Source organism: Nomascus leucogenys, chromosome 14, assembly GCF_006542625.1.
Source record: "Nomascus leucogenys isolate Asia chromosome 14, Asia_NLE_v1, whole genome shotgun sequence".
In the NCBI taxonomy this organism is placed as follows: Eukaryota; Metazoa; Chordata; class Mammalia; order Primates; family Hylobatidae; genus Nomascus; species Nomascus leucogenys.
Genome location: NC_044394.1, coordinates 12,836,504 through 13,050,367, shown reverse-complemented (window position 1 = coordinate 13,050,367; position 213,864 = coordinate 12,836,504). Strand labels below are relative to the sequence as shown.

The 213,864-nt window shown below is 42.1% G+C and overlaps 2 protein-coding genes and 1 non-coding gene across 4 annotated transcripts; 1 reads left to right on the top strand and 2 right to left on the bottom strand.

Annotated features, from left to right (window-relative positions):
- Positions 1-14,970: 14,970 nt before the first annotated feature.
- STON1 (stonin 1) lies at positions 14,971-81,623 on the bottom strand. The gene is made up of 5 exons (XM_030826983.1): positions 81,419-81,623; positions 80,825-81,132; positions 31,161-33,137; positions 21,620-21,822; positions 14,971-18,259 (listed from the first exon to the last, which is right to left on the bottom strand). The coding sequence occupies exons 3-5, from the start codon at positions 33,088-33,090 to the stop codon at positions 18,185-18,187; spliced, it is 2,208 nt and encodes a 735-aa protein (XP_030682843.1). The 5' UTR covers positions 33,091-33,137; positions 80,825-81,132; positions 81,419-81,623; the 3' UTR covers positions 14,971-18,184.
- Positions 81,624-94,772: 13,149 nt separating this feature from the next.
- PPP1R21 (protein phosphatase 1 regulatory subunit 21) lies at positions 94,773-170,900 on the bottom strand. 2 transcript variants are annotated; one of them, XM_030826981.1, is made up of 22 exons: positions 170,671-170,900; positions 159,748-159,816; positions 156,081-156,227; positions 152,723-152,824; positions 151,030-151,194; positions 150,799-150,857; positions 149,711-149,805; positions 145,678-145,730; positions 145,025-145,174; positions 139,489-139,590; positions 139,310-139,398; positions 135,682-135,818; positions 130,457-130,549; positions 124,047-124,174; positions 119,645-119,797; positions 114,848-114,940; positions 111,875-112,117; positions 104,977-105,009; positions 102,750-102,866; positions 100,041-100,139; positions 98,686-98,814; positions 94,773-95,459 (listed from the first exon to the last, which is right to left on the bottom strand). In XM_030826981.1, the coding sequence occupies exons 1-22, from the start codon at positions 170,725-170,727 to the stop codon at positions 95,430-95,432; spliced, it is 2,343 nt and encodes a 780-aa protein (XP_030682841.1). In that variant the 5' UTR covers positions 170,728-170,900; the 3' UTR covers positions 94,773-95,429. The 2 variants fall into 2 exon arrangements, with proteins under 2 accessions (XP_030682841.1, XP_030682842.1); XM_030826982.1 differs by lacking the exon at positions 170,671-170,900 and adding an exon at positions 166,835-166,913 and having other exon boundaries at positions 95,037-95,459.
- On the top strand, positions 108,566-108,669 carry LOC115838414. Its single transcript, XR_004033443.1, has one exon. It is a non-coding gene; the product is annotated as a U6 spliceosomal RNA (small nuclear RNA).
- Positions 170,901-213,864: the final 42,964 nt, after the last annotated feature.

Below are 213,864 nucleotides of genomic sequence, written 5' to 3'. Positions count from 1 at the left end.
AGATGAAAATCGAGGAGGGGCAATGCAGGGGTAGATCTCTGTCTAACTTCAGCTTTGAAGAAGATGGGGAAAGAAAAGAGGGGAGACTAGTGATATCTGTCCTCTGCATTTACCAATTTTCATTCCTCCCCCTACACCCCACTCACAGCTGAACTCCATTTTTTGTTGTATAAAAATATAACGAGCTAAATTTTTCTAAGACTTGTCAGCGTGGTACAGCAGCATCAGCAGCATCTGGGAACTTGTTAAATATGCAAATGTGGGTCCCACCCCAGCCCTCCTGAATCAGACTGAAGGATGGAGCCTAGCATTCTGTAACTTTAACATGCTCTCCAGGTGATTCCAATGGGCGCTGAAATGAGACCCACAGACCTAAGACAAAGAGTGTCAATTTTGGGTGCACATTAAAATCACCCGGGGAGCTTAAAAAAAAAGTTTAGTGCCTGAATCCCACTCGGCAGAATCTGATTCTAATATGCAGCCAAGGTGGAAAACCACTGCTAAAATAAAGTCAGCAGCTAGTATCTTCCTGTCTCCTTTTCCTCCTTAGGCAGAAATCACCAGCTGTCTACCTACAATAATTCTCTCTTCTGAAGGGCAGAGCATCTTGGGGCATACCTTACCTAGCTAGGGCTGAGGGAAGATGTAAGCACAGATAACCTGGAGGATTAGAAAAGGGAAGAAGTCACCATCTACTGCCACAACTCTGCCTTTTTTTTTTTTTTTTTTTTTTTTTGGCAGGGTCTCACACTGTTGCCCAGGCTGCAGTGCAGTGGCATGATCACAGCTGGCTGCAGCCTCTACCTCCTGGGCTCAAGCAACCCACTCACTTCAGCCTCCCAAGGAGCTGAGACTACAGGTGTGTGTGCCACCACGCCCAGCTATTTTGTGTGTGTGAGTGTGTGTGTGTGTGTGTGTGTGTGTGTGTGTGTGTGTGTGTTTTGTAGAGACAGGGTTCCACCATGTTGCCCAGGCTGGTCTCAAACTCTTGGTCTCAAGTGATCCACCAGCCGCAGCCTCCCAAAGTGCTGGAACTATAGGCATGACTCACCGCACTTGGCCACAACTCTTCTAAACAGCCTTTATAGCCTGCAAATAGGTCTTGACCTAACCAGATGGATAAGTTATTTGATGATTAAAAACCCTATTATATTTTAAATTGGCTATTTATTTATTTGTGCAAGTAAGTGCAGTAGAGCTGTTTATTCCCTACCACTCTGTATGTGGTTTGCCTGGGTCACGTACCTTATGGTTTGTGAATTTCAAGTAGCTGATTGATATGATACCCTTTAGAAAACTTTCCTACATTGAAAACTATAAGAAATTTCTTTTACAAAAAGCCAAGAACTATATATGGTAATTTTAATGGTTATATCTCTCTACCCGGCAATTTACTACCAGGAGTGTTCAAGGTGACTTATCTTTCACCCAAAGTAAGAAAGCTAAAAGCAGTCATTGATTCCTACTGATATTATAAAATCCAATTAAATTATTCAAGCTGGGAAATAAGAAAGCTAAAAGGGTCTCTTGTTTTCCATCTTTTTCATAGCAAGGTTTTAAAGCTTTATTTCTAAATGCTTAGGATTGGTAATCACCTAACTTTCTGTGACAGCATACTGTTTTACTTTATTATACATTCTACCCTTCTCAGAACTATACGTAGATCATATATATTTTTTAAATTATTCTTGGATCTTCGTACCCATAAAAAGTGTAACTAAAAGTTGAATTGTTATTTCTTAGTACACTCAGTATACTCAAGTTATGGAGAAGCTATGTAATGTTAGCAGAGAAATGTCAGCAAATTTCATTTGCCCCTTGCAGTCTGTCTGAATGGTCACTAGTCATTTCTTCCCAATAACAGGCAACGACTACTAGAGGAGGTATGCTTTAACACAAGTTCTAGGTAAATCCAAGTTGCAAATCTGCCACATGGACCTGTGGTAGCCAGTTTTCAAGATGGCCCCCAATGATCCCTGTCTCCTGGTATTGACCACTTGATGTTGTCCCCTCCTACCTTGTACCATGGTAGGTTTATTTTACTAGTAAAATAGCGAAGAAGTAGTAGCATATCACCTTTGAGATAAGGTTATTCATAGCTGTGGATTCTTTCTTGGGCTCACTCTCTTATTTTGGAGGAAGCCAGCTGTCATGTCATGTCATGAGCTAGCTTATGGAGGGGTCTATGTGGCAAGGAACTGAGACTCCAGCCCACAGTCAGCAAGTATGAGAAACCTGCAGTCACATAAGTAAGCTTGGAAATAGATCCTTCCCCAGTTGAACTACCAGATGATTGCAGCCCTGATAAGCTTGACTACATATCTTTGAGTTATCTTGAACCAAATCTATCTTCTAAGCATCTCCTAGATTCCTGATCCTCAGAAGCTGTATGAGATCATGGATATTTGTAATTTTATTTGCAGTTACATTTTGGGTAATTTGTTACACAGTGTGAAATAACTAAACCGGCGCCCATTCTCTGATTAGACTGTCCCTCATTGTAATCTCAAGTGTCTTGAGTGCCCTCACCAGTCACAAGAGCATTGAAGAGTATGTAAAAGAATCTTTTAACATGTTTGATAGCTTATCAAATTATCATGAAACATGCAGAATATTATAGTTGTGATGGTTACATTTCTTTTGTCAATTTTTTAAACTCAGAGAAGAAGTATGTTGCATAAACAAACCACTTTTTTTTTAGAGAGAGAGACAGGGTCTAGGTCTGTCACCCAGGCTGAAGTGCAGTGGTATGATCATACCTCACTGCAGCCTCGAACTCCTGGCCTCAAGCAATCCTCATACCTCAGCCTCCCAAAGTGCTGCCATTATGGGCATGAGTGACTGCATCCAGCCCACAAGGTACTTTTGATGCTAAAATTGAAATTTCAAGATCCTACAGCCTCAGTGAGGCAATTTTACAGTGACTATTTTTTGTTAGTAAATAATGAATAAAAAAGAAATGCTGAAACTTAGTCCTTCTTTAAGTACCTATTCCTTTGAAATTACACCTCTGCCAAAGCATAAAGCTCCTCCTTAACTGGCCAACGCAATTTGGAGCACCAGATTTTCATTTTTCTCCTACTTTGTTTAGAGACCATAATATATAATATATATAATTATTACTGATAATCAATACCAGTTTTTGCAACATTTAAGCAAATCTTAATAATCAGATTAATTTTCCTCCCCATATGTTCTCACTACTTTTGCCTGGAGGTGTTAGTGATACTCTTCTGAAAGTAAAGAAATAATTTCACTTTGCTTATTGTGAGCAAAGGCCATATTTGTGAAGTCCTTTTGTTGGATAAAAATGTAAAGAAAGGCCGGGAGTGGTGGCTCACCCCTGCAATCCCAGCACTTTGGGAGGCCGAGGTGGGCAGATCATCTGAGGTCAGGAATTAAAGACCAACCTAGCCAACATAGTGAAACCGTCTCTACTAAAAATACAAAAATTAGCCAGGTGTGGTGGTGCACGCCTGTAATCCCAGCTACTCGGGAGGCTGAGGCAGGAGAATTGCTTGAACCTGGGAGGCAGAGGTGCAATGAGCCAAGATCATGCCACTGCACTCCAGCCTGGGAGACAAAGTGGGACTCTGTCCCAAAAAAGAAAAAAAGTAAAGAAAAATATTTTAGAGACAGCCCATTATTTATTACATATTAAACTTTACAGTCAAATACAAACTATTTCAATAATTGTATAGACTCTAAATAATTATTTATTGGTGATTAAAATACAAGTTAGTATTTGAGCATATGACTTAAGGCAGCAAATATTCATAATTAACTTCTGAACATTTTGCAACCAATGCACTAAACCCAGCAGTATTGTGTTTCTCTGACCCTGTTTCATCCTTTGCATCTTACAGGAAATGAAAATCCACATAATCTCTGCCTCACCCTGTAACTTTGAAATGGTTACAGTGTTGGCAGTTCTGATTTATTTTATACTCTGCACTTTTGTAACATTTTCAATGTTCTAATACAGCTCCAAAATCAACTTGCTTTATTTGAATATCAGATTCTATTCCACCATGATGAATTCCTCCTCCCACGCCAACAAGATTTCAGTTAAAGTGACCGTGTGACACAATGCAATGGAACACTGTTAATGAGTATATGACTGCCTACTTCAAAATATTTTAATATTTGAGAGATGTATATGTTGTACACATATTACAAATTATAATTAACTCATAAAAGGTATGTAGGATGACTTCAACACAATTTTCCTCATCACTACTTTTTCAACATTCTCATCAAGGTCTTGATAAGGATTCAGTAATTTCCTAGCTAACAAATGGTTATGCTTTCATTTCTTTAATCATAATGCGTATAATCATACATGTACATAAAATATTAGCAATGATAATGTTTATTGTCTCCAGTTAATTCTCCAACCTAGACAAGGTGGAGATAAAGACAAATAATTTGAGCTTAAGGCTATGACCTGCAGAAAACCAACCAGCTTTGTTCCCTCGATAACTGTGCTTTTCTTTTTTCCTAATTTGTCTCATTTTATAAGAGGTAAGTGGCAGCATCTTGACTGTTCTATTCTATTGTCTTAGATACTTCAAATGTTGGGAGAGGCAGGGACAACATAAAATAAACACACTTCTTCCTATTCATTCTGCTATGAACAGCTAAAATGTTATATATCTAAACAAACACAAGAAGACTGAAAAGTGGGGAGAATATGGCAGGCCAATTATGGACCTCACAATCCCAGGAGCCACAGAGCAGTGAGTTCTCTGATTTTCTTTTTGCCTCCCATATCCTAGATTGGGTGCCGGAGAAGCTGGCAACCCAGAAATACCAATGGTCAGAGAGGAAACCTAAAAAAGATTGTTTTTTCTAGCCAAAGGACCAAGACAGGGTCATCAAGACAGAAAACTTTTACACAATAACCACTGTATTCTATCCAAACAGCACAGAAAACCACTGTGGCCCCTTTCCTACCACTATCATCCCTACTTATGATTGCATTTTCTTTCGGCTTTGAAAGTGGCAATGTCATGGTCCCATAAATTTAAGTACACTGCAATTTGTACAGTTTCATTTATTCCCTAAGTTGTAGTACCTAGGATTGTATTGGCCACATAAAAGATTCCTAACAAACACTTGTGTTTTCTTATATGTGTTTACATGGGATGAGCTAGTGAATGATTCTTTATGTAAATGTTTTTCATTTGAAGTTACATTTTATTTACGTGGACAGGTCAAGGAAATTAAGCACGGGATATTGTTTCAAGTACAAGAAAAAAAGCCATGTACAGCCACACAAGGGTTCCAAGATACCTTTAACAAGAGAGATGTTTTCATTTCTCGATGAGAAATAACACTCCTTGGCCGTGCATGGTGGCTCACGCCTGTAATCCCAGCACTATGGGAGGCCGAGGTGGGTGAATTGCTTGAGTCCGGGAGTTCGAACCTGACCAACATAGTGAAACTCTTTCTCTACTAAAAATACAAAAAATTAGCCAGACATGGTGGTGCGTACCTCCAGTGCTACTTGGGAGGCTGAGACACGAGAATCACTTGAACCCGGGAGGGGAAGGTTGCAGTGAGCCAAGATCAGGCCACTGCACCCCAGCCTGGGAGACAGAGCAAGACTCTGTCTCAAAAAATAAAAATAAAAAAAGAGAGAGAGAAAAGTAACACTTCCTTTATAAGTTGCTGGGTATTAAATGAGAAAGCACAGTCCCAGACAATAGGTGCTAAAAAGCTAAGGGTGCTTCCTCTCCGCTTTTACCAGCTTTCAAAAACAAGATTAAATCAAATTTTAAAACAAATATTTTAATATTTTTCAACCCCTTGTATATGTGTGTGTGTTTATTTTTTTAAAGGGCATTTGCAACCATAAGTGTAATAGATTTTAAATTTCTTGAGGACTTAGGCTGTGTATTATTCATTCTTACATGCCCCTTGAGTTCCTAGCATAGTACCTCAAATATGAAAAACATTCATTAAAAGTCGTTGATATGAATTTATTCTTAAGCTGTTATAAAATGGAATGTCTAGCCTATAGGTGGGAGAAAATTAGGGATTAAAATGCAACTGTCATAGGAAGAAAAGTAATGCATTTATCTAAATTTATCCGATCATTCATTCATGTAGTGTTTCTTATTGAACACATAGGTCATAATCTCTGGCCAGGGGATTAGCCCCCTTTCACTGGCATTGCTCCTACCATCACCTACCACCACCCCTGCAGATGGTGCTCTTCCCAGAAAAAGAGAAATAACTAGGCAGAGCCACCCCAGTCAAAATCCCAAAGAGGGTGGGCAAAAAGAAAAAGATGGAAGTAATTACAATATAACAGGATTAGTACCAAAAAAAAAATACCAGTGAGGTTCACCTAACCTGAATGGGGAGGGCCAGGGAAGGCTTCTTAGAATTGGCCCCCTAAACTGAGGTCTGTGGAATGAGTAGGGGACAGAGGAAGCGGGCAAGGAAGAGTATTCCAGGGAGAGGGCACTGTATCAGCCAAGACCTGGGACTTGAGAACATGCAGGGTTTGAGAACATGATGGGTTTGAGGAAATGAGAGCAGTTTGTTCGGTTTGGCTAGAGGATAGAGAATAATGCAAGCCATGGTGAAAGCTAAGCCTTACTAGTAAGCAAATGCAAGATAATGTGTCCCTTCCTGACTGCAGCACAAAGGGTGGACTGGAGGATGGAGGACAGCCACACTGAAGGTAGCGAAGCAGTTAAAGGTCTGTGGGGTTTGGAGGAATAAGTAGCTCCATTGGAAAAGCCTGCAGCAGAAGAACACCAAGATCTAAGTTACTGACATCTACCCTTCCTTGGCACTCAATCATATAAGGCAAAAAGAGGGAGGTGGGGAGACCCTAAAAGCCTTGAGGAGGTATGGGGGAACGGACTGGAGCATCACTGACAGAGGAAGAGGCAATAAAAAGAGGGCTACAAACATCGTCTAGTTCACAGTCTTACCCAAGGCCATCTCTGATCCCAGTGAGAGTTTAATATAGAATGTGTCCTTTTCCACAATGAGTACTTAGCAAAGCCTTTGAAAAGTGTTTCACAATATCTCAAAATTATCCACTGGAGAGGCAGGCTCTTGGCATTTAACAATGCCACTGTTCAAAGATGCTCTTTCCTTGTCCTTTTCATGGCACTTGAGGACCTTTGGGTGGAATTCTCTCTGAGCAGTGTGAAAATATCAAAATAAAACTCTACAGAAAAGGACAAGCACTGCTCCCAGGCGGCATCTCCCACCCCCACCCGGCCACTCACAGCTCTGTAGCGTCTCTCTCAGAGATGAAAAGCAGAAAAAGAAACTGAACTCTAGAGTGCTCATAAATATATTTCCCAAATCAGAGCTGCCTTAACCATTTATTCCCTGTTAGAGGGAATTGATCATCTCAGTTCCAAAATCACAATAATGTGCTGGCGTAGTACCTCAAATATGAAAAACATTCATTAAAAGTTATTGATAGGAATTTATTCTTGAGCTGTTATAGAATGGAATTTCTAGCCTATAGGTGGGAGAAAATTAGGGATTAAAGTGCAACTAGGAGCAATAGACCATACTGTATAGCTTAGGTGTGTAGTGGGCTATACTATCTAGGTTTGTGTCAGTAAATTCTATGATGCTTGCACAACAACGAAGTCTCCTAACAACACATTTCTCATTTTGTACATTTTCCCATTGGTAAGTAATGCATGACTTACCTACAAATCTAATAGTTTGGCAGACACTTTGAGAGCTTAGGCCACGGCATGACTGAACTCTGTTGAGTTGCTTCTCTGAAGATCGTGAGCTCCAGGTATGGCAGGACTACATCCTGTTAGCCTTTGGGGTCATCTCCGAAGCCTCAGCAGCAACACCCACACTCTTGCATGGAGGGACCTCCTGTGTCTGCATGGATCTCTGTTGTGTTGGTCAAGCCATCTCTCCCAAAATCCTCTCTTACACTCATACCTCACACTTCAACTAGCTTTCACTTTCCATAGAGCCTGCATTCATCCTAATTGAGCAACTAGACTTCAGTAATTTTGGAACTCATTCATTATATGGTTAATGTACTTCATCTATCGAGTGTATTCCCTATGAGATTTGTTCTTGTGATTCTTTCCCTCTTTAAACATCATGGAAAAAAATTCCCTGTGTATGACAATAAGCCATGTGAGTCATGAAATCATATTTTGATCACCTCCTTATTTTAACCATACAAAACAGCTTTAAAATAAATAATGAATCAAAACAATAAAATATCCCACTAATAGTATGATTTCACAGTTGCCTAAATTGTACCTTTCACAGATACTTGAATTTTATTAAAACTCACTTATTAATTACTGGACAAATATTTACATAGAATATTATTATATCAACTATAATAAAGAATCAAAGTTCAAATTATTAGGTAGATATAAAAACAATGAATAAATAGGTGTGCTTTTTTTATCCTGCAGGAACTTTGTAGGCATTCTTAAGATTATGAAACCAGCAACTGGTTTATAATTATTCTGAATTTGATAACAAAATTTGAAGTGGGATTACCATCCTAATATGAAATGACATTGACCCGGTAAAATTCAACCAAGAAAAATTTTAAAACGAAGCAGGATGTGATTGAAGCAATGGCTAAATTTATTTTAAAATATGTAATGCCTACAACACCACACATAAACAATTAATGAAAATTCTGAAGAAATACAAGCTGGCATAGTCAAAGCACCTATGCTAGAAACAGCAAATGATTCAGATGATGTGGGCTAAAAGATAACAAGGAATCATTTTCTGTAAGCATTAACAATAAGGAAGAGAAAAACTTTTAGCAAGAGTCAACATCAAGAAGATAAAAATAATAGTAATGACAAAGAAGGAGCCAGAGAGCAGACAAAGTATCAAGACTTGGGTCTTAAGGGATGTCAAGGAAGTTTTAAGATCTCATCCTCCCCAGCCACTGTCCCAGTGTTCATATTGACAGCACAACTCCTCAAAAGAGCTGAAGGGGGTCAGGTGTGGTGGCTCATGCCTGTAATCCCAGCACTTTGGGAGGCAGAGGCGGGTGGATCACCTGAGGTTAGGAGTTTGAGACCAGCCTGGCCAACGTGGTGAACCCCTGCCTGTCTCTACTAAAAATACAAAAATTAGCCAAGAGTGGTGGCACACACCGGTAATCCCAGCTACTTGAGAAGCTGAGGCACAAAAATCACTTGAACCTGGGAGGTAGAGGTTGCAGTGAACTGAGATGGCACCACTGCACTCCAGCCTGGACAACAAGAGCAAGACTCTATTTCCAAAAAAAGGGGGGGTGGGGCTGAAGGGACTGATGCCATCCCAAAATATGCTGTTTTGGCATATTGATTATTTTAAGCTGAAGGCACTTGAGAAACAGCTCATGCAGAAGGGCTCTGATATGGTTTGGATGTGTTTCCCCTCCAAATTTTATGTTGCAATGTGACCTCCAGTGTTAGAGATAAGCCTAGTGGGAGGTGTTTGGGTCATGGGGACAGATCCCTCATGAATGTCTTCATGCTGTCCCTGCAATAATGAGTGAGTTCTCACTCTGTTCATTCATGCAGAGCTGAGCCTGGAAGCTCCTCCTCTCACTCCTGCTTATTTCTCACCAGGTGACATGCCTACTTCCGCTTCGCCTTCTGCCATAAGTAAAAACTTCCTGAGGCCTCGCCAGAAGCCAAGCAAATGCTGCTTCCACGCTTGAGCAGCTTGCCAAACTGTGCGCCAATTAAACCTCTTTTCTTTATAAATTACTGAGTCTCAGGTATTCCTTTTTAGCAATGCAAAACAAACTAACACAGGCTCTCTGACCTCCTCATTTCTACCTAAAAACCAATCATAAAATTTTCCATGAAAAAGGTCCCTTCCCTGTACTAGGAAGAGAAGAACATTCTTATCACCAGAGACTAGGAGTTGATGCTGAAATGGACCTCCACATCAAATTACTAAAATGACCCTGTCTTCCATTAGTTTCCCCCATGTATTTTCTAGGCACTGTCCTACAATTTAATGCCCTGAGCCCAGGCCCCTTTGTCTTGTCACATCCTCATAATTTATTGTTCTTTTCGTGAAAAGGTATATAACCTTCATGGCCTACTGACTTCCTAGAGTCTTCATTTCCCTTTTGAAGACTGCCACATCCATGTAAAAATATTAATAAAATTGGTATGCTTTTCTCCTGTTAATCTATCTTATGTCAGTTTAATTCTTGGACCAACCACAGAACTGAAGAGGGTAGAGGGAAATTTTGCTTCCCCTGCAAAGCCGTTTTACTCACTGGGTCCAAACCTGCTTGAGTTTGCTTCCATTGCTCTCACTTCAATGAAACTGTTTCTGTCAAGGTCACCATTTCCATGTTGCTAGATCCAGTAGTCAACTCTCAGTCCTCATCTTACTCTAGCAACAGCATTTGAGGAAACTCATTACCTCCTTTTTCACTTGACCCCTGGAATTAATACCATTCTCTTTTTTCTTCTACTCCAGCTACTCTTCCTCAGTGTCCTTTATGGCATTGCCCTCATTTTCCTGACGTTTAAACTCCAGGGAGCCCAAGGGCTCAATTCTCAGCCCACTTCTATTCTATATTCACTCCCAAGTGATCCCAATTAGTCCCATGGCTGAACGTGCTGATATCTCTAAGAGGCGCATCTCTATCCCAGCCCTCTTTCCTGCCTTGTACATTCAATTGCTACTTGCTGTCTCCATTGGACGTCTAGTAGGCATCTCAAAGTTAACACATCCAAACACGAATTCCTGATCTTTCTCCCCAAAACCTGCTCCTACAACACTCTTCCCCTCCTCCATAAAATCAACTCCATTCTTCCGTTGCTCAGGCCAAAAATCTGGCAGTGGTTTTTGTTACCTTCTTGCCCTCACACCCCACATCTAATCCATCGGCATATACTGTTCGCTCTATATTTCAAATATGTTCTGAATTCAACCATTTTTCATCTCCTGTCACCACTCTCAATCTCCATCACCTCTCACCTGATGCTATCATCTGAATATTTATGTCCCACGCAAAATTCATATGTTGAAACCTAACCCCCAAGATGATGGTAGTGAAAGGTGGGGCCTTTGGGAGGTACTTTGGTGTGAAGGCTCTGCCCTTATGAACGGGATGAGTGCCCTCATAAAAGAGGGTTCAGGGAGCCCTTTGGCCCCTCCTGCCATGTGAGGACACGGCAAGAACGTGCCTACTCTGAGAAACAGACAGGCACTCACCAGACACTGAATCTATTGGCACCTTGATCTTGGACCTCCCAGCCTCCAGGATGGTGAGAAATTTCTGTTGTGAGAAATTTCTGCTATCCCTCAGTCTCAGGTATAGCAGCAAGAAAGGACCAAGACACCTGAGATATTGCAATAGACTCTTAACTACTTTCTTTGTTTCTGCTTCTACCTCCTTTTTATGTCCACACAATCATCTTAACATGTAACAAAGTTCTACCCCTTCTCTGCATAAAGCCTTCCAAGGGCTCCCATCTCACTCAGAATGAAATCCATGGCCCATAAAACCCCAGGTGGTCTGCCTCCCCCACCTCCCCCACAGTCTCTCTGATCTCTTTCCACCTCCATCCCACCCTCTTGCTCACTCCGATATAGCCATCTAGCAGTCATCTTGTCCTCTGTGATGTTAGCATCCCCTGAGTCCTGCACCTGTGCACTAGCAGAGCCCTCTTCTGGACACACTCTTCCGTGGGGATCTGGGTGGCACTCTACCTCATTTCTTTCAGGTCTCGCTGCTAGAATGTCATCTCATCAAAGAGAACATCCCTTACCAACCTATCTAAAATGGCACGCTTCTACCACTCTTTATTGTTTTACCCTGCTTTATTTTTCTGCATAGCAATAATCACAACTTGATATTTATTGTCTGACTTCCCCCACTATTATATACTCTCTATAAGAGCAGGAACTAACTGTTTTTGTAATTACTTATCCCTAGTACCTAGAAAAATGCAGACATATAGTAACCACTTAAAAAAATTAGAATGATCAGCAAGATGATTATTTGGAACGAAGGTCACATAGCATTTTGAGGTGACTTAGAGTGCCAAACTGGCAGCCAATGTCTTTAGTAAGCCTTCTGTACTTCAGAAGGCTTTGGGAATGTTGCATGCGTTCAGCTGCACTCATAGACTTACTCATGATATAAGGCTTTTGGAAAGAGAGTGTCCTAACTGGCTTTATAAAAGAATGACAACATCCACCCAGGGAGATTTCTGAGAGAAATACAGAACCCATCTTGAAAAGAACAATGTTCATTACTGCTTTCTGAGGACTGAAACAGTACCAAGGCTTGTCCCTGAGTCAAGGCAGCATGAAATATTCTCCTGAAAGCATATATCTTTGCTTGCTCTTACCTAAGAAGCTGAAAGTACAATCCTGGACTGGAGATTTTTAGAGATCACATTGACCTTGACACATGCCAAAGCAGGATGAATTAATTATAATATCTTATAAATCTTTTAAAGAAAGAAGATTTTGAGTTTATTAACTCTCATTAGAAAAATTTTGTTTGAAACCTGCAGAGAAGGAAGACACTGTTTTTCTTTCTCTATAATAGTTAGAAATGTTTAGAGATAAGCGTAGTATTTTATGCTTATCTCTAAACATAGATTTTAAATCTTTTGGATGTGTAAAATTGTATTCGACAGCATTTTTAGAGTAGGCATTAAGAATACTTTAATGTGTTTGTCTGTTGTATTAATTTTAATTATGCTCCACTGGACTCACAATGCTTTGAAATGCTTTATTAAATGCCCCCAATATCTTGTACTAATCATAATACAAGCACCACCAAATTTAAATGCTTACGTTTCGAGCGCTGGGTAGCATCAGCTTGCCCGAGAGCACCCTCTTCTGTTTCAAGAATGTACGGCAAATTACATTTCATGGAGTTCATAATTCTGGGTTCTACAAAAGGGACTTCTCAGGAAAATTTCAACACGCACAATCATATTAGTTAAAGAAGCCACTCTTCCCTCTGAAGTTTGGAAGGCTGTGCGAGTGCAGATACGTGAAGGGGAAGCAGCAAAACCCAGAGTCTAATGATGCTGTGCCTTTCTTCCCCAGGAAGTCTCATGGAAATGAACTGAAATATTTTAAAACATGGGGCAACTAATCTAATCAGTTTTCCTTTTCCTTACAGAGGAAACATGATTTTAAAGGCACAATACTATCTGTAGCCTGTATCTATGGTATTTTGTAATTCAACTATTTGCTTCTTGACTAGCAACTCTATCTTGCTTTAAAAATTAGTCAAATTCATATTCCAATCCCATTTCTAAGCACGATAACAAAAAATGCTTGTATCATATGACCCAGGGAAATATGTGGATAATTAGATTGAGCCCATGAAATTCCCATCAAGAAAGGTAAATATTGGCGATTACATATGATTCAACAGAATACACATAACCCTGTGTTTTAGGGCCCTGGCTAAAGGTATAAGTTCCTTGGAATACAGTAGTTGCAGAGAATGGGGAGGGTCTAGGAGAGACAACATCAAAATCTACCCTGTGTCTACACAAAAGCAGTGGGACAGTCTAGCCAGAGTTGAGACAAAACAGGAAAGAATTGATTGGTGGGATTTTGAGGACTGTTGTTACAAATAAGGTCAGTTTTTGCCAGTCAATCCTTTTGTTGTTCCTGAAGAACTAGGGCCAAACCTTGTGAGTGCTAGCGGTGGCTAAAATGTGCTTCATTCTCTGTCTTCTATGAAGTACTGATGCCATTTTGAAATATTAACTTTAGTAGCTAAATAAAAATTTAATTTCAACACAAGGCAGATTTCTTATAAAAAGTAGGGTGGAGAGGTTGTTGGGTTCGTCCTTTATAAGCACTGATTTACCTTCATATCTCCTACAGCCTCCCTCCACTCCCCCACAACTCCCCTCCACTCTCCCCAACTCCCTACCACCCACACGTATGCCTTACCTGAAATATATTCTGTACAATTTTGTAAAACTGGTTTTCTAAACTTTAAAAACATGGTTTTGGCCGGGCGCGGTGGCTCACGCTTGTAATCCCAGCACTTTGGGAGGCCGAGGTGGGCGGATCACGAGGTCAGGAGATCGAGACCACGGTGAAACCCCGTCTCTACTAAAAATACAAAAAATTAGCCGGGCGTGGTGGCGGGCGCCTGTAGTCCCAGCTACTCGGAGAGGCTGACGCAGGAGAATGGCGTGAACCTGGGAGGCGGAGCTTGCAGTAAGCCGAGATTGCGCCACTGCACTCCAGCCTGGATGACAGAGCGAGACTCCGTCTCAAAAAAAAAAAAAAAAAAATGGTTTTTAGGTGCACATTAATTCTACAGGACTACTCTGCAAGTTGCCAAAGTTTGAAAATTCCATGGAATTCTGTGGACAAAGTTTTTCCTGTTTTCAAGGAAAAATTGTGAAAGGCTTTGAATAGTGGTAATCTTATGCATGTATTCATTTCATATCTTTCTTTTTTTTTTTTTGAGACAGAGTCTCACTCTGTCGCTCAGGTTGAAGTGCAGTGGCGCGATCTCAGCTCACTGCAAGCTCTGCCTCCTGGGTTCACACCATTCTCCTGCTTCAGTCTCCCGAGTAGCTGGGACTACAGGCGCCCGCCACCATGCCCAGCTAATTTTTTTTTTTTTTTTTTTTTTTTGTATTTTTAGTGGAGACGGAGTTTCACCATGTTAGCCAAGATGGTCTCGATCTCCTGACCTCGTGATCCACCCGCCTCGGCCTCCCAAAGAGCTGGAATTACAGGCATGATTATACTCTATTTTTAAAATCATCCTTTATAACATTATCAGCTATACTTTGATGATGTCATTTTTCCAGGATATGCCAAGAGGTCATGGTCACTGACTCCTTAGGAGTGGAGCCTGACATATGCCTGACAGAGAGTCAATTGTTTAAGGTTATTGAAATTGATTTCATACCTTAAGAAAAAAAAATAGCCCCAGGTCTTGCAGAAGAAGATATAAATTCACAGCACAGTAAGAATAGTTTGAAATACATTTTTAATTTTTGAAAAATCAATATGTAATCTACAAAATGTTTTGTTACATGATTATTAAGGCTCAACCTGTTTTATATTTGCATTGACAGAATATAAAACTGTATTTTAAGTAAAACATTATAATAGTCATTGTTAAGGAAGGCCTTCTAACTGAATTTATAAGAAAAGGGGCTGTATCACAAGCACAGCTCTGGAATGAAGGGAACTAACATCCTAGAACTGTCTAATATATACATCAGGTTATAAAATTCCAGCCTTTATTTATGTGCTGGAAAGTATCTTTTTTACATATCTTTTTTTAATGGATAAACTCTTATGATTCCCACAGAAAAAGGAAATGTCCTTAAATTCAGATCTGCACAAATGATCTACCCGTGAATTCATTTACACAGTTAATATGATCTTGTAACTGGAAAGGTGACCAGACTAGTCACAAACTGGTCAACTCCTTGGAAGTCTGCTCATTTGACTCCAAAATGGTCAAACTCAAAATGGAATGATCTAAGCAAAATGAATGCTAGAAAGGAATATTTCCTCCCTCATTCCTTTCCTTCCCCGCTTCCCTCCCTTAAAAGCAAGGGTTTTTTGAAGATCGCTATTCTGGCAAGGGCAGTTCTACTTAATTTGAACCCTACCTGATTTTTCACCTAGAGTTCTGTAGTCACATCTGACCTCCTGCCAGTTCTGAGGTCAGAAGAACTGAATAAGCCTCCCCTCCCTACACAGAATGTTAATTTAACACTAAGTAATGAATATTTAAGGATCCTAATAGATGTGCGAATTAACAATTATGCTATAACACCCTGCTGTTAATGCTATCAGCCTCTGCATTGCCACAGACACTCCATTTGGGCTTTAGTCCAGCTTTTGCTATTATATTGTCAAGACTAAATCTTGAGATGTCCTGAAGGCCCGGTGGCTTGTGAGTGAATAACCTGGGCAGGGAAGTACCCACTGATACTAGTGGACCTGTGAAGCATGAGGGGAGATTAAGTGAACCCTTTGCCGAATATATTTTGAGGTGTAAATAGTCATTAAGTTCATCCTAATCAGACTGTGAGTTCTTTGTGGGCAGGATGCCATAAAACACACTTAGAAAGGAATAGCAGTAATTAACCCACCTAACTTCAGTGGGACTGTGGGCAGCGTCAGTTTCGGCCTGCCTCCATATTCGTTCTGAGCAGACTGAAGTCACTCTAGATTGCGCCCACACCAGATGATAAGGAAAGATGGTGGAATTTTTTTAAATGACATACACACACAGATTTGCCCTACTCTACATCAACAGTGAGCCTCAAGCATATGATATTATAAGCAAGGCATCAAATAAAGTTAAAAAGAGCAATAGCAGCCGGGCATGGTGGTTCACGCATGTAATCCCAGAACTTTGGGGGGCCGAGGCTGGCAGATCACCTGAGGTCAGGAGTTCGAGACCAGCCCGGCCAACATGGGGAAACTCCGTCTGTACTAAAAATATAAAAGAATTTTAGCCAGGCAGGGTGGCTTGTGCCTGTAATCCCAGCTAGGTGGAGGCTGAGGCAGGAGAATCCCTTGAACCCAGGAGGCGGAGGTTGCAGTGAGCCAAGATCACACGACTGCACTCCAGCCTGGGCAACAGAGTGAGACTCTGTCTCAAAAAAAGTAAAAAATAAAAACAGCAATAGCAATTCCTTTCAACCAACCATCACCTATTGCATTCTTTGCCTTTACAGTAAAATAATGAAAAGCAATAAAATCTGCTGATTGATACAGACCATCATAAATGTTTGTCTTAATCTGTTTTTGAACAGATTTCAATGAATGTAATATAATATTAAATATTAAATAAAACACATGAAATAAACTCTGTAGGCCAACACATAATGTTTGGAAGAACATTAAATCAGTTTTGACTCAAAACAAATCTAGCAAATAGAGAAAAATATCTCCTAATTATGTTTAAGATTCAACATAAATTGAAGGTATATTAATACCACATGGAGTAGTTTGTTTTTCAGACTAAAAACGATACCTGGAATATAGATTTCATAAATTTTAAAATTCTCCCTTTTCACTGTAAATGCTAAAAGGAAATTATAAACAGAATTATAACTGCTAATGCTATTGACTTTTCATTAGAAATCAAACTATTATAGTCATTTACCTGACTCTGAAGAATAAAAATGTTGCCTCTTAGAAATCTGGGTAAAATACCAAGTATCTTTCACTTTGCTCACCTTTTAATGAAAAATACTCTAAAATAAGCAGAATTAGCATAAAACAGCATGATAGCAGAACTAGTATAAAATAATCATACTGTGATTTAGACTTCTACTCAAGAGAGGCTTGTGTTCATTACAAATAATACTTTATCAAAATACGTCCTTAGAATCTGTACTTTTGGAAAATAGTATTTATAAGTTTTAAAAATTCATCTTTAATATACATAAATATTTTAACTAGTGTCTAATACTCAGATCCCATTTTGAAAGGAATCCTGCCAAGTGAAAGGAAATATGTCTTAGTGATTTATACTAAAATATGTAGGACAACAGAAATAGCTTCTTTGCAGCACACACCAGAAAACAAACACATTTTGAAAATGACAACACAGTAGGAGAGAGACAGGTACCAAATACAGCCAATTATTATTTACCAATGGTAAGAGGACAGGTAAATAAGTAATTCAAAAGCACAGATACTTCCAGATCTACATTTTAGCCTGTGGTTTCAACATCATTTTACACCTAGCCATATTTCAGAGGCAAGAAAGAGGGAAAATAAAGCATTTCGGTTTATGTCTCCTTTGATTCCCTTACCCTCTAGTACAGGCACTAACCAGCAAGAAGAGATGGGAAAAAATAAAGACGGCACCTCAGTAATCCAGGGAGCAAAACGATCAGCCACTGAGTAATCAAAAATCAAACTGGCTGTGGGGTCACACAACGAGTAACAGTGCCTTTGAGTTTCAATAGGAAGCAAAACATCACACAAATTATAGAAACATTTTAGATCAAACCCCTAGGACAAAAACATATGAAAAGCATAAAATACAGATTGTTCAGTTTTAGGTCTAAACTTCTCTAAACACAGCCATCAGACCTGTCCTAAAACCGCTATTCAGAAGTCATTTCCACTCTACAGTAGCAGGACTTGGTGTGGTTTCAGTGAATTACATATTTGACAAGTGGGCTGTCATCATAAACTCTTGCTACTCCTACTGAGTTATGCAGTCACCAATTTTATCTGGGTCTTCTCCATCGATTTTAATCCACTTCTTTTCTATTTCAACCTGTTATGCAAAAGCAAAACACAGATAGCATTAACAAATGCAACACAGCACTCACACCTCTTCAGTCCTATTTTATACATGCGGCACAGACTGCACAAACTTCACCCTTTGGACACAGACACAGCCCTCTACCCTCCTACAGTAGCTTCCAAGTGAGGCACTCTGCTCTCCTTTTGAACAACAGAGCCCCCCAAATCCTCCCTGCCAGGGTCAAGTCTTTAAGAGCATCGAAACTGTCTTCTAAGTCAAACGTAGTTTTTATAAAATGTATACAGGATACATATATTGAAAAAAACATTTTCAGATCTGACTAGACATATGATCAATTATCCCTCTACCTGAATATATGGCTGTATCATGTATCTAGCCATTGGCCCCGCTAAGATTTATAATGCACCCAAAATTATCTAACTGACACAAACCAGCTTACAAACTATTAGGTTGCTGTAAAGCAAATGGCAAAAACCGTGATTACTTTTGCAGCAACCTAATAGTAAACCATCTGCTCTTCATCATTTTTGTCTCAGCTCAAATGTCACATCCTCCTGGAGGTCCTCCAGGACTACCCCAGATAAAGCCCTCCAGTCACTCTCTATCCTGTTACCCTATTTTATTATCTTCTTAGAATTTGTTATTAGTTGAAATCATATGTATTTATTTATTTATTTATCTACTAACAATTTTTCGTTTACCCCCACTAGAAACTATGCTAGGACAGGGACTTTGTCTCTCTGTTCACACTGCTGTGTCCCTGCATGTGGAGCAGTATCTGGCGACAGATAATTACTAAATGGAAGAAAACATTTTGAAACTGCCACCAGGTGCAGATCAACTAGTAAATGCTACTAAAGCTAGAGATATTTTGTAAAGTAATTTTTAATTGTCCACTAAAACTGCATGAACCTGGCACGTCCTGTGAATAGGAAAGTAAGTATAAACACAGTCTCCATGCACACTTGACCCACTTTTCAGTCACACATAATACATATATACCTAGTGTTATAGGTCAGGTTCCCCAAGAAATAGACTCTGAGATGGAGATCTGTGTGCAGAAAGTTTACTGGAGAGTGCTGTTGAGTTCAACATTCATCGGGGAGTGAGGCAGGAAATGAAGCTAAATGGGCAGAGAGAGAAGCTGGGCTGCAATGTAGTCAGAATGAAGGCTTCTGCCCATGCCCTGGAGAGCTGAAGCTGGGCGGACCTACAGAGTTAGCCCAGGTTGATGCAAAGGGGCCTATACACCCCTGCATAGATTCCAGGAAGGAGGCATAACCTCAGGGAAGGCAGCTATCTTCAGCCGAGGCAATTCCCACCTGCTGGGGAAATACATCCTTCAGGTCTGAAGGGGCTGCACAGGACAGCACTACCTATCATTACTTTTATCAGTAGAAAAAGGTAACTGGACCCAAACATAGACTTCTAAACAGTCCAAAATAAAGAAAAATCCTGACTCACATTACTATAGTGTAGGAAACCCAGTTGATATTAGCAATGTCATGTATAATATCACTATTTTTAATAGAAATAAGTTAGTAGAAAATCAGAATGGCATTAATCATTGCTGCAAGTCAAGCAACACATAGATTTTAAAATGCTATTCGAGGGGCACATGTTCTCAGGACCTCCTGAGGGCTGTGTAACAGGCAAAATTTAAATTTTTAAAAATAAAATAAATGCTATTAGAAATTATAAAACGTTGCTCATGTGAAAGACAGAAGGGAAACATGAATTCTAAACTAAACCACCTGTCTGTAATGCAGTTTAATTTTTGTGATTTTTGAAATATTTTCTAGTTAAAAAATACTTTTAAGTCAGGTGTGGTGGCTCACACCTATAATCCCAGCACTTTGGGAGGCCGAGGCAGACAGATCACAAGGTCAAGAGTTCGAGACCAGCCTGGCCAACATGGTGAAACCCCATCTCTACTATAAACACAAAAAATTAGCCAGGCGTGGTGGCAGGCACCTGTAATCCCAGCTACTCAGGAGGCTGAGGCAGGAGAATTACTTGAACCTAGGAGGCGGAGGTTGCAGTGAGCTGAGACCATGCCACTGCACTCCAACCTGGGCAACAGAGCGAGACTCTGTCTCAAAAAAAGGAAAACCTTTTAAACAAAATCAGCAAGATGCATCACCATTTCAAGATACTGTGGGAAATATGTGGCAGAAGACATCCATATATCTACTGAACTTGAGGATAAGAAGGGAAAACAAGTTTAGAAACAGATGTAAGTGTATGTCCTCCTTTAGTTCATCTGCCTAAGAATGCAGAAGAGCTGATGGCAAACATTTAAAACTACCATAATACCAGGCTGGATGTGGGGGCTCACGCTTGTAATCCCAGCACTTTGGGAGGCCGAGGCAGGAGGATCACTTGTGACCAGGAATTTGAGAACAGCCTGACCAACATAGTGAGATCTCATCTCTATTTAAAAATTTAAAATAAAACTTTGAGCTACCAATAAGCTAGGCATGGTGGCTTACGCCTGTAATCCCAGCACGTGGGGAGACCGAGACATCAGATCACCTAAGGTCGGGAGTTTGAGACCAGCCTGGCTAATATGGTGAAACCCAATCTCTACTAAAAATACAATAATAATAATAATAATAATAATAGCTGGGTGTGGTGGTGGGTGCCTGTAATCCCAGTTACTTGAGAGGCTGAGGCAGGAGAATAGCTTGGACCCAGGAGGCGGAGGTTGCAGTGAGCCAAGATCGTGCCACTGCACTCCACCCTGGTTGACAGAGTGAGATGCCATCTTAAAAAAAAAAAAAAAAAACTGAAAACTACCATAATAGAGTAACTCAGCGTTTCCTAAAGCATGCTCCACAGAACACCATTCCACAAGATAGGGATAAGTGTTTTACATAAACATACTCACACAGACAAGACACAATAGCCAATGAGTCGGGAAAAACTGGGTTAACTAAGTTTAACAAGTTTCCTTACTGCAGGACTTCTTGGGGGCCTTTATTTAACACTAATTTACTATATGGCATTCCCCAACTTATTTTTTTCTTGGATAATTATATGGGACACGTGTTCTGCAGCACATATTTTGAGAAATTGTGTTCTAACATCATAATTTTTATTATAAATATGCTTCTAAAATGTAGATTCATTTTTAATGTCCTGTTTTTCATTGACAGCTAAATTATTAAGTGTTCCCAACATTCTCCAGAATGCATAGGAAGAACTAAGCTCAATGGTGGCCATCAAGTTTCCATAGCTGAGATCCTCTCTAGGGCAAATCTCACCACACATATACACACACACACAACACATATGCAATCACAAAAGACAGCAAAACAAATATTTAAAGCCAAATCAGGTCACAGTTCTAGAAGCTTTGGGATGTACCTGGATGTTGTAGCAAGCTCGCTGCTGAACATGTTTCTGTGGCTGGACATCACTCTCCACCCCCAGAGACCTGACCTCTGTCCTTGAGGCACAGGTGTCAGGCATGGAAAACTGAACAGTAGCAAATGGATACCAATCCGAGGGAATTTCTTGGTCTGATCCAAGCTCTAGTTTGTATGACAGACAATGGGGATGATCAAGACCTTGAGGGAAAAAAAACCAAATAGTCAAAGTATTTTAAGGGCCATTGAACATTTCTCTTGAACATAAAAGGCACTCATCTCTCTCCTTAATAAGGAATTTCATTATCACTGCAGCAGTGCAAATTCCATTTAAACAACATACCATGAAAATCTACAATTTTGCACCAACTAGGGGGAAAGCTGTCTGCCATTTTTAAGTACTAGCTTTAAAAACAAGTAAGACTTTATTAATATTTTGAATAAGAATGGTAAAAATTTAAAAATAAAAAAATAAAAAATATATTACTATATGCAGGCACAGATGAACTCCTAAAAATGTTTTCAATTAGAAATATTACTATATTTAACAAATTATATTAGTATATAATATAACAATATAATTACTATATTATACTAATATAATTTGCTAAATATTTATTTTAAGCAAATTTTTTAATATTAATGTTTACTTTATATTAAACAATATAGTAATATTATTAAACTTAATTGTTTTCCTTAATTAAAAGATATGAGTAATATTTATATTAAACATAATTATTTGGCTACAATGTGCTCAAGACCTGTACAAGCCTCTTTCTCTTAGACTGAGTAATGTCTTATAATTATTAATTTATTCATTTCCTTACCATCTATTTACAGATAACTCAAAAATAAACTTCAGCCCAAATTAAGTCGTATTATTTTAAAATTCTGATTTTTAAAAGTTAAACTTAACTTTTCAGAAAATGTTCCAGGCCAAGAATACTTTTTTCAGTGGAACAAATTATTTTTCCCTACTGTTAATTCTCACTCATCCTTCCAAAATACTTTGACTGGAACAGCTATACAGAGTAGAGATGGGCATATTGGCCTTTAATATTTTAATCTAATATTGGTTTTCACTCAATTTGTCACTTATTGAGCATCTGTGCTGTGCCAGGCCAGGTTCAGTGCCAGACCCAAAGATATTGGATATATTTCAAAGATTTTAGATGGAGTCATATAGTGTGTGTGTGTGTGTGTGTGTGTGTGTGTGTGTGTTATAAGGAAATGAAAAATATTTTCATTGTAATCACTGTAGCAGCTTTACAAACATTCTGTGATTCTGTTGCATTGTTCATAGCATCTCCATATCCAATGTGGCTATCTTTACTTAAATAAATGTATGACATAAAGAGTAATTTCAAGAACCAGATTAAATTACTGTAACACTGACATAGCTGGAGAAAGAGCATTTCCATCAGAATATAGCTTTAGGCACAAAAACAAGGGTTTAAAGGATTTCACTTAATTCTTAAAAGATAAATTACCTTTCCTTCCATACAACCTGTTTCTTGTAGGGTGACTAATAGAATTCTAAGACTGTAAAAAGCCTTGAGAAGTCATCAATCAATTAACCAACAGATGCTCATTAGCCATCTCTACCACTTACAAGAAGGGTAGGACAACAGTGGCCTCTGAGGTGCTCTTAACAACCGGATCACTGCAGGCAAGTGATAACTTCATTCTCATACACACACACCCAGAGAGACTGCATACTCCATTACTCTTTCTAGTCCTCTGTCTGCAGTGAGGATACAGTTAAGTTCATTTACACTTACTGCAGGCACTCTTCAGTCTTGTTATGGCAAAGTGATTAAGGCTAGGGTTACAAATTGCTTATCTCTCTGGGCCTCAGTTTCTCCATCTAAAAATGTGGATAATGAGGATAACCTGAACCTTATAAGGGCTGTTGTGAGGATTAACCAGTTCATATGCATACAGCACTGGGGCAGTAGTATTCCATAGCAATGTAGATGAGCTAGACATATTATTTTGCAAAGTGCTTTTCAATTATAAAGCCAGTATTATTTAATTACTGTAATTTTGCTAATAAAGGGACTGTGAATGCTACACAGAGTTAAAAATTATACTAGACATGATCTGATTTGACACACTTTATAAGAAAAAATTATTTGGGGAAATTTTATGATGAAAATTGAAGAACTAAACACAAATTGAAGACTTAGTGGTACAAAAAATGTCAGAAACAAAACCTTTCTACCTGCTTTTCTTTAAAAATGGTAAAAGCCTTTTTCCTTTCAAGTTTTCTGGCTTATTTTTTATGGCTTTTGAAAATGCTAAATGCTCTACAATGTTTAGTAACACACTCCGTCTTCAGACTTTCTGCCCCACAGGGACAGGTGTCACGTCTGTCCTTAGCACAATGTCTGTCATGTTTGGGGCTTAACAGATTATTTTCAAATTTACCAATTAATGAATAAAAGACAGAGGAAAATCATGTTGTCTCAGTGCTGACCACCAGGGGGAACTGTCCAGCTTTGGTCATTGTTCACTCAACATAATTCCTTTTCTTAGGACGGGAAACGTAAATCACAAAATCTTAGGTCTAGTTAATATCCAGTCCCTCTTGAACCAAAATATTTTACACCTGAAACTGAACTGTTAGAGGGCTGAAGGGAAAGAATAGCAAGAGGATGACAGAAGTGGAGGAGGAGAGAGCAACCAATGTGCTGATGACAGAGCAGAAGAAAAAAAAGAAAAATCGAAAAATTGGGAAGTTAGAGGTAGATATATTTAATTGATCCTCCACCACTCTCACTCCCCTTAATAATTCTGTGCCACCTGAGAACTCATGGACACAGGAAGGGGAACATCACACTCCGGGGACTGTTGGGGTGGGGGGAGGGGGGAGGGACAGCATTAGGAGATACACCTAATGCTAAATGACGAGTTAATGGGTGCAGGAAATCAACATGGCACATGGATACATATGTAACAAACCTGCACATTGTGCACATGTACCCTAAAACCCTAAAGTATAATAAAAAATAATAATAATAATAATAATAAATGAACACTAACTGGAAAAAAAAAAAAAAAAAAATCTGCCACCATATACACCTCCTCTGGCTAACCAGCATCCTCATTTGTCTTCAGCTGTCTTTCTCTTTCTTCCTTTCTCTTTCTCTCTCTCTCTACCACCCCAACAAAGCCTTAGCTCCTCTGCTGTCATTCACACCTTAGTATGAATGAAGTCTGTGAGCTACTGCCTCAGGCAAACCTTTGTTGCAAAATGAAAGACCTGCCCACTGTTGAAGGAATACTAAGCATTGACAAGCTGGTTAGAAGGGACATTAAGGGACCAGCAGCCCTCCGCACCTTTCCAGAAATCACAGGTGATTTCCCCAATAAAAAAGTTCAATCCTGATCCCTCAAATTCCCAGGAAGGAAAAAAAATAAAAAATAAAAAAGTTTTATAATTAGAGCATAGTAGACTAGTTTATATGTTCTTACCAGGTGCGGTAGCTTATACCTATAATCCCAGCACTCGGAAGGCCAAGGCGGGTGGGTTGCCTGAGCTGAGGAGTTCGAGACCAGCCTGAGCAACATGCCAAAACCCCATCTCTACCAAAAATACAAAAAATTAGCCAGGTGCGGTGGCATGTGCTGTGGTCCCAGCTACTTGGGAGGCTGAGGTGGGAGGATGGCTTGAGCCTGGGAGGTAGAGGTTGCAGTGAGCTGAGACCTCGCCAGTGCACTCCAGTGCTATTCATTCAGTTTCCATTTTCAAAGTATCTTTTCAAATAATGCAAAGTCTTCAGAAACTATCTTGAAAAGGATAAAATTTTAAAGAGCTTTTTAAAAACTTTATGTTCTCTAAATACACAACTGATCTAAAAGTCATATAGAAAAATGGAGATGCATTCTGGGATCCTGCTATTCTAAGTGTGTTCCTTGGGCCAGATGCATTGGCGTCACATCAGCACTTGTTAGAAACACAGTATTCCAGATCCCACTTGCTCAGTCAGAATCCACAATTTAACAAGGTGATTCCCGGGCACACAAAAGTTTGAGAAGCACTGCCTTAGGACAAAGATTTCCTCTCTGCTCCAACCTTATTATTACCATACTTCTCAAGAGGCAAATTAGGTTATAGCCTGCCTTGGCACCCTCTCGCTCTCTGCATTGCCCTCCCCACCCCCTCAACGGAGAAGCTTGGGGCAGGGCCCTGTAATCCCAGAAATGTCCTGCCCCAAGCCAGGCCCACAGCTGCACCATGCCCTCTGGACGCCACCTGACACAGCCTCACTGTGTTTTCCCTGGGCATCCTCTTTGTGCACAGACCTGATCTCAATAAATCAGCTGTGATCCCAAAGGATTTGTTCAGTGAATTATCACTGTGTAATTGACTGAAATGCCTGTAAAATGTTGTCCTGTGTGGGCCTGGTGATATGACGGTTTTACAAAAGAATTCCTGAAGGCCAAGATCAGGTCCAGCCAGTTTCCCTGGAAATGTCCATTCTTGTCATTGTTCTTGGTGAGCTCCACTGCTAATAAATACTCATGGGAGGCCGGGCGCAGTGGTTCATGCCTATAATCTCAGCAATTTGGGATGCCAAACTGGGCAGGTCACGAGGTCAGGAGTTTGAGATCAGCCTGGCCAATATGGCGAAACCCCATCTCTACTAAAAATACAAAAATTAGCCAGGCGTGGTGGTGCGCACCTGTAGTCCCAGCTACTCGGGAGGCTGAGGCAGAAGAATCTCTTGAACCCAGGAGGTGGCAGTTGCAGTGAGACTGGGTGCCATTGCACTCCAGCCTGGGTGGCAGAGTGAGACTCTGTCTTATAAATAAATAAATAAATAAATATTCAAGGGAGAGCAATAACAGAGCTCTAGAAGACACACGCATGTGCAGAGCAGGGAGGAGTGATCTCTGCCTAGGGGATCAGGTCAGTAGTTCTCAACCCTGGCTGCATGAGCCTTTATAAACATCAGTACCTGGGCCCCCTCTTCACAGAGCCTGATTAGTAGGGGATGGGGCCCAAATATGGGTATGTGTTTGAAGCTTTAATGATGCTAACATGTGGCCAGGGCTGGGAAACAGAATTTAAAAGGATGGATGATGAGAAGATCCCAGGCTATCTTGGCTAATGGCACCGTTGCCCACCTATCCACCAAAGCCAGAGCCCCTGACCTTGTCCCATTCCCTCCCTTTCCCTCATGCCCATAGAGAATCTGTCATCACTTAGCGGCACCTCCCCTGAATTCACTCACCCATCTCTTGCCTCTCTCTCTGCCACTGCCTTTGCTCAGCATCCCTCACCTCCTCCCAACTTCCCTGTGTCTACAATCTACTCCTAAATCTTTCCTCTGCACCACATGCCAGCCTTTCTGAAACAAGATATGATTCTGTAGCAGTCACGCCTGAAAACAACCCCGAGGCCTTGTTGACAGATAAACTTCACACCCCACAGCATGGCCCACAAGGTCTTAATACACTAGTCTCTTCCCCCACCACTGCTTCAGCCCCAAAACTTAGGTAAGATCCCCCACCCACACACCTGTGCTTCTGCTGTTTCTTTCTTTGATGGAAACTCTATTGACTCTCCCAGCCATCAGCTCTTCAGCAAAGCCCTCCCTAGTCCCCAGGCAGTTTATCACCCTTTCCTCTGGGATCCCTAAGTGCACATGTTTGTCCAAGCCTGGAACTATGCACTTTTCCACAGTGCGTTTGGGTAGCTGCTTCAGAGTCTGTCTCACCTTCTAGACTGTTAAGTTTCTGGTAGAGTAGGAATCATGTTTGTTTCTGTATCTCCTAAACACTCAGCACAGAACCTATACCTAGAAGAAATTTAGTAGATGTTTGTGGAGTAAATGAGTGAGCCTCCTCAACAAATTCTTGTTGATTGAATCAGTTAACTACACCATTAACTCTGAAAAAAATGCAGTGTTATAAACAGGATCATTTTCACAAAAAGCTTCATACATGTCTGCACTCCCAAAATTAGAAAAGATGATTGGTATAGTTTCTCAATTTGAAAAATAAGTGTGGTTAGCCTGGTCAGGCTTTAGCCAAGCACTTATTTCCTTCAGGGCCTCCCGGAGCACCTGCTCTAAGTAGAGCAATAGGAATGGACTACAAATGGGGCCTGTGCTCTTGTCCCTCTGACACCACGTGGACAAGCCCGCAGCCTGAGCCTATTGTGCTTCTCTCAAAAGCATAATTACCACTTCAAGTCTAGGCAAAAAATGCTTTGGGCCTTTTGTTCCAGTCCTCAAGACCATCTCTAGGATCAACGGAAAACTACAGGAGTTAGTTTATCACCCAGATTTCAGGGGAAACCTGCAGATCCAGGAGGTTCCAATAGGCATTCCAGCCTGCCTGACTTTCTGCCTGCCTCTCTTTCCCTTTTTGTTTAGCAAAACAAAAGCCAATACTCTGATTTTGTTTAAACCCTCTAACCTAAAACTAGCACAAATATCTTTTAGAACAGACCATTTGGAACCCTGTATGAAGACCTTAAAACTGGTTTCTCTGGCATGGTGATGCAAATGGTTCAATTTGCCTCTCTAGCCAAGTTATAAAAGAAAGCAGGGGCCAGGCACGGTGGCTCACACCTATAATCCCAGCACTTTGGGAGGCCGAGGCGGGTGGATCACCTGAGGTTGGGAGTTCGAGACCAGCCTGGCCAACATGGTGAAACCCCATCTCTACAAAAAATATAAGAAATTAGCCAGATGTGGTGGTGTGGGCCTGTAATCCTAGCTACTTGGGAGGCTGAGCCACTACAATTGCTTGAACCCAGGAGGGAGCGGTTGCAGTGAGCCAAGATTGCACCACTGCACTCCAGCCTGGGCAACAGAGCAACACTCCATCCAAAAAAAAGAAAGCAGGAAACATTATCTCTGTGGATTATATCATAGAAGATACTGACCTTCCCTCCCATCACAGCAGAGTTGATCAGAATGTGCTGTTTGAGACCATTCACTGTGAGCACGCTGCACCATCACCACCTCACTCTGCCCTAAGCCTGAGCTACCCTTGCTAGTTTGGGGGAACTGAACATAATTAATCTGAGTCTTGAGAACGCTGTGGGGTGAAAGTTGGCATTAATGAAGAAGGGTGTGGGGTGTCAGGAAGAAAGACAATGTAGGAACTTCCCTTCTGCACAGGTTCCTGGAGCTCCTCAGCTCACCAGGCGTGTGTCTCTCACCTGAAGGATCCTGCCCATAGCTCAAGCTCTCATCAGTCAACAGACGTTAAACCCACAAACAGAGAGTCATGGACAAGGTGGTCCCATGGCCTCCAGGGTGCGGGCAGTGCTGCCCCTCAAGTCAATTGTAGTCTGGGGCTTGCTCTTCTGGTTCTACAACTTTACAACACCTGGAGAGCAGTGTTCTTCCCTCTGGCTACACCTTATATCTGGAGAGATCTTCAAATACTTGGATTCTGGCTCCGCCCCCCCACCCCCGCCAGAGATTCTGATTTAATTAGCATGAAATGAAGCCTGAACATTGAGATTATTTAAAAGCTTTCAAGTTATTCTAATATAGTCAGGTTTGGCCAGGTGTGGTGGCTCACACCTGTAATCCTAACACTTTGGGAGGCCAAGGCAGGTGGATCACTTGAGGCCGAGAGTTCAAGACCAGTCTGGCCAACATGGGAAAACCCCGTCTCTACTAAAAATACAAAAACTAGCCAGGTATGGGGGCTCACGCCTGTCATCCCAGCTACTCAGGAGGCTGAGGCAGGAAAATCACTTGAACCTGGGAGGCAGAGGTTGCAGTGAGCTATCGCACTGCACTCCAGCCTGAGCAACAGAGTAAGACTCCATCTCAAAATAATAATAATAATAATAATATAGCCAGGTTTGAGAAACACTGCCATAAGTCCACCCCAAAGAAAAATGCTTCCTCTGAAGTCCACAGCCTGGAGGGGCCTAGATGAGCTTAAATTTCTCTGAAGGACTACAGCAGCTGTGAGCCATCTGGAAACAGGGATCATATTTTTATTTATCTTTATCCCCAGCACTTGATGTGGCACTTGGTGTACAGTAAGTATTCAGTAAAGATTTGGATGGATGGGCCGGGCGCAGTGGCTCAAGCCTGTAATCCCAGCACTTTGGGAGGCCGAGGCGGGAGGATCACAAAGTCAGGAGTTTGAGACCACCCTGGCCAATATGGTGAAACCCTGTCTCTACTAAAATACAAAAATTAGTCAGGCATGGTGGTGGGCACCTGTAGTTCCAGCTACTCCAGAGGCTGAGGCAGGAGAATCACTTGAATCCGAGAGGCGGAGGTTGCAGTAAGCCGAGATTGTGCCACTGCACTCCACCTGGGTAAGAAAGTGAGACCCCATCTCAAAAAAAAAAAAAAAGAAAAAAGTTTTGGATCAATGGATGGATGGATCGATGGATGGATGGAACGATGTATGGATGAATGCATCAACTCAGGTCCCCCAACCCCACCCCCAATTTAACTCCGGAGACCAGTGACCAGTGTTCTGCTACGGGAAAAAAAAAAAAAAAAAACCAACAACCCTTAACTAAAATAGGGAAGAGCTCTAATTTTAAAATTTGGTTTTTGACTTTATTATATTATGCCCACTACTACTTACTTACTACTCCAAAATAAATGTGGTACTATAACTGTCTTTTCAAGTTCTGACTTCTAGATAATTTTTTATTTGCAAAATTTTTAAAAATTAACTGAATTTTTAACACTCAAATGTGTCCACCTAATTCTAAAACCACCAGTTTAGGCCAGATGAGGTGGCTCACATCTGTAATCCTAGCATTTTGGGAGGCCAACGTGGGAGGATCCCTTGAGCCCAGGAATTCAAGATCAGCCTGGGCAACATAGGGAGACCCCGTCTCTACTAAAAAACAAAAAATTAGCCAGGCACGATGGTATGCATCTGTAATCCCAGGTACCGAGGAGGCTGAGGCAGGAAGATCACTTGAGCCTGGGAAGTGGAGGCTGCCATGATCCTGCCACTGCACTCCAGCCTGGATGACAGAGTGAGATCCCACGTCAAAAACAAAAACAATACAAGTTGACAAAATGGGTGAATTCAGTCAACAAAAATCAATTTGGGTAAAAATGAAAGCAGTCTTATTTCAAAGAGCAGGGAGCAAACCTAAGGAAGAAGTGTTATCGGCTGAGAATGCAAAAAAGTTCAGGTATATTCATGGATAACAGATCTTTAAAGATTAATTAGGGAATCTCAGCTATATTAGAAATATTTTTAACATGTGAAGTTTATGGGTTAATCTCAACCATGGATATCAATGAATTTTCTCTTAGTGTCACCATCTACAACAAATTGCTAGCCTAGCATGGTATTTCGTATGATATTTTAAAAATGTTCAACAGTTAAAGTTATCTGGTAGAAATAGGTGCAAAAGAAAACAAATAAACCAGCTGTTTAGCTAAATGTTCCATCTCCCACCCCAAAGCACGGCCTCAGCTGACAAATTGCCATCTGTCTCTACCTGGTTTCAACCCAAGGAGAAAGGTGAGAATATTTAAGCTATTTCCCATGAAAATAAACTTGGGGTGTTGAATATTTACTTGAATTTTTGTCTGGAAGCCGATCTATCTTCCATAGTACTGCCTGGTAGGCACTCTCATATTTTGCTGACCCCACAGTGACTTGAATGACAGGTTCAGATTCAAGTTCATGTAAACTCCCCAGACATGCCCGGCGGTTCATTTTGGCTTTCAGAGACTTCTGCCTCTGGAGGTTCATGGTCCAAAGGGCCTTGATCCACTGCGATGGGACAGGAAAGTGTATCATTATATTGTCACAGGACCTTAAGGAGCCAGCATAGGATGACTTCTGCGCCAATGGGGCCATGTTGACAAAAGCCTGAAGTTCCACGTATGCTTCCTGGACAACCACTACAGACTTCAAGGAAAAGGGAAGATCATCCCCATTATACAAAGTCTTGAAACGCATCAGCTCAAACCGGCAGGCATCCAGAGGTGCAAACTTAATGATTCTTGATTGCTCAAATTCTTGTACTTTCACACACTTACGAAAATGGTAGTCAAGAATATCAATCCCCTTTTTTTCTGAGTCCTTCTCATAATAGGATTCATCTCGCTTCGGCAGCTCAAGGTCATTCAAGGTTAAAAAGCATTCCAGGTTCCCATTCACAAAGCAGAGGCAATAAATTTGAGTTATCACAGCACTTTCAACCAATTTTCCTTCTTTTGTGACTTTACCCCAAAAGTTGTCCACAATTTCCAAGGAAATTTCTTGCTCCTCGTAGTTCTTTTTTGGTTTTGAAACAGCTGGCAACTTCATCAGCTCCTCCTCCACAGTAGTCAGAAAGTCAAGGAAGTCATGGTACGATGTGGACCCCAACTTCAGCATCTGCTCTATGTCTGGTTCATGAACTACTTCTGTCTTAGAATGGTATTTCCTTTTTTCTGTGTAAGACACATGTTCAATCTTCACAGTGTGGATTTTTCCTGCTACACTGAAGTTCTCAACCTTGGGTTCAGAAAGCCTACAATATGGATCAAGCTGTATCTCTTTAAATGGTTTTTCTAATCCCTGTTCATAATACATCTGCAAAATTCCTCCAGGCAAAACTTTCAGAAAAATTGGTCCCCATTGCCGGGAAGACATCATATTCTTCTTCTCAGGAATTCTCAGCATGAAAGACCATCCAGCTTTTGGCTGACTCCTGAAGAGTGTGTGGGGGACAAAGGAAGAGGCATTTTCTTCAGCACATAGACAGTGCATAGACAAACTTCTAAGTGAGTCTTGGTTCTCAGCTGACTGGAGATGTTCAAGCTTCTCACAGATATAGTTGAGTGAACACTTATTTAGGCTTTTTTGATCAATAGGCATCTCCTTGTCTCTTGATGAGAACATCTTTTTGCTTCCTGGTAGGTCAAGGGTGATCTGGGAATCACTGCCTTCATCTTTCCAAAATGGACTTGAAAAAGCACAGTCCTCTCGAAAATACTGAAACTGGGGGAGATCATCACTTTGGAATCCTAGGCTTTCAGCCTGTTGAGGGTTAACTTCATCTGGAAGACTTACTTTGGGAGCTGGATGTGTACATGAGTGGTCACTGGGTAACAAGGCATGGGATAAACATGTTGGTCTGGTAGGCAGTAAGGAAGATTCTCCTCCTGATATTGTGAGTGGGCTGTCTGAAGATGATTCTGGAATAGGATAAAGCACATGAGTCCCTGATTTGGGGATGCCAGGAAAACCTGGGAAGTCTTTGGTAGGTGTAGAAAGAGGAGAGTTACTTGGAGGTCCTGGACTGAAATAAAAGTCTACAATGGGGGAGGAGAGAGGGGTGCTGCTGGTGGAGGAAGATCCACTGGGAAATTCCCTGAGGCCAGGAAGGTTCAACTTCAGTCCATTTGGTCTACAGACACCTTGATTCTCCAGAGGAAAATTCTTTGACTTTTGAGAAGACTGAAAAGCAGGATCATCATCAAAGGTGACCCAGTTGCCTGGGTTTGTGGAGCACATCTTCGGGATCAGATTGTGGTCTTGTCAAGAAATCAAATAGGTTGTCTCTGTTAAAAAAATAAAATAAAGAGAAAATGGGTATATAAAATGAAGGGGGGAATCATTATTAAATGTCTTTAGTTCTGATAAATGCTTAAAAATTATAATTCTGTTGGTGGCTAAGTGGATTAAAAAAAAAACATGATCCAACTATATGCTGTCTATAAGGAACTCACTTTAGATTTAGGGAGACACATATGCTGAAAGTGAAAGGATGATAAAAGATATTCCATGCAAGTGTTATCCAAGAGAGAGCAGGAGTAGCCATACTTAAGCAAAATAAACTTTAAGTCAAAAACTATCATAGGAGACAAAGAAGGACATTATATAATGATAAAAGAGTCAATTCACTAGGAAGACATAACAATTATAAATATATATTAACCCAGCTGGGAATGGTGGCTCACAACTGTAATCCTACCACTTTGGGAGGCCAAGGCAAGGGGTCACCTGAGGTCAGCAGTTCGAGACCAGTCTGGCCAACATAGCAAAACCCTGTCTCTACAAAAAAATACAAAAATTAGCCTAGCATAGTGGTGGGCACCTGTAATCCCAGCTACTCGGGAAACTGAGGCAGGAGAATCTCTTGAACCTGGGAGGCAGAGGTTGCAGTGAGCTGAGATAGTGCCATTGCACTCCAGCCTGGGTGACAGAGTGAAACTCCACCTCAAAATATATATATATTTATATATCCAACATCAGAGCACCCAAATATATGAAGCAAACATTAACAGAACTGAAGGGAGAAATAGATAGCCACTCACTAATAATTGGAGATTTCAACACCATACTTTCAACAATACACAGAACATCCAGACAGAAGACCACTAAAAAAACAATAGACTTGAACACTATAAACTAAACTAAACTGCCAGTCCTATACAGAACATTCCACCTAACAGCAGCAGAACACATATTCTTCTCAAGCACACACAGAACATTCGCCAAGGCAGATCACGTTAGGTTACAAAACAAATCTTAACAAATGTGAGAAGATTGAAATCACACAAACATTTTTTCTAACCACAGTGGAATAAAACTAGAAATTAATAATAGAAGGAAAACTAAAAAATTCACAAATATTTGAAAATTAACATACTCTTGAACAACCAATGGATCAAAGAAGAAATAAAAAAGGAAATTAGAAAATATCTTGAGACAAATGAAAATGAAAACACGGCACACCAAAATTTATGGCATGCAGCAAAAGCAGTACTCACAAGGAACTTTATAGCCACAAATGCGCCACTGCACTCCAGCCTGGGCAACACAGCGAGACTCCATCTCAAAAAAAAAAAAAAACACGAAGAAAAAAGAGGGCTGGGTGCAGTGGTTCACATCTATAATCCCAGCACTTTGGGAGGCTGAGGAGAGCAGATTACCTGAGGTCAGGGGTTCGAGACCAGCCTGTCCAACATGGAGAAACCCCATCTCTACTAAAAATACAAAAAATTAGCTGGGCGTGGTGGCGTACGCTTGTAATCCCACCTAGAAAATCGCTTGAGCCCGGAGGCAGAGGTTGCAGTGGGCAGAGACTGCATCATTACTCTCCAGCCTGGGCAAGGAGAGCGAAATTTTGTCTCAAACAAAAAAAAAAGTGATGTTGAAAAAACTTGATATCCAACGCAAAAGAGTGAAACTAAACTGTAATCTTACACCAGAGATGTCCAATCTTTTGGCTTCCCTCAGCCACATTGGAGGAAGAAGAATTAAGGCCAGGCACAGTGGCTCACGCCTATAATTCCAGCACTTTGGGAGGCCAAGGTGGGTAGATCACTTGAGGTCAGGAGTTCGAGACCAGCCTGGCCAACATGGCAAAACCCAGTCTCTACTAAAAATACAAAAGTTAACCAAGCATGGTGGTGGGTACCTGCCCAAAAATTAGCCAGGCATGGTGGTGGGCAGGAGAGCTGCTTGAACCTGAGAGGAGGAGGTTGCAGTGAGCTGAGATCGCACCATTGCAGTCTAGCCTGGGCAACAGAGAGAAACTCTATCTCAAAAAAAAAAAAAAAAAAGGAAGGAGGAGAGGAGGAGGAGAAGCAGGAGGAGGAGGAGGAGGAGGAGAAGGAGAAGGAAGAGAAAGAGGAGGCGGAGAAGGAGAAGGAGAATTAGAATTGTGTTGGGCCACACAAAAAATACACTAACACTAAAGATAGCTGATGAGTTAAAAAAAGAAAAAAAAAAGATCTCATGTTTTAAGAAAGTTTACAAATTTGTGTTGGGCAGCATTCAAAGCCGTCCTGGACTACATGTAGCCTGTGGGCTGCAGGTTGGACAAGGTTGTCTTATATCATACACAACCATCAACTCAAAATGGATGAAAGAGGCTGGGTGCAGCGGCTCACACCTGTAATCCCAACAACTTTGGGAGGCCAAGGTGGGTGGATCACCTGAGGTCAGGAGTCCAAGACCAGCCTGGCCAACATGGTGAAACCCTGTCTCTACTAAAAATACAAAAAAATTAGCCAGGCCTGGTGGCATACACCCGTAATCCAAGCTACTTGGGAGGCTAAGGCAGGGGAATTGCCCGGGAGGCAGAGGTTGCAGTAAGCCGAGGTTGTGTCACTGCACTTCAGCCTGGGCGACAGAGCGAAACTCCATCTCAAAAAAAAATAGGAAAAAGACTTAAACATAAGACTTGAAACTATAAAACTCTGTTTTTTTGTTTTGTTTTGTTTTTTTGTTTTTGGCCAGGCACAGTGGCTCATGCCTGTAATCCCAGCACTTTGGGAGGCCGAGGCGGACAGATCACCTGAGGTCAGGAGTTCGAGATCAGCCTGGGCAACATGGTGAAACCACGTCTCTACTAAAAATACAAAAAATAGCCGGGAGTGGTGGTGCACGCCAGTAATCCCAGCTATTCAGGAGGCTGAGGCAGGCGAATTGCTTGAACCCAGGAGGTGGAGGGAGCAGTGAGTCAAAATTGTGCCATTGCACTCCAGCCTGGGCAACAAGAGTGAATCTCCACCCCTACAAAAAACAAACAAACAAAAAACCTTTGTTTTTTTCTTGAGACGGAGTCTCGCTCTGTCGCTCAGGCTGGAATGCAGTGGCCCGATCTCGACTCACTGCAACCTCCGCCTCCCTGGTTCAATCAATTCTCCTCAGGAATTGAGCCTCCTGAGTAGCCGGGATTACAGGCACGCACCACCACGCCCGGCTAATTTTTGTATTTTTAGTAGAGATGGGGTTTCCCCACGTTGCTCAGGCTGGTCTCAAACTCCTGACCTCATAATCTGCCCACCTCGGCCCCCCAAAGTGCTGGGATTACAGGGATGAGCCACCGCACCCGGCGAAAACTATAAAACTCTTAGAAAAAAATGCAGAGGAAAATCTTCATAACATTGGTCTTGGCAACGATTTCTTGGATATGACAGCAAAGCACAGGCAACAAAAGCAAAAACAGAAAAGTGAGACACCATTAAAAGTTTCTGCACAGCAAAGGAAACAATCAACAGAGTAAAAAGGTAACATAAAGAATAGGAGAAAATATTTGCAAACAGTATTTCTTTCTTTCTTTTTTTTTTTTTTTTTTTTGAGATGGAATCTCGCTCAGTCGCCCAGGCTGGAGTGCAGTGGCGCGATCGCGGCTCACTGCAAGCTCCGCCTCCCAGGTTCACGCCATTCTCTTGCCTCAGCCTCCAGAGTAGCTAGGACTACAGGCACCCGCCACCACGCCTGGCTAATTTTTTGTATTTTTAGTAGAGACAGGGTTTCACCGTGTTAGCCAGGATGGTCTCGATCTCCTGACCTTGTGCTCCGCCCGTCTCTGCCTCCCAAAATGCTGGGGTTACAGGCGTGAGCCACCGTGCCCGGCCTGCAAACGGTAATTCTTATAAGGAATTAATATCCAAAACATATAAGGAACCCAATAAACTCAACAGCAAGAAAATAAATAACGCAATTTAGTAATTGGCAAAGTACTTGAATAGACATGTCTCCAAAAAAGACATACAAATAGCCAGAAAATATATGAAAAGATGCTCAACATCACTAATCATCAGGAAAATGCAAATCAAAACTACAACAAGGTATCACCTCATACCTTTTAGAATGGCCATTATTTTCTTTTTTAAAAATAAATAAATAAATAAAAATAAAAAGGATAATATGACCAGGCACAGTGGCTCACACCTATAATCCCAGCACTTTGGAAAGGCAAGGCGGGAGGATCACTTGAGGTCAGGAGTTCAAGACCAGTCTGGCCAACATGGTGAAAACTAATCTCTACTAAAAATACAAAAATTAGCTGGGTGTGGTGGCGGGTGCCTGAAATCCCAGCTACTCAGGAGGCTGAGGCATGAGAATCACTTGAACCCGGGAGGCAGAGGTTGCAGTGAGCCAAGATCCCACTGCAGTGAGCCGAGATCCCACTGCACTCCAGCCTGGGCAACACAGTGAGACTCTGTCTAAAAAAAAAGGGGGGGGGGGCAACAACAAATATTGGCAAGGATGTAAGAAATCGGAACCCTTGTGCATTATTGCTGGGAATGTAAAGTGGTGCAGCCATTATGGGGAAAAATACGGAAGGCCCTCAAAAAATTAAAAATAGGGCCAGGTGCGGTGGCTTACACCTCTAATCCCAGCAGTTTGGGAGGCCAAGACAGGTGGATCACCTAAGACCAGGAGTTCAAGACCAGCCTAGCCAACATGGTGAAACCCTGTCTCTACTAAAACTACAAAATTAGCCGGGCGTGGTGGCACGCACCTGTAATCTCAGCTACTTGGGAGGCTGAGACAGGAGAATCGCTTGAACCCAGGAGGCAGATGTTGCAGTGAATGGGTATCACGCCATTGCACTCCAGCCTGGGCAACAAGAGCAAAACTGAATCTCGAAAAAAAAAAAAGCTAAGAATAGAACTACCGTATGATCCAGCAATCCCACTTCTGGGTATTTATCCAAAAGAATTTATTTATTTATTTTTATTTATTTATTTATTTATTTTTGAGACAGAGTTTTGTTCTTGTTACCCAGGCTGGAGTGCAGTGGCGTAATCTCGGCTCACTGCAACCTCTGCCTCCCGGGTTCAAGTGATTCTCTCCTGCCTCAGCCTTCTGAGTAGCTGGGATTACAGGCATGTACCACCATGTCCGGGTAATTTTGTATTTTTAGTAGAGATGGGGTTTCTCCATGTTGGTCAGGCCGGTTTCGAACTCCTGACCTCAGGTGATCCACCCGCCTTGGCCTCACAAAGTGCTGGGATTATAGGCGTGAGCCACTGCGCCCAGCCTATCCAAAAGAATTTAAAACAAGGTCTTGAAAAAATATTTGCACTCTCATATTCACTGCATCGTTATTTACAATAGTCAACGGATGGAAACAACCTAAATGTTCATCGATGGATGGATGCATAAAGAAAATGGAGTATACTCATACAATAGAATATTATTCAGTATTAAAAGGAAGAAAATTCTGGCACAGGATGCAACATAGATTAACCTTCAGCACATTATGCTAAGTGCAGTAAGCCCATCACAGAAGGACAAATCCTACATGACTCCTCTTATACGAAGTATGTAAAGTAGTCTAACTCATACCGCAGAAAGTAAAATGGCGTTTGCCAGGAACTGGGAGAAAGTAAAACTGGGAAGTTGCTGTTCAGTGGATATAGTTTCAGTTATGTAAGATGAAAAGGTTCTAGAGATTTGCTGTACAACAATGTGCATATCATTCATAACACTGTTTTTAACACTTAAAAACTTTTAAAAGAGTAGATTTCCTGTTGTGCAGTTTCATTTACCACAATTGAATAAAACTGGAATACATTTGAATCAACTCAATAAATCTTTATTTGAGTGATCACTATGTACCCAGACCTTGTTAGTATTGTGAAAAACACAGGAGGAGAAGATTAAAAATCCAATTTATAACGAACTTATAAGCCATTGACAATCCAAAAATATGGGAGGTTTATAGTTTAGAAGCATTTTCAAATTCATGATCTCATCAAAAAGACCCTGTGAAGCGTATTATTATTCCTGTTTCATAGCTGAGATGACTTGGCTTTAGGTTCATTGCCTAAAGTCGCCCAGCCAATAAGAGGTAGAGCCAGAATTTTTTAAATAAAAGCTTTATTGAGATATAATTCTTATACCATGAATTCACTCCTTTAAAAAAGTGTCAATTCAGTGGCTTTTAGTATGTTTAGTATGTTAACAGAATTGTGCAACCATCACAACTATCAAATTCCACAACATTCTTTTTTTTTTTTTGAGACAGAGTTGCGCTCTGTGGCTCAGGCTGGAGTGCAGTGGCATGATCTCGACTCACTGTAAACTCCGCCTCCAGGGTTCAATCGATTCTCCTGCCTCAGCCTCCCAAGTAGCTGGGATTACAGGTGCACACCACCACACCCGGCTAATTTTTGTATTTTTAGTAGAAACAGGGTTTCACCATGTTGGCCAGGCTGGTCTCAAACTCCTGATCTCAAGTCATCCACCTGTCTTGGCCTCCCAAAGTGCTGGGATTACAGGTCCAAGCCAGCACACCTGGGCAAATTCCACAACATTCTTATCATCCCAATAATAAATCCAGTATACTTATTAGTAGTCACTCCACATACTCCCCTCCCCACAGGCCCTGGAAACCACTAAACTACTTTCTGTCCCTATGAATTTGCCTATTCAGGACATTTCATATAAATTGAATCATACAACATGTGGCTTTTGTGTCTAGCTTCTTTCACCTAGCATCATGTTTCCAAGGTCATCCATGTGGTAGCACATATCACTGCTTCCTTCCTTTTCAAGGCTGAAGAGTAGTCCACTGCAGGGAAATATCACACTTTGTTTATCCATTTATCAGTTGATAGACATTTGGTTTGTTTCCACTTTTTAGTTATTTTGAATAATGCTGCTCTGAATATTTGTGTACAAGTTTCATGCGATCCTTTTTCTTCAGTATATACCTAGGTGTGGAAAAACCGGGATTTGAATACAGGTCACTTCAGCCCAACCTGATACAACAAATTACTGAAATTATTCTAATGACACCAGAGGCAGTGAAGTGTAAGGACCACAACACTGATGTGGGGCTTGGGTAACCCAAATTCTGGGCACTGCTCTGTCACTCACTAGCTGTGTGCACAGCCTCTCCAGACATTCAGTGATTACACTAGAATGAGCTCTGTGGTCCTTTCCAACTCCAAAGTGATGCTATGGCGGCTGACATCCAGTGGAAAATGTTGTCAAAGCAGAAATTGTATTACCACTAAATACATGGGCTTTAGTGCTGGAATATTTATTTATTTATCTTCCAGAGGTGGGATCTTGTTATGTTTCCAAGGCTGGTCTCAAATTCCTGGGCTGAAGTGATCCTCCTGCCTCAGCCTCTCAAGTAGCTGGGATAGGGCAAACGGTCCAAACTGACAGAAAATGAAAGTCCCTGAGATCTACTGATGTAAAAATGCAAACCCTGCTGGAATCATGCCCATGGGAAAGGCCTATTTTTCTCCCTCCAGCCCACTGTCTTGCCTCCCCTTGTGGATAATGAAGCTTCAACCCATGCAGTCATTCAACCTTGGAAACCAGCCAACACAAAGAGTGAGAGGGCCTGGGGCTCCGCTAGGGACAGAGCACTCACTGTTGTCATTTGCTGCATCCACACATTCCTGAGGGCACAAAAACACACAGCAGAGGGCAGCCCAGGCTGCTGGCTCTCTGGAGGCCATTTCACTGTCACTGCCCTCAGGCTGAAGTTGCTGTGAAGCACCTTCCCTCAGAGCAGGGAGAGCAGGGTTTCGATGGGACCCATTGAGGAGGCTCAGAGGTGGGAAACCAGCAGCATTTCTCCATCTCACCCTCTTCAGAAGGCCGAAATAACTCCTCCTATAGGGGTGAGAGCTCAGGAAAATATTTACTTTAGTTGGGTTTATTAAAAAGAAAAGAAAAAGAGGAAATAATTCCGTTTCAGACTGAATACGATTCTGATGTATGCCAAAAATTTCACCTCATCAGTTTTCCATGTAGCTTCAAAATTTTCAACAGTGGTGTTGGTTTCTTCAGGTTTTGCTTATTATGAGACAAATAAACTGATTTCCATAAGCAGGGCAAAAGAAATCAAGCCCATTACTTTGTAAGCAGCCCTGAATTTTTTAAAAGCAAACCTTACACAAACATATCCTACCTTGAACCCCAGATCTATGCAAAGTGCACTCCTACCTCCTCACTGTCCACCTTTCACCCCCGTCCAGGACTCTTTCATAGGAGGCACTCAGCAAATATGATGTGAGTTTTATTCAACCAAATAGAACTTCATATGGTGCCCAACAGGAACCCAAACCTTTGTCCTGGAAGTTTAATACTGTTCTGGAGTCAGCAGCTCTGATTCCCCATTGTCGAGGGGAGGCCTGTTTCCCACTGCTCTCCTCTTCCTCCCCTCTTCAATCTCTTGCTGTCTTCCTTTATTAATCCTTTTTGTTTTTTCCCGAGATGGAGCCTTCCTCTGTCACCCAGGCTGGAGTGTAGTGGCATGATCTTGGCTCACTGCAACCTCTGTCTCCCAGGTTCAAGCAATTCTCCTGCCTCAGCCTCCCAAGTAGCTGGGATTACAGGTGCCCACCACCGTGCTAGGCTAATTTTTGTATTTTTAGTAGAGACAGGGTTTCACCATGTTGGCCAGGCTGGTCTTGAACTCCTGACCTTGTGGTCTGCCTGCCTTGGCCTCCCAAAGTGCTGGGATTACAGGCGTGAGCCACCGTGCCCGGCCTATCAATCCTTTTTATACTTGCTTCCATTTCTCTCACCTCTTTCACCTGATCCGTCTATATGACTTCATCTTTCTATTCTGGTCTCAAAACCCCCACCAGCCAGGTGGCACGAAGTCAACAACTAAGATCAATTTCGTGCAGCACCTTCTTTCCCTTTCCTTCCTTCCTAATCCTCTCATAGGAAAGGAGGCCACACCCTGTCCAGAGCTTTGATCTGTCAGAAGCCTATTGGGTCTCTGAGAGATAAGAAAGCTCAGAGAAGTTTAGATGCATTTTCCTAAGTCATCTGCTACTTTACCCTATGCACTTTGAGACACTGGAATCCAAGAGTATTTAAGGGGCAGCATCTATGTAATTTCAGTTTTGTTTTGTTCCTGCATTACGAGTAGGGTTGGTCTAGATATGTACCTGTTCCTCCCAGAAAGCCCTTCCCAGGCAATGTCTCATTTAAACTGCATGACAATCCAGAGCAGACCACAGCATCTGGGCACTTTCCCCAAAGTCTCAAATCCAGTTAGTGCAGAGCTGGGAACCAAAGACTCCTGGCACCAAGTCCCCAGCTGCCTTCCTCTGAAGCAAAGATTCCTCTATTCTGATTCCCTGGCTTTTCCCTCAGCTGTGGATTCCATCCCAGCCTGCATGCTGCATAATTTTCAAAGGTCTGTTTTCAATCTGGAATACCCTGCAAACTCCTAGAGGACAATTCCACACAAAATTCAGAGACAAGGCCAGTCACGGTGGCTCATGCCTGTAATCCCAGCACTTTGGAAGGCCGAAGTGGGCAGATCACTTGAGGCCAGGAGTTCAAGACCAGCCTGGCCAACATGGTGAAACCCTGTCTCTACCAAAAATACAAAAATTAGCTGGGTGTGGTGGTGCTCCTCACAGCTACTTGGGAGGCTGAGGCAGGAGAATCGCTTGAGCCCAGGAGGTGGAGGTTGCAGTGAGCCAAGATCACTCCACTGCACTCCAGCCTAGGGGATAGTGCAAGACTCTATCTGGGGAAAGAAAAAAAAAAACAAAACTCAGAGACCGTTGAGACATCAAGACTCTGAATGAGGCCCAGAAAGAAAAGGAGAACGTATTATGGCAAGAATTTCTAGAAATCCATTTCTGAGGTTCAAAGGTTTCTAGGAAAGTGTTTGCTTCCTCTTTAGACTATTAGACATTTTCTTCAGCTGTCTGTTTTCAAAGCACTGAACTCAACAAGAAATTAAAAGTAGGCACACATGCCTATTCACACCAGGAATAACAAGGATCTAGGATACAATGGTTTGCGATCTTAGACCTCAACATGTGTGACAAATGGCATTCGAAAGCCTAGCACGTGCTCTTGGATATACCCAGAATTTAGCACTCTCCATATTTAGGGAAGCCCTGAACTAATTGTCCCTACCATTTTAAGTGGTGATCAGCAATAGGAGGGTTCACACAAAACATGAACAAAGGTTGCACTTGCACACAGTTTGTACACTCCAGCCCTTTCTCCCACTTAAGAAATCATATTGGAATTCTTTTTTTTTTAATTTGAGACTGAGTCTCACTCTGTCACCCAGGCTGGAGTGCAGTGGTGCAATCTCAGCTCACTGCACTTCTACCTCCCGGGTTCAAGTGATTCTCCTGCCTCAGCCGCCCGAGTAGCTGAGATTACAGATGTGCACAATCACACCCTAATTTTTGTATTTTTAGTAGAGATGGGTTTTCGCCATGTTGGCCAGGCTGGCCTCAAACTCCTGACCTCAAGTGATCTGCCTGCCTTGGCCTCCCAACGCTGGGATTACAGGCATGAGCCACCATGCCCAGCCTGGAATTCTTGTAAGAGTATTATGGCGATTATCATGAATTGACTCTAAATCGTTTGAAAATACATCTTTCACAAACAGCAATACCTTAAATATTATTACAAATTGATTATCTCTAATTCAAAGACACAAAATCTGAAATGCTCCAAAATTCAAAATGTTTTGAATGCCAACATGACACTCAAAGGAAAAGCTCACTTGGGCATTTTAGATTTGGGGATGCAAATATTCCAAAATCCAAAAAAATCTAAAACACTTCTGGCCTGAGCATTTGGTGTAAAGGACACTCAACCTGTAACAATATTGCAAATTACTTGCAACAAGCCCTATAAATAAGAAGCACTGGTTGGAAAAACAATCTCACTAAAAGGAATTTAAAGATAAAATCTTTCAAGCCATCATAGGAAAAAATTCATATATTCTTTGAGAGTCAGACTGAAGCTTTTTCAAGGAAAGAGCATGTCTCATTTATTAAGACATTTTCCACACTGTCTACAAATGCCTGACACAAATACAAAAAGCTTAGTACATTTCTGATTGAATAATTTTAAATGGTCTTTTCACTTTTCCACAAATTAAATCTCTCTACTTCCCTCCCCAGTTCAAAGAATCACTGCATAAGACATTTTCCACACTGTCTACAAATGCCTGACACAAATACGCAAAGCTTAATACATTTCTGATTGAATAATTTTAAATGATCTTTTCATTTTTCCACAAATTAAATCTCTCTACTTCCCTCCCCAGTTCAAAGAATCACTGGATTTTAGGGTTAGGAAGACATTGAAGGCTTTCTGTTCAATTAACCACACTAACAAACATTTATCAAATAACTATGTGTTCGTGGGGTGCCAAGGGCTGTAGGCTGTGTATGCATGATCTCATTTAACACTCACAATCTCATGAAGTAATATTATCATTATTTGGTAGAAAAGGAAAATGAGTTCGGAGAAGTTAAGCTACTTGCCTAAAGTTCCCCAACCAGTAAGACGTAGAACCTAGACTGTGACCAGGTCTGTCCGATCCCAAAGTCTACCACCCTGGAGGTCCAGAGAGATCCAATGCCTTGCTGGTGTCAGGGGTCCTGCCTTTTCTGCACTTTCCACCACTCCACCCTTCACTAATGAAACAGCACCAGGGTACAGCCACCACCACTTCCTGAAGCCAGGAGCTCCAGATTGGAAGGATGCCGTTCTCACCTGAGAACAGCCTATTTCTCCAGCAAGCCCACCACACATATCTGCCCCTTGGATGTCAGGCTGTGGGAAAAGCAGACTGTGATAATTTTCCCCAAGGTTGCTCAAGAACAACAGCTCAGTACAAATTTGGGTCATTTCTGAGAATGGCTTTCATAACTCGGCTCGTCCTATTTCCTGCCCCTTCTTGACTGCATCAACTGGCTGTCCTACCCTTAGTGATGAACAATTTCTCAGAATTGTTGTCTAATAAATAGATTTAGGTGCCCCGCCTCTCTTTTGGTGGCAATTCCGGTATTCTGTGTAATTTTCCAAATTTTGTGTAACTCCCTGCAAAGTCCATCCCACCCACACCAGCATCCCCTACTCCCCTCCAACCTTAAGAGTCTACTTCTGCCGTTCTTTGCAGTTTTCCTCTACTTTTCTTCATAAACCACTCAAATAAAATGTAAATATGAAGTTCTACCTTCTCCTGTAGACTGTTGAAGTCAGATTAGATGCATGTGACAGGTGAAACAGCAATCTAGGTCATTTGCAGCTGAAGACTTTGTCCCCACTTCAGTATGCATCTGTGGGGAAAAGCACCCCCCAATGTGGTCCCTAATGTCTGGCTCCTCTGTTTCTGCTAGATGTCGGGGGAGGACTGATGCCGAGGAGGTATTCAGCAGAGCTCAGGAAGGCATCATCAACACCTCTCAGTAGCCTCCCGGTATCAGCCCAACCAAACTGTCCCTGTTGGGACAATTCCTACTGAAGCCTCAGGAACACCCTCTCCTTCAGCAGGGGGCTGAATTGAGTCCTTTATGCCTGTGGCTTTTCTTTGCTCTGTAACAATGCTGCATGATCTAGAGAAAGAATGTCTTAATGTCAGTGTGTCTGGGCGGTTCCATTGGCTGTTTTTCAAATAAGGACTTCTCAGACTCCCTATAGCGCCAGACTCCTCAAGAGCAACATTGTAACTAGACTTCAGCAGCATTTCCAAACCCTCAGTCTGTTTTTGTATGATTGGAGAGCTGCAATCTAGCTACCGTACTTTCCAGAAACAACTGTACATCCTGGAAACAAAGCCAAAGTCAGGGACAGGCCAGTGTGTTAACATGCAGCTGTGAAGAATTTTCTTAAGGGCTTGTTACGACAGTATTTAAAATATCATTCCTGGCGAGGTACAGTGGCTCACGCCTGTAATCCCAGCACTTTGGGAGGCCAAGGCGGGCAGATCACCTGAGATCAGGAGTTCGAAACCAGCCTGGCCAACATGGCGAAACCCCTTCTCTACAAAAAATACAAAAATTAGCCAGACACGGTGGTGGGCGCCTGTAATCCCAGCTACTCAGGAGGTTGAGGCAGGAGAATCGCTTGAACCCAGGAGGCGGAGATTGCAGTGAGCTGAGATCGCGCCATTGCACTCCAGCCTGGGTGACAGGGCAAGACTGCATCTCAAAAAAATAAATAAATAAGTAAGTAAAAATAAAATATCATTCCTGTAAAAGGCTTCCTTCTAAAGGGGAAAGCAAAAGTTTGGAACAAAAAGGAATAATCAGAAAACACAATAACTTCAGAAAAATTAAAAAGTCTCACCTTCATCTTAGGTCATGGGAGAAGTGCCCACAGGCTGCATGAACCATATTATTAGCACATATGTTCTGCAGCTCATAATGCTTACTCGCAAATATGTGTGGTATTTAGTTCAGCTATGTGACAGGGAATAACATTTGTAAAATATTACACCACAGCAAAACCTAACCATGCCTTCAAATATTGCCAGTGCTGGTTCCAGCTCAATTCCCTAACACTGCCCCTCCCCCATGGCATTTAACCTTCATTTTTCCAGCATGAATTTGGGTGCCAACTTTTTTTTCTTACCTTGTTCTAATAATCTGTTCATTTCCTAAATTTAGAGAATAGTGACATAGATTCTTTCTTTGACCAAATTCTAGCCAGGCTTGGAGCCTGCTTCTTGAATAGGCCTTTCAACTTCAGCCTGTAACGACTTGAACAAACACTAATACAGCTTCTAATGGCTCGAGGCCACACCACTACAACACCAGGCCCTCTTAAAGTGCCTGCCTGAGAAAAGGCAAGGCTGCCTGAAAAATTCAATGTTTGTTTCAATCAACGCCTGAAGATAGGGTCCCTGCCTTCCAGCCTCAGTGGGAGAGTAGGAGCCTAAATTTGATAAATGCCAGTTTGCAAACCCAGATGGATTTCACATGCACCAACCCCTCCTTCCCACTTTTTGTAATTTTTCACTTCCCTGACTCCCTTGAGCTCATTCTCCCTTTAAAATGCCCAGTCACAGGCCGGGTGCAGTGGCTCACGCCTGTAATCCCAGCACTTTGGGAGACTGAGGTGGGCGGATCACCTGAAGTCAGGAGATCGAGACCAGCCTGACCAACATGGTGAAACCCTGTCTCTACTAAAAATACAAAAATTACCCAGGCATGGTGGTGGGCACCTGTAATCCCAGCTACTTGGGAAGCTGAGGCAGGAGAATCACTTGAACCTTGGAGGCGGAGGTTGCAGTGAGCCAAGATGGTGCCACTGCCCTCCAGCCTGGGTGACAGAGTGAAACTCCATCTCAAAAAAATAAAAAATAAAAATAAAAAATAAAATGCCCAGTCACCTCTGTACAAATGGAAATTGAGTTTGGTTCAAGATAGACTCTTTTCCCTGTTGCAATAGTTATTACCAATTAAAAATCTATTCTCACCACTTTAACTAATGTCCAGCTGTGTTTATCTTTGACAGTAATATGAGCAGAATCCAACCCAAACTGGCTAGTCCCAGAAAATGGTCATTACATGAACAAAGAAAAGATTTGGAGTTGGGTGGGTATTTGGATTTTAGAATTTTATCCTTATTATCATGACATTTCTAAGATGTACCCACACCATGTTCATGTCACTGCCATAGATGCTATAGAAATTTGCTAAGCAGGTCACTGAGCCACAGTTTCCTCATCTGTAAAATGGTAATATTAATTTTACCTCATATGTAAATTGCCTCATAAAAGTACTCAATATGTGTTAGTTTTCCTTTCTCCTCCTCTGTCCCTACTCTAGCCTTTAGAACACCTGCTTTCTCCAGTCAGGAGGAAGCTAAAGAGGCCCAACTCTGGACCTTGGTTTACTATCAAGACAACTTGCTATGAATCTTTTTCTAGAACTGTGTCTCCATTCTGCCTAACTTATGACCATGCCTCTATTCTGCCCTGTGGATCTGATCATACAATTCCCTGTCTTAGATCCCTGTGCCCAATTCCCTGCTCAGGGATCCTCCTTTGTTATGGGCTTAATGTTTGTGTCCCCACAAAATTCCTATGTTGAAACCTGAATCCCAATGTGATGATATTTAGAGGTGGGGCCATTAGAAGGTAATGAGGTCATGAGTGTAGAGCCCTCATGGATAGGATTAGTACCTGTATAAGAAAAAGCCGGAGGCTGGGCACAGTGGCTCACGCCTGTAATCCCAGCACTTTGGGAGGCTGAGGTGGGTGGATCACGAGGTCAGGAGATTGAGACCATCCTGGCTAACAGGGTGAAACCCTGTCTCTACTAAAAATACAAAAAATTAGCCGGGCATGGTGGTGGGCACCTGTAGTCCCAGCCACTCGGGAGGCTGAGGCAGGAGAATGGCGTGAACCTGGGAGGCGGAGCTTGCAGTGAGCCGAGATCGCGCCACTGCACTCCAGCCTGGGCGACAGAGCGAGACTCCTTCTTAAAAAAAAAAAAAAAAAAGAAGAAGAAGAAGCCAGAGGGCCGGGTGCAGCGGCTCACGCCTGTAATCCCAGCACTTTGGGAGGCTGAGGCAGGCGGATCACCTGATGTCAGGAGTTCGAGACCAGCCTGCCCAACATGGTGAAATCCCGTCGCTATTAAAAATACAAAAATTAGCCAGGCGTGGTGGCACACACCTGTAATCCCAGCTACTCGGGAGGCTGAGGCAGGAGAATCACTTGAACCCGGGAGACAGAGGGTGCAGTGAGTCAAGATCGTGCCACTACACTCCAGCCTAGGTGACAGAGTGAGACTCCATCTCAAAAAAAAAAATAAAAAAGAAAGAAAGAAAGAAGAAGAAGAAGAAAGAAGAAGGAGAAGAAGAAGAAAAGAAGAAGAAGAAGAAGAGGAAGAGGAAGAAGAAGAAGAGGAAGAGGAAGAAGAAGAGGAAGAAGAAGAAGAGGAAGAAGAGGAAGAAGAGGAAGAAGAGAAGAAGAGAAGAAGAAGAAGAAGAAGAAGAAGAAGAAGAAGAAGAAGAAGAAGAAGAAGAAGAAGAAGAAGAAGAGGAAGAAGAAGAAGCCGCAGCCATCTACAACCCTCACCAGAACCCAACCATGCTAGTACCCTGATCTTAGACCTCAGCCTCTGGAACTGTGAGAAATAAATCTCTGTTGCTTATAAGCCACCTGGTCTATGGTATTTTGTGATAGTAGCTCAAACTTGAAGACATTCTTGAAGATACCATCCTCAAAATGGAGAAAACTTAATAGGTTTGTGGAGAAAATATCCATGGTCAAATGCCTTTGAGAAATCCTTATCAGAAAGGGCTTACAAATTTCTTCATGGCAATCCTTCCCAGAGCCAGTCACAGGCCTCTAACAGGAGGGAGAAACAGGTAGTTTTCCTTAAGAACCCACGTGGAGGGCAGGCGTGGTGGCTCACACCTGTAATCCCAGCACTTTGGAGGCCTGAGGTGGGTGGATCGCTTGAGTCAGGAGTTCAAGACCAGCCTGGGCAACATAGTGAGACCTCATCTCTATTAAAAGTTAAAAAAAAAAAAAAAATTAGCCAGGCATGGTGGCATGTGGCTGTAGTCCCAGCTACTTAAGAGGCCGAGGTGGGAGAACTGCTTGAGCCTGGAAGGTTGAGGCTGCAGTGAGCCGAAATCACACCACTGCACTCCAGCCTGGATGACAGAGTGAGACCAAGTCTCAAAAACAACAACAACACAAAAAAACAAACAAACAAACACATCGAGGGTGTGCCTCAGAACCCTCAGGAGCATGCTGAAGACACAAGAGTCTGAGACTATGGAACGCACAGTCCACTTTTACCTCTGGACACCTCGGCCTTTTGTATTCTGTTCCCCACTGTCTGCTATGACCATGGGTACTGGCTCTGTGCCTATAGCAGCTTCTTTGACTTAGCAGGGTCTTAGCATCACTCAGGACAAGTAAGAGCCACAGATTCTTTCCCTGGGACACCAGCACTCTTCGTAGGAGGACATCCTTGCCTTTGCTTTCTCAGACAGCAGACCAAAGAGCTTCCACACAGACCATGACTAGAATGAGCTCTTGCTTTTGACCTTGGCAAACATGTGAGGGCTTTCTTCCCCAGAGCATCCTCTGGGCATTGAGAATGGCACCTGGCAGCTCTCATCACAGCCCCTCTGACTGTCAACACTCAAGCCTCCCACCCATAGGCCCCAGGACTCTCCTGGCTAAGGTGGGGAAATCAGGGGATTTCCCATGGGAATGGGTCTCTGCAATGCTACAGGATGCCCAGTGTGCACTCTGCCTAGGGCCATGGGTCCACAGTCTGTCTCCACTCAACCTTACCATGTCACCACTCCTGGTCACCTGCCCTTCACAGGCCTCTGGGAACCCTCCTCAGTTTCCCACTTCAGAGGGCGAGGTCAGTCAGTCTGTCATCTACAATTCGAGTGAGTAGCACTGAATTCTTGGGCTGTTCTCTCTGGGGAAAGTGAGCACCCAGTGTGTTGTTCAACCAAGTGTCGTCCAAGTTATCAAGGAGGAAGCTCCCTTAATGAGGGCTTTCCTGTGCTGGACACAGTGCTGGGGCTCACGGTCTCAACCAGCCATCTGTCTGGCCTATAGGTCTGCTCTCCACCCACAGAACCTGTAGGTGGCAAGATGGGCAACTTCTGAGCCGCAATTAAAAGGAGCTCCTCCTTCATAGGCTTCTGTGCTCTAGCCACAGCAAACGCTCAACCCAAAAAAGCAGAAGAGCACAGAGATTTAGCATCACCGGTTTTCATGCCAAAGTCACCTGGCCTCTCATGGCATTTCTGCTACTTAGCATCTCTGAGGCAGTGTTGCTTCTTATCTTTTGGCTTCAATTTCCTCTTCTGTAAAGTGAAAATAAGTAACACCTACTTCACAAGGACCAAATAAATAAATGTTAGCAAAATTACGCAGAGTAGGCACTTTAAACAAATGCTTGTCGCAAGTATGGGCAGGGTGTTCAAATCAGCATTCGCCATTGCTGCAAGCCTAGGATCCCTGAGCAGCAAGGCGGTGCCAAACCTGCAGGCCTCCCCACTGAGAGTTCTGAGGTTTCTGAACAACTCTGAATTGGTCTCTCATTCTCAAAAAACAGAATATCGAGGTTCAATCCCAGTGTGTTCTGATTTGAAAAATGTGTAAAATGAAAGGAACTAATTAATCAAGCAAGTCAGAACAGCACCTGGAGATGTCAAAACTAACTGGGAAAAAGACTAATCAAAAGTAACGCGAGGTCAGGTGCGGTGGCTCACACCTGTAATCCCAGCACTTTGGGAGGCCAAGATGGGTGGATTACCTTAAGGACAGGAGTTAGAGACAAGACTGGCCAATGTGGTGAAACCCCGTTTCTACTGAAAATACAAAAATTAGCTGGGCGTGGTGGCGCACGCCTGTGATCCCAGCTACTCGGGAGGCTGAGGCACGAGAATCACTTGAACCCGGGAGGCAGAGGTTGCAGTAAGCTGAGATTGAACCACTTTACTCCAGCCTGGGTGACAGAGTGAGACTCTGTCTCAAAAAAATAAAAAATAAAAGTAATGTGGGAACTTCATACATATGGCTGACGACTGAAAGGTGAAAACCTGAAAACCTGGGTTAATATTCATTACCCACCACCCAGAACTTAGCATTACTCTGTACCAATGGGTCTCAAACAGGAGCAAGTTAACTCCCCAGGAAACATTTGGCAGTGTCCGGAGACATTTTTCATTGTCACAACTAAGAGTCAGGGATGCTACTAGCGTCTAGTAAGTAGGGGCCAGAGATGCTGCTAAACATTCTACAATGCACAGGGCAGCCCCACAACAAAGAATTTTCCAGTCCAAAATGTCAAAAGCATGGAGGTCAGTGAGCTGGGATCCACCCTTCTGCATGTGTCTACTTTGTAGATAATGAATCAGAGGCTTCTATTTGACGATTTTCCTGAGGTTCGCACAATCAGAAAATGATGCTATCAGAGTTGAACCCTGTCCATAGCCCCAAATTCTGCACTTTGCCCTATAGTATACTGACTTCCGAGATGGAAATCGGAAGGGGGAAAGGGCAGGTAAAAGAATATTTGTAAAGCCTTGATGGGACTTGGACACCAAACATAATCTAGAAAACAAAGGAGAGTGGGGCATCCGGCCCTTGGACTAGTGGAGAGACAGGACAGGGAGCTGGTTTTATGCACACTGGTCAGGTCTGAGGTACATCCACATGGAAGTCTCAAGCAAGAAGCTAGACACAAGAGGCAGTATCCAGAGAGAAAACCAAGGGCTAGAGGTATAGAGTGGAGATCTTTCAGGGTTAAGTGAGAGCTGAATGCAAGACAATGGGAAAAGCCCCAGGGCTGGGTCACTTTACAAGAGGAGGAAATGAAAAGGAGAAAGTAAGACACACCCAAAAAGGCTAAGGTGAAACTAGGAGATGGAAGAGCCCCCAAGGCAGAAAAGGTTCCTCATGGGCCCCTGAAGAACAGCAGAGAGCAGAGACAATGGAAGACTTTGGGGCTTGCTGATTAGGTGGATGGGGATAAAGTGGGGGCCAATTTCAAGGAGGCTAGGCTGCCAGTCTGGAAGCAAGGGAGCACGTGGCCTGCTTGCCCAGCATGGATGCTGGGGCCTGGGGCAGAGGCCTGGATCTTAACCCCCACCCTCTCACCCAGCTCCTGGGTTTCTGCAGCTGTGCTCACTGCAGCTGTGGAGCTGTGTTGCTTCCTGGGTGGACTGGTTTCTGGCAGCCCTAGCAATGGCTGCCTCTTCATACCCCACCTACCTTCTGTTCTCAGGAGCAGCACAAAGAGGACCCCTGGGCTTCCTACTCTCCAAAAAATGTAGCCCACCCCTGGCCTTCAGAAGGAGGCAGACAAGCAGCCTTCGTTCAGGCAAAGACCTGCAAACAAGGCTTGCTTTCAGGGCTGTCTGCTGGCATCTGTGTTCGTGGGCTCTTCAGTGGAAAGGGCAGGGCACTCAAAGACAAATGAGAAAGGGCATTATCCCTAAGGGGTCCCCAGGGTTGGGCTGGGGTGCAGGACCCTGTGGTCACTAGATGGTGATGCCTGAATTTTGATCCTGAATTCTCAAAGGAAGCTGGGGAAATGATGTGAGATAAAGTTAGCTGAAGGGCATTTGGCTCAGATCACACATTTTAAATATGCAAATTTCCTCCTTCTCCTCTCCCCCGGAAGGCCCAGGGTCCTTCCTGAAGATAAGCAGAAAGTCCTGGAAGTTTAAAGAACTATAAAAAGGATCTCACTCAGGTCTTAACAGTTCAGTGGGGGGATAAGTGAAACCAATCACTTTGCTATAAAAATTGGTCATGTAATTTATCTTAATTACCATGTAATTGCTTTTAGTGTTTTGAGAGGAGACAGGTAACTAAATGGCCCAGAAAGGATATTTAATACCCTAAAATGTAATTCCTTCCACACACTAAACAAGCTGCATTCAGATTGGAATGGCCTGTATGAGAAGTGAAGGACCACTATCTGCAGAGAGTCACCCAGGATCTCTACCGTTGGATGCTGGGCCTTGGGGAAATGTTGGCCAGAGGTTCTGATACAAATTCTTGTATCATACATTCCCTGCTTATTCATTCAGCGAAGACCACATCCCCTAAGTGCTGGGTTCTCAGTTAAGCACCATGGAAACCGCAGAGGTCTGATTCCCTGGTGGTATGGTAGGAAAAGGGCTTAGAAGTTAGAGATTTGTGTTTGAATCCCAGCCCTGCCACTGCCTAGCAGTGACATGGAGCAAGTTACTTCAATTCCCTGAGCCTCTGTCTTCTCAGGTGTGAAACAAGGATAACATTAGTTACGTTTATGCTCTGGATGTTTATGTCTCCCAAAATTCATATGCTGAAACTTAATCCCCAATGTGACAGTAGCAAGAGGTGGGCCCTTTGGGAGGTGATTAGGACATAAGGGCTCTGCCCTTATGAACAGAATTAGCGTCTTTATCAAAGAGGTCCCAGAGAGCTTGTTTGTCCCTTCCACCATCTGAGAACACATAGAAGGTGCCACCTGTGAGGAACAGGACCTCACCAGACATCAAGTCCACTGGAGCCTTGATATTGGACTTCCCAGCCGCCAGAACTGTGAGCAAGACATTTCTCTTCTTATAAGCTACTCAATCTAAGCTATTTTTTGTTATAGCAACCTCAAGGGAGTAAGACAGTTATGTTAAAGGATTCTTGCACATACTAAATAAAGTAACATCCATAAAACGCCAGGTACATGGGGCAGATGTTAAATAGAAGCTCTTGTTACTACAGGTTGAATATCCCTTATCTAAAATGCTTGGGACCAGAAGTGCTTCTGATTTCAGATGTTTTCAGATTTTGAAATATTTGTATTATACTTACCAGTTCAGCATCCCTAATCTGAAAATCCAAAATCTGAAATGCTCCAATGAGCATTTCCTTTCAGCCTCAGGTCAGCATTCAAAAAGGTCCTAACTTTCGAGATTTCAGATTTTGGATTAGGGACACTCAACCTGTCTAGGCTCCTGCTCCTAAGGCTTTTATAACCTGGCAGGAAAGGCCAGAGAAAACAACAAATGAAAGATAAAATGTGCTCATCCTTCTCTGCTAAAGTACACCGGGAGGTTAGGAATGAACAGTATCACATGCAGCCCTGGCTCAGGAGAAAGGAAGGCTTCATGGGGAAGGGACATCTGCTTAAGTAAAGACATAGGGCAGCAAACCAGCCATTCACCACTATACCCTCTGCTCATGTTTCTGCTGATTTGAGTTATGTGCCAGTTAACACCAGTGTAAAAGAATTTCTCCCACCTGGCTTTATTCACCCCAGTAAGCAGATACAAAATCCAATTACACACACTATGATCATAGCTATGGCAGATCTCTTCTCTGGCTGCCTAAACTGGGCCACAAGCCACTGAGCAGAGATTAGCAGTATTGTATGTGTGCCACAAAATCAAATGCTTATTGGTTTGTCCATGGCCAGTCCTAGGCTGTTGCTGACCATCATGTTCACCTGGAAATGTCCACATCACTGTGGACACACGCAAGTACTGCTGAATTACAGATAACATAACAACAGCATGTTTGCTTCTATTCCTCTCTACTTCCACGGAATTCCATTGATATATATGTGTATAAATATGTAACAACTTGAACAAAATTTCAAAGATTTTTTGAAAAAAATCTTTCTCTATTTTGAGACAGACAGAGTTTTGCTCTTGTCACCCAGGCTAGAAGTGCAATGGTGTGATCTTGGCTCACTGCCACCTCTGCCTCCATGGTTCAAGCGATTCTCCTGCCTCAGCCTCCCGAGTAGCTGGGCTTACAGGCATGTGCCACCAAGCCCAGCTAATTTTTGTATTTTTGGTAGAGACGGGGTTTCTCCATATTGGTCAGGCTGGTCTCGAACTCCCAACCTCAGGTGATCTGCCCACCTCAGCCTCCCAAAGTGCTGCGATTACAGGCATGAGCCACCGCACCTGGCAGATTTTTTAAATTCTTTATTAAGGTCCTAAATACAAACCAGTTATAAAACATTGGCATTTACTTTAGTAATGCCTTAGTCTCAAATGCAGACTTCAGCACACAAAAAATAATATTTATGTCTCTAAGTCTATGGGGAGTGCTTGCAAAATACTTGTGAACATTATTGAATTTCAAAGACTACCAAAGGCTTTACCAAAAAATTTTGCACTTAAAGTTTGAGTAGAAACGCATATGTGGGAGCCAATGACTGGATGTGCCAACTGACATTCTCAACATTAGCCTATATGTAAATTTACAGATCTCTAAGTCTCAACCTTGGGCACTTGAGCCCCTGGCAGGCTAACCTCCTTCCTCCCAACTCTGAGTCCAATTTAAAGAAGTAAAAGACTGGGCTCAATGGCTCACACCTGTAATCCCAGCGCTTTGGGAGGCCAAGGCGGGCAGATCACCTGAGGTCAGGAGTTCGAAACCAGCCTAGCCAATGTGGTGAAACCCTGTCTCATCTAAAAATACAAAAAATTAGCTGGGCGTGGTTGTGCATGCCTGTAATCCCAGCTAGTTGGGAGGCTGAGGCAGGAGAATTGCTTGAACCAGGGAGGTGGAGGTTGCAGTGAGCCAAGATTGTGTCATTGCCCTCCAGCTTGGGCGACAGAGAGAGACTCTATCTCAAAAATAAATAAATAGATAAATAAATAAATAAAATAAAGGAGTAACACCCAGCCTCCTCAGGAAGCCCAAGTCATCTCAGGTGCCTCTGCACAGCCCAGCCCAGCAAGGCACACTAGCTCCCAACAGATACAGCCCAGCAGAACCAGGGGCTCACATCACCTCTAAGGTGATGGCTGGTCTCCACTGGACACCACCTAGGGCTCTGCTCTCTCCCCACACCCATCTCTCCAACAGACATCGTATTCCTGCTCACAGCACACAGAAGTCATTTGGGTGAAGTCCCCACAGCTATTTGCCTGGCCTGGGAACCACGAGGCCAGTATTTAGGTTTTCTTCTAACTCTGCTTCTCTCTGCCTTTGTAAGTTTGAACAAGTCACTACTATCAAGCAGTTTCCAAGGTCCCTTCAAACTCAAACAATCTATGAGGATCAATTCTCCTAAGAAGAGGTCTACGGCCAGTCATGGTGGCTCACGCCTATAATCCCAGCACTTTGGAAGGCCGAGACAGGTGCATCACTTGAGATCAGGAGTTCAAGACCAGCCTGGCCAACATGATAAAACCATGTGTCTACTAAAAATATAAAAATTAGCCGGGCATGGTGGCGTGTGCCTGTAATCCCAGCTACTTGGGGGGCTGAGGCAGGATAATCGCTTGAACCCAGGAGGCAGAGGTTGCAGTGAGCTGAGACCATGCCATTGCACTCTAGCCTGGGCAACAAGAGCAAAACTCCACCTCAAAATAATGAAAGAGGAAAGGACAGGAGAGGACAGGACAGGACAGGAAAAAAAAAAAAAAAAACGAGAGAGAGAGAGAGGAGAGAGAGAGAAAGGGGGAGAGGGAGGGGAGGGGAAGGGAGGGGAAGGGAGGGAAGGGGAGGGGAGGGGAAGGGAAGGGGAGGGGAGGGGAGGGGAGGGAAGGGAATTGTCTACAGAGAAGTAGCCTTTCTGCCAAAACTCTTGAGCCTTCAGGCCAGAGGTTTTCCAAGTCACAGCAACAACATCTTTCATCCCCTGCTCTTCTGAAATGTCACTTTGCCCCTCTTCCATCAAGAGGAAGACTCTGTTTCCCCTCCTCTTGGATCTGGTGGGCCCCGTCACTGCTCTGACCAGTACAATGTAGCAAACATGATGCTGTGACAATTCTGGTCATAGCCCTGAAATGACCCAGAAGCTTCTGTTTCTGACTTGTCAGAGTCTGAGATGCCATGTAAGAAGCCCAGCTACTTTGCTGGATAGAGAAGCCACATGGAGAAGCCACTCCAAGGCACCACCTTGGATGTCCATTTGCCATCAGGCTGCAACTACATGAGAAACCTCAAGCAAGAACCACTCAGCTGAGCCCAGCCAAACCACAGAACCAGAAGAGAAAATATTAAATTGTGATTTTCAACCTCTACATGTTTTCCGTGATAAAACATACATAAAATCTACCCTTTTAACCATGTGTAAGTGTACACTTTTATTTAGTTATTATTTGTTTTTTTGAGATGGAGTCTCGCTCTGTTGCCCAGGCTGGCGTGCAGTGGCGCCATCTTGGCTCACTGCAACCTCTGCCTCCCGGGTTCAAGCGATTCCCCTGCCTTGGCCTCCCGAGTAGCTGGGATTACAGGCACTCGCCACCACACCCTGCTAATTTTTTTTGTATTTTTAATAGAGACGGAGTCTCACCATGTTGGCAAGGCTGGCCTTGAACTCTTGACCTCAGGAGATCTGCCCACCTCAGCCTCCCAAGTGCTCCCAAAGTGCTGGGATTACAGGCATAAGCCACCACGCCGGCCTGTAAGTGTACACTTTCGTGGCATTAAATACATTCACATTGTTGTGTAACCATCACCACTATCCATCTCTAAAACTTTTTCATCTTTCCAAACTAAAACTCTGCACCCATAAAACACTTACTCCTCATTCATCTTCTCTCCAGCCCCTGCAACCACCATTCTACCTTCTGTCTACATGAATTTGTCTACTGTAAGTACCTCATATAAATGGAATCATACAGTATGTGTCCTCTTGTGTCTGGCTTATTTCGCATAGCATTATGTCTTCAAGGCCCATTCATATGGAAGCTTACATCAATATTTCATTCCTTTTTAAGGCTGAATAATATTCCATTGTATGGACATGCCCCATTTTGTTTATCCATTCATCTGTTGATGAAAACCTCAACATTTTGGAGTAGCTGCTCTGCAGCAACAGATCACTGGAGCCGCAGGAAATGCAGCCACAGAAAGCAGAGCTGGGTTCCCACAGCAGATGTCAGGACCTGGAGAGTCCACCCAAAACACAGGACACGAGGAACTAACCCTCAGAGTAGGGGAAGTTGGTGACTGACCAGGAATCCAGGTTGGAGCTCCCAACAGCACTTGTCACAGTGGGCTGGGTGTCTCCTCAGGTCTCTAGGCTGGGAGCAACTCCAGCACAGGGGATGATAGGATCTTATTCATGCCTGGGTTCTCTGCCCTGGCATAGGCTGAGGGTCTGGAGTCCAATCAGTGTTTGGCAAATGTACCTGACACTTCAGCCAGGTTCTGACTCATCCCAGAGTTTTTTACATGCTCTTTGCAAGGCAAGAGCCATGCCAAGGAAAGTGTGGGAGACTAGCTGCTTCTGGCTGGGAAAGAAAGGGAGAGGAAGCAGCAAAAGGACATTCTATCAGAGAAAAATTCACTGCCACACAGCTCAGGATCTCCATCAAAGCGCCCCTGCCCCCAAATTCAGGCATGCAGCCACAGGAGGCAGAGGCTTTACCATCTGAAGGTTAGGAAGGTATCTAGGGCATCAAGCTGAGCCAACAGGACAAGGCCAGGGGCAGGGGCAGGGGCAGAGGGGCTTGGCCCTTGGTCATGGCACAGGCCATGAAAAGTAGGGAAGGGTAGTTGAACCATGAGCTCAATTGCAATACCCCAGCCCTGGGAGCATTGGGGCATGACCTTCCTTCACTGCAGCAGGACTCAGATTCATTGCACTATGTCCCCAAGCCTCTCACCCATAACAAACTTACCCAGGAAACACCTATCTATAGCCCAACCCATTCTCCCTGTTGCAATGTTCCACTTGGCCACATAACTAGGGTGCCTGACACAGGTCAGGACACACCAGAGCATAGATGTTAATTCCTGGTTTAAGAAGATGTTGTTCTTGGCCGGGCGCGGTGGCTCACGCTTGTAATCCCAGCACTTTGGGAGGCCGAGGCGGGCGGATCACGAGGTCAGGAGATCGAGACCACGGTGAAACCCTGTTTCTACTTAAAATACAAAAAAAATAAGCCGGGCGTGGTGGCGGGCGCCTGTAGTCCCAGCTACTCGGAGAGGCTGAGGCAGGAGAATGGCGTGAACCCGGGAGGCGGAGCTTGCAGTGAGCCGAGAATGCGCCACTGCACTCCCGCCTGGGCGGCAGAGCGAGACTCCGTCTCAAAAAAAAAAAAAAAAAGAAGAAGTTGTTCTTGATTGGCTTAGAGTGAATGCCACCCAGGTAAGAAACCTGCACATGTACCCCCCTAGATCTAAAATGATCTAAAAGTTGAAAAAATAATAATAATAATAATAATAAATACAGAAACCAGTAAAAGAAAGAAAAAATTGTTACAGAAAAATTTTTTAAGTAAAAAGAAAAGAACAAGAGTGAATGCCAACCATACAATTGTTCACTTGGAGGTTGAACAAAAAGGACTCAAGTTGAATTTCAGTTATGTGTTTAGGTTTTCCAGTCCTAAAGATAAAGTAATGCCTTGAGCAATAACTCTGAAGGTGTTTTTCTCTATTTTCTCCCGGGCATACACCTTGAAATTTAGGAACTGCTTAACATGTGGAAAGCAGCTATAGACACCTGTGGAAGAATTCAGAAAATAGGAACTTTGGACTTTGAGCTAACCAATTATCATCCTTGAGCCTCAGTTTCCTAATCCATGAAATAGAGAATAATAGGTATTCCCATGGTTTGGTTATGTGCATTAAAAAGAATAAATATAAGATACATATGTGTGTGTGTGTGTGTGTGTGTGTATACACACATATATATTCTTATAAGAAACACTATAAATATGTGGGGGTTTTGTTTGTTTGTTTTTTTTTTTGAGACAGAGTTTCGCTCTTGTTGCCCAGGCTGGAGCACAATGGTGCAATCTCGGCTGACTACAACCTCCACCTCCCAGGTTCGAGCAATTCTTCTGCCTCAGGCTCCCAAGTAGCTGGGATTACAGGCATGCACCACCATGCCCAGCCAATTTTTTGTATTTAGCAGAGAGAGGGTTTCACCATATTGATCAGGCTGGTCTCAAACTCCTGACCTCAGGTGATCCACCCCCCTCAGCCTCTCAAAGTGCTGGGATTACAAGCATGAGCCACCGCGCCCAGTATATAAATATGTTTGAGATATATTTATATTCACTGAATGCTTGTTGATAGCTGCTGAATAAATGACTGAATAACTTAAGATTCTGACAAGACTCCCGTGTGGGGAGACCAAGTCTTGCTCCACACTTCAGAATCCCCAACTAGAGCATCTACTAGATCCCAGAAGCCACCTCACTGCCCAGGGGGCCACTGCCCTGCTGTCCCATGTCTTAACAACTGGTTTCCCAAGCCAGCACTCTTCCCTCCTGTCTGGACTTATATTCTCCCAACCTGCTCAGCTGGAGCTGGCCTGATCTTGAGGACAAGAGTCAGCCCCACCACCCCACCCACCCCCAGCCAAGTTCCTACCTCCAAACCTGGAACTAGGCTGCTTTTTTTTTTTTTTTGAGATGGAGTCACTGTGTCATCCAGGCTGGAGTGCAGTGAGGCGATCTTGGCTTGCTGCAACCTCTGCCCCCCTGAGTTCAAGCCATTCTCCTGCCTCAGCTTCCCAAGTAGCTGGAATTACAGGAGCCCACCACCACACCCGGGTAATTTTTGTATTTTTAGTAGAGAAGGGGTTTCACCATGTTGGCGAGGCTGGTCTCGAACTCCTGACCTCAGGTGATCCGCCCTTCTTGGCCTCCCAAAGTGCTGGGATTACAGGCATGAGCCACCGCGCCTGGCCTAGGATGCTTCTTGAACCACTGACAAACCAGAACCCTAGGTCTGTCCTCAGGGCCCCCACACCTTTGATACCAGATGGAAACAACTCATTCATTCCCTTTCCCTGGTTTTCTGAAGCATTGCTCCATGGAAGGTTTGTGGACCAGCAGCCTCCTCTACCCACCCCAGGCCTGGACTCCGTCCTTGACCTTTACTTACAAAAGGAGGCTCCTATGGGTTCTTCTACCTTAAGGTGCTTCAGGGAGCATCATATAAGGTGACGGACTTGAAAGTTTCTTTGAAAAATAGGAAACACTTGATAAATTCTACTGCTCTTGTTTCTCTTTTTAGTTTACTTCAGTGTGGTCTTACTGAGTCTGTGGAGGCCTGGGATTTTTTCCCGGATAAATTCTTTTGGTACAATGACCACACAGAGGGAAAACAGCTTGCTGCTCTTTGTGACTCCAGTGCTATTAGCAAATGTACTGTGATCTCCAAGACAGAGGCTGTGAGGGAAGTCCAGAAATCTGGGTTCCGGGCTCATTGACTCTGCCAGTAAATTAAGCAAGTCACTAACTTCTCTGGGCATTTTTCTTCATGTGCACAAAGGAGCTTAGAAGCCGCCCACATTCCTATTCACTCAGATACCAAGAGGGCCAAGAGTTTGAAAAGAAAAACACTGCGCAGTAAAAATGTTGTAGTATTCAGTGGGCATGGAGAGTTGAGAAAGAAGAGATAAAAAAGAAAAATGAGGCCGGGCATGGTGGCTCACACCTGTAATCCCAGCACTTTGGGAGGGTGAGGCAGGCAGATCACTTGAGGTCAGTAGTTCAAGACCAGCCTGGGCAACATGGTGAAACCCCCATATCTACTAAAAATGCAAAAATTAGGCGAGCATCCTGGTGCACGCCTGTAATCCCAGTTACTCTGGAGACTTGGGCTTGAGAATCACTTGAACCCGGGAGGTAGAGGCTTCAGTGAGCCGAGATCGCGCCATTGCACTCCAGCCTGGGCGACAGAGGGAGACTTGTCTCAAGAAAAAAAGAAAAAAAAAAAAGAAAGAAAAATGAAAGAAGAAAAGAAACAAAAGACAGAGGAAGCAAGCATTTGTGGTAAACTATGAGGCTCCTGAGAAAGCAAGAATGGAATGCCATGGAAGTTCCCAGTACAGAGCCTCAGAGTCAGTGTCTAGATTACATTTACCCCAGGGTCCCCAGCAGACAAAAGTGGAATGGAAGGAAAGGGAGTCTCCCATCACCTGAAGTGGCTTAAGCATGTACCAGAAGCAGCCGAGGCTCAATGCTATGTGCTTTTACAGCTCAGCTCAGAGCGAGAAAATAGATGAGGAAATAATAAATGAAGTCCACTACCTGTAAAAATTGTGTCATGTCCCTAGAAAGGCCCTGGCCAAGCCACATCCTGGCACATGAGGTCCCATTCAAGGAGCTCCACTTTAAGGGGGACAGTCAAAGACTAAAGAGTCACCAAAGGCTGGTCACCAGGACATAAGGGCATGCTGAGATCATTTCACAAACGGAAGGGCTACGGGATCTGAAAGTGTTTACCTAGAGTTGAATTGGTAAGGACGTGAGAAGCAGAAAAAAACTTTAAAACACATCTAGTCCAACCCTCACAATTCAGGAATCCCTAATACAACGTCCCTGATGAGGAATTACCCTGTGCTGCGTAAACTCTTCCAATGAAGGAGACCTCATTACTGTATAAGTGAGTTCATCTCATTATCACGTAGACAAGATTAAACTCTTCTCCTTCCTATTAACCCCAAATTAACCTCCTCCTGGCTTCTATCTATGCTCCGGGAGACATCAACTAAATCTAAACACTTTCACTTACCCATCCTTCAGATAACTTGAGACAAACAGCTGGCATTGACGGCTTGCAATGAGATTTCTGGAAGTCTTCCCTGAGAGCAGGGCACATTTTCAGCATATCCCTGAAAGCACACTGCCCAGCCCACTTTCACACTTGTTTCCTGGTGATCTCAGGCCAGCTTTGACCCCACACTGCCATGGGACACTGACTGATGTCCCCACCTCAGGGCTTCTCATCCTGGCCATGCCCTGTAGCTCTGTGTTTGCTTAACAACTAGGTGTTGGCCTCCTGCCTCACTTTAGGCAAACGCTGGTCCATCTCTTGGTCTCATCTTTGCAGTTCTGCCCAGTGCTAAGGGCCTGTCATGAACACGCTCCATGGTGAGGCCAAAAAATCAGAGTCCCAAATTCGTGCCACTTAATGTAAAGCACTGGTCATTTGACTTTAAGCCTAATAATGATTTAAGTTAGAATGTTCAATGAGCATTAAATATTATCTTTTCTAACATTTCATTTGAGAGATGAGGAAATAAGAGTCCAGAGAGATCAACTGATTCATTTGGAGTAACACAGCTGAGAAGACAAACATGAGCTCTAATCTTATTTTCCAGCCCCATACTCTGTATACTGTAGTTAAAAGGAAGTAACGTTACATTATGCCTCTCTTCTGAGCATATTTTGGAGTAAATTTTCCATAGTTTGTGTGGATCTGCATTCATTCTTTATTTGACTCAACGGAAACTCACTAAGCACCTACTATGTGCTTTGTAAATATTCTCAGTAAGATTTGAAGTAAGCTGCCCATTGGGACCTATGTCTTGTGTTAATGCAGTGTGGTGAAAGGTGTGTGTGAATTGATTCTTGTATGGCCAGGCACAGCAGCTCATACCTGTAATCCCCGCACTTTGGGAGGCCAAAGCAGGAGGATTGCTTGAGGCCAGGAGTTTGAGACCAGACTGGGCAACATAGCAAGACCCCCCATCTCTAAAAATAATAATTCTTCCATGCATTCATTCAACAGCAATAGCAATAACTGAGAACTCTTAAAACTATGCTACACACTGCTGCAAGTAAAAACACATCATAGTCCTTTAGCTTAGGGCATTTTCTGTCTAGGAGACAATTCTGAAGTACTTTGTTCATATGATAAAACCAAATCCAGTGTTCTGTGTGACACAAAGCCAGATGCCTAATCAAGATTGGCAGGAATGATGGTGGCAAGTGTCCATAACTGTGATGGGGGGACAAAGCTGCAGGTCCTGGAGAACTCCAAAGACCTCAAGGAAACATGAGCTTCAGAGCTAAATCTTGAAGGCTGATATGCTCAGGCAGAACAGAGTGCACAGAGCTGAGTGTGTGTGCAAAGACAGGGAGGCAGGAGAGAGCCTGACTGCAGGGAGACAGCCAAGCTGGAGCCAGAAGTTAATGCAGGTGACACAGGGAGAGAATTACAGGCAAGTGAGGTCGAAGAAGCCATTCTGTCTCATGATAGAGCTTGATTTTATCCAAAAGAAAATGAGGATGCAGTGAAAAGACTTAAAAGAGACAATAAGAAGGGTCAAATCAGAATTTTAGAAAGAGTGAAGGACAGACGGGAGGATGGCAAGGCCAACGGCAAGAATGTCAGCTAGGAGGCTATGGCAGGAACTCAGGTAAGACATGAGGGTTGAAACCTGACAACTCTGCCCCTACACATTTATTTTTTATGTATGAAATATAAGAGGAGAGAAAGAATTGTTTTTCATATACATCTCTCATGGCATGGGGAAATTTCCCCAAAGCTTTGTAGAACTGCAACATCACCCTCATCATTCTCCACAGTGACTTGGTGGCCCCAGAAAGTAATGTCAGCCTTAGCATCACGACCAATTGTGATACGTAAGTACCTGAAACAGAGCAGCTGCTCATTAAGTGGGGGCTGAATGCATGAGCCACATACATCACAAAGGAGTGGAGATAGAGCAGTCCTAAACAAAGTGAGGTCAGTGCCGGGAAGGAATGAGAAGTCAAGTCCAAGCAAAGTAACAAATCAGAAGACAAACAGAAAAGTTCCAGGAAGGATAAGGTTAAAGGAACTAGGTGATACATAGCCATGGAGAGTGAGGAGCACAGGCAGATGAGGAAACCACTAAAGGAGCCAGTGCCTGTCTGATGAGGAGATTCTCTGTGTCTCCGTCTCCAAAGGCAGAGAGTGACTGAGGCAGCCCTTGATAGAATCGTGGCAAGATGGCCCCTCTGGTTAGACAGCAAGCCAGCCGCTAGGGGCAGGAGTTTGTAGCAGGGACACATGGCTGGTCCGGGGTCTGTGCGCCCGTGCGAGTGCACACATGTGAGCAGTTAAGTCAGAACATCTGGCAGAGATGGGAATATGTGGGTGAGGAGGAGGCCAATACCAACAAGCAGGGGCTGTTGAAAGCTGGCAAAACCCCATCACGTGTGTTATAAAGCCATTCTCACTTGGAGTTTATAGTCAGATGATTGATAAAGATGATGTCAGATGCCTAAAACGACAATTTTCTGCCTTACTGAATAAAAACGTTGACCTAGGCAAGTCCGGGCCTAGCAGACAATTCCCAGGAAAGCCTGATCACATTTTTTTAAACAAGGTAATTTTTTCTGAAAATCAGAAGCACCTGACCACCAGTGTTCTACTAAGAATGACCTCAACTAGGCACCTTCTGCTGCAGCCAAGACAAACAAGAGTCACCGGGATTTTCACAAAATGTATAAGGCTCTGCCTCAAGCCACAAATGAGCAACAGACCTGGAGCTGCACTAGGAGGGATTCCTGGTTGCAAAGGATTGAGATTAAAATTTTTCTCTACGTTCGTGTTAACACTAAACTGAGGCCAACAAAAACAAGGTTTGTAGTCTCAAACCTTATGGCCGGGCTCAGTGGCTCACACCTGTAATCCCAGCACTTTGGGAGGCCAAGGCAGGTGGATCACTTGAGGTCAGGAGTTCAAGACAAGCCTGGCCAGCATGGTGAAACCCCCGTTTCTACTAAAAATAGAAAAACTAGCCAGGCATGGTGGTGGGTGCCTGTAATCTCAGCTACTCGGGAGGCTAAAGCAGGAGGTTTGCTTGAACCCGGGAGGCAGAGGTTGCAGCGAGCCAAGATCATGCCATTTCATTCCAGCCTAAGCAACAGAGCAAGACTGTCTCAAAAAAACAAAACAAAACAAAACAAAAAAGCGAAAACAAACAAAAAAAAACTTATGGCCTTATCATCCCTCCAAACTGACCCTGAATATGAGTTACCATAAGCTAGGAAGAAAACATTCAAAGGTATAAACAGAGGCCAATGCATCAGCCCTTAATCTGACTTTCTGGGCCATAGCTGTTTTAAATTAGATCATCAATGCTCAATTTCTCATGAAACTCCTGACTTAGCTCTGCAATGGAAAAGCTATTTTTGTGCTCTGAGCCACAAATATTTACATGAAGGCAAATCCATAAATCCAATTATGTTTTATTTTCATGATAGTCTTTTCCTCTACTTAAGAAGTCATGATCAGAGATCTAGACACACACACACACACACAAAATCCAGAGAAAAAAAAAAAAGAATAGTCATAGCTATCATCATTATTATTTCTGATTAGACACTTGCAAAAAGCAGCATGTTCTGAGCCAAATACAGATTCCACAGGGCCCAGATAAATGACTGTTGTAAAACAGGCAGATTTTAGGTCTTGTAAAATTCTCAAAAAGATACCTTCAGTTCTTCTATCTCCTCCAGCCACCCGTTGTTGATTCCCTACCCCCACCTACTCCTCAATCACTTGGGGACTTCATGATCCCTCCTGGGAAAACCTAGTCCCAGAAGTGGATCTAGCTTATATTTACATGTTACATAGTCTCTCTGGGGTCTTTTCATTTAAAATGTTATCGTTGTCAGGAGCAGTGGCTCATGCCTGTAATCCCAAAACTTTGGGGGGCCGAGGCGGGCAGATTACCTGAGGCCAGGAGTTCAAAACCAGCCTGGTCAACATGGAGAAACCCCATCTCTACTAAAAATACAAACATTAGCTAGGCGTGGTGGTGTATGCCTATAGTCCCAGCTACTTGGGAGGCTGAGGCAGGAAAATTGCTTGAACCCAGGAGGCAAAGGTTGCAGTGAGCCAAGATCCCACCACTGCACTCCAGCCTGGGTGATAGAGCAAGACTCCATCTCAAAAAAAAAAAACAAAAATAAAAAGTTATCTTTAAAAATGAAATAAAGAGTTTTTATCTCCTAAAAGGCAGGAGCACCAACAAATGAGGCAAAGAGATATTTCTGGTTAAGAGGGACATGGTTCTTAAGTAACAACATAGCTACTCTATAGAAAGATCCAGCAATAACCTGGGAGGGCTATAACAGCTGGTACAGAAGCAAAATAAACTGACTGTCCAAAAAGTTTCAGGAAATTCACCCAAAATAAATCTAAATTGATTACCAAAAAAAATCAAGATATGGCCAGGTGCAATGGCTCACACATGTAATCCCAGCACTTTGGGAGGCCGAGGCAGGCGGCTCACCTGATGTCAGGAGTTTGAGATCAGCCTGGCCAACATGGTGAAACCCCATCTCTACTAGAAATACAAAAATTAGCTGGGCATGGTAGCGGGTGCCTGTAATCCCAGCTACTCAGGAGGCTGAGGCAGGAGAATCGCTTAAACCCGGGAAGCAGAGGTTACAGTGTGTGGAGATCATGCCACTGCACTCCAGCCTGGGCAACAAAGTGAGACTCTATCTCAAAAAAAAAGTCAAGATATTAGGAGTAACCATGGCCACTCCCCAAAAGTGTCTCTGATTAGACCTTCTTTTTTTTTTTTTTTGAGACAGAGTCTCACTCTGTTGCCCAGGCTGGAGTGCATTGGTGCGATATTGGCTCACTGCAACCTCCACCTCCCAGGCTCAAGCAATCCTTGTGCCTCAGCCTCCTGAGTAGCTGGGATTACATGCATGCGCCACCATGTCTGGCTAATTTTTGTATTTTTGTAGAGATAGGGTTTTGCCATGTTGGCCAGGCTGGTCTTGAACTCCTGGCCTCAAGTGATCCACCCACCTCGGCCTCCCAAAGTGCTGGAATTATAGGCTTGAGCCACCACGCCTAGCCTGATTAGACCTCCTGAAGCACAATTCTACTTTGAAAGAATAAGAGTAGGAGAGTGGAGATAATGGGAGGAAACTAACATTTGTGAGCATTAACATAATGCTTATAATAAGGTTATATTATTTTCAGTTATCTCACTTGATCTTCAGAACAACCTTTTGAGGTGGATTTTGTTATTACTGTTTTATAAAGAAGATAATTTAGACTCAGAGGTGTTAAGTAACTTGCCAAAGGCCACATATCCAATTAGTGGCAAAGCTTGGATTCAAACCCAGATCTGCTTGACTCCAAAGCCCATTTCTTTCCCATTGTCACTGATAGAGGGACACTGATAAAGCTGTTAAAAGGGCCAGAGGAGAAGGCCAAGGGCTATGGGAAAATATCTTTGTGTAGACTGCTTTCAGCATTATAAATAGGCTCCACTGATATTGATCAACATTCCCAGAGATGGAATCAGCCACAAGTAAAGAATCAATTGCTCAATGTAAACCTCTGCACTGTTAGAGACACACGTACACATGCATGCCCAGCAGAAACAGAACATCATCTTCATATCCAAGGACAACAGGAACTTTTCCACATGTTTTTTCTTTTCAACATAGATGTGAGTTAAGATGCTAGTTGGAAATGAGGTTTCGATCTACTATAGAGAATCTAAAGGACAGCATTTCGGGACTGGAGCAGCATGGCTGGGAAATTCAGATCTCTTCTGGACTGAAAACATTGGCCAGATGAGAGTGAGACACCACAGTAAGGGTGCAGGGTTCCAGATGGTGGCAGTGGCACACGGTATTATTTATTCAGAATTCTTCTCTGCCGCATTCTCTTGGTAGCAGGAGTTTTGCAGGAGATTTCACATGCAGGAGCCAATGTACATGTATTTACTTTGCTGTATTCTGTTTGTGTGTGTGTGTGTGTGTGGTTTTTTTTTTTTTTTTTTTGAGACGAAGTTTCACTCTTGTCACCCAGGATGGAGTGCAATGGTGCAATCTCGGCTCACTATAACCTCCATCTCCTAGGTTCAAGTGATTCTCCTGCCTCAGCCTCGCAAGTAGCTGGGACTACAGGCGTGCACCACCATGCCTGACTAATTTTTTTTTTTTTTTTTTTTTAGTAGAGACGGGGTTTCACCATGTTGGTCAGCTGGTCTCGAAGTCCTGGTCTCAAGTGATCCGCCCACCTTAGCCTCCCAGAGTGCTGGGATTACAGGTGTGAGCCACTGCACCCGGCCTACTTCGCTGTATTCTATTTTACATATAACAAAATAATTTTTTTTTTTTTGAGATGGAGTCTCACTCTGTCTCCCAGGCCAGGGTGCAGTAGCAGGATCTCAGCTTACTTCAACCTCCACCCCAGCCTAGGTTCAAGTGACTCTCCCGCCTCAGCCTCCTGAGTGCTGGGATTATAGGCATACAACATCATGCCCAGCTAATTTTTGTATTTTTCGTAAAGACAGGGTTTCACCATGTTGGCCAGGCTGGTCTTAAACTCCCCAACCTCAAGCGATCTACCCGCCTCAGCCTCCCAAAGTTCTGGGATTACAGGCGTGAGCCACTGTGCCCGGCCCAAAATAAACTTTTAAATTAGGAGTTAAGAACCTGTCAGTATGACGGATTGGGTAGAAATATCCCTCTGTATAGGAAAAACTCTCTAACCATGTTTTTCCCCTACTCTCACACCATAATAATAACCAACACAGAAGATGACTTTTTGTGACCAAATGTGTGGGGGCTTTTTCCAAATACACCAAGCAACAGACACCAGCTGGTTGTCTTCTAATGAACGATCTACTCTGAGATAGTGTCAGATCTCATAGGCTGAGGGCTCAGTTCCCAAGACTGCGCCTCCCCACATGCCAGTCACAAGTCTGCGCCTCAGGAACTTCTGACTGACCCACTTTAAGTGGAGGCTCAAGAGCAACGTCTTTGGGTTCAGCGAATTTGCTGGAGCAGCTCACAGAACTCAGGGAAAGTTACTTAGTAACTTTACTAAGAAGTTTACTATAAAGAACACTGGGAAAGATACAGATGAGGGGATGTGTAGGGCAGTATGAGGAAAGGGGCACAGCCCTTCCATGCTCTGCCTGGGTGCACCATCCCCCAGGAACCTCCCTGTGTTCAGCTATTCAGAAGCTCCATGAACCCAGTCCTGCTGGGTTTTTATGGAAGCTTCACAATGTCAGCATTCCTTCCTCCAGGGCATTGGGTGCAACACTCTCACAGGCGGAACATTAGAGTCCTGCCTTGGGGTAAGTGAAAGGAGGGCAGAAGGTCAGAGGGCTGCCTCTGAGGCCTAACACATCCAATATTATAACAACAAAAACTGTAACAAGGGCTGTGGGGTGTTATGAGCCAAGAACCAGGGACAAAAACTAGTATATATCATAACACCACATCCTCCCATCCAAACACTTCAAAACACTGAACAAAAATATGATAACAAAAATATCATCTAAAATCTAGATAAAGTAGAAATCTCCAGGTACCAGAAATAGAGGGAAGTGAAAGTTAGGTCAATGAATGGAAGCTGAGGCCAAGGGGCTCATAGAGAAATCCACAGCAGCAAGAGGCCTGAATAGCTGGGAGCTGGGGCTTTAATGACCATACATGCAGTGAGGGGGTCCAGGAGATGGTCACCTTACACCATGAGCTGTTACTGAGGTACTTAGAAAAAGCCGGAGGTCATAAAAAGCTGCTCCATATGTGAAATAGGTCTAGAGGAACATCATTTACTAATCTGAGAAAACAGCCAGAAAGCTTGTCATCTGCTTGGGCAAAGAGTAGAAAATGAGTGGCCTATCAAATTTGAAATCAGGCTTATAGCACATGCAAGAAATAAGGTTAAATGTATACAGTGGCTCACGCCTGTAATCCCAGCACTTTAGAAAGCTGAGGCCTGTGGATCGTTTGAGTCCAGGAGCTCAAGACCAGCCTGGGCAACATGGTGAAACCCCGTCTCTACAAAAACACCAAAATTAGCCAGGCGTGGTGGTGCATGCCTGTAGTTCCATCTGCTTGTGGGGGCTGAGGCTGGAGGATGGCTTTGAGCAGAGGAGGTCGAGGCTGCAGTGAGCCAGTAAGCCATGATCACACGACTTCATTCCAGTCCAGCCTGGGCAACAGACTGAGACCCTGTCTCAAAAAAGAAAAAAAAAAAAAAAGGGCCAGGCAAGGTAGCTCATGCCTGTAATCCCAGCACTCTGGAGGCCAAGGCAGGTGGATCACCTGAGGTTGGGAGTTCAAGACCAGCCTGGCCAAACTGGTGAAACCCCATCTCTACTAAAAATACAAAAATTAGCTTGGTGTGGTGTCATGCCCCTGTAGTCCCAGCTACTGAGGAGGCTGAGGCAGGATGATCGCTTGAACCCAGGAGGTAGAGGTTGCAGTGAGCCAAGATCACACCACTGCACTCCAGCCTGGGTGACAGAGCAAGAGTCCATCTCCATCTCAAAAAAGAAAACATATATCATAACACCACACATGGGTTAAAACTCATATGATGTAGCTAAAGCAGTATTTAGAGGTAAATTTATAGATTCAAATAAATTTACTGAAAAACAAAAATAAGCTAGGCATGAATTCAAGTAGCTAGAAACAGAAGAAATGTAGATGAAAGTAAAAATAATGAAAAACAAAAAATATAGATAAGAACAAGCTGTTTATTTGAAAAGATTAAGTAGTAGACCTCTATGTTAATAAAGAAAAAGAGAGTTGGCACAAATAAACAATATTAAGAATAAAAAAAGGGCAAGGAGTAGTGGCTCATGCCTGTGATCCCAACACTTTGAAAGACTGAGGCAAGAGGATCACTTAAGGACAGGAGTTTCAGACCAGTCTGGTTAACACAGCAAGACCCCATCTCTACAAAAAATACAAAACTTAGCTGGGCATAGTGGCGTGCACCTGTAGTCTCAGCTACTAGGGAGGCTGAGGCAAGAGGATAGCTTGAGCCCAGGAGTTTGAGGCTGCAGTGAGCTATGATGGTGCCGCTGCACTCCAGCAGTGGGTGACACAGCAAGATCCTGTCTCTAAAAAATAAATAAATAGGCCAAGAGCAGTGGCTCATCCCTGTAATTCAAGCATTTTGGGAGGCTGGGGCAGGCAGATCACTTGAGGCCAGAAGTTCAAGAACAGCCTGGCCAACATGGCAAAACTGCATCTCTACAGAAAATACAAAAAAAAATAGCTGGGTGTGGTGGCGCACACCTGTAATCCCAGCAACTCGGGAGGCTGAGGCAACAGAATTGTTTGAACCCTGGAAGTAGAGGTTGCAGTGAGCTGAGATCGCACGACTCACTCCAGCCTGGGCAACAGAGTGAGACTCTGTCTTAAATAAATAAGAAATATAAGCTAGATTCTCAGCACCATAGGAAAGGTAATAAAAAAATTAAAAAACAAAAAAGATAGAAGCAATATTTATAAAACCCTAAGAGAAAATTACGAATAACTATGCTAAGAAGCCTAAGAACACATGAATGGATCATCTAAACTAAATTATCAAAACTGAATCAAGAAGGAATAGGAAACCTAAATTCATCACTAATCATTTATGAAACTGAATCACCAAAAACTTGACCCATATGCCCTTTATAAGTGGTTCAGATGATTTCGTAATGAGTTTTACCAAATTTTAAGAAACAGATAATCTTTATCTCTTACAAACTAGTTAAGAAAAACATATATGCCAGCCAGGCATGGTGGCTCATGCCTGTAATCTCAGCACTTTGGGAGGCCAAGGCGGGGATATCATGAGAGCAGGAGTTCAAGACCATCCTGGCTAACACGGTGAAATTCCGTCTCTACTAAAAATACAAAAAATTAGCTGGGCCCACATAGTGGCACGTGCCTGTAATCCCAGCTACTAAGGAGGCTGAGGTGAGAGAATTGCTTGAACCCAGGAGTCGGAGGTTGCAGTGAGCCAAGATCATGCCACTGCACTCTAGCCTGGGAAACAGAGCAAGACTCTGTCTCAAAAAAAAAAAGAAAAAGAAAAACATATACTTATGATTACTTTATAGGGCCAATACAAGCTTGATACCAAACAATATAAGAACAATTTTCTTTTTTTTCCTTTCTTTTTCTTTTTCTTTTTTTTGAGATGGAGTCTTGTTCTGTCGCCCAGTCTGGAATGCAGTGGTACAATCTCAGCACACTGCAATCTCCACCTCCCGGGTTCAAGCGATTTTCGTGCCTCAGCCTCCTGAGTAGCTGGGATTACAGGTGCATGCCACCACGCCTGGCTAATATTTGGCATTTTTACTAGAGATAGGGTTTCGCCATGTTGGCCAGGCTGGTCTTGAACTCCTGACCTCAGGTGATCCACTCGCCTCGGCCTCCCAAAGTGCTGGGATTACAGGCGTGAGCCACCACACCCAGCCAGACCAATATTTTAAAAAGAAAATTCTAGAACAACTTCACTTATGAACATTTGCAAAAATCCTAAGTAAAATACTAGCAACTGATTCCCTACAGAATAATATATCTGTATATGTATATTTATGTACACATGTTTCAACATAATTAATACACTCATCACAATGTAATATCAAGAAAAAAATGATCATCTCATATAGTTATGAAAAAGATGTTAAAGCATTAAGTAAAATCTATACTGTCATGATATAATTTTTACCTTGTTAAAAAATATTAAGAATAGAGCAAAGTTCTTAATTTAATAAAGACTATCTACTGAAACCTTAAGCAAACTTCACGCTTAATGGAGAAACTTTAAGAGCAGTTAAAGTTAAAGACAGTAAGAAGACAAGGGTGCCTGTCATCACAGTTCTATTGAACACTGTACTGGACCATCTACCCCAATGCAATAAGGTAAGAAAAAGATGTAGGAGTCACAGAAATGGAAAAGATAAATTATCGTTGTTTTATGATTGTCTATATAGAAAATTCAAGAATTATCTATATGCAGACTATTAGAACTAATAAGAGAATCAGCTGGGATGCTGGGTAAAGAAACAAAATTCAAAAATCAACAATGTTTGTTTCTATGGGCCAGCAAGTAAACTAGAGAATATACTAGGACAAAAGATATTGTTTAAAATATCAACCAAATCTATAAGAAATAAATACAGCAAAAGTTGTGGAAGACATTTATAGGGGAAATCACCAGTAATCATTCACCTGAATAAAAGGAGAAGATAGGAAGAGCCAGCATTGTAAAGATGTCAGTATTAATTGAATGCAATTTCAAAGAGAATCTCAACAGGATTTTCTGTGTGTGTGCAACTAGACAAACTATCGTTTATATAAATTGGTCAGATCCAAGATGGCCCAGAAATTCTGAAAAAATAAAAAAGTAATAATAGCTAACAATTTTTGTGTTCTTCCTTATATAGCAGGTACTATTCTAACATTTTCTTTTTTTTTTTTTTTAAGATGGCATCTCACTCTGTCACCCAGGCTGGAGTGCAATGGCACGATCTCGGCTCACTGCAACCTCCGCCTCCCAGGTTCAAGCTATTCTCCTGCCTCAACCTCCCGAGTAGCTGGGATTATAGGCACCCGCCACCACGCTCGGCTAATTTTTGTATTTTTAGTAAAGATGGGGTTTTACCATGTTGGCCAGGCTGGTCTCGAACTTTTACCTCAGGTGATCTGCCCACCTTGGCCTCCCAAAGTGCTGGGATTACAGGTGTGAGCCACCACACCCGGCCTATTCTAACATTTTCATGCACTATCGCTTCACAACATCTTTGTAATAGATACTATCATTATTTATATTGCATAGATGAGGAGACCGAGAGAAATTGGCAACTTGCCCAAGGTCACACAGCTCACTGGGTAATCACAAATCCTCACAAATTTGTTTTTTAGGTTTTTTGATTTATTTTTTGAGACAGGGTGTCGCTCTGTCACCCAGGCTGGAGTGCAGTGGCCTGATCTCAGCTCATTGGAACCTCTGCCTCCCCAGCTCAAGTGATCCTCCCATCTCAGCCTCTGAAGTAGCTGGGACCACAGGGCACACCATCATGCCCAGCTAATTTTTATATTTTTTGTAGAGGCAGGGTCTCATCCTTGTTGCCCAGGCTGGTCTCAAACTCCTGAGCTCAAGCGATCAGCCCGCCTCAGCCTCCCAAAGTGCTGGGATTACAGGCATGAACCATCGTGCCCAGCTACACAAATTTGTGTAATCACAAATGCTCACTGACTGCTGGGTAGGATAAAATTTTCTAAATCTATACCTAGACAAGCCTGTGGAACATTTTAGAGAAAATTTTAAAAGCTACCAGGGAGAAGGCAGATTATAATAAAATGACAATCATTTGTGATCAGACTTCTTGTCCTGACCTCAGGTGATCCCCCCGCATCGGCCTTCCAAAGTACTGAGATTACAGGCACGAGCCACCGCGCCCAGCTGAAAGCCTTCTTCTTAAGGCATGTTTGTTATGTGATGGGCCAGGGGCTCTAAGAATGCTGATCCTTCTGGGGATCTCAAGGTACCTTCCACAAAGAGAATGGATGAGTGACCCCCAGGAGCTGCTTGCCTGTGAGGGGACATGGTAGTACAGGATGTGGGCATTTTTTCCCAGAGCTCTCCCCAGAATCACTCACACTAAATATTTCCATCTCACCCAATCAGTCAAACTCACCAATGCATGGGATCATCCACATAGGCAAGCTTTCAAAAGATAATTTATTGTTGTGTTTTCATAGTAACAAGCATCCAGCAATGAGGTTTTTTTTTTTTCTCTTTCTTATTCCATGGTAAACCCTTGACTTACCCTGACATTCCATGTAACACACAGGTACATTTGAGCCTGGGTGCTTTCCCTGGGTCTTTCTACCCATCACACTCTCCTGACTCTGCAAAGAACAATGACACCCTGTAATCTGCCGAGCTCTGAAGACATAATTTGCCTGATCTACTTTAAAAATCTTGCCTTGTACTGAGGACTGCTCCAGAACCCCATAAGTTTCCTGGAATTCCAGTCTGGCCAGGAAGTCTGCATGGAATTCTGGCTTCTTCTTGTGAGTAGAACTGGTTTGCAAGGAAGGGGTGAGCTACCTCTAAATCTGGAGCAGTTACCAAAGACTTCTAAAGAGAAGTGACTGGGGGAGCTGGAAGAGATGGGAGGCATTTTACATTTTACGTATCAGTGTGTTTTTGTTTTTGTTTGTCTTCCCCCCCCACCCCCCCTTAGGAGACAGGGTCTCGCTCTGTTGCCGAGGCTGGAGTGCAGTAGCGTGACCATAGCTCACTGAAGCCTCCATCTCCTAGGTTCAGGTGATCCTCCCAGGTCAGCCTCCTGAGTGCTTGGGATTCAGGCATGTACAACCATGCCTGACTAATTTGTGCCACTTAGACTTGAACTCCTGGGCTCAAGTGATCCTTCCACCTCAGCCTCCCAAAGTGCTGAGATTATAGGCATGAGCCACTGTGCCCATCAGTTCTTACTAAAGCATGAAACATTTTCCCTTTCCTTTTCTATTTATTCCTTATAATTAAAATAATAATAATAATACAGGTGCAGGGAGATGGTAGACAGTAGTGATAGAGATGCATAGACTTTAGCCACCGACCTGAATTCAACACTTGATTCCAGCACTTAGTGGCTGTGTGACCTTGGATGAGTTACCCTTCTGGTTCTAGTTTCTGAAACTCCATAATGAAAATAATAGTAATATTTACCTCAAAGAGTTTTCAAATGAAATACCATATGTAAGTGCTTAGTTCTCAGTAAATGTTAGCTATTATTACTATAAAAGTTGAGAAATGCAAGTACGAAGAAAATAAAAAAAACAGCTATACTCTCACCATCCGTTTTGATGCACATAATTCCAGTATTTTCTGGATGTATTTTCAAAGAGTAAAATTATAGTGCTTTCTATTTTATAACTTGCTTTTAAAAATTAACCCCAGGCTGGGCGCAGTGGCTCACACCTGTAATCCCAGCACTTTGGGAGGCTGAGGCGGGCAGATCACCTGAGGTCGGGAGTTCGAGACCAGCCTGACCAACATGGAGAAACCCCATCTCTACTAAAAATACAAAATTAGCTGGGCGTGGTGGCACATGCCTGGAATCCCAGGTACTTGGGTGGCTGAGGCAGGAGAATCGCTTGAACCCAGGAGGCAGAGGTTGCGATAAGCCGAGATCACGCCATTGCACTCCAGCCTGGGCAACGAGAGCAAAACTTTGTCTCAAAAAAAAAAAAATAGTCCTATGTAATTCAACATTCTTATACAACATGATTTTAAAAGGCCACAGAGTATTCCTTTGGGTTATTTTACATCTTTTTTCTCTCTTTTTTTTTTTTTTGAGACAGAGTTTTGCTCTTGTTGCCCAGGCTCAAGTGCAGTGGCACGATCTTTGCTCCCTGAAACCTCCATCTCCCAGGTTCAAGCGATTCTCCTGCCTCAGCCTCCGGAGTAGCTGAGATTATAGGTGCCTGCCACCACACCCAGCTAATTTTCTATATTTTTAGTAGAGACAGGGTTTCATCATGTTGGCCAGGCTGGTATTGAACTTCTGACCTCAGGTGATCCACCCGCTGTAGCCTCCCAAAATATTGGGATTACAGGCATGAACCACTGAGCCCTGCCTACATCTTTTTCTTTTCTTTTCTTTTCTTTTCTGAGACGGAGTCTCGCTCTGTCGCCCAGGCTGAAGTGCAGTGGCGCAGTCTCGGCTCACTGTAACCTCCGCCTCCCAGGTTCAAGTGATTCTCCTGCCTCAGCCTCCCGAGTAGGTGGGATTATAGGTGCCCGCCACCATGCCCACCTAATTTTTGTATTTTTAGTAGAGACGGGGGTTTCACTATGTTGGCCAGGCTGGTCTCGAACTCCTGACTTCATGATCTGCCCGCCTCGGCCTCCCCAAGTGCTGGGATTACAGGTGGAAGCCACCGCGCCCAGCCCATCTTTTTTTTTTAAGAGATGGGGTCTCACTTTGTTGCCCAGTCTGGTCTTAACTCCTAGCCTCAAGTGATCCTCTGGCCTCCACTTACCACACTGCTAGGGTTATAGGCATGAATCACCACACCTAGCACTTCACAGGCACGAGCCGCTGTGCCTGGCCTTTTCCTTTTTTATTTATTTGTATCATTTTGCTTCTTAACTACCTCTGCCTTCCTTGCTCTCCATTGGTCCCACACTTCGTGTATTGATATTTCCAACTCATCTGACTTGTCCAGATGATCAGTGGCTGCTTTCTATGGCTGTCTGGGAATGTAGCCTTCATCTCACCATACAGACCACCTGCTCCTTAGGTCCAGGCCCCGTGGCCTTCATTACATCCCCAGCCTCTCCTCGGACTGCTGGGCAGACTCTTGTGCCCGTGGCAAATCATCCAGTCTAACAATATTTCATGAGGTAGTGCAAAAGCTGGACAAAGCAGAACGGCAACTTTTCTCTAAACAGTATAAGGTTGACTTACAGGATATTAAATGCACTATTAAAAATTCTCAGGAAGAGGAAGAGACTGAAGATTTTTATCTGAGCACAGTACATTGTTTTTCTAAGCAACAGGGCCAAACAAGCTCAGAATTTATGGACTTACTTTTTTTTTTTTGGTTTTTTTTTTTTTTTTGGACTTACTTTTTGAATGGAAATCACAGTCACAACACTTGCCTATCAATTATTGTTTTTTTTGTTTTTTTTTTTTTAGACAGAGTCTTGCTCTGTCACCCAGGATGGAGTGCAGTGGTGCGATCTCGGCTCACTGCAACCTCCACCTCCCAGGTTCCAACGATTCTTCTGCCTCAACCTCCCAAGTAGCTGGGAATTACAGGTTCCCACCACCTGGCCCAGCTAGCTTTTGTATTTTTAATAGAGACGGGGTTTCATCAGGTTGGCCAGGCTGGTCTCGAACTCCTGACCTCAAGTGATCTGCCCGCCCCAGCCTCCCAAAGTGCTGGGATTACAGGCATGAGCCCCCATGCCCTACCTTAATGATGTTTTGAGACCACAATAAAACCTAACTGATTCATACCAATGGGGAACCGTCAAACTGAATCAGTGGAGAGAAGTGAATTACATCCTTTTTAACATAAACCCTTTTATTTCCAGTAGAATTCAAATAAAATCTTTATTTCCAAATGGTTCAATACTTGGACCTGTTTTTTAAGGGGTTGTTCGGAATCTGATCTACTACATTTGTTACAACCACATTTATTGTTTGTATAGAAACAGGAATGGCTAAAGTTTTGAGAAGTGTGTTCTTCCTGAAAACGTAAAACATTCAACATCCCCCAGCAACCATGCTCACACAGTTCGCTCCTTGGTAGAGCTTTTTCTTCCCAGATCATGTGGAAGAAAACTCCAGCTCAGGCTGCTCCCGGCTGCTGTGGTTCTGAGTGAGTGTGCAGAGGTTTGCAATATCCGCCCAGGTCAAGCCCTGAAAAATCTCTCCAGACTGCAGACTTGATCTGTCCAGACCCATCCGAGAATTAACAGGCTCCCCATCGTGCCCAGAGAAGCAAGCCTGTCATGGAAACACTGATTCAACCATAATAACTACTGACAGAAAAACCACACAAATGAACTAAACATTTCTTCCACCCAATCAGAGTCCAGGGGAGTCCACAGCTTCAGGATTAAAATAAGTAGGGCTGTTTTTATTATGTGGTCCAGCTCGTTTGGGCCTCTCCCATTGCCTTGTTTTCACAGCTCCCTTTTATAAGAAAGAAAGTGGGGGTGGGAGAGTTGGGAGGGAGACTAGAGCTATGCAGACGGGAATGCCAGGCTGGGAATACCAACAAACAGTGTGGTGCATGTCAGGCAAATTAAAACTTCTAGCCTGGAGGAGGCTGTAATCGTGTTTGCGGTTAGTCTGAAAACAAGCTACACTGAACTTTTATCTCCCAGGAAAACAGTCGAGTGTGGATTGAAGTAAAAAATGAGTATTTTTAGCAAGCATTCTCTCTCTTCCGTTTATTTTCTTCCTTCTTCTGTCTTTAGATATTAGAAACGCTAATTACATGAAGTATCATTATTATTCGAAGAAAGCACAGTTAGAAGAGTTAAAAATAAAAAGATGCCAAACCAACAGAAGCAGTACAATCCTAAGGAGGAATATATTTTAATTTTTCCCTGTATCCACGAGGTTCAGTTTGTGGGTCCAAGGGACCCAACCCCAATACCCAGTGAATGGTCATACCTGCAGGAAATATTTGGGCCAGTGTGGTGGCCCCCGCGGCTGTGGCCCCGTGGCCTGACTCCTTGCCTTCCAGGGCAGGAGGGGACTCCGGGCTGCAGGCACCGGCTGAGGTCCGAGCTGAGGTACCAGGGAGCGGGGAGGCGCAGCAGCCCAAATAACAGCAGTCAGAAGGCGGAGGGAGTCCGGGAGCGGGAGAGAGACACAGAGGCCCCGAGGGAGGCGTGAAGGGCGCAGAGCTGGTGGCCCGGGTCCGAGAGGTCGAGGGACCGCGCGCGGGTGAGAACGAGCCCCGGCCCCCGCCCACGGAACTGAGTCGATATTCCTTTTTTAGCTGTTTGAGTTTTCTCTTTAGAGTCGGACCCCGGTCCCAGCAGCAGTCTCAGAACACAGGGAAGCCGAGGAGTCCCTGCCGGGGGCCACCCCTCTGCGGGCCCCAGGGCGCCCCTGGGGGCGGCCAGGGCGGGCGCGGGGAGATGGGGAGGCGCCGAGCGTCCCGGGGCGCCCGCAAACTTTCCCAGAGACGGCGGGAGGCCCCACCCTGGAGAGGGGGGTCCCAGGCCTCCCGTCTCTGTTCCCTGGGGCTGGTCACTCACCGGCAGCGCGGTTGGGGCTCCGATTCTGGCCGCAGCCATCCACACCAGGAGGAGGAGGAAGAGGAGGGGGAGGAGGGCCCGGGGCCGCCGAGTGGAGGGCGGGGAGGGGCGGCCGCGGCGCAGTGACTCCTCCCGCTCCAGCCCCCGCCCCTCCTCCCCTGCTGAGCCTCCCTTCTCTCTTCACGCCTTCTTTCTCACCCCGAATCCCCCAAAGTTTTTCTGGTGTCCGACGCTCCATTCTCTTCCCTCCAGCGCATCTTCTGTCCCCGAGTCTCCAGCCTCCCAGAGGAGGGGGAGAGCGCTCCCTCCTGCAAAAGTCGGGGGGCGGGGAGGGGTAAGTATATGAGTTACGTTTCGATGCCCTCTTGAAGCAGATACCTTGGACCCTTGGAAGGTCTGAAGCCACCCAGCACCCCCAGACCTTGTCCTCACCTCTGGGTGGGGATGATGGAGGGCCTTTGCTGTCGTGCTTTCTAAGTTGCTTCATGGAGTTTTGTTTTGTTTTGTACCCCCCGCCTCACCCCACTCCCACCCCCCACCTTGTAATTAGGAGAACTAAAGAATTACTTTTGAAAGGTAAAGATGAAGCCCCACCTTCCTGGGCGAATCACTCACAGCAGGAGGAAGGACACAAGATAGCTTAGTGAGGGCCAAGCTGTGGGGGTGGGGAAGAGGTAAACGCGTCCAGATGCCTCCTCTGTGCTGCCTCAAGAGTGCATGGAGAGGGAGAAGGGGCGTTGTCCTCCCAGGAGAGGCTGCAGGGTGGGTCGTAGTCCCTATTCCATCACCTGCTGGCAAATGACTCTAGGCAAGTCACTTGGCATCTCAGCCTCTTCCTCAAGTGGGGCTGCCTCACTGGGAGCCAGTCAGAATGAAGGCACCCTCCCCACCCCTTTACCCTGGAGGGACACCAAAACCCAGGACGAGAGACTAAGCTGAGTTTGAACAGGCTCAGAGGGGAGAGAAGAGGGCATTTTAGGCCCCACGGCATGGTGCTTTGGAGGTTGGCAAGACTGGAAGGCTTAGGGGTAGTGGGCAATGTTTAGATGGGAAGGTGGAGCTGGGCACGAAGCAGAATACAGGAAATCTCTGAAAGTTTTCAAGCGAAGGTGTACAGTAGGCACCCAGTGAATCCTTGAGGATTCGAAATGGCAAATAAGAAATACTGGTTTAACAGTCCTGCAGAATGGACTACCTGGGAAGAAAGGGGTTGCATCCAAAGAGAGGGGTTAGGAGGCCCCGGTGAGCAGCTCAACTGGAAGTACTATGCTGGAAGGTGGAAAGGCAACGAATTTTTCTTTAATCATAAATTTCCTTGAAGAGCTGGGCTAACTCATAGGCAGTGCACCCAGAGTTAGTGAAAATGAGTGAACACTTCCTTGTATTTGCATAGCAGTGTAATTCTTTTTTAAATGTTCTGTCAGGTGTAGCCTTGTTTTTGACCTTGGAGTTCCCTGGTGAAATGGAAATATAGTCAGTACCCTATTTGACCCCCAGCCAGTGTTAAGAACCTGCCCTCAGGGCTTTAAGGAATGAAACTTGACATTCCAAGAGGGCAGTCCTCGAAAGCCTGAAATCACACAGCCAGGATCCATTTAGGATACTTTTATTCACAGATAAAACTACTAATTGTGCTTATGCTTAATATATCCTAAACACAGAAAAAGGCACTGGTTTCTCCTCAGCTTCTCATTTCCTCCAGCTACCTTCCAGTAATGGTTGAGTTGAGGAAGGGCAATTGAGCCTAGGGAATAGGAAGTCAACTGACTGGCTGGTTAACTTGTCAGAGATTGTTCCATGGAAACAGACAGGTACTGGACCCCTAAGTCAGGCTTCTGGTAAGGAGCTGAGAGAAGTGGAGCAAGAAGGACACAGAAAGCAGGAGGAGGAGGAAGGGAAGAAAAAGAGAAGTGGCAACTCTTTGTTGTCCTCATGCTTTGACCGCAGGCATTTTGGGGTCCCCAAATTGAACCCCTAAATTGAACCTTTTTGGTCCTGTGTCCAGCCCACCTTTCACCAGTGGGTCTTCCACAGAGGCCAGCTCATCTCAGAAACTGCCACAGCTAACTGGAGACAGGACTCATGCAGGAAGCAACGACACATTTGACAAACAGTAATCATCATTGCATTTACAGAGTTCTGATGCACCTTTTAAATTCTGTCATCTTTGAAAGAAGCAGTATGGCCTTTATTAGTGGGTAGCCACCTGGTGAAAGAAATCTCTTTTGGAAACTCTGACCCTTCTGCAAAGCAAGGAGGCCCATAATTTTCTAAAGACTAAATACAGTTGGTTGCAAACCATTTTGTCTTTTGCAAAGGACAGGCCTTCCCCCTCTGTGTGATTCAGCATTGCCCCAAAGGTTGCCAGTTTCACGAATGAAGATTTATTTCTTGCAACTCCACCACATATTTCCAAAGGATCCTTTCTGGTAGTGTCCCTTTGTATCAAAATCTGGTGGTAAACAGCTTAGCCTGGCCTCAATAGCTAAGCCACCACAGCCGTTCATCACAGCTGTGACCTCATTTTACTCCAGTACTGTTCTTTCTCTTGCTTTACAATAAGTAGACCCTCAAACTATGTCATTCTCCTTTTTATTAGCAGATTGCTCTTTCCTGGCAACTTTTTCATGGAAATATTTAGAACTTCCCAACTGTTTAACAAGAGATCCCCAAAGTATCTGTAGATACGACCTAATAGATTAGCTTGGAATTCCTCAAAACTCATGTCAGCTGAAGCTGTCAGGATCATTTAATATACATCCAAGGGGAGGGACACGCTGAGAACTAAATGCTTCGTAGGAACATTCCTCTCTCAAAACTTGGCAACAGCAAATCTCTGTTTACGTTATAACACTCATTCAAACTACAGCTTTTTTGCTGGGCACTGTGGCTCATGCCTGTAATCCCAGCACTTTGGGAGGCTGAGGCGGGCAGATCACCTGAGGTCAGGAGCTCAAGACCAGCCTGGTCAACATGGTGAAACCCCATCTCTACTAAAAATATGAAAATTAGCAGGGCATGGTGGCAGGTGCCTATAATACCAGCTACTCAGGAGGCTGAGGCAGAAGAATCACCTGAACCCAGGAGGCAGAGGTTGCAGTGAGCCAGGATAGTAACACTGCACTCCAGCTTGGGCAACAGAGAGAGACTCCATCTCAAAAAATATATATATTTTTTGTATATATATATTATATATTTATATATATAATGTATCTATTTTATATTATATATATATGTATGTTTTTTTGAAAACCATAAAATCTCCCAGTGGATGGCTTCAACAATAGTTAAAATGAAATCGAAAAAATTTAAAAATCACCATCTTGAGTACATGATGCATTTTGCTCTGATGTTTGAGAAACCCACTGTTTTTAAATGATTTTTTTTTTTTTTTTTTTTTTTTTTTTTTTTGCTATAAGTAAACCCAAATACTCTGGATGGAAAATTCCAGAGATAAATAAAAAGCCCACATCTTCACTGAAAATGCCAAATGAAATCAACGATACTTAGGAGTATGATAATCAGTTCAGAATGGCTCAAGATTGACTGTCCTTTGTCCTAAAGATGGGATACTCTTGAGTGTAGTTGACCCACATTGATCGTTGCTACAGCTGGCCAGTCCCTTGGCTTGATTCCTAAAATGTATCCAGTTTTCATTTACTGAGAACCTCCTGTGTACAAGACATTCTTCTAGGCACTGTGGAGGAGTAAGTATAAGGCACAGTTCCTGCCTCACAGCATCTATTGCTGTTCAGGAAGATGGCATGCATGAGAATAACTACATGAGATATGTTGACAATTTACCACAATACAAGAGGTCTCCTAAAGAAATATAGGAAAGCTGAAGAAAGGGAGAATATTCTCCACCATCTCAGCAAGATGTTTTTGAATGACATTTTGTTCTTAGTTAACTGATCCAGTGCTATTTCTATTTTTGGGCCTATAAGATGTCACCACTAAGCTATTCCACTACTATCCGGTGTTTAGGGAAGCAGTGGGGTTGAGCTGAGAAATAATTAAAGCCACTGGTAAAACAAACACAAAGGTTCTAAATGGGGAGATACCTTTTGAGGTCCCTATACCTGCAAGCAAGCCAACAGATTCCAGCATGTTTCCATCTACCAGTCGATTCTTTCGATTCTTGTAATTTTTTGTTTGTTTGTTTGTTTTTTGTTTTTTGAGACAGGTTCTCACTCTGTCACCCAGGCTGGAGTGTGGTGGCGCACTCTTGGCTCACTGCAGCCTCAACCTCCCCAGTCACAGGTGATTCTCCCACCTCCACCTCCTGAGTAGCTGGGACCACAGGCACACGCCACCACACCCAGCTAGTTTTGTTGTTGTTGTTGCATTTTTAGTAGAGGCAGGGTTTTGCCATGTTGCCCAGGCTGGTCTGGAACTCCTAGCCTCAAGTGATCGGCCCACCTCGGCCTCCCAGAGTGCTGGAATTACAGGCATGACCCACCACGCCCTGCCATATTCCTCTTCCTATGAAGAGTTATCCTAATGCTAACCTTTTTTTTTTTTTTTTTTTTTTTTTGGAGATTTGGAAGAGCTATAATGGGTTTTCCTGCTCCAATGCTTTGATTGCCAGTTAATTTCCTAATTTGGAGCTAACTACTAAACTGCTTAAAAATTTAAGACAAAGAGGCAACCGCTTACTGACAAGATTTCCATTTATTGCCATGGTATCTGAGGACATGGCTCTTAGCCGAGAACAGAAGCTTCCTCTTCTATCGTAAAACAAACTATTCCCTTGTTAATATGGCTGTGCCAGATGTTTTCATAGCCATCATCAACCAAATATGTTGCTATCTTCATATGTAAAAGTAACAGAAGGGTTTGAAGCCTTTTAAGATCTGAGAGCAACTTCCAGAGTTAATGCTACATAAAACTATAAACTGCACGTTTTTCTTTCTGAATTCTTATGTTCTTTATGAATTACAAAGGCTTAAATTCATAGCCATTTGGACAGAGCCTTTTGTTCCAACTCTTTTGGTGGCTTTCTTAGCTAACTGCGTCTTCAATTTTTTTTTTATACCTTTGTTTAGAAATGGTGTAGCTGAGTTCTGTTTTGTTTTGTTTCAAAGGGTAATGCACTTAGAAAGTGGGCATGTTGTTAAAAAGTATCTGTGTTAAGCTGGGCATGGTGGCTCATGCCTGTAATCCTACACGTTGGGAGGCCAAGGTGGGTGGATTGGGCAGATTGCCTGAGCTCAGGAGTTCGAGGCCAGCCTGGGAAACACAGTGAAACTCCGTCTCTACTAAAATACAAAAAATTAGCCAGGCATGGTGGCACCCGCCTGTAGTCCCAGCTACTCGAGAGGCTGAGGCATGAGAATCCTTGAACCCAGAAGGTGGAGGTTGAAGTGAGCTGAGATTGTACCACTGCCCTCCAGCCTGGGTGACAGCGCAAGACTCTGCCTCCAAAAAAAAAAAAGTATCCTTGTTAGTTGAACTGATACAGTTTCTTACCAAAAACAGTGGAGAATCTAGTTGTATCAGCTTTGCAAATTGAGTAGTATTGCGTGTAACAACTAAATGGGGGCGGGGGGAATGGTGGCCCCGAAAGATATGACAACAAAAAGGCTTTTTATCAGTTTCTTAAACTGTGCCTGGAGGCTCTTACCCCTTCAACCCAGGATCGCTGGGTTTGCTATTGAACACAGTGTGAATGGTGCCCTCCAGAGATGTGCAACCAGGTAATTTACTCCCCCTCTTCCTATTAAATTTTTTTCTCATTTGAAATTTTTTTTTTTTTTTTTTTGAGATGCAGTCTCCTTCTGTTGCCCAGGCAATCTCGGCTCACTGCAACCTCCGCCTCCTGGGGTCAAGCAATTCTCCTGCCTCAGCCTCCTGAGTAGCTGGGATTACAGGCATGCGCCACCACACTCAGCTAATTTTTGCACTTTTAGTAGAGACAGGGTTTCACCATGTTGGCCAGGCTGGTCTCGAATTCCTGACTTCAAGTGATCCACCTGCCTCAGCCTCCCAAAGTGCTGAGATTACAGGCATGAGCCACTGAGCCAGGCCTCATTTGAATTTTTTTTTTTTTTTTTTTGAGACGGAGTCTCACTGTCGCCCAGGCTGGAGTGCAGTGGCGCAATCTCGGCTCACTGCAGGCTCCGTCCCCGGGGTTCACGCCATTCTCCTGCCTCAGCCTCCTGAGTAGCTGGGACTACAGGCGCCTGCCACCTCACCCGGCTAATTTTTTGTATTTCTAGTAGAGACAGGGTTTCACTGTGTTAGCCAGGATGGTCCCGATCTCGGGACCTTGTGATCCGCCCGCCTCGGCCTCCCAAAGTGCTGGGATTACAGGGGTGAGCCACCGCGCCCGGCCCTTTAAATTTCTTATAACACAATTCCAACTTTTTTTCTCACTCGGAATTTCTTGTAACATAAGCCCAACTTTAATTAAAAACACATTTATATATGCAGGAAATAAAAAGCAGGAACAAGCAAAAACATTAATATCTAAATCTCTGCTCCTGATTCTTTTCCTCATTTTACAAATTTTTTAAAATGTTAATTTTTTTTTAATAGAGATGGGATATCCCTATGTTGCCCAGGCTGGTCTCAAACTCCTGGGCTCAAGTGATCCTCCTGCCTCTGCCTCCTAAAGTGCTGGGATTATAGGTGTAAGCCACCGCACCTGGCCCAATATTCCAGATTTTTAACAATGGGAATGTAATATATAATCAGGAAAAAGCAGGAAGTTTTGTTTCAGTCAATTTTGAAAATTCCATCTTCTCCAGAAAGCAATGAATGATTTTTTTTTTGAGACAGTCTCACTCTGTCACCCAGGCTCGAGTGCAGTGGTGTGATCTTGGCTCACTGCAACCTCTGCCTCCTGGATTCAAGCAATTCTCATGCCTCAGCCTCCTGAGTAGCTGGGATTACAGGAGTGCACCAGCAGGCCTGACTAATTTTTATATTTTTAGTAGAGACAGGTTTCACCATGTTGGCCAGGCTGGTCTTGAACTCCCGACCTCAGGTGATCTGCCTGCTTTGGCCTCCCAAAGTGCTGGGATTACAGGCATGAGCCACAGCTCCTGGCCCGCAATGAATGATTAATTAAAAGTCTTTCTTTTCTTTTTTTTCTGGTTTTCACTCCTATGCAGATTTCAGTCCCTACTCTGTGCATAGACTGAGAATCTCCTCTTTTTTTAGGAGGTGGGGGGGACAGAGTCTCACTCTGTCACCCACGCTGGAGTGCAGTGGCATGGTCTCGGCTCACTGCAACCTCCACCTCCCGGGTTCAAGCGATTCTCCTGTCTCAGCCTCCTGAGTAGCTGGGATTACAGGTGCACACCACCACACCCAGCTAATTTTTGTATTTTTAGTAAAGATAGGGTTTCACTTTGCTGGCCAGGCTGGTCTCGAACTCCTGACCTCGTGATCCGCCTGCCTCAGCCTCCCAAAGTGCTGGGATTGACAGGTATGCGCCACCGCGCCTGGCAGAATCTCCTCTTTCACTTTCCATGTCACAAGAGGCCCAGACAAGGAGATAATTATTTCAGGAGGTGGGCTGTAAAACACAAGTAGAGGGCAGTCACTAGAAGGGCTCATGGAGTTGAGAAAGGGTTGTTTAAGGATGAGAGACACTTGATGCCCAGGATATTGAGGAAGGCAGATCCCAAGACAACAGCAGTGATGCCAGCCCACAGATCAAATGAGACAGTCTGGAGCAGGTCAGATGGTTCTGGGAGAGAATTCCTGAAGAAGATGGAAGTTGGCTAACACCCAACTGAATCTGACAACACTGCAAGGAGCGTTATACACCTCGGAGTGAAGTTAGGAATAAACTAGTGATAAGTACCATAGAAAATGTAGTAAATAATTTAAAAAAAAAAAAAGGAATCCAGGGAAAACAGAGTTGTACAAGAAAGGAAAAATAATCATAGTACATTACATGACTCAGCTATCACCAGTATTTGAATAGTCATAATGAAGTATATGCTGAATACTGACCCAGTCCAAATGTTTTTGGCTTTTTGAGATGGAATCTCACTCTGTTGCCCAGGCTGGAGTGTAGTGGCACAATCTTGGCCCACTGCAACCTTTGCCTCCCAGGTTCAGGTGATTCTCCTGCCTCAGCCTCCCAAGCAGCTGGGATTACAGACACACGCCACCATGCCCAGCTAATTTTTGTATTTTTGGTAGAGACGGGGTTTCACTGTTGGCCAGGCTGGTCTTGAACTCCTGACTTCAAGTAATCCACCCATCTCGGCCTCCCAAAGTGCTGGGATTACAGGTGTGAGCCACTGCGCCCAGCCTTTAGTTTTATTTTTGTAGAGACTGGGTCTCACTCTGTTGCACAGGCTGGAGTGCAGTAGCACAATCACGGCTCACTACAGCCTTCAAACTCCTGGGCTCAGGTAATCATCCTGCATCAGCCTCCCAAGTACCTAGGAGTACAGGCATGAGCCACATGGCTAGACCCAAATGTCAGTGTAACTAGTTTAAACAGTGAGGGTATGCATGCATATGTGAGGGTATGCATGCGTATGTGAGTGATGCAAAGGGGAGGCGGATTAAACAGACAAATACTCATCTTCCAACTGTAAATCCAATTAATAATGCCTAACAAGAAGAGCAAAGGTAGCACGCCATTTGGAAATATAGATAACAAAATAGTGAATGAAAGTGGTTTTTCTGCGGGGAGCATGAAATGGCGGGAGGATCAGGGGTCTGGTTTTTTTTGCCTTATTTTATCTTAGTAATAACTGTTTAAGAGCAGCCTAACTCAAACTAAGTTCAAAACTTAATTTAAAATACAGATACGGGCTGGGCGCGGTGGCTCACGCCTGTAATCCCAGCACTTTGGGAGGTCGAGGCAGGCGGATCACCTGAGGTCAGGAGTTTGAGACCAGCCTGACCAACATGGTGAAACTCTGTCTCTACTAAAAATACAAAAATTAGCCGGGCGTGGTGGTAGGCGCCTGTAATCCCAGCTACTTAGGAAGCTGAGGCACGAGAATCACTTGAACCCGGGAAGCAGGGGTGCCACCAGAGATGGCGCCACTGAACTCCAGCCGGGGCGACAGAGTGAGTCCCTGTCAAAACAAAAACAACAACACAAAAATACACACACACATACACACATACACATATATTTATACAGATACTACTTTAAAAAGCCTCCATATTTTTTGTTTGTTTGTTTTTCTTGAGATAGAGTCTCACTCTGTCGCCCAGGCTGGAGTGCAGTGGCACAATTTCAGCTCACTGCAACCTCTGCCTCCCAGGTTCAAGCAATTCTCCTGTCTCAGCCTCCCCAGTAGTTAGGACTACAGGCAGCCACCACGCCCAGCAAATTTTTGTGTTTTTAGTAGAGATAGGGTTTCACCATATTGGTCAGGCTGGTCTCGAACTCCTGACCAGTGCTCTGCCTGCCTTTGCCTCCCAAAGTTCTGGGATTACAGGCGTGAGCCACCACACCCTGCCAAAAAGCCTCCATGTATTATCTCTTCCTTATTGCTCTGAGATAATCGCAGGACAGGATGAACAAATGAGTTCGTGATTATAATTTGCGTGTCCACTCCCTTGTCTCACTAAAAAGAGGCTGTAAGCTCTTCTCAAGGGCAGCCAGCACGTCTGGTGTGCGTGCCACAGCCTGCTCAGCACTAAGCACGCAGCAGGCACTCGGCACACACTTGCCAAATGAATGATCACATGGTTAAGACAGGCTCCCATCTTTACAAACACCCGCAGAACTGAAGTATATATAAACGAAATGACCCAGTGTCCGAGAATGGCCTTAAAATACGCTAGAAAAAAAAGAAGTGTGGAAAAAAGATAAAACAAGATTGGCAAAATGTTCATAAGGAGTGATGGGGACATAGGGCTTGTATGAGTCTACTTTTGTGCATGTTAGAAAATTCCCATAATAAAACAGCAACAACAAGAATGTTTACACAGAAAGAGGACCAGAATGAAGGGATGGCATCATGGCATAAATATATAAAATTCAGAATCTGGTGTTCAGCAAGGCTGGTGTAACAAGGAATATGTGAATAAAAATGAGGCATCAGGGGAAGAAAAAATTACGTCAAAGGCAAACCATATGCCAGGGACTTTAAATTAGCTCAAGAAGTTCACTAAAAGCTGACTTAAAGGAGGCACAGGGGTACTTAGTGAAGATGTAGAAAGGGGATGTTGAATAAAATATTGCTGGAGTTGCTAAGAAATTTAGTATCTTTTTTTTTTTTTTTTTTTGAGACAGGGTCTTGCTCTATCACTCAGGATGGAGTGCACTGGTGTGAACATGGCTCACTGCAGCCTTGACTTCCTGGGCTCAAAAAATCCTCCTGCCTCAGCCCCCCGTGTAACTGGGAGCACAGCTGTGCACCAACACCCCCAGCTAATTTTTAAAAAAATTTTGTAGAGATGAGGTCTCACTCTGTTACCCAGGCTGGTCTCAAACTCCTGGGCTCAAGTGATCCTCCTGACCCAGCCTCCGAAAGTGCTGGGATTACAGGCATGAGCCACTACACCCGGCCAAAATTTAATACTTTATCTTCCAAATATACAGTACCTGAAGGAGTTGAAAGCCCCCAATTTAAAAGGCTCATAGCACAGTAGTGAATAATCCAAGCTGAGTCAGGCTAGACTGGGTTTGAATCCTGGCTCCAACAGGTACTGTGTGACTGTGGAAAAGTTGCTTAGTCCCTCTAAGCCTTGGCTTTCTATCTGTAAACTGGGGATAGTAATAGTATGTATGAAATATGGTTGCTAGGAAGTCTAAATGAAGTAATACATGTCAAGTCATACCTATGCCTAACTTATGGTAAGTGATTAATAAACAGTGGTTATTATATGCCTTGGGAGATGACCGCCAAGAGAGCAAAGATCTAAGTTAAGTCAGAAGAGCACAATTTTGCCAGGGATCCAACTGTGCCCTCTGCAGTCCTGCCCTATCTCTCAGCCCTAGGAAAGCTCCCAGGGAAACTGTCCCCTACAAAATGGCCAGGCAGTCCACAAGCACTGCCTCAGAACCTACAGGGCCACACACCATGCAAGACAATGGAGGTGGCTGGTCTGGGAGCTCTTTGACAGCTGTCACAGATGGTGGGAGATACAAGTCTCAGCCACCAAGGCAAAGAGGGAAACAATCCCAAGATTCACATTGTCTCTAAGGGAAAAACAGGCTCATTGCTCAGGAGACATGACACTTTCCTGATCCAGAGGTCTGAGAGTTTTTACTGTAAGCAGTAAAAGTAGAGGGAGGGTACACTGTGTATATGGAAGAGAATGAGGAGAAAGTGAGCTAAGCAAGTGTCACATACACACTACTACTAGATCTTGCCCAGCAGACAACAAGGAGCCATTGTGAAGGCTTTCCATCTGGAGAATGGCTATGGCAGAGATATGTTTTAGAAAGATGGCCTAGCTGGGTGTGGTGGCTCACGCCTGTAATCCCAGCACTTTGGAAGGCTGAGGCGGGTGGATCACCTGAGGTCAGGAGTTGGAGACCAGCCTCGCCAACATGATGACACCCCATCTCTACTAAAAATACAAAAATTACCTGGGCATGGTGGCAGGAGCCTGTAATCCCAGCTACTTGGGAGGCTGAGGCAGGAGAATCGCTTGAACCTGGGAGGCAGAGGTTGCAGTGAGCTGAGATTGTACCATTGCACTCCAGCCTGGGCAACAAGAGTGAAACTCCGTCTCAAAAAAAAGAAAGAAAGAAAAGAAAGATGGCCTGGCAGAAGGGGTGGAAGGACTGGAGTACAGGAAGACAAGCAGTCCAGACAACTGGTATTTAGGGCTCAATTTAAGGTACTGAATAAGGGGAGAGCAGAAGTGCGTGGTATTGCAAAGGCAGGAAGATTCAATAAGATGACCGATGAGATGTGCGAGGTGAGGAGGAATCAAAAGTGATTCCAGGTCTGCGGCTTCCATTACAAACAGGTGGAAGCTACTTGCTCCTCCCTCAATCCTCCTGCTCAGTCAAGTTTGTTTAGGCCAAAGCCTTTGGCTTCATCTTTGACTACTCTCTTTCGCTCACACCCCAAATCCAGTCCAATCAACATTCATTCAACAAATATTCACTGATGCCAGACAGTATTCTAAGTACAGGGAACGCAGCAAGACAAAAACGCCTGCCTTCCTGAAGCTGCATCTAGTGAGAGAAACAGGTAATAAATAAGATAAATAAGCAAAATATGTGTTAGATTATAAATACTAAGGAGTAAAATAAAGCAGAGAAGAGTAATAGAAGTGTAGGGGAAAGGAGTTGCAATCTTAGATAAATCTGTCAGCAAACTCTATCAATGGTGGCACGAACCTATAGTCCTAGATACTTGGGAGGCTGAGGCAGGAAGATCGCTTGAGCCCAGGAGGTCGAGGCTGCAGTGAGTGTGATCACGCCACTGCATTCCAGCCTGGGTGACAGAGTGTGACCCTGTCTCAAAAAAAATTAATAAAAAAAAGTATGGGGTAAGTTCGGTCTATTTGGAAGCTGAGGGAGAGGACATCAGTAGAACGAGAAATTGAAGATCTAAAAGTGAAAAAACAAGCACTAGAAAAGGTATGCCATTAAGAGCATCAGAAATACCCTAGCTTTAAGGGTAGCAGAGATGCCTCTGCCTCTGAAGCAGGGGAGAACGGGAAGCATGGGTAAATATATGAAGCAGTGGGGCAGTTGAGAAGTGTTTTTGATGGTACAGATGGTACAGATCCTAAGAGTGAAGGGGGGCAGACCTTAAGGAGAGAAGTGGTGTAGCCATTATTGAAATTTAGAATAAAAATGGACTAAAAATACCCAAAGGACTGTCCTGGAACAATGAAAGGCTGGCAGGGGCTCAAAACCCTAAGTTCTTGACAGAGCTAATTAGGATGGCTCTTTTTTTTTTTTTAAGACAGAGTCTCTCCCACTCTGTCGCTCAGGCTGGAGTGCATTGGTGCTATCTCGGCTCACTGCAACCTCCATCTCCTGGGTTCAAGTGATCCTCCTGCCTCAGCCTCCCAAGTAGCCGGGATTACAGGCACATGCCACCATGCCTGGCTAATTTTTTGTAGTCTTAGTAGAGATGGGGTTTCACCATGTTGACCAGGCTGGTTTTGAACTCCTGGCCTCAAGTGATCTGCCTGCCTCAGCCTCCCAAAGTGCTGCGATTACATGTGTGAGCCACTGTGTCAGGCCCAGCATGGCTCTTTGATGTTTCCCTCGCAGTATTTGGGGGCCTACTCACAGCTGCAGTGAAAACAGCTGGCTGAGTAGATAGAAAACTGACAATGGACAGGGCAGAGAAAAGAGAAAGGGCAAGGGGGCTAGGGACATGAAGGGCTGGGAAAAATGGAACTGAACCAACCCAGAGATCCCCCAACTCAGGATCCGAATGCTTTCAACTGTGGTGAAGACTGGGCCTAACAACCAGAGTCTCTCTGTATGGCAGGCAGCTGAGGACTTAGGGCAGAGGCCAAGGAGTTGGCTTTTGTGCTGAGCACAGAGGGAAGCCGGTGATGGGCTCTCAGGTAAACTCCGGAATAAAGCATTTTAGAGGGTGACTCACAACTGTCTAGAGAGTAGCCTCAAGAGAGATGGTGCCACAGGCGGAGAGGTAAGGAGAAGGGGGTTTCAGGAACCCCTCAGCTAATCTGGAGACCTGGACACGGGTGAAATGGGCCTGTGTAAGCAGTTCAGAAAGGAGTAATATATTTAGTGCCTCGGGAGCAGGTGGTGGCAGAGCCACTCCTGACACTGATACAACACAATGTTTATGATATAAGCCAAGGGGAGCCTTAAAGGACTCAGGCTCTTTGCTTGAAGTGTGGTTTAAAGTAGCTTTCAAGGCAAAACTCAAGAGCCTTACTAAAGGATTAACTGTAGAATTATTCCAATTTGAGGTATCCAAGGATTACACCTAAGTCAGGTGGCATTTGATGTTTTCTAGAAGTCGACTTTAATAGGGTTCAGTTTATCAAATTTTCATAGAGAGACTGAAAGTGTGATATAAGTGTGAATTTATTGACATGAACTTCCTTTAGCTATTACTCTAACACAGGGTATCAAAGAGCTGAAGATAAGGATACTAAACCCACAGGATCTGAAGTTTGCAGGGCTCCCTCCCCCTGAGAGAGAAAGAAGAGAGAGAGAAAGAAATAGACAGAGAGAGAGAGAGACAGGGAAATATGAACAAATCTTTTTAAAAGAATCTGGAGAATGCCTTCAACTATAGTAAGAAGTAATGACAGTTTGACAATTTAAGCATTTTTTTCCAGAAACATATATCTATTCCATAGATACCAAATCGATTACCATATAATTGAGTTTGAAAGTATACAAAATATTTGTTGTTCTTACATACTGAAATTAAAACCAAATTTTAAAAAGTGCACAGTAAAAACAGCATAAGGAAACCTACAATATCCATGATATATGTATTGTTTTCCATTTACTGCCGACATCAACTTCTGTATTTGCCTCGCTGGTTACAAATATGTTTTAGATATTTCAAGGCCATTTCCAACACTGACTAGTTTACTAGGTCCAACAATACTTTAGCTTCCTGAAGGCAGCCAGCATGGACGTGGTCTCAGCCCTGCGGCTCTGTGCAGCAGGAGCAGGTCTGGAAAGAACAGTCGCCAACCAGCTATTTCAAAACTATCGACTCTTGTTCTTTTTAGAATTCCCCTGTGCAAAGAAAAATATCAACAATAAGAACATAAACATAAAAAAAAAATAACTCACATAGTTTATAAACCAAGCTGTCTGAAAGCCGTATTTCACTTTGGAACACTTTAGCTTCCAAAAGGGAGAATAACTGATAATCTTGCACTGTTAACTTTTATTCAATAATCACAAAGCAGTTTGTTATACTCTCTCTCCTCTCTGCTTCCACAGACCCTATCCCTCTCGGGGCTGAGGAGAGGAAATAAAGAAAGAAAAGAAAGCTACTATCTTGGATTTATCAAAACTACAAACATTCATTTTGTTCCAAAGACAAGAGAGCCTAAGATTTCAAGAAGCTGAATAAAAAAATGTTAGCCTAAATCCCAGCACTTTGGGAGGCCGAGGCGGGCGGATCACGAGGTCAGGAGATCGAGACCATCCGGGCTAACACGGTGAAACCCCGTCTCTACTAAAAATACAAAAAAATTAGCCGGGCGCAGTGGCGGGCGCCTGTAGTCCCAGCTGCTTGGGAGGCTGAGGCAGGAGAATGGCATGAACCCGGGAGGCAGAGCTTGCAGTGAGCCGAGATGGCGCCACTGCACTCCAGCCTGGGTGACACAGCAAGACTCCGTTTCAAAAAAAAAAAAAAAAGAACATGTCTCATCATTGTTTAAATAAACATCTTTTCTTTTAAAGGTCTTAATAGGTAATAACTCTGAATATGTGCTAACTAACACCCAAACAGCACTGATTATCTGTCAAAAGTCAGCTTGGATATTGGCTGAGAACAAACCAGAGGGAAGATAACTTATTCCATTTCATCAAATATGGAGATTTGGATTTTCTAGTTTTGTATAATTTTTCTTCTTTCTGGAGAGGCTCTCTTCTTGGGAATACAGTTTAATTAAATTCCTGTATTTAACTCTTAGGCATAAATACATTTTCTTCATGGAAGAAATGCTTGCAGAATATAAACACTAAGAGCAAGATCATTGCAAACAAATGGTTGAGGATGTTTACTTTGTATCCAATGGAGACAATGTCAGTCATAAGATGATGCTATAGCAATGTAAATTACTAAATGGGGGAAAAGCAAAATATAGGATTACAGAATGATCAAAGACAGGTTAATGAGATCAATTCAAATTGAAGAAGGGTCTCTTAGAGTTTTATTAATGGCTGGTATTTTAAGGAAAAGATCAACAAGCTCTAAGATGCTGTGTGCTGTGGTTCACACCTGTAATTCCAGCACTTTGGAAAGCTGCAGCCAGCTGATCACTTGGGCCTGGGAGTTTGAGACCAGCCTGAGCAACAGGGTGAAACCCTGTTGCAAAAATACAAAAAAAAAAATTAGCCAGGCATGGTGGTGCATGCCTGTAGTCCCAACTACTAGGTAGGCTGAGGTGGGAAAATCTCTTGAACCTGGGAGGTGGAGGTTGCAGTGAGCCAAGGTCTCACCATTGCATTGCAGCCTGGGTGACAGAGCAAGACTCCATCAAAGAAAAAAAAAAAAAGTCAGAGGAAACTTGAAAATTCCCTAACTTCTGAAGTAGGTGCAATCCAATTACCTTCAGGACAATGAGCTTTGCTGTACTCAACATGTACCCTTCTCAATTCAAAATCAAATACTTCTGAAGTTCCAGAGATTGAAAAGTTTTCAAAAATTATTGCTACTTCTTTTCAAATTTTAGGTGCTAAAACAGGCTTTCTCATACTACTACACTAAAACAAATTATACATACCATGAGAAAACCCAAAACACGACCTCTTCAATGTGTGTGTTTTCTACCACTACTAAGAATATAACTGGTGAATTAGATATTGCTCTGCTGGAATATGGAATAACAAGAAACCAAAAGGTTAAGAGAGGCTTTCCTTAAAAGGACCAGCCCCCCACCGCCAACTCCCTTACCCCCAAGCTCAAGTTTCCTGAACCACAAGTAACTGGAGAACAATAATGAGAACCATATTGGGTGATTACAATAATCACAGAAACAGCCCAGAAAAGCATCAGAGACAGCCTCCAAGGCAGCAAGCAATCAATGAATATCGCGAAACTATGTTGATAAACAAACTCATATAATGCAGATTCCAATGCATTAACATGATATATTCTCCAAGAAGACCCTAAATGAACAGAATCCTGTCCTTATACCAATAGCAGATGCTAAAATAAAGCCATGGTTTCTTCATCTCTATTTCTCCCCAGTGTACACAGCAGGAACTCAATAAATGCCTGCTGAATCACAAAGGGGCAGCAGCAGATCTCAAAAGAGTACAGGCTGGAGATGGTAAATCCCAGCTGATGGTGGTATAATACTGAGTTATGAAAATGGGCTAAGCACATGAGATGATGCCAACTAAGTGAGCCCCTGGCCTCCCAAAGTTTACCTTTCATAGCAAAACAGTATATACACTGTTACAGTAATAAAGACACGGTATGTGGATATGCATTTCAGCCTAACATATTGCCCAACATCTACTATCTCAGTTTGGGCAAGCAGAGGGATTATGGGAAAGGAAATCTAGTTAAAAGGGTAAGACATTCCAAGATTATATTAATATTTATGAGAATAAATTTTCTGAAGTTTACTCTTCAACAGTACCATTTTAGGTCTTACATAAATAAAGAGCAATCCCTTTCCTAAAGCCCTTTGTGAGTCCCCCTAACCTTTCTGCAACAGTAGGAGAAATGCCAAAAATGCCAAAAAGCAGCTGATACAGTATTAAAGCCTTAGAGGCCAGACTTTCTCAGCTTTCAATTCAGCCAAAGACACTTAATACTTTTGGAAAAAAGGACAAATGATATTAAGGAAAATTATTTATAGATACTTTTTTTTTTTCTTTTTTAGAGACAGAGTCTCACTCTGTCGCACAGGCTGGAGTGCCGTGGCACAATCATAGCTTGCTGTAACCTCAAACTCCTAGGTTCAAGCAATCTTCCCACCTCAGCCTCCCAACTAGCTGGGACTATAGGCGCAGCCCCTCATGCTTGGCTAATTTTTTCATTTTTTTTTGTAGAGATGAAGTATCACTATATTGCCCACTCTGCTCTCAAACTCCTGGCCTCAAGGGATCCTCCCACCTCAGCCTCCCAAAGTGCTGGGATTACAGGCTTGAGCCACTGCACCTGGCCCTTACAAACACTTTAAATCTTATGTCCTCTTGCTCCTGAAATGTATAACAATAAAATACCTCACATTAAATATCATATTACAGAGAGACTACCTCACCTCACCTCACATACCTTACTGGACATCTTTAGTGTGTCAATCTCTTCTCTCTGTTTAGATAATGTCTCATTCATGCTGCACAGGTGGTCACTCATCATACTTAACTGATCCTCGTAACTCCTCTTGGTAGTTGTCAGCTCATCCTAAATAGCAAAGAAAAAGAGAAAAATCAACATCCCACGAGTCATACCACTCTGAAGCTTTTTTCATTCACAAAAGAAAAATGTGGAGTAGGGAAATTATAGTTTCCCAATAATGTACTGTATATTTCAAAATAGCTACAAAAGAAGAATTATTACGTTCCCAACACAAAGATAAATGTTTGAGGTGGTGGACATCCAAATTACCCTGATTTGATTATTACACACTGTACAAAGGTATCAAAATAATCAAAATACCACGTCCCCCCCAAACATGTACAACTATTTACATCAATTTTTTTAAAAAATTCTTTTAATTGTAAAAGCAACCTATCAAGATGGTCTAGCTGATCAATTAACATGCAGGTTAAGGCACAGGCCTAACAAGAGAACAAAGTTAAAAGAAATGGGAACAAGTTTTTCTCAGCCTTCAAAATAGGTTCATAATTTCTTTGCAAAAATTTAAGGGTTTCTTACTATGCCAGGTATAAAATTATAAGAAAAGCCATATGGCCTCATTATCTTTCCAAATTCCCTCAGGTTTTGCTGAGCCACAGGTGAGGCCTACGACACATTGCCTCCATCCTATGCCTCAATGGCCTACAGCCCTCCCGGCAGCACCATTCCTGAAAGAAGCACCCTGCATCTCTCTTCCCATTTCTCATGCTCTCTCCTGCTGCCTAAAGTCTAATCCTGTGTGCCTAATTAATCTGATAAATGAATCTAAAGCAAAGAGGAAGTGGGTGTTGCTGTAGTGCTGTTTTTTCCTTGCCTGGCATCATGTTTTTATTAGCAGAGGCTTTCTGAAAACAAAGATTTAAAACCAGGCAGTGAGTAAGAAGGAATATGTTATAGCCCCACCTTTCAGTTTAGATCCGTTTTATGAAACAAGAAAGAAAAGGAACAGAGTAATATGTACAGAACAAGCCTACAGCTCACCATGATGAGTATGTACAAGGAAGGGGAAAGAAAGATTCTGGGTAAATAAGTGTTATTTAAGCAAATGCCGCCTATAAAATGATTTACAATTACAATCAAGTTGGAGAAACAATACAACTACTTTTTGCCTAACATAAGTAAGATGTTATTTTTAAATGAATCAGAAATACAGTGGTTATCTTAAAAAGCGTATCTAGAGATCAAATGTCTTTGGAAAAGAAATGCTGCTTTGCTACCAAAGAACTTTCAATGAAAAAACATTAAAACCGTTTAGGTAACACTTAACTCACCTGAAGTCTGCTGATGTTCTGACTGGCAAGTTTCATTTCTTCTGTCAATGCTTCCTTAGACTTTTCAGCCAAGGCCAGTCTTTTAGAGAGTGCTCGGCACTGTAAAATCAGAAAACATTCCATTACTAGAGGGAACATTTTCTAAAACCAAATTTGCTTTGGGAAAGGTTGTTAAAAACACTTCTCAAAGCCAAAGTTATTCATTCCACAAATAATCTGTTGAATACCTATAGGCATTGTATCACACATTAGAGTACACGTAAGAAAGAAGTGGCCCCCAGCTTTGTCATTTCAGTAAGGGGAAAAAAGTCTACCAACTTAAGATCAATGTTTTTTTCTTCGAGCTAGCCTGATGACCAGTGGTTATATATAATACATAAGAACTTCCTTTTTTTTCCTTTTTCTTGAGACGGAGTCTTGCTCTATTGCCCAGGCTGGGTTGTAGTGGCATGATCTTGGCTCACTGCAACCTCCACCTCCCGGGTTCATGTGATCCTCCTGCCTCAGCTTCCCGAGTAGCTGGGATTACAGGCATGCACCACCACACCCAGCTAAGTTTTGTATGTTTAGTTGAGACGGGTGTCACTATGTTGTCCAGGCTGGTCTCAAACCCCTGACCTCAAGTGATCTGCTCACCTCAGCCTCCCAAAGTGCTGGGATTACAGGTGTGAACCACAGCACTCGTTCTTTACATAAGAACTTTCTACATTTATCTAGGATTCATTTATATTTATACTAGATAAAAAAAAAGTGATTATTACAAAAGTTATCAGGAGCTTCTGAACATGCACTATGGATCCTAAGGTACTTTTCTTGTGTTTTAAGTCCTTCATTAGAGACCACATTATAGGAGCAATAAAAGCTTTACCATCCTACCCTACAGATTACGCACTACTTACAAGGGAAAAAATGAACACAAGATTGCAAAAATTCCAGGCTGCTTTCTTTAGGGGTTCTACCAATCCTACTCTATCCAGAGAGTGTGTAGATCAAAATGATAAAAGAAAAATCCTATTTCACAATATTGTTCAAAGAGGGTATGAGATTAAAAGGCTCACTAAACTTTCTGATAAGGTTACTGACAAGGAGGATCTGTTGAGACACATGCAAATGCTATGTCAACATAAGGCACTCAGAGCAGTAAAGTCATGTGGTGGGGCGGAGGTCACCACTTCCTGTTTACCAATAAGGAAAAAGTAGGACAATTTAAAAATTCTTGAATCACAACTGCACACAAGATATTTACTAAAATAACCAAATCTCTTGGAAATAAAACAGCCTAAAAAAAATTCCTCAGCTACTCATTTCATTTCTCACAAAATTTTAGGGCAGTTCAGCCAACCAAATCAACTGCCTCCTATTAACCAAACATCTACTCTGTGCTCAGCAATGAACCTGACAAAGAGGAATATAGGCATGCAAGGCACAGGTCCTTGTGAAAAGGACAATCAAGTCTGAGACACTAACTCAGAACCAAACAATGAGGATCCATGCCTGCTGGACTGCCGGCTTAGTGATTCAGCTTTTCCACTGCTAGTCATTCAGTTTGCTGTCCTCCCCCTTTCCTGCATTCCAACAAGCTGTCACTACTGATCAGCTTATCAAACATGTATTCGATGGCTGCTTGTGAACAACACTGAGCTAAGCACATGATTTATTTTAGCAAGAAAAAGATGCAAAGCCCCTCTTCACTTTTAGCCACTGGCCTCCTATCAACCTCTTCAACTCTAGTATAAGAAAAAATCAAAAAGTCAGGTCTCAATAAAGGGTTTATCTTTCCTTTTTCAATTTCTTTAACAACTTTAAGCATTATAATTATCTGCCATCCATAAATGACTGTTTAATATAAAGTTTCAAGTCAGAGACCTTGAAGGCATTCTTTTATGTTGAGCAGCATCCATTCTACCTTACCATTTGTTTCCTACTCCTTGGTATCTCTACTTTCTATCTTCATTTCCCCCCTTAATTCTATGAATTGTGCATAATTTTATAGATGATATTGCATAGTGCAATGATTTTTTTTTTTTTTTTTAAGGCAGAGTTGTGGCTGGGGATGGTGGCTCACGCCTGTAATCCCAGGACTTTGGGAGGTTGAGGCAGGCAGATCACCTGAGGTCAGCAGTTCAAGACCAGCCTGGCCAACATGGTGAAACCCCGTCTCTACAAAAATACAAAAATTAGACAGGCATGATGGCGGGTGCCTGTAATCCCAGCTACTTAGGAGGCTGGGGCGGGAGAATCGCTTGAACCCAGGAGGCGGAGGTTGTAGTGAGGCAAGATCGTGCCACTGCACTCTAGCCTGGGCAACACAGCAAGACTCCATCTCAAAAACAAAACAAAAAAAAGGCAGAGCCTCACTCACATCAGTCTTACATTTATTGAAATAAAGATTTTTAGTTGGTATACAGACTAGTCAATATGAACTCCAGGCCGGGCAAGGTGGCTCACGCCTGTAATCCCAGCACTTTGGGAGGCCGAGGCCAGCAGATCATGAGGTCAGAAGATCGAGGCCATTCTGGCTAACATGGTGAAACCCCATCTCTACTAAAAATACAAAAAATTAGCTGGGCGTGGTGCTATGCACCCGTAGTCCCAGCTACTTGGGACACTGACTTCTCTCTTACAGTGAACAGCAGGAAAACAGGACAGTGTCCTAATTCGTGCAGGGGTTAGGAAAAAAACCACCAATCTAATTAAATCTACACTCACCTCAGCATAAAAATGCACTGACTTACTGTCAGCCAGCTGCAACTGAGACGTAAGTTCCACTATCCTTGCCATGTAGTGATTTTTAATTAAGTCTTCACGAGATTCCACATCTGGAACCTAAATAGAACACAAATACACATAAATAAACAAGTGCCAGTGAGATGAAGCATTTCTAGAAAAAAAAAAAAGACAACATTTTGTACATTTTCACTTGAACTTTGATGGGGAATCACTGTTTTCCTACCCCTCGAAGAAACTTCAGACATAGCAGGGAAGTGCATATTCCAAATTTCTTTTATTTAGCATCTTTCTATTTCAGAATGAGGTTATGGCTTCAAGAGAACAGAACTGAAGTAATGAGAAGCCCACTGGAACCATACCTCTCCATCCAGCTTTTATTAGCCACAAACCTGACTTTCTTCTTTTTTTTTTTTTTGAGACGGAGTCTCACTCTGTCGCCAGGCTGGAGTGCAGTGGCATGATCTCGGCTCACTGCAACCTCCACCTCCCGGGTTCAAGCGATTCTCCTGCCTCAGCCTCGTGAGTAGCTGGGATTACAGGTGCGCACCACCACGCCTGGCTAATTTTTGTATTTTTAGTAGAGACAGGGTTTCACTATGTTAGCCAGGATGGTCTCAATCTCCTGACCTCGTGATCCTCCTGCCTTGGCCTCCCAAAGAGCTGGGCCACCGTGCCCGGCCAAACACAAACCTGACTTTCAAAATGTCCATCCGTCTGACTCCTACGCCCTCCTCTAATTGGAAGAGGGCAGGGGAAAGGGGCATATTTATTGCAACCACTAAAATCCAAACATTCTTGTTTTCTCCAAAATTATCTTAAGACAACTCTAATGCTCTTAAACATACTAATAAATTTTTTTTTTTTTTTGAGAGGGAGTCTCGCTCTGTTGCCCAGGCTGGAGTGCAGTGGCGCAGTCTTGGCTCACTGCAAACTCCGCCTTCCGGGTTCACGCCATTCTCCTGCCTCAGCCTCCTGCGTAGCTGGGACCACAGGTACCCGCCACCACGCCCGGCTAATTTTTTGTATTTTTTAGTAGAGACAGGGTTTCACTGTGTTAGGCAGGATGGTCTCAATCTCCTGACCTTGTGATCCGCCCGCCTTGGCCTCCCAAAGTGCTGGGATTACAGGCGTGAGCCACCACGCCCGCCCAACATACTATTAAACTATTTCTATACTGAACAGTTTGTGCCCTTTGTCCCAGACTGGTATTTCTACTAGTTACTCAAACAATGACACCCTGTTGAGTTTAGTTTAAAAATAGACGCAGAAATTCATGACTATCTATATTACAAGAATAAATACAGAAATCAAAGAATCTACCAGCTTACTTGAACTATATTAACCAGTTTGCCATACTGAGTGGTAAGTTGGATGACTTCAGTGTTTATTTATTTATAAAGTTACATCTTAAAGTGGCCAGGCACAGTGGCTCACGCCTGTAATCCTAGCACTTTGGGAGATCAAGGCAGGTGGATCACCTGAACTCAGGAGTTTGAGACCAGCCTGGCCAACATGGCGAAACCCTGTCTCTACTAAAAGTACAAAAATTAGCTGGGTGTGGTGACATGCGCCTGAAGTCCCAGCTACCTGTGAGGCTCAGGCAGGAGAATCACTTGAACCCAGAGGCAGAGGTTGCAGTGAGCTGAGATCATGCCACTGCACTCCAGTATGGGTGATATAATGAGACTCTGTCTCTAAATAAATAAATAAAGTTACATCTTAGAATATTTCAAAATTCAAAAGTGTAAAGCTATCTGACAGGCCAAATCTGACCTGGGTTCACCTGCTTTGTGGGCAAGAAACAGCTACCAAGTACACTGTACTTGGTCAAGGCCCTAGATAGCCCTTGCTAAGCCGTGCTTTCCTGGCTGCCCACTGCGAGGACTAACACGGCTCTCAGCCTCATGTAGTATGCCAGTGAATGAAGGCCCAAGCAGGAGCCACACCTTGTCAAATCTCCATGGCAAGTCACTCAACAAGGCAATTACAAAAACAGGCTATAATTTGTTGATGACCGTCAAAACATAACCAGAGAAAAGCTACATGGATCCATACATGAAGGTGGAAAACATGGCTCCCCATTTGCTAGAAGTGTCAGGAAAAAACAACAATAACAATTAGACAAAGATGGCTTTTGCAGGACTTTGTCAACAAACATGCTGCCAGATATTTACTAACAAACAACATGATGACAAGCACATGTTACCTCACTGTCAGATGTCCTGGTTAAAGTCCCAATCTAGAACATAAGGGGAAAAATCTTTTAGAACAGAATGTGTACATTTCAAGCACAATAGATCAAACACATGTAATATTTTCTCCTCTCCGTTCACAGAGCATTGAGGGTACAGAACTAGAAGATCATCCTTGGACTGTCTTTTACTACTAGGACATGAAGATAGGTAACTGCATTTACTATTTCTGCCATGAGGCAGTAACCAGTAATGATCATCACTAAATCTTCTATCAAAATGCTGATTAGCCATTCTCACTGAAACCCAACAAATCATCTAGGAGAGAGGAGAAGATCAGCTTTTAACCACAACTTGCCATTTCTACACCTACTCCCAAAGCAGTAGCCAAGAAGGGGTAAAGACGGTTTTACAGTGACCATAATAATTAAACATTCCAAACAGAAAATGCAAATAATAAACTCTAGTTGAAAGCTCTAAAGGAGAAGAAATAAATATACTTTTGATATAACGTTATTATGACATAAGCATAAATTTCAGATTTCAATTAATAAAAACAAAAATGTAATTTTAAACACATTAAAATGCTGCTAGATTTTTTTCTTTCTAATTTTTTTTTAGACACAAGGTCTCCCTCAGTCACCCAGGCTGCATTACATTGGTGCAATCATAGCTTACTGCAGCGTCGAATTCCTGGGCTCAAGAGATCCTCCGTCTCCAGCCTCCTGAGTAGCTGAGATTACAGGCATAAGTCACCATGCCTGGCTGCTGCTAGATTTTTTAAAAGTTTGTTTCTATAGTTTAAGATTTCAAAAACAGATGGTCATGATTTCTGAATTCTGGTTATTGTTCAAGGTGGAGGGGCATGTGCTTGGGCACAATGACAAGGAAACTACTGGAAACTCAGTGTCAACGGATTCTGTAAATAAGATATTACACTCAATAAACAGTTTTGTTTCTTTGTTTTGTTTTGTTTTTGAGACAGAGTCTCACCCTGTTGCCCAGGCTGGAGTGCAATGGTGCGATCTAGGCTCACTGCAACCTCCACCTCCCGGGTTCAAGCGATTCTCCTGCCTCAGCCTCCTGAGTAGTGGGGATTACAGATGCACGCCACCTCGCCCAGCTAATTTTTTGTATCTTTAGTAGAGGCGGGTTTCACCATGTTGGCCAGGCTGGTCTTGAACTCTTGACCTCGTGATCCGCCCACCTCAGCCTCCCAAAGTGCTGGGATTACAGGCAAGAGCTACCGCGCCCAGTCAATAGACAGTTTTAATGTATTCCAAATAATTTCCTCTGGAGTATTGCTCTGAACACTGAGAGTATATCAACTGTATGTGTACTAATGAATGTTATGACCACCTGGCTGTAAAAGAGTCTTTGATAAGACCTTTTAAAATAGAAGAGCCATAATTTTTCTACTCAATGAAGGAGAAGTAGCAATTACTCTCTTTTAGTTAAAAATTGCTTGGAATAATACTCCAATCATTTAATTTTACATATTCAAATATGACTGCAGTTTATAAAATAAACTGCGAAGAAACATCTATTCCAACTGCTCATCCTCACCCCCTTACTCCCGGGTTATGATCTGAAAATGGGTACAGCACCAAGTCCTTCAGAGGAATGGTACTGTATAAATGCAAGGAAAACTTTTTTTTTTTTTTTTTGAGACACAGTCTCGCCCTTTCGCCCAGGCTGGAGTGCCATGGTGCGATCTCGGCTCACTGCAACCTCCGCCTCCTGGGTTCAAGCAATTCTCTTGCCTCAGCCTCCCAAGTAGATGGGATTACAGGTGCCCACCACCATGCCCAGCTAATTTTTTTTTTTTTTTTAATCTTTAGTAGAGATGGAGTTTCACCATGTTGGCCAGGCTGGTTTAGAACTCCTGACCTCGTGATCCACCCCTCTCGGCCTCCCAAAGTGCTGGGATTACAGGAGTGAGCCACCGCGCCCAGCGATGCAAGGAAAGATTTTAACACAGATTACTTTAACATTTTCTCATATGACACTAACAATAGTATAAACTGATATAGTCCTTTTAAAAAATAATTTGATAAAAAAGATCAAGGAATTTGAAAATATTCATGCCTTCTGAAGTAGTAATTCCAACCTTAAGAATACATCCGGAGGTAATCATTTAACATGCAGAAATAACCTTATACATAAAAATGAGATATTATTTAGAATAGCAAAAGTTATAACCAATGTCTAATCATAGGTAAACTATTATAGATATGGAATACATGAAATCAGTAAGTTTATACTGAGTTTCTTATAACAGGATGTTTATGTTTTAACATTATGCTAAAAGATTTGAAATTTTATGTAGTACAGTCTCAACTATATATGAAATTTAGTAGAAAAAAATGATAACATTGGTGGCTTGATTATTCAGGATAATGTCATTTTTATACTTCAAATATATGTTTAAAAATTCTATTAATTTAAGCAATGCTTTTCCATTCCAGCAAAAAACAGAAATGTGTATTGTTCTGTGCTTTTACTTTAAGGCTATTGCTATCTTTTTTTAATAATATATAATAGGTGGCTGAATATTCAAATTATAATACTAGGTATCTTGCTAAAAATAACAAGCATTTAACTCTTGAAATGTTACAGAGTCAGAAATAAGTTTCTAGGCCGGGCGCAGTGGCTCACGCCTGTAATCCCAGCACTTTGGGAGGCCGAGGCAGGTGGATCACAAGGTCAGGAGATAGACACCATCCTGGCTAACACAGTGAAACCCCATCTCTACTAAAAATACAAAAAATTAGCCGGGCGTGGTTGCAGGCACATGTAGTCCCAGCTACTCGGGAGCCTGAGGCAGGAGAATGGCGTGAACCCGGGAAGCGGAGCTTGCAGTGAGCGGAAATCGCGCCACTGCACTCCAGCCTGGGCCACAGAGCGAAACTCTGTCTCAAAAAAAAAAAAGAAAAAGAAAAAGAAAAAAGTTTCTATCTGAGGTTACTTTTCTTTTTCTGCCTCAAAGTGTCTGAACCAAGGTAATCTCCCTGTAGGATGAGCTTCCTTTGTTAATCAATTAACATTGAAATGGGCACATACTTGCTCCCAACACCCAAGAGGAAGAAGACAGAAAAGACACAAAGACACACACACATACACAGCCACACACTTAGTTCCCTTAAGGTCACTTAAAGGGCACAGGGGTAAAAAGAAAGGCTGAAAAGTAGAAACATCAAGGAAAGCAGAAAACTCCATCTCTTTTTATTTCTATTGTGCACTGTGTGCAAGGCAAGACTCCAGGTTATTTTTGGCAGAAATCTGCTGTTAGTAGTTAACCTGTCTTTTGTTATAGGAGTGCTGGCTGTGACCCTCATGATGGAGAGGAAAGGTATCAGGTCCTTTCCACCCCTACACTAACGAGTTGATTTAAATAGCAACCTCTAAAGTCACCAAACCCAACTAAGGTCATTATCACTCACGGCCCAACAGTGTTCAGTACTAAAGATTTTTCATGTCCCTCCCTAGAAATTTTTTTCACTTACATATGTAAGAATAGGGTTTTCCATTGAAAATGTTCAAATAAAAAGATAATCCAAAACTTTCAGCAACTGACATTAACAACTCAAATATACCAGCATTGTGCTTGTTTCAGCAGCACATGTACTAAAATTGGAACGATACAGAAATTAGCATGGTCCCTGCTCAAAGATGACGTGAAAATTCATGAAGCATTCCACGTTTTAAAATTTTTATTAATTTATAAAAAAAATATATGCCAGTGTTACCAATTCCAGCACCTCAGTAAGGCAAGCGGTAAGCAAATGAGTTTATTTGATTTTTGTTTTTTGTTTTTGTTTTTGTTTTTTTAGAGTCAAGGCCTCACTCTGTTGTCCAGGCTGGAGTACAGTGGCACAATAATAGCTCACTGCAGCCTCAGATTCCTGGGCTCAAAAATCCTCCTGCATCAGCCTCCGGAGTAGCTGGGACAACAGGCGTGGGCTACCACACCTGGCTAACAAATGAGTTTATGTCAGCTAATCTGTTTTCTGGCATGGATCAGACACAAGGCCATCTTGGTTAAGAGGGCAGGGCTTGGGATGAGACATCCCATCACTTATCAAGTGTGTGACTTCATGTGAGTTATCTCTCTTTGGTCCTTGGTTTCCTCAACTGTAAGATGGAGTTATGACAGTACCTAACAATCCCGTGTGAGGACTGACTGACTAATACTTTGGAAAGTCCTTAGACCTGCGTCAGGCACACGATTTCTATAATTACAATGTCATTGTCAGCAGCACCCTCCCTGGTCTAGTCTGGCCACCACCAACTCTAAGAAGAAGGAAGGAATGGATACAGACAAGGAGCTAAGGAGAAGAAATCAGACATAATTAACAGTCTGACCCCATCATTTGAGACAGACACTGAAGGAAAAATCTAAAGGCAAGGGAGTGGGGGCAGTTCTTAAACGCTATTTGGATGGATGTTGGAATTCTTTTGTTTGTTGAATGTCCCTCTCATTACCTCATTTATACACTGTAGCTAAATGCTAAACCACTGATAATGGAGGTAAAAACAGTCATCTTGCCCTATCAGAGGCAACATGCAGGACTTGTGGCTGGAACAAAGACTTGCCTTTGGTGAACACTACAGGATTGTCCTGTGAGCATGGCGACCATTCAAGGTCACCATGACCATTGGTCATGAACATTCATGGTCAACAAACTAGTAAGGTTTTCTTTTTGGTTTTTTTGTTGTTTTTTTTTTTTTTGTAGAGACGGAGTCTCGCTCTGTTGCCTAGGCCGGAGTGCAGTGGTATGATCCCGGCTCACTGCAACCTCCGCTTCCCGGGTTCAAGCAATTCTCCTGCCTCAGCCTCCCGAGTAGCTGGGACTACAGGTGCAGACCACCACGCCTGGCTAATTTCTTTTGTATTTTAGTAGAGACAGGGTTTCACCTTGTTGTCCAGGTCTCGAACTCCTGAGCTCAGGCAATCCGCCCGCCTCGGCCTTCCAAAGTGCTAGGATTACAGGCATGAGCCACCACACCCAGCCCAAACTAGGAAGTTTTTATTTATTTATTGCTTTTCTAAAAATTTTAATTCTTGTTGTTGTTTTTGGGTTTTATTTTTATTTTTAGATTGTTATTATCTTCTGTATTTTGCTTTTCTAAAAATTTTAATTATTGGGTTTTTCCCCCCATACCTCCCAGAACAAACAATAATTCTTTTTTTCTCTTCTATATTTTATTATGAAAAATGTCAAACATGCGGAAAAGTTGGGGGTAAAAAGTATAGTAAACATCTGTATATCTAGTATCTAGATTCAATAATTGTTAGCATGCCCATTTTGCTTTATTGATCTGTGCGGATGTATTTTTTTGTAAACATGTGAGCGTAAGTTGCAGACATTTTGATACCCTACTCTAAGTACACTGAAATCCATCTCTAAAAAGTAAAGATATTCTCCTAAATAATAATATCATTACCATACCTAGGAAAATTCACAATCATCTGAGGTTCTGACACTGTTTAGATGCAGTAAGGTCTGAAGATAAAATCTGGTTTGTATATTTAACTAGCAGGTATGCTCTGAATCAGGTGGAAGAACCATGACTTGCTCTTCAATAGCATCAATGAGCTTCAGGAGTAAAGTCAGCAGAAAAGCACACACCTTAGGACAGGGTCTTCAGGAAGCACCCTGGCTCTCAAGCTCCTCAAGCTTGTAAAAAAAATGTTTGTTAAAAAAAATACACCTAAAAGACTCCTTTGATTATGAGAGTTTTTCCTTCCTGATTTCTTTTTCTAGATTTTCCTAATTTTTTAAAGTGAACAGAATAGTGTAATTAGAAAACATTTTTTAAAGTAACTTTAAATTCTCTAACAGCAATAGAAATGTTTTTCACTTTCTAAATCACTGTAATTATCAATAAAGTAAGAAATACAAAGGTGCAATATAATGTGCCAACAATCTGCCTCATGAAAAAGAACCTGATGGGTTTCTACAGTATTTGTATATTATAAAGCTTTATACTCTCTAGGAATATATCATAGAAAGTTGGGTAAAAATTGTATTTGTGGTTATTTCTTTTTTATTATTACTTGTTTTTGTTTTATTTTACTTTCGGTAGAGACAGGGTCTCACTATGTTGCCCAGGCTGGTCTCAAAGTCCTGGGTTCAAGTGATTCACCCACCGCAGCTTCCCAAAGTGTTGGGGTTACAGGCATGAGCTGCCACTCTCGGCTTCCTGTGGTTATTTCTATTAAAGAATTAGGCATTTGGTCCTTTGTTAGAAAAATAATAACCCCATATTACAAATGTTTTTATGGAAAAACAGAATCATCTTAAATTTAACTTACTATATCTTTTCCAGGAACATAGTCCTCACCATGAGGAAGTCTCATGTAAAATCACAGGGAATTTAATGGTTACTTTTTGAAGGAGATATCCTGCTTACTAACCAGCTTTTTTCTAGAGTACATAGATCACTCCTGTTATGAACTGATGTGTAATTAAGATGGTTAATGTGGCCTGCGTGTTTGTGTCCCCCCCACCCCCAATATCCTATGTTGAAACTCTAACCCTCAAGGTGATGGTATTAGGAGGTAGGGCTTTTGGGAAGTAACCTAATAGGATTAATACCCTTACAAAAGAGACCCCAGAGAGCTCATCTGACCTTTCTGCCATGTGAGAACACCATGAAAATGCTGCTGTCTATGAACCAGGAAACAGACCCTAACCAGACAGTGAATCTCCCAGCACCTTAATACTGAACTTCCCAGCCTCAAGAACTGTGAGAAATAAATTTCTGTGATTTACAAGATGCTCAGTTTATGGTATTTTGATAGAGCAGCCTGAATGAACTAAGACAATGGTTAATGTTGAACATTAGATCCTTACCAATTAGCATTTGAAAAAGAAAACTGAGGAGGACAACCAAGAAGACACTTACTAGACTGGTGCTCTGAATGGGCTCCAACACAGCCTTAGCTGTGGCTTCATCCTGGCCAGCAGCATTTGACATGGCAGCATTTTCCTGGGCCAGCCCAACCAGCTGGGCACTACCTGTATTCTTCAGCTTATCTGCAATTCGCTGGTTTTCTTTCTCTAGCTTGATTTTGGCTAATTGTGCTTCCAACATCCAATGTTCTTTTTCCTGCTCCAGTTTAGAAATCTTTTCCAAACTCTGTTGAACCTTGAAAAGTAACAGTGTTGTATCTTAGAGACTAATACAGATAAACCTTAGTGGCTAAAAAACCATTTTACAGAATGCAAACCAAAACTACCCCACAGAGGTAAAAATATAATAATAAAGCTTGACCCTAGAATAGGGAGAGATTTATTAGACATGATACAAAAAGCACAACCATAAATCGAGAAATTAAACTATAGTAAGATAAAAAAAAACTCTACTCACTGAAAAACATCAAGAGTGAAAAGAAAACTCAGAATCGAATTAGAATCTGTAAAGAATTTATCCAACAGAGATCCAATAACTAGAACATATAAGGAATTCTTGCAAACCAATAAGATAGACAACTCAACAGAGAAAAAGGCAAAAAAAAAGAAAAAAAAAAACCCAACAACAAAAGACTTAAACAAGACTATAAACAAATTAAAAGGTATGCAATGTCACTAATTATCAAAGCACAGCAACTTAAACCATCCACTTAATTAAAATATAAAAAGCAGAGAATACAAAAATGGTCATGTTTGTGAACAATTAGAACTATAGGTTGGTGCTGGCCGGGTGCGGTGGCTCACACCTGTAATCCCAGCACTTTGGGAGGCTGAGGCGCGCAGATCACAAGGTCAGGAGATCGAGACCATTCTGGCTAACACAGTGAAACCCCATCTCTACTAAAAATACAAAAAATTAGCCGGGCGTGGTGGCGGGCACCTGTAGTCCCAGCTACTCGGGAGGCTGAGGCAGGAGAATGGCGTGAACCCAGGAGGCGGAGTTTGCAGTGAGCTGAGATCACGCCACTGCACTCCAGCCTGGGCGACAGAGTGAGACGCCGTCTCAAAAAAAAAAAAAGAACTATAGGTTGGTGCAAAAGTAATTGTAGTTTTGCCATTTATTTAAAAGTAGTATCAACAACCACAATTACTTTTGCACCAACCTAATACCATATACTGTGCTGAACACAAGCCAGACCTGCAAGAGCATAATTGCATTTAATAAAAATGCAATAACAGTATCAGGAAAAAAAAAACTAATCTATGGTGCTAGAAGGCAGGAGAATGGTTACCTTTGGGGGAGAGGAAAGCAGTAACTGGAAATGGGCATGAGGAAGGCTTCTAAGGTCCTAGTAATTTTTAAGGTAAACCTTTGCTATGAAAAACTCTCAAATCGTTTTTTCTCTGTTCTCACCCTTTAACAATCAATACAGAAGACTTCTGTGACCCCAAAATATGTGGGGATATTTCCCCACCAACAAACAAGTAGTCAGTTTTGTTGTGGACATCAGCTGGGTGTCCTCCCATTTAATTCCACCACTATCTACATGGAGATAGTGTTAGATCCCACAGATTGTGAGCTCAGTTCCCAAAAATGCCTCCCCTGCAGACAGCAGTCACAAGTGTGGACCTTGAGAACTTGTGACTAACTGGCTTTAAGTTGAGGTTCCCATGACTCCCTTTTTGAGTTTGATTAATTTGCTGGAGTGGCTCACAAAAGTCAAGGAAACATGTTTACTGGTTTATTACCAAGGATACAGATGAAGAGATTTAGAGTGAAGCAGAGGAAGGGATGCAGAATTTCCATGCCCTCCCTAGGCATGCCACCTTCCAAGAGCCTCTATGCGTTCAGCTATTCAGAAGCTCCCAAACCCTGCCCTCTTGGGCTTTTTATGGAGACTGCACTGGATAGGCATGATTGACAACCATGAAGAAATGTGACTGGATCTAAATCCAACAAGCTCCACTGGGCGCAATGGCTCACGACTATAATCCCAGCACTTTGGGAGGCCAAGGCAGGGGGATCACTTGAGGTCAGGAGTTCAAGACCAGCCTGGCCAATGTGGCGAAACCCTGTCTATACTAAAAAATTAGCCGGGCATGGTGGTATGCACCTGTAATCCCAGCTACTCTGGAGGCTGAGGCAGGACAATCGCTTGAACCTAGGAGGCAGAGGTTGCAGCGAGCTGAGATCACGACACTGCACTCCAGCCTGGGTGACACAGTGAGACTCCATCTCAAAAAAAAAAAAAAAAAAGAAAAGAAAAGAAAAAAAGAAGACCACAAAACCCAATAAGCCCTGTATTGTTTAGATTCTTCTCTGTACAGCAGCATTTCTTCCTCTAGGGTATGGGGCAAGACCTCCTCTAGAATGAGGGTCTTATGCCCTATAATGCGGTAAAGTCAGATTAGAGTCCTGCCTTGGGCAAGAGAAGATCAGAGAGAGAGATTCCATTTACTGTAACAAGGACTATGGGAGTTATGAGCCAGCAACTATGAACAAATATATACATATTTTTTTTTTCCTTTTTTTCTGAAAAGGACAGTGCCTCCCACTCCCACCCACTCCCCAAACTCAACTGACTACTAAATATTGCACATTTTTCATTCTTGTTCCTTTAAGAAATGAAAATAACTCAGAGTCACTACCTCTTGCCCCCTCTTATACTTTAGTATTTCAGACATTTAAATCTAGTACCTAAAAAAAAAGAATTAATCATCATGGCCAAAGTGTGTTGATATTACTTTAGTTCCAATTATAACACCAACTGAATCAAGATGACTTAGAGTGTCAACACGTTTTTCAACAAATTATGTCTATTTGCTTTTTAGTATGTATTAACTATTCACTTCACATGTTTATTTAGGCAGACTTTTGAATCATTCTACGTATCTTAAAAACTTTCTTTGGAGGATTTAACATTTCTGTTCTTTAACAATTTCCATAATTTTCCCAGTGCCATACTTGCTGTGCAAGGCCTTCTCGACTTTCAGTAGAGCTGAGAAGGATGCGGCGGTTTGCCAGTGCTTCTTCATAAGGCACAGACTCCAAGAGGGGCTATGATAAAAGCATCATAAGAATTAAAGAAAAAATATTGTATCACCCCTCCCCTGCATCCAGCATACACAAAGAATGCTAAACGAAGTGTGACAATAAATTCAGATGTACGTCAAAGTAGACTATTTTCTTTAATACACGTGAAAAGAAAGATAATTTTTTATTTTATTTTATTTTATTTTTATTATTGTACTTTAGGTTTTAGGGTACATGTGCACAATGTGCAAGTTTGTTACATATGTATCCATGTGCCATGTTGGTTTGCTGCACCCAGTAACTCGTCATTTAGCATTAGGTATATCTCCTAATGCTGTCCCCCCCCCAACTCCCCCCAAAAGAAAATTTTTTAAAAGAAAAATAATAGGTCGGGTGCGGTGGCTCACGCCTGTAATCCTAGCACTTTGGGAGGTCGAGGCGAGCGGATCACGAGGTCAGGAATTCAAGACCAGCCTGGACAATATGGTGAAATCCCGTCTCTACTAAAAATACAAAAATTAGCCGGGTGTGGTGGAACGCGCCTGTAGTCCCAGCTACTAGGGAAGCTGAGGCACGAGAATCACTTGAACCTGGGAGGCGGAGGTTGCAGTGAGCAGAGATTGTGCCATTGCACTCTAGCCTGGGCAACAGAGAGAGACTCTGTCTCAAAAAGAAAAAAAAAAGAAAAATAATAAAGAACTTAAAACAATTATAAATGGTCACTGACTTACCTTAGTTCGACTGATGACTTTACAATGGTGCAAAAGCAATGCATTCAGTAGAAATCATGCTTTTGAGTACTTATACATACAACCATTCTGTTTTTCACTTTCAGTACAGTATTCAGTAAGTTATATGAGATATTCAACACTACTATAAAATTGGCCGGGAGTGGTGGCTCACCCCTGTAATCTTAGCACTTTGGGACACCGAGGTGATGGATCGCTTGAGGTCAGGAGTTCAAGACCAGCCAGGCCAAAACGGTGCTACTAAAAATACAAAAATTAGCCAAGTGTGGTGGCACACACCTGTAATCCAAGCTACTCAGGAGGCTTAGGCAGGAGGATCCTTTGAACCCCGGAGGCAGAGATTGCAGTGAGCAGAGATTGCATCACTGCACTCCAGCCTGGGCGACAGAGTGAGTGAGACTCCATCTCAAAAATAAATAAATAAGGCCGGGCACGGTGGCTCATGCCTGTAATCCCAGCACTTTGGGAGGCCGAGACGGGTGGACTACCTAAGGTCAGGAGTTCGAGACCAGCCTGACCAACATGGTAAAGCCCCGTTCCTACTAAAAATACAAAAACAATTAGCCGGGCGAGGTGGCAGGATCCTGTGGGAGGCTGAGGCAGGAGAATCGCTTGAACCCAGGAGGCGGAGGTTGTGGTGAGCCGAGATCACGCCACTGCACTCCAGCCTGGGCGACAGAGCAAGACTCTAATTCAAAAATAAATAAATAAATAAATAAATAAAATAAAATAGCCTTTATGTTAGGTGACTTGCTCAAGTATAGGCTAATGTAAGTGTTTTGAGCACATTTAAGGCAGGCTAGGCTAAGCTATGACGGTTGGTAGGCTAGGCACATTAAACGCATTTTTGACAGGATTTTTTTTTTTTTTTTTTTTGAGACAAGGTCTCACTTTGTCGCCCTGGGCTGGAGTGCAGTAGTGTGATCACGACTCACTGCAGCCTTGACCTCCCAGACTCAAGGGCTCCTCCTGCCTCACCCCAGCTTCCCAAGCATGCACCTGGGACTACAGGCATGCGCCACCATGCCAGGCTGTTTTTTTGTTTGTTTGTTTGTTTTTTTGTAGAGACGAGGTCTCCCTATGTTGCCTAGGCTGATCTCGAACTCCTGGGCTCGAGTGATCCTCCCACCTTGGCGTCCCGAAGTGTTGGGATTACAGGCGTGAGCCACTGCACCCGGCTGCAATATTTTCAACATACAATGGGCTTATCAGGACGTAATCCCATCATAAGTCAAGGAGCATCAGTATAAGCTACACTAACTAAAACCATATGGACTTGCACCAAAATAGACAGATGAAGAACAGAATAAAAAATCCAGAAACAAACAAAAGCATACATAAAAATTTATTATGTGGCAAATATTGCATTTCTAACTGAATGGAGAAAAGATGGACTAAATAAATGGTACAAGGACAACCAGCTAATTATTGAAAAAATAATAATTATTTAGATCCTTCTTTGACATCTTACATCAGAATTCTGGATGAATTAAAGATCCAAATCTAAAAATTTATTTATTTATGTATTTTTTTCCAGCTACTAGAGGCTGCCTGTCCAAATGTAAAAATTTAGACTGTAAAAATGCTGGAAGAAAATATAGGTGAATGTTTCTACCTTGGAAAGTAACCCTGGCTAAGAATGATCACCATGAAGAAAAAGACCTATTTGATGATACAAAAATAAAACCTTCTATTTTGAAAAACTACTACAGAAAACTAGGGAAAAATATTTCCCACATAAACACAAAATTAACATTCTTAATATAGAGAGAGCTCTTTCAACCCTAATTAGAAACATTTATTTAAAAATAGGTAAGGCCGGGCGCAGTGGCTCACGTCTGTAATCCCAGCACTTTGGTAGGCCAAGGCAGGTGGATCAGGAGGTCAGGAGATCGACACCATCCTGGCTAAGACGGTGAAACCTCATCTCTACTAAAAGTACAAAAAATTAGCCAGAAGTGGTGGCGGGCGCCTGTAGTCCCAGCTACTCGGGAGGCTGAGGCAGGAGAATGGTATGAACCCGGGAGGCGGAGCCGAGATCATGCCACTGCACTCCAGCCTGGGTGACAGTGCAAGACTCTGTCTCAAAAAAAAAAAAAGCTAAATGACCTAAAGAGAGAATTTATACAATAAACACAAGTGATAACTATGAAAGGATGTTCCACCTCATTAACAAGCAAATATATATATATAAACCAAAACAACAGAAAGAAACCTCTCCTGAGATTGACAAATACTATATGCATGGGTTAAATTCGTATTTCTACTACTGGCAAACTATAAATAGGTAACCTTCCTGAAGTATAGTCTGGAAAAACATGCCAAAATTTGAAACACTCACAGACTTTGAACCAGCAATTCACATAGGGAGATAGGTAGCTTTTATACTGTGGGAAGTATCCTTCAGAGTGCCCATTTTGAAGGACAACTGGCAACTACTATTAAAACTTAAAATGTACAAGCCACATGGCCTACAACATTCTAATTCTCATATTCCACCCATGTGCCCAAGGAAACATTTACAAGGCTATCCATTGCAGTATTATTGTAACAGTAAAAAAGTGGAATTAACCTAAATGCCTACCAATTAAGGGAAACCTAAAGAAACTATGGAACATCCATATTATAGAATTCTATGCCGTATCTAAAAGGAATATAGTGAGTTCCACATGTAACGATACAGACAGTCTCTAAATCATTATTTTAAACAAAAAAAAGCAAATTGTACAATGAAACATGCATTTGGGAAGAAAAAAGGAGAAAAGAACAAAAGAAAAGGGAAGGAAGGAGGGAAGGAAGGAAGGAAGGAAGGAAGGAAGGAAGGAAGGAAGGAAGGAAGGAAAATTCTGTGTATTGTTTATAGATTGCACGCTTATAAATGCTCAAAGAGCCTGAAAGGTTACATATCAAACTGATAATTATGGTTACCTCTAGAGAGGAACTGGAATTAGGGATTATAATTTACCTGTAATGATCTAATTTAATATAAGAACGTGTTTATGCACTGCATAGTTAAAACGTTTAAAGAAATGAAGAGAAAAAAGTAAAATGCACAAATTGCAGGTGCAAGAATATCCACTGTAGCACTCCACTGTAACAGTGAAAAACAGGCAACAACTTAAATATCAACCAGCAATGAATTCATTAAATTATACATTTACAGAAGGAAACACTATAAATAAATGATGACAGCTGGCAGCTCTGGGTGCATTGTCTATAAGTTAGTCCTGCTCCCCAAGGAGCAGCTAAAAAATAAAAAAATAGTAATTTATATTTTATATTTTATTATTCCTATTTCTTTCATTCTTTTTTAATGATGTCCCTTGAGTCATGTATTTTATAGATACAATTTTTGAGATATATATAAATATATCCTCAATGCATTAAGAGAAAAAATTATTCTAAAATAGTACATGCACCTAAATACATTCCGCTTTTTATAGTATGTGTGTGCATGTGCACTCAAACATATAATAACATTTTTTGGATATAAATATATTGTTTTCTAAAAAAAGTCAACTATAGCTACATTTGGGTGGTAGGATTACAGGTGACCACCATTTTCTTCTTAATGTACTGCAGTATCTTCCCTTTTTTTTTTTTTTTTTTTGCAACAACTGCATATTCTTATTCAGAAAAAAGTCACACATATATTTCCTTTTTTTCTGTTTCTACAAGTTTAAGAGGTTCTGAAGTTCAATATTTACTGTTTGCCTGGCTACCTCACCCCAGGCGCTCTATCACGCACTTGGGACATGCATCCAACATGGCCTACGAATATAGGCAATGCTGCTTATCAGGTAAAGTCTGGGTCCTGTCACCTCCTCTTCCCCACAGCCCTTCCCCAACACCCACCAACAACCTACACCCCAATATCGTATAAAAAGTCAACAATGTAAACTGCAGAAAAACTCTTGCCATTCTCTAGAATGACTCCTGATGTTTCCTCTGATTTAAATGTTAACAGCAGTTAACAAACCTTTTGCAAAGACTTCATATAGGCAGCAGCTTTTTTCTTATACTGTAGCATGCATTCAGCTGAAAGAGGGCTAATGAATCCACTCGCTGCCTTAGGTCCATAGCTCAGTGAAGCAATGAAGTAGTCCAAATTGTTGCTGAAGAAGGATGCAATCTAAACAAAGTGTAACAAGGAAATAGATTATGTTTTCCAACAATATATCTAAAATATGTATCTAATAGTTTTTGCAGCAAAGTTTAAAGATGTTGAGAATGGAAATGGAAATGAAATTTCAACACCTGCCCCAAAGTCCACATTTATTTATTTGAGAATACCTAGGCAATGGTTTATAATAAAAAGAGGACACAGTATAAATAGTCAGAACAAATTTCTGACAAGTCCTTTTCTAGACAATTTCTATTCTTCCTGAAAAGCAAGACTGATACTCATTTATTCTGTAGGTGACTTTCATGAGCTCTTTACCTCATTGATTTCTGCCACTGTTATCAAAATATCCATGTTTGGATTTCTAGATTCCATATTTTAACTTTGAATATTTCATATTCTAACAGAAGATATAACATAGTATCTTGAATATGTAACCTCCATTTAAATTTAATTCTATAAATCTCAATTTATAAATTACAAATATGGGAAAAAAAGACTGAAAATTCAGTAGACTGTCATTTACAGATTTAACATTTGTTAATTCTATGTAAGCAGCCACAAAGATCTATCACTTTCAGAGCCATGATTTTGAATCTATAGCGTTTGGTAATATTTGCGATAATGCTACCTCTGTGGTTTTGCATCTTAACAAGTACTTTAAAGTGACTTCAACATGTGTCTTTTCATTGAACCTTTAATAGTAGGTCATGATCATCTGGATCATTAAAGACTTAATTTCACTGCAAACTGACCGAAGTGCAGTTTCTTTTTTTCTTTTCTTTTTTTTTTTTTTTTTTTTTTTTTTTTGAGTCGGCGTCTCGCTCTGTTGCCCAGGCTGCAGTGCAGTGGCACGATCTCGGCTCACTGCCACCTCTGCCTCCTGGGTTTGACCAATTCTCCTGCCTCAGCCACCTGAGTACCTGGGATTACAGGTGCCTGCCACCACATCCAGGTAATTTTTGTACTTTTGTTAGTTTGAGACAGAGTCTTGCTCTGTCACCCAGGCTGGAGGGCAGTGGCACGATCTTGGCTCACTGCAACCTCCGCCTCCTGGGTTCAAGCCATTCTCCTGGCTCAGCTATCCCACTAGCTGGGATTACAGGTGCGCACCACCACGCCCAGCTAATTTTTGTACTTTGAGTAGAGACGGGGTTTCACCATGTTGGCCAGGCTGGTCTCAAACTCCTGACCTCGTAATCCTCCCACCTCAGCCTCCAAGAGTGCTGGGATTACAGGCGCGAGCCACCACACTCAGCCTAATTTTTGTATGTTTAGTAGAGACAGGGTTTCACCATGTTGGCCAGGCTGGCCTCAAACTCCTGACCTCAGGTGAGCCACCGCGCCCAGCCCAAAGTGCAGTTTCTTTAAGAATCCTTTGATAAGCCAGGTGCAGTGGCTCACACCTGTAATCCCAACACAGAGAGACTGAGGCGGGGGTACTGCTTGAGCCCAGAGTTCAAGACCAGCCTGGGCAATATGGCAAGACCTCATCTCTTCAAAATTGAAAAATGAGCCAGGCATGGTGATGTGCGTCTGTGGTCCCAGCTACTTGGGAAACTGAGGTAGGAGGCCTCACTGCAGCCCCAACCTCCTGGACTCAAGTAATCCTGTTACCTAAGCCTCCCAAGTACTTGAGACCACAGACGCACACCACCATGCCTGGCTGATTTTTTAATTTTGTAGAGATGAGGTCTTGCCATGTTGCCCAGGCTGGTCTTGAACTCCTGGGCTCAAGCAATAAATATTCCCACCTCATCCTCTTCAGTGCCATACAAAATGCTGATATAAACAAAAATGTCTGGCTAAATGCTTTAGCCAGAAAAGTTATAGTCTTGTATACATTAAAGAATATTGTATTTTGATAAATTTTAAAAAGTAATCTGTAAAACAGAGTATTCTACTTTGGCAAAAATTGGTCAAAAATTAATCACTAATGGTCTGAAAGGTTATATTTTTCACTGATATTTTACTATATCAAATGAAATTCTATGTTAGGTAGTATTCAATAAAGTAAGGATTCCAAAAATCATAAGCTATATAGTCCTTGTGAATGACATGGATTCACACAGTGTTTGCATTTGGATCATGGTAGTACATTGTGAGGTTTATTTTCTTTTTTCTAATATTTCTACATTTTCCAAACTTTCTTTAATATGAATATACTACACTTTCCTACCGGGTTCTTAACGGAAATTACAAACTGTAAAATTAGGTTAATCAAATCATATCAGCTAAGTATTTAATATTAAGCTGACACCAACTAACATTAGTTCAAATATTTTAGTTGAAAACCATTTATTAAAATTCCAGAGTGAAGATCAGATACCTTTCCTTGAGATGACATTTTACGGTTTCAGGCAAAGTAAAGCTAAAATAAACTATGACGTATGCAAGTATTTAATTATTTCAGAGTTCTCAGGAGATCGAGACCATCCTGACTAACACGGTGAAACCCTGTCTCTACTAAAAATACAAAAACAAAATTAGCCGGGCGTGGTGGCGGGCGCCTTTAGTCCCAGCTACTCGGGAGGCTGAGGCAGGAGAATGGTGTGAACCCGGGAGGTGGAGCTTGCAGTGAGCTGAGATCATGCCACTGCACTCCAACCTGGGCAAGAGCAAGACTCCAACTCAAAAAAAAAAAAAAAAAAAGTTGGCAAATACAGAGACTCATAAAATACCAACATTCTCTCTTTTCAGAATTTTTCTTAACTAAATCAAAGTTAGCTTTATCCTCCGAAGACATCGGGCATGCCATGGATGAAGGAGGTGAAAGAGGAGGCAGTGGGGATGGTCCTCTGGCTCAGGAATCCTTTCCACATAGATCTGTAAGCTGACAGAACCTAAAGATAACACGTTTTAATCATGACCCCAAGCTATAGCAAGTGGTCACAAGGCCAGTCCAACTTTGGAAAATATGACACTGAAATGTCTAACATGATCTATGATCATTTCTGACTACTGTAAATCACTTGAAGAATATTTGTTCCTATTATGGTCAACCTGTCAGAATCAGAATAGTATATAAAGACAGACACAGAAATAAGCATTTCCTTTGGAAGTCATGCTGAGTCTGCTGCAATAAATGAGCTAAGATAGTTCTGAATACAGTCCTTTTGGTTTTATACATGTAGGATGTTCTCAGAGAAATCTTAATCATTAAAGTTGTTGATGACAGCCACATGAACGCACACTCTGCAAATATAACTTCGGCTGAAACAGAAATATCCATGGTCAAAACATTCTTTTTTTTTTTTTTGAGATAGGGTCTTGCTCTGTCACCCAGGATAGAGTGCAGTGGCTCAAATATGGCTCACTGCAGCCTCAACCTCCTGGGCTCAGGCAGTCCTCCTACCTCGGCCTCCCAAGTAGCTGGGACCACAGACGCACATCACCATGCCTGGCTAATTTTTTAATTTTGTAGGGATGAGGTCTTGACATGTTGCCCAGGCTGGTCTTGAACTCCTGGGCTCAAGCAATACTCTCGCCTCAGCCTCTCGAAGTGCTGGGATTACAGGTGTGAGCCACAGCACCTGGCTTATCAAAGGATTCTTAAAGAAACTGCACTTTAGTCAGTTTATAGTGAAAATTAAGTATTTAATGATCCAGACGATCATGACCTACTATTAAAGGTTGAACGAAAAGACACATGTTGAAGTCACTTTAAAGTACTTACTAAGATACAAAACCACAGAGGTAGTATTACAAGTATTACCAAAAAAGAAACATACAAAAACACTAAGAGGAAAAAAACCAAAATATTAATGGAACGTATATTGTGGTGGGTTTGTTTTCTTTTTTTGTATGTTCCCAGTGTTCTATATGGCAGACCCTTCATATACACAAGGATCTATATTGAGACTACCTAGAATCTTCTAATCATCCAACATTGCATTAAAACATAAACAGAGAGTGATCTACACACTCAAGGCAAATGCTAAACAGTCACTGTCACATTGCTTTAAACATTAGGTAGGAAAGCAGCATGCAGTGCATGTGCCTATAGTCCCCGCCACTCAGGAGACTCCCCTGAGTCCAGGAGTTTGAGTCAAGCCTGGCAACATAGTGAGAGATCCCTCTCTTAAAATAATAAGTCAGAGTAAATACTGGGTAGGAAGCAGAGGAAAGGGAGACAACTTTATTTTACAGTAAACCCTTATATTACAAAATCCTTTTACAGATCCATTTTCCTATGTCCTTCAGAAAAAAAGCACGTTTAAACGAATTTTAACATCAATATACGCCAGAAGAGAATTACCTTTCCTGCTCCATTTGTTAATGCCACTACTGATGACAGGATACAGTCATTAGTTGTTATCAGCTTCTGTGTTGCTGTTGGAAGTTCATGCTCTATTGTAGCTTTTTGACTATAATGTTTGGAAATATCTATAAAAGCAATTACATGAAAATTCATTATTATCTATATATAAGTCACATACAGATAACCAGCCCATTCACTTCTCAAATCTACTCTTCTAAATTTATAAAGTAAATTTGACAAAGAATGGTCTCAAATGTCAGGATTGCACTGAATATCAATTAGGTCACCAATCTACATGGAAAGAACAGAGAGAAGTAAGGATCTCTGAACACCATCTTGGCTATCTTTACTACAGCCACCAAGATTTTCTCATCAGAGTATTAATTCTAACATTGGGTAAATGATCCTGACCAGTATTTACCAGTTAAAAACCACTGTTTTGCTGGTGTAACAGGCATTAAGGAGAAATTATCTTGTATTTATATAAACAACCCATGAGGCTGGAAAGGAGTAGCCAACACAACCACAATGTCTCACAGTCCTTACTGGACTGTAGATAGTTTTCTAGGCACACCCTAACTAGCAATGAGAAATATCTGCACGGCCAAATACGGATTGGATACTCCAATGCCTGACTTCCTGTGCAACCGTCTCTAGTCCAAGAATAGTACAATAAAGGCCTGTGGTTAGGAAAGCATAGAAGAGGTATACATATATACACATATGTATTAATTATATTATATATAATTGTATATATTAATATAATATATTATATAAAACTATATATAATACAATTATATATAGCATATACGATTGTATATGTTAGTTAATATATATAATTGTATATATTTATATATGTCAATCACAAAACATGAAAATTTTTATAGCAATTCTGTACACAGAATATCATTAATTTAGAATCAAGAAATTTTGTTGATTATTTTAGACTATAGATAATTAATGGAGGAAATAAGACTATTTGGAAAGAAATAGTATTTGAGATTTAACCTGAAGTGATCATGACATTTTAACTCAAAATTACTATGGTCCATGAATGAGATTATTTTCACTAACATTTTAAAACTAGGGAATTTAAAAATTATTAATATATTCCTATATTTATATAAACTTGTATAAATGCACCTTTAATTTAGGATAGTTTTAGACTTATAGAAAAGTTATGGAGTTTCATTACACCCTTTAACCAGTTTTTCCTACTGTTAACATATTACATTATTATGGTACAGTTGGCACAGAAAAGGAACCAACCAATTGGCACATTACTATTATATTCAATATATTTTTGAAAAGAAATGATTATCCTCAATATAGTCATAAGATGTCCAAGTGTATAAAAATTCAATTAGGATGCTGAATGCTTTTTGTTATTTTTTTACATTTTATTTTAGAGGCAGGGAGTTTATGTGCAGGTTTGTTACGCGGGCATATTGTGTAACACTGGGGTTTGGGCTTCTACTGAGCCCATCACCCAAATGGTGAACATAGTAGTGGGATTGTTAATACCCAGTAGTGGGATTGCTGGATCGAATGGTAATTCTATTTTTAGAACTCTAAAAATGAGAGAAATCTCCATACTGCTTTCCATAAGGGTTGAACTAATTTACGTTCCCACCAACAGTCTATAGGTACTGAATGCTTTTTGTATACTGAACTTGCTCATCCCTAACAGACATTTTCTTTCTACACATCACAGACAGTTTTACTCAATATTTTACTGGAAGTATACAATGTTATAATAATACAATTTGGTTGGTAAGCAATCTTGCTTGATGGTAATTGAGGTACTTATGAAAAAAAGTACAATACTAAGAACAATGCCATTGTGGCTTGATTATAGTCATTCTCGCAATCAAAATGTTTACTCTTGGTAGGATGCAGTGGCTCACGCCTGTAATCCAGCACTTTGGGAGGCCGACGTGGGCAGATCACTGGAGGCCAGGAGTTCAAGACCAGCCTGGCCAACATGGCGAAACCCCGTGTCTACTAAAAATACAAAAATTGCTGGGTGTAGTGGCATGTGCCTGTAATCCCAGCTACTTGGGTGCTAGAGGCATGAGAATTGCTTAAACCCAGGAGTGGGAGGTTGCAGTGAGCCAAGATCATGCCACTGCAGTCTAGCCTGGGCAACAGAGCAAGAATCAGTCCAAAAAAAAAAAAAAAGTCTATTCTTTATTTAGTCCAAACATTTTAATTATTTAGAGTGTTTCTTGACATTAAATTTTAACTCCAAAATGTACAAAAGAATCATGTGACTTAGACCATAGATTTATTTTTCCTTTTATGTTTCCTATGAGTCTACCAACTTTAGACCTCTGAGACTAAAGATCAAACAATTCTCACTTAGAATATGTTCCTTGAAAGGGCTGTATTTGCAACGCGACCACCAAATGCTGAAGGAGCCGAGAAATCAAAGGAGGAAGCAGGCAAATCCAGTTTATTGGTATAGGATGATTTATTAGGAGGAACTTACAGACACAAGCATGGTCCTGGGTGACTGCAAAACAGATCTCTGCATGGCAAACCCCCAAATGCAGGGTTTGTATCTTGGGGAAAAAGTATGCGCGTTCTGGAAGGAATGTGTGGGTGGCTACAGGAGTCACAGCCTATGATTTTTGTTATAGCGTCAAAGTTTGTTTTGAAGGAATATTACAGTGAATAGGTATTCCTATATAAAGAGTAATACATTAGGCTGGGCATGCCTGTAATCCCAGCACTTTGGGAGACTGAAGCAGAAGGATCACTTGAGTCCAGGAGTTTGACACCAGCCTGGGAAACATAGAAGGACCCCACCTCTATAAAAAAGAAATTTAAAAAATAAAAAATAAGAAAGAGTAATACATTAAATTGACATTTTGGAGGCATTCCCAGACTCAGGGTTAGTCAGAAGTTACATGGTGGATTAGCATTTAAAATAAAGACACTCTTGGCCAGGCACGGTACCTCACGCTTGTAATCCCAGCACTCTGGGTTGGAACAATGTGTACTCTGTTCTGTTTCTCATCGTGCATTACAAGGAAGAGGGTAGAGAAGGGTAAAATACTATGTGCACTATTTTGCTAAATGAGTTTATAAAGCAGTACAAGTCAGTTAATGTGATGCCTCTAACTTTATGCTTTGTGCTGTTTGCTTTGGCTATTCAGGCCCCTTTTATGGTTTCCTATGAATTTTAGGATTTTGACATTGGGTGACAGAGCGAGACCTGTCTCAAAAAAAAAAAAAAGAAAAAAAAAGTATCTTTATTTTATAGAAAATGTAGCACATATACACCATGGAACACTATGCAGCCATAAAAAAGAACGAGATCATGTTCTTTGCAGGTACATGGATGGAACCAGAAGCCATTATCTTCAGCAAACTAACGCAGAAACAGAAAATCAAATACTGCATGTTCTCACTTGTCAATGGAAGCTGAATGATGAGAACACATAGACACATGCCAGGGAACAAGACACAATGGAACCTGATGGAGGGTGGGGGATGGGAGGAGGGATAGCATCAGGAAGAATGGCAAATGGATGCTGGGCTTACTATCTAGTTGATGGGATGATCTGTGCAGCTAATCACTATGGCACACATTTAACTATGTAACAAACCTGCACATCCTGCACATTTACCCCTGAACTTAAGATAAAAGTTGGGGGAAAAAAACGTCATCTGATGATGTGTATACATACTAAACTTTGGGAAACATTGGTCTATATATTTTCATAATTACAACTACAGGCTATAGTCACTTCAGAATAAAGTCGACATCATAAAAAAAAATAACAGTGTCTTTATTTTAAATGCTAATCTGCCATGTAACTTCTGGCTGACCCCGAATCTGGGAATTCCTCCAAAATGTCTAGTTGATATATTACTCTTTATATAAAAACATGTATTCACGATAAGTTTCCTTCAAAATAACCCTTGATACTGTTATAAAAAATCATAGGCTGTGATGCTATACCCACTTACACATTCCTTCCACAGCACATGTACTCTTCCCTCAAGATATAAGCCCTGGGCCTGGGAGGTTGCAGTACAAAGACCTTCCTGTCTTATGACTGCCCCAAGACCGTTCTTCTGTCTGTAAGCTACCCCAATAAATCACCCTATACCAACAAAGTGGATTTGTCTGCCTCTTTCTTTGGTTTCTCAGCTCCTTTAACATTTGGAGGTAACTTTACATATACTCCTCTTTTACAAAACAAAATGCCACTTGTTAAATAATTGAGTCACTCCTGTTTTAATTCTATGTAGGATACATATTTTTAAAAATCCTTCTGTTTACACTGAGACCAACCTATCCACCAATAGATTAAGAATCCCTTATCCAAAAAGCTTAGGACCAGCAGTGTTTTGGACTTCAGATTTCTTCAGATTTTGGAATATTTGCATATACATAAGAAGGTATCTTGGGGACAGGATCCAAGTCTAAACACGAAATTCATTTATGTTTCATACATACCTCATATTTATAGCCTGAAGGTAATTTTGTACGATACTTTTAATAATTTTGTGCATGAAACTAAGTTTTGACTGCAACTTTATCATGTCACGTGAGGGTAAGTGTGGAATTTTCCACTTATGGTGTCATGATGGCACTTGAAAAGCGTAAGATTTTGAAGCATTTTGGATTTCAGATTACCATATTAAGAATGCTCAACCTGTATTAGCATAGGAAAATTTATTTTTTTTTTATTTTATTGTTTCATTTTGTAGAGACAGGGTCTCGCTATGTTGCCCGGGCTAGTCTCAAATTCTTGGGCTCAAGTGATCTTCCCACTTGGCCTCCCAAAATGCTGGGATTGTAAGCATCAGCTATTGCACCCAGCCAGCAGAGGAAAAATTTTAAAACAAAACTAAAGAACTTGTAGCCACAGAGGTACTTGTGGTTTCAACCTGGTTCTACGTTAAGTAAAGTTCTGGAAGACAGGACTACAACTAAGTCTTAGCTCCTCAAACCAAAAGCCACACCGGAAAAAAGCACCATCTCTTGGATTTTTCTATAGACCAAACTAAATTCTGCAGGACTGGAGTTGAATATTGTTAACTGCCACCCATACTGCCTACCCAAGTTGTGATTTCTGAAACCAAGGCTAATTCTGTAGTACAGTGACTTTCAAAGTTCCTTATAATTGGTGCCAGGCCCAGTGGCTCACGCCTGTAGTCCCAGCACTTTGGGAGGCCAAGGCAGGTGGGTCACCTGATGTCAGGAGTTCAAGATCAGCCTGGCCAACATGGCGAAACCCCATCTCTACTAAAAATACAAAAATTAGCCAGGCATGGTGGTGTGCACCTGTAATCCCAGCTACTCGGGAGGCTGAGGCAGAAGAATCACTTGAACCCAGGAGGCAAAGGCTGCAGTGAGAGAAGATCGCACCACTGCACTCCAGCCTGGGCAATAAAGCAAAACTCAATCTCAAAAAAATTATAAAGTTCCTTATAATTGAATACAAGCCACAGAAAGGCCCATACTCTAGACTGAATGGTAAACTGGTGCTTGGTAATACTGCTGAGACTAAGAATGAATCCCAGTGCCTTAGATTAGGTCCCCTAATATATCCCTCTTATCCATGTTATGAAATGCAGCTTTAGGTTTTTAAAAATTATTCTCTGCGCAATTAGTAATTGGTCACTGATTATTAACTAAAAACAATGAATCATCCAGGCACCTGGACTACTTCCAATAGTCCTTAATAGATTGTTCCTGCCCCTCTCCTCCTTTCCCCGCTTTCCCTACCCCAACAGTCTCTAAAAGGAAAAGAAAGGGAAAAAAACCTAGAAGCAATTGCAAAGCTGTAGATTAGTCAGGACTCAGAATCACACACTAGGAAGCATATGAAATGCTTTAAAAGGTTCCCCTCAGCCTTTCAGCAGACTACATTTTTAGGAGCACAGAAGCAATTGAAAACTGACCAAAATGCAAAACCAGACTTTCATTTCTTAAGGCTATGCCAAACAAGACAGGGCTTTAAAAGATATTTAAAACATTAAAATGCACAGGATGGTGGAAAGTTACTGTATTCCTTCTGGGGACTTGAAGCCTTGGTTTCCTCAATTCCTTTGTGCTTGGGCTCTAAGAAGCGCAACGTATTTTGCAAAAGGCCTCTGAATAGCATGTCTGGTTTTGTACAATTCACATACCTGCCTAAAGTCAGTGTAATGTATTTCTGGCTAAAGTACTGCACACAAGAATTTCTCTTCAGCCCTTTGTTTACCTCCAGAAATAAAGCAGATGGGAAAAGCAGAAGGCAGTGAGTTGTGCACTCAACATAAGCCAAATGCTACTAAGCCTTTATCTGGGGTCTATTACCCTTGGCAGTGTTTGTTTAAATCTTATTCAGGCAGATCGAAGAAAGTGGGGCAAAGGTTTTAAGCTTACGTTCTTTTTCAAGGCCTACCTTTCATAACGTCATGAAATCCATGCAGAGCCGCACCAACATTTGTTAACACAGAACTGTAGTTTGTCCGAAGGAGTCCATCTGGCTCTGTACCTAGGAAATCAAAATCACAAATCTAAGCATTTTCCTGAAAAATGGACTGCCCACTGTATCCCTCTACTTTTGGGAAGATAGAGAATGAAGATTGCTTGTAATGTGCTAGAAATAATGGCTCTTAAAATCTTGGCAGATACATTCAGACATAATGGTGATACACATAAGCACATCTAAATGATTTGCATCTCCTATGTCCACGAATATTTGTTAATGGTTGAGAAACAAAATTCAGTTGTTAAGCAGGATTAAGTCTGTCATGATTCTTTGTAAAACGAAAGTCTTTGTGAATTTTTACCTTGTTATATAACACATTTTTCATTCCCTACACATTATTTGCTGAACATCGCTAAAACACTCTTACCCAAATATCACAGAGTTCCGCTTCTGCCACGTCAGCATGAGGAGCTCTGTGGACCTGCTTGCCCTCTGCAAAACTGGTAAAATTTGCAAAAAGGACAATCACTTAAAGTCTCTGGAAATGGTTCTAAGGGCAACACAGCACATGATTTACTCAAGAAAATCTGTAACAACTCAGTAATAACAGTGAGAGTCTATGGTATTTAAACCAAGAATCACTACCTCCCTCCCACAGCTCAGGGAGACAGAAACTCCATTCCCAATAGGTATAGCCAAGAACACAGGACTTCCTCTCTCCCAACCCCTAAAGAGGTCTGGATTTCTTCTCTTGCTCCCAGCTACCTGTTGCTGAAGCTGAATTCTGAGCAAGTGTGGACAGAGGCGGGGAACGTTCCCCTTCTTTCACCCAGCCGCTACTCCTAAGACGGAGGCTCTACCTTGGGCATGGTGCTGCCAAAAAAAGTGGGGCCCTGATCACCCTTGCCTCAGCTCATCAACAGGAGTTCCGCCCTGAAAGAGGCAGACCAAGGGGACCGGGGACTGCTGCCTACCCCCTCCACTAAGTGCTCAGTTTCTAACAAGGGGGTGTCACTTAGAGAAAAGTATGACCACTGTCCCTAGCCCACAGAGATTTAGCCCAGGAGATAAGCAAGCCTTAAAACAAGAGCTCTGAATCTCTTCTTAAGGAACTGACTTAATTTGTAATACAGTGTGGAGAAGTTCAAGCCTAAGGGTGTACTCTAAAAAATTATGGCTGTGGTGAAAGCAATGAAGAAGAAATTGGTAGATTAGCGATATAAGTTAAACTGTGGGCTGCCTGGTTTACCAGAGAGAACAGGAAACAGAAAGAGCTAAGAAGAGCCCTCCTGGGGTCAGAATGAAGCCCAAACACTGATCTCAAAAAACTCTACCTGCTAGGTGTACACTAGGTCTATAACTATACCTGTAAAAGAGCCCAAACTGAATTGATTCTCTGAATAGACAACTGATGCCCCACGGCATTTTGAAAATGAGAGCAATCAATCAGCAATCAGCGGAGCTTAAACCTGGGTGTGATCAGGGAAAGAGACAGTGAAGGACAGCCCTGCCACCATCGTCATCCCAGGGTGACTGTGTGCATGCCCAAGGCTGAATCCTTGAGAAGCAACATCATCGCACAAAACTTACATGCTAAAAACTAGAAGATGTGTTTAAAGAAAGTAAAGAGCTACATAAATGGAAAAACATACTACGTTCATGAATCAGATGACTAAGCTTAGATGGCAATACTCCGTGTATTAATTTCCTAGTGCTGCTGTAGTGAAGTACCACAAACAAGGTGGCTTAAAACAACAGAAATTTATTTTCTCACAGTTCTAGAGGCCAGAAGTCCAAAATCAAAGTGTTGGCAGGGTCACACTCTCCCCAAAGGCCCTAAGGGAGAATTCTTTCTTGCCTCTTCCAGCTTCTGTTGGCCCTAGGTGTTACTTGCCTGTGGCAGCATAACTCCAATCCCTGCATCTGTCTTCAAATGGCCTTCCCCCTTGTGTCTCTGTCTCCAAATTCTTTGTGTCTCTGTCTCGAAATCTCTCTCTCCTTATAAGGATCACATTCATTGGATTTAGGACTCTCTTTAATCCAGTATGACCTCATCTTAATTTGATGACATCTGCAGAGATTCTATTTCCACAGGAGATCACACATACGGGTACTGACAGTTAGAACTTCACATATTATTTTGGGGGACACAATTCAACTCACAACCCTCTCCACAATGATCTACAAGTTCAATGCAATCCCTATCAGAATCCCAACTGACTTCTTTGTAGACATCAACACAAGCTGATTCTAAAATTCATATGGGATTGCAAGGGACCTCAAATAACCAAAACAATGTTAAAAAAAAAAAAAAAAAAGTAGGAGGGCTCACGCTTCCTGATCTCAAAATTTGCTATAATGCAACAATCATCAAGATATGATGGTACTGGTATAGGACAGATCAATGAAATAGACCTGAGAATCCAGAAATAAATCCATATATCTACAGTCAACTGATTCTCCACAAGGGTACTCAGACTATTCAATAAGGAAAAAATAGGCTTTTCAGTAAATGGTGCAGGGACAACTGTACAGGCACAGGCACCATATAAAAAAATTAAAATGAGGTTGGACGTGGTGGCTCATGCCTATAATCCCAGCATTTTGGGAGGCCGAGGCGGGCAGATCACCTGAGGCTAGGAGCTCGAGACAAGCCTGGCCAACAAGGTGAGACCCCCATCTCTACTAAAAAATGCAAAAATTAGCTGAGTACAGTGGCGCACATCCGTAGTCCCAGCTACTCGGGAGGCTGAAGCAGGAGAATCACTTAAATCCGGGAGGCAGTTTGCAGCAAGCTGAGAGTGTGACACTGCACTCCAGCCTGGGTGATAGAGTGAGTCTCTGTCTAAAAAAAAAAAAAAAAAAAAATTAACTCAAAATTAAACATAAACCTAAGTGTAAGAGTTAAAACTATAAAACTCTTAGAAGAAAACATAGGGTAAGTCTTCATAACCTCAGATTTGACAGCAGATTCTTAGATAAGACATCAAAAGCATCGGCAACAACAACAATAAAAAAAAATGGGGAATTGGACTTCATCAAAATTGAACATTTTTGTTCCTCAAAGGACACTATCAAGAAAGTTAAAAGACAACCTATAAAATGAAAGAAAATATTGCAAATCATATATCCAACAAGGGACTTGTATGTATAATATATAAAGAACTGTTACAACTCAATAATAAACAGACAACCTAACTGAAAAATGGAGAAAAGATCTCAATAAATATTTCTCCAAAGAAGATATACAAATGGCCAAAAAGTACATTAGAAGATAGACAGCATCACTCGCAATCGGGGAAATGCAAGTCAAAACCACAATGAGATACCAGTTAATACCCACCAGAATGGCTAAAATCAAAAAACCAAGTAATAACAAGCACTGAAGAGGATGTGGAGAAATTAGAACCCTCATACACTGCTGGTAGGAATGTAAAATGGTACAACACTTTGGAAAACACTCCAGCAGTTCCTCAAACAGTTAAGCAGAGTTGCCACATGACCCAGGAATTCCATTCCTAGTTATACACCCCAAAGAAATGAAAAGAGATGTCCACAAAGAAACTTGTACATGAATGTCAACAGCATCATTATTTGTAATAGCCAAAAGGTAGAAACAACCCAAATGTCCACTACATGACAAATGGGTAAGTAAAATGTGATACATCCATAAAATGTAATATTATTCTGCAATAAAAAGGAATTGAGTACTGATACATGCTACAACTTTTATGAATCTTAAAAAGCATGATGCTAAGTGAAAGAAGTCAGAAAAGACCACATACTATATTAGTCCATTTAAATGAAATGGGTAGAATTGGCAAATATATAGACAGAATGTAAATTACTAGGGCTTACGGGCTAGGGAGGGGTGGAACAGGGGAATAGGAGGGCAACAGCTAAAATACACAGGGTTTCTTCTTTGGGTGATAAAAATGTTCCAAGACTTACTGTAGTGACAACGCACATCCCTGTGAATATACTAAAAACCACTGAACTGTAAACTTTAATTAATACATTGTATGGTATATAAATTATACCACAATAATGCTGTTAAAAAAAAACCACAGTACCAGAAAAATTACGGCATTCTTAAAAATGTCATTTAAACTGAGGTCCATTCAGTTACCCGAAAATACTTTTTGTTTTTTTTTTTTTGAGATGGAGTTTCGCTGTTGCTGCCCAGGCTGGAGCGCAATGGCACGATCTCAGCTCACTGCATCCTCTGCCTCCCAGGCTCATGCGATTCTCCTGCCTCAGCCTCCCGAGTAGCTGGGATTACAGGCACGCACCACCACGCCCAGCTAATTTTGTATTTTTAGTAGAGACGAGGTTTCTCCATGTTGGTCAGGCTGGTCTCGAACTTCCAACCTCAGGTGATCTACCCACCTCAGCCTCCCAAAGTGCTGGGATTACAGGTGTGAGCCACCACGCCCGGCCCTGAAAATACTTTTTTTGAAGTTAGGCCAAAGGGGAACAAATAGCATTTTTACTACTAAAGCTCCCCTATGCTACTCACTGGAAAGCTGCTACAAATTCTTATGATTTGTTCCTTTCCATACAAAAAAGAGGAAGGGAGGGAAGGGAATTAATATTTAATGCATGCTCAGTGCCTGATACATTACATAATTTATTTTTATTATTTATTTATTTCAGAAGCAGTGTTGCTTTGTCACCCAGGCTGGAGTGCAGTGGTGTGATCATAGCTCACTGCAGCCTTAACCTCCTTGGCTCAAGTGATCTTCCACCTCAGCCTCCAGAGTAGCTGGGACTACAAGGAAGTACTACCACATCTGGATAATTTTTAAATTTTTGGTAGAGACGGGGTCTCCCTGTGTTGCCCAGGGTGGTCTTGAACTCCTGACCTCAAGCAATCCTTCCACCTCAGCCTCCCAACGTGCTGGGATGACAGGTGTGAGTCACCCAGCCCAGCCGTACATTCTTAATTTAACTCGATAATCACAACATTTAACTCCATTATATAAACAGAAAACCAGAAGTCCAGAGAGGTCAAGAGCTTTGCCCAAGGTCATAAATGTATAAGGGGCTAGAGAATTTGAATTCAAGTTTTCTTGACGCCAGATCCTATGCTCCTCTCACTCTACTTAGCTAAACCATCTCCCTTTTCCAGCTTCTTGTACTCTTGAAATACAAGAAGTCCTTGAAGTTGACCCCTGAGCAACAAACATACTTACTTGGCAAGGCAAGAAGAGCTATGTAAGTCTGCAGCTTCTCAAACACAGCTGTCATTTTTTTCATGTCCTGGGACAGCTCTAGATTCCTGGCTCTTAACGCAGATGTGCAAAGAGAGGATTCACATTCTTCTTCTAAACTAGGAATAGGCAGATTTTTAACAAGTGAGCATCCCAAACAATTTTCAATTAGCTATTAGCAGCCAACCAAGTTCTCAAATAACTATATCCAAAGAGAGATATTGCAGAAAAAGGAATTTGATCTCATTTGTATGGCTCCATTTTTTTCACATCATGATACATACACCGCTTGCTGCGAATACCAATGGAATAAAAGATGATTAAACGGAATAACAGATAAAGGCATATGTCCATTATCTTTCCATCCTGAGAGCAACACAAAACATTAGAATATTTTTAATTTTTTTCTTTCTTTTTTTGAGACAGAGTCTCGCACTATCACCAGGTTTGAGTACAGTGGCGCAATCTCAGCTCACTGTAACCTCCGCCTCCCAGGTTCAAGCCGTTCTCGTGCCTCAGCCTCCTGAGTTGCTGGGATTACAGGCACCCACCACCACGCCCGGCTACTTTTTGTACTTTCAGTAGAGACAAGGTTTCACTGTGTTGGTCAGGCTGGTCTCCAATTCCTGACCTCGGGTGATCCACCCACCTCAGCTTCCCAAAGTGCTGGGATTACAGGCATGAACCACCGTGCCCGGCCATATTTCTAAATATTCTAAATGTTAAAAATCCTTAAAACATTTACAGGAAAAAATTTTCACAGACTAAATTCCTAAAGAAAATCAATTAAACAGGAACTGGTATTATTAACACTGACACTAGCGAGAGAATCTAGAAAACCTTTTCCAATACATACAGTTTTTCAAAAGCCAAACAGATTTACAATCTAGAGGCTCAAATTTAAAAGTAAATGCTTAACATTCATAAAATGCATTTTACCATTTTTAATTTTAAATAGTTACTTGGGAAAACTTAATTACAAGCTTTTTTAAAAATGTAGTGTCTTAACTATTCATTTTAAAATGTGGAGGTAATCAAGCAAAAAAAAAAGGTTATTAGATAAAGCCAGAAAAGGTAGCATAGGAATCATAATCATTTCCATTCTCTCTCCATTGTAACTTCTCTTCTACTTTATTTATAGCAGACAGCTTCATTCCATTCTAAGCCCATTTACTACTAAACAACAGGTCACCTTGTCAATTAAAGTGGTATTTAAACCAATGCCCCCAAAATTGCCAAAAAATATTAATAACTCATGAAGCAGGGCTGAAAGCATATGGGACAGAACATTCCAAAAGTAGAAATCTTAGCTTCAGAAAGAATTCATCCAGTGTTTTAAAAAATATAATCACGGAAAAAATGAAGCAAGATAAAATTCATAACTCTTTCAAATAGTAAATACTTGTGCAATGGTTCTTAAACAGATTCTTCTTAAACATAAGCCAAATCAAAGTTACATTCAACTTTAATGTTAAACTTCTAGAGTCAATTTTCAAAAAATCTTTAGTTATACTGAACTATAACATATAACGATCTAAAATAAAACTATTAGTTCATAATGATTAGTTTAAGCCATAATTATCTGATTCCCAATATTTCCTAATATCCTATCGTATGCACAAATCACAGGATTTTGTTACTGAAATACCTTGTAAGGTTAGAATTACGAAAGAAGATGTCTCTTTATATTAATTTTTTAAATAATAAAATTGTACATTTCTTAAACATTAAACTTACTACTTTAGTTTTACAAGGACGTATGATATAATTACTTATATATTTTCTTTTCTTTTTTTTTTTTTTTTTAAGAGACAGGGACTCTATCACCCAGGCTGGAGTAACAGCTCACTGCAGCCTCAAACTCCTGGGCTCAAGTGATTCTTCCATCTCAGCCTCCTAAGTAGCTAGAACTACAGGCACAGGCCGCCACCTCCAGCTAGTTTTCTTTTTATTTTCAGTAGAGACAGATCTCCCTATGCCACCATGCCTGGCCTATTTTCAGTATCTGTAAGTAATTAACCTTTTTTTTTTTTTTTTTTTTTTTGAGACGGAGTCTCACTCTGTTGCCCAGGCTGGAGTGCAGTGATGTGAGCTTGGCTCACATTCTGCCTCCCAGGTTCAAGTGATTCTCCTGCCTCAGCTTCCCAACTAGCTGGGACTACAGGCGTGCGCCACCACGCCCAGCTAATTTTTTTTTTTCTTTTTAGTAGAAACAGGGTTTTGCCATGTTGGCAAGGCTGATCTGAAACTCCTGACCTCAGGTGATCCACCCTCTTTGGCCTCCCAAAGTGCTGGGACTACAGGCATGAGCCACCGCACCAGGCCAACCTACTTATTTTCTAAATTTTATTTTACTGTAAAATATTATTTCTCTCATGTTCCAGTTGTATTGTTCTTTGAATTTTTTTTTTTTTTTTTTTTTTTTTTGAGATGGAGTCTCGCTCTGTTGCCTAGGCTGGAGTGCAATGGCACGATCTTGGCTCACTGCAACCTCTGCCTCCCAGGTTCAAGTGATTCTCCTGCCTCAGCCTCCCAAGTAGTTGGGACTACAGGGATGCACCAAAACGCCCGGCTAATTTTTGTATTTTTAGAAGAGATGGGGTTTCATCAAGTTGGCCAGGCTGGTCTCGAACTGCTGACCTCAGGTGATCCACCCACCTCAGCCTCCCAAAGTGCTGGGATTACAGGCGTGAGCCACTGCGCCCAGCCTTGATTTTTTTTAAAAAGGGCTAAATCTTATAATGGAAAGATTTAAATAAAACAGGGGTCTTGGTAGTTGTAAACCAAAAGTATCAAAACTTACAAGCAATATTATCAAATTTCCAATATGTATTATTTTTTCTGCCTTTCTAGAAATATTTAAAGTAGAATATCAAAGGTTACTAAATGATGTATTCTGTAAGGGCTAGAGTAGATACGGTTTTTAGTTTATAACAGGTCACTAATAACAAAAATAAGAAAATATACCATTTCAAAGAAACCTAAAATTTATAGATCCTAACATAGAAGGAAACTATTATGAACACCCATCTAGGTGTTAACTGCAAAGGGATAATAATGGTAACCACAGTACAGAACAACTTAAAATCCATAACTGACGACCGGGCGTGGTGGCTCACGCTTGTAATCCCAGCACTTTGAGAGGCCGAGGCGGGCGGATCACGAGGTCAGCAGATGGAGACCACGGTGAAACCCCGTCTCTACTAAAAATACAAAAAAAAATTAGCCGGGCGTGGTGGCGGGCGCCTGTAGTCCCAGCTACTCGGAGAGGCTGAGGCAGGAGAATGGCGTGAACCCGGGAGGCGGAGCTTGCAGTGAGCCGAGATCGCGCCACTACACTCCAGCCTGGGCGACAGAGCAAGACTCCGTCTCAAAAAAAAAAAAAAAAAAAAAAAAAAAATCCATAACTGACAGATTATAATTCAACTTTCTTAAATTTAAGCTAATGCTGCTCAACCATGCTTTTCCTTTTTCATGGAAGTCCAAATTAACTGTGAAGCAGAAAAGTCAGGCAGATTACAAGAGGCACAGGTTAATATTTTATTAACGCCAGCCCAGATCAGGTTACACCCACAATTCCCCAAGTTCCCTGACCTCCGGGGGTAACTACCTTTTTAACTGATAGGGAAGAATCTTCCTAAGAAAACATATGTAGGAGGTTAAGTGTTCTGAAAAAGTTTTCAATTTCACAGTTGTCTCCTGGAAAAGAAAAATAATTTCAAGGTTAAAAGTGCTACTGGACAAAGAGGAGCTCCCAGTTTCCAGAAGTAAAACAAGGAAGAAAATTACCAAGACAGTCACAGTATCCTCAGTGATACTTTCAAATAAATGAAGCATTCCTTCCTCAAGAGGGCGGACATAGGACGCATTTTCATGAAGGTATTGTGAGAACTAAACAGAAGGGAAAGTATTGTGAATTAAATCACTGGAAAATAACAAACATCAACACATTTCTAAATGGACCCACCAAATTATAAATCTAAATTGTAAACCTGATAACGGCTCACTGCAGCCTCAAACTCGTGTGCTCAAGTTTTGGAAACTTTTTTTTGGAAATTTGGTTTAAAAGCCAAACACAGATGCTCCCCTCTAATAGTCCCAGATGATACCCCCAAGTCCCTATCCCATTCTAAATCGAGGAACTAGAAGAGGGGTGACACAATTAATAACCAGGCATCAGAGGAAATAGGGAGGGAATACTGCATTAGAACCTAGGACCAACAGGTCAGCCTCCCTGAACACCTGCTTCTCCATAGAGGTCCCAGTATAAAAACAAACAAAAAAGATTTGAAAATCAAGACTGTATGACAAAAATTTTTGTGTTATATACCTAATTTTTAAAAAACAAGCCTATTGAGGACAGGTTATTTTTAATGTATACGATATTTGGTGTTAACAAATTCCAAGGATGTCATTATCAAAATGAGGATACAGAAACCTTTTTTTTTTTTTTTTTTTGAGACAGAGTCTCACTCTGTCCCCCAAGCTGGAGTGCAGTGGTGGGATCTTGGCTCACTGCAACCTCTGCCTCCCAGGTTCTCAAGCAATTCTCCTGCCTCAGCCTCCCAAGTAGTTGGGACTACAGATGCACACCACTACGCCCAGCTAATTTTTGTATTTTTAGTAGAGACGGGGTTTCACTATGTTGGCCAGGCTGGTCTCGAACTCCTGACCTCAGGTGATCCACCCACCTCAGCCTCCCAAAGTGCTGGGATTACAGGTGTGAGCCAACATGCCCAGCTTAAAAACTTTTTATAACTGTCACTGATAATCTTAATATTTACAAGGGACTAATTCAGTATGAAGAATAGCTTCAGAAAAAAATCCTATAGGCATTTAGAAAATTTATAGGCAAAAGATTATTTTCATTTATTAAATATCTCAATTATCTAATATTATATAATAGCTCAAATTTCAATTTCTCAGTATAGAAATATAAGATCTCATTTTGCAGAAACATGATTCAACTGACCCCATCCACTACAAACTACAGACACATGGCCCTGGGTAACTTACTTAATGTCTTTGGGCTTCAGTCTTTAGAGCTGTATAATATAATGCACTCTAAGCTTACAAGTCTAAAGGTCTACTTTATGATGCTATGAACAAGTTTAAACACTCCAGTCATCTTTTAACAAATGGTTTCTGAATCTCCTTCAATAATATAGACTTATAGGATCTTTTATAGGCCAAAGCACCAAAGGTAAAGTAATGAGAAATACATGAATTATTCAAAGTAATGAAATGTTTCAAACAAATTAAGATTAATACATTTAATTCTCACTATGTGGGTATAACATGGCAACAAGCTAAAATAAAATTCCAATAATGCACAAAGAACCAGTATTGGATAGTATATTCTATCCAATACTGGTTAGTATACATATATATATATATATATACACACACACACACACAATTCAAATATATTGATATGGTTTGGCTGTGTCCCCACCCAAATCCCAGCCTGAGTTGTATCTCCCAGAATTCCTACATGTTGTGGGAGGTGTCCAGGGGGAGGTAATTGAATCATGAGGGCCAGTCTTTCCTGGGCTAGTCTCATGATAATGAATAAGTCTCACAAGATCTGACAGGTTTATCAGGGGTTTCCACTTTTGCTTCTTGCTCATTTTTCTCTTGCCACCTCCATGTAAAAAGTGTCTTTTGCCTCCCGCCATGATTCTGAGGCTTCCCCAGCCATGTGGAACTATAAATCCAATTAAATCTCTTTTTCTTCCCAGTCTCAGATACGTCTTTTATGTCTTTATCAGCAGCGTGAAGATGGACTTATATATATATACACATACACACACACACACACACACACACACATATACACACATATACACACATACATTTTTTTTCTTGAGACAGGGTCTCACTCTGTTGCCCAAGCTGGAATGAAGTGGCACAATCTTGGCTCACTGCAACCTCTGCCTCCTGGGCTCAAGGGATCCTCCCACCTCAGCCCACCAAGTAGCTGGGACTACAGGTACAAGCCACCACACTTGGCTAATTTTTTTTTTTTTTGGTAGAGATGGGGTTTCACCATGTTGCCCAGGCTGGTCTTGAACTCTTGAGGTCAAGCGATCCACCCGCCTCAGCCTCCCAAAGTACTCGGATTACAGGTGTGAGCTACTGTGTCTGCTCAGAAAATATTTTTTAATATTACAGGAAGTATAAAAGAAAGCATAACTGCATTAAAATGTTGCAGTACTGTCTTCCCTATCCAGGTCTTCTGAAAGCTTTTTCCCACACTGATATTAAAGAACATTTCAAAGGCCCAGTGTTTAACTTTTACAAACTTCAATAGATGTGTAGAGTCAGACCAAAATTGATGAAAGCCAAGCACCTAATGATGGCTTCCTATGTGTAAGACATAACGATGATGATCCTAAGAGCTAATCTTTATCGGGTGCTAGTACTACATGCCACGCACTGTTTTTAGTGCTTTACAAAATGTATTATCTTATTGAATCCTCAAATACGCTTACCTGTGAGGTAGGTCTTCTATCTCCCATTTTAAAGATGAGAAAATGGAAGCGCAGAGAGAGTAAGTATATTTCCCAAGAGGACATAACTGAGAAAGTGGCAGAAATGGACTGGGAACCCAGGAAGTCTAACTCCTGAGTCCAAGTCTTTGCTGCACTAATAGGCACATAGGGGACCCACAGACATAAACACTATTCAAACCCTGAAAATACTGCATGATGCACAAAACAAGCAGGGAATAAGAATCAGGTTATATAGGACGAATGGCATGACTCATATTTCAGACTGCCACATGATGAGGCACTTACAGCACACATGTATAGCAATTTCCCTCAATTTCCACCCTGTGAGAGTCAGCTTCTAAGATGGTCTCAATTGTCCCCACTTCCTGGTATTTTTGGTTTTGTGTACTACCCTGTCACATTGTTTCAAGGTTGGTCTGGTCTGTGGATACTGGAGAAGTGATAATGTGTGACTACCTAGGCTATGTCAAAAGGCACTGTAGCTTCCACCTTGCTCTTAGATCACTCGCCATGAGAAATGTTAGCTGCCATTTATGAGGACACTCAAAGAGCCAGGCAATAAGAAACAGGTTCCCAGCCAACTACGAGCACTAACTCACCAGGCACGTGAGTCGGCCACCTGGGATGCAAATCCCCCAGCTCCAGTGACGTCCTGACTGAAACCTTATGAGAGATCATGAGCCAGCTAACTAGCCCCTCCATTCTTGACCCGCAGCAACTGTGAGACAGTAAATGTTTGTTGTTTTAAACTACTAAGTTTTGCGGTAATTTATTACACAGCAATACATAGCTAATATACTCACAACACTTATTTTATCCTTTTCAGTTAAATGAAATTTTGTAAGCTACCTTAAATTGTTTTTTAGAATTAGCAGGGGAGAAAAAAGGGAAAGAAACAAGCAAAATCTAATGGCCCAAAAAAAGCACACGGACTGAAGGAAGTGACATTTAAACCCTGTTTGAACCTCACAAACCCTGAAAATGCCCCCCAAGCTCAACTGAATAAGCAATGTGTCTCCCACTCTATAACTCGGCAGGAAGGAAAAAGGTCAACTATACCACGCAGGTTGTTTTACTCCTAAACATGCCCAGTGATGAAAGTTACACTGTGAGTACAATCAGGGAAAGAAATGCCAGCAAATTAATTTTTCCGACAATAAAATGGTACTTTTATGCCACCCCCTGATCAAAAAGCTATAGAGGCCTCAATCCTTTTTTTTTTTTTTTTTTGAGACGGAGTCTTGCTCTGTCGCCCAGGCTGGAGTGCAGTGGCGCGATCTCGGCTCACTGCAAGCTCTGCCTCCCGGGTTCACGCCATTCCCCTGCCTCAGCCTCTCCGAGTAGCTGGGACTACAGGTGCCCGCCACCACGCCCGGCTAATTTTTTTGTATTTTTAGTAGAGACGGGGTTTCACCGTGGTCTCAATCTCCTGACCTCCTGATCTGCCTGCCTCGGCCTCCCAAAGTGCTGGGATTACAAGCGTGAGCCACCGCACCCGGCCCTAGAGGCCTCAATCCTACAAACAAAGTGAAGGTCTATGTCTTGGTCTGCCCTTAGGGGCCTTTTAGAATCTGAAGCCATTTTTTTCTCTTTCAACCTTACTTTCCATTCCTCCCCTTCTGAGGACTTCACATTTCAGCCAAGACAGTTTGCTCATTATTCCCTCCCCATGCCTCACCCTGTTCCCAACCCCCACACTCCCTATGCTTTCCTGCTCCATGATTTTGTTCATGTCATTCTCTTCTGGGGGAAAAAGTGTATCCCACTTCTCTCCTCCTATTTAAACCTTGCTAATTTTTCAAGACCCATTCAAATCCCCAAAAAATCTTTCCCAGACATTACCACCTACAGTGACCTCCATTCCCTGGTGATCTCATACCACTTACTGGCCATACCACTCACTCGCTCATACTGAGGTGTTTTAAAAACTCCCCTAGGGCCAGGCACAGTGGCTTACACCTGTAATCCCAGCACTTTGGGAGGCTGAGGCAGGCAGATCACCTGAGGTCAGGAGTTCGAGACCAGCCTGGCCAGCATGGCAAAACCCTGGCTCTACTACAAATAGGAAAAAAAAAGAAAAAAAAAAATTAGCCACTGTAGTGGTGCACGCCTGTAGTCCCAGCTAGTTGGGAGGCTGAGGTGGGAGGATCACTTGAGCCCAGGAGGTGGAGGTTGCAGTGAACCAAGATCACACCGCTGCACTCCAGCCTGGGCAACAGAGCAAGACTCCGACTCAATAAAAGAAAAAAAAAAAAAACCTCCCTGATATGGTTTGGCTCTATGTCCCCACACAAATCTCATCTTCTAGCTCCCACAGTTCCCACATTATGGGAGGGACCCAGTGGGAGATGATTGAATGATGGGGGTGGGTCTTTCCCATGCTGTTCTCACAATAGTGAACGGGTCTCATGAGATCTGATGGTTTTAAAAATGGGAGTTTCCCTGCACAAGCTCTCTTTTTGCCTGCCGCCATCCACGAAACACGTGACTTGCTCCTCTTTGCCTTGATTGTGAGGCCTCCCCAGCCATGTGGAACTGTAAGTCTAATAAACCTCTTTCTTTTGTAAATTGCTCAGTCTCCAGTATGTCTTTATCAGCAGTGTGAAAATGGACTAACACACTTCCCTAGTATTTAATTCCTTAAGGATCTCTATTTTTGCCATATTTTACTTTGAGAGTAAAAACTATGACTTTTGGGTTTTTTCCATGTCCTTTGCAGTACTTGGATGGTGCACAGAAGAGGTCTAAAAGCAAATAATATCTCCCTATTTTGTTCAGGGCAAACAAAATGTATTCTGAATTAAATTTACCTTCTGATTCAATGGAGATATAGTGTCAATGGCAGAATCAACAGGAAAAATTTGAATCCTCTGTTCTGTGTAGGTATGAAAGTTTAGAAGAGCCGTCACAAGATCCTGAACAAAAGCCAGGGCCTGCCCAGCAATATCTCGCATCTTCAGCTTTAAAATGAAAAATACACAGTTAAGGTCAACTCTCAAATTATTACCCTAAAAGAACTTTATTGAGTCTGTTCTGGAGAAAACATTTGAATCCTAGTGTGATTATTCCTTAATTTAAATTCATCCGCTCCTACTTGAATTTTAATATTCCTATCTAAGTAAATTAGAAAGCCACCAGTTTGGCAAATACACCTCCTGCACTTAACCCAGACCACGTAAGTATAAGGTCTACCAACCTACAAAAAAGCATGGCTCAAAACATTAATGCATCTCATAATTTAGTTCTAACCTTATCAGACAAGAGAGATAGCAAAAATCTGTGTTACCTATGAATGCAATAAAAAGCAAGCTACATTTGAATAAATGTATGAGAAACACTTAAAGCAACAGTTAAATGCAATGACTGAATGCACTAAACAGAGGTCCAAACACAACTAATTCTTGTTTCTGGAAAGTTTGATGTATACATAACTGAAAATAAAAACATGTACTTCATCCTTTACCTGGTGTCTCCTATTGTGGAGTGGAACGTTCAGAGCGTTATACTGACTATATTCTACAAAAGAGAAATAATGTACATTAAGTCTCTCATTTCACATATACTGGAAAAATAGCTTAAATGCAAAATAATGAATGCTCTGAAGCAAAATCAACCTTACGTAAGAATTTAAAGTGATCAACAATACAGAATAATGGAATTTACATAGAATCAGTGGTTTCTCAGATAAAGTAATACTTCCCACCTTTTTTAACTTCAGGCTTAAAAAAACTCAAACAAATCCGGTGTTTCCATTTCTAAGAAATCATTTCAGGCCGGGCGTGATGGCTCACACTTGTAATCCCAGCACTTTGGGAGGCCGAGGCGGGCGGATCACGAGGTCAGGAGATCGAGACCACGGTAAAACCCCGTCTCTACTAAAAATACAAAAAATTAGCCGGGCGTGGTGGCGGGCGCCTGTAGTCCCAGCTACTCGGAGAGGCTAAGGCAGGAGAATGGCGTGAACCCGGGAGGCGGAGCTTGCAGTCAGCTGAGATCGCGCCACTGCACTCCAGCCTGGGTGACAGAGCGAGACTCCGTCTCAAAAAAAAAAAAAAAGAAATCATTTCAAATACTGCTTTCAGGCTTATCAAGACTACTGAGAAAGGCTCATGATGTTCTTGCTGTTTTCAGTCATTCTCCCTTCTAAAATAACCCTCCACAAAGCCGCCACACTAATCAGCAAAAAATACCACTGTTTTCCTGACACTATATTACCGGAAAAATCTACCACTGTCTGCCACTGTGGATCCCAATGGCTCAATCCTAACTTTCCTGGATGGCATCGCTATCTTTCTCAGTCTTCCTCTCTACCCTGGTCTGTTACTAACCTCTGGCAGCTTCCTCATACCTAGCCATACCTCCTCAAACTCCTCCTTAATGAGCTGCATCTCTCCTCATCTCTACTCATCCCTTCAGCCACTCTACCCAGGTTCTCACTCAGAATGACCCCAGTGCCAAAATATGATTCGGAATGTTCCTGTGGCACAGTCACCCAGTTCCCTTTTATGTCTCCATTGCTACTCACTAAGCTATACATTACCAGCTTGATCTCCCGTCCACCAACACCTCTGGACACTTCTATCAGCCATCTTTCAGCCTTGCTTATTTTGCTTCCCAGCCTGGTCCATTGTTTCAACAACGCTTTTGCTAATACAAATCCCAAGTAAGGTCCACTACAATTTACTCTGCCTAACTGCAGGGGGCTTCAACTCTACTCCGCAATCCACAATTTCATTGCCGTGTGCCTATTTTATTTCCCATGGCACCTATCCCAAACCCTTTCTGTTTTAAGCTCCTAATACCATTCCTCCTCTCCTCTCCGCTACCCAATGGATAGGATAGCCTCTCCCTACTCCACCAAGAAAATCACAGCCAAAGCAAAAGAGTTCTTACACTTCCCACCCTCCACCTTGGCCTACTGCTTGTATATCCGTTCCTCAGCTAACCATCCTCCTGGGCCCTTCTGCTTCTGACCCCCTCAGGGCCTTAGGAAATAATCACTCCCTGCTTCTATCTTCAGTATCTCCTCATTACATATAAAGCATTTGCTGCAGCTCATTTAACTGTCTCCACAGTGAGTCTCTTCCACTACTTAATCACACTTAATTCTCTGCCCTGACTCCTGTCCCCAGCACAGGCAGCCTTTTCTTTCACTTTGCCCGTCTGTCAGGCTCTCATGCTTTTCCATTTCCTTCATTCCCACTGCTCAAAAAACAGCATTGCTCTGCCTGTTTCCTCAGCACCCATTCACCTCAACTCCCTGTGCTGGCAATCCAGTGTCCACCTACACCCTGCACAAAAGCGCTCCTCGCAAAGTATACTAGTCCTCTCAAGGCCAGAAAATCCAGTCACCAAACCCAGTCGCCTTGATGCATCACCCTCTGACCTCTCTACAGCAATGCACAGAATGACCTGCACCATCAGGTTGAAATTCCCTTCTCCAGCTTCTACCTCACCCCATTCCCACAGCTCCCCTCTGCCTCCTGATCACTGGGATGGAGAACTCACCAAGTACCCTGCACAGGCATGAATGCACTGTGCACCCACCACTCCCAATATGAGGGCTCCTCCAGCCCAATAGTGTTGACATCGGTTTCTCTCCCGAAGTCTAGTCTTTCATTTAGGCATACATCAACAGTTATATAGATACATATGAACCCATCTGTCAGAACATTAAACAACAACGAAGTTAACCTCGTTGTCTCTCCCATAAACCTGCTCCTGTCTGCCTCTTTTCTTTCGGTCAACTGCATCAGCATCTCCCCCATTACTGCCTCTTTCTCCCTTGTCTCCTTGAAAGGACCAATCTGTTCCCTCTCCTTCCACAAGATCTTCCACATCTCTCCAACCCAGGCTAAGCCTCCATAATAGCACGCCAGAACTATCATCACAATAGTCTTTGACTCCCTTGTCCCACTCCAAGGTAATCTACACTCTGTTGCCAGATTAACCTTGTGAGTACACACATAGCAACATGATGCTCCCTGGCTCAAAAACTTCTCCAACAACCCCATGGCCTTATGAATTAAGTTCCCAGTCCTTAGACCAGAACACTAGGGTCCAGTCCCACCATACCTTTCAGAACTTACATGTCCTTGCCCTGCACATCCCACCCACCCTAAGTCTCCTGTCATAATGGATTACTGCTCCTGAGGGCATGATGACACCTTTTGTCCTATATACCATACTTCACGTAATTCCTTAGATTTTACCCTTATCTCTGCCCAATAAAACCTGCCCACATATCCAGGCCCAGCTCAAAGCACCCGTTTTCTGGGAAGGCTTCCCTACACCATGCCACCAGCAGTAATATGTCCTTCTCTGAAACCCCAGAAGGTTCTTTATGGCACAGTCTAGTTTATATTGTTGACATTTCTACATCTATCTCTGCCTTACCAGGCTATAAACTGCTTGAGGTAGAAATTATGACTTACCAATTTTTGCATCCCCTATGCTACTGACCTGTCTAGGCACTCAGCAAATGATCTTTAAATATTTCAGGACTAAAAGTAATAATCCACATGTGACAAGAAAGGGACCTAAAACAAGGTGACAACTAGTATTAGAAAAGGAAGGATAAATCCATGATTCAGAAGGAAATTATTGAGACAAGGCTTAAAGGGAAAATGTAATGCCACAGTTTCAAATCCAGTGAATCCAGTAGTATTTACATTAATGTAGAAGCTAGAAGCAGGTGTTATTTTCAAAGGGGAATTTAAATTTTTGATACAATGATGACATGGGCTGATTTTAATCTTAAATCGAACTGCTATTTTTCTTTTTTTTTTTCCTCTTTCTTTTTTTAGGTCTTCCCTAAACAAATTTAGGGGAAGTAAAATATTAATTTCAATCATGTGATTACAGAAAAAGGAAATGTGCATCAATTTGAATGTAAGTTTCAAAATCCAAACAAGCAAATATTTTCCTTGCTTTTGAGGTTTTGACTTCTTACCTAAAGGTTGCAAATTTGGCACCTATTACACATGTAAAGTAGTATTTTTTTAACTTTTTTTTTTGTTGTTCTTGGGAATGTAAATTACCAAACCATTTCTAGGGTGAATAGGAAGAAAGGCTTAACCAAGTTAGCTTCCTAGCTATTGCTGGGAATTGACCAAGGGGTAAGACATCATTTTGAGAAGATTTAACTCCCACCGCCAAGCCTCATTTCCCCCACCCCAATCAACAATTTTTCTTGTACAAATATTCAACTATTTATGTGCAGGTTGTTTTTTACCTTGGAAAATGCTAAATACATGCAATCAAAAAACGTGGATTTGGGCTTCTTCCAAGAAGACCAGCTTTGGAGTAGTTATATGACAATTTAAAATCTTCCTGTTAAATATGATTGCCACGGCTGATCAAATGAACAAAAAGAAAGCAATCTTCTGTTGGGCCAATTAAATTTTTGCCCAAAAGATTAGAAATTACTTTAATTAGGTGGCTACCACAGAGAGATTCAAAGTTACAAATAATGGAAAACTGTACATAATACCTACTTGTATCGTTAAAAGGTACTTTTTCATTGATGATTGACAAGGATTCCTCTAATCTACCTGACAAATCTTCATGAAGATTCTTTAACTGTAATTGACTGCCAAAAAAAAAATACAAAACCACATTATCACCAATCATTGAGTGAATCCTCATTTATTTGTTACCTCAACAGCTGGTAGTAGGCTTCCAGAGAACTGCACCTGACATCTGGGATACTCTTGGCAGAGAGTTGTTAAAAGAGGAAGATAACAAAAACACTAACCTGGCTTCTCAAGTCCCAGGGACTTCTGGAGAATTATGTGGAAGTTTGGAGGAATTTATCATGGTACAAGTGTCTTAGCCAACCTTACATTTATTTCCCCAAGCTCAAAGTAATCTTAGAGCCACTTCAAAATCACAAATGTTCTCATTACAACACATAAGTATTCACCCTAGTATCACTATAGACTCTTTTTTTAAGTACATATTATATTAGCCTTCTTTTCCCCTTGAACTCAAAAGCTGATAATTTCTGGGTTTGGTTCAATTATGCACACAGGTACACATCTAAAGCATGCATGTAATTATAACAATGCAACAAAATTGATATGAGAAATTCACTTAGTTGATCCTATTAAAAACTAAAATATTATTATCAAATAAATGTTGGAGTATACCTTTACCATGCATTACTAATAGTTTGATTTTAAGATTTATTTATCTCCAAATTAGATCACATAACCTCTATTTTATTCAAAAGGTACCATTAAAAGATTGGCATGGTGATTATCAGTTTTCCTTCCTGGGACTATCAGAGGCCCCTTCTGTTAAGAATAGTTTCAAAAAGAAAGTCTCCAGTCTTCAGTGCAAGAGCTCCAGAACACGATCTGCCACAGCTGCAAACCCTTGGAGGCTGAGGACTAATACACAGGCCACTGTATCAAGAATGCTTAGGACCCCGGAGACCCCAGAATTGAAAAGGACCCTGGAGATTACTCCCATTTTCTCCTTTCAAATATAAGACAGTTAAGACAGAGGAGCTGCTACAATCAAAACTCATGTCTTCTGAGTCTCGCTTCAGAACCCTCTTGGAATTCAAGTTTCCACATACCATTCTTCCGTTCGAAGTCGACATTCCTTGGCTTCCTTTTCTAGAGTCTGAGATTTTACCTGAATTTCAGAAGAAAAAGAAAAGCAGATGGCTCAGGCTACAGATAGGAGACACTTAGTAAGACCCTGCAGGCAAAAGTCTCACCAGAAATGACTAACTCTAAGTGCACAGACAATTTATTAATACTAAAGCCGTAACTATTTTTTAGTGTGCTCTCACAATGGGGCTTACTTCTAGTTTAGCCTTGTCGTTCTGCAGCTTCTCAATGGTTTCCATGTACTTCCGGGTGAGACCGTCAACCACGGCTTGGTGCTGGGCTGCTTCTGTCTCCAGAGTGGCCAGTCGACTCCTCAGCTCTGCTTCCACATGCTTGTGCTGCTCATCAGCTTCAAAAAACTAAAAAGAGAAGACCATTTTCTCTTCTCACAATATCCTAATATACATAAATGAGAAAAATAACAGCAGTGACTATTCACTGAGCAACTTCCATATGGTTCCATATGCTGACTATGTTAAACCCACACAGGCATTATCTCATTAAATCCTCACAGTATATCAGAAGTAGCTACTGTTATTCCTCTTTACAGATATGGAAACTGAAGCTTAAAAGACTTACATAACTAGTCTAATGCCTCACAGCTAAAATATAGTAGAACTGAGATTTGAACACAGGAAACCTACCCCAAAGCCTGCACCTCCTACCTCTTAGTCTCATGAATTTCTATTTTAAACAATGTCTGGCATATACAGAATTCAACTGATCAGAGTATAACTTTTCTACTAAGCTAACTTTCACATAAAATAATCAAAATTAAAACAGGCGTTATTCTTAAAACAGGTAAAGCTCTTTCCTGTAATTAGAGTCCAATACTAATAAAGAATTATGAACACTTAGATATAAAATACACTGAGGTCAAAAACTTAATGTTTTCAAAGACTGAAAAGTAAGTGTGTGTGTGTGTGTGTGTGTGTGTGTGTGTTTCCTACCATTTGACCAAAAAAAAAAAAAAAAATCAGGAGGTTATAGTTGGATACACTATACTATGAATTTTTTTTTTTTTTTTAAGACGGAGTCTCACTCTGTCGCCCAGACTGGAGTGCTGTGGCTTGATCTTGGCTCACTGCAAGCTCCGCCTCCCGGGTTCATGCCCTTCTCCTGCCCCAGCCTCCCAAGTAGCTGGGACTACAGGTGCCCACCACCACGCCCGGCTAATTTTTCGTATTTTTACTAGAGACGGGGTTTCACCGTGTTAGCCAGGATGGTCTCAATCTCCTGACCTCGTGATCCGCCCACCTTGGCCTCCCAAAGTGCTGGGATTACAGGCGTGAGCTACTGCGCCCAGCCCACTGTGAATCTTAGAATATGCTCAATGGTTTGGGGGCAGGCACTAACTTCTCAACATTCCATAAATATCTGAGCACCTGACATAAGTAAGACACTGTCCTGGGACTGGGCATAGAAAACATACATGGTTCATTCCCTCAGAGACCTTACAGTTTAACAGGGGTAGGGAGAAAAACCAACTAAACATCAGTAAATTAAAAAACTAAACATCAGTTAAAAAAAAAAAAGGGAGGGGGAGGGAGAAAGCAAACACCATTTATTGGTAAGCTCCCATTTAAATGATACATGTAATCACTTCCTGTATAAAATGAGTAATGCTCAGTATATTTCTGCACTGTTAAGTTACAAAGCTATTCTGCTGTCTTTCTGAACACATGCATATACTTCAAAGCACACATCCACATTAAGACTGTGTGATATTTAAGAAATGAATAAGTGACAGTGACATATATACTTGAAGACCACAGAAGACATTAAAACACCCACGCAGACACAAAACACTCTATCTGCATTAGCTTTTCCACATTAACAGATCACAGACCCATTTTTTAATTCATATGGAAAAACCAATTTTCTCACTTGTATATGCAACCGTTCATTCTCTTCTATCTTCTTTTGCAGATCTTCATCAAAGACACTCTTCTGCTCTTGACTCAACTGAGAAGAAGATTCTCCACTTTTCTGATGGAAAGAATAAGTTATGTCCACATAACTTTCATCCTTTAGAGAAACATCCTAAAGTACACAGATTCTCTATCACCTTAGAAGCTTGTCTCTTCTACGTGTTCACCATTCTCAAACAATACTGCAAAAGGTATACAGTTCATCATTTAACTTTTCCTATGTGACACAAGTTGAAACTGCAAATATTGTAATGAGCAGGAAAGCTTTAAAAAGAGAGAAAAGAACAGATAAGGCTTACTATTCTTTGCAGATGAATTCAGGAGTAGTTCTGTTGGAGGACGGAGCAGACCTAGAAAGCTCCAGCAATATAAAATAAGCTCATAAATACCATTTCAATTTGATCTTTTGGTTTGGGAAATGAGAGTTATAGCAATTTCATGAGTCAGAGTTGTTAAACTCCGTAAGAAATTGTAATAAATTCTGTAACAGCATCCACAAAGGTAAGTTTATACAAAAGTTCATATAAATTTCTAAGTTAAAAAATTATAAAATAAAGCTATTATAAATAAATAGAAAAATTCTCAAAGATTATTTAAAAATCCCTTTCTTTTAATTTTTTACTAATATGAACTCATTCTACATAGAAGAATAGCACTATTTAAAACATCTAATAATGAGCATTTGTTTTCATGTAATACATAGAACTGAGACTATTCATGGAACAGCCTAACAATGAAACTGTGTTCAAACATCAGTCACCACCCTTTCTCGGGTTTTTTTGTAGTCTCACTTCTCACTTAAAATGAACTCACCTACTAATCCAATTTGAATCAGTGATGTAAAAGCCCTTTGAAAATGGAGTAGCCATATAAAAAGAAATTAAATATCCATCATGTTTGGAAAACAAGAGGTGCATATGGAACACTGCAGAATGAAGTATTCAGAGTCCTCAGTGCTTCCAAATTTGATGAGCTTTAATTAAAATTAATTCTCAATATTACACCCAAACCTCTGCTCGACAGTCCTAGGCAGGGATATTAAGAACCTGAAGAACATGTTTGAAGTTCAGATGACTATTCTCTCCCCAAGGGTCTTTCAGAATTTCCAGGGCATGTATGTTTTTTTTTTTTTCTTTTTGAGACGGAGTCTCACTCTGTCGCCCAGGCTGGAGTGCAATGGTGTGATCTCGGCTCACTGCAACCTCCACCTCCTGGATTCAAGCAATTCTCCTGCCTCAGGCTCCTGAGTAGCTGGGATTACAGGCGCGTGCCACCATGCCGGGCTAATTTTTTGTATTTTTAGTAGAGACGGGGTTTCATCATGCTGGCCAGGCTGGTCTCAAACTCCTGACCTCGTGATCTGCTGCCTCGGCCTCCCAAAGTGCTAGGATTACAGGCATGAGCCACTGTGCCTGGCCTGGTATGTATATCTTGAAAAAGTTTCCGAAGTGATTCTAATACATACATGTTATACCCTCTCTGTTGCCTCCTTTATTTGAACACAAACACTCCAGCGAATGCTTCTATGTGGGGAAATGCGTATGGGAAAACTATTAACATATAATTACGGCAACTGCCCATTACATGGGAAATATGGCCCTAGGCACTTTTACGTGATCCCATAGAATCGTCACAACAAACCTGAAAGGCCCATTGTCACTTTGCTGATGGAGAAACTAAGATTACAAGGTTAAAAATTGTGCCGAAAGTCATAGATTTATTAAAGGCAACCAAAGAATTCAAGCCTGGGCTTAAATCTGAAGGCTGTGCTCTTCTGGCCATACTGAACTCCTTCAGAGTCACTGTGTGCCTTCTCCTTCCCTTCTACCCATTCTACTGTTACTGCTTCAATACATACATTTGTGGAGTGTTAGTCTATATACATACAAGACTTAAAGACTCAATCACTACCTCTACCCTTAAAAAAAAAAAAGGGCAGCAACCTCTTTATCACAATGTTCAAAAGTACCAGATTATCCACCTTAGAGCAATAAGAATCCTGCCTCACCATATAAAACCATAAGGCAAAAAAACTCATCTCTAAATCTCAAGACAAAAACACCAAACTGGCCTCATAAGAATAAATGCTAAGAAATTACATCTGCAGTAAACTTACAAATCTAAGGTATAAATGTTTCAACTGCTACTGCCTCCCGAGTAGCTGGAACTACAGGCGCCCGCCACCACGCCCAGCTAATTTTTTCTATTTTTAGTAGAGACAAGGTTTCACCATGTTAGCCAGGATGGTCTCCATATCCTGACCTCGTGATCCGCCCACCTCAGCCTCCCAAAGTGCTGGAATTACAGGCGTGAGCCACCACGCCCAGCCGCTACTTTCATATGAGTAGTAACACTTTGACAATCTCCCTCATTTTATTTGCTCAAACTTGGATTAATGGCAACCTGGTATAACCAAAAGATGTCAACAATTTTAGCTAATTTAAGATATTCCATTGTCTCTTCTCGGCCACTAAACCAACTACATTTGCTGCTAATAAATTCTTTAAATTGACTATCATATAAAAATGTCCCTAACATTTAATATATATTAATAAGAGTCTGCTTTCTTGACCTAATATCCAGGTGTAATAATGGAACATTAAAAATTCAGGGCCGGGGCCAGGAACAGTGGCTCAGGCCTGTAATCCCAGCACTTTGAGAGGCTGAGGCGAGCCGACCACCTGAGGTCGGGAGTTCGAGACCAGCCTGACCAACATGGAGAAACCCCTTCTCTATTAAACATACAAAATTAGCTGGGAGTGGCACATGCCTGCAATCCCAGCTACTTGGGAGGTTGAGGCAGGAGAATCACTTGAACCTGGGAGGCAGAGGTTGCGGTGAGCTAAGATCATGCCATTGCACTCCAGCCTGGGCAACAAGAGTGAAACTCTGTCTCAAAAAAAAAAGAAAAAATTCAGGGCCGGGAATGATGGCTCATGCCTGTAATCTTAGCACTTTGGGAGGCCGAGGCAGGTGGATCGCTTGAGTCCAGGAGTTCAAGGCCAGCCTGGGCAACATAGTGAGACCCCATCTCTACAAAAAATACAAAAATTAGCCAGGCATGGTTGTGCACGCCTATAGTCCCAGTCACTCTGGGAGCGGAGGTGGGAGGATCACTGAGCCTGGAAGCAGAGGTTGCAGTGAGCCAAGATCACACCACAGCACTCTAGCCTGGGTGGCAGAGCAAGATCCTATCTCAAACAAACAAACAAAAAAATAATTTGGCAGTGGGGTCTTCTGTTAAAACCAGGATGCCCTGTAGGTGTCAGTAACTAACGACAAGGTCACACTAACTTGCCTGTATTTGAACCTACCTTGTTTTTCTTGCCTCGTGGTTCACTTAGAGCTAGTTCATCTTGAAGTAGTTCTACCCTCTTGGCAAGCTGCAGATTTCGAAATGTCAAACTGTCCATTTCCTGTTGTAGTTTTCTCAATGACTGATCCTTCATTTTCAGTTGCTCCTATATCAAAGTGAAAACAGATTGGTCCTCACAGTTTAGCTGTAAGGTTTAGAAATTTTATTAAATATTATTTCTATTTCACCAAAATATAATCAAAACCTCTTGCTTTAGGAAATTCAGGTTGTATGTGTATCATTTCAGTTCTTAAGTTTTTAGCACTTTGTGAAAAGATAATCTTTTGGCTAAACCAAGTAAATATAAAAATAAGAGCAACTATACTAAAGTAACAGATCATGATCAACTAACACATCCTATGACAGTGAACAGACACAAAGAATGAGGCTACAAGTTTACAAACTTATTTTATTTATTTATTATTATTATTATTATTATTATTTGAGACAGAGTCTCGCTCTATTGCCCAGGCTGGAGTGCAGTGGCACAATCTCGGCTCACTGCAACCTCCATCACCCAAGTTCAAGCGTTTCTCATGCCTCAGCCTCCCAAGTGGCTGGGACTTCAGGCGCACACCACCATGCCCGGCTAATTTTTTTGTATTTTTAGTAGAGACAGGGTTTCGCCATGTTGGACAGGCTGGTCTCAAACTCCTGACCTCAGGTGATCCACCTGCCTCGGCCTCCCAAAGTGCTGGGTTTACAGGCATGAGCCACCATGCCTGGCCAAACTTAGATATTTAAAAAGAACCTCAGATTTACTGATGATGCCCTTCAGTGAACAAGAATGGGAAGAAATATACTTGTATTCCATTTTTTCTGTAAATCCTCCCTGAATTTAAATTAGTCAAAATGAAGTCTGTAACACACTTAATTTTTCTTCAACTATTCTGACATATCAAAGATAAAAATCAGTATCATACCAAAAATATTTTCATATGCTGTCCTACAATAATTCACTTTAAAGCTAAATGACAATAGAAACAAAATCTAAAATATTCTGCTAATCTTTTTGACACACCCTCTGCTGACCATTTTGTTCTGTTTATGCCATAATGGGGTAAGAAAATGGGAAAGTAAAGAGAAATATTTAGTTTCACTCAATTTTTTAAAAGAATTATTCTAACTATATTTTACTTACGATGTTCTGACAACTTTTTATTCACTGATTATCAAACACAGATGGCCATGTAATACTGTATATTTAAAGAACTGGGCTGGCACAGTGGCTCATGCCTGTAATCCCAGCACTTTGGGAAGCCGAGACAAGAGGATTGCTTAAGCCCAGAAGTTGGAGACCAGCCTGAGCAACATAGTGAGACCTCATCTCTATTTAAAAAAATAGAAAATAAAAAAAACCAGAACTGTATGTTTACTAATTTCACTGAAACAAACAATTATAAAACATGAAGGTCATGCTTTAACAAACAGATGATTTAACTGTATGGAAACAGCAACCTAGGCGAGGTGCAGTGGCTCATGCCTATAATCCCAGCACTTTGGGAGGCTGAAGTGGGTGGATCACTTTTGGTCAGGAGTTTGAAACTGGCCTGGCCAACATGACAAAACTCCAACTCTACTAAAAATACAAAAATTAGCCAGGCAGGGTGGTGCACGCCTGTGATCCCAGTAACTCAGGAGGCCGAAGCACAAGAATCACTCAAACCAAGGGGGCAGAGGTTGCAGTAAGCCGAGATTGTGCCACTGCACTCCAGCCTGGGTGACAGAGTAAGACTCTGTCTCAAAAAAAAAAAAAAAAAAAGGAACAGCAACCTAAAAACCACAGGCTAGTGTCTACACTCTACTGACATTATGTGCATGTTGAGAACAGTGCTAGAGGGATAGAACAATATGCTCCCATTAAGGATAAAATAACTTGTTTCCTACATTTGTTTAGTAAAACCTTAATTTTTACTTGTAGTAGGCCTAAATTTAGGCCTAGCCCATGTCCAAACTATCATGTCTTTCAAATTTTAAAAATTCAAATCAATGAACATTGATTACACCTAACAGCTCACTGAAGGGGTAAACCCAGTAATAAAACTAAAAGCCTCCTGTAACACAGGACATCCTAATATTCCTGTCTAGCAAACTGGCAAATTGTCAGTTGTTGTACTTTAATTACAATGACTACTGTAATGAACAGTAAAACAAAAAATAATTTATTTTTTTGTCATAATTTACATTCTATAATTATAATATATAATTATGCTTATAATTCTTAAAATGAACTAATGCTCCAACTCCATTAACCAATCATTAATTTCAGAAAACATCTATCCCAGCCTTTCGCTCAACTCCAGTTTCTGTAATGGGGATGACAATGTTATGTGACCTCATAGGGTTGTTGTGAACACTAAATAAGATAATGGCTACAATGCCTGGTATGCAGTGAGTGCTCAATCAATAGAACCAGCTGTCACCATGCCTACCACTGTTCCTACCATTGCTGCCATCACAGAGTTAATCAAACACAACCAGCAACAGCAGGGTATGAAACATCAGCGCAGGCTACTAGGACAAACTAGGAAAGACTTTCCCCAGCAATAAGTTTAAATATTATTAGGAGATATAATGATCATTTCTTCAACAATTTTGGTAAAACAATAACTTGACTAATAAATCCTGACTATAAAGCTTCTTTTTTAATCATCTTGGCTTGGGTGCAGAGAGCCTGGAAGTATAAGTGGGGTGTTCAGAACCATCTCAGCCCTGAGACTGTGCTAACAGCACCCGAGGAGGAGACGCTCGGAGACAGATTTCTCTCCTGTAGGATCCAACAACTGGCTACGTAAAAGGACAATTTCTGGGGCTTAGTTGCCTAAGTGGAGCCACCTCAGACATATTACTGATCAGGGGCTTCTCCAGAAAGAGATAGGAGTAACAGGAATCCTAATCCCATCTGTCTAAAGAGAGCAGAGGGAGCAAGAAAGGGAAACAGCAAAAGAGTGAGCTAGACAGTATATTTAACTGAAACTTGGCCAAGAAGAAATCCAAATCCTAGAATTAATTTATCGATTTAAAAATATCACTAAGCAATATTTACTACATGACTACTAGAAATAAGGCAGAAACAAATTCCTTCATCTATCATATTTCTCCCCTCAGTTAACAAAAGTGCTGACGGTAAAATGTATTACTCAAAGAGCGTCCTGATTAACACAGGTTATTACTATTAAATAGCTCAACTAAAGGCAAGATTTAGGGACTAAATGATTCATACAATGGAATCCACTTATTAGAGACCTCCCATCTGCTGAGTGAGAGGGATTCAAATAGGAATATGACATAGCCTCCCTCAGAAAGCTGTCTGTGATGACAACTGATAAGAAGCCTTAATAATCCAGATAAACTGAGCTAAGTAAAGGCCTTGAGGCACAGGAGTAATGCATTAGACAAAGTCACATAATACCTTTTTTTATAATTTTTAGCTAAGGAAATCAAAGTACCTCATATTCTTACCTAAGCAAGTAGGAAAATTAACCACAAAAAACTGTATTACCGTCCCTTATCCCTAGTGAATCAGTGTCAGAGTTGGAACTTTAACCCAGAAAACCCAATGAACCTGCTTTGAGCAACACCAAACGCTAACTTAACCCTCACAACACAAACATCCTGTTGCCCACCTTTAAAGCTGCAGAATTTGCTTGTTCATCCACAACACCTTTTTTCAGAACCTGATTCTGAGCCCGAAGCTGAAAACAGAGAAAGCAATAATCAATTTCTAATATAAAGCAATTGGTTATATCAAGGAAATCACATCAATTTTACAGGCATCATTACACTGAGTAACTAAGTAGCTTCTCACATATATATGAGAACAAAAAAGTATTAGACCCAAAGAGGGTAGTAGATACAATAATTCACCATTTTACAGATAAGGACACACAGGCTGAGTTGCCCGATGACATAAAAAAAAAAATCAATGGCAAAACTGGGACTAAAATCCAGTCTTCTGATTTCTAGTGTGTCACTCTTTCTATAAAACCAAGTCCCCTCCCTAAATAAAAACTAATACAATAATAGGGTACTGAATATGCCATGTTCCTTGAAATTCTGACACACCATTCATTTGTAAAATACATACAACTGGACTAATTATAAAGTAAGAATTCCACAGAAAAGAAAAATGTGGGGCATCAACATCCCAGCAGGACACTGTGCCTAATATTAGACACGCAAATGTCATCATCGACAATGGCCTCGGGCATCAGCTGGGGCAGTGTACAAAAGCAACTAAGAAGCAGGCTCCATTGAAAAGTTAATAATAGTACCCACTTACATATGAATGCTCACTACAAACCAGGCACCGTCCTAAGTACTTTCATGTATTACTTCATCTAATCCTCACAATCCTATGAAGTGGGTACTCTAATTACCTCCATTTTACAGATGAGGAAACTAAGGCACAGAGCAGTTAAGTAGCAATGCTGAGATTCAGACTCTACCAGTTTGGACTCCAAAGTCATAATGCCAGTTAGACAATATTGGCTGCTATTTCACAAAGCTACATTTAAGTGAAAAAAGCAGTGAGCTGGAGAGGTGAGAGATGCCTTTGGAGAAAGAGGTAAAACTTGGGCTTTTTTTCACAGTTAATTATTAGATACTGAGAAATAACGCTATTTTAAATAAAGTATACAAATCAGAAATTACGCAGCTAAATGCATTTTTACTTATGTATACATCTATATAACCACCACTGGCAGAGTTTTAAAAGATAAAATTTACTTCTGTAATAAGAGGAAAGTATTCTCAGCGAAGAGAACATAGAGCACTTAAGTATAAATATACAAGTTCATTGTAGCTGAAGCAAAAGGTTTACAGACTAATATTCCCAGGGCTCAGTGCAGATATCATGAAAGACCAGGTTCTTCTCTGAGAAACTAAAAGAATGAGACATCCTTGTACGTGACCTTTTAAAAAAAAAATCTATTTCTAAAATTAAAAATAAAAAATTTTTAAAAATCTTTCTAATTCTGCATAGCTCAGATCTGTCTCCTGAGAACAGAGAACAGCAATGACCCTTTTCTGTGCCAAAAGAACAGGCATATTTGAATGCCAAATCTTAAACTATTTAAAACTCAATGGAAAATTTAGCTAAGATTCTGAGATAAAATGCAGGAATACTGCAGGATATTCAACAGTTTGAGCAAAAGGCAGACTAAAAAGATGAGATTCTTCTATTTTTAGAAAGTTAGAGATGACAGTTCATTACCACAATAGAAAGCAGACCCAAATCTTTGCTCTGCCATTTATTAGACAATAGAAACTTGGGAAATTCACTTAACCTTTCTGAGCTTCAGCTATGTGGTCTATAGAATGGGTAAATTCATTTACCCTACCTTCCTTCTTCTGAGGCTACTGTGAGAACCAGATAAGAAACCTATGTCAAAGCACTTTCTAAACTATAAAATGCTCCACAAATGGAAACAGAGCTGTGATTATTAGAACAGATTCAAAACGACAACAGATATGTTTACTATAGTTTGCATGGTGTAAGGCATTGTACACCTTGATTGATGTGGGGGAGAGATGTAAAATATATGGTCTCTATTTTCAAAGAACTTACACTTTAAAAAGGAAGATAAAATATTAAAAGATAACTAGCAATGCTAGTATTTCCTGCTTGAAAAAAAAAGTAGAAGATATTAAATTCTCTAGAACACGGGTTGGCCAACTAAGGTCTGAGAGCCAAATTGGCAGGCTATTTTTTTTTTTTTTTTTTTTTTTTTTTTGAGACGGAGTCTTTCTCTGTCCCCCAGGCTGGAGTGCGGTGGCGCGATCTCGGCTCACTGCAACCTCCACCTCCTGGATTCACGCCATTCTCCTGCCTCAGCCTCCCGAGTAGCTGGGACCACAGGCGCCCACCAACACGCCCGGCTAATTTTTTTTTTTTTTTTTATTTTTTTGTAGAGACGGGGTTTCACCGTGTTAGCCAGGATGGTCTCGATCTCCTGACCTCGTGATCCACCCGCCTCGGCCTCCCAAAGTGCTGGGATTACAGGCTTGAGCCACCGCACCCGGCCTGGCAGGCTATTTTTAAAATTTTATTGGAACATAGCCATACTCATTCATGTACGTACTGTCTATGGTTGCTTTTCAGGTACAATGGAAGAGATGAGTACTGCAACAGAAACCACATAGCCTCAAGCCTAAAATATTGACTGTGTGGCCTCTTACAGAGCTTGGTAACCTCTGCTCTAGAAGTTCAAAAGAGAGAAATACCACTTTAATGTTGATTTCCATGATGTAGTGTTCTACTTTTTAAGCAAATATCAACATAGTCTTGAATAATCTGCTACTTAGCAGAATTCAATAAATACTTTCAAATCCATATAGCCAAAAAAATAGCAATACTGCTTCAGTCTTTAGATTTTATTTCATAAATCTAAAGTCTTTAGATTTTATTTCATACCCCTGTCTTAGCTGTGATCTGTAATCTCTTACATGTCTTCTTTGTGTGGTATGTAGAATCTCCTAACGACTACTTCAAGGACTAAGAATGAAGCTTGAAGTTCACTGAACTGATAATTTCCTGTAGGACCAGAACCACAGCAATTAATTTTAAGAAAAAAAACTCATCTTTCATTTCTAAGGCACACTGCAGAGTATTTAAAGCAAATTGAACAGACTGCTTTGTTAAAAAGCAAAATGAAACTTTCAAGCTATTGCTGTTAGGAATTTAATATAACTGATTATAACAAAAAAATTAGGATTTTCCTTTGGAAAATATTTTTTGCTAAACTGGTAACTCAAACATGATTTCAATGAAACCATTTAACAGACAATGCAGCTTTTTAAGAAACTGTTATCTGAAACACCTATAACTTAGTAGTTAGAAATGGAGGAAGATGATAAGCTTGCATACTCTATTGCCATTTTAACTACCTTTGTGACATTTAACGCTTTTCTGCATTTCAGCATCACTTCTGCCACTCTTACTGCATTACTGAATGAGAAGCTTATAAAATCCTGAGCTGCTCTTATTAGCCTGGTCTTTTTTTTATTTTATTTTTTATTTATTTATTTTGAGACTGAGTCTCGCTCTGTTGCCCAGGCTGAAGTGCAGTGGTGCAATCTCAGCTCACTGCAGCCTCCACCCCTTGGGTTCAAGCGATTCTCCTGCCTCAGCCTCCCAAGAAGCTGGGATTATAGGCACGCACCACCACACCCGGCTAATATTTTGTATTTTTAGTAGAGACAAGGTTTCACCATGTTGGCTAGGCTGGTCTTGAACTCCTGACCTCAAGTGATCTGCCCGCCTCAGCCTCCCAAAGTGCTGGGATTACAGTCATGAGTCACCACATCCAGCCAACCTGGTCTTTTAGAATCTATCTTTCTCTGCACCAGTATTCACCACAGAGGGGAGGCAAATGAACACTGTTTCTGTTTTAGATTTAGGTATAAGGTTACCAGATGGTCACTACTGCCTCTGGGAGTCCAGAATGGAGACTCCAATGCATATGACATAACTGAGAAACAACTGCCCTGAAGTCTCTATTAGTACAGAAAAACTCTCCTGCAGATGATAGAGCTTATTTTCAACAGCTGTGCACCAAGCTCTTCTGTTCCATTCAGTGGGGGAAGAGTACCTCTGAATCCCTCTTAATCCTTTTAAATCTCATTTTTCCTTGTTTTGTAGTCTTCTGATTCATTTTACCCTACTTTGAGAGCACAGCCCTTCTTCACTTTGGCCAACCAAATCCCACCTGTTCCCTAGGATCCTACTTTTTACCTACTGGCCCTACTTCCTCCATAATTTTTCCTAATCACTCCCTGACTCCCTATGGCCCACAGAGAGCCTGTGCCTCAGTTCCTTTGGCACTTACTAACAACAAAACATCTCTTATTAAACTATTCAGTTTTAATTTTGCTTCTAAAAACAGTAAATTTTACATTTTACTAATATATGTATTTCTGTATAGGCTGGGCGCGGTGGCTCATGCCTCTAATCACAGCACTTTAGGAGGCTGAGGCGGGCAGATCACCTGAGGTCAGGAGTTCAAAACCAGCCTAGCCAACATGGCAAAACCCCATCTCTACTGAAAATACAAAAATTAGCCGGGCATGGTGGCAGGCGCCTGTAATCCCAGCTACTCAGGAGGCTGAGGCAGGAGAAATGCTTGAACCCAGGAGACGGACGGAGGTTGCAGTGAGCCAAGATCACACCACTGCACTCCAGCCTAGGAGACAGAGCAAATCAATCAATTAATAAATAAATTTCTGTATTCATTTCCCACCTGCCACCTTAAACTGTTCTCCATGGTAAAGACTACAGTATACTTCCTTGTATTTCCTGCCTGCAATGAAAGATCAATGCTATGGATAGAGAAGGAACTCCATAAATTTTTAGTTAATTAATCAGATCAGTTAATTTGATTAATCAAATTAATCAAATCAAATTAATAAATTATACTACATATAAAGGTGTTTAAATGTAATACATTATATAAGAGATTGCCATTACTTTAACAGTTCTCTTTTAAGACTCTCCAAATAATTTGAACCTCATGATCCTATCGGACACCAAGAATCCTCAAAAGCCTTGAGCCTAACTCTCTAATGACCAGTGCCCAGACCTGCTCTCTATAACTCTGGTTCTGGAATAGCCCAACTTCAGTGAGGCCTATCACACAGCCGTTTCTCCTAGGACACAGAGTGGTGGTAAGCTCACTATGACTTCTCTCATGCCACTTTGACAATATATGATAGGCTAAATGGCCCAAGATTGGGGATTTATTACCTTCAATCACAAACTGTTGGAAGAGTTTGTGGGGAAAGTGAGATGAATCACTCACATGCATTTTCTCAGCTAATCCTCAAAAATCTTGTGTTAGAACCACTTTTACATGGCTGTCTTCACGCAGTGGACTTTTTTGACATTTATACATATTTTAGAATCCTATAAAATAAATCTTTAAACATACAGTCTTTTCTTCAACACAAAGTGACATGTGCAAGACAACCCTATGCCACACCAAAACCCTGATTCAAAGCTTCAGAATACTGAAGTCATGTGCAGACCCCAGCTGCAGTATCTGGCCTGGATGACCCCTAAAACTCCTTCCAGTTCTAACATTTTAAGTATTCCAAATTACTGGGAATCCTACTTAAGTCTTTCTTTCTGCCTACTTACTTGTTCCTATCCCAGGACAGGGATAAAGTATGGGCAGGCTATATATTATGCAGCAGTAGCTGGGGTTACTTTGTCACTGAGGCAGGAAAAAACTCACATCTGCCTCAAATGGCATCCTTTCTCCTGCTCCTGCTCCCAAGCAGGGAAACTCACTAGGACAAAATCCCAACCCCTGCAGTTTAGCTGGCCCTTGGTGAATGGGTGAGTAAATCAGTTAAACTAAAGAGGAAGAGGAGGCTGCCCCTTGTCTTTCTAGGGCCTTGTCCCAAGTGTGGTCTTTGGACAGCTGCAATAGTTTTACCTGGAGGCAGAATCTCAGGCCCCACCCCAGACCTACTAAACCAGAATCAGCAGTTTAACAAGGTCTTCAAGTGAGTCATTTAGTCATTTACATCTGTGATGCGCAGACCCAGGGTCTAAGCTAGCACTGTCCAACAGAGTACTCAATAGCTACATGTGGCTATTTAAATTAAATTATTTAAATTAAATAAAACCTAAAATTCAGTTCCTCAGTCACACACTAGCTACGTTTCAAGCACTCAACAGCCATGCATGGCTAGTGGTTACCCTGCTGGACAGCACAGATACAGAACATTTTCATTCTCATGGAAACTTCCATTGGATAGCACTGAACACAAACCTGTTTTCCAAACCAACTTTACTAGTGAATCCTACCCACACATCAGGGTCAAAAAAAAAAAAAAGCTCATACTCAATTTTAATCCTATCCAGCTCCTGAGTCTACTTCTCTATAAAAGTGGGTGATAAATCAGGTACTGCCAAATCCTGTTATCTGGAGAGCAAACATGCTGGATCAAAACTGACCTTTTCTCCATACGAGTAGCTGTGTACTAAGAGTATAAGTCTAAAAAGTTCCCAAAGGCCCCTTTGTACGTAAAGGAAGCATCAGTTGCAAAGTAAACTGTAGAGAAATAATGGATGTTTGGCTTTCCTGCTGGCATCCATTGTCTCAAAAAAAAAAAAAAAGATCTTTAAAAAGATTATGTTTTTTTGTTTTTTTTTTTTGAGACGGAGTCTTGCTCTGTCGCCCAGGCTGGAGTGCAGTGGCGCGATCTCGGCTCACTGCAAGCTCCGCCTCCCGGGTTCACGCCATTCTCCTGCCTCAGCCTCCCGAGTAGCTGGGACTACAGGCGCCCACAACTACGCCCGGCTAATTTTTTGTATTTTTAGTAGAGACGGGGTTTCACCGTGGTCTCGATCTCCTGACCTCGTGATCCGCCCGCCTCGGCCTCCCAAAGTGCTGGGATTACAAGCGTGAGCCACCGCGCCGATCTTTATCTCTGCCAAGGCTACTATCCCAATACCATTCCTTGAGCAATGATTTTCAAATGTTAGCATGAATCCAATCACTGGAAAGGTTTGCTACAACACAGATTGCTGGGTCTCACTGCTAGTTTCAGATTCAATAGGTGCAGGATGGACCCAAGAATTTACATTTCTAACCCATTCCCAGATGATGTTCTTTCAGGTTCCACACTTTGAGAATCATTGACCCACCCAGGGTAACACAAACATTGGGAAGACAATTAGAACTTGAAACTTGCTTACACACATACCACGGTGCCAGGCAGGAGTGCTCCCACAAAGAAAGCAGGCTAAAATCAAAGGAGCCAGAACTCAGCACTTTTTGCCTCTCTTCTCCATAATGAGACACAACACAGCATCAGAAGCAGAGCAGGTCATGGAAGAAACAGCAAGTCAGAAATGGTCTTTCATCCTTAATCTATAATGTAGCAACTGAGGTCTTGATTAACTTTCCCTCACATCTCAAGGAGGTAGCTTGCATCTGTTATTTATGAACTTCACAAACCTCTGAAAACCAGCCTCTACACACATTCATTCTCCCTCCCCAAACTCTATGGAACCTGAAATTTTAAAAACCTCAAATGACCCTCTAATTCCCCAAACCACTGGGCCTTAATCTCCATTTTTACTAACCTTCCTGTAACACTTTCTTTTAGCAATCTGTTTGCCTCAGCAATTCTCATCTGCTTGGACCTCCACAGTTCATCTTTTATCTAATTGGACTCTCAGTCTCTTTAATGGGAGCTCCTCAGACCACTATTTGTTTTTTTTTTATTCCTTTTCAAGAGGAAAGATTATGAGAGATGGGACCTTTCCTGGAACAAAGGCTGAAATCTGCATTAAAGAAGAATAAGAAGACTCTGCCAATGTCCTTGGGCTTAGGGATCATGCTTGCTGCTCTCTTGATGGGCTTCCTTCTACAGATTAAGAGGACATCTTTTTCCTTTGTATCCTAAATAAGGCAGAAAAATTATGCAACTGGATTTCAGTATCAGCCCATACCTCTACCAGGGAAGGTAATAAAAAGGTGGAATACCCTTAGGCGTAGGGCTGGAGAGAGCATAGAGCTTATCTAGAAACTGCCTGCTACTAGAATTGACAAGGAATAAAAAGCACAAGAAATCTGTTTTTTTTTTTTTTTTTTTTTGAGAGGGAGTCTCGCTCTGTCGCCCAGGCTGGAGTGCAGTGGCGCGATCTCGGCTCACTGCAAGCTCCGCCTCCCGGGGTCACGCCATTCTCCTGCCTCAGCCTCTCCGAGTAGCTGGGACTACAGGCGCCCGCCACCACGCCCGGCTCATTTTTTGTATTTTTAGTAGAGACGGGGTTTCACCGTGGTCTCGATCTCCTGACCTCGTGATCCGCCCGCCTCGGCCTCCCAAAGTGCTGGGATTACAAGCGTGAGCCACCGCGCCCGGCGGGCACAAGAAATCTTTTGATCAGGATCTGTTCTCCTGTGTTCTGAAATTCCCATCACATTGCAGTTAAAAGAATGAAAAATGGCCTGGTCCAATAGGGGGAGATGACCCCAAGTCTGGCAGGCCTCCTACAGTCTCCTTAGCATCTCTTCCTCCTCCAGGCACATCCTCCCCACAGGTGGTTCCCAATTTCTACCCTGATTAACTGTCAAAGTGCATCATGATGGGACTTACTCCAAAAGTGCCAGCCTTTGTCCTGACTTTTAGCCAGTCCGTGTCCATTAGAAAGTTTCAGCCATTGCTTCCAACATTACCTCATACTAATAATATGTGAATAACAAATTTAGTGTGCCTTCCAACCCTAAAATTCCTCAACCGTATCTAACCTCTCTTACAGCCCTTCACTCTGAACGGGCTCTTCTTCCCGCTGGCCCTCATTGTGTCAGTGGCAGTCATGTTCCCTCACCTCAGAACCGCAGGGACAACTCTGAGTCTTCCCACGCTCACCAAGTCCCAAAATGAATGAGACACAAGGATGAGTGCCTTGTATCTTTCGTTAGTGCCATGCACATAGCAGGCACTCAAAAAAAGGAAAGCAGAAAAGCATTTTTTAACCATAATTCCTGAATCTAGCCCCTTCTCTGTAGCCCAGAAGTCACTAACTTCATATAATCCTACATTACTCTCTCCAAAACAGTCTACTGTCTGCTTTTTTCCCACCACTTTCCCTATTTCAATCCATCCTTCACAGTTATCAGTGTCCTTCCTAAAAGTAAGGTCACTCCCCTGCTTAACCTTTGGCATCTCTCCATTACTCAAAAGGTAAAGTTCACTCTTCTTGCTTGACATCCACAACCTTTCACGATAGGGTCCAAATTATCTCTCCTACCTCATTTCACCACTCTGCCATGTGAAAACTCATTAAGATTGAGCTTTCGTACCAGCAAACACGGACTGTTCGCTTTGCCTGGAAAGCTACCACTCCCTCATTTCCTCTTCTCTAATCCCCAATATAACCTCAACGCTTACCCAATGTCTTCGGTAGTCCCACTGAACTAACACTTGTCATACTATATCATAACTATGTACTACCTTAGAATATTCCATTAAAGGTGACTTGTTAAGCTGGAACCCTGCCTCACTCAACAGACCCCGGCAGACTGCTCAAAGGGGGCACATATTGTCTGTTAAACAAGCTTACATATCCAAAAACTTTTCAGTTTTTATTATTTTGGGAGGCTATACAATTATTTCAGCAACGTAGTCCCTACTCAAAACATTTTGGAACTCCCCTCTTGCCATTTGGAATGGCCTTCTGAGCTTGCTGGCTCTGGAGAAAAGAATCAGCCCCCTTGCTTTATACTCACGAAATATTTTCTTATTTTTTTCCTTTTTTTCACAGGTGTTGATCATGAAACATTTTCAACCAAAAATAGTAGAGCCAAATTTGAGCACTGCCAACCTCCACCCACCTCCCTTCATCACATGGATTTGTTCCAAACAACTTCTGGCCCTTCAAGCAAGGAAACACTCCTTCAAAAGATGAAGACTTGCCATCACTAACATTGTGCCACCAGCTCTTAAGACAATTTCAAATGGAAATGCAACAAAGTTTTGCTAATGGTAGCATCACTGAAATAAATGCAGTGTCTCAAAAGACTCCTATTTGATGATGAAGAATTAAGTGTGTATGTTTAGGCACGAGTTTTATTTTTCAAAGAATATTTCATCTTGCTATTTGTTGAATTAAATCTTAAGGAATAAAATGTGTCTCAGTTTCTCCAAATTGCAAAAAGGAATTACCGTCTTTCCATTGACTCCATGAATGCCAAGATCACTGAAAACTAAGCTTAATGACTGTTGAATCAATTTCCAAAGATGTAAAATTCTGCTTTAATAACTTCATTAAAATATTCTTAAACTAGAAACACCCTACCCAGAAACTGCAGCATCCTTTTCCAAGGAAAGGGTTCTATCAAAGACTGATGCCATAAACACGAGAAACGGGCAGGTCCCCATGTTACTTAATGTGCATTGAGCACCTGCTGGGTGTCTGCCCCATTCCGGGTGACCCAGGGACAAGAGAAAGAAAAAGATAGAGCCGTAGCACTCAAGCTTTCAAAATCATTCCTGACAACCTCTTGCCAAAGCAGTGAATACATTCATAACCACCCATCCCTGGTGAAGCAGTTTACCCGAATGTCTCTATTTACCCTCTCGAATTGATTCGGGGGAAGATAAATCTCTTTAACCTCATATCATCCCTGTGGGAGGGGAGAAGGGTTGATCTTCCCCATCCCTAGGCTGAGAAAATTGAGGAAGCAGTGAGGTGAGGAGTGGTCCACACCTTTCCCTTCCCTTCTCGGCCAGCATTAGAGGCAAGAAGCCAGAATTTCTGACATCCCAGTCCCAAGCCCGCTACTTTAGTGAAAAGGAAGAATCAAACTCCAGCTTCTCCCTGCAAAAACGCTCACGGACGCAGACACCGCCCGGCCCATCTCCTGGGAGCTGCAGGTGGAGGCACCGTAATGGTGGACGGAGGCGGCTGAGGGGAAAGGTGGGGCGCGCTCGCGTGCCCCTCCCGCAGTACCCCTCGGTCCCGACAAGTCGCTGCCACGGCAACCTGAGGCCGCAGGGCGGGGGACCCCCTACTCCCAGACCACGATGGGTACCTTCGAGTACTCCTGAGCCAGCTTCTGGTACTTCCCCTGCAACTCAGCCGAGGCCATGGCCTCCCCCGCCCCGTACAGGCCAGGCCGCCCAGGCGGCTCAGCCTGTCTCCCGCCCCCAAACCCAGACACGCTCCCGGGAACGGCTCAGGCAGTCTCTGCCTGCTTGGCCACCGCCGCCGCCGCACCTCCTCCTCCACTTCCGGGTTCGCGGGGTGGGAGGAAGGGGGAGTGGGGCCGGAGGCGGAGCGACTACAGAGGGCGGGGCGACGTCTTGCGTCACTGCCCCATCCTTCGCGCCTGAATACGTGCGTGCGTATCCTCGCTGGCGTGCCTGGGCTGTGCCTCTGGGACCAGGGGGCGCCATCTTGACGCATGGTCCAAGATGGCGACCTGGAACGCAGAACGAGAGAATCAGGACGGGAAGAGACTCATGAGAGCTTATAGAATGGGTGGGGGACCTAGGAGGGACGATAATTGCGAAGAGCAGAGGGCCGGAAGAAGAAACATTCTATGCGCATCAAGAATTCTGGCCGACTCCCCGCAGCCCCGGGTTCCCATGGCAACCGCCTGGCGCTTGATGGTTACCTCTTTCAGAACAAGCATGGAAAGATTTGTGTATTTGGCTGTTTTGTCATCCGCATATGATAGCACAGGACATGCTCTGCACTGTAAACTCTCAGACCTCCCCGATATTTGTAACTTTGGCTGCTGCCGTTGGCCCTGGCTCCAAACCTTCACTGTCCTGTATTTTGACATTTCTTTGTGTCCGTCTCTACCCACTTCATCCGCCCGCTCCTTCCCCTTTACACACACCACATCAGAGCTTTTTTCTGGGGACTGAGTAAAAGACCTTTAGGAAATTTCAGGTATCGATTCCTTCTATGCATGCAGAGTAGATATGAACAGCAAGAATAAAAAAAATTGAAGCAGAAATAGTCTGCCTGAGAGATTTTATGCGGATATTGCTTGAATTAAAAGTCTGCCTCATTCATTTAAATTTTTTAAAGATATTGTTCTAAGTATTGTATGCATTGCAACATTAAAATGTTCATTAATAGAGAAGTGAATAAATACAGGGTATATGTTTGCCATAAATCACAATATGGCAGTTAAAATTAATAACCTAGATCTATATATGTATATATAAACATGGCAAAACCATGTTAAATGTAAAAAGCAAATTGCAGTATACTGTAGTATGAAATGATACATTTTTAAAATATAAAGTAACGTTTTTATTGTTCAGGGACACATGTACTAAAAATACAGAAACAGGAACTGGAAGGGAACACGTCAAATTCTGGATAGTAGTTGCCTTTAGTGAGAAAAAGGGAAAGGAGATGAAACTGGAGAGGACAAGGGGGCATAAACTTTCTTCTTATTTCTTTAATTTTTTACAGTAAGTATAACAAGATTTTAACGTTTATTAGCTAGGTAATAGGTACACGAATGTTATATTGGCACTTTAGAATGCTTGAAAATTTCCATGATTAAAAAAGTATTAGTGCTATTTTTATTTGACTATTAGCCAGGAATTTTATAGTGAAGGGCTGAGCCTATGTGCATTTTCAGCCACTATAGTGTGTAAGAGAATTACAAACTTTTTTTGAATATTCATAGTTTTCAATTTGCTTGTAGTCAGATCCCACTGTCCAGCAAACTTTCAGAACAATAATTTTTAAAATTATTACTCTTAGTTTTCTATGGCACCACCAAGAGGTAGAATTAAATATTGTAAGTGTATCTCAATGCTATGTAAAATAATGGAATTTTTTATTATGTAAAAAATTGCCGTCCGGGCGCTGTGGCTCACGCCTGTAATCCCAGAACTTTGGGAGGCTGAGGCAGGTGGATCACCTAAGGTCGGGAGTTAAAGACCAGCCTGGCCAACATGGTGAAATCCTGTCTCTACTAAAAATACAAAAATGAGCCTGGCGTGGTGGCAGGCGCCTGTAATCCCAGCTGCTTGGGAGGCTGAGGCAGGAGAATTGTTTGAACCCAGGAAGTGGATGGTGCCACTGCACTCCAGCCTGGATGACACAGCAAGGCTCTGTCTCAAAAAAAAAAAAAAAATTGCCATCCCAGAAATGACATCCCGAGGAAAGAATTTGCAGTGTTAGCCAGAGAGCCTGTGTAAGTTCATTTTACTGAATTTAGAATTTTATTTTGCTCTAGTGAATCCAGTTGCTCTATCAGATGCATTGTTTTAAACTCCCAGTTGATAAATCTGAATATATTAAAATTAAGAATCTCTTACTGAAAAGACACCACTAAGCCGCTGAAAAGACAAGCCACAGGGTGAAAGATGTTTTCTATATATATATCCAACATAGAAAGGTCTCTTAACCAAATATATAAAGAGCTCTTACAAATCAATAAGGAAAAAAGGCAACCAAATAGAAAAATGGCCAAGAGACTTCAACAGGCACTTCACAAAGGGAGGTAGACAAATGGCCAATAAACAGGCAATAGGATGTTCAGTTCCATTAATAATCGGGAGGAAGTGAAATTCAAACCACAGTGATACACCACAGCACACACACACAAATGGCTAAAATTTAAAAAGACAAGTGTTAGTGGGGATATGAAACGAGAAACTCACATAAAATGCTGACAGGAATGTAAACTGGAACAGTCAATTACAAAAAGTAATTGGTGTTATCTACTCATTTGAAAAGATACGGCTGGACGTGGTGGCTCACAGCAGTAATCCCAGCACTTTGGGAGGCAAAGGCGGGTGGATCACCTGAGGTCAAGAGTTCGAGACCAGCCTGGCCAACATTGTGAAACCCCTGTCTCTACTAAAAATACAAAAAATTAGCTGGGCATGGTGACGAGCACCTGTAATCCCAGCTACTCGGGAGCCTGAGGCAGGAGAATCGCTTGAACTCTGAGGGTGGAGATTGCAGTGAGCCGAGGTGGCGCCATTGCACTCCAGCCTGAGCAACAAGAGTGAGACTACGTCTCAAAAAAGAAGAGTAAAGATATATACTCATGACCTGGCAATTCTACTCTTACGTACGTGGCCAGTAAAAATGTGCGTGTATTCACCAAAAATATTCACAGCAGCATTATCCATAATAGCCAAAAACACACAAAAAAAACCTCCAAATGTCTATCAACAGAGTGGATAGGTAAATGAGTATTCATTCATGTTGTGGAATACTCAACAGCAACAAAAAAAGACTGACCTACAGCTACAGTAAATTTTAGGTAAGTCTCAAATAATCCACAGCAAAAGTCTGATCTTTAAAAACAAATTACATTGTATGATTTTGTTTACATAGTGTTCAAAGAATGGTAGAACTCAAGTAAAGGTTCAAGTATGCATGCTTGAGTGATAAAATAGAAAAGTAAGGAAGTGATAACTAAAAAGTCGGGAGCATGATTACTTCTGGGGAGGAGGAAATGGTAACTATTCGTATGGGGAATGAGATGGGCTTTGAGGGTATAGGCAGTGTTCTATTTCTTACCTGTGTGATAATGACACAGCTGTGTTAACTTCATGATAATTCCTTGCAAGTTACATATTTGTTCTGTGTAGTTTTTTGTATCGGTATTACATTTCACAATAATTTTTTTTTTTTTTTTTTTGAGACAGAGTCTCACTCTGTCGCCCAGGTTAGCGTGCAGTGGTGCAGTCTCTGCCCATTGCAAACTCCACCTCTGGGTTCAAGTGATTCTCCTGCCTCAGCCTCCCGAGTAGCTGGGACTACAGGCACCTGCCACCACACCCAGCTAATTTTTGTATTTTTAGTAGAGACGGGTTTCACCATATTGGCCAGGCTGGTCTTGAACTCCTGACCTTGTGATCTGCCCGCCTTGGCCTCCCAAAGTGCTGGGATTACAGGCATGAGCCACCGTGCCTGGCCAATAAAATTTTTAAAAATCTCAATTGTCTCGTGTTTGCCAGCAATAATTTTCAACCTACAAACATCGTAGACTTAGGGGAATGATGTAAAGGAAGGTTGATGGGAATTATAAATACACAAGTGCTAGAATGGTCATTAAGTCATTTAAAAACATACTGCTTGGGTTTTTAAAATTTCAGTTGCAAGTGTCAGCAACTGAACTCAAATTAGCTTGGACTTAGGGAATTTACTGGAAGGATGTGTGGCTATTTCACAGAAAAACAGGAAGAAATTAGGAGATACAGGACCTCAGGCACAACCTAGACCAGAAATCTGAATGCTACTTCAGCTCTCACATTGTCTGTCTCTCCTTGCAGGTCTACATCAACTTCTACAGGGCAGCAAGCATAGTTGCCCACTGCACTGAGCCTTCCATCTCACAGTTTTGCCTCCATTACCTCCAGAGAAGAACCAGATTGCTTAGCTCCAGTTTGAAAAAAATTCAGGGAGAGTCTCTGATTGGCTCTGCTTCATTCAGGTGCCTATCCCTGGGACAGTCAGATCTAGCTTGAGGTTTTAGTTACACAGGACAGGCAGGTCAGCCTGGAGGACCCCTAAGTCCTGACCAAGCCAAGAGAGACTTGATCACTCTTTCCCCAAATGAAGACTTCTATGGCAGATGCCACCAGGGTAAGCAAGGAACGCACCACTACAGAGGCCAACAAAGGTCAGAAGGCAGCATCAGGCCCCGCATGATGCAGATCAAGGTTCCCTGCCCTTCCCTTAAAGGCACACACCTAGAAGCCATCTTGGGAGGCCAGAGGGAGAAGACAGCTCAGAACAAACGAGCAGTTCCGAAAGAAGGAACTGTTGTAAACCAAAAGAAAACTGTTTTCACTGAAGAGACTAGGATAGTATTAACTGAGTTAGCTGTTGCCCTTCCAGTGGAGTACAGACTTTTGAGGAAGACTAGCTCTGTCATAGAGAAAGGGGAGGCTCCATTTTCTCTGCACACCTAAGCATAATACGAATCAATTGTGTTCGCACAGCATGAGCAAGAATAAAGTTTTGCTTGTGTTGTTCGTATATCACCCTGAACAATAGATCTCGCATAAAACAGGACTTGGTGGCTTCCTTATGCACCATGGAGGGATGGTGATGGAGAATAGAGCTTGCCAGCTCTCATGTAGGAGACTGTGCAAGATTAAGTTGGGCCCTGGGGCAGAAAAGGGGACTAAGACGGGAACCATCCAGGTCCTGTCTGAAAGGCTACCCCACTTTTATGTGGAGGATGTTCCATACCACAAAGATTGGATACTTTTGAGCCATGTGGCAGGTGGGTAGGTAGACAGAAAACTGCATAGTAGTGGAAGGGTACATACGTATTTTATTATTTTAGATAACGGCTGATACAAAGAAGAAAAGTGAGATACTGAGTGAAACTTGGGAACCCATGATGTGGAGGATGGGTATCAAATCTTTAAGATTAAAGAATAGCTCCTGATTTGAGGACTATTTTATTATTTTATTTTATTTTATTTTAGACACAGTTTCACTCCATCACCCAGGCTGGAGTGCAGTGATGCAGTCTCGGCTCACTGCAGCCTTCACTTCCTGGGTTCAAGCAATTATCGTGCCTCAGCCTCCCAAGTAGCTGGGATTATGGGCACACGCCACCAAGCCCAGTAAATTTTTTAAACATATTTTTTATTTTTTATTTTTTTAGTAGAGACGGGGTTTTGCCATGTTGGCCAGGCTGGCCTTGAACTCTTGATTGAGGACTGTTTTAAATGCAATGCCGTTTTCTACATAATCTACCCAATCTAATGGTGAGTGACTCATATTTCAATACATTGCACACTTAATCTCTCACACCCCTAAAAATTCACATAATGGGGGCAAAAAATCGGATTTTGCCAACTTACAGCAGGCTCTGGCATGTAGTGTTTACAGTCAATCCTCATTATTTATGGACTCTGTATCTGCGAATTTGCCTACTAGCTAAAATTTATTTGTAACCCCAAAATCAATACTTACAGCACATTCATGGTCATTTGCAGACATGCACAGAGCAGTGAAAAGATTTGAGTCACTGGAAGCCCACATTCCTAGCTGCGGTCAAACAAGACGATGCTCACTTTCTTGTTTCAGCTCTCATATTGTAAATGTGTGATCCTTTTGCTGATCATGTTTCTTGCATTTCTGTTGGTGATTTTGCTGTTTAAAATGGCCTGCAAGCAAAGTGCTGAAGTGCCGTCCAGTATTCCTAAGCACAAAAAGGCTGTGATGTGCCTTATGGAGAAAATAGAGATGTATGATAAGTTTTATTCAGGCATGAGTTATAGTGCTGTTTGATGTTAATGAATTAACAATATATATTAGTAAGGTATCTTTAAACAGAAACACACATAAAACAAAGTCATATATTGATCGGCTGACGAAAATGTTGTGACCAGATGCTCACAGGAACCTAACCCTGTATTTTCCTTAGGAGTAATGTGATTTGCTAATTCAGTGTTTGCTGCAATTTATAGAGCACGACTACTATAAGTAATGAGAACCAATTGTATGTAGATCAAGAACAGTGTGGAACTTCCCTTGGTCATACAAACAATGATCAATTATGCCATCAGTAGAGTCATGTGTTTACTATCTTGGCTATGGGATACATTTTCCATGTTTGCACATGCTTGAAAATCAAGAGCTTCTTTCAAGTTTCTCTCTCCACGTCCTTTAAATCATGCATTCTACTTCATAGTAACTCGCTGAATGTGGCAGCTACTACAGTGATATTGGAAGACCAGCTAGCCCCACTAGCACTTCCCCAAACAGTCACTAAGATAACTAAGCAAAGATTTTCTCTGGCCCGGTTTTACAGTCCCCATGGCTGGTTACCATACTTGATTACCGGGCTAACGAACAACTAAGATGTATACATGGATGGACGTAGGGGAAGATTTAAGGAAGGCACCTGGTGGGCTTTTTATTACAACATACTGTCCTTGTTGTTATTTTTGTTTTTAACCCAGTGCAAAAATGCATGTCACTCTACCTTAAATTGAAAGGAAAAGTGAAGAGGGGTGGGCAAGGAAGAAAAGAATTTTCCTTCACATGATTTTCTCTTGAGCAGCTAGCTCCAAAGTTCAGGTTTAATAAGTGCTCACTGAGGCAAAAATCTGAACAAATTCTGATGATTTGCAACTTTGAGGAGTCCTACTAAAAATAGGAATTCAGTACTTTGAAGTTTTGCGACTCTTTTTTTTTTTTTTTTGGCTTTGCCCCGGTGCTTTTCCTATCTCAGTTACAGCAACACAGAAGACCAACTGAGCAAGCACAGAGTCCTGATGTATCTTGTCCAAAGTCACATGGCGGCACAGCAGAACCCAAACCAGGACCCAAGTCCTCCACCTCTACTGCAGATTGTACTTTCCCTAAGCTAGGCTAAGTGTCCCCATGTAAGACACCCTTTACTCTTTAGCTTAAAAAGAAGAATGAGTTCTAGACCAGGGGTGAGGTGCCAAAGCAAGCCGTATACTTCTCAGTATTTGTTTGAACGTGTACCTTCACAAAAACATAGCGTTGGAGTTATTTGGAGGGGATTAGGGGATCAGGGTGGGGGCTGACATAAGCATCCAGTACTATTTTTGCTCACAAAATCCAAGAGCAGGGTCTCAGGGAGTGGGTGGGAAGCAGACACAGTAACATTTCACAGCTCGAACCTCATCTCTCTCCACTTCTCCTCTTCTATCTTTGCTTCATTCTTGTTTATTCTCTTCTCCCAAAACTGTTTCTTACTTTTTTCTGCCTCCCTATTTAATGGCAGGAAATAGCGACATACAGCACTCGGATTTATATAAATTAGCATACTAGATTTTTTTAAGTTTATGACTTTTTATCATGGACAGTTTTAAAAGATGTGCAAAAATAAAAATAAGAGTGTAGTGAACCCCATGTACCCATTACAGACTTGTCTCAGCAGTTCCCAACTTCAGGTCTATAACTCCATCCATGTTCTCTCACCCCACTTGATTAATCTGAAATAAATCTCAGACATTATTTTATGCTTAAATATTTCAGTATATATCTCTAAGAGAAAAGAGCTCCCCCGCCCCTTTTTTATTGATGGAAGTCTGGCTCTGTTGCCCAGGCTGGCTTGTAGTGGCGCCATCTCAGCTCAGTGCAGTCTTCACCTCCTGGGTTCCAGCAACTCTCTTGAGTAGCTGAGATTACAGGCGCCCACCACCACACCCAGCTAATTTTTTTTTTTTTTTTTTTTTTTTTTTTTGTGCAGACGGGGTTTTACCTTGTTGGTCAGGTTGGTCTTGAACTCGTGACCTCAAGTGATCAGCCCACCTCAGCCTCCCAAAGTGCTGGGATTACAGGCGTGAGCCACCACGCCCAGCCCGACCTCCCCCTTTTTTACATAATTATTAACTAAAGTGCATACTTTATTCATATTCCCTAAGGTGTTTTTGTTGTTGTTTTTTCTGACATCTTTTTTGTCTGCTTGCAGTGGGAAGTTTCTCAGACTTTCCTTATTTTTGCTGACCTGGAGAGTTTTTAGGAATACTGGTCAGGTATTTTGTACAGCATGCCTCAGCTGGGATTTGGCTAATGTTTCCATATGATTACTGGGGCCGAATTTTTGGGAGGACAAACAGATAAAGTGTAATTTTCAATATATCATATTAAGGGCACATACTAGAAACCTATTAATCTTGATAATCTTGATAACCTTTGTGAATGTTGTCACAATCAAAATGGAGTCGCTAGTATTTAAAAACAAAAACAAAAAAACCTTAACAAAGAGAGACCGGGGAGGCCTTGAAAAGAGGGTTCTCACACTTGTATACCTGGTAGCAAAAAAGACTCTGGAAAAACCACAACCTTACACAAATGCCATCGCAACATTAAACAAAAAATAGTTCTGCGGGGACAGCTGCCCAGCAACTGCCTGCCCAACCCTGGACTGGCGTTACGGCGTTATCCTTGTTACTGATCTTTGTAGCCAAAGATAATTTTTTTGAAACAACTGTGTAATCTTTCTCATTTTCTTATTTAAAAAACCTTTGTCTTCCTTTACCTCCCTGAACACACACATAGTTAACTATGGCATTCGTACGTATTCCCACTGCAGTGTTCTATTCCCAAATTCATACCGTTTTCTTTTGGAGAGACACTCTGTTATATAGTTCAACACCTAATAGATATTAATCTTGAATTAAAATTAGATATTAAAGAGTTCTGTTTTCTTAAGCATGAGGCCTTCCCTTTTTCCATTGTTAGGCCCTTAAACTCTGATTTTTTTCTTTCTACTTACTGGCTGTGAAACAAAAGATGTGTATTGAGGAGCAATGAGTGACCAGATCAGATATAGGGGGGTCAAATGTATTGGATTGTTAAGTTTGGCTCTTGAGGGTGGGGAGGCAGGGGATAGTCCTCAGTTTGTGTGTGTGTGTGGAAGGGGGTTCGTATGTGTATGTTAAAATATATAATATAAATTTTACCATTTTAACAATTTTTAAGTGTATGGTTCCATAGCATCAAGTACATCCATATTGTAGTGCAATCACCACCACCCATCCAGAACTTTTTTATCTTCCCAAACTGAAACTCCATATCCCTGAAATGAAAACTCGTCATCCTCCTGCCCCTCACCCCTGGCAACCACTCTTCTACTTTCTGTCTCTATGAATTTCATTATTCTAAGACCTCATATAAGTGAACTCATATAATGTTTTGTCCTTTTGTGTCTGGCTTATTTCGCTGAGCATAGTGTCTTTAAAGTTCAGCCCTGTCGCAGCATGTGTCAGAATTTCTTTCCTTTTTAAAAAAGAATAATATTCCATTGTATGTATATACCATATTTGTTTATCCATTCATCCATTGATGAACATTTGTTTCTTTTCCAACTTTTGCATATTGGGAATAATGCTCTTATGAACATGGGTGTACAAATATCTGTTCAAGTTCCTGTGTTCAATTGTTTTGGGGATATACCCAGAAGTGAAATTGCAGAGTCATACAGTAATTTTATATTTAATTTTTTTTTTTTGGAGGAACCATCATGCCATTTCCCACAGTGGCTGCACTCTTACATTCCCACCAGGAATGTACAAGGGTTCCAGTTTCTCCACATCCTTACTAACACTTGTTACTTTCTTTTGCTATCTTTTTTTGTTTGCTTATTTACATTATAGCTAACCAATTGGGTGAGAAGTGTTTTCTCACTGTGGTTTTTGATGTGCATTTCCTTAATGATTAGTGATACTAAAGATGCTTTTAAATTTTTTTAATAATGGCTGAACTAGTGGGTGAGAAGTGCTTTCTCACTGTGGTTTTGATTTGCATTTCCCTGAAAATTAGTAATATTGAACATGCTTTCTTAAAAATTTCAACTTTTATTTTGTATTCAGGCCATACATGTGCAGGTTTGCTACAAGGGTATATTGTGTGCTGCTGAGGTTTGAGGTATGATTGAACCTGTTACCCAGTAAGCATAGTACTCAGTAGGTAGTTTTTCAACCCTTGCCCCCCTCCCTTCCTCCTCAGTATTTATAGTCCTTAGCCTCTGTTGATCCCATCTTTATGTCCATGTGTACCCAATGTTTAGCTCCCACTTATAAATGAGAATGTGCAGTATTTGGTTTTCTATTTCTGCTTTAATTCGCTTAGGATAATGGCATCCAGCTGCATGCGTGTTTTTTCAAAGGACAAGATTTTATTCCTTTTTATGGCTGTGTAACATTCCATGGTGTATATGTACCATACTGTCTTTATCCAGCCCACCACTGATGGGCACCTGGGTTGATTCCATTTCGTTGCCATTGTGAATAATGCTGCGATGAACATACTGGTGCATATATTGAACATACTTCCATGTGCGTGTTTATGTCCTCAGGACTGTTTTCTGATTTTTAAAAATTTGTATAAATTTAAGGGGTGCAAGTGAAATTTTGTTAGATGGATATATTGTGTAGTGATGAAGTCTGAGCTTTCAGTGTATCTGTCACCCGAACAACATACATTGCACCCACTAAGCAATTTCTCATCACCCACCCACTTGTGTCTTCAGTTTTTAAAGATGCTTTACAATTGTCCATGGTTTATCTTCTTACTCTACTACAAGTGTCACTATTTTATTCCTTGCCAGTATCACATAAAGAGGTAGAGTGAGGGCACAGGTCTTTTGGACCTGCCCTTTAGGTTCAGGGTGGTACAGCCTTACTCCACAGCTCTACAAATAGTAGCAATCATGAGCCTCATCTGAGGCTGCTGGTCTACTTAGAAACGGCCTTCTAACCATTCTCCCTGACTCCAGTCCATCCCCTTTCTTGTCACAGGTTCATAGGTTAAAAACAAGTTTCTATTCCCAGGGGAAAAGACCCAAATTCTTGGGCCCCACCCTGCTTCCTGCACTCAGCTTTAATAGTTCTGATTTTCAACCAGCTTCTCCAGCACCCCATGTGTCTTTGCACACACCCTCTTCCCTGCTCCCCATCACTTCCACAACTCCTTCTCAAACATTACCTCCTCCCCTTTTTTGGAGATCCTTTGGCACTTTAGCACATTTTTTTTTCTTTTTTTTTTTTTTTTTTAGACAGAGTCCTGCCCTGTCGCCCAGGCTGGAGTGCAGTGGCGCTGTCCCGGCACATTGCAAGCTCTGCCTCCTGGGTTCACGCCATTCTCCTGCCTCAGCCTCCCGAGTAGCTGGGACTACAGGCGCCCACCACCACGCCCAGCTAATTTTTTTGTATTTGTAGTAGAGACGGGGTTTCACCATGTTAGCCAGAATGGTCTCGATCTCCTGACCTCATGATCCACACGCCTCGGCCTCCCAAAGTGCTGGGATTACAGGTGTGAGCCACCACAGCCGGCCTGGCACTTTAGCACTTTTAAAATGTGAACCATTATTTACATTTAAGTGCCTATTATACCATGTTTAGTCATGTGCCCTCGACTAAACTTCAGGATTCTTAGCATGAGAAGTAATGAGAAGTATCTTTTTTATTTTTATTTTTATTTTTGAGACAGTTTTGCTGTGTTGCCCAGGCTGGAGTGTGGTGGTGTGATCTCAGCTCACTGCAGCCCTGACTGCCCAGGCTCAAGCAATCCTCCCACCTCAGCCTCCTGTGTAACTAGGACTACAGGCATGTGTCATCATGCCTGGCTATTTATTTTTGTCTTTTGTTTTTGTAGAGACGAGGTCTCACTATGTTGTCCCACGCTGGTCTCAAACTCCTGGGCTCGAGTGATCCTCCCACCTTGGCCTCCCAGGTGGGATTACAGGCATGAGCCACTGTGCTCATCTAGGACTGCGTCTTATTTAGTCCTCTATACTCAGGGACGCCTGAGTAAGCCCCCAGTTATGCCTCCCTGAGTGAAGGGCAGTCCATCATCAGAAAGAAAGCAGCCACATGACACTCCCACAAACCGAGTGGTTTTCTTACTTTTCCCATTGTGTTTCTGCCCACTTCTTGATGGGTTTCCAGTTTCACCTCCCTCTGATCTCTTTCCCCTTCATCTCCTTCCTCTGTGGTCCCTCCCCTATACTTTCATGCCTTTCACTTCCCAAGGCTCTTGTTTCCCAGTCTACTGGGGCAGTGGTCCTGTCCATGAGCCCATCGGTGTCTTTTGCCTGTCAGATCCTTCAGAGCAAAGCATTTACAAGACAATTGCTTTTTAACTTAATTTATTTTTAACTTTTTGTTGGCCGGGCGCAGTGACTCGCAGCTGTAATCCCAGTACTTTGTTAGGCCAAGGCGAGTGGATCACCGGAGGTCAGGAGTTTGAGACCAGCTTGGCCAACATGGTGAAACCTCATCTCTATTAAAAATACAACAATTAGCCAGGAGTGGTGGTGCATGCCTGTAATCCCAGCTACTCGGGAGGCTGAGGCAGGGGAATTGCTTGAACCCAGGGGGCGGAGGTTGCAGTGAGCCGAGATCACACCACTGCATTCCATCCAGCCTGGGTGACAGAGTGAGACTCTGTCTCAAAAGAAACAACAACAACAAAAAGTTTTTGTTAATGTTGACTGCATCTCAAAACATAACTTCAGTGCCCTTCAGGCTTCCAAGTTTCTGTCTCTTTACAGTCACTTGTCAAGCACTGCCCTGTCCACCAAAGGAAGAAAAGACAATGCAAAGTACAAGTTTTATTTATTTATTTGAGACAGGGTCTTGCTCTGTCACCCAGGCTGGAGTGCAGTAGTACAATCACAGCCCACTGCAGCCTCGACCCCCCTTGCTGAAGTGATCCTCTTGCCTCAGCCTCTTGAGGAGACTACAGGCACACTCCACCACATCTGACAATTTTTTTTTTTTTTTTACTTTTTGTGGAGACAGGGTCTCACTATGCTGGCCAGGCTGGTCTCAAACTCCTGGGCTCAGGTGATCCTCTCAGCTTAGCCTCCCAAAGTGTTGGGATTATAGGCATGAGCCACCACACCCAGTCCAAAGTGCATTTATTTATATAGCCCTGAATTTCAAAGAAGAAGATTGTTATTCACTATTTCTTTTCTAAGCCAATCCATTAGCAGGACCCAAATCTGTCCACTGTTCTCCATCTCCACTGCCATCATCTCTTGTCTGGATGCCTGAAAAAGCCTTCTGACTTGTCTCCCTGCTTCTATTCTTGCTCAACTACAATCCTTTCTCCACACAGCCCTCAGAATAGTCTTTTATTTTTTATTTTTTTTTTTATTTTTTTTTTTTTTTTTGAGACAAAGTCTCGCTTTGTCGCCCAGGCTAGAGTGCAGTGGCGTGATCTCGGCTCACTACAGCCTCCACCTCCTGAGTTCAAGCAATTCTCCTGTCTCAGGCTGCCAAGTAGCTGGGACTACAGGCATGTGCCACCATGCCTGACTAATTTTTGTATTTTTAGTAGAGACAGAGTTTCACCATGTTGGCCAGGCTGGTCTCAAACTCCTGACCTCAGGTGATCCACCTGCCTCGGTCTCCCAAAGTGCTGGGATTACAGGTGTGAGCCACCACGCCCGACTTTTTTTTTTTTTTTTTTTTTTTTTTGAGACGGAGTCTTGCTCTGTCACCCAGGCTGCAGCATAGTAGCGCAATCTCAGCTTACTGCAACCTCCACCTCCCAGGTTCAAGCAATTCTCCTGCCTCAGCATCCCAAGCAGCTGCGACTACAGGCACCCATGACCTTGCCAGGCTAATTTTTTGTATTTTTAGTAGAGACAGAGTTTTCCCATGTTGGCCAGGTTGGTCTCGAACTCCTGACCTCAAGTGATCAGTCCTCCTCAGCCTTCCAAAGTGCTGGGATAACAGGCATGAGCCACCATGCCCAGCCCAGAATGATCTTTTAAAGCATGTTACTCTCCTTAAAACCCCATGATTCCTCAGAGTACTTATAATAAAATCCAAGTTCCTTACCATAGCTAATAAAGCTTTACGTAATCTGGTCCCTCAAACCTCCCCATTTCATGTAACAGTTATCTATTGCTGCATAACAAACCTCCCCAAAAACATAGTGATTTAAAACAGCAATGCTTTATTATTTCCTGTGATTCTGTAGGTTTTTCTGCTGGCCTCACCTAAAAGCACTCACACAGCTACAGCCATCTTGATGGTGCAACTATGGCTGGAAGGTGTAAATAGCCTCATGTGTATGTGAAGTAGTTGGTGTTAGCTGTTGGCTGTGCTCCTCAGTTATCGTCCTTGTGTCTGCCTGTCCTCCAGTAAGCTAGACAGAGCTTCTTCATAGCATGATGGGGTTCAAAGAGGGTGATGACAGCAAAGCCCCAAGGCCTCTTAAAGTCTAGGCCCTGGAACTGTACACCACCACTGCTGCTATTTTCTATTGAACAAGCAAGTCACAAGCCCATCCCAGATTTAAGGGGGTGGAAAAACAGATAATGTCTCTTGACAGAAAGAGCAGAACATCAATTGTACAGCGGCATGGACATAGGGGAGCATGATTCTCTGGGTGCCATTATTATAACAAGCTATTAGCCCTCATCTCCACCGCTCTTTTTTCTGTTCTTCAAACATACCAATCTTCAGAAACTTTGTACTCATTTGTCCCCAGTGGCACTCCACAATCTCTATTAGCAGGGATTTAGGAGGATAGATCTGGTTGGAAGAGGGAACTAGGTGGTGGACTTAGCTTAAAAGTTGAGTGCATAGTGAACACATTGCTCTACTTATTTGGGATGGTTAAGGCAGTTAAACTCCGGCCCCATCCAGCACTTCCTTGGTGCCGTTATACTTGGCCTGGCCTTTCCCAGATCTTGGCATGGCAGGTCTTAGCTCATATATCAACACTTCAGAGAGACCTTCCCTTACCATCTACTAAAATACTTCTCTTTTCCATCTCTCTCTCTCTGCCTGTTATTTATTTTCTTCCTAACACTTATTTCTGCTTGCTGATTACCCAAGGCAAATCAGCAGCTTCCATGGGATTCTCATTGTATCTTACCTTCTAGGGCTCCAAGCACCTTCTCCAGAAGGTCCTCCCAGAGGACAGTGTGTGCAGAGCCAGCTGGAGGTATCTGTCAGCACCCCTGTGTTAGGAAGAATAATGGCCTCTCAAAGATAGCCACATTCTAGTCCCTGGAACCTAAAAATGTGTTAGGTTACATGGCAAAGGGGAATTAAGTTTGCACATGGAGTTAAGGTTGCTAATCAGCTATCCAAATTGAAAACCAAAGAGATGGCAATGCGAAAGGACTTGACCAACATTGCTAAGTTTTTACCAGCATTGAAGACGGAGTAAAGAGGACACAAGCCAAAGAATGTGGGTGGCTTCTGGAAGCTGACAAAGGTAAGGAAAAGGATTCTCCCTCAGAGCCTTCAACACAGCCCTGCAGACACATTAATTCTAGCCCAGTGAGAACTCTTTCTGACTTCTGACCTCCAGAACTGTGAGATAATAAACTTGAATTGTTTTAAAGCACTGAGTTTGGGGTAATTTGTTATACCAGTAGATGGAAACTAAATAACCCCCACAGAAGAGACAAGGAAATAACCCATATTACTGTACTCAGCTCCTCTCTTCTACCATGCCCTAAGGCCACTGACCATCCCCACTCAGAGTGTCATCCCAGCCACATTGTTCCAAGTCCCCAGCTCCATGAGTATATTACAGTGGCTACCTTGTAATACTGCATGAGTGTCAGCAGTGGTGTGCTGGAGCAGCCTCATGCATACTGGCTCTCTAGAGCTAATTGTTAAATTTTCAGAAATTGTGCAAGCCACTTGTTAAACATAGTTATCATTAAAAATCAAATTATATAAACTTATAATTAAGTTATATTACAAAGATAATAAATACTCAAAGCTCATCCCTTCCTTATTTTACTCTATTTAATCATTATCTATGCTTGTGAAGTTCTTTACCTCTATTGTATCTGTATAGTGGAAATACTGTATAATGGTGTGCTATGCATATCTTTGCAACTCCGCCTTCAGTGACATTATTTTGGCAGGTTGAAACAGACCATGGTGGTTGTATTTGCACCATGGAAATAGGCAAATGCTACCAATCAAACCTTCTCCCTTCCCCCATTCCAGAGCCGGTTATTTGTCACCTGCATATAGGGCAGGTGATATCTGACCTTAGGGTGTTGCCAAGAGCTTCAGGGTGTTCTTTGTACATATCACAACAGAGACCATAAATATCTGACCAAAGCAAGTCCCAGGAACCAATGAGACAAAATTCATCTACTAGGCCCCTTAAGGCCTCATAGTGTCTGGGTTTAATTCATCTTTGTTTTACCAGTGAAGTGAATGCTCAATAAATGTCAACTCAATAAAACGAATCCATGATTTCCTCAAGGGGAAAAGTTAAATCTAACTTGATTAAAGCCCTCTAGACTGCACAATGACTAGTACTTTTATCTTCTCGATAACTTATCATAAACATTAATTCAATTTAATTATTAATAAATTTAAATCAATAAGAAATGTTCCCTAAACGTTACTAGTTATTATCATTACAATTATAACTGTTTAGCCCAGAGTGGATCCAAGTCCACTGATATGTCAATGTTTTTCTATATTATGTATCTTTTTCTTAAAGCAAGATGAGGGAGCTCTCATACTTAGATTTTGAATAATACTTCATTATGAGAGCTTTTCTTGTCTTAGCTTTTAGAAAGTTTCTAACAATCAGTAAGCCAGATTAAAAATTTTCACTAGCAACTAAAATTGCGAGTGAATTAAAACTGCTAGTGACACACACAATTAAAGACAAATAGTTACACATTTTCCTGCCTTTGCCAAATGACAATGAGGGAAAGTTGATAAAGGAAGCTTCTTTACAGAAGAATTCCAGATAATAAATGTAGAGAGATGACAGAATTTCAAAAGCCACTGTTTTGTAATTCTTAACAAAGGAATTGATTCAAAGCAAAGGTCATCTGAAGCCAAAAAATGACAGGTTGATGGAGGATACAGTGAGGAATCAGGCCTCCGCTCCTTACATCTACTGATCAGTCTTACTGTCTTAACTGCAAGTGGGGCAAGCATGCCACTTACGTGCTTTCTGATGAGATACAGGATAAACTATATAGCATCACTTCTGAGTCATTCTTGCCATAGTGACTAACATAAATCTTCCCCAGATTTTATTTCATTTTTTTATTTTGAGACAGAGTCTCACTCCATCACCCAGGCTAGAATGCAGTGATGTGATCGCAGCTGGCTGCAACCTCTGCCTCCCTCCTCCAGGTTTTAGATCCAACTTTCAGTTTATAAAAACTCCAGCATTTTCCTTCAGAATTTTGACTAGGCTCAGTGGCTCATGCCTGTAATCCAGCACTTTGGAAGGCCGAGGCAGGAGAATTGCTTGAAGCCAGTTCAAGGCCAAACTAAACAACATAGTGAGACCCCATCTCTACAAAACATAACCTTTTTCTAATGCTTAGCTGGGCATGGCGGCATACACCTGTAGTTCTAGCTACTCGGGAGGCTAAGGTAGGAGATTGGCTTGAGCTGAGGAGTTTAAACCTGCAGTAAGCTATGATTGTACCACTGCATTCCAGCCTGGGTGACAGAGTGAGATCATGTCTCTAAAAAAAAAAAAAAAAAACCAAACCAAATAAACAAACAAAATCTAGAAATCAGGGCAGGGACCAGGTAAGTGATACCACAAGGAAGCTGATGGGTATGTGCAGAATATTGAACTATTGGACAACTGAACAAAAAGGGAGACCAAGAAGTGCTTTAGATGAGACGAGTTTTTCTCATAAAGCTAAACATAAGTGTACACTCTGAAAACATATGTCCATAAAAAGATTTATGCAAAAATATTTATAGCAGCTTTATTCATAATAGCCTAACTTGGAAACAATCTAGATGCTCAGTAAGAGGAGAGTGCATAAACAAATTGTAGTAAATGCACGCAGTGGAAGGCAACTCAGTAAAGACACAGATGAACCTCAAGAATATCATGCTGAGCACAAAGAGCCATACTCAAAAAGACTACATACTGCAAGCATGCATTTTATATAAAATTCTAGAACAGGCAAAACTTATCCATGGTGAAAGAAATCAGATAGGTGGTTTGGGGGTGAGGACACAGTTCTTTGCCAAGGCACAGGTGGTAACTTTCTGAGGTGATGGGAATGTTCCCTACCTTGATAAGGGTGTGGGTTACCAGGTGTGAGCATTTGTCAAAACTCATTAAATTGTATGCTTAATACCTGTGCGTTTCACTATACGTAAGGATAAGTCAATTAGGGAGGAAGGGGAGAACAAGGAACGGGAGGTGGAGAGAAAGAAGCGGGGAGGGAGGGAGGGAGAGAGAAGAGAAAAAGAGAGAGAGAGAGAGAGACCTAACAACCAGACAACTGCAATAAGTTTTCAAGAAAGCCTAAATGTAGACTGTTTGTATGGTCATTTAGATTAGGGGTGTCCAATCTTTTGGCTTCCCTGGGCCACAATGGAAGAAGAATTCTTTTACCACACATAAAATACACTAATACTAATGATAGCTGATAAGCTGATAAAGGAAAAATCGCACCAAAAAATCTCATGAAGTTTTAAGAAAGCTTACGAATTTGCATTGGGCTGCATTCAAAGCCGTCCTGGGCTGCATGTGGCTCGCAGGCCACGGGTTGGATGAGCTTGATTTAGATGACTCCAAGGAATTATAAAATGTTCTTTTTTTTTTTTTTTCTTGAAATGGAGTCTTGCTCTGTCGCCCAGGCTGGAGTGCAGTGGCGTGATCTCGGCTCACTGCAAGCTCCGCCTCCCGGGTTCACGCCATTCTCCTGCCTCAGCCTCCCGAGTAGCTGGGACTACAGGCGCCCACCACTACGCCCGGCTAATTTTTTGTATTTTTAGTAGAGACGGGGTTTCACCATGTTAGCCAGGATCGTCTCAATCTCTTGACCTCGTGATCCACCCGCCTTAGCCTCCGGAAGTGCTGGGATTACAGGCGTGAGCCACGGCGCCGGGCCTATAAAATGTTTTTGATGAAATAAGAGCGTGTGGCTATGTAAGAACATTCCAGCCGGGTGCGGTGGTTCATGCCTGTAATCCCAGCGCTTTGGGAGGCCGAGGTGAGCAGATCACTTGAGGTCAGAAGTTCAAGACCAGCCCGGCCAACATGGAGAAACTGTCTCTACTAAAAATACAAAAATTAGCTGGGCATGCACCTGTAGTCCCAGCTACTTAGAAGACTGAGGCGGGAGAATCGCTTGAACCTGGGAGGTGGAGGTTGCAGTGAGCTGAGATTGCGCCACTGCATTCCAGCCTGGGGGACGAGAGCGAAACTCCATCTCGAAATGAAATAAAATAAAATCGGATACATAAAGCAAGAGTGACAAAAACTTGATATTCCAGAACTTGGGTGGTAGGTATATGGGGATTTATAGTTCTTTTCACTGTTTTGTGTATATTTGAAAAATTCCAAAATAAAAAGATAGGCTGCCTTAGGCAAACAAAGACAGTATATAATACCCACAGTGTCAAAGCAGAAAGTAGATGGACGCTCTCAAAGTTATTTCTCTTATCAGACCAACTCTCCCTGCTTTCTTCCTGCCTTGGCTGATGATTTACCTTTTATTAAAATTCTCACATTCCAATACCTTGATCACTAATGGTTATATTAATCACTTTTATTTCATATTTCAATCAACAATCAACATTTATTATTAGCCATAAATATGTGCCGCTGAGAAAGTCCGGAAACCTCCTCCTCCTCCCGTTCTCCGTTCCACCCAAAGGAGTCGCTCCCCAGAACGGTCCTTTCTGCCTGGTAGAACCTCGTATTACCACCAGGGGGCGCGCCCTCACTGAATTTGCTCCGCGGCTGCTTCAGGAAAGATAAAATCAGCCCCGCAGTCTGAGTAACTGGTTACCAGGGTTTCGGCGCGCCCGGGACCGGTGTTTGTCATTGTTTAGGCACGTCTCTGGTGACCTCATTCCACTATACCCGAGTCTTTTTGGGGAAACAATTACCCTGTTTGAACAGAACAAGTAAGGCAAATTGGTAACTGGAAGATGACTAGGTGCTTCTACAGGATGTGTTGGGACATCCTGTCTTCCCCTGGGGCTTAGCTTTGGGTGTGGACCCTTCCTCCTCACTTGATGGCTGGGAAAGGAGTCGAGTCACCCCTCTCTGCAGGGGCACAGCCCCTTCTTTGTCCTGGGTAGGCCTGGCTGGCAGAGCAGGAGGGAGCTGGCCCGTGTGGACAGGGGCATCACTGGGGACAGACGAGGGGCCTCGACCTTCAGAAGCCTCTGGCAGGGAAGACCCCGAAGATGGCGGGACCGCTCTAAACTGGCAGGCGCTCTGCAGGCTCGCGCACCCATTCTGCTGCACACCCCTGGGCCTCCCGTTCCCTCCGGCCACGCACTGACTGCCTACTGGGCTCCAGGCCACCTTCCTGCTCCGTGAGCCAGGCCTTTAGAGGACACAAGGCTTGAGGGGGAGGATGAGAGAGGGAGGGCTTCTCTCAATTGCAGATCTGATCCTGCTCAAGAAAATCGTTTAGAGGGGGCAGCTTCGGATGGCTCCCTATGGCCTCCAGTAAAAAGCAGAAGCCCTGTCATGGCCTAGGGGCCTGCACAATCAGCCCCTCCCTCCTCATTGCCACTCTGCGCTGCCCGCGTTCACTGCCCTCCAGCCCACGCGGCCTCTCGGTCCCCACTGCCCTGTGCTCACCAAGATGCTGTTGGCTCTGCCTGAAGAGTTCCTCTCCTGGACCCCTCCGTGCTCCCAGCCAAAGGCCTCCCCTCAGGCATTCTTCCTGCATCCTGAGCTTTTCCTTCGAAGCTTCTGCCACAACCATAAGCCCATGCTTCCGACTCCCCCACTAGACTCTGAGCAACACAGAAACGACACCATTTCCATAAAACCTTTTGAAAAACTGAAAATACTCTGTGCATCCATCACGACCTCAAGCAGTGAACCAGGTAGCTGAGGCTTTGGTTTCCAAGAAGACCGAAAGGAAAGTGGCACAAGGGGAAAGAAAGTATGTGGGAATGAGGAACCTTCCTGAAGCCTTGGCATCACGCCACCGTCAGCAGTCTCCTTTCCCTGTGTGTAAAGCTGACCCTAGCCTGGGATCAAGGGAGATTAGAGCTTATGAAAGGCAGGAGTAAGGGCTGAGCAGAGAGGTGGCAGGAGCATGACAGTCATAACCAGACTGCTCAGAGCACACAGTCCAGAAGCACCCCTTTTGCCTCCCTCTATGATATCTCCCAGTCCCTCCCTGCTCTAGGCCTTCCTAGCAGAGCTGTCACCAGAGGGGGCTTCTGGAGGAGAAAAGGAATCAATGTGAAAAATTGAATTCTGGCTACTGTTCATCTATACATTCATGTGTTCATTTAACAGACCAATGGGGTGGTGCATGTGCCAGGCACTGGGATAGGTGCTGGAGATGCCTTTGAAGAGCTCAGACACAGCCAGCTGACGGGGAGGCAGTTAGCAAGAAAATCATTATGGTGCAACAGAAGCACTTTAGCAGCTTCACGTACAGAGAGGACTCCACTAACATAGAGGGACAAGAGCCTGGACCTTCCCAGGCTGGTCTTAAACTCCTGAGCTCAAGTGATCCACCTGCCTCGGCCTCCCAAAGTGCTGGGATTACAGGCATGAGCCACCGCACCTGGCCCCACAGAGTCTTGCCGCACATCACTTGCAATTGTATTCCAAGTGGATCTTGAAGTTCAAACCCCACCTATGCCACAGAACAGTTATTACTTACTCAGATGCAGTCTTGAGATGTTTTTCATATTTAGATGTTTTGTTTTCCCAGTTAGCCTGGTAGTGTGTGTTCAGGGGCTGACCTAGCCAGGGCTGAACTCACAGAGGCTCTCAGGGATATTTATTGTATTCAGATGACCCAGCCTCCAAAAAAGCAAAGAAGAGATATTCAGTGTTCATGCTCAGGGTCTGAAGGGGGTACTCATCTGTCTCCACCAAAGATGGAATTCCTGTAAAAGGACCATAAGTGTGTGTGTGTGTGAGTGTGTGTGTGTGCGTGTGTGTCTTTGTAGGTATGTCTGTTTTTGAGGATTAAACATATTAATAACAACTCCCATTTATTAGATGCCTACTGGGCACCATGAACTTGATATTTTTATTGAAGCCTCACAACAACAACAGCACGGTGAGGAATGTAATTATGGAATCTCTGATTAACAAGCTGGTCATGAGAATGACATGTGACTCCCTGATTCATTTTATCTTTGGAGATATTTGATGATTCTTACAGCTTATTTATTTGCAAAATAAATTTTACGAATTTACCCCCCTTACTGTTTTTATGAGCTTGCAAGTGTCTGTAATTCAAACCCAACTATGCGTGATAACTAAGGTTAACTTAAAAAAATACAAATGCGTGTCTGCATTCAAATGTTTGTAATGAATGGTAATATTAATAGATGGATAGCTCTAAGCCAAATGATTTTACTAAGAGAAAATGCTCATTTGAATAACTGCTAGATCATGAAGAATAAATCTTGAGCTAAAAGCAAAATAATGATAATAATGTCAGTTACAAATGCGTATTCTTTTTGCTTTGGTAATTTGTCCTAAACTTACCCTTAGGAACACAAGTCACAAAATGCTTCTGTTGCTATGTTGATGCTCAGGATTGTAGAGAGACTTGCTCTGTCCTTGACTCCCTTCATCTACCTCTTGCCACACAGAGAAAGTCACACAAGAAATACAGCTGTCTCCATCCTCCACGTGGCATGAGCTGGGGCCAGGGCTCTTTGCAGTTCAGGTGGAAATCCCCAGAAAACAGCCCTCACAGACCAACTCTAAGCCAGGGGCAAATGAAGATGAGTCCTTCAAAAACAGTTGCTATTCCACAGTGCTGCTTGTGTGCAAGTATGGGCATGTGTGTGCTTAGGGGGTTGCGATTGCGTTGCTGACTGACCCTCACTTCCTTTCTGGATCTGACAGAATTTCACAACAACAAAGGGTTTTCTAAGATAAAGATTCCAAAAAGCTAGAAAAGAGCCTCTGGCAGTCATGGGTTGGGTCATCAGATGAGCACTTCACTCAACATATCCTTAGAAATAGTGACACTTCTGTCGGTGTTTGGTTTCTGTCACCCTGGCAACAATTATCTCTAAATAATCCCTCTCCTGGGGGTACCTCTGAAAAAGAGTTGGGCAAAGGGCTTGGGGAGGAGGTTTGGCCATATTTTCCAACCTGGCGTGAAAGTGCTGAAGACTTTTCTGGGGAGAAGGTGAAGATTTAAATGGCCCTGCAGTGATTTGTTTATTGTTTATGTTTGTGTTTGACACGCCTCTCACTCCTACAAGGGATCAACAGGAAGTAGGCAGAGCTCCCAGAGCAGCTCTGCCCACAGAGTAGGCGTTCAAGCAGCATCTGTGGGTTGCATGGGATGGAGTGACATAATCTTAAAGGCGTTATAACATTTCTTTTTCAGTTGTTTTGCAGATGAGGAAACAGACAGAGAGGTTAAATTACATGGCCAAAGTCACAAAGCAGCTGAACCACAGAGCCCGCCCCAGGACTCCTGGGCGTCAGCTGCTCCAGCATGCTCCCAGTTCAGCCCAGCCAGCTGAGGTTCCTGAAGGGAGCACCGGCCTGTGGGTTTGCACAGGGCTCTCTGCCCCCACTGCTCTGCCTGGGCCAGGCTCCATAGGAGACACTGCCGCTTTGTGTCGCCCTCCTTGGCATAAGATGAAATCAGGTGGTCCCCATTCTTCCTGTCACACTCTGCCAAATCTATCTGAACACATTTCCTGTGCACAAAGCCAGCTTGCCAATTATCTGCTCCAGTTAAGGAGAGAGAGATGTGGTTAATTCAGTCACCCCAGCGAGCTGACCAAGGCAAACGGTGAGGTTGGCATCACTGGCCGTAGGTCCTCTCAGTGGCCCTGTGCATGCTGCTTCCCTTGGCACTCCTTCCTACCCCCAGATGGCCAGTGTGGTTTCTTCACCTCCCCCTCTTTCCCTTTCTGAGCCCCTGGAGTTCCAGAGCTGTGTCGGCCCTGCCTCCCCCATATCAACAGAGAGTCCTATCCCAATCTGTGTCCTCTAATAAACTAACGTGTACGGAATAGTTCATGGAAGATCTTGGATTAATACTTAACCCTCAGAGAGAATTAGCTCTCAAATGACATTGCATAGGAGGTGTCTTTTGCATTTGTGTCCAAACCCAGGCTTGCCACAGATGAATGTAAAAATCACTCCTGTTTTGTTTGAAACACAGACCCCAAATGCTTAGCTCGCTATTGTCAGTCCTTTCTGCCTCTTAGCACTAAAGCAAAGAAGGCAGACAAAGGGCTGAGTGTGTATTCATCGGTATCAGTTAGGACAACAGGCATGTTCAAGAGCAAAGCTCTCTCCCCGCTAAATTTGTAGGGCAAGTATTATGATCCTGAAATTAAATTTATAGATAATATAAGCTACCTACACATACCTTCTCATAAATAGAATCAGCATAAGTCTTTCCCTGGAAAGATGCAAAGGAGAAATAAAAGGGAGGTAATTTATAATAAAGTAACATGTATTTCAATAAGGAAATGCTTAGAACCAGCTACCCCAGAAGATATGATGAAGGAATCAAGTTCTATACTTATTCATACATCCACCATAAACAGGACAACTATAAACATAGATTAATATAGGCGTGTTATACTGAATACAGCTAGTGTTACCGATGGTGATATAACTCTGTAAATGGTGAACAAATCCTAGTAAAGGTCCAAAAAGCAAAGTTCAAGATTTATTTGTTTTTTGTGACAGTTAAATTAATGGAAAATTAGGTATGTCTGAATCCATGCAAAAAATATGTTGTTTTTACATGGAAAATATAGTTAGGTTCAAGGCACGGGTAATTGATCATCAATATTTTGTTGTTGTTGCTTTGAATCCACATGAACATCTGGGACGGTACCTCCTAGGCTCTCATCTATTAAATCCAAGTCGTTTTCCCATTCATTGTGACAACCAAAAATGCAATCTCTCTAAAAAAAATTCCAAAGTGCCCTTAGTATGGTGCCGTTCAACCCATAGAAAGCCATTCATCAGCAATTACCTTTGGTCATTACTACAGAGTCCTCAATTGACAATAGCTTAAACAAGATAGGGGTTTGTGTCCTCCTATCTTTTCTGCTTTAACATCCCTATTTAGCATTGATTTCCATCTTCAAATCCATGGTAACAGAACGGTTGCTGAAGCTCCAACCATTGCATCTGTGATCTAGGTAGGAAGAAGTAAAAAAGGAGGAAGGCAGGAAGAGCAAAGCCACCTAGTAGATGAATAAACCTCCTTTAGGAGTATCCCTGGAAGTCCCACCCAACACCTATCTTTATATCTCATTGGCCATCCCTGTCCTCAAAGCAGGCCTGGAAATAGAACTTTTTAGTTAGGTGCTTTGCTGTCTCTAATAATATTGGGCTCTATAGTGAGAAAGCCAAAGTGAAGGGATATTGGGTAGGCAGCTAGCCATCTCTACCACATTGTTTCACCCACTGACAATGTCTGGGGAACCTCCTGAAGCCCCCAAACACAGATTCAACTCACAGGTTCTAAGAGAAGTAGGCAATCTTTTGGGTTGCTTGGGTTATGGGCTCAAGTTCCAGTATGCTTCAATCTTAGGCTGCTATTTTATGCAAGGGAGCAGAGCACATGATCCATTGTGACTAGATCCTGGTACTAAACTAAATCTTGGGGCAGCAGACCCATCTGAGGATAAGGGACTCAAAACCCCCCAAATTGCTTGAGTCTCTTCCGTGAGAAATCAAGATGGCGGTGTTTTAGCCTCGCACACTTTTGACTTTAGTCATTCAAATGCATATAAGTTTGTGTGTTTTCCAGAGTTTGCACCAATCCTTTTGGAGTTCTCCTACGGTAGTTCTGTTCAGTTTTGCAAACATATAATGCTGTGTGCCAGGGATGCAAGATGAAACCAACAAGTTCCCTTTTCTGGAGAGCTTACAGTCCAGGCATGGGGCAAGGGGAGAGAGTGGGAACACAGACAGGCCAGTGCACTCTGAAGTCAGTGCAGAGGGAGGAATGTGCCAAGCACTGTCTGTCTATGACAGCCGCACAGTGCCATACCTAGTAAGTGCTCAATAAATAGTTGTATTTTGACTTGTAATTCTTCTCTGTGATGCCAGGAGAGGACTCTGTTCTTTTCAGAGCTGAGGTTTCTTGGGCTGAGGAGTTACTCACAGCTGCTTCTATTGCTGAATGCTCTGTTTTCCCTTCCATTTTGTTCCGTCAACTATGCCCTAGAAAAAGTTACTGAAATATGTTTTTATTTTATTTCTGAAAGGATTTTCTTGCAGAAATCCTTTTTGGGCTAAAGCCATGCCAAAGTCTTGGAACTGGGAAATATCCAGAGATATGCCAAGATAATAAAAATAATCTCTATACTTAGAAATTTCTATTTCTTCCTTAACCTCAAAATCCCTCTGGAGGACAATTTGGCGACAATTTTCCAAGTTTGAATAAAATGTTCATACCCTTTGACCTAGCAGTTCCTCTGCTAAGAATTTATACCAAGAAAACAATTAAGGATATACACAAAGATGCAAAAATAAGGATACTTGTTAGAATCTGGTTTATAATAATGAAAGATTGGAATCCACCTCGATGTGGTTGTTTCCAACATATTCTAACCAATAATAACAGATCAATCAATAAATATTGTACATTCCATACAGCACCACATTGCATCCACTTGAAATGATTCATTTAACAACTGTTCATTGATTACCTGCTATGTGCCAAGCACTGTTGTAAATAGAAGGATACATTAGTAAACAGAACGGTGTGGAACTCATGTTCTAGTTATCTGCCATAAGTATATTTATTTTTATTTTTTTATTTTTTTATTTTTTTTTGAGACGGAGTCTTGCTCTGTCCCCCAGGCTGGAGTGCAGTGGCGCAATCTCGGCTCACTGCAAGCTCCGCCTCCCGGGGTTCACGCCATTCTCCTGCCTCAGCCTCCCGAGTAGCTGGGACTACAGGCGCCCGCCACCACGCCCGGCTAATTTTTTTTTGTATTTTTAGTAGAGACGAGGTTTCACCGTGTTAGCCAGGATGGTCTCGATCTCCTGACCTCGTGATCCGCCCGCCTCGGCCTCCCAAAGTGCTGGGATTACAGGCTTGAGCCACCGCGCCCGGCCCATAAGTATATTTATTGACATAAAAATATATTTAGGGTATATTAAGTGAAAAAAGACAGATTACAAAACAGTAGTAGTAATAATACTAACACTTACGGAGCATTTATTATGTGCCAAACATCATGCCAGGAGCGCTACATACGCTAAGCCATTTTATTTATATAAGAACCCAGTATGATTCAAAACTTGTTTAAAAATATTTTCTAGTCCAGGCATGGTGGCTCATGCCTGTAATCCCAGCACTTTGAGAGGCAAAAGCGGGCAGATCATTTTGAGCCCAGAAGTTTGAGACCAGCCTGGGCAACATAGTGAGACCTGTCTCTACTAAAAATATAAAAACTAGCTGGGTGCGGTGGCAGGCGTCTGTAGTCCCAGCTTCTCAGGAGGCTACGGTGGGAGGATCACCTGAGCCTGGGAGGTCGAGGCTGCAATGAGGTGAGATTGTACCACTACACTCCAGCCTGGGTGACAGAATGACCCTGTCTCAAAAACAAAAAACAAAAAACAAAAAACAAAAAAAACCCCACCTTTTAAAAATATTTGTTACTACTTTGTTGAACAAGACAAGCGCAAATGCAATAATAAAGCAATGATTTCCTTTCTCCTACATTTATTTCAAATTCTCTCTTGGGACTTGCCCTTTTCCTGCCCCTGGATGAAATCTCAGGCAGATCTCAAAGCCTTCTGGTCCCTTTCAGTCAGCTGGACTGTCTTCAATAATTAAAATGTCCAGCCCAATCTGAAATGCTTTCAACTGAAAGGGACTCTACTCCTCCAGGCCAACCTACTTCAAGCTTGCAAGCTGAAGAAGTGGGGATTTAGGGTTAGTGGTTGCCATCCTCCCTCTCACAGCTTGTCCTCTTCCCGTCGGTCTCTGGCCCCTCAAGATGGGTCCCTGAGAATAGGGATGGGGGGAAGGACGCCATCTTTCCTGGCAGGCACTGTCCTGAGCCACCATTAGTTCCTGAGGGTGTGACAGAGGCACTTTGCAGGCTCTTTCTCTGGCAGGTGGTTTTGCAAGTTGCCCCCAAAATCCTTATGGAGGACGCTATCTCTCCTCCAGCTGGAAGCTTCCACTTCTCCCCTTAACACAGGGTTTCCAGCAACCTCCTTTACATTAACTGTTTTGGTTTGGTCTTTTACCCCCTCCTCAGGAGTCCTATTGTGTGGTTCTCCTTTAAAACAACCCAGGCCAGCTCCCTCCCCAGGTCCGCATGGCTTCCCAGTAAAACTCATGCATCTTTGTCAGCCACTTCTATCTCTTTGTTGCCACCCCCGTTTAGTTCCAGCTACAGTCTCACCTGTAGGCTTCTCTTGGCAAAAGGCAGACACCAGTCCCCAAACTTCAGGGAGCCCATGTGAAGCTGTCTAAGGGGGTCTCCGGAAGGCCATCTCACTGGCTTGGGATGAGGGCATTCACCCCCTCCTCTTCCCCTGGGAAGAAGGTGGGATGCAGCCCACTCACAGGCTCTCCATGAAATCCTCACTCACTAATGCTTCAGCCCTCACTTTTCATTGACTGATTATTTCCTGCAGAATCCGTTTCATAATCTCTCAAGTCAGCTCTACATAGGTTACGTAGGAGGAATAGGCACCCAATTTGGATATTTAAGATGTGGGAATCCTTGGGTATCTATTGTATTGTTATCAGCCTTTAGAGCTTTCAACAAAAGTAAGCGAGAAGAGTCCAATTTTAACACCCTGTTATATACATCTACATGTTCACATATTTGCAGGTTTCATTTCAAAATGTTCTCAGTGGGCTTGGTGCTTGCACCTGTAATCCCAATGTTTTGGGAGGCCAAGGCAGGAGAATCACTTGAGGCCAGGAATTTCAGACCAGTCTAGGCAACATAGTGAGACTCCATCTCTATAAAAAAATATAAAAAAAAATTAGCTGGGCGTAGTGGTGCACACCTGTAGTCCCAACTATTCGGGAGACTGTGGCAGGAGGATTGCTTGAGCCCAGGAGTTCAAGGCTTCAGAGAGCTATGATTGTGCCATTGCACTTCAGCCTGTCTCTTTAAAAAAAGAAAAAGAAAGTTGTCAGTGTGCTTACCTTTGGTCATGAAGTTATTTCCTCTTTTTCGTTTATCTGTACTTCATTTCTTTACCTGTATTGTGCATATGTTAGAAGAAAAATAATTCTTAAAGGGCAAATACTCTTCCAGAAAAAAATGTTTATGCACACACATTTATTTTTTATTTCTTCGTGAGTCAGTTGCAGTAATTCATGTCTTTCTAGGAATGTTTCCCGATGTTAACTAGTTTATTGGCGTACTGTTGTTCACGTATTCCTCTGGAATTCTTTTAATTTCTGCAAGTTGGGAATGATGTCTCCACTTTCATTCGTGACTTCAGTAATTTGTGTCCTCTCTCTCTCTCTCTTTTAGTCATTGATCAGGCTAGCTAAAGGTTTACCCATTTTCTTGATCTTTTCAAACAACCAACTTGTGGTTTCATTACTTTTCTCTATTGTTTTTCTATTTTATTTATTTCCCTTTTTATCATGATGATTACCCGTCTTCTGTTTCCTTTGAGTTTAGTTTGCTCTTCTTTGTCTGGTTTCTTAAGATGGAAGATTAGGTTACTGATTTGAGATCTTTCTTTTTTTCTAATGTAGGCTTTTAGCTATAAATGCCCCCCTCCCCCAAACACTGCTTTAGCTGCATCCCATACATTTTGGCACATTAGGTTTTTGTTTTATGCATTTATTTTTCTACTTTCCTTATAAGGTTCACTTCTAAGAAACCTTAGTCGACCAGACTCAAATTAATAAACTGAAGAATAGGCCGGGCATGGTGGCTCACTCCTGTAATCCCAGCACTTTGGGAGGCCCAGGCAAGTGGATCACCTGAGGAGTTCGAGACCAGCCTGGCCAACAAGGTGAAACCCTGTCTCTACTAAAAATACAAAAATTAGCTGGGTGTGGTGGCAGGCGCCTGTAATCCCAGCTACTTGGGAGGCTGAGACTGGAGAATCACTTGAACCTGGGAGGCAGAGGTTGCAGTGACCCAAGATCGAGCCACTGCACTCCAGCCTGGGCGACAAGAGCGAGACTCCATCTCAATAAAAAAATAAAACTGAAGAATATTTTAGACTTAATCCACCCAAACGTGTCCTTACTATTACCCTACCATGATATTTTCATTGTGAGGCTTTCTCTGGGATTAGTTTGGACAATGAGTGCTATTTTACACATCCATTTGCTGGTTAAAAGAGCTCACAAGACTTCAAACCACCTTCTGTTCACTGGTTCGTGTGGCTGTAGCAAATATAGCCAAACACAGGCAAATCTGCCATGTAACAAAAGCTTTGAGAACTTAAATGTATTTTTGTGCCTATTCTTTAATTTTACTGTTTTGTCCCTTCAACAAATATTTATTGAGCACCTACTATGTGTCAAGTCCTGCACCAATCCCCGAAGATGCAAAGGCTACATTCCTCCAAGATATTTTTGTTTGCTTGTTTTTAGCCCTGGGAACCGTATTAGAATTACCTCATTTAATGTCATGAACTTTAATAGTATAGCACATTTATCTAAATTTCTACATCTGGTGAGAAAGGCCTCTAACTCTCATTCAGAGGATTCTCAACTAACTCCCCCTGCATATCTGGCATGTCGGGCTGGATTCCCAGCCTTTGCCTTCTCCAGTTTGGCCTACCCTTCCCCTCAACCCCACCCCTGATTCTGGCAATTCCTGGGCCGTCCCTAAAGAGCCTTTTTAACAACAAAAGACCATACAGCATACATCTGAAATAAGGAGGGAGAAGGCCGGGCATGGTGGCCCACGCCTGTAGTCCCAGCACTTTGGGAGGCCTAGGCGGGCAGATCACAAGGTCAGGAGATCGAGACCATCCTGGCTAACACAGCGAAACCCTGTCTCTACCAACAGTACAAAAAAATTAGCCAGGCGTGGTGGTGGGTGCCTGTAGTCCCAGCTACTCCGGCGGCTGAGGAAGGAGAATGGCGTGAACCCGGGTGCCGGAGCTTGCAGTGAGCCAAGATTGCGCCACTGCACTCCAGCCTAGGTGACAGAGCGAGACTTTGTCTCAAAATAAACAAATAAATAAACAAATAAATAAATAAGGAGGGAGAGAATAAAGAAAGAATTTCTGTCCCCAGAAATTAGCCAAATCAGGGCACTTCTTTAAAACAGGCAAACATTGTCAGCAAATCCCTCTGACCATTCACTTTGCATCAGTATTTCACCTCTAACTGCCTCACTGCAAAGAGCTGGAGCTATGAGGCACCTTTCTGTGCCATACTCCCCAGGCTGGCACAATTCAAGTTGCCCACCCTTGCTACCATGTCCCACACCTCCTCCCCAACAAGGCCCCCAGTTCCCCCAGTGTACCTGATTCTGCCAGTTTCAGGAAGATTCTAGTCTGAACTTGGAGCCTCAGTCTTCTAAGAGTCCACTGTTTGCTAAGACTTGGAGCTAGGCGCTGGAGATACAAAGGTCAGCAAGACAAGCATCTGTCCCACAGGGGCTCACAGCCAACAGTGGCTACATTTCACTTGGTAAAATCACTTGATTTCTGGTGCACAGTAGCTGGGCAGTTCAGGTAGTGAGGAAGCCTTGCCTTGGTAGTAGTCATCCCTCTCTGGAGAGTCCATCCCCTCAGCTGGCCTTCCTTTGCACAACTCTGCCTCTCCTTTGACTCCTGAATGCAGAGATTCTCTAAAACCTCCCAGTTCGGCAACAGAGGGCCCAGGTGTGGAGGAGGTCTTGTGTATGATTAAGTAGTTCGTTGGTTGTTCGTAAGGCCAAGACTGCTCATGGAACAAATTAAAGTCATTCAGCTCGGCTGGAGAATAGACTCTTCTGGAGATGCCTTGCTCCAGAAAAAGAAAAAAATAAAATAAACAAAGCTGAACTAGTCTTCGAACAGTATCTCTTTTTCATCACTGAGTGCCAACTACTCTCATGAAAGGATCTAATAAATGTGTGCATTTTTGGATTGTAAGAGGGCATAATGCCTGAAAACGGTGATTCTCAACAACTGTCAAATGACTTTCATGGGACAATTAGGGTCCCATGTCTTTATCTTCTAGATATAAATAATGAAGTATTTATGGACAGAATATAATATCTAGAATTCATTGTAAAATAATCTAGTGTGGGAGAGGGTGGAGATGAAGGGGATTTGTTTGAGATAACATTGGCCATATGTTAATAATTATTGAAACTGAGTTATAAATATATAAAAATTTATTATCTTTTTGTACCTTACTTTTGCATTCGCTTGAAAACTTTAATTATGAAAAAGTGAAACAGAAAGAGAACAGTGCTTCTGAAGCTTCCACTTAAGTACCCCTAACCACGAAAGGGAGAGAAAGGACACATGCCTCCTTTGGGGCCTGGGGCTGCAGTGTGAAATAGCCCCAGTGCAGTAGAGACTTTTTTTTTTTAATTTCTCATTTTACTTCAAAAACTGAGATACATTCCATATTCTATGAAAGAGACATTTATTATAAGTGTTAAAAATTTTAAATTACTAAATTACTTGGGTGGGGGAGAAGAACAACTGTTTCAGCAAGCTGACAAAATAAAATTCCCTCAGGAAGAAATGTCTTGTCTTGGAACATCTCTTCTTCGAAAAGTTTTATTAAAAAGATAAGGCTGGGCTGGGCGCAGTGGCTCACAGCTGTAATCTCAGCACTTTGGGAGGCCGAGGCGGGTGGCTCACCTGAGGTCGGGAGTTCTAGACCAGCCTGACCAACGTGGAGAAACCCCGTCTCTAGTAAAAATACAGAATTAGCCGGGCATGGTGGCACATGCCTGTAATCCCAGCTACTTGGGAGGCTGAGGCAGGAGAATTGCTTGAACCCAGGAGGCGGAGGCTGTGGCAAGCTGAGATCGTGCCATTGCACTCCAGCCTCTGCAACAAGAGCGAGACTCCGTGCCAAAAAAAAAAAAAAAAAAAAGATAAGGCTGGCCAGGCAAAGTGTCTCATGCCTGTAATCTCAGCACTTTGGGAGGCTGAGGCAGGTGGATCACTTTGAACCCAGAAGTTTGAGGCCAGCCTGGGCAACATAGTGAGATCCCATCTCTACTAAATATACAAAAGCTAGCTGTGCGTGGTGGTGGGTGCCTGTAGTCTCAGCTGCTGGGGAGACTGAGGTGGGAGGATTGCTTGAGCCTGGGAGACAGAGGTTGCAGTGAGCTGAAATTGTGCCACTGCACTCCAGCCTGGGTGATAGAGCCAGACACTGTCTCAAAAAAATAAATAAATATAAATAAGCCTCTTGTAAGGTAGCTGGGTGGCCTAAGTTGAGACAGAGATGAAAGTAAACTGCTCTTCCTGAGAAATGAGCAGTAATTTGGGGTTTGGAGAACTTTGAACTAAAGAGGAAAGGGGCAATCAAGGGAAGAAGAGAGAAGACCCAGCATCATAGCAGGAGGCTGGAGCCCAAGTCAAAGTGATGTTGTTCCCCAGTCCTGAAAATGGCCAACACACATTTAAAAGGAAGGAATTCTAATATACAACGTTGAGGGTTGTCTGTGTTTTATGCAGTGCAACCCCCCATTGCTCTAAACGTTTAATAAAGCCTGCTATTGCCATTGCCTTAAGTCATAATAGTATTTGGGAGAGTGAAGGGATTGGAAAGGAAAATATCTAATTGGGTAACAAGGTATATAAAATGGTGAACAGAGATGAGAGGCAAAATGCAGAGTGGAGATCAAGAAAAATCAGTGGAAATTTGGTCATCAGTATCTCTAGCAAAAATAAAAGCATCTTTGCTCAACTCTGTGGGCTCAGAATCCCTGGAAATATTGGCAATGATGTTGATTTACCATCATATATTCAGGAGAAGTGAAGTCAATTCTACTTTCTACTTCTTTTCTTTTCTTTCTTTCTTTTTTTTTTTGAGACAGGGTCTCACTCTGTTGAATGCAGTGGTGCAATCTCGGCTCAGCGCAACCTCCACCCCCCAGGCTCAAATGATTCTCCTGCCTCAGCTTCCTGAGTAGCTGGGATTACAGGCGCACGCCATAACCGTCCGGCTAATTTTTGTATTTTTAGTAAAGACGGGGTTTCACCATGTTGGCCAGGCTGGTCTTGAATTCCTGACCTCAGGTGATCCACCCTCCTTTGCCCCCACAAGTGATGAGATTACAGAAATGAGCCACCGCGCCCGGCCCAATTCTACTTCAATACTAACAATTTCCCTTAAAAAAGATGATCCGGCCGGGCGAGGTGGCTCACGCCTGTAATCCCAGCACTTTGGGAGGCCGAGGGGGGCGGATCCCGAGGTCAGGAGATCGACACCATCCTGACTAACGCTGTGAAACCCCGTCTCTACTAAAAATACAAAAAAAAAAAATTAGCCGGGCGTGGTGGCGGGCGCCTGTAGTCCCAGCTACTCGGGAGGCTGAGGCAGGAGAATGGCGTGAACCCGGGAGGCGAAGCTTGCAGTGAGCCGAAATCGTGCCACTGCACTCCAGCCTGGGCCACAGAGCGAGACTCCGTCTCATAAGAAGAAAAAAAAAAAAGATGATCTCTCCAAGACTGGGGAATTTAGGGACCTTCAGGCAGCCAGAACCTGGGTTCCAATTACCACTGGCAAAAGGGGAAGGTTTCAATCTGTGTCATTGGCTGATGCAAAATGTTATTAATTTTGGAAAATAGGGAAAAATGAAAAGTTCAACATATAAATAATTTCTTTTGATGGCATAAGATCATTTTAAGGCCCCTGAAATAGATGATTACAGATAATATGTGTTTACCTTTTGCATTAACTCTACTGGAAAAATGTTTAGAAAACCACTAAAGAAGTGATCCTGTCCCACACTTTCAGGATACCCTTGGAGGAAATCTTAGAAAATGTTTTCTTACTAAGAGATCAAGGCATTTATCATATTAGTTTCCTATTGCTGCTATAACAAATTACCACAAACTTAATGACTTAAAAACAACATAAATTTATTATTGGGAAGTGAGAAGTCTGAAAGGGGTCTCACTGGGTTGAAATCAAGGTGTTGGCGAGGCTGTTGTGTTCCTCCTGGAGGCTGTAAGTGGGAGTGTGTTTCTTTTCCCTTTTCGGCTTCTAGAGCCTGCGTTGGCTCATCTTCAAGCCAGCAATGCCAGGGTGAATCTTTCTCATATAACACCACTCTGACAGACATTCCCTCTTCTGCCTCCCTCTTTCACATTTAAGGACCTTGTGATTACATCCAGCCCACCCAGATAATCCAGGGTAATTTTCTTAAAGTTCGTTGATTAGCAAACAACTTCGTCTGCTACCTTCATTCCTCTTTGCCATATAATGGTAACATATTAATAGGTTCCAGGAATTAGAACATGACTTTTGAATGTGTAAACACACATATAATCATATTTGTTAGATTTTTGCCAAATAGGTAAGTGATACACATTCTGTTTATAATCTCCTTTTGCACTTAAGAGATCACGGATGTTGCAATGAACTTTTAAAATATTTATATGTTTTTGCACACTTGCTTCATTATTTTCTTGGGATAAACTCCTTCACGTTGAATTTCTAGGTTAAATGTGAACACTCAAAATTTCATTGACACAAAGGTTTTACCAATCTGTACACCTGCCAGTATGGAGCCAATGTTAAGTTACATCGGCCATGCCAGTTTTATAGGTGAAAATGGCCAATTCTGGAGATACAGATCTGTAGCATTTTTGTGATGTTTTGTTGGTTTTGCTACCAGGTGTTTATAACTTTATAAAATAAACTAAGAGACTCTCCTTCCTTCCTTCTCTATTCTTTGGAACAGTTGAAACAAGAGAGAAACTCCTAGAAAAAAAGTGGTAGTGTTCATTGTGAAACCCCTGGACTGGTGTTTTGCTGGGAATGGAAGTAGTAGGTGTTTGACAAACTTTTTTCAATTTTTCTACTAAATTTTTCAGTTTATCTAGATGTTCAGATTTATCAGCGTAAAACTATAAACATTCTTTTTTTTTTTTTTTTGAGACGGAGTCTCGCTCTGTCACCCAGACTGGAGTGCAGTGGCGCGATCTCAGCTCACTGCAAGCTCTGCCTCCCAGGTTCACGCCACTCTCCTGCCTCTGCCTCCCGAGTCAGTAGCTGGGACTATGGGACTACAGGCGCCCACCACCACGCCCGCCTAATTCTTTTGTATTTTTAGTAGAGACAGGGTTTCACCGTGTTAGCCAGGATGGTCTTGATCTCCTGAACTCGTGATCTGCACGCCTCAGCCTCCCAAAGTGCTGGGGTTACAGGTGTGAGCCACCGCGCCCGGCTATAAACATTCTGAAAACAAAACTTCTGTTGTGCCTATCATTACACTCCCTTTCCACCTCTACCATTGTGTATTTGTGGTTTCCCATAATCAGACTTGTAAGAACTTTCTCTATTTCATTGTTCTTCAAACTAACAACTCCTGGTTTTATATATGAAGCCTATTTTTCTTTTTCTAATAAATTAGATTCTACTTTTATCCTTTCATTAATTCTTAATTTCTCCTTCATATTATTTTGTTGTTCTTTCTACTTTCTTTCAAGTATTTAAACATTTCATGTTCATTAATAAATGCATTTAACTTTATGGATTTTCCCTTGAATATGTTAATATCTTTTATTGTATATTTTCATTTGTTAATGTCTAAATTACCTATAATTTCAGTTTTGATTTCCTCTTTGACTTAAATTTGTGTGAATATTGCTAAGTAATGTAATTGGGTGGGAGGGAAAATTGCCTTTTCTTATTGATTTCCTGTTTTATTTCACTGCAGTCAGAGAATGTGACAGTAAAAAAGGTGTAATTTTTACCTTTTCAAATATCTGTTTGACAAGAATATATATTTTTCAAGCTTACTAAGTATATAGATAATTCATACTCTCTTTATCTTAGTTATTTTGCTCTATGTATTCTGTAAATCCAGAGGAAGATTTATTAAAATTTTCATTCTAATTGAGATTTTGTCAAATTTTCTACATATTTCTAACAATTTTTACTTTGTTTTAGCTATAAACATTCACAACTATTATAACATCTTCTTCATGGACTATGAAAGAATGAAATATCCTTCCTGGCCAGGTGTGGTGGCTCATGCCTGTAATCCAAGGATTTTGGGAGGCCGAGGTGGGCGGATCACCTGAGGTCAGGAAGTCAAGACCAGCCTGGCCAACATGGTGAAACCCTGTCTCTACTAAAAATGCAAAAAATTAGCCGGCGTGGTGGGTGCGCACCTGCAGTCCCAGCTACTCAGGAGGCTGAGGCACCAGAATCGCTTGAACCTGGGAGGCAGAGGTTGCAGTGTGCCGAGATCCAGCCTTGGAGACAGAGTGAGACACAGTCTCAAAAAAAAAGAAACAAAGAAAAAAAAAAAGAAATACCCCTTCTTATTCTAACTTTTTGCCTTAGATGCTGTCTTCTCTTATATTAATTTTACCACCTTTATTTTTTGCAGGGGGAGGCTTGTTTGCTATGTTTGTCTAGTCCTTTATTTTTATTTTTAGTGTTTTTAGTTTTGTTTAAATATGTCTTGTTAACAACATACCTAATTTTGTTCTTTAAAGAAATCATTTGAAAGGCATTAGCAGGACCTTTAGCATATTCACATTTACTGTGGCCACTGTTTCCACCACATTTTAAGTTCCTGCGTGGGTATCTCCCAGCATGCAGGGATCCTTTGTCTAACTGGAGAGACAAAGAAGTAATGCAGATGATTTGAGCTCCTAGAATGTTGGCCTTCAGAATTTGTCTGATCCAATCTTCTCTTTGACTTATGAGGAAACAGAAGGATACCAGATCATGCCATTTAATGGCAAAGCTTGAACTAGCAGCTAAATTTGAACATAAGATTGTGATATCTAACATAATTTCATGAAGATCTTGTTAGGGTCAAATTAAATCAGTTATAAGTCAGTACTGGCTTTCCCCCTTTTTCGAAAATTTATGACATTGTTTGGCACTCAATAATGTTTAATGTCATTGCACATTTAAAAGCACACTGTAGTCTGCTGTTTCTCACGGAGTGATCCTGTACTGCTGAAGGCACAAATAAACACTTTTAGATATATTCACGTACATTAGGACAAATATGTATTTGTTCTACACATTAAGGAGTATTATGAATAACACTAAGATAAAAGTGCGTCAATCTAAAGAAAAATATTAAAGAAATAGCACAGGTGACAGTATGAAAAATATGAAGGACAAGTTTGGGATATATTGATTTCAGGATAAAAACGTTTTCAGAATAAGAAAACTGGTTTGATATCCTGGATCTGCCCTTTGTGAGGATTAGATAAGATGTAAAATGCCTGGCTTAGTAAATCTTTGGTTGTATTTTCTCTAATTTATCTTGTGTTAGTCCTGTCTCCTTAATTAGATTGTAAAAACTTTCAATGACAGAACAAAATACAGGTTGCAAAGCAATAATCACTATAATATGAGATTTTTATATTCCAGAAGAAAAGTGGTCACAATGAGCCAACCACAGCCTGGTTATTTCTGAACAGGATCAAATTTTTGTTTTTGCAAACTCATTATAGTCATCAACTACACTGGCACCAACATTGAATATAGGTTTAATGATACTATAGGTAAGGCATATAGCAAGGTCAATGGAAATGATCTTTGCTCTCTACATGATTACAATCTAAATTAGTCTCCATATTGTGCTAATTATAGGGACACTTGGCTATGCTTTTAACTAGATGTACGAATTGGTTAGTTATTTGGGTCTCAGTCTCCTCAACTGCATAAAAACTGTTGTACTGGATAACTTGTGAGGTTTCTTGGCCAGGTACAGAGGCTCATGTCTGTAATCCCAACATTTTGGGAGGTTGAGGCAAGAGGACGGCTTGAGATGAAGAGTCATGCCGCTGAACTCCAGCCTAGGCAACAGAATGAAATCCTTTCTCAAAACCAAAAATCAAAAATCCCTGTAGGTTTTCTGACAATTCCAATGTATTATATAACTCTCCTATTGGATTCCCCTAAGTGAATACTGTTAATTAATTAATCAATTGACTAATGCACTCATGCAAAGAGACATGTGCACTTACTCTGTGCCTGATACTGTTAGAGAAACATGGTACCCACTGTTCTCAAAGAACCCACTTAATAAATGCCTGTCAATCACTTTTTGATCTGACTAAAAAACAGTAGGGTTTATCTTAAGAAAATCATTATTACTGTGTAACTGTTTGGCGGCAGAAAATAATATTAAACAATTAGCTCTCACAGGCTGACAAAATACTTGCTTCATGAGAAGAATTTTAAATGATATTTTTTCTGGAAACAAACCAAAACAATCTAAATGAGGCGATTCTGGAAATCCAGTTTGGAAACAACACCACCGGTTCACACCTGGGTCTGTCCAGCCTGTGCTAAATTCTACAGCAAGAGTCAAGTGAAAGAGGAGAGACAATCTTGCAGAGCTTTTGGCTACTGGGGGCCACAAGATGTACTTGCAGTGCCCCCCACCTAAGAGCTCACAGAGCAATTTTGCGCAAATTAGGAAAAAGCGCCTCCTCCAGGCAGACAAATTACAAAATGGCACCCCATCAGGGCAACCAATTAGATAAAGATACCCTTCTCCAGACTGCCCTAACAAGGGTATATCTTGGCAAGGGGGCACAGGCTGATTTCAGTCCCACTCACCCCCTTCTGTAGTGTGGCTTTGTGCAGAGTACAGACTACAAGACCTGTGCAGCAGCCTGGCTTATGGGGAGCAATTGAATAACAGTTCTAAACACACTGGGGGGATCCTAACGTGACTTAAACTGTGACCCTGTGAAAAAGCAGTTTTAAAGATTTCTAACTCCACCAATCTTTTCAAACTGAGTAATGTTCTTAGTCTAAGAAGGAAGTTTCCTCACAGTGCCTGAAAAAACATGGCTTTAGAAACAAGCTGCCTATTCACATTAGGCTTTTGTCCAGAGATTACTGCCATTTCAGCAATGAGACACCCAGACAGTGTGAGGGTTAAATGTTTTAAGATTCTCTTCCACTGAAGGCTGGATCTTGTTGCCTAGTGACTGCTGCGTTGCTTGCTGCTGTCACTCACCTTGTCTCCGGAGTTATCCTACTCTCATAAGGAAGGTTATGATTGGACAAAGGTGACATCATAGCAAATAAAAGAAAGGCATCTCTTTGTCAAGACAGCACCAATAAGATGACTCAAGAGTTGGTAGCAAAGTGTTTCGGTTCCTTTGTTTCATTTCTGTAACATAGAGCTAATAAATTTGATGAAACATTTTCTGCATTTCTTTCGGAACCAATATTGCAGGTATTAGTAGTGGATTTTTGCCCATAAAAATATTTTTTGACAGCATATGGATTGTCTTCACATCCATTTAATCAATCCTAGCCCAGCCAAAGCCATTCTCTGCCAAGCACTTGGTCAGCTCTCGAGAAGCTGAATAGATTACAGGCAGAAAATGACTAGCAGGCAGCTCATTATCACACCATTGGTTACAGAGTGGAATTTCACACAGGGCAGGTTCTTCTTGGTGCTTATCTGAGAAGTACCTAAAGTGGTTCCAAAGTATCAATTTCTAGGACAGCCTTATAATAGGACTTCAGAGTACATACATGAGGCATCGAAAGAGTAAAAGAAAAAAAAATCGATTAAAGTTGAAAACATTATCTACTTTTAAAACCAAGCAGTTGGAGAAATCTCACACATGTTTAGATAATAAACAAACATAAGTTCTTTGATTACTTTTGAATTGACTTCACACATTTTGCAGTGCTTCGAAAATCAAGCCTGATAGTCTTTTATTTTATTTTTAAATTTATACCATGTACTCTTGAATATTTCAGCCATTGAAGATATTAGTTATGCAATTGCCGTGTTGGTTGCAGGTTCATTATTGCCAAGCTGCTATATTAAATCATCTGTTAAATGCTTTCTTTTCTTAGTAAATATTCATGACACAGCATAGCCACAGCTGCTATAATTGAATAATTGCTTCCAATTAATGCTCTATTTCAAAAGCTGCAACTCCATATAGAGCTTATAGTTGAGTTGTAACAAAGGCAAACCCCCAAGGGAAACAGAAGAGAGTGAGAATTCCTTTCTGCAATTCTACTAGAAAGCAATTAGAGAGAGAGAGAATACTAATGAATTATATATGGCCCTGCTTTTACCTCCACTGATAAAGAGACTGTAGTATGTCAGCTGAAATGTGTCAGTACACCATTGCCTCTTCCAACAGCTGGCTGAAAGTATTTAAACATTGTAATTTCTCATTTGAATAATCAATGATTGTTTTTACAGTGAATTAAAGCTGACTATACATTTCCTGGGGAAAATTCATTTAAATAAGGGAAAGATAGTATTTACACAGAATCAAATTACAAGGAAACACAGAATTATCATCATATACTTTCATTCAAGAAAAAACAATTTATATATAATTTCCCTTAAAAATTCAGATTGGTGTGCAAGTGAAGGCAGAAAGTGGGTGGCAGTCCTTTAAATTAAATCAATATGATGTGAGGTGAAGTTTTCCTACTGACATGCTTCTTGTTCATTTGACTAGAAAGATACCAAAACATGTGAGTTCTTAAAGTGTGTGCTGGCTGGCAGTTACTTGAAAGATTAGTAAGTGTTTCACCCAAATTATGTTGTTGTAGAATTGATAGGACTATAATTTGATCAAGATTCAGCTTCTTACTTACTTTTACTCTACTTATTAAGAGATGCAATACTGTAAGCATTCTCTTAAGGGCTTGCTTGAGAATGCTTGAATTACTTAATGAAATCTATCAGGCTAATTGTAAAGTTACTCTTCTCTATTCCCTTAATGTCCTAAAAAACTTGGATGGCTTAGTTCCAATTACATTTAAAAGCAGTAAGTATATATTTTAATATACTTTTCAGTAATGTAGGCTGACCTTTAAACAAATGAGAATAGGTAAGATTTTACCATATAAAACCATTTGTTAATAAAGTAAAGTAATCTTTGGGAGGCCAAGGCAGGAGGATTGCTTGAGGCTAGGAGTTCAAGACCAGCCGGCACAACACAGTGAGATCCCATTGCTACAAAATAAAAAATAAAATAAAAAAGAAATTAGCAGGGCATGGCGATGCATGCCTGCAGGCCTGACTACTCAGGAGACTGAGGTGGGAAGATTGCATGAGCTCAGGTGTGTGAGGTTACAGTGAGCTATGATTGTGTCCCTGAACTCCAACCTGGGTGACAGGGCAAGACCCTGTCTCTAAAAAAAAAAATAAGTAAATAATTAAATAAGGTGCGGTAATATGGATACCAGTTTAGAGAAACAACTCCTTCTTTCTTAACTTCCTGGATTATATGTTTCATGATTTAGGAGTTATTTTGGCTTGAAGGGTAACTATAACAGACTATAGTACATAGGATATACTGTTTTGTCAGAAGGTATTTGACTAAGAATTTGTATTTAAGATTTGCTATGAGCAATCTTCAAATCTCATGACACAATAGTGACTTTTTAAAATGTACATTTGGTTCCCTGCTCCCCTGATCTTAGGTTTTAAGTTCTTACCACAGCACCGGCAGAGCTCCACACATGACATGGTCCCTGGAACCTGAATGTTTCTCAGTTGTCATCTCCTACGAGTCTTTCCATCACAGTTTCCTCCAGGGACAGTAGCTCTTACTCTTGCAGTTCCTGTAAACACATCAAAGGGCTGTACTTCCTTTACCTTCCCTGGTTCCTGCCTAGAGGCTCCGCCTCTAGATCCTTGCAGTCTCCTGCACATCATTCCATTCCCTGCTCTGCTCAGATGCCCAACTTATCTAAAATAGCAAC

What these genes read in the sequence shown, in the direction of transcription:
- STON1 (XM_030826983.1), bottom strand. Translation starts at nt 33,090, where the DNA reads ATGTGCTCCACAAACCCAGGCAACTGGGTCACCTTTGATGATGATCCT. An exon ending in GCTTCCAGACAAAAATTCAA is followed by an intron (nt 21,823 to 31,160) that starts GTAAATATTCAA and finishes TTTTCCCTCAAG; the next exon opens with GTCTTGATCATCCCCATTGT. An exon ending in GAGCTTGCTACAACATCCAG is followed by an intron (nt 18,260 to 21,619) that starts GTACATCCCAAA and finishes TTTGCATAACAG; the next exon opens with GTTGAAATAGAAAAGAAGTG.
- PPP1R21 (XM_030826981.1), bottom strand. Translation starts at nt 170,727, where the DNA reads ATGGCCTCGGCTGAGTTGCAGGGGAAGTACCAGAAGCTGGCTCAGGAG. An exon ending in ATTTCATGACGTTATGAAAG is followed by an intron (nt 124,175 to 130,456) that starts GTAGGCCTTGAA and finishes TTGCTTTTATAG; the next exon opens with ATATTTCCAAACATTATAGT. An exon ending in AGAACATCAGCAGACTTCAG is followed by an intron (nt 98,815 to 100,040) that starts GTGAGTTAAGTG and finishes TTTGCTATTTAG; the next exon opens with GATGAGCTGACAACTACCAA.